The 238,828-nt window shown below is 40.2% G+C and overlaps 19 protein-coding genes, 2 long non-coding RNA genes and 1 pseudogene across 33 annotated transcripts; 14 read left to right on the forward strand and 8 right to left on the reverse strand.

Annotated features, from left to right (window-relative positions):
• Nucleotides 1–489: 489 nt before the first annotated feature.
• On the forward strand, nt 490–14,538 carry uap1 (UDP-N-acetylglucosamine pyrophosphorylase 1). 2 transcript variants are annotated; one of them, XM_067597401.1, is made up of 11 exons: nt 490–613; nt 1,862–2,176; nt 3,505–3,709; nt 4,360–4,535; nt 4,628–4,800; nt 9,651–9,844; nt 9,996–10,136; nt 12,176–12,364; nt 12,637–12,678; nt 13,715–13,781; nt 13,885–14,538. In XM_067597401.1, the coding sequence occupies exons 2-11, from the start codon at nt 1,894–1,896 to the stop codon at nt 13,975–13,977; spliced, it is 1,563 nt and encodes a 520-aa protein (XP_067453502.1). In that variant the 5' UTR covers nt 490–613; nt 1,862–1,893; the 3' UTR covers nt 13,978–14,538. The 2 variants fall into 2 exon arrangements, with proteins under 2 accessions (XP_067453502.1, XP_067453503.1); XM_067597402.1 differs by lacking the exon at nt 12,637–12,678.
• Nucleotides 14,539–15,925: 1,387 nt separating this feature from the next.
• On the forward strand, nt 15,926–48,921 carry ddr2a (discoidin domain receptor tyrosine kinase 2a). Of its 2 annotated transcripts, none has more exons than XM_067597403.1 (17): nt 15,926–16,178; nt 30,526–30,637; nt 37,474–37,576; nt 38,152–38,383; nt 38,688–38,835; nt 40,218–40,320; nt 40,859–41,042; nt 41,150–41,390; nt 41,636–41,701; nt 43,462–43,598; nt 43,734–43,950; nt 44,034–44,266; nt 44,368–44,495; nt 44,610–44,807; nt 44,901–45,135; nt 46,677–46,826; nt 46,910–48,921. In XM_067597403.1, exons 2-17 carry the CDS (start codon nt 30,556–30,558, stop codon nt 47,039–47,041), a joined length of 2,589 nt encoding a protein of 862 aa, XP_067453504.1. In that variant the 5' UTR covers nt 15,926–16,178; nt 30,526–30,555; the 3' UTR covers nt 47,042–48,921. The 2 variants fall into 2 exon arrangements, with proteins under 2 accessions (XP_067453504.1, XP_067453505.1); XM_067597404.1 differs by having other exon boundaries at nt 43,785–43,950.
• A 139-nt stretch (nt 48,922–49,060) lies between these two features.
• On the forward strand, nt 49,061–52,947 carry hsd17b7 (hydroxysteroid (17-beta) dehydrogenase 7). Of its 3 annotated transcripts, XM_067597405.1 has the most exons (9): nt 49,066–49,219; nt 49,499–49,705; nt 49,810–49,902; nt 50,699–50,813; nt 51,625–51,819; nt 51,916–52,029; nt 52,177–52,233; nt 52,319–52,417; nt 52,503–52,947. In XM_067597405.1, exons 1-9 carry the CDS (start codon nt 49,185–49,187, stop codon nt 52,602–52,604), a joined length of 1,017 nt encoding a protein of 338 aa, XP_067453506.1. In that variant the 5' UTR covers nt 49,066–49,184; the 3' UTR covers nt 52,605–52,947. The 3 variants fall into 3 exon arrangements, with proteins under 3 accessions (XP_067453507.1, XP_067453508.1, XP_067453506.1); XM_067597406.1 differs by lacking the exons at nt 51,916–52,029; nt 52,177–52,233; nt 52,319–52,417; nt 52,503–52,947 and having other exon boundaries at nt 49,061–49,219; nt 51,630–51,814; XM_067597407.1 differs by lacking the exons at nt 51,916–52,029; nt 52,177–52,233; nt 52,319–52,417; nt 52,503–52,947 and having other exon boundaries at nt 49,061–49,219; nt 51,623–51,809.
• A 3,835-nt stretch (nt 52,948–56,782) lies between these two features.
• serbp1a (SERPINE1 mRNA binding protein 1a) lies at nt 56,783–63,976 on the forward strand. Of its 2 annotated transcripts, none has more exons than XM_067597411.1 (9): nt 56,783–57,151; nt 58,659–58,842; nt 59,363–59,503; nt 59,636–59,704; nt 61,055–61,129; nt 61,287–61,455; nt 61,957–62,001; nt 62,110–62,325; nt 62,596–63,976. In XM_067597411.1, exons 1-9 carry the CDS (start codon nt 56,893–56,895, stop codon nt 62,650–62,652), a joined length of 1,215 nt encoding a protein of 404 aa, XP_067453512.1. In that variant the 5' UTR covers nt 56,783–56,892; the 3' UTR covers nt 62,653–63,976. The 2 variants fall into 2 exon arrangements, with proteins under 2 accessions (XP_067453512.1, XP_067453511.1); XM_067597410.1 differs by having other exon boundaries at nt 56,784–57,151; nt 59,633–59,704.
• A 375-nt stretch (nt 63,977–64,351) lies between these two features.
• Nucleotides 64,352–75,576, reverse strand: il12rb2 (interleukin 12 receptor, beta 2a). Its single transcript, XM_067597409.1, has 16 exons — nt 75,291–75,576; nt 74,884–75,015; nt 74,181–74,447; nt 73,201–73,324; nt 72,865–73,055; nt 72,437–72,579; nt 71,955–72,099; nt 69,730–69,803; nt 68,883–69,081; nt 68,600–68,782; nt 68,267–68,368; nt 67,998–68,144; nt 67,081–67,212; nt 66,428–66,524; nt 66,147–66,234; nt 64,352–66,058 (listed from the first exon to the last, which is right to left on the reverse strand). Exons 2-16 carry the CDS (start codon nt 74,951–74,953, stop codon nt 65,600–65,602), a joined length of 2,421 nt encoding a protein of 806 aa, XP_067453510.1. The 5' UTR covers nt 74,954–75,015; nt 75,291–75,576; the 3' UTR covers nt 64,352–65,599.
• Nucleotides 75,577–77,359: 1,783 nt separating this feature from the next.
• il23r (interleukin 23 receptor) lies at nt 77,360–86,531 on the reverse strand. The gene is made up of 17 exons (XM_067597412.1): nt 86,438–86,531; nt 86,246–86,350; nt 85,600–85,729; nt 85,247–85,410; nt 84,252–84,375; nt 84,002–84,168; nt 83,444–83,577; nt 83,111–83,312; nt 82,912–82,991; nt 82,520–82,715; nt 82,234–82,431; nt 81,828–81,926; nt 81,536–81,691; nt 79,566–79,706; nt 79,357–79,444; nt 78,772–78,862; nt 77,360–78,372 (listed from the first exon to the last, which is right to left on the reverse strand). The coding sequence occupies exons 2-17, from the start codon at nt 86,307–86,309 to the stop codon at nt 77,710–77,712; spliced, it is 2,697 nt and encodes an 898-aa protein (XP_067453513.1). The 5' UTR covers nt 86,310–86,350; nt 86,438–86,531; the 3' UTR covers nt 77,360–77,709.
• Nucleotides 85,664–88,492, forward strand: LOC137188044 (uncharacterized). Its single transcript, XR_010929319.1, has 3 exons — nt 85,664–85,741; nt 86,402–86,484; nt 88,366–88,492. It is a non-coding gene; the product is annotated as an uncharacterized lncRNA (long non-coding RNA).
• Nucleotides 88,493–89,125: 633 nt separating this feature from the next.
• On the reverse strand, nt 89,126–92,520 carry LOC137188532 (cytochrome P450 2B4-like; annotated as a pseudogene).
• A 436-nt stretch (nt 92,521–92,956) lies between these two features.
• On the forward strand, nt 92,957–98,267 carry LOC137188045 (cytochrome P450 2J2-like). 2 transcript variants are annotated; one of them, XM_067597414.1, is made up of 9 exons: nt 92,957–93,239; nt 93,898–94,060; nt 94,493–94,646; nt 94,737–94,893; nt 94,996–95,172; nt 95,660–95,798; nt 95,914–96,101; nt 96,207–96,348; nt 96,468–98,267. In XM_067597414.1, the coding sequence occupies exons 1-9, from the start codon at nt 93,057–93,059 to the stop codon at nt 96,641–96,643; spliced, it is 1,479 nt and encodes a 492-aa protein (XP_067453515.1). In that variant the 5' UTR covers nt 92,957–93,056; the 3' UTR covers nt 96,644–98,267. The 2 variants fall into 2 exon arrangements, with proteins under 2 accessions (XP_067453515.1, XP_067453514.1); XM_067597413.1 differs by having other exon boundaries at nt 92,959–93,239; nt 95,657–95,798.
• A 2,324-nt stretch (nt 98,268–100,591) lies between these two features.
• On the forward strand, nt 100,592–105,829 carry LOC137188047 (cytochrome P450 2J2-like). The gene is made up of 9 exons (XM_067597417.1): nt 100,592–100,875; nt 101,522–101,684; nt 102,117–102,270; nt 102,361–102,517; nt 102,620–102,796; nt 103,286–103,427; nt 103,543–103,730; nt 103,836–103,977; nt 104,097–105,829. The coding sequence occupies exons 1-9, from the start codon at nt 100,693–100,695 to the stop codon at nt 104,270–104,272; spliced, it is 1,482 nt and encodes a 493-aa protein (XP_067453518.1). The 5' UTR covers nt 100,592–100,692; the 3' UTR covers nt 104,273–105,829.
• A 462-nt stretch (nt 105,830–106,291) lies between these two features.
• On the reverse strand, nt 106,292–108,871 carry LOC137188048 (uncharacterized). The gene is made up of 3 exons (XR_010929320.1): nt 108,346–108,871; nt 107,494–107,577; nt 106,292–107,254 (listed from the first exon to the last, which is right to left on the reverse strand). It is a non-coding gene; the product is annotated as an uncharacterized lncRNA (long non-coding RNA).
• A 2,757-nt stretch (nt 108,872–111,628) lies between these two features.
• Nucleotides 111,629–116,785, forward strand: LOC137188046 (cytochrome P450 2J4-like). Its single transcript, XM_067597415.1, has 9 exons — nt 111,629–111,940; nt 114,422–114,587; nt 114,685–114,837; nt 114,921–115,081; nt 115,241–115,417; nt 115,508–115,646; nt 115,719–115,906; nt 116,018–116,159; nt 116,255–116,785. Exons 1-9 carry the CDS (start codon nt 111,752–111,754, stop codon nt 116,428–116,430), a joined length of 1,491 nt encoding a protein of 496 aa, XP_067453516.1. The 5' UTR covers nt 111,629–111,751; the 3' UTR covers nt 116,431–116,785.
• A 2,472-nt stretch (nt 116,786–119,257) lies between these two features.
• On the forward strand, nt 119,258–123,197 carry LOC137188049 (cytochrome P450 2J2-like). The gene is made up of 8 exons (XM_067597418.1): nt 119,258–119,416; nt 119,515–119,667; nt 119,771–119,931; nt 120,307–120,480; nt 122,222–122,325; nt 122,391–122,607; nt 122,713–122,854; nt 122,974–123,197. The coding sequence occupies exons 1-8, from the start codon at nt 119,281–119,283 to the stop codon at nt 123,180–123,182; spliced, it is 1,296 nt and encodes a 431-aa protein (XP_067453519.1). The 5' UTR covers nt 119,258–119,280; the 3' UTR covers nt 123,183–123,197.
• Nucleotides 123,198–124,275: 1,078 nt separating this feature from the next.
• On the forward strand, nt 124,276–127,322 carry LOC137188050 (cytochrome P450 2J4-like). Its single transcript, XM_067597419.1, has 9 exons — nt 124,276–124,643; nt 125,098–125,263; nt 125,361–125,513; nt 125,597–125,757; nt 125,917–126,093; nt 126,184–126,322; nt 126,395–126,582; nt 126,694–126,835; nt 126,937–127,322. Exons 1-9 carry the CDS (start codon nt 124,455–124,457, stop codon nt 127,110–127,112), a joined length of 1,491 nt encoding a protein of 496 aa, XP_067453520.1. The 5' UTR covers nt 124,276–124,454; the 3' UTR covers nt 127,113–127,322.
• A 1,699-nt stretch (nt 127,323–129,021) lies between these two features.
• LOC137188052 (cytochrome P450 2J2-like) lies at nt 129,022–133,515 on the forward strand. Its single transcript, XM_067597421.1, has 9 exons — nt 129,022–129,213; nt 129,517–129,682; nt 130,247–130,399; nt 130,503–130,663; nt 131,058–131,231; nt 131,320–131,461; nt 131,906–132,093; nt 132,805–132,946; nt 133,091–133,515. Exons 1-9 carry the CDS (start codon nt 129,022–129,024, stop codon nt 133,264–133,266), a joined length of 1,494 nt encoding a protein of 497 aa, XP_067453522.1. The 3' UTR covers nt 133,267–133,515.
• Nucleotides 133,516–133,952: 437 nt separating this feature from the next.
• Nucleotides 133,953–147,323, reverse strand: hook1 (hook microtubule-tethering protein 1). Its single transcript, XM_067597420.1, has 22 exons — nt 147,069–147,323; nt 145,017–145,102; nt 143,888–143,960; nt 143,305–143,355; nt 142,333–142,465; nt 141,938–142,005; nt 141,631–141,693; nt 140,782–140,865; nt 139,239–139,402; nt 139,001–139,141; nt 138,133–138,334; nt 137,840–137,950; nt 137,657–137,744; nt 137,498–137,564; nt 137,279–137,419; nt 137,022–137,109; nt 136,715–136,746; nt 136,521–136,603; nt 136,279–136,379; nt 136,068–136,169; nt 135,887–135,955; nt 133,953–135,812 (listed from the first exon to the last, which is right to left on the reverse strand). The coding sequence occupies exons 1-22, from the start codon at nt 147,111–147,113 to the stop codon at nt 135,657–135,659; spliced, it is 2,148 nt and encodes a 715-aa protein (XP_067453521.1). The 5' UTR covers nt 147,114–147,323; the 3' UTR covers nt 133,953–135,656.
• A 1,668-nt stretch (nt 147,324–148,991) lies between these two features.
• Nucleotides 148,992–154,718, forward strand: si:dkey-183n20.15 (RING-HC_RNF170 domain-containing protein). 2 transcript variants are annotated; one of them, XM_067597424.1, is made up of 6 exons: nt 148,992–150,051; nt 150,842–150,953; nt 151,567–151,663; nt 152,986–153,059; nt 153,164–153,274; nt 153,909–154,718. In XM_067597424.1, the coding sequence occupies exons 1-6, from the start codon at nt 150,023–150,025 to the stop codon at nt 154,209–154,211; spliced, it is 726 nt and encodes a 241-aa protein (XP_067453525.1). In that variant the 5' UTR covers nt 148,992–150,022; the 3' UTR covers nt 154,212–154,718. The 2 variants fall into 2 exon arrangements, with proteins under 2 accessions (XP_067453525.1, XP_067453523.1); XM_067597422.1 differs by having other exon boundaries at nt 149,001–150,051; nt 153,870–154,718.
• An 83-nt stretch (nt 154,719–154,801) lies between these two features.
• pfas (phosphoribosylformylglycinamidine synthase) lies at nt 154,802–166,478 on the reverse strand. The gene is made up of 28 exons (XM_067597425.1): nt 166,334–166,478; nt 164,853–164,975; nt 164,561–164,696; nt 163,547–163,652; nt 163,258–163,456; nt 162,078–162,183; nt 161,824–161,964; nt 161,612–161,736; nt 161,379–161,507; nt 161,160–161,297; nt 160,602–160,730; nt 160,413–160,486; nt 160,170–160,326; nt 160,015–160,076; nt 159,698–159,859; nt 159,313–159,549; nt 158,969–159,199; nt 158,569–158,749; nt 158,400–158,483; nt 157,979–158,134; nt 157,467–157,586; nt 157,199–157,344; nt 156,899–157,106; nt 156,590–156,681; nt 156,387–156,501; nt 156,145–156,294; nt 155,813–155,953; nt 154,802–155,507 (listed from the first exon to the last, which is right to left on the reverse strand). Exons 1-28 carry the CDS (start codon nt 166,461–166,463, stop codon nt 155,197–155,199), a joined length of 4,089 nt encoding a protein of 1,362 aa, XP_067453526.1. The 5' UTR covers nt 166,464–166,478; the 3' UTR covers nt 154,802–155,196.
• A 1,036-nt stretch (nt 166,479–167,514) lies between these two features.
• LOC137188055 (importin-13-like) lies at nt 167,515–192,430 on the reverse strand. Its single transcript, XM_067597426.1, has 23 exons — nt 192,333–192,430; nt 191,829–191,915; nt 185,915–186,040; nt 185,465–185,821; nt 184,997–185,250; nt 181,469–181,609; nt 180,965–181,106; nt 180,248–180,414; nt 179,465–179,585; nt 178,950–179,097; nt 178,631–178,812; nt 178,357–178,383; nt 177,995–178,129; nt 176,106–176,258; nt 175,631–175,711; nt 175,380–175,517; nt 174,381–174,477; nt 172,335–172,387; nt 170,669–170,735; nt 170,442–170,500; nt 170,244–170,333; nt 169,944–170,125; nt 167,515–169,762 (listed from the first exon to the last, which is right to left on the reverse strand). The coding sequence occupies exons 2-23, from the start codon at nt 191,895–191,897 to the stop codon at nt 169,666–169,668; spliced, it is 2,886 nt and encodes a 961-aa protein (XP_067453527.1). The 5' UTR covers nt 191,898–191,915; nt 192,333–192,430; the 3' UTR covers nt 167,515–169,665.
• Nucleotides 192,431–194,737: 2,307 nt separating this feature from the next.
• Nucleotides 194,738–205,366, forward strand: LOC137188056 (uncharacterized). The gene is made up of 5 exons (XM_067597427.1): nt 194,738–195,042; nt 198,971–199,201; nt 200,804–201,328; nt 202,475–202,632; nt 203,374–205,366. Exons 1-5 carry the CDS (start codon nt 194,973–194,975, stop codon nt 203,416–203,418), a joined length of 1,029 nt encoding a protein of 342 aa, XP_067453528.1. The 5' UTR covers nt 194,738–194,972; the 3' UTR covers nt 203,419–205,366.
• Nucleotides 205,367–205,510: 144 nt separating this feature from the next.
• LOC137188057 (vimentin) lies at nt 205,511–213,765 on the reverse strand. Of its 5 annotated transcripts, none has more exons than XM_067597429.1 (11): nt 213,676–213,765; nt 212,818–212,895; nt 212,283–212,325; nt 211,922–212,082; nt 211,727–211,808; nt 210,424–210,607; nt 210,130–210,203; nt 209,897–209,973; nt 209,700–209,800; nt 209,284–209,616; nt 205,511–207,926 (listed from the first exon to the last, which is right to left on the reverse strand). In XM_067597429.1, the coding sequence occupies exons 2-10, from the start codon at nt 212,881–212,883 to the stop codon at nt 209,478–209,480; spliced, it is 927 nt and encodes a 308-aa protein (XP_067453530.1). In that variant the 5' UTR covers nt 212,884–212,895; nt 213,676–213,765; the 3' UTR covers nt 205,511–207,926; nt 209,284–209,477. The 5 variants fall into 5 exon arrangements, with proteins under 5 accessions (XP_067453530.1, XP_067453534.1, XP_067453532.1 ...); XM_067597433.1 differs by lacking the exon at nt 213,676–213,765 and adding an exon at nt 213,644–213,668; XM_067597431.1 differs by lacking the exon at nt 213,676–213,765 and adding an exon at nt 213,588–213,637.
• A 129-nt stretch (nt 213,766–213,894) lies between these two features.
• mmachc (metabolism of cobalamin associated C) lies at nt 213,895–218,509 on the forward strand. 2 transcript variants are annotated; one of them, XM_067597434.1, is made up of 5 exons: nt 213,895–214,069; nt 214,309–214,506; nt 215,596–215,748; nt 215,881–216,057; nt 216,663–218,509. In XM_067597434.1, exons 1-5 carry the CDS (start codon nt 213,980–213,982, stop codon nt 216,843–216,845), a joined length of 801 nt encoding a protein of 266 aa, XP_067453535.1. In that variant the 5' UTR covers nt 213,895–213,979; the 3' UTR covers nt 216,846–218,509. The 2 variants fall into 2 exon arrangements, with proteins under 2 accessions (XP_067453535.1, XP_067453536.1); XM_067597435.1 differs by having other exon boundaries at nt 215,884–216,057.
• Nucleotides 218,510–238,828: the final 20,319 nt, after the last annotated feature.

A 238,828-nucleotide genomic window follows, 5' to 3' on the forward strand; every position in this document is an offset into this window, starting at 1 on the left:
AAAGAGGAATACCTCAATGTTGATTGTTTAACTTTGAGCAAAATGTTCCTGAAGTGGTGGATATGAGTGGACCACAAAACCTTCAGATGGCATCAATCACCAGGACAAAAGCATCAGCTTGTGGCCTTTTTGTGTTACTACAATTCCAACCAGAAACCCATCCATCAGTGAATTATAAGAACTATAAGGTGAGCGCCCACACAAATACAGGCATTTTTATTTAACATGTTATTTTATTTGTGGTGTTACATCCCTGGGGAGGGTTTGGTGGAGCTGTAGGTCTATATAACATATAACATATTTAAAACAACACTGTATTCACAATTTTTTCATTGACACTGACTTTCTCTGACAAACAGTTTTCCAGATATTGGCTGAACAGTACGTGAACTGCTACAATTCTTTCTGCCATCAGTGCTTAAATTTACGAGGAGCAATTGAACGCAGCACTCGTACTTGTCCCGCACACATGCACACGAGCGCCGTTAATGCCACGTTAAGCGTGACGTAACAGGAGGTGTAGTCCGGGTGGGATGCTTCGTAGCCAGTACGAGAAACCTCTCTCAGTTACTGGCATTTACAGCCTTACAGCCGTCGGGAGTGTTTGTATGCGGTGAGAGTTTAATATTTCATTCATAAATGTTTTATGTTTTCACTGAGATAACCGTTTCTTCCACAGTTAGCCGGTTAGCTGTCAGTACTGCTGCTGCTGTAGGTGGCGGCTAACCCCAGTGATTGATAAATGTCAGGTTAGCTTAACGTACATAGTAGTAGACACGCTTATTGTGAATATTTGAGTTTATTTTCAGCTGTCTGTCTTATTATGCTTTGCTAATATCGTGCACATTTGACGAGGCGAGGCATCTCTGCTGTGTGTTGGTAAGGGTAGTTAGCTTTAACTTCAAAATCATATAGAAAACTCGAAACAGCCTCCTAGAAACCTCAAGTTTTAAAGTTTTAAGGAGACTTTAACCTGTTCTGCGACACTGTCCCACACTTAAGCCTATTTTCACCATCACTTGGTTGTAAAAGTTAAAAATTTACCCCTTAAATGAGGGTTATGGCTGTAATCAATAGTGTAGATAAACAACAACTTTCATATATTGGGTACATTATTTTCCTGTTTGTGCACAAAAATGGGGCGCCTGGTAAGAGGTCAAGTCTGAATAATATGACGACTATTATGTCATTATGTTATTATGACATTTTTTAGTTTCAATTAAATGAATTAAATGGCCAGTATGTTGCTGTCACCCTCTGCATGTCATACAAATGCAAACAGATCCACTCCTGTAGAAGCAGTGTTATAATTTACTGGTCCAGCAAGCTGCTTTTTATGGGTGTTGGTTTAAACCAAAAGAATAATGAAACATTCCTGTAGTTCCTTCAATTAAGAGTTTACTTCCTGTACCAGTTATAGATGTAAATATTCTGTTGGTAGTTGCATGAAGTTGTCACCGGTTGTGCTTGTCTTACTAGGGTTTTACAAATACTTAGTCTAATCTCCAGAATAACCCCATCACCTAAGAAATTTTTGATAAGCCGTCAACTCTGTAAATTTTATCTCCTCACACTACAGCCTGGTCGCAGGAAATCTGGTGAAGAATACCGTCCTTGCATTATGATTTAATTGTTGTTTTGTGTCTAAACATATATAGACTGTTAATATTTTAATCATCGGAAATATAATCCAGCATATGTAATGTGTGTGTGTAGTTGTAGAATGTAAACTCTGCTTGATGTAATTTCCAGAAATATTGCTGAGAATATGACTCAGTGTTTGTGTGTGTAACTATAGCACTGCTCACTTGTAACCACCCCTCCAAATTCTCATCTCTCTTTTTGTGAATTTGTGTTTCAGTGTGGCAGAGTTCATCTACAGCATCGTCGATCATGGACCCAAGAGCCAGCGTACTCACCCAGAGGTTGGCTGATGCCGGCCAGTCTCACCTCCTTCAGTTCTGGAACGAGCTGAGCCCGGAGGAGCAGGCCGACTTGACCATTGACCTGCAGGGGATGGACTTTCAGGAGATCAGTGGATTCTTCAAGAACGCCATGGAGACGTCCAGCAGCAGCAAACAGGAGAAGATGGATGCCCGCATGGGGCCAGTGCCCCGAGAGGTGCTGGGGAGTGTGACGAGGGACAGGGATAGTCTCAAAGACTGGGAGCTAGCAGGTAAGCTCCATTTAAAACAATGTCTCTGCCCTCAAAAAGTATATTCATACAGTTACTGCCTGAGCCCTAACATTTACACCTTTATTTGTATGACATACTATAAGGAAATAAGAGGAATCTCTTTGAGCAGTATTTGGTTTTATTCGATTTATTACTGTGTCATACAGTAGGAGAGAACATGTTGGCAATTACCAGTTGTAAAACAAGACTTGCCTAGACCAAAACCTAGCAGTTAGTTCTTGTTGTTCACCAACTTTCAAATATGTAGTCATGGCCTACAGGTAAGGTAGAGGAAAGATTTCCAGGTATCAGATTGGGTAGCCCATGGTAACCCAGATGCAGTGATATTGACATGAGACAGTTGGGGTCCACATAATGTGTGTTATTGATATTTTCAGATGGTTTACTTCCAGATGTAGCTTCACACAAAAGAAGCCGTTATGATAAAATCTTATGTAATAGTGAATCAAGAAGTCCTAGTTGAGCAGCATCAGGAACTCCTTGTTTCCTCGCTGTGTGGTTGTACAAACTCACAAACTACTCCCAGTCCCAGCCTCCTGTGTAGATTTTACATATGAGTAAGTCAGCTTGTGTTCATTATGCTTTGCGCAATCCCCTTTTGCAGTGGAGGTCTGACCACTTGGTGAGTCTGTTGAGTCTTTTCCTGGGGGAAGATGCCGCGGGAGGTGGGCAGCAGAGAACATCTGGTTTTGATTTGAGCCTGACGTAAATAGAGTTGCTTTTTGACCCTCATGAGGTCACTCTGATCTGTCAGGACCAAATCTGTGTGCAGTGTGTGTGTGTGTATGTATGTGTCTGTGTGGGTGGGTTTGGGTGGGTAGTCAAAGTCTAACAGGCCCGCCCTGTCTACTTGTATAAACCATGTCTTTTGGCACTTGCAAGGAGAAAGAGTATTGCATATCAAGTCACGTAGCTGCAGTATATGTAAGATAAACCAATGAACCACAATAAAGGCAATCAAAGACTTTCAGTTTAATGCTAATTTATGATGTCACAAATATTTATGGTACCAAAGGCCTGCAGAACAAGTCGTAAAATGTAGGATGATTGCTTATTAAATGTTATTCATAAATGTTATCATCAACATTGTTTTAAGTCTGTCTTTATTTATCTAAGGTGTCGTCACAAATGCACTATGACCGTCCATAGAGATTAGATATTGTGCTGGTATATTGAAATCATATACCATCATATCAATGTACAGGCCTAGATGTGTGTCACTATCTTAAAGTTTATAGTACAAGTCGATCTAATCTTAACACTACTATCAATGGTAATTCATTCTGTTCTGCTCTGTGCCCCCTCAGGTCTGGACTGTATCTCTCAGAGTAAAGTGGCAGCCCTGCTGCTGGCCGGAGGCCAGGGCACCAGACTTGGGGTCTCTTACCCCAAAGGCATGTACGACGTTGGGCTGCCGTCTCACAAAACCCTCTTTCAGATTCAGGCCGAACGCATCTTGAAGCTGCAACAGCTGGCTGAGCAAAAGCACAAAATCAAGTGCTGTATTCCCTGGTAAGACATGTTGTGCTTTGGGGCGTCTCATTTATGAGAGAGATAACTAAGGCATTTTAGTGCCTGTCGGGTGAAGCGCTTATTTTATGTGAAAAATAAACAGATCTAAGCATCCAAATACCTTCTCTCTATTTTTAATGAGAACTACTGTATAACCATTTGTCCCAGTTGTGGTCACGTGATGATTAAATGGGTCAAATCACCGTCAGCATCAAAGGAAACTCAATCAAGGAAGTTGTGTTCCTGGAAAAGGATTAGAGTTCCCCGTGGAGCAGATCTAAGGACACTTTAAAAATTTGAAAGATGAGGAAGGAAGGCAGTGGAGTGCACAAAGTCTTAATAACCATAACACGGTAGTCAGGGTAGTTAACAGTTACTGAAGATTATGTCAGAAATGGTTTAATGGCATAATCTTCAACAGGTCTGATTCTGTAAGGAAGCTGTTACACTTTTATTGTCTGTCATTTTCTTTTAACTTTATACCTCTCAGGTTTGGTGATTTCAGCTTTGTAAGACTTCTCTTAAGCATGCATACTCTGTTCTCTCACCTGTTTTACACATTTATATATTTTATATTACTGATTTTAAAAAAGGAGAGGAAAACAAGCCATATATGAATCAGCACTGAGTTCCTTCTGTGTTGCCTTCAGGTACATCATGACCAGCGGCAGGACAATGGAATCCACCAAGGACTTCTTCTCACGGCATAACCATTTTGGCTTGGACAAGAACAACATCATCTTCTTTCAGCAGGGGATGCTGCCAGCCATGGACTACAACGGCAAGATCATCCTGGAGAACAAAGGCAAACTCTCCATGGCTCCTGGTAATTTGTGTGTTTTGGCTCCCCTTGCAGTGTTATTTAGTATGTTCCTTACTTGTCAAGTGGAGTTTAAAATGAGCGTGTCTGTGTTTCAGATGGGAATGGGGGTCTTTACAGAGCCTTGGGGAACCAGCACATCATGGATGACATGGAGCGGAGAGGGATTGAGTTCATCCATGTATACTGTGTAGATAACATCCTGGTCAAAGTTGCCGACCCCGCCTTTGTTGGTTTCTGTGTGCAGAAGGGAGCGGACTGTGGAGCTAAGGTTTGTCACACCACCTACTCTCTCTGTCTATTCTTGTCTTTTTTTACCTGCTTTAGGGTCTTTGCAGAACCTTTTTAAGGAAATAGAATATGTCTAAAGATAAATCATCTGAAACTGCATTATCATAGATTTAGGCCTTAATGGTTGGGTTTAGATTTTATGAAGTCTATCTTAATACAATGGTCACACCCATATGCAAGTTGAAAGAGTAACTGGTTGCTGGGATCCTTCTTCCTCCTCATACTGGCCCTGAAGTGATTCTTTCATAGCATGACTACAATGGAAAAGATCAGGAACAAAATCAAGAGTCCTTGTTCTGTACAAAAATGCATTCTGAAGTTCATTCAAAGCTAAAAAAAACCCCAAAACATAATATCGGAAGATACCCACCTCATTTTACTTAGATTACTTTATGTTGGACTGTAGATTTTGTCCTCTATCTCCTTCATGGTAGTCACACTAGGAAGGGATCACTTCAGTGCCAGTACTGACAGGAGGAATCATTAAAGTGACAAATAACTACATACTGTATAGGCATGTAAGTATTTTATTAAGATAGACTGAAGAAATCAGAACTGATTCTTTAAATTTGCTACAAATCAGTTACAAATCATCTTAAAGCCTGACATTTGGTTGTTTTACCTGCAATTAAAAAGTCTCCTCGTCATATCAGATGCCAAATTTGAAGTACAAATAACAAAAGTTGAGACAAAATGTATTCATCCATAAGAACATAGAAATTATAGTGCTCCCGTCCTAACCAACCACTGCTGTTTACCATAATGCAGGAAATAAATACCTGCAAAGTAAACCATAGATAAAAACACCATAAAACTATATCTCATAATAAAAATGGTTAAAAAAACATCCAAACATCAATATAAAAGTAAAATAAATTAAAATCCCAGTTAACTTTCTTGCAAAGTTCTGGTTGTAGTGTTGTATCTCCTGTGGAAAAAAAATGTTTAGTGTATGAGGCAGGTGGTCTGAACCTGTCAGTGTGTTCAATAAGACACTCCACACTGTCTGCATGTAATAGATATCCTTCATTCTCATAATCCTACAGAGCATCTTAGACAAGTGGAGTCCACTGTCGTCTCTGTTTTAGTTCCAGCCAGCTCAACTAGATACTTGATTGACATTCCCACCTTATCCCACAATATAGTCATTCCACACACTGCATATAACAGAAACAAAAAATATCATTGAGGTACCAGCAGTAACATTAAATGACTCAAGATTATCTATCACATGACATGTTACAGAAGACGACTCCCAGGCGCCAGCAGGTTAAACAGCAGGTTTAATATACACCTGTAACAAAGCTGTTTTACACAATGATCTCTGAATTTTGTACTCCTGTAACACTGATAAGTACACAGTTAGCTTTTATCAGACCAGGAAGTAATAATAAAATTGCAAGAATGAATCATATACTGTATGAAAATAATGGACGCAGCCTCCGTGAGGTCAACCATTGGTTTGTGGACTCCCGTTTTAAAGCCTCGACTTTGGCATTGTTACCATTGCCATCTCGGTTTTGTGGAGCCACAAGTGATGAGAAGTGACTATATTTGGACAAGAGCGTGGAGCTCCCCAGGGTCCAACTACAGCACCTCACGTACCGCCATGGTAGCGACGTGGGAAGCACGAGGTAGCCACACCCTGAAGTATACCCTGCTTTATCGTCTATTTTACTCTAAATTGGGCCATAATTTACAAAATGACCATCATGCTGTATTAAAGAAGACTTGAAACTAGCAATTGAGACCATAAACTCATTAGGAAAGTGTTTACTCGGGTAATAAATCAAGTGAGAAGTAGGGTCATTTTCTCATAGACGTCCGTACAAACAGACTTCTTTCTGCAGCCAGTGGAGTCGCCCCCTGCTGACCATTAGACAGAATGCAGGTTTAAGGCACTTTGGCATTGGCTACACTTTTCAGACCTGGAACTACCTGCATGGGATGAATGCACGCAAAAATATTCTCTTATCAAAAAGGGCAAAGGAATGTCTTCATTACTTATTAAAATATTGATGTGTGTATCAAGTGTGTAAGAACATGAGAAGTGAACAAACTGTGCCAGTAATGAGCCATGAGGACTGAATGCGATCGAGCCCGACCATCCTGACCTTTTTAAATTCCAGAAGGTCTTAAAGGGTGACGGATGCTGATTCATATCCTTTGGTTGTGTGCCATCGTGTATTAAAAGGTGTGGCCAGTTCGTTTTCACAGTATTGCAACTGTCATTCTTTAGGCTGCTGCACCTTCTGTAACCCACCAGTGGGTGGAGATACAGACCTCTTGGTTCCCCCTTGTAGACATTTTGAGCAATAAATTTATTACAGCTTTCTAGGAAATTCCAGGGTTTAGCCCAGAATGTCTCATGTCTTCATCATAGTCTCAGATAACATGAGTGTGATGCACAGATACCACTTTTTCATAAACAGCTTCTTTGGACAGACTGTACTTTGGCTTTGAAGGGAAAAAACCTTTTCATTGTACAATGGTTGAACTGGAAACCATTTTTTTTCCGTGGTCAAATACAATGCCTTCATGATACATTTGTAGATCTTTTAGTTTTTGTAATCCTCTCATAGTGTGCATCAATACAGTCAACATACATGGAATAGTTGAGATCCTCCTCACAGATCAGGTCCATCAGGTTGTGATCTTAAGGAATGAAGATCCACGTGCTGGTCTAGTCAGTTTTGTCCTTTGTTGTTGTAGTGAATTGTCTTCTCTCTTACATATTTACTGAATAAAGCAGGAGAACGCACAACAACACATGATGTCATCGTTGGCTCAACCCCAAAAGCCAAAATAGAAACAAAAAGGGAGAAAAAAAAGATGAAACAAAGACAAATATTTGCAAATGCATTGGAACAACTGTTCTGTCTTACGACACGTGTAACAGTTTAATAGTTAAAAAAGTTAAATAGATGTGCTGTGTGCTACTGTGTAGTGTTTGTAGCCTTGGTCTCATTGGATGCTTGAAGCTGCGCTGTGGAGTTGTCTTATAAAAAAACAAACAAAAGTTATGTTGACATTGAGTGGTACTCACTAAAACACACAGTGTGTATCTTAACGACCAGAAAAAGCATTTTCTTCTATATAAAGCATTTGCAAAGCCAGTGTTTTCAGAGTACTTTAAATCCTGTATTTACATCCATGTTTACTTGCTTAAAGTCTTCTTCTTCCCTGCCTTTGCTGACATGTTGCTGCATTTCCTGGCACATTGCACCACCTGTAGATCATTGAAATTGTGCATTCTCCCATGTGTGCACAAGACAAACAAAACAGGAACCCGCTCATTAATGAACTGTATTAGCCAGTGTCAGCAAGATGGTCAGAATGGTTTATTTTCTGATGGTATTTAAGTGATCAGGGAGCCTGTGCAGCATGTTTAGGATCTGAATGTTTGTGTGTTATAACCTCACATTGAAGCTCTTAACTGTTAGGTGAAAGAAGTGGCTGGGAGGTGATATGTAACTCTCTACGTCCTGCCCAGATTCAACACTGACAAGGACCTCAGTGTGAGGAGAAATAAGAGAAAGGGGGGAGGGGTGCAGAAAAATTGTGTCAATAATGCAAAAAATAAATGCATTGGTTGAAGTTAGAAGTGACTGGTGGTTAGCTGGTACAGCATATTGCTGCTGGTGTATGGCTGTTGATATCAGTTTGGTTAGCTGTTGAAAAGGTAACAACTAACGGTAAACTAGAGAGAGAAACATGTTTTTCTCAACTGACTAATCAAATGAGTGATGGTGGTTTGTGGACACCAGGAGTATATATAATTGACTTAGTAATAGATTTGTGACTTAACATAGCTGTGCGGGTCTTCTAATTAGGTTTTAAAAAATGTTGAATGGCATGGCAATTTAATAAAATAAAGAATCTCTTGTCATCTCTGTTCACATCACAGTTTTGCTTCCCCACTTTCTTGACAATCACACACATGGTCATGTATTTGTAAGATATCTAAAAAGGCAGGTTTTTATGAGATACTTGACTTCATGTGCTCACTGAGGCCCATGTTACCAACCCAGACTGACTGGGACCACAATTTCTTTGCAATATATGCACACTGAAATAAATATCCTCATACCGTGTATATTTTGCAGCTAACACAGACTAGGGTGAAATACTTAACTGTGTGGAACTGAAGATCATCCAGACCCCACTCCTGTTTGACATTACGAGTTGTGCGGTGGAGCAGAAATGGAAGGATCAGATCAGAGCAGAGTCCCACCCTCCCAATCGTAAATTACTAAGCTCCACTACAGTTCATGTGGCTTCACCAACCCACCACCCCTCACCCCACCCTGTTCACCAACCCCCTCATCAGGACTCCACTCTATCATTAGGAACCAACAGATGGGGAGAGGGATTTTTTTTTCATTCAGTGCAGACTTTCTGCCTGTATAAAGTGGAATATATTCAAAAATCTAATCCTCATAGCCCACTTTAATTCAAAATTAACTTTTGTACTAAATGTGTAGTAAGTTATTGCTTAGCTGCTCAAACAAATCTACTGATCTCTAATGCGCTGTCTGCCAAACTAGCTTCATTCATTTGGCACATTGCTGGTGGTTTTGCTTTCACTGGCTGCATTTTTTTATTTAATTATGTGTTTGATCATCTCTGCTGCTAATGTTGCTCTGCGAAAGACAGACACTATAATATAGGGACTATTAGCAAAACTTTATGTATCAGTTTACAGGTTTTTTTTTTACAGTTAGTTTTTTTATCTTCTTCCAAAGTGTACCACAGCTTATGAGTCAGTACTGATGCCGTTCAATGTCATATTTGTTGAAACTATAAAGAGTCTCATGTCATTGTTTCCAGGTGGTGGAGAAAACCAATCCGACAGAGGCGGTTGGTGTGGTCTGCAAGGTGGACGGCCATTATCAGGTGGTAGAGTACAGTGAGATCACCCTGGCGACCGCTGAGAAGCGCAGCGCTGATGGCCGACTGATGTTCAACGCAGGAAACGTAGCCAATCACTTCTTCAGCTTTTCCTTCCTCAAAGATGTAGTGCAGTAAGACAAAAGCTCACTCTTCTCTGTCAAAATGTATTCATTTGTTTTTCAGTGGTTGTGGTCGCCTCTAGCGAGAAGAGAGCTCAGCATCATTATACAGTAAATGTAAAATGTGTGTTTTTTTTTTTTTTTTTCTCTGTTCATCTTTCAGGAAGTATGAGCCAAAGCTGCAGCACCATGTGGCCCAGAAGAAGATCCCATTTGTGAATACACAGGGTCAACTAATCAAACCGGACAAACCAAATGGGATTAAAATGGAAAAATTCGTCTTTGACATCTTCCAGTTTGCCAAGTGAGTTTTTTCGGCATCAGTAGACGACATCTAACCTCCAACCAAAACGTGTATGCACGTGAATTTAAGTAATAAAAATACAATGAGTATTTCATGCTCTGTTTGAGAAGTGACTGGCTTGACTGGTCCTTGATCTGTCCCTTCATGCATAAACCAATCTCTTTTTCCAGCCCCGATCCCTCTCATGCCATTGCTCCAAGGTCTGGTCCAGCAGACCGGGCCTGCCAAGCTCTCTGCAGGAGGATGGAGGTTTATGAGCTATTCCTCCATTTCACCTCCTCCAGTGTTACATGACATCAGCTCTGAGTCATGCCACTGCTAATAGAACTTTACATCTAATGAAAGGATTCCTGTAATGATTGACCAATGGAAAAACACAGCAGACATGTCCAGCTTCCTTCGAGGTTTATTCACTGTATTTCTAAGTGAAAGGGATGAGAAATACTTTTTGCCGTTGCTGAGGAGATGGATTACAGTGGTGCCCGGACTGGCAGCTCTAGCAGAATCCAGATGGGCTGACTCACTTTGCAGTCAAAGGAACCTGGACTTTCAGAAAGTCCTACTTTTTTTCTGGCTTTCTCAGTTCTGTTTTCTGCCTGGTCTGATGCTTTCGTAGTCTGTTGTGTCGGGCACATGCGCTATATATCATGTGTCCCAAATAGGCATTGCACGTTTGAGTACTGTATTAATAATGAATATTTCACTTGCATCTACTATGCAATTAATCATGTTTGACTCTTTATTCTTTAACAAAGCTCTTGACCTGCCAAGTTTGGATGTACACATAAAATAATATGACAGCCTGTGAGTGCACATTTAGATAGCGTGTTGACTTCTTCTCAATAGCCTATTACTGTAATAACTGACCACATTTTTCTGGTAAGCTGTTAAATGTGCTTTTTTTGTGCCAGCTGGAAGCTCCAACTAGTTTTTTTTAACATTTATTTGAGCAGTGTAGCTTAACTGAGAACAATGCTCTTTTTTTTTTTTTTTTCAGAACACCCCAATTCACAGTTGCACAAATTCACACCTGGAAGCTGCCCAGTACAACCACAGTCTCATTTGTGGTAATCTCTATAAACAGATATCTGCACATGAATGCAGAATCTTCTACAGTCAAGTCAAGTCAAATTTATTTATAAAGCACATTTAAAAACAACAACAGCTGACCAAAGTGCTGTACAATCAAAATGGCAAAAGCCATAAAACAACACAATAAAAACACAAAGACCAGTTTACAGGAACATGCTTTGGTTGCGTGCAGGTAAACAGTCCGTGTCGGGAGCGAAAGAGGCGGAACGCATTGGCCGAAATGTCGTCTGGACCTAAAACACCCACAAAAAGTATTGATGTTTGTGTACTGTGTAGAGAAAGAAACAAATTGCTTTAAAAGTCGGATTACACAGTTGCCTTTGAAAAAATTACAGGAGTTGGCAATTTTCCCAGGGCTGTCTCAACTTGCTAATTGGACCGTAAATAATGACTGGCGCACAGAAGAGGAAGTCTTGGCCTGGATATCAGCCCCAAAACATTGGCTGTTTCCCCCAGAGGCTAAATCCTCGTCAGATGATAGCTGACGGGTTGCAAGATTCGATCTGTGGCCATTGAGCAGCTCTGTTGGAGGAATTGAATGCCTTTCTCGAGGGCACCTCAGATGAATCTTTTTCTGTATTAGTACTCCACAGATTTGGCTTTGCATTGCTGTAACAATGTTGGACTTATGATGGACAATTTTTTTAAAATGATCAAAATTGATGCAGCAGAACCAGAGATATCTCTTCTCATCCCATGCATTTCTCTTCCTTGTCAGAATCTGGCACCTACGTTACCCACAATTCCAGAGCCAAATGTGACATCTTCAAACAGCTGGTTTTGTCTGAGCAGTGTAAAAAACCAATCATTTATACTGACATAACAAAGAAAAAAAGCAAAAACTCCTCATGTTTGAGAAGCTAAAGGGGACAGGGTGCTTGATAAATGTCCTAAATCATTAATCAGTTATCATGCATGCTGATGTGATGCTGCTCTGTGTCCAACAGGACGTTTGTAGTGTACGAGGTTCTGAGGGAAGACGAGTTCTCCCCGCTGAAGAACGCGGACAGTCAAGACGCAAAGGACACGCCCACTACAGCCAGACATGCCCTCATGTCCCTCCACCACCGCTGGGTGCTCAACGCTGGGGGCCACTTCATCGACGAGAACGGCAGACGCGTGCCTGCCATACCCAGGTGACAACAGTCAGCCCACTTAAACACAGCATCATGCATGTCATGTCACCTCACAAGACACAAACCACATTTAGCATCAACACACAAACATCCTGGATCTCTCATCATCACTCCAACCTTCCCGACACACTTTGTGTACACACTGTATGCACTGGCTTTTTTTTTTTGTTTAATTTGTGTTGTAGACATCATATTCTTTTAGCCTCACACTCTTACTTTGCCATTTTCTCATGCTTGGTCTTGCTCCTGTGTGTCCCGTGCAATGTTTCCAGAGACGGAGCAGCAGGCAGTGTCACAGCTGATGGCAACAGAAAGTAATTATCCCCCTGCAGTTCTGAGTGCATGGTGATGGGGTTTTTGATTTTCTTTTTACTCTTGCTGAGAAGTGTTAACACTATTAAATTATGCCTGATCTTTTGCATCCGCTTTTCCTTCATTGACACTGAAAAGATTAATCTGTAAGGACGCATGCCAGTTGGCAGCCATTTCTCTGTCTCTTTAGTCAGTTGTGATGAAGGAAATGACGGCGAGGATCAGTTTAGACAACTGTAAATGCAGTCCTCTTAGTGTCCTGGTCAGATGATGCACAGTCATCAGTCGACCTGTTGACAGATCATTTTCTCTTCAGATGGTTGCTACTAATACATATATTGTATTGCATGCTGGGTAACGGGCACCAGTCAGACTTTCTGGCAAACAGCAACGGCTCTGCAATACATGATGAACCTGCTGATTTGTGTGTGAAATAGTTACAACAAAGCCAGCTGTTCTTCTGTAATGATCCAAAGCTTGCTAGTTTGCCTTTCAGTTTAAATTCATCTGCTTGTTTTTAAAAGTGAATCAGCATGTGCTTCATTCATGGCACCCATGAATGTTATTCAGGCTATGTTGTGCTTAAAGGAGTGTGCTTCTTATTCAATCATTCAGCTTTTTCCTTCATTCTCGATTGTTTACATGATACAGTAGCTACTCAGCGAAACACCTAATGTGTGATCAGTGATTGTTGTCTGTAATGATTATCTAGAAATAAACTAGCTGAGTGATGGCAATGTGGTGGAAGATTCCTCCAGTTTGTCAAAAGGACTGGATGGAGATACAAACACATTACCTGTCATTCACCTGTTTTCTTCTAGAGGAAGTCTTTTACGGGTCAGAAGACTAATCACTGGTCGTGTTTGGGAATGTTGTCGAAGCTCTAATTCTTTGAACTCTAATCACAAGCCGCAGTAGAAGAACAGCTGTGTCAAGGATTTACAGCCGCTTCTCTCATCTACCGTCCCTCAACCTTTACATGAGACAATCACTCATACTGTTTCATTTTTTTCTTCTTCCGATCCTCTCCGAATTTAGCCTGAAGGATGGGACAGACCTGCCGATCAAATGTGAGATCTCCCCACTTGTGTCCTATGGGGGAGAGGTAAGGAGACATACTAAATTGAAACTCCAGATGTTGTTCTCTACCTTCTCTCTATCTGTATACCTGCTAACAATGTCCTGATGGCGTCGTATTCTTCTCTAAGGGACTTGAAGAGTTGGTGAAGGGACGAGAGTTTCATCCAACGCTGATGATTGACGAGAGCGGAGTCCACGAGCTGGTGAAGAACGGAGTTTAGAGAATCGAGAGAGAAAGAGGGACAACCCAAAGAGCACAACCTTTGTCTCTCAACGTTTGCAGGGAGAAACTGTGATGTCATCGCTGTGCAATAAACAATGACGCGTGCATGTGTTTACGAGGCTGAATGAACGATCAATATGAAGTGTACAGTTTACTCTTCAAGTTTGCTTTGCTTTGTATGTTGATGTCATACTTCATATTTGTTTTGAAGAGCACTTGAACACAGCATGAAATGAAGGACGAAATCCCTGTTATATTGACTGGCAGGAGCATCTATTTATTTTGCTTATGAGACCTATTTTTTTATGTATTGATAGAAGCTCTATAGGTGGAAATTACCATCTACTCATTTTACCTACCTAGTGATTTTTATACAACATTGGACTGACATTAAATTATCAGAAAGATGTTTCATGTAATCAAGGTACATGGTTTGGGCTGTGGGGGGTATTTATAATATCTGCTTCTTTTCTGCTTGTAATCACTGAAGATTAGATATTCAGCTTTAAGAGATGCTATGATTTCTATCATCTTTATTAAAGAAGTTTCCTACTTGGAAGACCTGCTGAAGGTGTTTTCTTTGTGTGTGTGTGTGTGATCATGTGCGTCCACCAAAAAACAATGGAAGAAGTCAAAGACAAAAAAGAAGGGGAAGCAGCTGAATCCAGACAAATGAGAAAATTGAATATGCTGAATATGTACACAAGTAAAGGAACTTAATGGTATAAAGAACACAGACAAACTTTTGGACTGGCAGCTACTCTGGATTGCAAAATCGTTGGTCTTTAAGAATCAGTATTAGCATGTTGTCTGACAAATCAGCGTACAAAATGAGAATGTGTGATTTTCACTGGCCTGTGTCTGCAGGGTGTGCTTTTTGCATTATAGCTCCTGGTGTCTTGAATCAGAGTTTCCAGCACATGGTTTATGTTTAAGATGGGCCAGAGCATGCAACGCTGCTGCAGCCATTCAGGAAATATTCTTTGTGGCTCCTTTCTGACTCACTTTCTGTCTTACTCTCCAGCTCCATAACTGCATTACGACTGCAGTGTGGTAGCAGAAAAACACCTACTTTGACGGCGTCTTGGTCTGTATGCCGATCTTTGTACAGATTTCCCACACTTTGTAAAACTATATGAAATCTGAATATGAAGTTCTGCCACACAGATGTTCTTCACAGTATCTGGAGATGTGCAAAAGTACACAATAAAACCAGAAAAATCCTTAAATTGTAATAAATTCCCTCCCAACAACTGTAATCTGCTATGCTGCAGGACAGTATGGCTTCTTTCTTTTTTCTTCTACAGGCTGCTTTTTCACACCAAGAATTCAGAAAATTCTGAGGTTTGAATATCTTTTGAATGAAGCCCTCACATTTTAAAATAACTTTTGAATTTCTTTAGTCTGGTCAAACAGTTCAGGCTACATCAGCAGCAAAACACAGCGTATGACGTCAGTAGGAGACGACCTCTCTCTGGCACTTGACTCACACTTTTCATGGATCTGGTTTGACCATTAAGGCTGTGACAAATTGCAGAGTTAGTGCCACTGAGATTAATAAAAGAAAAAGTTACCTCTTAGGTATTTCTAACACTGTCAAAGATCAGTCTGGATCTATGATTTTATATTAAACGCATGCTTGATGTGTTACATTGTAACGGTAACAAACAGTATAAGTTTAAAGTTTGTCATGAAATGAGAGATGACAGCCTACAGATTTAGAAGACAGCAGCACAAACGTTACCTTCAATTATAGTTGCTTCAGCCTCTAGCTGTCAAAAGAAAGGCTCTTTTCAGGAGGAAGAAAGCTTTCTGATTGAGCGTTGGATTCGGCCTTAATTGAAACCTTATGTGTGGCATGTGGAATTCTGGGACTTTGGCACGCTCCCAAGAATCCACAGAATGTGAGGTTTTTTTTTTTCTTCCTCTCTCTCTCTCTCTCTCTCTCTCTCTCTCTCTCTCTCTCTCTCTCTCTCTCTCTTTCTCTCCTCTCCCTCTCTTTTTTCCTATGTGCATGGGTGTCTTACATCAGCCCAGTGAGTCCTTGTGAAGGCGACTGACGGGCAGAGAGTGAGCGAGCGAGCGAGCGAGCAAGAGAGAGAAGGGCTCGGATTGAAACATCCAGCCGTCTGACTCTCACTGGAATAATCTGAAACCATCTCTGAACAAATGGTCTGAAAGGAAAGAAACATCTTAGAAGTAAGTCATCCTTTTTTCCTTTTTATATTTTCCACTCTGACCTTTTTTGTTTTATATCATTGTTTGAGCTGTAAAAGTTAGAACTCAAAACTCTCATCAGCTTTCTTGAAGCCTGTGAGAGTACTTAAAGGTTTCCTTGAAGAATTTCATATTGCGGGGGCCTCAGTTGCACATTTGAACTCCATGTACCTTTTGTGTGAAGTAGCTGCTGTTTGCATGGCAGACTAGAAGACTGGACAGCAGAGTAGAGCGATGCTGTGCCAGATTCAAACTCTTTGCTCTGCTGTTAATCCAGCTGTTTAAGACAGAAGCTGTTACATACTGTTTTACTTTGTTGTGGTCGACTTAAAGTGTAATTAAGACTCATTCCTTCATCTAAGCACCTCATCATTTAAAGTAACATCAGGGTTGAAGAAAGGAATATAAATGATGGGAGCTTCTCCTTCTAAATATCATCAAAACTTGAGAGGGAGTTCCACTTTTAAATAATTAATTTTAACTCTAGACATACATGAAACTCTGCGTCCTCCTTTATAAACTCAAATTGTTGACGATAAAAAAAATTGAAGTGTAATTCTGGATAACTGGAGGTTGGAGTTTTTATTGCATCTCTGTTGCGCAGAATGGCACCAACTACTCTTTTTACGAGTGACAAAAGCAGTGTAACTAATGTAAAAATTGTGTGACTGTCTTGCATTAAGCTCATATTTTCACTTGCTTTCTTGTGGCTGGGTAGTTAGAAGAATGTTTTGGAAAAGTTAAACAACTGTGGAAAAGCAATTTCTGACTCATCCATGGCTGCGTGGACTCTCTCTTAAAGTTTAGTGTGGTCAGTTGAATTGGTAAATGTTTCAGCTTTTAAAAAGATTTCCGATCCCTCGAGAACATGTCCTTTCTTTTGTGTTGCGGAGGTGGTGTGTATGTTCTTCAGTGTTATGTAGGTGTTACGTAGGTGGTATGTCGGTATCCTCCTGTGGTATGTGGGTGATAGATGTCCACACAGAGGCCTCTTTTCAACCTTGTTGAAGTTATTTGGTAACTTAACACAGAAGAGTTATCTGAAGAGTTAAGAATACGTAGGAGCTCACAACTATGACATTTGAGCAGTCAACAGCAGACGCAAGAGAGGAGGCGCTGATCAATGGAGTGATTGTTACAGAGAGGTCAAGGTGATCATAAGGTCATTTTGGTAGGCTGTGTGTGCGACTACAGTAAGTGAGCAGGTTTAGTATCTGTTCATGTGGATGCTCTTTGATACTGCTGAATGATTTGCCAACTAATTGATTAGTCAATTTACAGAAAATAAATCAATGAAAGTAATTGTTTTTATTATTTGCATGTCATCAAGCATGCAAACATCCTAATTTTTTGTTGTTTCCAGCTACTGTATCATGTTTCCCCCAGTGTGATTATTTTCTTATTTTCTCAGTTTTATACCTCTGGGTTTTTTGACTGTTTATCCAAAATATATAAGCAGTCTGACGATATCACTTGATGCTCTGAAAACCTGTGAAGGGAAATTTGCAATGATTTAGTATATTTTTAAGACTAAACATTTAATTGATTGATGGAAAAGAAACTGTGATCTATTGATTTATTCATGATGGAAACATATCAGTAGTGTCAGGCCAGCAGGCGAGATGCACAGCAGGTACTTTTAGGTGTTTCGGTAAAGGTTACTGTTTATTTTTGTGCTGAGACTTAAGCTTCAAATGGCCAGACTGCATGGAACTGCAAACCAGTCTTACTGTTATTAAAGACAAAATTTACCTTAAAATGATTTTATACTTTTAAAACCCTTTAAACTTCTGGTATATTCTTATTAATCTTATTGTGAAGACAAGTCACAAAACATACTGTAGATGACATGATGTCACAGTAGTATTTCCTTCATCTACAATACTGTGTTAAAAAAAACCCATCAAAAACATCAAAAGTTAACATCAAATTCCAAAAGTAACATTCGATATTCAAGGAGAAATCAGTTGTATAAGTGGTATAAGACTTATTTCTGCACTGACAGCAGTGTACATTAAGCCTGAATGCAGCACAGGACCAGGACATGTTGTGTTTTGAGTGAGGAATGTAATTTAGTTTTTCTAACTTTAAGAAACTCATGTTCCTGCTTGTTCTGCTGTCAATTCTCCTTTAACCATCCAAGTTCATCCAGTGTCAGATTCTGGGGAACAGTAGACAAAGCAAGCTGAGGAAAAAAAAAGTGAAATTACAAAACTTGACCTCAAATTAAGTCCGGGAATGTGCTGATCACCACAGAAGGATGATTTATGACAGTATAAGAGTATTTATGACAGTGTGTGTGTTAGCGTGGATTTTTCCTTTTAGGGCCTTTTTATTGTGTGCTAGTTAGGCTGGATGCGTAAATAGGACACCATCTTTACCTGGGTAAATAAGTTATTTGTCAAAGCAGGATGGAGGAGTTCTTGCTTATGATGGGGAAACATATGAAATGCCTGTGGTGGATGTCAGAGGAGAGTGGATCACATACTCACATTTAGCATTTTTTTTTTATTTGTGCAGACAGTTGGAAAACAGAAAGGGAGACAACGTTCAAGGGGGATTTAATCTTAGGCCATCACTACAATATCTGGGTGTAATTTCATACTTGATTCATAATTATGTACACATACTGTATATAGGCTAAAACACACACACACACACACTCAGTGGCAGTAAGAAATACAGTTGTTTGTAGAGGTTTGTAGAGGCAGCTAGTGGAGCCCATAGAGGAACCAGACTAGGCGTGTGTTATCACTGCATCTGTCTGACATGTCATTTCAATTAGCAACCCTTCCCTCCAGAGTTCGGAGACTGACTGACATCCTCACATACAGACCCGAATCACACACCACAGCAAAGGCTGTAATTTCAACCCCACATTCAAAACACGGCACTGGAGGCACCCGGTGCTTACTTAGCTTAGCTGTAACTCTACACTGAGGTTGTTTGATTGGAAGTGTTTTCAAATCAATGCCTCTGGCAGGAGAAAACCAGCTGCGTGCTCTGCTCGCTGAGGTGCATGCTGTAATTTGGTATAAATAGCGGCATTTCAGGGAACATCATCCCTAAAATACTGCGCTGTTGACTTTGCATCCCACACGTGCTTGAACTTCGACCCTGCCCAAACCAGCACTAATCACTTATCGTTTGAGGGGGATTAGGTTACATGTAGCCTCCAAGCAGCTTGCATTTGTCCCTCTTATTTTCTAACTTTGAATTATGTGCCTCTTTCTGACTTGAGTCTCCAAAACCAGAGGTGATTTAGCTCTAGTGACAGGAAATATGACAGAACTTAAATTTCTCTTGTGGTATTTTCCATTGTGGGATAATTAATGAATTAATAGAAACGTTGCTTAGACTTCTCAAACAGGCAGATGGTCTTTCTCTGAGCACAGACAGATAACGGAAAACCAAATAATTATAGAAGATGGATGCATGTACACATTCACACACAGTAGTCAGAGCCCAAATCCTCCTCCGTGTTTGCACATGTGGCCTTGATGTCTCTCCACAGTCGTTCTTCATTCTCTCTGTGCTGTTTACAAGTGGCAGTCTCTTTTTGTTTATCTGTTTGTCTGATGTTCATAATCTCTGTCTCTCGGTTCACTGTTCCCCCAAATTACGGGCTGTCAGGGAAGATCTGAAGGTAATATTTCAGCATCAAAAGGACCTCACGACGTGCTGCAGGCTGCCACTGTGTACAAATGATAACCTGGGCAATGAATGAGTTGACATATTACCCTGTATGGACAACACTGGGCTTTTTTTATAGAACTATTACAATCTTAATGTGAGTTAAGAGAGTTGAATTATGTGTTATTGCTTGAGTATTGGTCTTCAGGGACAGCGTCACTTAGATTCAATCATCAGTTCCTAAAAACAATGTTATTTTTCTCTACAAAGATAAAGCTTTTTCCACTCTTTTGTTTGAAAAGTGGTCATCAACTTGTCATTTGGTGCTTTGTTTAAGAACTACTAAGAAGGTACTTTTTCTGTTGAAATTAAAGAAATTACTTCTCATCATAGCTGAGTGCACAAATGCTCTTGATTGAAGCCGCATGCTTGGGATGGACCTGAGGAAGTGGAAAAAAAGAGCTTCTTGGCCTGAGCTGCTGTTTTTTCCAATCTGACAGTGTAGCTGTAAAGTTCAGGGCCTGGATATTCAATTAAAATGGCTTTCCAGTCAAAGATTTTAGGCTACTCTCCTTACATAACAAACACAACCCTTGTCATTGCATGGTAATGCACAGTTAGTGAGTCTTTGTTGAAATATTTGGTGGATTTTGCAGGTAGATAAAATACAGTGCTGAATCTGTCTGTGAGTATTTACAGGTGAGGTTAGTGGGCCTACAGCCTTTCCTGCGGTTTCTCACTTCCTTTCTCCCTTGTGGCCACTAAACATCAGCTGGTAGCCTTTATGAGCACCTGCATCCTGGTTTGAACGGTTCATGTCCTCAGGCAACTAAAGGTCCGTGATGGCACCATCAGTGAGGTGCTCCAGCAGGTGTGCTCTTGCAGCAGCATGTCAAACCAAAGACCGTAGACCTCAAATCTTAACCTAAGCTCCATTACATGGTATATGAGTAGGAGAGAGTCATTGTTGAGAGTTTATCTTTTAGGACCCTCCTTCAAAAACTCATGTCCACAAGAGTCTGTAAGACAGAATCCAGACCAGCTCCTGCATTGCGGCTCTGTAGTTTGACCTCCTTGCAAAAGAGAAATTTGTATTCAGCGAGACATGACAGAAAGGAGAGCACAGAGAGAGTAATATGTGACAAAATTCACTAGATTTAAAGTGATGAAGCCATTCATATGCACTCCAGGCCATAAAGCAGCACAGGACCATAGCTTTTCAGCTTTCAGGTTTCATATTACTACAAAACTATTGCTTACGAAGCAGAGTCCTGTTTTTATCCACTCTATCATAGAGACACACTCAAGATCTGCCTTGTATATCATTACATGTGCACACGTGGAATAAGATATCCTATAATTAAGCCTGTAGACTAAAACACTTCTCCCCAGGTGTCACGTCTAACCCAGACAATAGAGGATTGTTTCCTGTGGAGAAAATGTAATTACATACTATATGTGTGTTTGCATGTGCAGAGAAAAGTAATGTAAGCCGGCGTGCGCGTGTGTGTCTCATTCTCAGATTTTACTGCTGGGTGTTTACATGACTCCACCTGGGTTTGATTGGGAAAAGTGATTCGGATTTCATGCATTCCCATAAAAATAAAATATCTGTGATGCTACAGCCTGAAGGGAGAAACAAGAGGATATAATAGAAAGCACATGTGGATGGTTATGGTGCATAACATATGGACACACTGTATAGCAATCAGGCTCGGCACCAACGGCGCACATAAACACAAACCTACTATACACTGTACGTATATGCCAGACATGATTTCTGGTTTGAGGTAGCAGATTTCATGTTATTTAACTTTCTGCTTGTTAAACCTGCATTGTTTTCAGCTGCTCATGTACTTGCATTGCCATTTTTTTTATTGTTTATTTAACAGGAACAATGCATTTTTTGAAGAAATGTTTCTTTATTGGACAGTTGATAGAGAGGCAGACAGGAAATAAGGGGGGGGATAGAGGGGTGAGACATGCAGCAACAGTTCTCGGCTAGAATTGAACAGGAGACGTGGTGGTTGTATGGTATGTGTCTTAACCACCAGGCCACTCCTCATGATACATGTATTGCACTAGATATAGCTGAAAGTTCATTTTCATCTGTGGTCCCTGCTAAGAAATGCAATCATGTGCCATACCATTATACCATTACAACAACCCACGCATTTGTTTCCCAAATGTTAGGAATTGTTAAAGGATACGTTCACAGACAGAAAAGTCTGTCTTAAAACAATAGTCAGGGGCCCAAATGAACATTGAAACTGTGTGGGTTTTTTTTTTTTTTTTCTGTAATTATTTCTCCTTGTTTTGTGCAAAAATGTATTTAAAAGTTTATCTAAAGCTAAAATGAGGCTTCCTTTTTGAGCTACAGTGGAAGGATAGTAACCAAAAAAAAGAGGGAATTTGATACTTAAAATTTATTTAACTAATCTGGGCAGCTGAAGCTTCATATTAGCTTCAGATAAACTTTTAAATACATTTTTGCACAGAAGGAGGGCTGTGGATTTAGTCCCCCACCACTTACATTAGCACATTATGAAATGATCTCTTAATGGTCAGTATGAACAGAATGAATGATTACTGCAACCAAAACCTGTTTCATTGTTCATATGGCTGCCTAACTGTTGTCTTGAAAAATTGTGAACCTACCCTTTAAGTGGTCAAAATAGTCAGATGGGAAACCTTTTTAATTTTAACTTGTGTGTAATATAATGTAATATAGTCCTGTGGATTTGAAGCCTGGAGATGTAACAGTATTCATCTGTGATTCAATTTAAAGTTTGATGAGGCTGTTTTTTGATTCAAACTGTAGTTATGACTGCTATGATAGACTGAAGAATCTCTAGTATTTTACTTGTTACACTGCAATGATTTTAATTCACACTCATCAAGAACATGAGTTGCGGGTTGATGAAAAAGCATGAATCCAACATCAAACAGTTTAGTGTAATATGCTGTACTTCTAATTTTGTGAAAGTATTGTAATTACATTTCACATTTTACATGAAGTCATATAGTTGAACAGTGATTATGACCTACAGTACGTTTAAGTTGTGTGATTATGAAACCAGAGATGTAATTATAGAAACTGTCCTCTCGTCTCTTTGGGGCCTGATGGCTACTTGGACACTTTTTAGTGGCTGGATGGTGAAGTGTTCAGTTGATCTCCCCTCTGAGCCTCCACTGGTTATTCACTCTTCTGCACAGGCCCATGTAAAGCCCCGAGTGTTGACGCTGCTGTGTGTGCTTGTGTGGGTATGTAAGTGAGACAGAGACCAGGACAGAGCCAGGGAACAGAGCCAGGTAAACCTGTGTGTTGACTTTACAGGCTTTCCCAGGGTGCAGGACCTGGTGGTACACCAATGTTTCTCTTTGTGCTGGGCTTGTCCCTACAAAGACAATCTGATTATTTACACAAATAAGAAGGCCTGGGAAAACAAAATAAAACCACCATCCTGTTTTCAGTGTGAGAGCTGTGGAGGAGGACATGAGCTCTTACTGAATGCATGACTGTGTTTCAAGTTTCTGGGTTTGTAAGACGAGCAACCATAGAGGTGAATGTCAGTGTCTGAAGCCTTGAAACTCATTAAAGTGGTGAAAACGGTTAGAATTACCTTTGCAATGACTTGTACAAATGATCGGAAACTCGTCAATCTATCTCCAATATAGATAATTCGTCCCTTGTTTCTTGGTTGAGCTCTGCGGGCTCGTAGGGTTTCTGAGGGGAGTATCTGTCCTTCACCACTTCCTGAACTAGCTAAGAGGGAGCTGATATTTATGGGGCAAAGACTCTTTTTCCCAGAAGCAGAAATTCAAGTCAATAGTCGTCCTATTCAGGAACGTTCTGCTCTAAGTTGATACAATAAACTCTGCCTGCTGGCTATCAACATTTTGGTGTTTATAAAAAACTGTTTGAATTCAGACAAAGCTCCAGTCAGATTGATTAAACCTGTTTTTTCTGTAATATTTAATGTCTCCTCCAGTCTGACTGGTGCTGTGATTTAGCACTTTAGCCTAACGAATCTATGACTGCATCTGCAGACAGATGTTAGCCTAAGTGAGTAACTGACATGTTAGATATGGTGTGTTTAACGTAAAGTGACATGCCATAACTCCCTCTGGTACAGTAGATACAGTAATTTGCCACCACATTCAGGAACCTTTACCACATATGGTTTTGTTTTTATATTTGATCTACTGGGAGAAAGTAAGTATGTGCAAAATGGCTGTCATGCTGTAATATACTGGTCGTTATGAACAGATGTAGGAAGAAAAGTAACTCTCACTATTCATTATTGTTGCAAATATGCTAAAATATTATAAATAAAGAGTATTATTTCACCTCTAAATGAATAACTTTCCACTCCTTTTTGTCATCCCAATGTATACATGTTAAAGAAATAGTTCAACACTTTGGCAAATCGCTTTTTAAAAAAAACATAACATTGTTCACTAACTTTAGCCCCGGCTATTATTGTAGCCATGATGACGAAGGTTGCCTGACTTTAAGGAAGTAGTAACTTTAACCCACTCCACATGTTTCTCTAACTTTAACAAAGTGATCATTTTAACCCAAACCATCTTTCCTTAAACCTAACCAGACCTTAACCATAGTGTTGTCAGATGATGAAACATTATAATTTTTTCACAGTGATTTGTAACAGACAAATGATGTTGTCCTGCGGATTACTGCTGACAGAACTGACAGATTAGTTGTTTTAATTTGGTACTTGTTGATATGAAGCTACAGCCAGCAGCTGGTTAACGTAGCTTAGCATAAAACCTGAAAACAGGGAGACACAGCTAGCCTGGCTCTGTCCAAAGGTAACAAAATCCTCCCAGCAGCTCACTAATTAACAAGTTATATGTAATTTGTTTTGTTGGCTTAAAAACTGAAGTCTAAAAAGGACAAGTTGAAGCGAATTAGTGTATTTCCGGAAATGTCAAACTAAACAAGGTAGATATCATCAGGGTCTTTGCCCACTGGATGCCCGGGAGAACAAGCTCATTTTACAATGTATGAATGATTCAGAAGGACACAGACTAAAGCTCTGACTTACTCAAATCCACCGTGTATGCAAGTAAATTCATCAGCTGAGTTTAGTTGTAGCTTGCACTCTTTTAAGACTCTAATATCTTATATATTTATGTCATGCTCCAGTTAAATGTTGACTGTGTATCTTCAACTATGTGGGTAATACTAGAAGCTCTTTACTGTGATGGAGCGATTATACAGTATGCTGTGACAAAGAAGGCCCTGTTTTGTATTATGGTTCTTGGATTATGTGTTTGTAATGTTAAATGATATAATGATATTTGGTTTATATGATTTAGGTTTGGATATGAATAAAATCAGAGTGGGGGGCCCACTGATGACACTGTGCTCAGGGGCTTTCTCACTGCCCTGGGGGTAAAAATGTCATATTTCACTGAAGGACAGAAAAGGAACATATGAGGTCAACCTTCCTTTAAGAGTTATTACCAAGACATTTACAACATATGGTGTGGAGTTACGGCACAGTGAAGGAGGGACCTGACGGGAACTTGACCAGTTCTGCTCTCACTGAACAACCAGTGACACTTTGATTTGTGTTCAATGCTCAGTTGGACCTTTGAAATGTGTCAAACATACAACTGTACTTTAAAAGGCCTTGTTTTGATTGCATTAGACACTTTCAGCTTGAGTTTATTTTTTCTTCCTATTCTGAAAGCTTTTAGAAGTGTCAGTGAACCTGACTTTGGTTTATTTTCATGAATGTGACCCTGGAGTGTGCTGTGTTGCGGTGCAGACTTTGCTGAACGTTAGCTGCCCTGTATGAAAGATAATAGATCAGAGTCAGTTTTTATTCTTTTACAACAGTTGGAATTTTAAAAAACAATATGTTATGTGCATATAGAGTAATGTTCAATACACATGATCTAAAATTCACTGTATATTTAATAAACACCCACGAAACACCTTTATATCGTTCATCATTGTTAATAACAGCATTTTATTGATCCTTTTTTGATACCAAGGATGCCTCATTTGACATATACCAGACCAAGTATGCCCATTTTTTGTGTTTTGCAAAATCTAATACACAAAAACAGTTTCAAGGGGAAAATCTACTATAGTCTGTGACTAGAACATTCACATATATTCTCTCATGGTGCAGAAAGACCAGTAACACAATGTTAATCTGACTACAAGTAATCTAAGATATCTGAAGGTCTGTAGACTTCACTTTGCATGCATAAAACCCATTCCTTACACTCCTACATTCCTGTGTGATCATACTGTAGTGCAGTTTGTGGACATATATCTGTATCCAAATTGCTGCCTTTGTCCTGATTTGAAAGCCCACTAGCTAAAGTCCAGAGGTGCATCTTTACTCCCCTTTCACCCTCCACTTTGTCTCACTTCCATCTCAGTCCTCTCACACCCACCCTGCACTTCTCCCTCATCTCATCCACTCCTTTTCTCTGTCCTCACCCGAGTGACTCTCCCTGTACCTGTTTACGTTGGACTGCCTGCATTGGTTTATGAGCTTGTAACAAGCTAATGAGCTCAACGCTCCTTAAACAGTAGGTGGACCTAGTTTACCTGGGCGCCATACAGAGGAGAGCAGACTTTACATCAGATCAGTGATAGCCAAACCAAACTCTGCCTTTTACTTTCTGCTGCTCGTTAGCATACATGGAGGGAAATATTTTTCCAGAAATTCTCCTCAATTAAAAAACACTTTAAAAAAATCTTTGACACGTTACAGTCCATATTCTCTGGCTCATTGTATGTGTTTGAATACCAAGGGCCCAGAGGTCAAACCTCCATCTCTCTGTGCTCCGCTCTGCCATACAGGTGGGGACGGATGCAGTATGTGACCTAGATCTCCTGTCTATTTCCTGTTCCATCTCTCAGGAGCTATGAGAATAAATTCACCACTGAAGGGTTTGTGCAGCTGGTCTTCGTTGCAGGACTCTGTCTCCAATCCCCCTATCTCTCTTTTACTCTTTCTGCATGTGTTTTCAGGGCGGAAAAATCAATGTTACTGTGAAATGTGACTGTTTAAATGAGCTGTGAGGAGCAATGTTTATTGTAACAAGAAAAGAAAAGTTGCATCTGCCGGACTTGTATGAAATGATTGCTGGTATTAAGTTCATTATGAAATGAGACAGCTAATGATCTTTGTATGGACTCATAATAAATAAACGGATTTGGACACAAATTTATATACTCTAAGTTGAAATTTAAACCTTCTGATGATTTGACAGTGCTTTCAAAAGCCCTTTTCTTTATTTTTCTACAGTTTTTCCCACAAAAGTTTGTGATACGTCTTTGAAAGTGAAAAGGGAAAAAATCTTGGAATAGATACTTTTTGAAACCGAGATAGGACATGAATAAGTTTTTCCTGCTATGTTCCTGAAAGACGAGAATGGAGAGGAAGTTTCCAGAGCTGTGAACCTGTGCCTGTAGCTGCAGGGCCGCTGACTGATCTCATGTCACTACAGCAGAGGCCGGTTAGGGAATAACAGCTGTTCACCTCATACAGGTATCGAGAACACAGCTGGAACCAGAGGAGGCAACGGCAATACAACCGATACACAGAAAATCAATTTTCCACATTTTAACAGCCACTAAAAGATGACCAAATAAGTTTCCGGTGTTGAACTTGGACCAAACTTAACTTGTGCGCTAAGTATATCAACAATGGCTTGAATCTCATATTTGCAGCTTGAATGTTGGAAAGAAACTGAAGAACAGAACAATGGTCTACTGTATTGATCCCATTTAATACCAGTCACACACACTTTACATTACAGACAACCATTTTCCAAAGTCTACCATAGCCTTTAACACGTCTTTCCTACCTTTTAGGCAATTGCCAGCCTCAGCACATATCAATTATTATTAAATCAACCTCAAGAGACCTGAAATTTTTTTGGCTTCATTTAATTGATTAGTGATTGTTTTGAGACTTGGCTGCATCTTTTTTGAGGCAACAATGACTAAAGTCACATTATTGCTATTCATTTAATGGTAATCACTCCCATACTTGTAGAGCTCTTTCACAATATATTTCAAGATCAACTGACTGAGTCCTATCCCTATTTATGGCATGCTTTGGGCAAACACTAATGTGAACTGTACGCTATTTGGAGTAAATGGGCTAAAACATGCAATCACACCAGTACGATCCTTTGAGAGTCTCCAAAAGTAGAACCAAAGGGCAATTCTCCTGCCCAATACAGCACAGGCAGCCTTCACATAAATGTTCTCCAGCACATGGTAAACACATTTTTGACTTCCAAATACACACAAGCCATCAGCTGTTTGTGTTTCATTAGCTTTCGAAAGGCCAAGAGGAGTTAAGCTTAGTGAAGGAGCCTCAGTGGGAAGTGGCTGTAACCTGAAGCTGCAGAAATGGAAGTAAGAAAAGCAACAAGATTATGTGTGAGGGCACAATGAAAGAAGCAAGTCAGGCTGTAATTAGTGTCACAAAATTCAGTGGGTGGACCATCAGCGCTGGTTGCACGAGATTAGTTTGAGGTTGTTTTGACTCAAGGACTGCTTTATGGGTCTTGTTTGAGCACTGGCTCGTATCAAGTTGCTTTGGATCAGTATCAGTATTTATGCACAACATCTTTGGAAGAAACGAACCGTAACTATCAGGGTTGTTATTTACAAAAAATATTTCATATTTCCAAGCACACATGTCTGATCATTGTAGCAAGGCAATGTGGAAATTGTTATTTGATCATTAAAAGTAGCCTGCTGGGCAAAAATGAAGTGAATTTGGGCATGAGCTCAAAATCAACAGGTCTGGATTTGTTTCCCAGAGCACATAAGTGAACCTGCACTTCATATATGTCAGAGGTTAATTTGGACAAAGGTTAACTGGTAAGGAGAGTTATTGCTGATGGAGACTGAATATACTGTAAGCAAAGAGAAAGAAGTATAGAGATGACATTTTAGGAACAGGGCCATTATAGTAGTGTAATACTGCACAGCAGATCACACAGTGTGTGAATGAAGGCCTGTACTGTAGTGTATCCAGTCTTCTCCCATTGAGCAAAATGCTGCTGATCCTTCTGTTATTTCATCGGTGAAACGTCAGGGAGATGTTGTTCTTGGCCGGTGATGAAGACCAGGAAATGTCTGACACACACACACACTGATGTCTCTCTGTGTAAATTCCCACAGTCCTCTTGGTAGTTTTGTTTTGTGTCATTTGTCATGTGGGTTTAGATAACCCCGCTTTAGTGATGTCTTTTAGTATTTACATTTGGAACTGGAGGACAAAGCTTATCACCTTTACAACAATAAATATAAAAACTCATTAGATAGTGGCTAAAATATTCAGAAACCACTGAAAATTAAGACTTGAGCAGTAAGACTGGGTAATATATCAATATTATATTGATATTGTGATATGAGACTAGATATCATCTTAGATTTTGGATATTGTAAGATTGTGATATGGCATAAGTGTTGTCTTTTCCTGGTTTTAAAGGCTGCATTACAGTAAAGTGATGTAATTTTCTGAACTAACCAGACTGTTGTAGCTGTTCTGTTATTTGCCTTTACCCACTTAGTCATTATATCCACATTACTGATGATTATTTATGAAAAATCTCATCGTGTAAATATTTTGTAAAAGCACCAATAGCCATTGCTACAATATTGTCACAATATCAATATTGAGGTATTTGGTCAAAAATATCATGATATTTGATTTTTTTTATCCATATCACCCTATCAAGCAGCTTTTCCCCACCAACTAACATAAAAGATTAAACATGTCTCATTGCTCATTTTCTATACAATTTTGTTACATAAAATGTGATTAACATGGTGCGAACAATAAAACTAACCTCGGTTACATAACAGATTTTCAGCTGCAGTAAAAGCGCCTCGGCTCCAAGCACTTAACTTAGTCATGATTAGATAACTACAACATTTCCCCTCTTCGGTCAGTGTGGCTGAAAAGTGTTCAAGCATATGACTCAACACATCCATGTTTAAACATATAATGAGCAAAGTTGAATGTGAGGTTACCAAGTAATCCGCTTTTTCCTTGTATGTCTGTCTTTTGAAATTCTACATTTGGGCAGTCAAATCATAAATGAACTGTGGACAGAAACTAGTTGAAACTAGTTGTTTTTCTCGGCTGTTGGACTAAGCGGTCAGTTGGAGGCGGCTTGTTGGCGCTGCGTCTGTCCAGCTGAAGTCATGTCTGTGACTCAGTGTCTCAACGTCTCTTTCTCCTCTCCCACCGTCGTTTGTCCCTGCATTCATTCATCATTTGTTCCTACAATTACAGTGTATAATGTCTAATTATAAAATAAAAAGCTGCATTTTTTTTAATTGCATATGAACTGAAATCCTTTTCTGTCTTGCAGGGGTGATATTCAAATATCCCCACCACAGTTAGAGTTTAATAGAGTGATAAAGCACTAAATAAATGGAAATTCCACTGTGAGGTGCCAATTATTGTGTCTTTTATTGAGTGAAATAAAAACATGCATCCAATTAAACTTCCATTTTCCCTTATATATCCAAACAAATGTTTGGTTCCCATGCATACAGACAAGTAAATAGTAATAAAATGTGTTCATCATGTAATACAAGCTTACATACCGAGCTACTTTTCACAGTTTTCTCACAGACGTTTGTGTAACCTGCTTTTTCCATCTTGTTTTTCAGGTTGGAAGCCTGTCTGTGCATGTGTTTGTGATGAAGCACCTGTGGGACGTTCACTTCCTCCTGCTCATCCTCCTCTACCTGTTAGGAGCTGTCACATCACAGGTCAACCCAGGTCTGTGCATCTCCCGTTCTACTGAGCAAGGGTGTTGGGTGTCTGTATTCAAGTTTCAGACTGCAGTGAGATCATATTCAAGAGTTTGTGAATACTATAAAATGACTTTTGTGAGTCCTGGGTAGTGTTTTTGGGTTTGGTGCTCCAGTCCAGTCCAGACTGCAACTGATTCAGATTTTGGATAAGTGCTGCTTTGTGGTCCCTTCTCTCTGGTTTGGCCTCTTTGATCCCAGCATGCATGTGTTTCTTCAGCTCTCCCTCCACGGCACGGGTGGTTTTTGTGATGTCAATGAAATAGGACCAATAATTTTTTACGAGGAAATAGAGTAGCAACATTTGGTGGGCAGAGACAGAGTCAAATAGGAACCGAAGAGAGGTTTTTGGTTATTGTTGAAATGGTAGAAATACAGCAGATATTTGCCAGTAAAAACCGTGATCTGGCTACTGTTTATGATTTCAGTTTCAAAGCTTCTATCATCAGGCTGAGTTTTCTTTGTTGTTGAAAGGATAATGAATGAATATACTCAAACTAAATAGTAATTAATGATAGTTGGTCAGAAAAGTTCAGCTCAAAGTTTACAGGCCACACTGACCTCACTCAGCAGTGTTTAAAAAGAAAAAAAAAAAACAGCAGTGAAAAAAACGCCCCATCACTTCCACATCCTCCTGCCTCACTCCGCCCCACTTATACTTTCTAACTAAAACTTTTGACATCATATTCTACTGTGCTATAAAACTGCAAATCCTATTTCCTTTTGAGAAAGTATGAAAATAGCAAACATGAGGTCATGTAGGGGGTTTCTGCTCTCAGACGGAGCTCAGTAAACAGTTTAACCCTTGCTTTCACTTGGTTTTTAACAACAGCTAGTTTCTGGAGTGTTCACTTGTACCTTGAATCCTTTTCACCATCTTTACAGAGTGAGCTGCACACGCACAGGCACACTACATGAAAACACACACTCTCAAACCTAGTTTACTCTGTTAGTCATTCTTTTGTTCTTTGTGCCAAACAAGAAATGAGCAGAGACTTTTGTAAGAAGCTCAAAGAAAGTGAGGAAAGAAACAGAAAGAGCCAGTGAGATAGAGATCATAGAGTGTTTATAGAGGGAGTTTTCAAGTAAAATAATGTGTGCATGCTGTGGTTACTTTAATGCATATGTCTCCTTACATATATATCTATTTTTGTCTATTTAACCAGATGTGAATGTAACATAGGATGCTTGATACATTTCAAGGTTTCTTCAGAAGCTTAGATTTTGCACCGTTCAGCGTTCAACACCAAAAATTTTGACCATGGATATTTTATGAGACATCTTTTCAACTACACTTAATTAGGAGTTTGAATGTTTGACCCCTGTGGGATTTCTCTTCTTTCTGTGTTTTTGTGAGTGTGTATATGTGTATGTGTGTGTGTGTGTGTGTGTGTGTGTGTGTGTGTGTTTGTGTTCCTGCTCACATGCATATACCCGCATGCACACGCATGCTGTGGATCCAGCTATCCCACTGGAGTCTGTGGCTAATGCATACCAGACATTCTGACAGCAGGAAAGTCCATTGAAATAGGCTCTGTCTTTCTCCCCGGCACTTGTGTGTATGTGTATGTGTGTCTGTGCGAGTGTGTGTTTCCCAGTATTTGACCACTCATAAGTCATGGAAAGGACTGTTTGTGCATCTGATCATGGTCAACAAGTTCACTGTTTAAGAAAAAGATTTGTATCTATAATCCGAGGGATTCCTTCACCCAAAAAACAATTAGGTCAAAAAAATCACCTCCAGTGTCATTAAAAGCTTAAAACTCAACCTGCTCTAATATATGGAAGCAGGATATATCCACCTATAATTCTGTCTAATGCTTTAGTTCTGCTGCATTGAGAAGAGGGTCATTTTTCCACAGTCTGGAAATATTCATGGCTGAATTTAGTAGAGCTGAGATGTTGAGTGATGCCAACTTTCCCCTGTTTAAAATTCCCAAGCAATGGAGTTATACCATCCCTGTCTTTCCCATTTTACCCCTGAGTGGGCGAACTTTATTTCACTGTGGAGAAGGAGGAGGTATGCACGTGAGCAAAGGCCCAGGGCAGAACAGCCAAATATCACGCAGTGTTATTATTGTGCAGGCTTCTTCTCCTTGTGAATGTTTAGGAGTAAATCTTAAATGAATGAATGAGTGGGTGAATGAATTAGAAGTTCCTCAGTGGATTATTTAAATAACATAAAGTGAGACTATATAACTTTTGAGAGAAGAAATAACACAGTATTTCACTTGAAAATGAAAAGTTTAATTCACAGGCAATAAAACGCTATCTTGCTGAGTTCAAGTACAGTCAGGAGTTTTGCCGCTACGGTCATACTTGCACTGGTATGACTAGTAGCTTATGGTGGCTAATGTTAGCAAATATTAGATAGATATTGCTGTGTAGCTGTCATTAGTGAGTCAATTTGCTGAGGCTAAAAACTTTTATATTACTGCTATGCTATGTTTTAGCATGTCACTGATTTCTTTAAGTTCATCACAAAAGACTAACACATCCTACCTCACCAGAAGTCACCAGTTGTTGCTTCCTGTTTGCGGTCCCTTTGTGCTCTTTAAAACAACTGACTGAGTGTAATTGAATGTATTTAAAGCTGCACTAAAAATATTTTTATGTTTCACTCATAATGACCCAGCTTTACAAAGTGTTTTAGCATCTTTCAGCCCATTGTTTTGGTTTTTCCTGTCCGCAGCTTAACCATTTTGATTCACTTTCATCACCAGCGTTTGCAGCCACAGCAGGCAGCTCTGATAAACCCGCTGTACACGACCTGCTCACCATCAAACAGCAAACGGACAAAGTTATCAGTTAGCTGCTGCACACCAAAGAGCATTCAGGAATTGGTGGAGAAAAAAACAGGTCTAAAAGAAGAGTGAATATTGGACAGACATTTATAAGGTGGCCAGAAACTAAAAACAAAATCAAGTTTTAAAGCAGCTAACTCAAATGATCATAATTCTGTAATTCCCACTTGTGACAAAAGTGGCCACTGTTTGGCAAAAGTCACATGCTTGAAGATATAATAACCTACCAAAACTGCACTGACATATTGCGAACACGCATTATGTTGCAAATGAGCAGCAACTTGCGTGACAACACACACTTTAGTGGTGTGTGTGTGTGAGTGAGTGAACCAGTGAGCCAGCGGTTGAACAGCAAATACAGAACAAGTCTGCCTTTCAGTAGTCAGGGTGCGGTAAAAATCAAGAGGTGAGCGAGAGGGTTTAGTCTGTTACTCCTCTCTCTTCTCTCTCTCTCTCTGTCTCTCTCTCTATTTCTCCACCACACAAGGCTGGTATTTTTCCACCTTTTTCTGGGGTGATATTTTTAGATGCTGTGGCTGAATGTGAAGCCTGATGGGTGGTGGTGGTGTGTGTGTGTGTTTTAGGGGGCTCGATCTGTGTATGTGTGTGTTTGTGTGTGTGTCCAAATGAACACACTCGACTGCCCCCACTGCTCACCCCTGGGGTCACCTCTGAGTGGGTTGGGTAGATAAATAAACACAGCAAAAACCAACATTTGGAAGAGCGGTCATACATCCGGCATGGCACACTGAAACCCGTCTCTCTCTGTCTCTAGGATGTGGTTAAAGACTCTGATAATGACTCCTATTTTCACCAATTATGTCCTCGCCAATCTCTGTGTTTTTCCCCGACTGGTGATGTTGCTCTGTCTGTGCTCTGTATCTCTGTATCTTTCTGGCAAGACTTCATAAAAAAAACTTATGTTACCAACTCATACCATGTGACATACACATAATGACCCCAGCATTTCCTGTAAGTTTACAGTTGGATTGTTTTTTTTTGACAATGCAGTATCCCAGTAGGGAGACAGCAGGAGAGGAGAGAGAGGAGATGCTGCACTGTGCTCATCTCTTTCTCCATCTCAACATCTGTTTACATTCTGCACCTCTGTGTGAATGAGGCTCATGTGTGCAGGAACGCCAACCACCTCAAACCCCATAACCTCTGGACCGGGCAGCAATAGCAACACTACACCGAACGCAAATACAACATTTTAGCTACTTGATACCAGTTATTATCATTCCAACTTTTCCACTTTATTTCCACTTTATTTTTCTCATCTTATCCTGTCCTGATTTGATCTGATATAATTTATTGGAGATCTCTTTTGTTGCTCTTGAAGTCGGTTCTGACAATTTGTATTCGTGCAGTTTGAACACCACACCTATCATTGAATTGTTTTGTAATTATGTAGCCACAGATACCACTAATACGTGGAGAATATGAGAAGAGTTAGATGGTTTCGGGTTGATGTGGTCTGTTCATAGCCAAGATGATCTGGGCTGAGGGGAGGGGTGTAAACAGTTGCAGGAAAAAACTGATGAGGAATGAAATGAAGAGGGCAGCATTGAAAGGTTAGAGAGGACAAGATGAAAGGACAACAGAGGAGGCGAATGCAGTCTGTGACATCTGGAAGAGTTTTTGTTTGTCACTGTGTCACTGCCAAGACGAAGCCTGCATATGTGTGTGTGTGTGTGTGTGTGTATATGTGTGGTTGCATCTACGCCTGCTTATGTGAGTCTGGAGTGTGTATGCATGTGTACACACACACATGTGAGTATAGCATATCAGGTCATCAGCCCCAAACCTTCAGGGGTTTCCACATTTTGACTTTTAAGCAAATATTTGTAGGAGATCAAGAAAGAGGAAGAGAGAATCACAGGGAGAGAAGAAGGAGGAAAAGAAAGAGCGAGAGAGGGACAGAGAGGGCCTTGAACCTCAAGCTCTGCTGTTGCTGGCGTCTTCTCAAAGGTTTTTCTGTGAGACAAGGGGCCAGGCGAACAGGGTTGGTCTCCCTGTAACTTCCGCCTCCAGCTCCACTAAAAGCCATCAGCCAATGCTATCACATCCACAGAGTATGATACACACAGGCTCTTTCATGTGCAAATGAGGCTACCTGGAGGTCATATCCTGTTAGGTGGAGTTATCAGTGTTAGACCAAAACACAACCACGACCCAACCCTGTCGATAAAGACTGATGGAAACACCCATAAATCAGTAAATTCATTCGGTGCCTTGTAAACCTTAATAGATACCATGTCTGTTGTGTCACGCTCAGTTAGCCACTAGCTCACTGAGTCATAATGAGATGAGGATTTTCTAAAATGCACTGCTGACTTTAATCACCTCTTGCCACTGAAGGGGACAGAGGAAAAGAGAAGGAGAAGGGGAGAGACCACACAGGAGGAGAGGACAGAGAGCAGACAGAAAAAAAAGGAGATGAGGGGGTGGAGGGGCATGCAGGAAACAGAGGGCATATTGCTTCTATTGACCGCACAGTGGGGGCGTGATGGGCTCAGACCAGCCAGTTTCACCACACACACACAAATGCACACACACACAGTAACTAACTCCTGTACATGAGCTTGATACAAGCACTGTTTGGACTGGCAGAGACAGTTCCAGCTTATTATTTCAATAAAACAAACCTCAATTTGAGTGCAAGGAGTTGCTTAGGATGTGTATTTGTGTGTGTGTGTGTGTGTGTGTGTGTGTGTGTGTGTGTGTGTGTGTGTGTGTGTGTGTGTGTGCATATAGTCCTCTCACACCACTACCCCACCCCTTCATCCAGCACTATCCATCACCTTCTTCAGGTTTCTTGACAGAAGCTGGGAATTAAGTAGTTCTGTCCTAGAAATGTCCGAGGGCGTCTGGCGAGTGTTTGAATATGGTTTTGAATTTTCAGCGCCAACCAGCGCTGCGGTTGGTCTGAGAGGAGTGAGGGGAGCCGCACGTTTCAGAGTGTGATAATCCAAGTAAATACCAGGGCTGGAAAGAGTACTAGAACATACTGTTTAAACAGAAGTACTGTGGTAGACTTAATCATTTTGTCAAGCAAAAACAACTTACAAGTTATTTTGTTCTATAAGATCACTGTCAAAGAGCCACTGTGGATCCTGACAGTAAACACCTCAGTGGAAATGTGCCCTACCAACCGGCAGTGGTAGAATAATTATTCATACTTTTAGCCTTCACTTAAGTCAAATTAGAAATCACAGTGTAAAAATACTCCATAGTAAAATTCCTGCATTCAAAATTTAACTTAATACTATCAGCAAAATGTACTTAAAATATAAAAGTTAAAGTACTCACTATGCAGGCAAAGGTCGGTGTTATATTAATATTATATAATAGTATTGGATTATTATAACTGATGCATTAATATATAAGCAGCATTTTAATGCTGTAGATGGCTGAGTGGTTTAATTTACTGCATCATATCTAATATTCTTATTGTAAGTTTTACAAATCTGAATCTGAAAAGTTTCAAGTCATTAAAGAATGATGTAGACTAAAAAGTACAATAATTCCTTCTGAAATGTTGTGAAGTAAAAGAAACATACAATTAAAATGCACATCTCAAATACACAAAACACACCAAACTTATGGTCGTCTTTTCTTTATGACACTTTTTTCACAGGTTTCCTCATGAATATAAAGAGGAAACAAAAAACTGAAGAGTCAAATTTTCCTGAATGTGTCATGTTAACATAATAGGATGCTGCTCTGTAATTCTGGCATTTCCAAAACTACACAATCTTACAGTGAATTAAAGCTAAATTTTGAATGCTTTCAGATTCTACTCAAAAAAGTACCAGTAAACATTAGAGGCTACTCGTTAACAACCATGTTTGTAATTAGTCATTTCCAGGATGAGTGTTTATGCCTGAGCAAACATCAGGCACTTTGTGGATGTTTATCTAACTTCATGACAGTTTTCATATTCATCTGTTTATTTCTTGCAGTCATATAATGGAACTTGTTGTCTGTCGTGTCTCAGGTGTGTGTCGGTATCCTCTGGGGATGTCAGGAGGGCAGATACAGGACGAGGACATCTCTGCCTCCAGCCAGTGGTCCGAATCCACCGCTGCGAGATATGGCAGGTAGGTCTCTCATACACACACACACACACAAATGTAGCCACACACACACACACACACACACACTCAGATGCACACTCTCCCACACGTGCCTCATAGTATGTTTACCCTGATAATGAGTATGTGTGTGGGTGGTTTATCCTATAAGGTGCCTGTGCCTGTTTATTTGCAGTAAACCACAAACTGGGGTATCAGTTCTACTCACAACCACATGATTAAGGAAGCATGTATGTATGTGTGTGTGCTGCAGAACTTGGGTGGCCTTCAGTAAGTATTGAGGATAATGATGTAATACACTTTCATCAACCAGCCTGGCTATGTTTTCAGTCTCGCCCAGCTCCCATTTGCCCCTGCCAGCCCTTTGCCCAAAATTAACACTTTAAGGTGAATTTACGACGCAGGCTTTCCCTGAGGTGTTTTTATAACAGGCTGCACTCACTTCTACTTTCCTCTCACCTTTCCCTTTCCATCCTGTCCTAGTTTTTCTTCTCCATTACCCTTTTCCCTTTCCTGCTGTAACATCTACCTGGCGTTATTTCATCTTTTTCCCTCTCTCTTTCCATTTGCCTCTTCTCCAGGTTGGACTTCGAGGAGGGCGATGGCGCGTGGTGTCCGGAGATAACAGTCGAGCCAGACAGCCTGAAGGAGTTCCTCCAGATTGACCTGCGCTCGCTCCACTTCATCACCCTCGTGGGCACCCAGGGTCGTCATGCGGGAGGCATGGGTAATGAGTTCGCCCAGATGTACAAGATTAAATACAGCCGTGATGGAAGCCGGTGGATCTCGTGGAGAAACAGGCAGGGCAAGCAGGTTAGTCAACCTATGAGGTGTAAGCCAAGTTTTTTCTGGCTTGGATGTCACTTTATGATCTATTTTGACCTTTATAACAAATCTCTGATAAAGATGCACTGTCTTAAGGTCATTTATGGCCTTTCATTGCTTTTATCTGGTATGATTTTGGTTGTGGTGATAATAGAGATAGTATGCTGAACTGATTTATATTTTTTTTAATAGGATGATATAAGGAGGGTATGGATTTGTTATCATGTAGATTACAGTCTCTGTCATTAGTAAGCTTCTTCAGGAGGTCAAGGTGTGTTTGCTGTATGCGCAGGTGATTGAGGGAAATAGGAACGCCTACGACATTGTACTCAAGGACCTGGAGCCACCCATCATCGCTCGCTTTGTCCGCTTCATGCCCGTCACAGACCACTCCATGAACGTCTGCATGAGAGTGGAGCTCTACGGCTGTGAATGGCTGGGTAAGAGGAAGCTGAGGTGGCAGGAGAAAAGACTGCAGACAGAAGAAGCTGATGAGTGAGGGATCAAAGATCACAGAGGCAACCAATACTAAGATAAGATAGAGAGGATCAGCCGATTCTCTGTCACCTTTTCATAACAAGCAGGGCAGTGTTTAAACAGGGCTGATGTACATAATAATCATATCATTAACTAAATGTTGAATTAACCCTTATGTTCCCGTTTATTCTCAGTGAAAGTGCCTGAGAATAAAGGCCTATACAAATCCAATACATTTTTTCTTCTTTTTCTTATATCATTTTGACCTTTGATTTCACCAGTTTCCCGAACTCCAAGTTTAAATTTGACACACTTGTCATGATTTATGGCATTTGGTGCCACCATTGTTTTTTTGTGCACAGAGGCTTATTGGACATACTCAGGCATATGTTGTCCTTCATAAAATTTACATACATTAAAAGCTAGTTAGTTTATAAAAGTTAGAAATGCTGTGTAGGTTGGGAAGGTTGTTTAAATATGAAGAATAACATTTTTTGGAAAATCCAGTATGGTAGAAAGGTTTGTCCAGTAGACTTTATGGGTTCCTTGATTAAAATTGTTTAGCATAAACTAAAGAATATGTAGATTTTTTTCAGGAGTCTGAAAAAACTTGAAGCTTGAAGAAATGAAGAAACATGAAGCTATAAAATTTCAAAATGTTTTGAATGTGAGAAGCTGGTAAAATTTGAGATCCAATCAAAGTAGAAGAAGAGAAAAAAGAAAACAAACAAGGCCATCTTGCCATCTTGAAGGCCATCTTAGCACCACATGTGCTTGGCTCTTTAAAAAGTAAAAGTGCGGTTTCATTGATTTTGTTCATCCCATGTGCTTTCACTCTGCTCTTATTGGGGATATTCTGGATAACGTGCTTGAGTTAAGTGCAAAAAAAGTAAATAACAAATAAAGCAGAAGTGAACTTTTAATTCTTTAAACTCACACAATACTGTCTCCACATCCTTTGACAACTAAATCTTTGTGGGCAGACAGATTGTCAATCTGAGACGATTGCCAAGGCCCTCAAATAAATCATGTATCCCATACTGTTAACACAACATACATTATTTTCTGTATATTGTGTAGCTGCTTATTCTAACAAATCATTTAAATAATCCAATATCACACTCGCTTTTTTTTGTTTAACACAAAATGGAAAATTCAACCCTAACATCATCACCATTTTCTAAATGTTTAACTGAATTTGACATATTTGTAACACTAAACTCTGAAAATCTCAACAGCACTTTCAAACAAGCTTCTATGGTTTTGAAAAATGCTCTTTTACAACAAGGGTTTTGAATGATAGACCATGGTTTCTACCTAATGGATAATTTTTTTCACTTTACAGACGGTCTTGTGTCGTACAACGCTCCAGCAGGAGAACAGATGAACTTGCCTGCTTACTCTGTTTATCTCAATGACTCCGTCTATGATGGAGCTGTCATCTACAGGTGTGTGTGTGTTTTGTTCTTTCTTTCATCGCCACCATACCGCTTCATCATTCTTCTCATCCTTTGTCAGTACTTTTTTTTCCCTCACCTTGTTGTTGCCTCGTCACCATGGTGAAAGCAAAGAGACAGACAGTGGTGAATGGGTCATGGTGGTTTACTGTTAGGCAATACCTCATGGGAACAACTGAGTCAACTGAGCTTGCAGAGTTTCAAAACCGGAATGAACAAATCATACTTTTGTTGACATTAGTGTTTGGATTATGGCATGGTGAATAATGTCCTCCATGACACATGCCTCATTCTCTCTGTCAAGGAAACAGTGCAGAGGGAAAAGAAAATGTCCTATTTTACAATATGACAGCCAAAAGCAGAAGTGAAGAATTGGTTTTATAATGCTGCCACCTAGTGTTGAATGTTGTGCCATGAACACCTTTTGACAGAGGTGCTGATACATTGAAAATAAAGGATGATACTAAAAATGAATGAAATGAATGCTTTCTACTTCCTCTATGTTTAACACTGTCTCTCTGTTTCTCAGTATGACAGAGGGCTTGGGCCAGCTGACTGATGGAGTGTGTGGTCGAGACGATTTTTCAGACAGTCATGTCTACAATGTGTGGCCAGGGTATGACTATGTGGGTTGGAACAATGAGAGCTTCCCCAGTGGATATGTTGAAATCATGTTTGAGTTTGACCGCACACGAAACTTTACCACCATGAAGGTGAGGCCTCTGATGCTTCAAGATAATGCTTTCCCCACCCCAAAGGTTCAATTTCTAAGCTTCCATCAGTACTAAAATCCTCCCCGTGTGCTTTTATCTCTGTCCAGGTTCACTGCAACAACATGTTCTTACGGCACGTCAAGGTCTTCCGCCAGGTATTTTGTTACTTCCGCTCTGAATCAGACTGGGAGGCCACACCGCTCTCCTTCAGCCCCGTGGTGGATGAGAAGAATCTCAGCGCCCGTTTTGTCACGGTCAACCTGGCCAACCACATGGCCAGTGCCATCAAGTGCCAGTTCTACTTTGCTGATGCCTGGATGTTGTTCAGCGAGATCACCTTCCAGTCAGGTAGTCTGAGGAACTGTGTGTACAGTCTGTAAATGGAATAACATGCTTTTCTATTCTCATATATTTAGATGTACACTTGAAGCTTAACTAAGAAAACCTATATCTGATTTTGAGTTTTGATGAGTTCAGTGAGGTGCTGCAATTTATGTTAAATCCCAGTACTCAAAGTCTTCATTTGATGATATTGATATTACTACAAGTAAGTTAACAATTTCTGAACACCTCTGTTCCATCTGGCCTTTCAGATACAGCCATGTACAACACAACACTGGCTCCACCAAAGACAGATCAACCACCTAGCAAGCCACCAGGTTAATGATCACAACACACACACATGCACAATTGTATGCTACTAATAACACAGACCTATACATAATTTAATTAAAAACTTGCAACATGCATGACAAAAATATAGTGTATTTTGTTGTCAACAACCTTGTCTGAGTTAGTACACAGACACAACAAGCAGATATTTACATGATGTCATCAAATACTGTCCATGTATCAGAATGGAAAAATCACTTTGGTTCAGTACAGTTCAGGAGCTGTATTCACAAAACATCCTGAAGCTAAAAGTAGCTCCTAACTGGCTGAGTTAGGAGAAACTCTTAAGAATAAGGGGCGTGTCGGTCCTAACTTTAGGACTTATATGGTTTTGGTCTAAGGGTAATTCACAAAGCAGCAAAGACTGAGATATGTTAGAGGTAATCCAGAGGACTCCTGGGTCACGAAGATCTACTCACAATGGGGAGTAGGTCATCTGGATTTTGGAAAAATCCAACAATAATGAACTCTATAAAACATGTATTGATGCTGGTTAAGTTGATAAGGATCCAAAGTGTACCAAAATAATAAAATACTATGATAACACTGGAGATAAAGGTTTATACAACTCTACACTACTTGAAGACTGGAAAAATGCAGTTTTAGGATATAACCATCGTTTTAGGATATAACCATCGTCCTCAAACCAACTATGCTATTCAGGCCCATTTTGTTTGACAGTTGAAGTCTACGTTCAATAGTCAACTGCAATAAATAAATTAATTAAGCTAATTTCAAGGCCATTGTTGGAGTACTGGTAAAATAGTTATCCCATCAAAGATGAAGATTTGTTCAGTCAAATGAAAAGAAATGTCTTGGTATCAGCATGTTGATGTCAGACGTCCACCAAGAGAAATTTCTTTTTGCAACAATGAAGCCTAGAAACAAACATATAAACATAAACTCAATAAAAACACAATAAGATAATTGAAGACATTAGTACTGCTGGTACTATAAACGCAGTACAGCATCCAAAAATGGCTTCATGTCATAAAAGCAAAGAAAAATTGTAACAATAACAGGAATAAGACAAATTGCTAAGCTGTGCAGGGAACTGAGAGGCAGTTCACATTGTATGAGAATAATGAGCGTTTCTTGCACATGGAATAAATGTCAAATTCCTTAAAGCTGTACACGCCCGTAGTCCACCCACCCAGGTGTTTTCACTCATGTTTTCTCATGGCTCTGTGGGTGTGTACAGACTGTGCTTGATTAACAGCTCCTATATTTGCAGCCGTTAAGGCAAGCCAACTTACACTGCTATCGCTGTTTATAGTTTTTAGAGTTTGGCTGATGTTGCACTGTATCCCTGCTGCTTTTTTCTCCACACCTACAAAAGAAAGCAAGAGATAGCAAAAAAAGGACTGAGCAAGAAATTATTTTCTGTTCAGAACAGTAATTCCATAGTAGTTACATTTAGGTGTGAGAGTAAACTACGTCACTGAATCAGCATGCATGATAGCAGGGCCCTTGTAGTGGCACACTTTAATGAAATGCAACCATGATTAGTGTCATTAGTTACACCTGTTGATGATCTGCCGTGAGAAAGATGTACTCTGCCTTTGCAATACAATTCACAAAAATTACTTTTTAAAAAATTGACTTTTTTTGTAAATAAAACCTTCAGTCTAGTTAATGAGGTGAAATTTGATTGAGTATCAGGACTATCCTGATTTAACTGAACATTTTGCATGCAAGTAGTACAGTCTCCATCTTCAAAAGGTGTCTCTCGCTGTTCCTTCCCTAGAAGATGACCCCACCCACAAAGTAGATGACAGCAACACCCGGATTCTGATTGGTTGTTTAGTGGCCATCATCTTCATCCTTGTGGCCATTATTGTCATTATCCTGTGGAGGCAGGTGTGGCAGAAGATGTTGGAGAAGGTGAGTTAAAATAGATTTGAGATTTTGAGTAAAATATATCATACTGACACTATCTCATGGATGTTATGTGATTTTGTGGTTTTCCTTCGGGAGGTGGTCAGATCTGTTCTTTCACCCCCGCGTGCTTTATTCTAGGCCTCTCGCCGGATGCTGGATGATGAACTAACTGCTAGTTTGTCAATACAGAGTGAGACGTTTGTGTACAACCACAACCACAACCAGTCGAGTACAACCAGTGAACAAGAGTCTAACTCTACCTACGAGCGCATCTTCCCCCTGGGTCCAGACTACCAGGAGCCCTCACGCCTTATATGCAAGCTGCCAGAGTTTGCACAGACCTCAGAGGAGGCTGGTAGGTGGACACTTCAATTTACAGACTTACAAACTACAATCATATTGAGAGTCTTAGTTACAGTGTCCCATATTGTGTTCCAGCTTCTACCAGCACAGCAGCGTCCAAATCAACCACAGCTACTGTAGTCCAAGATGGGGTCCCTCACTACGCAGAGGCAGACATTGTAAACCTGCAAGGCGTGACTGGAAGCAACACATATGCCATCCCTGCACTAACTATGGACCTGTTGTCAGGGAAGGATGTTGCAGTGGAGGAGTTCCCGCGAAAACTGCTCATATTCAAAGAGAAACTGGGAGAGGGACAGTTTGGAGAAGTGTGTGTTCTTCATCAATCTATTACAGCTTTACTTAGAGCTTTAGATAAGCTTTACTATTATTATTATTATATATCACCTCTCCTCTCCTCTCTTTTCAGGTGCACCTGTGTGAAGCAGAGGGAATGCAGGAGTTCATGAATAAAGAGTTTTTATTTGACATCCCTGAGGACCAGCCAGTTTTAGTGGCTGTGAAGATGCTCCGTTCAGATGCCAACAAAAATGCAAGGTATTGACTCTGCGTGCTACAGGGATCTTGTTGCCTGTAACTGAAACTGACAATAAATTGTAAGTTTTTTTACGGTGTGAAGTAAGTCACTTATTTGTCTTTTTGTGTTGGTAGGAATGACTTCCTGAAAGAGATAAAGATCATGTCCCGTCTGAAGGACCCCAACATCATTCGCCTGCTTGCTGTGTGCATCTACAGCGACCCTCTCTGTATGATCACAGAGTACATGGAGAACGGAGACCTCAACCAGTTTCTGTCCCGCCACGAACCGGAGGGACAACTCGCTCTGCTCAGCAATGCACCTACAGTCAGGTGAGTGGTCATGTATAAATAATTAAATGCCTGTGTGAAATTTTTTTCTTCCTTCTCAACTCATGAGTCCCTCTCTGCATTTCTCCCATCTAGCTTCAGTAATCTGTGCTACATGGCCACTCAGATCGCATCGGGGATGAAGTACCTCTCCTCTCTAAATTTTGTTCATCGAGACTTGGCCACGAGGAATTGCCTGGTGGGCACGAAATACACAATAAAGATAGCTGACTTTGGCATGAGCAGGAACCTGTACAGTGGTGACTACTACCGCATCCAGGGCAGAGCGGTACTACCGATACGCTGGATGTCATGGGAGAGCATCCTGCTGGTGAGGACCACTGCTTGTATAATGGATAAAATTGATTCAGTGTTTTCTTGAAAAGTTGATACTCAAGTTTGTGTTTATGTGTGCATTTCCTGGAATTTAACTAACATACAGTATATAACAAAAGTGAGTACACCCCTGCGCAATATCACTAAAAATTTAAATGATTCAAAATTGTATCATCTTACAATAATTGTAGTGTTTTTAGGGTGAAGTGTAGGGTATTTGATCTTATTTATAATTAAAAACAAACAGGTTAGATAGACTACATTAAAAATACAAGCCTCAAAGTACAACCTCAATGCAACAAAAATGATTACACCTGTGACTTCCAGTTAAGACTAGTTGCCTGAGCAAGGTTATAAAAGAACCTGTGAACACCACAACTTTCTTAATTTAGGCCTGGGTTGTGTCTAATGCAACACAGCTTCACATGGTGAGAAATTACCAGAACAAGTAAGAAAGCAGATTGTGAGACTTGAAGATGGGAGAGGGTACAAGATCGTCAGCAGGTTACTGAACAGAAGCCAAACACAGTTTGCAGCAGTGGTTAGGAGGTACAGGAGGACCCATGCTACCAATAACAGAAGGTGCAGTGGCCGTTCAATGTTGCATTGGAAAACAGACGGGCAAGTGCTTCTGTCTTGGCTCAAGGATTATTTGTGGAAATTGGTGTTTCAGTGACTGCTCAGACAGTTCATGAAGTCAACCTCTACGGACGACATCCAAAAAGAAAACCATTACTCACAAAACAGCACAAAACTGCAAGATTAAACTTTGCCAAAGAACATGAAAAGAAGCCTGACGAATAAACCAAAATAAGTTAGTTTGGATCTGATGGGGTCCAGCATGTTTGGCATGGACCTGGTCAGGACTACTGCAGTGACTGCATAGTGCTGACTGTGAAACATGGAGGTGGGAGTTTGCTGATATGGGGCAGCATGAGTAAAAAGGTGTAGGGGAGATGACATTTATAGATTACACTATGATTGCAAGTTTGTATACCCAAATACTGAATGAAATGATTCCCAGTCTCAAAAACGTTGGCAGGAGAGGAATTTTCCAACATGACAATGATTCCAAACACACTGCAAAAATCACAAGTTTTTAAAGACACACAGGCACAAAAGTATGACCTGCCTAAGTATATCCCCTGACTTGAATCCAATAAAACACCTTTAGAGTATTTTAAAGAGGAAGGTAGAGACACAAAATCCCTCCGGCAAAGAGCAGTTGAAAAGAATTATCTGTGAAGAATGACAGAACGTCTTTTCACAGATCTGGGCAAGACTGGTACCATTCATGCCCAGGTGGACTTTCATCATTATTTAATTGGTCAAACATTATTTTTCTTCTAATGAATTGGCTTTATTCTTTTTGGGTTCTCCTAAAAACGAATTAAAAGTGTATTAAGTGGACAGATCTATAATTACTTAACATTTTAGTGATACTGACCGGGGTGCACACAGTTTTGTTATATACTGTATTTGCAGACAGTGCAGGAAAACATACTGATCACTATTTTCACTATTTTTGTCGTGAAGGGAAAGTTCACCACAGCCAGCGATGTGTGGGCCTTTGGGGTGACTCTGTGGGAGATACTAAACTTTTGCAAGGAGCAGCCCTACTCTCAGCTCACTGATGAGCAGGTGATAGAGAACACAGGGGAGTTTTTCAGGGACCAGAAAAGACAGGTAAGTGTCATCACAAACACGTCACCTCATACTTACAAACACCAGTGAATCATTGGCTTTATTTCTCTCTCATTATCATGCAGATCTACCTGCCTCAGCCTGTGCTGTGTCCGGACTCGCTCTACAAGATCATGCTGAGCTGCTGGAGGAGGAACACAAAGGAACGGCCGTCCTTCCAGGAAATACACCGAGCCCTCCTGGAAATACAGCCTTAAAGTCAGGGCGATGTTTAAGACAGTGCTCATCTCTGAGAGAAATGGTGCATGACAAGAGTAGACCATGGTGCAGACACAATCCAGGTTTAAGCTATCTTGTTTCAACTGAGAAACAAGGTGGGAGCCACCTGTGGGCTCTAAGCTACGATTTGGGAAACACTGTTTCATGGACTTGCACACTTCAAAGATGGACTACCAGAGACATTTGGTGTGTGTCAGTTTGAGTTTAATTAGCATGTTTGCTAATTTGTTTTATAGACATATATTCTTAGAAAGTCTATTCTGATTTATCGTACATTTCCCAAAAACACACAAGAAAAGGACATGATGTTTGGTTGCGACGTGTGTTGCAGGAGCCAAAATTAAATGTAGCAAGTAACATTCGGCACTTTTGAATATGTATTTTAAGTTCCTTTTTTTTTTTTTTTTAAATATGAGTTTGAATTTCCCATTTTACAGTGTTTGAAGTATTGATGACAAACTTATGCAGCATTGTTGAGTAACTTTCTTGTGCTTTCTTTTGGAAGACTGCTTGAATGTAGAGGGGAAAAGTGCAGCAAACCATTACTGTCACATTTTGTTTCAAGTATTTCATCTCAGTTTCTCAGACAAACTCCACACATTTTTAATAACAAAGAAAATATTACATTAATAGAACATCTTTCTCACCTCCCTGCAGTTTTCCTATACGGTGATTTGAACATGAAGTGTATGACTGTGTATTTTCAATAGATAAGTCTCAAATATCAATATTTTGTATTAATATTTATATGTTCATATTTGTTCTGTTTCTGTTTTGTTGATATATTTGTGTATTAATATGTTCTTTGGAGTATTATATTTGATTGAATGCAGTACTTCTCCTCATATTCTGGATCTACACAACGACAACTACTACAGTAAATATTTTTTCCCCACTGCAAACTGTCAAGAATTGATCACAAACTAATATCAGCATCATGCTGCTTGATTATTGATCGTGTAAGAGGCTTATCAGGAGGCTGTCTAAGCTGTTTTGTCCATGTTGGGTCAACAGTATGTGTGCATGGAGAGATGTTGGGCGTGTTAAACATGTTAATGCATGTGTGCTTATAGTTTGTCTGTGTTGAAAGAGAAAGTAAATGGTATTTTGAATCAGGAATGTAGACGAAACAGGAATACTCAACATAAATCATGTGTTTAATTGGAACGATGGAATTTGTATGACTGCTACAGATCATCACTTTCACAGCAGATTATACTGTATTAGATCATAAAAACACAACTAATGACTCATCTACAAGCTGTAGTAATCAGCAGTTTGCTCTTTCTTTTATTCATGTATGCTGGAGTCTTCATTTTGTCTTCTTTTCTAGCATAATTCTGTGTGTAACTACCACTGTTTCAGTCAGTTCAGCTGTATTTACAGCCTTTTTATCAGAGACCTTTGTCCCATTTACAGTACCTTCCATAAAATACACTCATGCCTCCTGCCCTAATGCACGGCATTTTCATCTTTTATGTAGAGGTAATTTTTTTCTTTCCTTACTTTGTGATCTATGAAAAATATCTGCACAAGTAGATAAATAGTTGATAATTGTTTTGCAAATAAATTTGTGTATTTCAAATTCCTGATGGACATGAGGCATGTGGTGATTTTCACTGGATGAAAGAGCATTTTCATGGCATTTACAATCCTCTCAGTGATATAAATGAATTGGACGTAGATGTATAGCTGTAAAAATATTATTGCACCTGAACAAATTCATGATTTGTTTGGTTTTATTACACCTTTGTACTCAAATGTTTGTTTTTCAGTGAAAATGTTTTTTTTATATACGTGTAAACAAAAGTTGTACATTGATAGACAAAATACAAATAAAACCAAACAGGGAATTCTATCTTTGAGAGCTCTTTGCTTTATTCATATCTACTGAATATTTTACTCTGTGTGGGCTGTCTTCTAGCTGAGCTGACTGTGATCATGATCTGATTGGCTGAGTCCTGCTGCAGTATCCAATCACGATGTGGAGGAGGAGTGAACAATATGACTCCACAGGAAAGGAAAATACTCCATGGACCGGACAAAGAGCTTGTTGCTTCAAAAGTGCAGTAACTTTAATGTTTTCTGTGTGTAACTTGCTGCCGGTTTGGACTTGAAAAGATGAATAAGGTGGTTTTGGTGACGGGAGCAAATAGGTAATAACTGTATTTATTTGATAACTTGTTTTCATGATAAAGTCTGGCTTCTTTGGGTGCAAAGGTTGCATGACATAACAGAACTTCCAAGAACATTGATAAAATTAATTTAAACTCAATTGTAAGGAAAAAGCTGTTGCTGGATTATTTTAGTCCCTTTATTTGTTATATGGAGTGCTCATGTGTGGAATTAACTAGATTATTTTGGTGGATTTTGTAAATACTATTGTTTAGCAGTAGTGACAGTTATGACAATACCATGTGTGGCTGTTCCTGCAGTGGCATCGGCCTGGCGCTTTGTGAGCGTCTCCTCTCGCAGGACACAGAAGGTCTCCAATTGTGTCTGGCCTGCAGGAACATGCGCCGGGCTCAGGCTGCTCGCTCTGCCCTCCTCACCTCTCACCCCTCAGCTCAGGTGGCCCTGCTGCAGCTGGACACCAGCAGCATCTCCTCAGTCCTCAGTGCTGCACAGGAGGTCAAACTCAGGTGGGAGGACAGACTCACATCAGCATGGTGGTCACACACATTCAGACCCAGACAGTCATATGTGTTTTATATACATTAGCTATGACTTTATTTGTCAACTGTAGGTATAACCGGCTGGACTACCTCTACCTGAATGCAGGCATCATGCCCAACCCACAGTTCGATGTAAAAGCCTTTTTCAAAGGCCTCTTCTCCAGGTACGTGGTTTATTTTAGATGCTCACGTGGTGCAGCATCTCTTGTCTACACTTGATGTGCATGTTAGACAACTGAAGCTCCTTTAAATCACTGAGTAGTACCGCACCTGGTGGCTTTTATACTTAAACAGCAAATAGATAGTGTGTCCACATCCCATATACCATAATTTTAGGTCAGGTGCAGGATAACAAATGAAATGAAGGAATAAAGCAAAGTGTCAGCACACTGGATTGTAGCTCCTAAAATCTTTTTGTTACTGACTAAAAATGGCAAAATTTCGACCTAACTGGGTCTTCACCAGTCATCATGACAAAGAGTAAGGCATATATAGACACCAAATTAGTCATCACAAAGACAATTTCTGGCAACAATCGACACCTGATCGCAAACATCTTATTATCAAAGCTTGAAGAAAGTCACAACAATATATACAAATAGACGAAGGTTAAAAAGGACAAAACTGAAATACCAATTCCCAGAGGAGGAAGAAAGGGGAAGAGGAAAAAGGAAATAGGAAAATTGTGATTGTTTTTGATGACGTTAGGATGATGTAACTCATTTGGTGTCTATACTTACCTTGCTTTTTGTCATGTTGGCCGTTTGCCTGATGAAGACCCGGTAAGGCTGAAACGTTGCCTCTTTCAGTCAGTAATAACAAGACTTTGGGAGCTACAATCTAGTGTGTGAGCTTTTTATACTTTGACGTGTCTCGTTTATGTAACATTGTTTATTTCAAACATCTATTTCCCATGCTGCCTTTCTCAGAGCCCAAACCTCTATAATGCCTTTATTGCAGTAATATTATCACCATGTTTGCCACTGGCGAGGGGATTCTGACGCAGAAGGATGGCATCACTCATGATGGCTTGCAGGAAGTATTCGCGACCAACCTCTTCGGTCACTTTCTACTAGTGAGTCACTGGACTTATCTGGCATTTTGGTCCGATCCACACATACAGCATAAAGCCATGTTTCCTTCAGGTTTCTGCAGAGAGAGCAATTCTTGTTCATTGTTTAGCCTTGAGAAGTGATACTGGATCTGTGTGTCACTTAGCAACGATGTTCATTAAATATTAACAGTGCGTACTGTCCTAGCCATAAGGTCAGGGTATTCTGCTTACTGTGTGTTTGCAGACAAATTCTAAAACTTGCGTTTCCATCACAGAGGAATGTACTTATTCATCACACCATTTAGTTTACAGGGAAAGCACATTTTGTTTTTAGACAGGTGGAGTAAAATTACACTTTTCTGGTAAGGTCTTGGTTTGGTTTGCACATCCATATCAATTAGATTGTTCCTCTCATTGAATTTTCAGTGTCAAACTTTGCTGATTATTTTAAGGAATCTGAAAGAAATATTAGTATTATTTATTTGTGCTCTAAGATACATGGAAAGAGATGGCATAGCATTGTCATTGCAGGATAAAATCTACATCTTTTTCAGTCATTTTGTAGTAAAAATAGTTTTTAAGTGAAAAAAAATTCTGCAACTGAGTTACTGAGTAATTGATTATTTCCCCCTTTTTCTCATACAAATCAAACTGTGAGACATTTCTAGATGAACATTGAATTTTCTTCATACAAATCATCAGTCTGCCTCATTTTGTCTTGTTGACTGAACTGCAGAGGAAGCAAGATTTTATGAAAACGTACTATTTCAGGCTGAAACTGATCCTTAATAACTGATATATATTTTGTTGTGTTTCTCTGTGTTATGGAGAGATCAGGGAGCTGGAGCCTGTTCTGTGCCAGGCAGGCCGGACCTCACAGCTAATCTGGACCTCCTCCAGTAACGCTCACCGCTCAGCTTTTAACCTTGAAGACGTACAGCATCAGAGAGGCACGCAGCCCTACAGCTCCTCCAAATATGCCTCCGACCTACTCAGCCTGGCGCTCAACACACACTACAACAAACAGGTCAGCCGGCACACACTTCACATGTATCATCCACGTCTGTGAGGTAAACTGTTCTTCCTATACACTATTGATGACTGCTGTCATTGTGCTTTTCAGGGTTTGTACTCATCTGTGATCTGTCCTGGTTTTGTGATGACCAACCTGACCTACGGCATCCTGCCCTCCTTCCCAGCATTCCTCTGGACCCTGCTTATGCCTGTCTTTTGGCTTGTAAGTAATACTCTCAGTATATATATATATCACACCTGTTTTTTCCAGTTTGGTTGTCTTTATGCTATCGCGGGTGTAAGAAGAATTAAAAAACAGCACTGGAGTTATTTTGTTGGATCTGAATGCATCTTTCTTTCATGAATACAGATAAGAATATTCACCAATACTTTCACCTTGACACCTTATAATGGAGCTGAAGCCCTGGTAGGTGAAGCAACATTTCAAATTTCCAATGTTCAGTTTCTCAGTTCAGTACAAACTGATTCATGAATACTGCTCTCGCTTGTAGTTCTGGCTGTTTAAGCAAAAGCCTGAATCACTGGACCCACAAGCCAAGTACCAAAGCTTAACATCCTGGCTAGGCAACAACTACACACAACCACGCAAGGTACCGTATTAAATACTATCCATCAAAATTTAGTTTAAATAGTCTTGTATAACAGTTAATGTGAGTTTTGTATCTTGTGTTCCAGATGGATATTGATTTGGAAACATCAGACACTTTGTATGACAAATTGCTGCAACTAGAAAGTGAAGTAAGGAAGAAACTGAAGGAAAAACAACAACAGTCCTAACATCTTCACAGTGGCCCCACAGGAGCTGGATCATCTTGATGCACATCACACAATTCTGTCATGGAGAGCGTTTTATTTTTGGCTTGAAGGTCTCCTGGGAGTAACATGCACACTGGCTGTCAGACCTCTCAGTATTAACACAGCAACATGCAAGTCTGAATTTACAGCAAGGATGAGCAAGACACAGTGACTCTATGAGTATTTTAAGCTTGATTTGCTGTTTTCATTTGTATTTTCTGTTTCAGGCATGAAATAAAAATGTCAGTTAAAGGACAAACAACCAGGATTATGCGTGTTGTGATGGTTTGAGAGCGAGTTCAGAATAAAACCTTGTGTTCATCCACTTCAGTCCTCTTCTTCTCAGTCCACTCATGATCCATTTCATTATATATCGGCAATCTGGTTGTTAATCCCATGATCCTCACGACAAAATGCAGTGCAGTCCGACAACAGACTATCAGTATCATGCCAAAAGTTTACATAAGTGGTCTGCGTGAGCCCCTCTGCGGTGTATGGTGGTGCCTGCAGATGCGCACAGGCGCACCTGAAATTCCGCTCAGGTGGAGGATTTGGGGCGCAAACCCAGCAGTGGTCCCCGTGCACGGCAGCTTGTTTCTCAGTCCCGCACTCCTCCTCCTCTGCTCCGCTCAGCTTCGGGTTACAAAAAGCCCACACCATCCCGCAGAAATAGACGAAAAACGTGCCCATGACCATAACCATGAGCGCGTAGGACTCTATCATGGCTTTGGTGACTGGAGATGTCATCTTTGAATGCGCCGGAATAATATGAGGTTGAGTTCTCAAAGTGCGTTCAGGAGAGACTGTCAGTGTGTCTGGCATCATCCTGTGGGTTGGACCACTCGGTTCAGAGACAGTGACAATCAGAAAATAAAGTATTGCTTGTGTCGCCACCTCACTCTCATTATAAAACAGACATCTGACATCTGTGTGAGAAATATCACAAAAGTCAGTCTGTTGGCACAATGAACCCACTTTGATATTATCCTGCCAATTTGGGAACATTGGACAAAAACTCCAGACACTGGTGTGACTATATATTATACATAAAGTCAATGTCTAGTTCTGGTTATGCATTTTGGTCTATGACCAAAAATGTAATGTTTTGATTAAATATCACATAATTTTCAGTAACTACCCACTTAATCATGATAATATAAACCAGGAGAGCAGCAGAAAGGTTCAGTGATAAAGCTGAGCTGACCTTTAAAACCAAACAGGGAAAAACGTCAGCCTCATTAACCTAATTGAAAGATTGTGGACTTTAAATTGAGGCCATTCTGGACAGAATTAAAAACAAACAAACAAACAAATTCAGCTGAATGTAATTCTGTAATTAGCTGTAATTCTGCACAGCCACTAATAACAATATTAAATATCCATTCACATTTTTTGAAACGTATTTTTTTAAAGGTTAACATTTTTCTTCCTGTTTGTGTTTGATTGTCTCTACTGAGAATACCAAGTAGGAGTGTGAATAAGAACATTTTAGAATCATTATCTTTGTATTTATGATACAAAGCAAAAATACATAGACTGTATGTGACTGAATGTAACAGTATACAGACTGCAAGTATCCATTTGTCTCCCTGACAATCACATGTGTTCCCTAACAGGCCCATCAGCTGGCAGGGTTTGACTTTCCTTATAAGGTCAAACACCCACAACTCCCAAAATATCATCAATGATCAATGAGACATTGGAACTTGAGTTTATTGCCTCTTTCTAGAGCTTTACATCACAATATGTTAACCTTGCTGGGTTTAGGCATACTTAATTTTACATCAAAACATCTCAGGGAAACATTGGTAAGAACATTGGACACACATAGATCACAACGGTACTCTGATGTTGTCAAGTATTAAGATTAAAGCCATTTATCTGAGCAGCAAATGTTTTTATATTAAATATCTTTATTATCCAATTTAAAAAATAACAAAAACTGTATTGTGTTGCTTCCGATGTAAAAACAAACAGTACTTTGTTAGATGGGCAAGAGGCATAAACAAACCACCAGAGGCCATTTATTTATTTAGGTACATATATGTGTATGTATTTAAATTTTGATGAAATACCTTTCTTACATTTTAGTCTGTAACTAATGAATCTTTTCAGTTATCATCACATCAGAGGTTGTAGTTTTGAGTGAAATATCTCTCTCCTCAGCTGTACTTTGTGTTTATTGCTAATTTACAAATGTTAGCATGCTAACATGATAATCTAAGACGGTGAACTGGAAGCCTGAATATTATACCTGCTTAACATCAGCATTGTCTGTACGAGCATCATGTTACAGCTCAAGTACAGCTTCAGGCTGCAGACTCTTAGTTTTTAAAGATTGCCTCTTCTGCTACAATAATGTCCTGAATCTTAACCGTTTATGAAAGGAAGCAGTGAAGACTTATCAGGATGTCTGTCTGACTATATGATGCCTTTCCTGTTCATGATCAAAACTGTTGCGCAGATACACCCACTCAGACACTCTCCAGAGCACAAACCTCCATCAACCTTGAATTATTTTCCTTGCAAAGTTGTGACCTTTAAGAATTTATTATGTTTTTCCTGTTCGGTTGGTTTTATTGTGTGATAAAATACGAAATGCAAATGCTATAATGGAAATGCAGCTGATTTGCAATGGAGTGCAACATGATCGTTACATAAATAATCGCTTAATGTGAAGATTCCAGACTCAGTTCAACCCCTCAAAAGATCATGTCCACTGCACCAAATCTCAGCCAACTTCATTTGAAGATTTGAAAGAGGGTTTTTTTTTCTGGCATTTTTGCCTTTTTTGGCAGAGACTATAAAGAGATGACAGGAAATGAAGGGGGAGAGAGGAGGGATAACATGCAGCAAAAGTCCTCAGCAGACTCAAACTGGACGTTGTGATTACATGTTCAGCATCAAACAGTCCTAAACAACTAGGATGTCCACATTAGATTTCTTAGATATATATATTACTAATAAACAAATAGATCAATGTTTGCATAAACATACACATGGGGGTGAAAACACAACCTTCTTCCAAACTGGTTAAGGTCAGACCTGAAACAAAACATACACAATCTTGAGGAAATGTATGTACCCACAAAACGAATTGCTCAGAAATGGGGAGATGCTTTCTAACCCCTATAACTGCTGACCCTTTGACCTCACACTCTAAAGTCACCACGTTTCACTGCATTTGTGCACAAAACCACATTTTTGTGCTCTGGATCAGGTTTTATAACCTCAGGATTAAAATAGTGCAAATCCCTGTATCTAAACTCAAGTGTGAACTGTTGTTTACTTCAGCAGGTTTCAAGTGAAACTCAGTGTCATGACACTAAAAACTTGTCCTGATCCTTCTCAACCTGTTTAGACTGATATGGCAATCTGTCTGTCAAGAATGGCATTTTTTGAGGGCGCTTCACTTAAAATGTGTCATCATTGATAAGGATTTTGTCCATAATCTTGCATGGCATATTAATCTGAATGTGTTTACGTGTCTGTAGTGTGTGGCAAGTGTATTTGTTTATGTTGTTTGTATTTATTGTTGTAACATGCTGCCCTCTTGGCCAGGTCACTCTTGAAAGAGGAGATTTTAATCTCAGTGAGACTCTTTGTACCTGGTTAAATAAAAGACAAATTAGAAAGGAAATATAAATTAGTAAATTATCTTTTTTCTTTCTTGCTTGCTTTGAAGATCCTTATTGAAAATTTACAAATACAATATTTGAAGCAATAAAGTGCAACAACTTTTCCTCCTTCGCCAAATTTTTTTAAACAAAGTTCCACATCGTGCCTTTTAACTCCATTGTACCCCACAAGCTTCACTAACTGGTGCACCTGCTGTCTTCTTTAGATGTTTGCAAGTGTTTTATGGCGGTATTAATATAACCAAAGCTACAGAGCAGATGTTGATCTGTAGTTTGCAAACGGATCCAGTGTGGCGGACAGGAGTTTGAAGGTCTGAGGAGGTTTCTCTGAGGAGTCAAAACAAGAGTGTGTATGCGAGCGCCCATGCTTTGCGTTAGAGAGGCTAGCAACATTAGCGAGATTGGCATTGTGGGTGTTGTAGTTCTTTATTGGTCTGCCCTGTATCTAAACCCATTGCTCCTCGTGCTCAACGAACTACACGCCCCACCCGCGCCAACTTCGAGGTCCCGGATGTCTATCGCGCCGGAAGAGAAGAAGGTCCTTTTCCCAGCCATCTTGTGGCTTCATCTAGCGAAGTGTTCGCACCAAGCCTCGTAGAATCGGAGGAAAATCCTGCTGAAGGGGCGCCATCATGCCCGGACAAATGCAAGAAGGTTTTGGCTGCGCCATAACCAATCGATTCGACCAGTTATTTGACGATGAGTCGGATCCATTTGAGCAGCTAAAGCAAGCCGAAGAGAAGAAGAAGAAGGAGGCTCTCGCTCCTGGTGCCGCCAAGACTGCAGCCCAGGCTGCCAAACAGCCCAGAAAGGAGTCCCAGAAAGACAGAAAGACCCCGCTGGCCGACAAGAGGGAGGAGACCCAGGCCCCCGTCCCACTCAAGAAAGATGGTAAATATATTTTCTGCGTTTTGTGAGTTAAAACTGCAGCCAGGAGATTAAAGCTAACAGGCTAAGTGGCTTGCTTTAGTAGCTCACCAGCTTCATAAGCCGCCTGACATGAGGTCCGCATGGCTGCTTTGTGTCCCTCCGGGCTGTCAGCCGCCGAAACAATGACATTTAAACAAACATGTATTGCTGTGAGAGGCGAGCAGCTCCAGCTATTCACTGATAAACAGTTTGCAGGTCAACTTGTTTTGGCTTGTCTCCCCCTCCTCTCGGCCTGGTTGAACAGGCTGAACTCGCCTACAGAGAGAAAGCTGCCATCAGATGTTTAATGTTAGTTCAGTCCAGTCGTGACATCCAGTAAAGGTCACTTTCTTTTTTTCTTTTTACAGGAGTTTGACAGAATTAGCGCTAAGCAAGCTATCACTCTAGACTTTTAAAAACGTGTTATATAATATAAAATAACATCAAAGTGGTCTTGTGAAATCTGGCATATTATAAGCAGATATAATGTTGCCTAAATGTGTGTGAACTGAATCGTGGTGTGCATGCTGGTGGGGGGGTTTTTGTCATCAGACGTGAGGAGCTTTGCTCTCATGGTGATGAACCTCGTGGTTGTAGTGTGGGGCGTGTAAAAGCACAGCCTCCAACTGCCACTTCCTATTGGTGCACACTACAGGCTCAGTGCATGCAGTCAACCTGCCTCAGAGCTTTTACGCTCCCATATCTGTTTTTACCAGATATTATCTAGTCCGTTTAAAAAAAAAAAAAGTTATTAAAAAATGGCTCAAAACGTGTATTTTGTTCTCACAATGTGTTTTGATGACTTTAAATTTACTACATGCAGAAGTGAAGCAGTGTCAGGAGTTAACTCTTAAAGAGGGATTCCCACTCACAGGCCGTTAGCTGGCCATTATCAGCATGTCCGCCTGCCAAAGTGGGCTCATATCTATTTGCTTGAGAGAAGATGAGACAGGTGCGTCACTGTGGTGCCGCCCAGCTGCTGTAGTGTGGTGGTGGAGGGTATCTATTTTGGTAGCTGGTGATTTAAGCAATGGGTGGGACTTGTGTCACACAGGGCCACTGGCTGTCAAACCATGTGCTATGGAGGGTTAAAGACTGTTAATTCCAACCCCAGAGTGACCGAGTGGTTTAACTGATCCTCACCTCTCAGTCTGAGCAGGAAATAAAAAAGTGATCGTACTCCAAACTCGTCTGGGTGGATTATTTCCCACCTCTTTACTAAGTTACATTCACCAATTTATAAATGCTATTTCCTGTGCATTTAATAGTTTTAATTAATTTTATATTTTAACCGCTATATTATATTGCAGACAGATGTATCTGATAAACTAACCAGCTGCCATAGTTTTTTAAATTCTGCATGTTAATTAGGGTATTTGCTCCATTTAAAAAGAACAATCACCTTCTTTCTCTTGTCTGGGGCTCAGCAGTGGGTCCTGATCTATCAATGCTATTGGTCCTCTAATCCTCCTGTTGTGGTCAACCCTAGGTGCCGGCATGAGGAGAATGGGCCGCAAGCCGGAGGGCGATGGCTTCAGACCCCAGGGCGGCCAGGGAGAGGGGCGCCCCCCCACAGACAGACGGCCTGTGGACAGGCGGCCCCCTCGCCGCTTCGAGAGGCCTGCTGGTGAAGGTGGTGAGAAGCCCGAAGGAGGCGAATTCTCAGTGGAGAAGTGAGTTCAGTTTCCAATTAGCAGACATTTTAATTGAGCAGCACCTACATGAAGGAAAAGAGGAGCATGAATCACCACTGTTAGTTTTTTTTTCAGCTTTACATCTAGGCTACAGGGGCGGGGTTCGGAACAGTAACGGTTAAAGGCTTTGCTGGTGATGATAAGGCTTCGTATATTGCCCAGACAACTGTAGGCATCTCCTTGTCCCACCAGTTTACTTGTGAAAATTTCATACAACAAAATAAGATTGTAAAATATCAAAGTGCAATTGAGACCAATAAACATTAGTCAACCTTAGCTAATTTCTTCTCACTGCAGAGTTATAATTAAAGAATCTGTTTAATATGGATCATTAGCGCTTCACATGAATGAACTTGATCTTTAACTATTTGTCATTCTTTGCTAGTTCTGCTCTTTGTCACTTAATTAAAACTCAATTTAAGTGATCAATTAAATACAGCCTGTAGGTGGCGCTTCCTCAGACTTGTGAATTGACGGCGTTCTTTGTCCCCCTCCTCAGGCCTGTTGGTGATAGGCCGATGAGAGGACGCGGCGGTGGCAGGGGCGGCCGTGGAGGCAGAGGACGCGGCATGGGTCGCAGCGATGGCTTTGATTCCAGAGGAAAACGTGAATTTGACAGACACAGTGGCAGCGACCGATCGTAAGTACTTTTCAGTTTTCATGTAGCCTTTTTTTAAAAATATATCATAAACATCAGGTCTGATTAAGACCTGTGTGTGTTCATTTTCTGAATGTGTTGAGATCCTGGCTAAAGCAAATGTTGTTTCAGTAGTCTGAAAGGCGAGGAGAAGCGTGGTGGAAGCGGATCTCACAATTGGGGCACCGTCAAGGATGAACTCAAGTAAGTTGATTTGTGTGCAGCATGACAAACTTTGCTTGGAGGGAGAGTTACAGAACACCTTTTATTATTGAGAACTAAAAATACACTTGTGAAATATGAAAGGTGTTTCCTTGTATCAAAGTATTTTGTATTTTTAGAGAACACTTGGTTGTGTTTTATACGTTGCAAAGGCCACATAACTGCAATGTCCTGCCATGGTTCAAATCCATTTGTGGACTGAAGTTGCATGTTAACACTCCTCTTCTACAAGGGCAAAAAAAGAGATTTTCTGATTTTGCTCATCAATTCCAAATCATCATATCCTGGTGATAAATTATTTGAGTAAGAAAAGTCAAAATATGTTCCTGTTTATTAGGAACAACTAGCTGAAGCTCAGAGTGCAGCTAAGTAATAAATTCTACCTTCATAAAGGTTACAATGCTCAGTTAGCTTTGAAGTTGCATTAGAGATGTGTTGATTTAACTTTATGGTGATTTTTAAGGCAGTAATTTGTGGAAGTGTTGAATTGTTTTGCATTACACAGAGTTTCTAATATTGGCATTTTTATAAATGAGGTCGACAAAATATTAGAAACACCTGTGTAATTCAAAACATTGCAATGGCACACAAGCGCAAACTACAGCCTAGAAATGACAATGAAGTTGAAACAACACGTCTCTAAAAGAGTTTCTACACAAACTGAGTATTGTAACCTTCATGAAGCCAGAATGTATTACAGGACTGCTGTTGTGGCTAGGTGTATGTAATAAACTTGCAATTAATAGTATAAAAAATTAGTCATTTTCAGAATGTGCCTTTAACAGTTTCTCATAAATCAGTAAGTTTTGCCTGTTATGAGTCAACCTCTTCCAGGCACCACTATTCTTGAGCACAAGTGTGAAAATAACATACCCAAAATAACAAGGTTACCTTTCAAAACCCTGGTCTCATTTGAAAGGTAACTCTAGATTTTACAACTAAAGTCGTTCAAAAGCGTCATTCAACAGGTTAAAAAGTAAAATAATGAGAGATAAAGTCGGTATCTTGCCTTGCACAAGATGGCTTTTTTTTGTACTTGTCGCAGATTCTCCGTCATCGTGACTATGAACATATATTTGCGCAGTGATGTCACTGCTTTCTTCTATAATTGAAGTGCAAGCTCTGGTCCGTCATATTGTGAACATTACACACATGTGTAAACACCAGCAGTGCAGACCACAGCATCGCCCAAAATTAACATCCAGGAATCGATGAGCACAATTTGTATTTATACGATTTTCCAGTTCTCAATGCCTCAGCTTTATGTCTTGCTGAATGTTGACATTGTTGGCAATAATTGTCTTTTACTAATTGTTATTTTCCTCTTCATAGCGAGCTTGACCAATCAAACGTCACTGAGGAGAACCCTGAGGGAGAGGAGCATCCACCTGCTGACTCTGAGAACAAGTAAGCTCTTGTATTGTCTTCATAAGTCTTGACTAATCAGAATAAACTGAAGAGATTTAAGACCAAGAACTTTGCAAATCCACCTAGATTTATATTTAAAATGTAAATAAACTGAAGGATGTTACTAAGACTCGTCGTGTGTCTGTTTTTACTGAAGGGAGAATGAGGTAGAGGAAGTGAAGGATGAAGGCCCCAAGGAGATGACTCTGGATGAATGGAAGGCCATGCAGGACAAGGAACGGGCCAAGGTGGAGTTCAACATCCGTAAAGCCAACGAGGGAGCTGATTGGAACAAAGGATTTGTGCTGCACAAGTCTAAGGCAGATGTAAGTCAGAACCACAGCTCTGCCTTTTCTGAACAAGTTCCTATGGACCATTTAGTTTTAGTGGTGATAAAATTTAAGAAAATTGGAATGGGTAGAAAGTTATTACTTGATCCCCTGAAGGCAGTTTGAGCATCATCAGTCACTTTGTACTGATGTAGTATTGTATCATGTTTTCAGGCTCTCTTGTCCATGTAGATCAACAACCTTTTACAAGGGTTGCATCAGTTTCCTGTGAATAACATCAGGTTACCACATACATCACTGTCTGAAAATAGCTGCAAATGAAAGCAAAAGGTCCTTGATGGCTGCACGTCCAACTCTGCAGTTCAACCACAGGACAACAGACGAAAGTAGTGGCTACATAGCATCAGGCTGACTGATATGATATACTTGGTAAACTTCCGTGTAGTAATACTTTTGTCTCGCCATGTATTGACACAAGTTTGAAATGCAGGGATAGGATGTTTTCTTAATGTTTGTCTTGTTTTTCTCCAATCCCAGGATAAAAAGGGCGATCTGATTGAGCCTGAGGGTGATGAGTCCAAGGTAAAATCTCAACTGTTGTTGCACATACCCCAAAAAATATCTGAACTCAAATCATACATGTTAGTGAAATATGCCAAAACAATAATTCCTCCTCTTTTCCTAATTCAGCTGGAGGATGAGCACCACTTCCGGAAGCCAGCCAATGACATTACGTCCCAGCTGGAGATCAACTTTGGAGACCTTGGTCGTCCAGGCCGCGGACGCGGTGGACCACGTGGTGGCCGGGGCGGTCGTGGCCGCGGTGGCGCCGGCGGTGGCGGCGAAGGCCGTGGTGATGGCCGTAGCGATGCCCCTAGGCCGGTCCGTGGAGGAAGGACTGACAAGGTAACTAATCTTGTAGGAAGTTAAATTCTATTCTATTCTTTAATGATGTTATCTGGACACACCTTCCCGTTCACTTTAGTGAGAAAGTGTGTCCAAACTTGGACTGGTTCCGTATGTTGTTTCTTTTTGTCAATTTAACGCTGCCCATACATAAATGCGTAATGCTGGATTCTCAGTATTAATTTCTTAAAGTCCTTTTTGAGGCTATGAGCCATGACACATCTTAAAAATGTTAAAATTTTCTAACTTAATGTTTACTTTTCTTCCCAGTCATCCGCGTCTGTGCCCAACGTGGACGACCCAGAGGCCTTCCCAGCCCTGGCTTAAGCCCCGGCTGCTGTCCCTCAGGCCTACAGGAGCCTCCTGAGCACCTCCACTACGAGGCTTGCATGTTCCTGGATCCTTCAGCAAAGTGAAATGATGGAGAAGACTGTCATTAACTATGGCACTCAATGTGAGGACTGAGTTTTACCGAATAAAAACAAAATGAAGACGGAAAAAAACAGAAATTAACAAAAAAAAAACAAAAAAAGAAAAGGACTTCTTGCTACTCTGGAGCAACTTATTGGTAGAGGTTTTGTACTTGGAAACAAAGTAGCAGGGATGTTTTCATACAGTATTTTTTTCAGAGGTTATGCATTGTCCATTGATAAATTTTTGTAATTGCTGCTTGAAAATATGCATTTCGAAATGTAAGCATAAGGAGTATCTTTAGCTTGGTGTGTGCTATTGCTTGCTCGCTTAAAAATAGGCACTGTGGAGCTCCAACCCAAGCTCATAAGCTCTGCCACACCAGGTATTTCTGATGAAGTTACAGCTTCACTCATTGAGATTTATGGATTTTTTTCTTTAGCACTGGGGTATTGTTTTATATTTTATACAGGAGGTCTATTCTTCTATGATCTTCGGCCTGTAAATCTGAACTATTTTCATAAATTCTTTCAGAGACTGTATTTCACATGGTGCAAATAGGGCACAGCTTGATCTTTGATTGAGTGATGCTGCCTACATTTGAATGCATTGATGAAATGGCGCCTAAATTTGTATTAAGGTTCTTTTGTACTGAAATGTTCTAAAGGAGGAACATTAGGTCATTTTTGGAGGAACACAAGGTGATAACGCTCCTAAATTAGCATTGATCCTGAGACTTTTGTCAAGCAGATTAATTTGAAGCTGGAAGTTATTCCATGTGTACTGATTTTCTTGTATTTAGGGTGCTATTCACAGTATTCTCTTCCTCCCTGCCCATTTCATCTTTGATTATTAGCCATGTGCAAGTCAATTAATGCCTTTGTTTTTACTTTAAAGAGTGATACGGAGAGGAAGTGTCTTTACTCGGTTGAGATTGCGGCAGTATTCCCCTGGAACGCCCTCAGACCTTCTCCGACTGTTTACACACTCCACTCCAGCATCCTTACACAGATGTTAACTTAGCCCAGCTTCAGTTTGTTTCTGCAGTCTGTTCTGTGCTGATATTTTCCTCCACTGTTGACTTGCCCTGTAGCTTCCACAGTGGCACCACTGCATAATCGCTCTGAAAGAAATACAGTCGTTCATTGTGTGGAACAACTGACGTGCTCTACAAATGTGTGAATTCTAGCCCTGCTATTAGAGACCTCTGTCGGTAAATAAAGATGGTCGATAAATCTTTTGCATTGTCACTCTTTTTATCCTGCCTGCACACAGGCAAAATGAATTTACAAATATACAGTACTTGGGTTTTTGCTTATAACCATACAATCTCATGTTATGGTTGTTTAAGTTGAGCGTTCGTACAGAAGTCTTTACTGGAAAAACTTGTCAAGCAAGTTTATCAAGTGATCATCTCTGGCCTAAAGTTGTTAAACTAGGTTTACAAAATATTCTACAGCTCAGCTGTCAGGTCAGACTTCCCTGAGCCTCACTTCATGCCAACACCGATAAACCCGATCAATCAGTTTACTCTGTTTCAGACCAGTAGTCATTTGAAAGGAAAGACAAGACATAAACACATCTGAACGGATGCAGATGTTGGTGCTTCCATGTGTAAAGATTAAAATCACTTGTTTATTTGCACATCAAAGCTGACAAATCATAGACTCTCCCATTAAGGTTGCATAATTAAATAAAGAAATCAGAAGTTTTTGTATGAGCTAAATTAATTCCCAAAGAAGGATACTGATAATCTGCCATTCTGTGGAGAGGCTGCTGCTCAAAATAGTCAAACACGATAAATGATACTCAAGTTTTCAGCCTGCTGATGAAAATGCAAAAAAAACAAATAAATTTTAAAGATGATCTTTTTTTTTTACATCAAAATTGTTTCCAAAAATTTACTGATTGTCAAAAAGTGAGTGATTATAATCTTCAGAAAAAATATTGTCAGATAATCTGTCACCGTGCAGCACTTTTATGCACTCCACCAACAAATCTAAGACAAAATTAAAACTTTTTTTTGGTAGATGAGCTGAGATTGAGGTAGTAGATATATTTAAAGGATATATACATGATGGAAAACAATGCAATGCTACAACAGAGTTTCCATTTGAGACAGGCCTTTTTCCCTGAAGACATTTTGACACCTTGCAGTAGGTAAAGCACAGGTGTAAATGATCAAATCAATGACGGCTGAATTCCATTTAGCTGCTTCATTTTCAGCGTCCCGGTGTTGTACGCACTGGATCAATGTCACACTGTCATGTCTTACTGGGACACTTGAATGTAACAGAGCCATTGTTAATGTTATTAGTAGCAGCTGTGCTTTTCCCTGAGATGTCTGCTGTGAAAAAGGCTTATCAGTGCTGTCAGCATCAGGATGAGGCCACATCCAAATACCTCAGTTCAGGCAATGATCAGAAATGATAATATCTGATACACTCTGTCTTGCAGCTTGTACTGTGTTCTGGTTGTGGTATTAGTGTGTCCAGTGTTGTTCCTGAAAGAAAACAATGGTAATGCATGGAATAAAAATTTAAAAACTACATTTTCAGTCATAACACTTTGCAAGACCACAGCAAGAGAGCTGTTTTTGTCACAGTCCTGACCTCAATGTGCAAGGAAGTAGTTGATGCACATCCCAGCGAGGTGCTTGATCTAAAAACTTAAAGCCCAGCAGAAAAAAAGAGGAGAAAATATCTCAGTGCATAAGCTAGTTACTCAGGAATGTTTGCACATCCAGTTCCCACCTCCAGTCATGCAGTTGTCCACTGTTCTTTCGTTCTGAAGTGTTCTTCCTCTAAAAAAAAGTTTTTCCTCAAACCTCATCTCACCAAAGAGTTCTGGTTTCAGGTCAACACTAACTGTTCTGAAAGAAGGTGCCGCAGTCGATTTTGACCGCATCAAGAGTCAACTTCCCTCCTAACACCAGCGGCTCCATGAAAACATTGTGACTGGGGAAGAAACCAAGCACTTCAGCAAACTCTTCCTCTGCCGCTTCCTCCACTTCCTCCTGATTGTCCTCTTCCATATTTCCATGTGACGAGATGTAGCCGACCGTTGTGTTTGTGTCCAGAGAGGTCTGTGTGTGGTTGGAGCTGTCCGAGTCATGGGAGAAGCTCTTGATGTAGGTGGTCAGAGGGTACAGCAGTGTGGCCGGCTCGGTCTCGGAGGTCTGAGGAAGGAGCTGCGAGGAGACATTTGTAGGTGCGGAGATGTCACTGCTCTGCTGCGGCAGCTCCTCGACATCCACGAGGATGGGCTCGTCCTCCTCGGTGACACTCGAGTTCCTTAACTGGGGCGGGAGGTTCATCTTGCCCTGTTTGGGAAGGTTAAACACGCTCAAAACGAGGAACAATGAGCTGCAATATACAGTCCTTAGTATTTATCTACTTTTTTTTAAATACCTTCTCTTGGGTACACTCTTTTGCCCATTTGCTGTTTGCAGGATCTGGCACAACATCAAGCATGAGGCACTGGAAAAACACCCAGAACCTGAGGGGAAATGGGGAGAACTGCTAAATAACATGGCATGCAAACCTTTTGGAAAATTTCTTTTTATTGCTGCATCATTTCACTGACTATGTTGTGTGTTTTCTGCAGAACTGAAGGTGAACAAAATAATGAAACGTGTGAGCTTGTTAGTTGCCTTCACTCACGAATCCACATTTTTGTTCACATACTGTACCTCTGCTTTACTGCCGAACTCTGGCACAGACACAGCAGAACCACCACGATGAGGAAGAGGACTGCACACACCAGTATGAGGAGCAGTTGGGTGTGTTCTGCAGCAGCAACAATAAAACAGGGAGAAGATGTGAGATATATGCAGTAATAATATCATCATCAGACAGTAGCAGCAGCTGTTGTGGTGAAATCTTTTGTTATATGTTTGACGAAAAAAAGTTGGCATTTGTGATGAGCAAACTCAATCTGCTGAGGAAAAGCATGTGGTTGAAACTCTAGAAAAAGCTAGTAAGTGGACCTTGAGTTAATCTTATCTTTTTTTTAGTCAACCTACTATATCCAGGTGAAGAATGAACTTTCACATGCATGTTTTTGTTGAAGAAAAGGAGGTAGCAAGTTTTAAAGACAAATGTTCAGGCCAATTAAAATATGCATCCTTTCCAATAAAATTGGAACCGTTCTTATTAAAAGTGTTTTGTATTTTAGGTGATAAATAAGACATTACAACTATGCAGTCTATTCTCCTGAAGTAAATGTATGTCCTTGCTATTATTCACTCAGTCAATTCTATCATAGCTGAGAGTTCATGTGAAACAAAAGTAACCAGCAGAGCTAGTTTCATCCAAATAAACATTAACAAATAAAGCTGCTTACGCTGGATGACGAACTTGATTTTTTGACCCTTAGGGCTCTCTCCTTGAGCAGTCGAAGCAGTCATACACAGGCTGTAGACAGCTGGAGACAGGCCTTTGAAGGTATGTGTCCTTTCTGACGCTTGTACAGAGTCTGGAATAGAAATTTATATAAACACAGCAGAGGAGTCACATTCAGCTACAGTTACTCATGTACACAAGCCTAGTGGGTATGAATGATAGCAGACTGCAAGAAAATCCTCATGTGGGGCATACAGCAGACACTTGGAGTTCATGCACGCTTTATTTTAAAAAGTAGGGTACGAGGAAGCATTTTGAAGGAAAAAGTTAATATTGGTTCGATTAAAGATTTTGTTTTTCATCTGTTTAAAAAAAAGGGCTAACGAGATTTGGAATAAGCCAAAACTTGGAACATATGATATAATAAAAAAAAGTTTAGTACTGATAAGTATGTGAAATTTAAACTGCCTAAAAGGAAAAGATCCCTGTGTGCCCAACTGAGATGTGGTATCTTACATCTGGAAAGAGGACATTATGCTTGTGTTGCAGAACAGTTCAGTTATGTTGGTTAAATGAAGCAGAAAATGTAATTCATTTAGTTTTGTATTGCGCTTTGTATTATTATTCAGATTACGATTACTTTCTTATGGAAGAGGATGAAATTATGAAAACTTAAAGAAATTGAGCTGTTTGAATATTTGGACAAAATGTTTCGTATAGGTAGCTTTTACATACTGTTTTTTCTTCTGTGTTTTTCACAAACTAAATACAGTATGTGGTTTGCAGCAGTGATTATGTTTTCTTTGCAACATGAACGTCAGTCGCTGAAAATTTATATGTTGTATGATTGTGTGTCATGTGGGATGGACCATTCCCATAAAAAATCATTCATTCATACATAATCACAACTGTTCTTACAAGACTGCTGGTGTCCGCTGCTGTTTTCTAAATAGATGGTATACTTGGTGATACAACCCCGGCGCTGACCCCTGGGAAGCTCCGTCCAGTTCACTTTTACTGCGTCTCCCTCAACCTTCTCCTCTACTGATGGACCAGCTGTTGGGACTGCAAACCACAAGCAAAACAGCGAAAAAGTAAACAATTAAATACTCCTGTTACTAACCCTGTTGCTTTAATATGTTTTGTAAATCAATGATAAAATTATAAATCAAATGATTAGATCTTACTTGACTCCATAGTGTAGACACCTGTAAAACTGGTCCTAGTCATGGAGTTGTCATGATACAAAACATACACAGCTCCCTCGTAGCACTTAAATGGTTGAACACCTGCATAATGACACACAGTGGTATACAACAATTATTCATTTTGAGAGGTCGAAGATTATGGAAAGGGGAAGAGAGAGATGTGGTTGTCAACAAATAACTTAAAAAAAGGGATATCAGAAAGTCACCAACATGACTAATCCAAAGTGAACAGCTGTTCATCACTGGATTTTCTTTTTTCTTTTTTTTTTGGTCTTATTTCACATGTATTTACTGTAACTCCACATGTCCTACCTGTAATGACAGCATGGTTGTCGTTCCCGCCCAGTCTGACCCATCTGAGCTCTTCCAGCTTGTGGCCGTCTGGGTACCACTCCACCACGTACGCAGCAGGCAGCGGTGTAGTTTCAGGCTTGCTCCAGGAGATGGTGACATTAGGGTTGTGTTTCGTTACTCGCACATCCTGAGGGGGCTTGGCTAAAAAAAAGAGGAGTATGTACAGTATGAACTGCTTATCTTTTACAAGACAGAATCATATACAAATTCAAAGATACGTTTTTTTTTTGTTTTTTTTTACCTTTTGTGAAGCAGGTTGTAATTCTTGCAGGAGGCGACAGTCCTTTAGAGTTGCGCGCGTTCACTGTCACTTCACAATTGTCATAGAATGGGACTGAATAATTTCTGGCTTGTGCACTAATGTTGTAGTTCAATCCTGAATTGGTAACTCTGACTATGTAGTCTATGATCTTCCCTCTAGCGATGGAAATGTCGATGTCCTGCAATCAGAGAAATGTTTAAAAGTAAATCATTGAGTTCACACTGTATAACTTCTTTAGTTTGTCACTGAAGGATGCAGAGAAAAGGGAAAAGAAATAACAGATTTGAGTGGCGTGGAGTTTTTACATGAACCTTGGATTTTTCTGTCCTTAATGGATACTCAAAATCAACACACTGCCAGAACAGCGTGTGTAAGACACATCATTTCTGTTCAGCTCCCCTTTTCTTGTAAACTGAAACTGTGGTGTCTGCCGTCAGGTTTCACTTATCTCTTACTGTTGAAATGTGATGTTAAATGACTGAAGGTGTGTGTGTTTATGTGGTCCAGGTTGTGGATGTGTGATTGTGTATGTGATTGTGTGTCTGTCTGTGTGTGTAAAAGCGTGTTACACCTCAGAGGTGGTCAAGTTTTGACCTTTAGTTTGTGCAGCACAGAAGAATAGAAGCAGGAAGATTAGAAAGTGTTACTATGGCTACGACACCGCACGCCCACACAGACACAGAGCGAGAAAGGGGAGAGGGAACCCATGGAGAACACGAAGCTAAAGCTGATGAAACAGTGCAGCAACATTATGTGAGTTACTCTTGACCATCATTCAGAATTTATACTGAGAAAAAAAGACTTTTTGAGAACATTTAAAACTTACCTTCCAATAAACTGTCAGGGATTTAGAGTCAGAGTCAGATTTAGCGAACCACACATCCAACTCTTTGGCAGGAGCTGGAAAACAACAGAAATCTATCACTGGACTGGAGAACAGTGAAACAGTGTGCGAAATGGTTGATGTTTACAGTTTTTTACTTTACAGATTATAATTTTTTTTATGAAGGAGTAAATGAAAGTGTTTATACTGACATTTCTTCTTCTATTCATAATGACTTGTACTAGACTTTGATGTAATGTCATTTGACAAACATCCACTCTGTAACGCTCCAGTCTGACAGCAATGAGTAGCAATTCCAAGAAACCTCAAACTCTCTGAAATGATGTATAAATCCACATCTGATTCAAAATATATATAATCTTTCCTTTAAATGAGCAAAATCCAGTAAAGACACGTACCCTGCTGCCACTAGTATACTGTAAATTCAATAAAATACAGCACTATACCGTGTTTTAGTACATAGTATTATAACAGTTGTAAACTGTGATATAAGTTTACAGTAAGCAAACAGTAGAAAAAATGGTAATGTACTGGCAACTCTGCTGGTAACCTACATGACAATTGTTTACAGTGCACAATAATGTTATTCATTGAAATAAATGATAGACAGTTTCCCCCCAGCTTCTGTGCATGATGAGTATCCGTTGCATAAAGAGGCAAGGAGGGTAACTCTGATGCAGCGTGGGCGCCGGTAGTGTATGTAAGACGTGATAACACCGGAGGGACAGAAAGGTTGCCCCACCCAAGCAGTTCTGAGATGTGTGCAATGCTGCATTGATCGGCCTGTACAATGATGAGCTGAGTGATGAAATGTAAAGGAGGTAAACATAAATGAGGTTAAAAAAAACACACTGGGGGTTTTGTGATTGCATAGTTGGGATATTTACATTAATGCAAACCATTTACCAAAGCACACTGCAATCTTTTAGATTGATCTCTTACCTTTTAGTCATGAGTTTAATCTCAATAAAGTATGGACATGAAATTAGACATACTTGAAGGCTGCTTGAGATAACATCCATAACAATTAACATCAAGTTGCCTTTTTATTGTCAAAGTTACTTTAAAGTCTCATAGTAATACATGCAGAGACTGTCAGGAAAACACTCACCCTATTGGTGAGTTCAAGTGCTGTTGGGAAACTGAGACTTCAGGGTCAGCTGCTTAACTGCAAGCTTTTTAACGCAAGAAACAAATACAATATCCACACGATTATTTTCCTGTTGCTTATGTATTATTATTGTTTGTCTTTTGGATTTTATGTTATGTTTTACAACCAACCCAGAAATACTATTATATTCCCAAAAGGGCAAACAATTGTTTACTGAACATGTGATACTATTGAAAGCTGCAGAACAGCTACAACTGTAAGAGGACCTACTGTGCGAGTTGGTGAGATTTTGTCAACTGGTGTGTCCATGATCAAGAGTGAACTTACAACATAGAACATAGAAGTCCTTAAAGCATTCAGAAGAATTGGAAGATCTATAATAACACTGAGAACTGGTTAAACTCCATCTGCTGAGGAAGATATGATATGATGACGTGTGATATGATTGTAAAGCTAATTATTTATAGTGATAGATTTCCTTCCCCAAGCATGTTTCAAACCACTGTAAGTTGATTTTCAGATTGTCCTAGCAAAGTATGTCATGGTAAACTCATGATCTGTCATTGCTGCACATTCATAACTTACATATTTGTAGAGAGATGTGCATATCTTCACACCATCAGTATAACAAGGGTACAATGATGTTGTACAAAGCTTTCCTATGAAGCATTAGGTACCTCACTCTGGCTCAATGTTGCATTGATATGCAATATATTGCACCTCAGTCTTATGATAATTCATTCAGTGCAGATACAGTGCAAGCCACTATCCATACTATATCTTATCAGATTGGTTTTGAACTAAACACACAACCCTATAAGGCCTTTTTCCGTGGCTTGTAGTATGCAGCAATCAGTCAGTGGTGAGCTGATAACTGACCCAAGAAACGCAAAGGAAAGGAAACATTACTGATTTATCTGATAGGTTGCGCAGATAGTGTGCCACAGAGATACTGTAAACACTCAGATAGATTATTCAGATCTATCTGTCTGCAGACAGAGTCAGTAGTGCTTTCATTCAGGAAGTACAAAAATACATCAAGGTAGAGCTCTGAACACTCTTCAGGAGCAGCAGATTGAAATGCATGTTTGCTCACCTTCCTCTTGAGTCCAGCTTGAAATGTTTGTGCTCCACTGACTCCAAAGGCCGGTGCTGAATTTGGATCTGGCTCTGAAATGATACAACCTGTAGGGCTCTAGAGAGGAGACGGGCTGGACCTGCACCAAACTCATTTTGACTCCCTGTAAGTCAAAAAAAACATCTGTTTTTCATCATATTTTATTAATCTAAACACTCACTCAACAAATAAGTTTGCCTGCAGTAATTTGGCATTTGTGGTCACATTGTAAGAATGCCTGGTAAAAGACCAAAGGTCAAATTTCAGCTTGTGTTTGAGACTCGTGCTACATCCTGCTACTCATATCTGCATTTGGCTTTGAATCAGCAGAGGATCAGTTGGGTCTGATCATGCAGTACTTTATGTGTTCAAAGGTTTTAAGTAACTAAGTCTGCAAGACCACATTGAAAGTCCCCAAACTTTAAATATCAGGACCAATCTGAACAGTTAAGATGTCTTACTGAGTCTGGATTTGTTGTCCACATCTGTTGCTCTGTTCTGTATTGGATCTCCAGGTGTTGCGTCCCCACAGGCTGCTCCACTTTGATGACGCACTCCCTGGAAGTGCACTCAGGTAGCCAGAGAACAGGAGTAAGTGGCATCGCTGCACAGATAAACACAGTCAACAGCTTGATTAGATAAATTAAAAAACAAAGGTCATGTGTGTTGTAAGATGCAAGACAGTCAATTGAAAGGATAGGATCCCACTGTATCATTGCTAGCCATCAAATGACGTCATCACAGATTAGTGGGAAGGAGGATGGAGGGAGATCAAGCATCATGAACTTCATGATTTGAGCCTTACAAAGAACTTAAAACTGTCTTTACACATGAAACATGCAACTCACAAACTGAGGTCCTTGGAGCTGGACAATTCATACAGTCTTACCGATGTCACTGAGTGTGTAGTTGATGGTGTCAGACACAACAGTATCCAGTAGATTGCTGGTTTGGACCCACACAGAGATGGACTGGACTGAGCTGGACACAGTGAAATTAGCTGACGCTGAATCAGTTTCCTTACTGGAGACATTGTAGGACTGCGGTGTACCTATGTGGCTTCCAGATACAGTTCTCACCCTGAAATACACAAAGTAAGGTTTCATTTGACAAGCAATGTAACATTAAACTAAACAGATGACATCCTTGTTGCTTGCTGAGGAGAATATTATGTAAATGGTGAGTTTTGGTGGCGTCTGAAGTTTTGTTTGTCTTTCAAACTCACCACAGCACTGCAGTATTCCTAAGATAAGTTTTCCGTCCTCTGTTCCAAGTGCAAACCACAACTCCACTTTCATTATTTAGGACTTTGTAGATGCATGAAAGGTTTTTAGCACGATCTGGTGGATCTGAAGGACAAAGAAGAATGGAATTAAACCTGTATATTGATAAGAAAACATAAAACTAAATACTAAATAAATCAACCTAAAGGAGGAGTTTTCACTAATGCTATAATTGCACTAATTCATAACTTGCACAGGAAGTCTCATTCCAACACATTAAGAATATCAGTTAGGGTGTAATATTTATTCATGTGGATGTTTGTATCCTAAAAAACTCCCAAATATTCTGTAAGTAAAGGTGAGTAATCGCGATCCATAAAATGCACAATGTGTTATTCTTTGCATGAATAGATTTTCTGCAAATGCTGAATGTGTCATTTTATATTGTTTGTAAAGATAATATTGTGTGCATGTTTCACGTTATGGGGCTGGCACATGGTATGTGGTACTCCTAAATTAGCCACAGCTCTATGGTCACAACAAGTAACTTATCACAGTTAGCTTTGACACCCTCTGCACTCTGACTGCGTCTACATGTGAACAGTCTGCGCGCCAAGCGTAGAAGAGAAAGCAGAACTAGCTGTGTCTCTTTTTATGGCTCTTGCAGTCTGAAGAATTACAGTCAAATCTTAAGATATGAAATCCTCATCCTGAAACATCACACACTGTAAAACATCCTGCAGAACTTTTCAAGCAACTAAACATTTTAGATTAGTTGCTTTCTCTTGCTCTTCACATGAGATTAAACAAAATTGAATTTGGTTATGGCTCATGTTGTCATGAATGATCACTCTTGCATTGAAGGTCTGGACTGTCTTTTATTGAGAGAAAAAAAGTTTGAAATCTACCTCAGTGGTGCATAAACAACCTTGTTACTGAAGGTTTCAGAAAGGGACAGACTGCTCCTTTATGTCGTACTCACATCCAGCTGAGATGTCCAGTCCACAGGGGTCCAGTATAGGAGGATGAGAACATTTACATTCACAGCTGAAGGTTCTGTTTTTTGTTATGTTCACCACATTAAAATGTATAGTCGTAGAATTAAATTGTATGTGCTTCTGTGGTGTGGGTGGGTGGTCACTGTACATGGATCTCTTGCATTCGCAGTTGAAGGTGCAGTACACATTGAAACTGGAACCTCGTTGCACCACAGGTCCATTGCTCGACCAGATGACGCATGATTTCTCACCTAAAAGCAGAAATGATGACTTATATATTCTGCAACACAACACTATACTGTCTTTTTCTCTAATCAGTTAGTTATGTATGTGAATGTAAGAAAGATACTAATCATGAATCTGTTTGATTTTGAGCAGATGAGGAAATGTGAACCTGCACGCCTGCCTTATACAATAAAACGTTATCCATATGAAGATGCAATCACTACATTTTTGGAAGAATTTCATGCAAACTGTTAATACAACATAACATATAACTAACATATAACATACATTCTATAACAATATCAGGTTAGATTGACAGATTATAAGAAATACAGTGGTCACAAATAAGAAGACATCTCCAGAGAGGCATCCTCCATCTAACTTTGAATTCCCAGATAATATAAAGAAAAATAATGCACAGTCCTACAGGAATATGTAGAGGTATGAAAAGTATAAACTTACCTATGCACAGCTGCACAGCCAGCACAGTAACGACAGTGAGGATAGACCATGTTTGGGACATTGTCGCCATGAGTCATCAGTAACTGTCTTCTTATATGTCTCTCATATCGCCACAGGAACTAGTATTTGAATCTTAACAGAAGCACAAGTACACAAAAACCGTTGGATCAGTTATGTTTTTGGAATAAAGCGACTTTGAAGATAGTTTTAAACGAATAATGATCGTCATGATGATCAAAAGTTTATCTCTGGGAACCGGTTCAGTGCGGCATCTTTAATTTAATGTTAACTCTATCAATAATCGATTCATATTAAATCATATATTCATTTCATTTCAGTGAGAGCAGTGCGCTATCAATAATGGCGATCATGAAAACAGATAAAACAGTATACTGTAGACTACTCACCAAGACATCCCAGCCATAAATCATATTAATTTTTCTTGCCATCTGCATTTTTTTGAAGCTCTAGCCGTCATCGTAACTGGTCCTAAACATTTTTGGTGAGCGACAGTATGTCCACACAGTGTTAAGTGAAGGAGGAGGCTCCGTGTTGGGTGACTGACTGCCGCCCCTGGTGTGATGTGACAGATAAGCAGGCACAAATGAAGTCACAGTTCACCAGTGAAGCCAGAGGTTTCACAGAGGGTGTGCAGATCCTCATTAGGTATTTGCTTATATAGCCTGACTAACACTGCATAAAACACAGAATATTTTCCCCCACATTATTCAAAATTATCTAGAAAAAAAGATGCATAATCATATTTATCCTAAAAGTAGCCCGTGATTTTCTAATGTTCTTAGAGGTGGTTCAGTTTTTGCATATCTCTTGTATTTGAGATGTACAAGAGATTGTAGATGCAGGTTTGATCCCATCTTTGATTGACACTATATTCTAATGACGAGGAAAGACAGCTGTGAACAGGAGGAGTTGCGACAGCACGGCAACCCCGCAGATACATTTATATCATCACAGTTTCCAGACAACCTGAAGCCTCTTACTCCCTCCAACATATCCCCATGTGGTGCAGTGAGGGACTTCCCCTTTAGCTGTACCACATTTCACTTTGAGATGTACAAACACAATATACTGGGCTCAGGGTTAATAAAATAACTGCGTGGAGCGTCAGTATATTTTTAAAGACAGTGAGGCGCTTGGGGATGTTTTACAACTGCAGCCTCTGAATGGAAACCATCCTGAAATTTAGATGTCAAGGAGGAAGTGAGACAACTCTCAGGAAGTCCTACAACTGCAGGTGGTGCATGTATGACGTGAAGGTAGATTCAGGAGCAGATTACTCTACTGCTATCTGTAACAAGGAAACCCCCAACTCACTTTGGTTTGGTTGTGTATTGGAATAATTTCACTCACAGCTTCATTTCACATGCTCACATAACAGGATGGCTGACTTTAGAAACATACAGAGGTCACACCCTAGTATTTAAAAAGCAGAGGCACATCTCAGTTGTTAATACAGAACCTATATTTTGACCCAATACTGGCATGTAAATTATGAGATGTACTTTTTCACTTTGAATGTACATTCACTTCAGATGGTTCAACATACAGTAAAGGTACCATTTTCTATTCATAAGACATACTTAATAAGTATAAGGTGTATAAGTTGTAGCTGGCTTTATCAATGGTTAATAAATAATGAATTAATGACCTATCAGTAATAAGCCAGTTATGAGTTTTGGTTGGTAAAGAGCTGCAACGATTAGTTGATTAATCGATAAGTCAGTGAACAGAAAATTTATTCCCAACAATGTAGAGAATCAATTTATTATTTTAAGTCATTTTTTTAAAGAAAAACTGTCCAAATTATCTGATTCCAGCTTCTATTCTATGATAATAAACTGAATATCTTTGGTTTGAGGGCTGTTGATCGGGACCAAAGACGACGTCTGAGGACATCATCTTGGGCTTTGGGAAACAAAGCATAGTTTTTCACAATTTTCTGACAACAAATCGATAAAATAATCAACAGATCAATCAATAATAAAAACAGTTGGAAGTTGCAGGCCTAGTTGGCACATCTTGACACTAGCTTAGTCTGTTTTTTTAGCTCTTGGATTAATCAGGAAGACCCCCCCCAATAGATGGTTTGACCACTTACCCTATATAAAAATCCATGTATCAACAATCAAAATTAACAGTTATATCTGCAGACTTGATGAATTATTGTGGTGGAAAAACATAAGTAATGAATTATTAACATTTGTAACCACAAACCTGATGGCTTATTACAAAGTAAGAAACTGGTACTTTATTAAAGGATAGCTTCACGTTATTTCAAGTCTGTCTTAGAACAATAGTCAGGTGCTTATATGAACATTGAAACAGGTCTTTTCCAGAAGTGTATCCATTGTGGCGGTCTTCTTGGTGTATTAAAGAGCTCAATAGAAAAACAAAGAAAGTTCAGCTGCAGGAGGATACAGTATAGACCAGCCAAAGGGATTTTTCACAACACAGCAACCCAAATGCCGTCCTCATGAATGACTTATTACTGATCTTTAAAGCATCAATAAATGATTAATTAAACACTGACAAAACCATAAGTTAATTAAGTCTTAATAGAGAGTGGTGTCACAACAAAGTTATTATAGTAAGGAATTTCTACATGCTTAAATCAAACTCATTACATTTTTTAATTCATTTAATAACTTGTTTTTTAACAGTGCTGATTGCAGTTACAGATCACCTGAAGTAGGATTTTCTCTGATCACACACACAAAGACGTCATCACTTGAGGTGAAGTGATGTTGAGATAATGCTTTCTTAAAAGTCAAGTTAGTAGTGCAGATTGTCCTGTTTGTGTCCCCACTACCTCTGTGTGTCGCAGGTTGTATTGATTCTGACAGCAGAAACCTGAGGGAAGTAATCACCAGTCAGTGCTGTCTCAATTGTATACTGAGACAAACAAGTGTCCACCTGGTCAGGAGTCATTCTTTCAGCCTGTTGTAAATCCACAGAGGGGGAATCCACTTCCACATTACTCTCAGCCCCCCTCCTCCCAAGTAAGAAGCCTTTATTCAGAACATTTGCTGTTTCAGGAGGTTTAGGCCACAAAAGATGATTAACAGAGCCGAGAGTCAGCCCACGAGGTGAATCGGAAAAATCCACCTCCACACTGGACAGCAAGCCTCCGAATAGTTCTCCGAATACATTTAAACACCTGTCTTCCTCCCTGCATGCTGGCATGTCCCTCTGCTCCTCTTCGGCCTCCTTCACCTCCTCTTCTTGTGGAGCAGATGCAGCAGTCTGCGGTTTGTAGCAGACATGTTCCAGCTGGCTGTCAGCAGACTTGGGATTGGTCTCCAGTAAAGGCGTCTCCACTGTAGGTCGTTGGGTTGCTGATCCAACCTGGGATGCTTCGACTTGGACAATGGGGTACACATCCTCCCTGTCCTCCTGGGAGACCAGACTGATGGGGGACAGCGGAGGGTCAATTTGGGTGGATGAGAATGATGGTTCACTTCCGCCCTGCTGGAGACCAAACAAAAATATTTTTAATATTCACTAACAGGAGCTCACAGTTGCTCACAGTTGTTGACATCAAAACAAAGTAGCTGCATGCTGCAAAGTGAAAGCAGGAAGTAACAACTGACCCCACTTCCTACTGTAGTCCAGACCAGTAAAACCTCTAGAGACTATGTACAATTTTTATCATATTTCAAAATTTTATTGTAGTAGTATTGAGAGCAGTGAAGGAAACTGGTTTCTCTCTTTTTTATGACTTTGCTAGCACGTGATTCTTGTCTTATTGCTGGTGTTCATGGAGTTGTTGCAGTTGCTGTTTTGGAGCTTGTGATAATAGTAGCTCATAGAAAAAAGAAGGAAGTATGACTGTCAACACAGCCAGCTTCATTAGCTTGCTTTAATTACCTCCAGCAGTCTGATGGCATTACTGTGTCCCGGCTTTGGCAAGTTTTCAACAAGCCAGGAAGGTCCCCAAGATATGCATCTCTGTTTAATCCTGAGATCAAACGACAATTAGGTGTTGAAAGTGTTTTCCAGTATTGATAATAATAGTTTATTATCAGATTTAGTCATTTAGTAAATTTCTGCTTTATTCTGCCACTGACTCATTTGATGTGTGTATTACTAATGCTGACAATGTAAAAATGCATGATGCACAAAATCAGCATCTCCACAGCCAAAACCACTGATCACATTGATGTGCTTTGTCCAAAACTAATACAGCTTTGGCTACAGGGTTTAGGTTTCTGTTCACGTTAATCGTGCGGTTTTAGGTTCATACGCTTATATTGTGGTTTGACATTTCATGAAATCAGCCACAGAGGTATCCATCCTCATTACTAGTAAAACAAAACCTAATGCATACTCAAAATCAGTCACGAGAGACTGAAGAAATGAAAATTATGGTTATCGTCAGAATATAATATATAATAGATGATGTCTGTTTTGATGAAACAATCACATTTAAGCACAAATATTGTTCAATAATACCTTTCTCTCACACAGCTCCAGCACATCAGGTTGGCTATGATCGCTATGAAGAAGGCAATGATGAAAACAATCACAATCACTGTGCCAACTAAAGGAGACGAGGAAGGAGAGACACAACAGTTGAGTAGCTGTCAGAAAATTTTGAAAATAGTTTTACGGGTTTAACAGGTTTAATAAGTGGGCCAATAGCATGGCAGCAGGTGACTGACCTGCAGGGGCTGCAGGCTGAGAGAAGATCAAATTCCCCCGCGGTCCTTCTCCTGCTGAGGTGGATGCAGTCAGCTGGAGACCCAGAGCTCCTTCAGAACAGTTGAGCCATAACTGTCTGGGGCCGAGGGCAGAAACTGTCTCTGGAGAGAAAGGAGTAAATGACCATCAGGGTTGTCTTTATGAAAGTAGCACAATATGCAAATATTGGCAAGAATAACTACTGAAATTGAGCAGCTGCAGTGATCATGATACTATGTAGAATTTTAGTGACATGAATCAGTTTTGACCGTGGAAACAACACAAACAATCTCAATCTCTAAATGGACCTTGTGATATGAGTGTTTTGTGAACAATCATTACCAAGGTCCAGAATGAACTTTCAATCTCAACTTTTAAGCCAACATGGGCATGAAGTCCCTAAAGTGCTCAGAGAAATGGAAATCTGAACATCTGCAATTCCATGACAACTGAGCAAACTCGTGGTACGTTTGAAAGCTCCAGAACAACTTCTAAATGGACCTTGATGTGAGATTGTTTTGTCAGATATGGAAAATGTTTAGTTCTATGCCCTATCATCTAATTTTCCACCCTGAGTTTGTCTTTAGAAATTGAACTTGCTGGAGAGCCTAAGAACATGAATATTCATGTCTTTCATGATTTTATTAGTGTGCTGCAGCTATAACTGCTATCACCAGACAGACTAGACTATCACCACATGCTGACAATGAATTATGTTTTCAGATATACTGCAAGTAACTGCAAAAGTATCATGAGAATAAGATATCAAGTAATTCTGAGTAAAAGGTCAGACGAAATTACTTAAAGGAAGAGCAGTGGCGATCAGTACGTACATACATGTCACACCAGAAAGAGGAAAAGGTAAATTCTCAGGTATCTTCACTATGGAGTTCCAGAAATAATGTATGACTGTGGCTGGTTAGCAACTGCCTTACGACTGCATGTGTGTATGTAGCCACATGGCATCCTGTTTGTGGTTAAAGCTAGTTCTAGAAAACTCTATGATTCACCGAAGACACGGTGAAAATGATGACAACCAGTGTTTGAAACATCAACGTGCTCACTACTGAACATCTACATTCTTCAGTCATTGTCTAAAACTTTGTCAGGCTTTTTAAGACTACAAAAATGAGTATTACTTCCCAAAACTTTTTTTAAATCAATGCTGTAATATATGTAATGCTCCAATGGCTGGATTGTCTTTGTTGTTGTAGTCTGTCCCCTTATATTGTCACTGTTGTGCCTATTGTATTTGGCTGTTGTGTGGAAATTACAATCAATAATTGATCACAAAAAAAAATAAAACAAGCATCAGCAGTATAACCCTTGATTTTCACCACGTTACTGGAAGTGAGAGCTAAAAAACCCTGCTGATGCACTGAAGCTTTGTGGGAGGGGAGCATCAATGGAATGCTGGTTGCACACTTTCCATTATGTAACAGTTAGGTGTGCTCAGACACAACATATGCATAATGCGACATATACAGTATAATTTCCCACACATGTGGATACACATGGGCGTGCTAGACAGCCTTGGTCTGACCAAGGTAAAGTACACACGCAAACATATGGTTCAATGAACCCCAAAGCAGTCTTCTTGATGTTCAAGAACAGGAAACGACTCACAGCAAAGTTGTATTTCCTCCAAACATGAAGTAAATTTATTTTACCAGAGCATGTTAAGCACCAAAGATTATAAATGTAATGTATTTGGATCCAAATAACAAGAATACATATTTTTTCACTTATCTCTATTAGTATGTAGCCAGGTATGGGGCTGACTGCAGGATAATTCAGGTTATAAAATTACTGTCTGAGATTTTGCTGCCACCCCATGGAGGACAGAGGGATTTTGTTTATGGTGCTCATAGAATAAGAAATCTGACTTGATGCAGAAATAATTAATTTTATGGATATAAAACAGCCTACATACAAGGACAGATCTGCTCACCTCTGAGTTCTGTGTTGCTGAAGTGTAGCGTCTTGATATAGATGGTGTAGTTTGTGATGAAGCCTCTCCGCTGATCTACAGCCAGCTCGTCCCACTGGATCAGGATCCGCCCGTTCTCATGGACCAGCACTGACATGTGGGGACCAGACACTGGCTCTGCAACACATACAGTGAAGGAGATGGAGAGAGGGTAGTGAGAGAGTTTATCACATGTTAAACTCAGATGTTGACTATACATTTAAAATTCTTGGGATAAACTGTTCTGGGGGCATCTTGAATATATGAATCTTACTCTGTTCTTTGGAGTAGACGAGGCTGGATGATGGAGCACTAACACCTCTGCTGGTCACAGCATATAGAGAGATATTGTACCGCACACCCGCAGTCAGACCTGAAACAATACAAGAAAACTAAACCCTTTCAGCATGACCTCGATTATATTTCACAAATATTCAACTTTGCTTATGAATTTTGGCTTCAGCTGTGTTAAGAATATCAAGTTCATGGTGTAATACACCATCTGCCCACAAGAGGCCAATGCTGGGTCTTAGTTGAAGCCCTTCTGTCTTTTATACTCATAAATCTAGTTATGGGAAGAATATTCAGGGGCTTTTCTGATACAACACGTACTGTTTTATTTAACTTTATGTATATGTGTTTTTGTGTGAACATGTGCCTGAATCTTAAATGTTCTGTACCTGTGATAGAGGTGCTTTTTTGATCTTTGTCCAGTTTTTGCCACTGCAGCTCTGCCACAGGTACACTCGTCCATTCTATCACATAGTACAACAGCTCTCCTCCAGATGTTGACCAGTGTTCAGTCCCCGTCCAGGAGACAAGCACAGCACTGCCGTTAGCTGCAGGAGCCAGCTCTCTTAGAGCAGGTCCAAGCACACCTAAACAGTGAGACACCAACATGGATTTCACTTTATTGAGCAACCTTGTTTAACTAAGTTTTGTCTTCTAGGTGTAATATATCTGTACCTGAGTGTCTGAATGGCACATCAGCTGGTGGAGAGGCTCCATACAAGGTGACAACACTGACACTCAGTGCTTGAACCTCTGATGGCACCCTAACTGAGTACCGGCTCAGAGAAGCAGAGCAGGGCTCTTCCTGTTTCTGACCCAGGAAGATCTTGTACTGTTGCACCTTGCCGCTGTAATCCTCCGGAGGTGGAGGCTGGGGGAAGAAGTCCATCCATCACTAAAGGTTTATTTCTCTACAACATCCAACGAGTACGTTTCATTGGTGAGTAATCAGAGTTTCTGTGTATAACTAAATCACTTATAAAGATGGTATTTGTTGTACCTTTGTGTTACAAAATCAGCAGTAGCAATATAAAAGCCAGAGCCAGTGCATAGTTATGACACATTACCTTCCACAAAACAGTCAACATTTGTGCATTTGTCGTCTGATTGCCTAATATCCTCCACACATGCAGCTGCTGAGATGGGCCTAAAGATAAATTTGACCACAAGTTGTGTATGAGTGACGAAAAACTCAAAAATTATCACATTCACATCACTTCTGTTACATGATAAGCACGAATTTTGAGGTTAATGTTGTGAGCTTGCCTCTTCCGGGACTTCTCATGCTCTCAGATGGGCTCCATTTGCTGCAGAGTGACCTTCTGCTGGAGGTCCACCTGGATGTGCTGGTATGTGTCAGTCCTGATGTTGACTTACATGTTCTCATCTGGAACTCATATTCTGTCAGAGGCTCCAGGCCATCCACTTGTATCAAACCCTCACTGAGCTCTGTTCCCTCCCTCACTTCCTGCAAAACATCAAAACATCACCTGCACACTGCCTGATAAAGGCTGATGCAAAAAAACAAACAAACAAAAAACATCACGGTTGCTTAGTAGAGACTGTTGTTTGAAAAAACATGTCATAACATCACTTTACCCAGGAGCCGTTATCTTTGCGGAGCCTGACGCAGGACTTGAGATGCTGGAAGGACTCAGTTTTCCACTGCAACATAGCTGCTATGGAATTATTCCCAAACTGTATCTGCATAATATGAGGGGTCTCTGGTATAACTACAAAAGAGAAGAATATATATATAGTGTAAGAATACTGTACAGAAGTTACAGTGACTGTGTGTAGTGCACTGCAGCCAAATCATTCAAAATCAATGAATAAATCTGTGATGAGTCAACAGGTGAGGGCTGTTGTGACAGACGTCAAAACTTCACTGAAATAGCCACAAAGGTGAGCTGAGGCAGGAGTGAAACGATTCACTTCAAAGAAATATATGAAAAATAGAGAGATAGTTTCCTGATTGCCAGGTAAAATTAGTCAAAATGATGTTGGAACAATTGAGTGTTCACAGGATGATTAATTCCTCAAGAGAATACCAGATAATTCAGATAAAGAAAATCTAATAGAAAGCATGCTTATGTACATAGATATTCACTCATTCATAAAGATATGTGTTTATGGGTTACAGAAGTGAGAACTTACCTATATCCTTTATGCAGAGAGTAAATGGATCAGACTGTGATGCTCCCAAGAGGTTGTAAGCAGTGATGATCAACTGGTATTTAGTGTTATCAGCTAACATTGCTCGTGGTATGGAGATTTCTTTAGCATCCTGGATACGATCTAAATGAATGTGGGTCCCATTTTCTCTGATAATAAGACATGCATTAAAAATTAGGTTTGCTGAGGTCAAAAGCATATATATGAATATATATATATGTACCTGTTGTACCTGTTGAGTGAAACGTTGTAGGTAGTAGAGAGATGTGTTTCCTGTCCTCTCTCCCACATGCAGTTTACTAAGTCAGACTTCTTTGCTGTTTCACATATAATATTTTCGGGTTTATCTGGAGGGACTTTCAAAGGCAGTGTGTGGGGGAAAAAATAGAAAAATAATCAAAAGAAATTTGTCATGGCTATTTTCATGTGACTGCTGAGAAATGCAAAGTAATACTATCTTTCACCTGTGGTTTTTTTACACACTACTGTTCCCACATACACACACAGTAGCCTATAAATGGAAACATGTGGCTCATTGACAAATAGTGCGCTATGACTTTCTCCTAGTGAGAATAATATGAGCTAATTGGGAAACATGTAAATCCTTTAAGGGTTCTATAGCGTCTTCAAAATCTAAGATGTAAATGTCATTCAAACTTTAAATTTACCACCAAACTTTTGAGAAATCAAGTTTTATGCTTTTTCTGGCTTTTTGATACTTTTGAACACATATTAATGTTATTGCTGTGCTATGTCAGGTGTCCATCCATATATAGGCGGTACCAGTACGAGTTTGAACTTGAATTGTTTGAACATTACTGCTTCTGTTCTCTCTTTCAGAACAAACGGGTTTGAACAGCTGTGACTGGTGTTGGCCAGGTGTGAGTCACCAGTTAGTCTCATACACAGGCATGGATCTCCTCAGACTGATGTGTGACTACAGAAAACTAGCAGAAATGAAGTACACCCTGATCACCAAGCAGAATCACCGTAGCAACCACCCCAAATGCCCTGACAACCACCTAAACACAACCTAAAAAAACAGATTAGCAACCACCCAGAACACCCTAGCAACATTTAAATCACCATGATGACTATTAAGTACTTTACAAAGACTAATTATGTGTAAATTTGTATTGTCTGATTGTATGTAATTTTGTATTTGCATGTAAACTCTCCTCAAATATTCTCTTTTCTTTTTAAATAGAGAGAACCAACTCTACATACGCCCACTACGTAGGTCCAGTCCATTGACGATCTGATGATTCTGCTTGCACAGCACAGCAGATAGCGGCATCTTGACACTGGACAGGTTGAATATCATTGTAGTGCAATTTACTCTCTTCCCAGGATCCACAGTCTCACCATTTACCTCCAGGGATATTCTGGTCCTGGAAGACAGTAACACAACTGCATGAACAAAACTTTTTAGTTATTCTCATGAGGAATGTGGGAGTACATAAAACATATGTTTAACATAACATGTCTTTTAATCTGTGAATGATCTTTTAAAATAAGCATAGAGACAGAACACATTATGGTATTATATCATTATATTGTTATATTACTAACATTCCTACCCCTCTTTACATTCACTGATGTGGCAGTACACTGTCAGGTTTGAACCCATGAGGATGGGTGGGGCTGGCTTGACTGTCAGGTAGCCATGGGCGATGAAGTGATGGCAGCCAGCCAGGAGCAGAGGGCACCCTGTCCAGAAAAGTAAGATACACAGGTTTTCATAGCACTTGAGCCCAAGATTGAGAAAGAGACATCAAAATATATTTGGTTTTATAAGTAGATTAAATTATTAAAATTGACATATGAATAACTGCTGCATTGTGAAATACAGTTTTGTGCAATAATCCTGTCAGGAATGCAATTCTTTGACTCAGGACCTGCATCAAAAACTGTCCCATCTCCTCCCATTTTTCTTCCTGCCAATCTCTACTGCTAGCTTTGAAGTAGAGCATTTACAAAGAGAGGGTCAAGGAAAAATGTGTTTCTTTCCTTGAGTACTTGATTTTTCAAGAAACTGAAACACTTTTTTTTTTTAACTTACCACTGTGGTCAGACCTGCAAAAACAGGGTTTATAACTCAAAACCACCACAGCTACCAAACTGTAATACAGTTTTCACATTGCATCAGGGACTGAACTGCACCAGAGAGAAACAGTCTAATAGTAAAATGAATGTGGACAGATAGACAGATACTGTAATACTCACACTTGATGGAAAAAAGTAGGAGAAGTGTAGTAATGCATTTCCAAATGGTTGAGGAGAGATTCATCTCAGCTCATCTTTGTTAATCTCAGAGAACCCACTCAGCCGCTATAAACAAAAGTTATTCCTATTATAAATCAGCACATTTCTTTTTGACAGAATTACTTAATGGGAATTTCCTAACTCGGAACTCACCTCAGCCATCGGTGTACAGGAGATGTTCTGGCTAACACGAGGAGGAGGTACAGTGCTCTGTTGAACTTCTCATCTTTTCAAATGCAAGTTTTTGTCTGATAACATTTACATAAGTACAAGTAGCTCCAGTCAGAGTAGCTCTGTGACACATGCACCATGGCTGATAAGAGAGATGACATTTATGTCACTGCATTAACCTGCTGACACAACTGACATTAACATGCAGTGTGTCAAATCTGTACATTTGGTTTATTACACAGCATGATAAGAGATTTAGAATCCATTGCACGTCTGTCTCCTCTATCAATGCAGTTGTGTTACTGTCCTCTATCAAAGATACAACAAACATTACAAACGAAGTTACGTTGGTAGATATGTTAAGATAAAGCTCACCAGAATTTCATGCGGTCTGTGTTCCTTTATTTAGCCTTCAGGCAGAGATACCATCGAAGTTACATCTTCCTCAGATGACTTACCGTATGCAATGCATTCGACTAAAGTGATCTTTGCTGTGTGAAGTGAAACATCTTAAAGAGGCCAATGACCTAGTTTGGTTGTATTTTGGTAAATGCAGACACTTTGAACATTAGTTTGTGTACTTTGGTGTCCTACTTCAGTAACCTGTTTCTCCTCACCACAAGGATTCAGTTGACCTTAAACATCAGTATGTTGAACACCTGCTCTTATTAAACATGCTGCTGTTAGCAGATAACCAAGTGATCAACCCATTACATAGCATACAGTGTGACATCAATTTCTACTTTGAAAAAGATGCTGACCGTGACTTCACAGCAGCCTGATTGATTATTTTATTAAAGTAATTCTAAATGTGTTGATGGAGCGGAGAAACAGTGGATTGCAGTAAAAGACTATCAACACATACACATTTTCACACCACATCACAAATGTACAACATATATAGAATTCACTGTTGCGGAACTGACAAGAAATATATATGGTCTACCTTTTAAAGTGTCATCTTGAGGTCCCTTCACATTAAAAAAAAAAAAAAAATCCACCAATATAACAAATATAACATTTCTCATTGAGCTGGTTGCTTATGTTCATAGTCCCTCAGAGTGCCAGAGTGTTGACTGTGTTTGATGAAATATTAGCAGAGGTTGAGACTCTCTCAAACTACAAGATTTTTTGTGCTTTACTTTCACTGGTTATTTTCCATCTCCAACTTTAAAAGCTTCAACAGGGAAACCCCAGAAGTCAGAGGGGGTGCACATTCATGTAAAAATGAAAGAAACCTCAAGGCTGAGGTTTGCTAATTTTCAGTATTGCTGTCCTCATTTTTATTTATTTATTTAAATTAGGAAAACAGCTAAAAGTGCTACTTTTCTATATGTGACGTGGCAGTGAGTTCGGTGCTTGATGCATGAAGTATATAGCTTAAATTACTGAAATACTGAAATAATTAGTTTAGAGCTAACTCAATTCGTAATGACAGCAGGTATTATACACAGTCAATAAACATCACATTAGCTACTTTGAATGTTTTTCTCACAAAACCTCAGACTGAAACCAGTGTGAACACGTAGCGGTTATAATTTAAAAAAAAAAAAAAATCATGAACCAAATCTCAGTCGTAGTAGTTTATCGATACAAACATCAAGTTTTATCAAGTTTGACAAATCCAAGTAGCAGTGGAAAGGAGAGGAGAGAGCAATTTAGTTCCCAGTGATCATTTGTAAAAACTGAACTGTTTTAGGGTTACATTACATATTTGGTTATAGTTGGTTACTTTAATAATATAAAAGCATTAATTGGAGAAGCCTATTGATTAAGAACAAAATATTTCCAAATTATTATTACCTACAATATAGTGTAGGAAGAAAATACTACAGCAGATGTTCTTGGTGTATAAATGTCAAGACACGTATGGTCAATTTTTTATGTTCTGCTCCCTGGTTCACTCACAGACTCCTCAAGACTGGACTACTGCAATGCATCTTCACAGGCATCCCTGGCAGGAGCATCCAGGAACTCCAGTACATTCAGAACGGCGCTGCCAGGATCCTAATGAGAGAGCAAAAACACCAACACATAACACCAATTCTGTTTTCATTGCACTGGCTCCCCGTCTCCTTAAGGGTTGACAACAAATTCCTGCTACTCACATCCAAACGCATCAACAGACATGCGCCTCCCTACCTACAGGAACTGATCACACCACAAACCTCCACTCCCACACCTTCAGATCTGCTAGCAGCTTCCTCCTCCGGGCTCCTAGTACTAAGCTCCGCAACATTGGGGGAGGGAGGGAGTCGAGCCTTCTGCTCTGCTGCACTACACTTGTAGAACAGCCTTCCTAACCATCTGAGTGCAGCACAGACCCTAAAAACAGGCCTAAAAACCTTTCTATTCAGGAAGGCTTTATCATCTTAATGTATTTTCTTTATGTTGTGTATGTATGTTTTTAATGCTGTAGCACTTTGAGATTCACTGCGAATGAAAAGTGCAGTACAAATTAAATGTATTATTTATTAGTCTTTATTTATTAATTATATAACACAATAAATGCAGTGGAACACAGTGATTAATTGTGTTGTGAAACCCACATGGTTCAGTTTGGGATAGTTGGTGGTTTTATCACAGTGTAGCACAAAGGCGGTAAGGTTTGGGACAGGGAGTGGCCCAATGCTAACACATGGTAATTACTTTTTGTTTCATTTTATCTCTTTAACACTCTTGATCAACAGCGCATGACTGAGTTTTAAAGGTTTGTAACCCCTGACTAACCTCTTTGAAAGGGATGAAGGAGTGTGGAGTTTCCCACATTGACTCAACAGATAGAACTGAGTGCAGTGTGGGTAGCATCATCGTGCTCTGCGGAAAAACAATTCATGAAAGAGTAAATCAGACAGATCTCTTTTTGTTCTTTGATGTCTGTTTTAGTTAGTTTGCCATAAAAAAAAGAAACAGGTGAAATTTACAAGGTGAAAAGATGCCTAGTGTTATGAGAACGACCGACAGTCAGATGTCTTGCGTGTCTAGGGAAAGTTCATTCTCTAACATAAAGTGTGGTGTCATAGACACATTTTATGTTACAGTAGACAGTTCTTGTTCAAGTTTTTTTGTAGTTGATCCCAAAACGACAAAACAAAGCTGGAGGTAGATGGCTTGCAGGTTTCACGGCTAAAAACAAAAGTTAAGACGGTGTTGAGTCTCTCACTCTCACGGTAAAAATCACTTCCTGATGCTGTTTCCCAGAAGCCTTATCACACCTTGGCCACCGAGTTAATTGATAAGCCCCGCCCACTACCAGCCAGCCAAAAAGAAAGAGGGAACTACTAATGATTAAAGAGCATACTGCTCAACCTAACACTAGTAACTGAGAACCAGCAGCACCAAAGTGCAACTTAAAGGACCATACCTCTGCAATTAACTAAAAATGCTAAAAACAAAAAACAAATGCTGACTATTTGCCAGTATATAGGTTATTTTTTAAAACAGGTTTTTAACATTTGTGTCAATACAGTATAAAAATCTTTTTCGTTGTTGTTGTTATCTTCATGCAGTAATGCAATTCAAAAGAACTGGTTTGTAAACCATTGTAAGTTCAATCAAGTGTTTTTGGGAATAGCATGACATATGAGTCGCTGGCCAAAAAGCTATGCTGCTAGAATATGAAACCTGGTAAACAATATACAAATTCACACATAAAGCAGGTCTTTCTCATGTTTCTTTGGGATTGTGTACTTTTCCAGCATGGTGTCCTTGTTTGCCATGTGGACCAAACCGAGCGGGATGTTGTCCTTTCTCTGGATCTCATGGATGACTGCATCAGTACAGGGCTGTTTTGTCTGTCTGTCTGAGAGGGCTGTATGGATGAACTGACTACAGTATCAGTTTCAGCCTGTACCATCTCTGCACACAGTGAAAACAGGAAATAATATGAATTTTGTGTACCGCGTCAACGGCTGAGGGGAAAATTTTGTGTCACACATACCACAAGCTTTCACTCTTAGTACAGGGCTGACCTGTGAGAGATATTATCATATCAAGAAACTCTTAAAAGATGCAGGAGTGGGGTGTGACCGACATTACTCATATGCAAACAGTGTGCATGTGAGGGTAGTAGATCATATATAACAGTGCCTAGTGTAAAGTAGTGATGGTCTCAGTTCCAGCACCAAACAGGTCCAGGGTGCAAATACACAAATTGTCGAGACCAGAACAAGAACCAAAACCAGAATCTCTGTCCCCCTTTCTATTGATGACACAAAAGACAGTTTATGTCTTACATTTATTTCATCAGAAAATGATGAAAACAAAAACATAAACATTCACCTTTTCCATTTCTATGAGGAAGCAGTCGATTCAGTCTCTCGGTGACAAGGGGTTGAGGTTTGGCCATTAATCTTGTTTTCCATGGAGTCAGTTATCTTCTGTGTCAGAGTGGATGTCTTCTGATTATGAATGATTAACAGGTTGGTATAACAAATGCAGAATGCCAGCCGCTGCCAAAATGAAGCAAAAGTTGTGGTCCCTTAGATAACAAAGTAGAGCAATAGAGAGTCAAATGCACATGGTCTATGGTACATGGTCCAATGCATGCTTCTGTGTTGCGTACTGCCCTGTAACTAGTTAAGAAACATTGGTTGATTAGAAGTGTTTAAAAAGAAGATTTCAGTGCCTTGGTGAAAGTCAAAGGCCTTAGTGAGATAGTTGCACTCCTGCTGGATTGTTGGTTCCATCTCTTCTGCTGCTTCCTCTGATAGCCGCTTGAAGAGGCCACAAGCAACAAGCATTGGACTGGAAGTAACTGGAACTGACTGTACTAATCACCAACTAAATGCTACTATGCCGAATGTACTACCCTGACTGAACACTAATTAACAACAATCAAAATGCAACACACGTTACCCTTATTCCCAATCAGTTCAGAAAACAGCGGTATGGTGGGGCGATCTACAAAGTCCTCTCTGCCTTGGACCAGAGCTTCTTTCACAAACTTGTAGCCATTAATTACCACAATCCTCCCACCAAAGAGGGGGAGGATGAAAACATTTACATATTTCTCTGCAAATTGAGCAAAGACGGCAGAAGTGTGTTGGGCTTAATCACTGAATTGACTACTTTCTAGCTTTAGAGGGATACAGCACAAATATGCAGCTGTTTATGTCTCTGGATTTGGCAGCTTCCTTTGACATTTCTGACTTCTGTGGCCTCTTTAAAATTGGCATTATTGACACATCTGTAAATTTTATTTCTTCTTCCATCCTATACTCCCTTATGGTGACAACACTGCCTCTAAAACAGTAAATGTCCCATGAAAATCCTCTGATACCTCTGGTCAAATTCAGAGTTGACTCAGCAGCCTTTTGGACAATATTAATGCTGTGGCTGTAAACCAAGCTGCAACCACATGACTGAATGTTAAAGGCAATGCTGGAGGAGTGATGTGCACTTCCTATTAAAGCTACAAGAGGCTAGTTCCAGAAAACTCTTGACTATTGCAACCCCCCAAAAAACAATGTATTTTCCTCCAGAATAAGTCATGCTCTCAATAAACTGGTTCACTTCCTCTGATGTAAGTCTGGTGGAATTTCTTTGTTCATTTAGGAAGATATTAAGGATAATAAATGGCCATTTTTGAGGAGAGATCTGCAGCTGCCACAACATTGAGCTGTGAGGAATAATTCTGACACATTTGCTAAAGCCTATAATAAGTGGCATGACTATCCTGCCAAATGCTTTTATTGAAGAGGAGGCACTGCTATGGATAAAACCTTGGTCATTTGGGTTGTGGGCAAGAGGTCTGTCATAAAATTGGTTGTATCCTCTAAAGAATTTTCTGTAACACACAAAGATGTTGCTGATGCAGATATGTAAACAGGATTGTTGGCAAATTCCAACATTTATATTTGCAAGAAGACCTGCATCAGACCACATTTTATTATGCTGAATAGCACCATTACAACTAAAAATTGTAAACAAGTGATTTCTTTAATAGCCTCAGTTACATTTCATGTATGATACTGTTTGAATACTGTATGGACTTGACAAATCTCTGTTAACTGCAGGTGAAGTCTGGTGGGTTTGATGTGATGAAGGTCACAAATGGGAGGAAGAGAAGTTCACGTTAATCACTGATTTATGATAATGATTAACGAATTACATTACTTTATTGCTGCACCCGCACAAAGTCAAATGTAGCTATCAGCTAAATTCATGTATTTTGAGATAGTGACACAACTATCTACTAAACATGGTTGTTATACAGTATACACCCGCATAAAAACACATCTATTGTAAAATGTATTTGAACATGCCTTTACATATCCTACTTTGTTTGACAACTGAATTGTTGATCTAGGCTGTACTGACAAATAATTCTCCTTAAAATTATTATTTCATGTATTCTAATTTTCCAGGAAGGCCTCCCTGTGTCCCCACATGCACCACATGTGCATACAGTCAACAACCAGCTGAAACAGTTCAAGCTGCAATCTTGTTTTTCACTCACAGGACATGAGAGGCCAGTATTACATAACATCCCCTTGTTGGGACCTTTTTCCAGTTTCTCACCCAGATAAAGTTAGACTCACCACGATTCTGTCTGCAGTATCTAACTGCTTTCACAGAGGTCTTTTGGCAAATCTTCACCATGATTTTTCAAGCACTTTTTGGGTGTATGGACTTTACTGGTTGGCTGCTGTTCAGTTTTGTAGTGTTATTATTAACTGATGTGGTCAGAAACTGGAGGCCTCACAGCTTTCCACCGGGACCCTGGGCTGTGCCTTTTCTAGGAAATGTCTTCACAGGAGTTGATTTCAAGACAATGGAGAAGGTCGTGACAAAATTTTCATGGATTTTACTGAAACCAATATTATATGTCATGCTGCTTTATATAGGGGGTAGGGCCTCACAAAACGGACTTTGAATTGATTTGATTGATTGAATGTCAGTTAGAAATATTTTTCAGCTGTAAATAAAGACTTGAAACGAGCATGGTGAGTTCATGTTATTTTCATTTCATTTAGTAAATGTAGCCATGCAAGCAAGATAATACAACAAAACACAACCAAGAAATACTGATCATAACCATTTTTTGATGCACGCAGAGCAATAGTAAGCAATAAAACATTAGTAAAACATGATAATTACAATGTTAATCTTGATATAATGTTAAAAAGATGCAGTTACAAGTTAGTAAAGAGGTAATATCATGCACCTAAGACACAATAATAGCAGCATGTTAGCCAGTAATAACAGAAATAATAATAATGTAATTAACAATGCACTTTCTAGATTAAGAGTGTTCACTGACTTTTTAGACCCCAGGTCTTAAGACTTTGTGTGAAGGATTTTCTACACTTTGTAAGCATTTCAACTGACAAAAAACAGTTTTCTGCTCCATTTACAGTATGATTAATATATTGAAAGACTACAAAAGTCGGTCAAATGCATACAAAGTATGTATATTTTTTATTTTATTTGATATGCAGCTTGCTAAGGAATACGGCCCAGTGTTCAGCTTGAGGAGAGGCAGTGAGAGGATGGTGTTTATTTCAGGATATAAGATGGTCAAAGAGGCTCTCGTCAGCCAGCTGGACAGCTTTGTTGATCGACCTATTGTCCCCCTCTTCCATGTTGTTTTCAAGGGCATTGGTGAGTAAGTGAATGAATGGTACCACAAGTGTCTTTTATTAAATCTCTTTTCTCCCAATAGAAGGATGAATCTAAATATTCAGTCAGTGAACTCGCATAGAACAAAGTATGATGTGAAAGCAGAATATATATACAGTGAATTTGATATTTTAGCATCTATGATCTAATGCCAAACTCAGCACAGCAGAGGTTAGGGACTGACAATAACTGAAGCTGATTGCCAGTTTAAAAAAGGCAATCTCATCATAGCTTGTATAAATCATTGTCTTCATTTCTTAATTATTGTTAATTAATTGTTGTATTACTGTTCAACCTGTAAAGGCAGAGAATTAATAAACAAGCACAGTACATATATTTATGAAAGTACATGCAGCAATCTGTGTGCAGTGCTTAATTGCTTTGTTAATAATTTGATATAACATCAAATCACAGGCATAGTTATGAGCAATGGTTACCTGTGGAAGAAGCAGAGGAAGTTTACCAACACTCACCTGCGTTACTTTGGAGAGGGCCAGAAATCACTGGAAAAATATACTGAAGAGGAATGCCATTTCCTTTGTGAAGCTTTCAAAGAGGAACAAGGCAAGTAGACTCACTTTGAACAAATACTTTTTGTCTGTTATGAATATGTAATATTCATCATAACTTGAATTGAATTCAATATATTCCCAGGAAGACCATTCAACCCCCAGTACACTATATCTAATGCAGTGAGTAACATCATCTGCTCTGTGGTCTTTGGACATCGCTTTGAATACAGTGATCAAAGCTTTTGCAAGATTCTGGAGTTGGACAGTGAGGCTGTTTTGCTCGCTGGCTCAGCTCAGACTCAGGTAATTACTGATCTGTCACCTGAGTTCAACTATTGAGCTGTACTCACAGAACAAACTGCAGTGCTGGTCTTTTACTGACCTGAAAGTTTGTTCCATCAACAGCTGTATGATGCCTTTCCTGGTTTGATGAAGTACCTGCCGGGACCTCACCAGACTGTCCACGCTAACTACAAGGAGATTGAAGTGTTCCTGCAAAAGGAAATAGAGAGGCACCAGGAGGAGTGGAACCCTGATGACCCTCGTGATTATATTGATGTATACCTGGCAGAGATGGAGAAGGTAAGCTGTTAACATATTTTCAGTAAAGCTTCCTTGAACTCGTTTAAAATGTATACCGTCAAATGTAATGGAAACTGTATTGTCCCATAATGGAAATGGCTTGATAGAGTGCAATAACAAACAAACAAAAAAGGCCTATTCATCTGTGCAAAATACAAACCTCTTGTGCACAGAGAAAAGATTAAATGCTTCTTCACATAATAGCAAACTATTGTAACTGAAGGGTGGTAAATATATTTTTTCACTATTGAATTTAGACATGATATAGTATAGCACCCCCTCAAACTCTCTGTTGCTTTATAGGGGTGATTAGGCAAATTGAAAATATCCTTAATATGGCTCCACACATGCCTCTCAAGAGTTTTGCTTGGCTCAGAAAACTTACTGATTATTTGTTTCATGGTTCATATAAAGTAGAATATGAGAGCAGAGCACTGTGTTTAATGTCGTACAATAACAGTGTTTTCTGTTGTCGCATTGCCAGAAGAAGAAGGATCCCCAGGCTGGCTTCAACATCGAGACCCTGCTCGTTTGCACCATCGACCTGCTTGAGGCTGGGACAGAATCAGCTGCTACCACTTTACGCTGGGCTCTCCTATACATGATGCACTACCCAGAGATACAGAGTAAGTCAGTTCATCCTCCTCATTAGCCATATGAAGCACCTGAATATTCCCATGGAGTTTATGAATGTTTTTTATGCTATTTGAACCATAGTTCTGACTCTGCTTCCTCACCCAGAGAAAGTCCAGGCAGAGATAGACAGAGTGGTTGGACAGTCTCGTCAGCCTACACTGGCCGACAGACCCAACATGCCCTACGCTGATGCCGTCATCCATGAGATTCAAAGGATGGGGAATATTGTTCCTCTGGGATTCCCCAAAATGGCCAGTAAAGACACTACACTGGGAGGATACTTCATACCCAAGGTGAAGAACTATTTACCAGACTTACTTGGTGGTGAATGTCCAGCTATAAAATTTATAAATGATTATTTACTGATATTAGATAATATCTCATGACTGTTTTTCCAGGGAACAGCTATTACTACAATCCTTTCATCAGTGCTTTTTGATAAGGATGAGTGGGCGACTCCAGATATCTTCAATCCTGAACATTTCTTGGATTCAGAGGGCAACTTCCGCAGAAGAGACGCATTCCTACCATTTTCAGCAGGTTTTTTTCCTCCGTTTTCTATAACACTATTTGGCTTACGAGAATTGCAGCTAACATAGTTTCTAAGGGAAAACTAGGAATCTACTAACCTTAAACTGCTGTCAACTGTTTCTTCACAGGTAAACGTGTGTGTTTGGGGGAGCACCTGGCCAGAATGGAGTTGTTTCTTTTCTTTACATGCCTACTGCAACGCTTCACCTTCTCTGCTGTTCCTGGAGAAATGCCCAGCTTGGAGGGAGTGCATGGCTTCACCTATTCCCCCGAGAGCTTCAGGATATTAGCCATGCCTCGCTAATGCTCTCCATTGTTTCAGCTGTTCTCATCCCAGTCAAACACAAAGCCTCAATAACAAGGATCTCCATGTTCTCCATATCACAAGTTGGATCTGACTTGCAGCTGAAAACTAGTTGGCGTAATATATGAATATTATCCTCCACAAAATGAATAAAAATGAAATAAAACGATCAGTCATGTAGATCAGAAGATATTGACAAGTATTAAAAGGGTACTCCACCAAAAAAGGGTCAAAATCAATGCAGCATAACCAAAATCATCTTTTAATTCCACACATTGTTCCTCCTTGTCAGAACCTGGTTCCTACATTACCCACAATGCAACGTGACTGCTGACATTTTAATCAGAGATTCAGGTGTGTTATGCTAGTAGCAGCTAACGTAGCCTGGAGCTGCTTGCTTACTTGAAGCAAGCAGGAGTGTGCAAAAAGAAATCTGGTAATTGCACTCCTTTCTAACCTCCACACCCAGATATTATTTTTATTTCAAACTTGTAGTCTTCAGACCCAACCGACACTGACTCAAGTGACATCACTTTAGGCAATTCAGCAGACTTGGCGCAGGCCACACCTGGAGCCAAAATGGGCTTTATAAAACTTTTTTTCACATATTTTTTAGTACTCCTCAAGACCTGTAAACATACTTTGATGTGTAAAATTGGTGGAGTTCCCCTTTAAGTCAAAGGCAACCAGTCTTGTTTATTGTTTCAACACCAAACTGCAAGCCTAGTTGAGATTTGGTGCATAAATGATTAAGGCACATGCATAGTCATGGTCCACCGAAAGAGGTGTTTTTAGTTATTTTGTCAAAGCATACCTCCTCTTAAAAATGTGTGTATGAGTACAATCAAAATTGACTAACATTTCCCCAACTTTCCTGTTAGTTTTGTTGCACCTACAGTAAGTGGGAAACCTGCCTCAGACATTTAACATTAACAAAGACCAGAATGAGTGTACAGGGATTTTAAGATCATCAATAATAGCTCACTATACTAATACTAAGATTTAATTTACAATCTTCAAGGATTAGTCCAGAATGAAGGCGTTTAAAGAGGTACTCCAGCTCACAAGAGATATTTGAAGAAAGGGTGGACAAAATCTAAGCAACAGACGCTGAGAGATACTGATTTTTTGTCCCTAGTAAGGGCGAAGCTCTGAAAACGCTGGATCCTCACATTTCCCATAATGCAACACCAAACATCTTTTCATTAGACCCTTGCTGCCTAAATGCCCACATCTTTTATACTCCTCACCCTCAGTCTGTAATGCAGAGTTTCTGTTGAAAATGAGCAGTCTCTAAGCCTGAACTCAGAAAATAAACTTATCTAGTAAACTGATCTTTAGTGTGAAGTCAGTGGAGTGTGTTGAGGTGATGAGATGATCAGATGATTGGTTTATCATTTTAATGTACAGAATTGTGGGAGTAAGATCATTGTTCCTTTGCTTTGTACATGTGCATGCAGATGTATATCTTGTGGCTGTGTGCCATTGACCACTCACAGATCATTTCTCTGTTCCTTCAGACACTATAATAGATTAGGTTTGCTCTTTGGTTGTTGAGACAAGTTGATGCAAATCTTTGTGTGTTCTGTATCCTTATTGTATAATTATAATTTTTAAACTTCAACCCAGCAGTGTTTTGTGTATTATTTCATGTGTGTGTGTTTAGTCTTTTCAGTCTTTCCATGACAAGTACACCTTTGAACAATCAATATGTGAAACCTAGATTCAAAACATCTACTATCCTATAATGTACTTACAGTAATATCTATCTATCTTTCTGACACTAGAAGACCAAATCCTTTAGAACAAGTTTATCTGTTGCTGTTGTAGAGGCTGATCCATTCACTGCTCTGACAAGCTTTTGGGTCTAAGATTGGAAAACACTACTGTATCTGAACTGGTTAACTGGGAACTGACTGGCTCGCTGCAGGGTGTCCAGTAAGAACTCAGCCAGAGATGTTGATTTAATGATTTGTTCATTAATGTGTGACATTCATAAACTGTTGATCCATTGAGTGTTACATAATTTCATGAGCTAATATTGACTCGATAATTTTTTTATTATATATTATGCATGAATACATCCATTAGATCACAATGTCTAGTGATTTGTGTTACTTAAAAGTTTTACATTTTTTTTCTTTTAGGACGATATGGTATTTTGCACTCTGACACACAGACAGTCTTGTGAACTTTGCATCTATAAATGACACCATATGATGGATATCCAGGCTGCTAAGCTTTAGCTGACTAATACAATAACAACGGTGTGTGTGTTCTTTAGCTCTCAACTAATGTTTGTCAAATTACTCCACCTGCATTTTGTATTGTTGATTTTACTCTGTTTTACGCTATGAACATCCAATCTCTGTCTAAGTTTACTGAAAGACAGTGGAGGTTTTGAATGTATGTTATCATAATGCTGCGTGCTGTGGCTCATGAGTGATACCCATTACCTTAAGTGCCATCTTGCTATGGCAGGACAGAGGTCTTGTTTGTCAGAGGAAAGTAAGTGTGGTCTGTGACTGGTTATGTAAGTACATTGCTTAAGCACCTTTGTACAGCCTAATACATGCATCATGGCCTTACAGTTCTTCTGTTATAAGCTTTTCCATTTGGGTGTGCCAAATAGGCGAAAATTCTATAAAAAGGGTGGATGTTAAGGCAGGGCCGACTCTAGCCATTTTGGTGCCCTAGGCGAGATAGGCGAGATAAGGATTTGTTGCCCCTACCCCACCAACATACCTGCAAATATAGTTATTAATCCTTTAGTAAGAACACACAATGATTCATAAATTACAACATATCAGGCAATAAACACATCTGAAGCATAAATTATAGAAAACGATTGACCGGTACTGTTCAATTACATGAGTGAAAAAGGTTCATAACTGATTGTGAATATTTGATAGAATTAGAGTAAAATGTGTCTGGATTTGTCCATATTGACATTAGTTACATAACTGCAGCTGTAACATACAATGAACAGAACTCACCTGCTGCAGGTTGTGTTTCACTGAGGGTAGCTGGAGTGTTTGATATGATGTTAGATGTTGCTTCACTTGCAGCTGTATTCAAACATACAAAACATCCAGACTGTTACACCATTGCATTAAGTCCTTTGTGTCATTCTACTGCATATAAAGTAGCACTCTACAAATACACTTTATTTAATTTGACTAAGACCTACATTTAATTATTAACAATGTGTAATTGTAACATTCAACAACAACAATAGTAATAATAATGACAACAAAGCAGTGTATTATCAATTACACAGAGACAACGAATATCTGGCTGAACTGACCTGCTTCAGAGAGTGGTGTAGATGGGAGATCAGATGTAACTTCTCCAGCAGCTGGAGGCTTCTGCAGATATTTCCACAGTGCATCTGGACACTTATAAAGTAGATATTAACCTTTTACAAGCAAACACATGACTTGACAAATCTCTGTTAACTGCAGGTGAAGTCTGGTGGGTTTGATGTGATGAAGGTCATAAATGGGATGAAGAGAAGTTCACGTTAATCACTGATTTATGATAATGATTAACGACTTACATTATTTTATTGCTGCACCCGCACAAAGTCAAATGTAGCTATTAGCTAAATTCATGTATTTTGAGATAGTGACACAACTATCTACTAAACATGGTTGTTATACAGTATACACCCACATAAAAACACATCTATTGTAAAATGTATTTGAACATGCCTTTACATATCCTACTTTGTTTGACAACTGAATTGTTGATCTAGGCTGTACTGACAAATAATTCTCCTTAAAATTATTATTTTATGTATTCTAATTTTCCAGGAAGGCCTCCCTGTGTCCTCAACATGCACCACATGTGCATACAGTCAACAACCAGCTGAAACAGTTCAAGCTGCAATCTTGTTTTTCACTCACAGGACATGAGAGGCCAGTATTACATAACATCCCCTTGTTGGGACCTTTTTCCAGTTTCTCACCCAGATAAAGTTAGACTCACCACGATTCTGTCTGCAGTATCTAACTGCTTTCACAGAGGTCCTTTGGCAAATCTTCACCATGATTTTTCAAGCACTTTTTGGGTTTATGGACTTTACTGGTTGGCTGCTGTTCAGTTTTGTAGTGTTATTATTAACTGATGTGGTCAGAAACTGGAGGCCTCACAGCTTTCCACCGGGACCCTGGGCTGTGCCTTTTCTAGGAAATGTCTTCACAGGAGTTGATTTCAAGACAATGGAGAAGGTCAGGACAAAATTTTCATGGATTTTACTGAAACCAATATTATATGTCATGCTGCTTTATATAGGGGGTAGGGCCTTACAAAACAGACTTTGAATTGATTTGATTGATTGAATGTCGGTTAGTTACTAAATAAAAACTTGAATAGAGCATGGTGAGTTCATGTTTTTTTCATTTCATTCAGTAAATGTAGCCATGCAAGCAAGATAATACAACAAAACACAACCAAGAAATACTGATCATAATCATTTTTTGATGCACGCAGAGCAATAGTAAGCAATAAAACATTAGTAAAACATGATAATTACAATGTTAATCTTGATATAATGTTAAAAAGATGCAGTTACAAGTTAGTAAAGAGGTAATATCATGCACCTAAGACACAATAATAGCAGCATGTTAGCCAGTAATAACAGAAATAATAATAATGTAATTAACAATGCACTTTCTAGATTAAGAGTGTTCACTGACTTTTTAGACCCCAGGTCTTAAGACTTTGTGTGAAGGATTTTCTACACTTTGTAAGCATTTCAACTGACAAAAAACAGTTTTCTGCTCCATTTACAGTATGATTAATATATTGAAAGACTACAAAAGTCGGTCAAATGCATACAAAGTATGTATATTTTTTATTTTATTTGATATGCAGCTTGCTAAGGAATACGGCCCAGTGTTCAGCTTGAGGAGAGGCAGTGAGAGGATGGTGTTTATTTCAGGATATAAGATGGTCAAAGAGGCTCTCGTCAGCCAGCTGGACAGCTTTGTTGATCGACCTATTGTCCCCCTCTTCCATGCTGTTTTCAAGGGCATTGGTGAGTAAGTGAATGAATGGTACCACAAGTGTCTTTTATTAAATCTCTTTTCTCCCCATAGAAGGATGAATCTAAATATTCAGTCAGTGAACTCGCATAGAACAAAGTATGATGTGAAAGCAGAATATATATACAGTGAATTTGATATTTTAGCATCTATGATCTAATGCCAAACTCAGCACAGCAGAGGTTAGGGACTGACAATAACTGAAGCTGATTGCCAGTTTAAAAAAGGCAATCTCATCATAGCTTGTATAAATCATTGTCTTCATTTCTTAATTATTGTTAATTAATTGTTGTATTACTGTTCAACCTGTAAAGGCAGAGAATTAATAAACAAGCACAGTACATATATTTATGAAAGTACATGCAGCAATCTGTGTGCAGTGCTTAATTGCTTTGTTAATAATTTGATATAACATCAAATCACAGGCATAGCTATGAGCAATGGTTACCTGTGGAAGAAGCAGAGGAAGTTTACCAACACTCACCTGCGTTACTTTGGAGAGGGCCAGAAATCACTGGAAAAATATACTGAAGAGGAATGCCATTTCCTTTGTGAAGCTTTCAAAGAGGAACAAGGCAGGTAGACTCACTTTGAACAAATACTTTTTGTCTGTTATGAATACGTAATATTCATCATAACTTGAATTGTATTCAATATATTCCCAGGAAGACCATTCAACCCCCAGAACACTATATCTAATGCAGTGAGTAACATCATCTGCTCTGTGGTCTTTGGACATCGCTTTGAATACAGTGATCAAAGCTTTTGCAAGATTCTGGAGTTGGACAGTGAGGCTGTTTTGCTCGCTGGCTCAGCTCAGACTCAGGTAATTACTGATCTGTCACCTGAGTTCAACTATTGAGCTGTACTCACAGAACAAACTGCAGTGCTGGTCTTTTACTGACCTGAAAGTTTGTTCCATCAACAGCTGTATGATGCCTTTCCTGGTTTGATGAAGTACCTGCCGGGACCTCACCAGACTGTCCACGCTAACTACAAGGAGATTAAAGTGTTCCTGCAAAAGGAAATAGAGAGGCACCAGGAGGAGTGGAACCCTGATGACCCTCGTGATTATATTGATGTATACCTGGCAGAGATGGAGAAGGTAAGCTGTTACCATATTTTCAGTAAAGCTTCCTTGAACTCGTTTAAAATGTATACAGTCAAATGTAATGGAAACTGTATTGTCCCATAATGGAAATGGCTTGAAAGAGTGCAATAACAAACAAACAAAAAAGGCCTATTCATCTGTGCAAAATACAAACCTAACCTCTTGTGCACAGAGAAAAGATTAAATGCTTCTTCACATAATAGCAAACTATTGTAACTGAAGGGTGGTAAATATATTTTTTCACTATTGAATTTAGACATGATATAGTATAGCACCCCCTCAAACTCTCTGTTGCTTTATAGGGATGATTAGGCAAATGGAAAATATCCTTAATATGGCTCCACACATGCCTCTCAAGAGTTTTGCTTGGCTCAGAAAACTTACTGATTATTTGTTTCATGGTTCATATAAAGTAGAATATGAGAGCAGAGCACTGTGTTTAATGTCGTACAATAACAGTGTTTTCTGTTGTCGCATTGCCAGAAGAAGAAGGATCCCCAGGCTGGCTTCAACATCGAGACCCTGCTCGTTTGCACCATCGACCTGCTTGAGGCTGGGACAGAATCAGCTGCTACCACTTTACGCTGGGCTCTCCTATACATGATGCACTACCCAGAGATACAGAGTAAGTCAGTTCATCCTCCTCATTAGCCATATGAAGCACCTGAATATTCCCATGGAGTTTATGGATGTTTTTTATGCTATTTGAACCATAGTTCTGACTCTGCTTCCTCATCCAGAGAAAGTCCAGGCAGAGATAGACAGAGTGGTTGGACAGTCTCGTCAGCCTACACTGGCCGACAGACCCAACATGCCCTACGCTGATGCCGTCATCCATGAGATTCAAAGGATGGGGAATATTGTTCCTCTGGGATTCCCCAAAATGGCCAGTAAAGACACTACACTGGGAGGATACTTCATACCCAAGGTGAAGAACTATTTACCAGACTTACTTGGTGGTGAATGTCCAGCTATAAAATTTATAAATGAATATTTACTGATATTAGATAATATCTCATGACTGTTTTTCCAGGGAACAGCTATTACTACAATCCTTTCATCAGTGCTTTTTGATAAGGATGAGTGGGCGACTCCAGATATCTTCAATCCTGAACATTTCTTGGATTCAGAGGGCAACTTCCGCAGAAGAGACGCATTCCTACCATTTTCAGCAGGTTTTTTTCCTCCGCTTTCTATAACACTATTTGGCTTACGAGAATTGCAGTTAACATAGTTTCTAAGGGAAAACTAGGAATCTACTAACCTTAAACTGCTGTCAACTGTTTCTTCACAGGTAAACGTGTGTGTTTGGGGGAGCACCTGGCCAGAATGGAGTTGTTTCTTTTCTTTACATGCCTACTGCAACGCTTCACCTTCTCTGCTGTTCCTGGAGAAATGCCCAGCTTGGAGGGAGTGCATGGCTTCACCTATTCCCCCCAGAGCTTCAGGATATTAGCCATGCCTCGCTAATGCTCTCCATTGTTTCAGCTGTTCTCATCCCAGTCAAACACAAAGCCTCAATAACAAGGATCTCCATGTTCTCCATATCACAAGTTGGATCTGACTTGCAGCTGAAAACTAGTTGGCGTAATATATGAATATTATCCTCCACAAAATGAATAAAAATGAAATAAAACGATCAGTCATGTAGATCAGAAGATATTGACAAGTATTAAAAGGGTACTCCACCAAAAAAGGGTCAAAATCAATGCAGCATAACCAAAATCATCTTTTAATTCCACACATTGTTCCTCCTTGTCAGAACCTGGTTCCTACATTACCCACAATGCAACGTGACTGCTGACATTTTAATCAGAGATTCAGGTGTGTTATGCTAGTAGCAGCTAACGTAGCCTGGAGCTGCTTGCTTACTTGAAGCAAGCAGGAGTGTGCAAAAAGAAATCTGGTAATTGCACTCCTTTCTAACCTCCACACCCAGATATTATTTTTATTTCAAACTTGTAGTCTTCAGACCCAACCGACACTGACTCAAGTGACATCACTTTAGGCAATTCAGCAGACTTGGCGCAGGCCACACCTGGAGCCAAAATGGGCTTTATGAAACTTTTTTTCACATATTTTTTAGTACTCCTCAAGGCCTGTAAACATACTTTGATGTGTAAAATTGAGTTGAGATTTGGTGCATAAATGATTAAGGCACATGCATAGTCATGGTCCACCGAAAGAGGTGTTTTTAGTTATTTTGTCAAAGCATACCTCCTCTTAAAAATGTGTGTATGAGTACAATCAAAATTGACTAACATTTACCCAACTTTCCTGTTAGTTTTGTTGCACCTACAGTAAGTGGGAAACCTGCCTCAGACTTTTAACATTAACAAAGACCAGAATGAGTGTGCAGGGATTTTAAGATCATCAATAACAGCTCACTATACTAATACTAACATTTAATTTACAATCTTCAAGGATTAGTCCAGAATGAAGGCGTTTAAAGAGGTACTCCAGCTCACAAGAGATATTTGAAGAAAGGGTGGACAAAATCTAAGCAACAGACGCTGAGAGATACTGATTTTTTATCCCTAGTAAGGGCGAAGCTCTGAAAACGCTGGATCCTCACATTTCCCATAATGCAACACCAAACATCTTTTCATTAGACCCTTGCTGCCTAAATGCCCACATCTTTTATACTCCTCACCCTCAGTCTGTAATGCAGAGTTTCTGTTGAAAATGAGCAGTCTCTAAGCCTGAACTCAGAAAATAAACTTATCTAGTAAACTGATCTTTAGTGTGAAGTCAGTGGAGTGTGTTGAGGTGATGAGATGATCAGATGATTGGTTTATCATTTTAATGTACAGAATTGTGGGAGTAAGATCATTGTTCCTTTGCTTTGTACATGTGCATGCAGATGTATATCTTGTGGCTGTGTGCCATTGACCACTCACAGATCATTTCTCTGTTCCTTCAGACACTATAATAGATTAGGTTTGCTCTTTGGTTGTTGAGACAAGTTGATGCAAATCTTTGTGTGTTCTGTATCCTTATTGTATAATTATAATTTTTAAACTTCAACCCAGCAGTGTTTTGTGTATTATTTCATGTGTGTGTGTTTAGTCTTTTCAGTCTTTCCATGACAAGTACACCTTTGAACAATCAATATGTGAAACCTAGATTCAAAACATCTACTATCCTATAATGTACTTACAGTAATATCTATCTATCTTTCTGACACTAGAAGACCAAATCCTTTAGAACAAGTTTATCTGTTGCTGTTGTAGAGGCTGATCCATTCACTGCTCTGACAAGCTTTTGGGTCTAAGATTGGAAAACACTACTGTATCTGAACTGGTTAACTGGGAACTGACTGGCTCGCTGCAGGGTGTCCAGTAAGAACTCAGCCAGAGATGTTGATTTAATGATTTGTTCATTAATGTGTGACATTCATAAACTGTTGATCCATTGAGTGTTACATAATTTCATGAGCTAATATTGACTCGATAATTTATTATTATATATTATGCATGAATACATCCATTAGATCACAATGTCTAGTGATTTGTGTTACTTAAAAGTTTTACATTTTTTTTCTTTTAGGACGATATGGTATTTTGCACTCTGACACACAGACAGTCTTGTGAACTTTGCATCTATAAATGACACCATATGATGGATATCCAGGCTGCTAAGCTTTAGCTGACTAATACAATAACAACGGTGTGTGTGTTCTTTAGCTCTCAACTAATGTTTGTCAAATTACTCCACCTGCATTTTGTATTGTTGATTTTACTCTGTTTTACGCTATGAACATCCAATCTCTGTCTAAGTTTACTGAAAGACAGTGGAGGTTTTGCATGTATGTTATCATATTGCTGCGTGCTGTGGCTCATGAGTGATACCCATTACCTTAAGTGCCATCTTGCTATGGCAGGACAGAGGTCTTGTTTGTCAGAGGAAAGTAAGTGTGGTCTGTGACTGGTTATGTAAGTACATTGCTTAAGCACCTTTGTACAGCCTAATACATGCATCATGGCCTTACAGTTCTTCTGTTATAAAGTTCTTCTGTTATAAGCTTTTCCATTTGGGTGTGCCAAATGGCCATTTTGGTGCCCTAGGCGAGATAGGCGAGATAAGGATTTGTTGCCCCTACCCCCACCACATTACCCCACCAACATTCCTGCAAATATAGTTATTAATCCTTTAGTAAGAACACACAATGATTCATAAATTACAACATATCAGGCAATAAACACATCTGAAGCATAAATTATAGAAAACAGTTGACCAGTACTGTTCAATTACATGAGTGAAAAAGGTTCATAACTGATTGTGAATATTTGATAGAATTAGAGTAAAATGTGTCTGGATTTGTCCATATTGACATTAGTTACATAACTGCAGCTGTAACATACAATGAACAGAACTCACCTGCTGCAGGTTGTGTTTCACTGAGGGTAGCTGGAGTGTTTGATATGATGTTAGATGTTGCTTCACTTGCAGCTGTATTCAAACATACAAAACATCCAGACTGTTACACCATTGCATTAAGTCCTTTGTGTCATTCTACTGCATATAAAGTAGCACTCTACAAATACACTTTATTTAATTTGACTAAGACCTACATTTAATTATTAACAATGTGTAATTGTAACATTCAACAACAACAATAGTAATAATAATGACAACAAAGCAGTGTATTATCAATTACACAGAGACAACGAATATCTGGCTGAACTGACCTGCTTCAGAGAGTGGTGTAGATGGGAGATCAGATGTAACTTCTCCAGCAGCTGGAGGCTTCTGCAGATATTTCCACAGTGCATCTGGACACTTATAAAGTAAATATTAGCCTTTTACATGCAAACACATGTAGCTGCAGAGTAGAACAAATAGGCTAACTGCTGCAGCCTGTTGCACCAGCTGTGTGTAAATTCAAACTCAGTTATAACGTAAATTATTACTAAGTTGTGACTTATGCATTAATAAATGTAAATCATAACATGTCACATAACTCACTGGTGGTAAAGCAGCAGTTTTTCTGTCACATATCATCATTTTCTCATTAATTGCTCCCATTTCACAACACAGTAATCCAGTAGAGACCTAATTTATTGATATGATATTTAAATATCAATCTAGCTTACTAACAATGTGCTACGATGCCAAGTGGCTCTTGTCAACTTACACATTGCTGGTGCAACTCAATGCAGAAATCTGATATGATATTTAAATATCAATCTAGCTTACTAACAATGTGCTACGATGCCAAGTGGCTCTTGTCAACTTACACATTGCTGGTGCAACTCAATGCAGAAATCTGTTTATGGACATAGCGTTAGCCATTATCACTGATATTGGTCAGTGAAATTTCAGCACAATGCCTTACGTTGTAGGAAGGAGCAGTTACCTAGATAGCTAGATACTGATTGCCATTCAGATTCATATCCTTCAATCTGTAACATTATCTGAGTCTAGCAGCTATTGTAACATCATTATCTAGCATTAGCTTTATTGCTACTTAGCTAGCTAGCTGCTACAGATGAAACGTTACACACCAAACAGCTTTTTAATTTTAACATGAGACAACATACCTTTACATTGGGCTTTCTTTTCCCCCTCCTCTTTTGTCTGTTTTCTTCCTTGTGCACCTGAAGGTTTGGACCTTTTCATAATGAAATAAAATCAGAATATCTGCCTCTTGACATCTCGTCACAGACTTTGTTTGTGATGCATCATCCCTCTGTTTCAGTGCGCATAGTACAGGTGCAGAGCAGATGGAAAATTGTGAGGAACAGTGGTGCAATGTGTATTTCTATCTTTCTTTGTGATATTTGTGATTTCATATTTTATCCCAAGGCAGAAAATAGGGAGGGGCGCCCAGTGGCGAATTTTTATTTGTCTATTTTTAATTTATTTAATTTATTTTTTCCTTTGAGGGCGACCAGCGCCCATCAGACAAGGTGGCACCCTAGGCGACTGCCTATATGGCCTATGCCTTGAGTCAGCCCTGTGTTAAGGGGTTAAAAAAGAGTGGACAAAATCTTTTAACTCCACACTGTCAGTCTGTATCAAGTGGGTAGCTCCTGGTCCGAGAAGTGAAGCTAATGTGAAAGTGCCTTAAACCTGCATTCTTTCTAATGGCCATCAGGGGGCAACTCCATTGGCTGCAAAAAGAGGTCTGATTCTATGGAAGTCTATGAGAAAACGACCATACTTCTCACTTGATTCATTACCTCAGTAAACATTTTCCTAATGAAGTTATAGTCTCAATCACCAGTTTCAAGTATACATCAAGTATACATCATGATCAATACATCATGATTGTGATTGACAAGTTGCTACCACGGTGACAACATTGATTACGTAACGTAACCATGGTGTATAGGCGTAGCTGCTGCTATTTCACAGTGTGTTTTCAGTTCATGAAAGTTAATTGTAACATTTTGGTTGCCTAAAAAAGTCTTGTTCAGTGTTTGGTTGTGATAAAAGACCCTCTAATGCGTTAAATGTTCAGTTTTTCCGGTGAGTACATTTTGTTTGAATGTTTTTAGGCCTGTTTTTGCTAGCCAAAATTAGCATTAGCATTAGTATTATCAATGATAACCATAGACTGTAAATACACCGTGCTAACCAAGCTAGCAGCTGGCGCTATGGTCAGCTCCACCCTCTCATTCAAATATGGTCACTTCTGGCTCCAAAAATCAAACATGGCGACAGTCAAATCCAAGATGGCGATGGTCAAATCACGACACTCAAGGCTTTAAAATGGCAGCTCACAAACCAATGGGTGACGTCACAGTGACTACGTCCATATTTATTTTTACAGTCTATGGTCTGTAATGCAGACTTTCTGTTGCAAATTAGCAGTTTCTGAGCCTGAGCTGAGAAAGAAGAACTCAGCCAGAGATGTTGAGTCAATGATTTGTTCATTAATGTGTGACATTCATAAACTGTTGATCCATTGAGTGTTACATAATGTCATGAACTAATATTGACTTGATCATTTATTAATATGGAGTCACAGGAGTTCATGAGATATGTTGGGCCTTGGCTACAAGTTTGGCAATCAGCAATAATTAATGATTATCATGATAATCATTAATTATTAAAATCAATAAAATTATTAATAAGAATTAATAATAACAGGGCACCACCCTGGAGTCAGGGAAAAGATAGCTAATTCAGTCTCAAAGTGTACTAATCTATCAATTTGGAACTTTTCTTAACAATTAACTTAATAACTATAAACAAAATTACCATATCAATAACTGGTTAAGGTTGAAGGATTTTGGAGTTCCTTGCAGAGCAATTCAATTCAATTCACATTCTTGTGCAACATTAAAACAGACTACAGGTATATCCAAAAGCATTTATTTAACAAAAGGTAAAAGAGCAAAACACACAATTTTAATCTAGCTAAGTGTACCTAAATACAATTGTATGTATGAGTGTGTATGTGTGTGTGTGGGAAAGACAATGGCAAGATGGCTGCAGTCACCTGGTGACTGAGCACATGGCATGCAGACAATAGGGCTGACAAAGAGAACCAGAGAAACAAAGGCCAGACCATGTGGTGTCTTGAACCAAAGTTTGCAAAGCTTTGCCCAGTTGTTGCCAGTCCATGAAGAGAGAGATGCTTTGTGGTGCGCTGCTTCTTAGCTGGTGAATCCGTGGAAGAGACAGGCTGAGAAGGGTTTGGCTCCACTGACCTGCACTCCGGCCGTGCAGGTCAGAGGGCCCAGGTTACTCTTTTGTGTAGCGTTAGCGGCAAGTTAACTCTGTTTCGTGGCTCCTGTACTTGTTAAACCAGCCAGCAGACTTGTGTGGTAGCTGCTGGCATTAGGAAACTTAGTTTCTGAGCCTTAGGCAGGCTCTCGTGTCTTCTGCCGTAAAGAAAAAGAGTTCTGTGTGTGTCTGCTGTGAGCAAGCCACACAAGACAGCAGAGAGCTGCTCCAGCATCGAGCTGTGAGGAGAAAGGGGAGCTGAGAGCTGCTCCTTGAGCTGCTGGAGGTGAAAAAGAGGCAGATAAGAGGGGAATCTCTAGTTTTGATAACCTGGATCCATGAGTGGAGTTTCTTGATGGTCTTGCAACATGCGGTTCGCTAGTGAGACCCAACAGATATTATGCATTAATACATCCATTAGATCACAATGTCTAGTGATTTGTGTTAATTAAAAGTTTTACATTTTTTTCTTTTAGGACGCTATAGTATTTTGCACTCTGACACACAGACAGTCTTGTGAACTTTGCATCTATTAACGACACCTTATGATGGATATCCAGGCTGCTAAACTGTAGTTTAAATGTTTGTCAAATTACTCCACCTGTCTCAACATCAATAATAAATTCCCTAAAAATTCTGTTGTCTAAGATTTCTTGGTTATATTAAAGACACCTGATAAGATAAGATCTGCACTCAATGCATTTCTAAGAGACTACATACTTTTTCTCTGATTTGCTACTTTCTTATAGAGACCAGTTTTAATTGTGTACAGGACCCATTTCCCTTTATTTACATGCAACTGTATACAATGGACCAGTTAGATGCCTTTTATTCCCACTGCACTTTGTATTGTTGATTTTACTCTGTTTACACTCTGAACATCCAATCTCTGTCTAAGGTTACTGAAAGACAGAGGAAGTTTTGCATGTATGTTATCATATTGCTGCATGTTGTTGCTCATGAGTGATTCCCATTACCTTAAGGGCCATCTTGCTATGGCAGGACAGAGGTCTTGTTTGTCGGGGAAAAGTAGGTGTGGTCTGTGACTGGTTATGTACCTTCGTACAGACTTGGCATCACAGATTTTTTTCTTCCTTTTTTCTTTCTGTTGTGTAATGTTAGCGGTACAACCCACAAAAGGATTAAATCCAGTATGAAGAGGCATTATAAAAGCACCGGTGTGCAGATGAAGAAAATCCTGAGGCACAAACCTTTCCACTCTGACTTTCCTCTTCCTGTTGCTGCTGCTGCTGGTGGTTTGACTCGTTCACCATGTGGCTTTACAACTTTTTACTGGGATTTGACCTCAAAGGGATATTGCTCGTTTTTTTTCTCTTCCTACTGATAGCACACTACCTCAGAAACAGGAATCCTCCAAATTATCCCCCAGGACCATGGGGTCTCCCATTGGTGGGGAATTTCTTCAATTTGGACAAAGATCTACACATTTATTTTACCAAGGTAAATGTTTAATAAAAGGAAGTCTTCTCCTTACATTCAATTCAAATCAAATCAAATTTAAGTTTGATTTTAAATGTATCAGAATGTCTCAACAAAGGTCACAAAAGATAGGATAAACGTCCCTATTAAGCCCACCAAATCCCCTCTTCAGATTTTTTCAATTTTAATATATAATGCTCCAATTTAAGTGAGAACATTTTCATTAAAATGAAAGTCTAATCTCTCAATTGAACTGTCATTAATTCATTTATACCAATTTCTAATGATTTTTTTGTTTAATTTGTCAAAATATGTCAAGAGTCTGGCATGAGCTTAATGGGTACCTAACGTATCCTTTAAGCCCATGGGTGTTTCAAATAAGCCCACTTCATGATTTGTTGATAAATAAATATATATATTAAAAAATCTTAAGAATACAAACTTGTTCTGTTCAAATCTGTAATCCCTTAGCTCTCAATAGCTACTTTCATTTTGTCTCCACTTCAATCCTATGGCCTGTAAATGGCATTTGAAATAGGCGTGACCAGCCATTTTGCTGCGTTGTCAACGCAGAAAAAGCTAAACTTATAATATGTCTTCTTTGGAATGTATCCAAAAAAATATTTAGGAACAAAATCAAAACTATAGTGGAAATCATTCTCAAATACTTCATCTTTCAATATATGTTGTCATTTCGTCTGTATCTCTATCCCATGGTGTGCTGTTGGCATTTGAAATTGGCCAAAATTTCTGGTCCAGCCAGCTGGTTGAAAGTACGAAGATGTTTTTATGAAGATTTCTGAACACCAACTGACTGAAAGAAAATAATTCAATACTAATGTTCTAGGGATGGTAAATGAGTCAATTTCAGTATTTACAACTAAACAATAAATTTAACTGATTTTCAAATGTTAATCACATTTAGGCTAGTAGTTTGAAAACATTGTAAGAACGCTTTTTAAAACCATTCAGTTCATTGTAGATATACATTAAAACATACAGTTCATTGTGAGGAGACATAAGTCATAACATCTTGAAGCTCATTATCTCATCTTAAACTAAAGCTTATCTGAAAAGTTAAGAAATATTGCTTCTGTTAGGATAGAATATAGGGCTGTCCAGAATGAATTGACCTATTTAATATCAGTGATATTTAAATATGGGTATTAATTATCTGATTTATTGAGCTGATTCATGACCTGAGGTTAAAATTAGGGAGGAAAATGGTTCAAAAGTCAAAAGGGACAAAATCCCCATTAAAACACAGTCAAGCAGGCTTAATGGGAGCAGATGGGCTTAAAGGGAACATCAGTGAATTTATGGTTAAAAGACAGAATATTTTATTCTATGCACATGACATTAAAAAAACAACTATATGAAATAAATCCATACATGGTGGGCTAACATAACATAAAGAATATTAATTGATCATGCAGAAAAATAATTAGTTATACTCATTTATATCCACCCCAAACAGTGGGATTTTTTTGGTAGCGTCCCCTTTAAGCCCACCAGATAAAAATGTTAATTAAAAAATAAATAACGATAAAAATACACATTCATTATCTATTTAACAGTATAATAATGTAAACTGCACACAAAAATGTAAACTATAAGTACTTATCATGCTTTATGTCATTGCAATGAACCATATTATGCAGCTACTGTATTGATGCAGCATGTGGTCTGTTTGCTTGCTTGCTAAAACTCATATTTTCTTTTCAAAAGAAACAATATTTCTGATTCAAGTAATATTCTAACATATGTCTTATTCACAACACTAATCTCTTACATTTTGATAACAATTGAGTATTTACCGAAAGTAGGAGTAGAAATATGCAAAAAATGTTATCTTCTGAGGATACCAAAATCACCAAAGTTTTTTTGCAACTTCTTTTGGGATCAGAAGGCACATGTCATACATATGATTCGATAACTCAATATTGACAAATCTGATTGACTTACAATAAAAAAGTGTCATTCATGTAACAAGCAGCTTTATTAGAAGAAACATCAAACAGCAACGAATTATGATGTGTTTTTTTAAAAATTTGACTCAGAAGTTGCAAGTGAACTTTTATGGTATGTGGGCTTAATAGGGACGTTTACCCTAATTCACAAACACTATTGCACAATTGCTATCAGGATAATGGAATTACATGGACAATAACAAAATGTATAACTTTTCCAAAGAACTAAAAAGTTGAAGCCATTTCAGCTATTTTTATTTATTCACCTGGAGAATGCAATTTTAAATTGTTCACACACTAGGAAATGTGCATTTGTGCTTGAAATTTTCATTTTAACATAGAAACTAATGGCAGATACTGACACCTGGTGGTCAAATAATAAAACATCAGAATAATTAAACTTCAAAGCACACTTCCACTTAAATGTTCCACAGAGACATTGGTAGGTTTTGTTTTGTTTTTGAACAACTCATAAAGTGTGATGCAGAAGTGCTCTGTGGTTCACCTTTGATTTTATTATTATTGTCCTCAGCTGGCTGATGTCTATGGGAACGTGTTCGGCATCAACCTTGGCAATGACAAGTTGGTGGTTGTGTCTGGGTGCAAGATGGTAAAGGAAGCCGTGGTGACACAGGCCGAGAACTTTGTGGATCGACCATACAGTGCAGTTGCTGACAGGTTTTACTTAGGAACCTCAGGTGTGAAAATCTCCCTTTCTCTGCCTTGTGCTGTGAATGCAGTAATGAGTTCCCCATAAGCCATTAACTCTTATTTCCTCTGCATGCTTGTGCGTAGGTGGTCTGTTCATGAGCAATGGTGACTCATGGAAGAGACAGCGGCGATTCGCCTTGTCTACCTTACGAAACTTTGGCCTGGGCAAAAGTATCATGGAGCAGAGCATCTGCGAGGAGATCCGGTACCTGCAAGAGGAGATAGAGAAGGAGAAAGGTGGTGTACAATCACCAAAGCATAAGCTCATAATCAGCAGCAATAAAACAGTATCCCCTGAACAGTGCATTCTTCTTCTCCAGGTGAACCTTTCAACCCAGCAGGTCTCTTCAACAACGCTGTATCCAACATCATTTGCCAGATGGTGATGGGGAAACGGTTTGACTACAGCGACCACAACTTCCAGATCATGCTGAAGTATTTGTCTGAAGTTATCATGCTGGAGGGCTCAATATGGGGTCTAGTAAGTCAATAACATCCACTTAGTTCAGTCATTGACAGAGAGATGGCACTCTGGTGGGATTGTGGAAGTAACAACTGGGAGGCCTGTGTGTGTGTGTGGTTGACTTTGTCACAAAAGGTGAATGAAATTGTCTCTTATCTACTGTTTTCTTTCGAGTAGCTCTATGAGGCCTTGCCTGGTGTGATGAAGCACTTGCCTGGCCCTCACAACAAAATGTTCAGCCACTTCAATGACATCCTTGACTTCATCAGTCAGGAGGTACAGAGGCATAAGCAGGACCTGGACCACAGCAATCCCCGGGACTACATTGACAGTTTCCTCATCGAAATGGAGAATGTATGTGAACAACATGCGTTGCACATAGAGTGCTGCACCGCACAGCTGTACAGTCATTCATTACTGTGTCTTCTCTGCATTCTTGAACAGCACAAAGAGTCTGATCTGGGCTTCAATGAGATCAATCTGACTATGTGTTCTGTGGATCTGTTCCTGGCTGGAACAGAGACAACCTCCACCACTTTGCAATGGGCTTTGGTTTACCTCATCAAAAACCCTGACATCCAGGGTAGGTGACTATACTCACTTTTTGTCACCAAATTGTTCCAAGCATAAATACTTAAATTTCTTGTATTTCTAGAGAAAGTCCAGGCAGAAATAGATAGAGTGATTGGAGAAACCCGCCTGCCCACTATGGCGGACAGACCCAACCTGCCCTACACTGACGCTGTCATCCATGAGATCCAGAGGATGGGAAACATTGTTCCTCTCAACGGATTCAGAATGGCCGCCAAAGACACGACACTTGGCGGTTACTTCATACCCAAGGTGCATCCACACAGTTGTTCAAAAAGTCTTAACAGGCTTATTTCTTGGAAAAATATGGGAATTAAAAATGTGAGCATTGCTTGGTGTTACCCTGTGGATCTTTGTTCATAGGGTACCTCATTGTTGCCCATGCTGACCTCTGTGCTGTTCGACAAGACAGAATGGGAGACTCCAGACACTTTCAACCCAGGACACTTTCTAGACGCTAATGGAAAGTTTGTAAAGAGAGAAGCATTCCTGCCTTTCTCTGCAGGTAAACCACACTCAACTCAATGTTACACATGATTTGACCCAGAACATCAATTGTTATCTTTTAAACCAACGTGTGTGTGTTTGTGAACTCCTCAGGGAAACGCGTGTGTCTCGGAGAAGGGCTGGCCAAGATGGAGCTGTTCCTGTTCTTGGTGGGCTTACTTCAGAAGTTCTCTTTCTCTGTTCCTGATGGAGTAGTGTTAAGTACAGAAGGAGTTACTGGAACCACACGTGTACCGCACCCCTTCAAGGTTTATGCTAAGGCTCGCTGAATTATGCAACATCTCATTTTTATCTAACCAGCATTATGTGACATGGACAGCAATCATACTAACCAAAACATTTTAGGAGAGTAAGCTTTGTCTCAACCTTTGTCTGTTGTATGATTTTCTCATGTCATGAGGACCTGGTCATTTTCTGCTCTGTACATTAAATTCTGTGTGATACAGTTATTATACATAAAAAGATTATTGTGGTGATTCCACACTTTGTCCGTGTAGTTGTTAATGGCAAGATGTATACATTTTCTTATACTATTCTTTATAGTAATGATGCCTTTTAGGGTCATTTATAAGCCATTAGTTAATATTAAACTAATCATTGACAAATCATTTGAATATATTTGTAAATGAATAATAAATAATTTGATGATATGTGTCACAACCCTGGTTTAAGTCATTGGTAAAAACACAATGCAATATATATTCATGGCTACAACATGGGAGTTGAGGGACAGGTTCACAATTTTTCCAGTCTGTCCTAAAACAACAGTGTAGGAATTTGTGCACTCAAATAGTTTTATGATTTTATGGGGGAATTATAAGTTATTTTTGTGCACAACTCTAACATGAAATTATTCATCCAGGACATAACTCGTATTAGAGAAGGTAAAATAATAGGGAAATAGTTCTCCTTGTTGGCCACACAAGAGAGGTCAATTAGAATGATGATTGTTATTAATCTTAATTATGATTTTGCAAGTGTATAAGGTCTTTTAAGGTTAAATGACCGAGATGCAAGCATAAGAAAACACAAACAAGTACACTTTAGTTACATACACATTTATTACTAATACTACAGCTACAAGTACTAAACACTTTTTACAAACAAGACACAAGAGGGAAAGGGGAAACTGGTACGCAAGGCTATGGCCAGTGAATGATTCAAATGCATGATGCAGAGTTATCTATTGTGTAGTTCAAATCAATCAAGTCAAATCAACAGTACAACAGCTTCGTTCTGAATTGCTGATTAAAGTTACAAATTATGAAAGCACCAGGGTTTAAACAAGTTGATGAAGGTTTTATACGACTACTTGCTTGCTCCCTGGGGTGGCTTCTTGTGGAGAATGGAGTCCAACTTGCTGGGGTGAGAAGTTGGAGTCTGAATCTTGTAATGATTGATGAGTGAGTCAGCCGGTCTGGAATCGGAAAGTTCCCATTAGAAGAGAGCTCCTGGTTCAGGGTCTCATGCTCTCCTAGGCTTGATCCTCAACTCATGACTCTAGATTCTGAGGTTTCACCTCTGATTGTTTTGAGTCACATCTTCAGACTAGCAAAATGCAAGCTTTCCACTGGCATGGCAGAAAGCAAGTAGACAAAGAAGCAACCAGCAGCCAGCAGCCAGCCTGGAAAACCAGCCTGGAAAATCAGCAAAAAGCAGCCTAGAGTCTCAGTTAAGACACTGTTTTAAAGTGTTGGTCCGCCCACCCAGAAGGTGCATCCTAGCCAATCCCAGGGGTTGCAGAGTTCTGGGGGAGGAGAGTCTGTCCTCTCCTGTTCATGGACAGTCGGGTTCAACTCCTGAATATGTTAACTCCATTAATCAAAGTATTTACAATCTAGCAATTGCATGATTCTTGATTTTGAATTTTTGATAATAGCTTTAGTGTTCTGAAAGTGAAACAAGCAGAATGGTATTACACATGACAGTGTTATCATGGATGATGGGATTATGTCAGTGGTACATTTCTGGGCGTAAAGGCAGTGGAATAAAAGTCTAACTAAAGTACATACCAACACATATTGTGATATATACAGACATACTAACATACAGTATTAATTGTCCTTACAGAAAAATCTAAAACTACATTTGTAAATCCATGGGTTTTACACTCCTCTCTTCTGCTCAATCTGCAAACGGCAGGGGTCCATACCATTTGAGGGTGTGTGTGTGTGTGTGTGCATGTCTGTGTTCTGGTAAATGTCACTGGATTATGGCATATTGTGCAGCATGTCTTGTGCCTTATGCTGATTTGCCCAGTGATCAGTCCTTGGGTTGGTCATTCAAGTCCTGACGATTAGATTTCGCAGTGGGATTAAAGTTGGTGCCAGCTCAACTCTGTGTGTGACTGGCTCTTAGAGGTGAGTTATGATAGCTAATGGTAGGGGTTGTTTATCCAAATTATACTATCAGTTCACACTGGGATGTGAATTGGTCTTCCCATATTGCTGGCTCTTGTAGCTTGAAGGATCAAATGGTTGAATTGGTCTTCCCATCTCGCTGGCTCTTCTAGCTTGAAGGATCAAATGGTTTGGGTCAGTGGTTACCTTTACCCTACATGTGCATGGTAGTGATTGGTTGGAAGTTAACTACACTATTAGTTGATAATTTAGCCTTACAATACAAAGCACTTTCTGATATTCATAGCTGAAAGCTTTGTGTTTACTGCTCATTTTTATGTTCGGGTATATTTTCAGTCAATTCTTAGTCTATATTTCTCATTTGTTTAGTGAAGAGATATCCCAACTTCCTGTCACAAACACATAGATCATTATGTCGACTTAAGCGGTGAATCAGCAGAGCACCAGCCCATCGCTAACTAGGAATAGATGATGAGGGAAATGAGGGGCCAAACACTGATCCTCATCAGTCTTCTCCTCTGCTTCACAATGTGGAGGCTTGACATCAGGGGAGTGCTGCTTTTTATTTTTGCCATTCTCCTCATGGCGTATTTTCTGAACAAAAAGGATCCACCCAACTTGGTAGACTATGGTAATGCTAAAAACCTGTTGATAGTGTAACAGAAAATTTACTTATCAGGGTCACATGCCAGACAACAGGCCGCTTATTCTCTGCTCCTGCATCCACAGGTCGCCGATGTTTATGGGAATGTGTTCTGTATGTGTCTGGGAAGAGACAAAACAGTGTTTGTAACTGGGTGGAAGATGGTGAAGGAAGCTATAGTGACACAAGCTGACAACTTTGTGGACTGGCCTTACATCCCAATGGTGACCAGAATTTATTCAGGAAACTCAGGTGATTCACACAAATCTATAGCACACATATGCAGCATGAGAGAATTTAAGTATCAGCCTGCTGTCTGAGCAAAATTATTTGGTTTCTTTGTTGCTCAGCGGGTCTTTTCTTCAGTAATGGGAAAATGTGGAGGACACAGCGGCGTTTTGCCATGGCCACATTACGTACCTTTGGTTTGGCCAAGAGCACCATTGAGCAGAGCATCTGTGAAGAGAGTCGCCATCTGCAGGAGGCCATGGAGAAGGAGAAAGGTTGGCAAACACAATGCAACAGAAAAGAGAGCAAAATATAACTCAATAAATCAAAACACAGTATATGTAGTGCAGCGTTACATGAGACTTTTCTTTTGTTCAGGTGAGCCATTTGACCCCGTGCCCCTCTTAAACAATGCAGTGGCCAACATCATCTGCCAGATAATGTTTGGGAGACGGTTTGACTACAGTGACAAGAACTTCCAGAGCATGCTGAAGAATCTGACAGAGATGGCCTATCTGGAAGGCTCCATATGGGCTCTAGTAAGATGCAAAAGCAGCTCAGACACACTGAACAACCTCACATGGCGACATCCATTCATAACATGGATCAAAACCAACATGTTAACAAGCCAGTTCTTAATACATGTCAATAGGAAAGTGTAATTGAGAAGAAATATATCATGTTAAACATGTAGTCTACAGTATGTTACACTGTGGCTGCTCTTTTTAAATTTACTGTGTATTTTATGCAGCTCAAAGAATGCAGATTTGTGCATATCTGCAGTTACTGATTTCACTCATACAGCATGAATTTAAAACAGCAGAAAAAGTTGAAAGCCACTTTGATATCATTTTACTTGTCAAAGGATTTAAAATAGCACCACTGAATAAGTCCCTTATTTTCTCTCCAAACAGCTCTACAATGCTTTCCCAGCACTGATGAAACATCTGCCTGGGCCTCACAATGACATCTTCAGCAACTCCAAATCTTTGGAGGCATCCATCAGGTCTGAGATAGAGAAGCACAAGTTGGATCTGGACCCCAGCAACCCACGAGATTACATTGACACCTTTCTCCTAGAAGAGAAAGTAGGTGCTCACAACTGTTGAAATGAGAAACACAAACTATCTCTTTTCAAACTTGACCATACGTTTGTCTCTCCACTCTGCCTGACAGTGCAACAGAAACAGTAAACCGGGCTTTGATGAAAGAAACCTGGTTCTGTGTTGTCTGGATCTGTTCCTTGCTGGCAGTGAAACCACTTCAAAGACCCTGCAGTGGGGCCTCATCTACCTCATCAAGAACCCTCATATCCAGGGTGGTTGTTCAGATAAAACTTCAACAGCAGCAGCAGCAGTAGCTTAGAGAGACAGCATGAAGAACATGATGAAAATGTTATACTTCCAGCTCCTGCTGATATAGAGCTAGTCCTTTGTAGTACAGATGAAAACTACTATTTATAATGTATGAGGATGGCACACAGAGAAATGTGTCTATTTTTCAATTGAAGACAATGCAATGAAACACAACCCAAAAATACTGATTATAACCATTTCTGGATGCATGCAGACATGTAGAGCAACAGTAAGCAATAAAACATGAATAAAATATGATAATCATAATGTTAATCTTGATATAATGTTAAAAAGATGCAGTTACAAGTTAGTAAAGAGGTAATATCATGCACCTAACACATAAGCCCTGCAGAGTTGTAAGACACGATCATACCACCTTGTTAATAAAATAGATACACCATATAAGCCATGCAACTCTGACCATCTGGGAACAGGAAGAGGAAATGGGACAAGTTAGCAGCATGTTAGCCAGTAATAACAGAAATAATAATAATGGAATTAACAATGCACTTTCTAGTGTTCACATGCCTGACTTTTTAGACGCCAGGTCTTAAGACTTTGTTTGAAGGATTTTCTACACTTTGTAAGCATTTGAACAGTTTTCTGCTCCATATACAGTGCGATTAATATATTGAATTTCTCTGTGCTCCAGCTACTCACCTGCCACTCCGTCTGCTCCACCAACCAGCCTGTCCGCCACTCAGCCTGCCACACCAACCTCATTCTGCCATTGCCCTCATCTTCTCCCCACCAGCCACTGGACATTCCTCCCTGCTATTCATTCTCATCCCCTTCCCCTTCCCCTTTTTGCAATACACTGTCATCTTTTCAACCACTATCATTGTTCGTGTTCTGTGTTTGGGTTCCTACCAGTGTTCAAAACAATGATATAGTATAACGCCCCTCAAACTCTCCTTTGCTTTATAGGGATGATTAGGCAAATTGAAAATATTCTCAATAGTGCTCCACACATGCCTCTCAGAGTTTTCCATGAGCTGGCTCATAAAACTTACTGATTATTTCAGACTCCATTTAGTGTCCTGATTCCAAACTTATTTTCCTGATCAAGATGCAATTAAAAAGTAAAATTCAATTTAAAAAATAATAAAAAATTACTTTTTTTTTTTAAAGGTTTCACAACTTTTTCTTGTTGGATTGTTTTACTGTCCAAAACAATCAATTTTTTCTCTCAAACTTGACAAAATGTCTCCATACATATTGGCCATTGCAGTCATGATGTGCCAATAGTTTAAATTAACAATGCTGAGAGAGTACCATTTATGTATACACTTGTTATATTTTCTTTGTGAAAAAAAACAAACATTTGATTTGTCTGACAAAGAGTCCACTATTTGATATATTATTACTGTAAAATGTCATTTTCGAACCATGGTTAATATAAAGTAGAATATGAGAGCAGAGCACTGTGTTTAATGTCGTACAGTAACAGTGTTTTCTGTTGTCGCATTGCCAGAAGAAGAAGGATCCCCACACTGGCTTCAACATCGAGACCCTGCTCGTTTGCACCATCGATCTGCTTGAGGCTGGGACAGAAACATCTGCTACCACTTTCTCCTCATTAGCCATATGAAGCACCTGAATATTCCCATGGAGTTTATGGATGTTTTTTATGCTATTTGAACCATAGTTCTGACTCTGCTTCCTCACCCAGAGAAAGTCCAGGGAGAGATAGACAGAGTGGTTGGACAGTCTCGTCAGCCTACACTGGCCGACAGACCCAACATGCCCTACGCTGATGCCGTCATCCATGAGATTCAAAGGATGGGGAATATTGTTCCTCTGGGATTCCCCAAAATGGCCAGTAAAGACACTACACTGGGAGGATACTTCATACCCAAGGTGAAGAACTATTTACCAGACTTACTTGGTGGTGAATGTCCAGCTATAAAATTTATAAATGATTATTTACTGATATTAGATAATATCTCATGACTGTTTTTCCAGGGAACAGCTATTACTACAATCCTTTCATCAGTGCTTTTTGATAAGGATGAGTGGGCGACTCCAGATATCTTCAATCCTGAACATTTCTTGGATTCAGAGGGCAACTTCCGCAGAAGAGACGCATTCCTACCATTTTCAGCAGGTTTTTTTCCTCCGCTTTCTATAACACTATTTGGCTTACAAGAATTGCAGCTAACATAGTTTCTAAGGGAAAACTAGGAATCTACTAACCTTAAACTGCTGTCAACTGTTTCTTCACAGGTAAACGTGTGTGTTTGGGGGAGCACCTGGCCAGAATGGAGTTGTTTCTTTTCTTTACATGCCTACTGCCCATGTCCAGGTATAAAATTTGCAAATGTAACACCAAACATCTTTTCATTAGACCCTTGCTGCCTAAATGCCCACATCTTTTATGCTCCTCACCCTCAGTCTGGAATGCAAAGTTTCTGTTGAAAATTAGCAGTCTCTAAGCCTGAGCTGAAAAAATAAACTGACAGTTAGTGTGAAGTTGGTGGAGTGCCCCTTTAGACAGTTAATATGTGATACCTAAATTTCAAAATATCTACTATCCTACAATGTACATACAGTAATATCTATCTATCCCTCTGACACTAGAAGACCAAATCCTTTAGAACAAGTTTATCTGTTGCTTTTGTAGAGGCTGATCCATTCACTGCTCTGACAAGTCCAGTCCAGTAAGAACTCAGACAAAGATGTTGATTTGATGATTTGTTCGTTAATTCATAAACTGTTGATCCATTGAGTGTTACATAATGTCATAAGCTAATATCGACTCGATAATTTATTATTATATATTATGCATTTATACATCCATTAGATCACAATGTCTTGTGATTTGTGTTACTTAAAAGTTTCACATTTTTTTCTTTTAGGACAATATGGTATTTTGCACTCTGACACACAGACAGTCTTGTGAACTTTGCATCTATAAATGACACCATATGATGGATATCCAGGCTGCTAAGCTTTAGCTGACTAATACAATAACAGTGTTGTGTGTGTTTTTTAGCTCTCAACTAATGTTTGTCAAATTACTCCACCTGTCTCAACATCAATAATAAATTCCCTAAAAATATTTGTTTTCTAAGATTTCTTGGATATATAAAAGACATCTGATAACATAAGATCTGCACTATCCATGCATTTCTCAGAGACTACATACTTTTTCTCTGATTTTCTACTTTGTTGTAGAGACCAGTTTTAATTGTGTACAGGACCCATTTCCCTTTATTTTCATGCAACTGTATACAATGGACCAGTTAGATACTTTTTATTCCCATTGCACTTTGTATTGTTGATTTTACTCTGTTTACACTCTGAACACCCAATCTCTGTCTAAGGTTACTGAAAGACAGAGGATGTTTTGCATGTATGTTATCATATTGCTGCATGTTGTTGCTCATGCGTGATTCCCATTACCTTAAGTGTCATGTTGCCATGACAGAGGTCTTGTTTGTCAGGGGAAAGTAGGTGTGGTCTGTGACTGGTTATGTAAGTACATTGTCATAAGCACCTTTGTACTGACTTTGCATCACAGATTTTTTTCTTCCTTTTTTCTTTCTGTTGAGTAATGTTAGCGGTACAACCCACAAAAGGATTAACTCCAATGTGAAGAGGCATTATAAAAGCACCGGTGTGCAGATGAAGAAAATCCTGAGGCACAAACCTTTCCACTCTGACTTTCCTCTTCCTGTTGCTGCTGCTGGTTTGACTCGTTCACCATGTGGCTTTACAACTTTTTACTGGGATTTGACCTCAAAGGAATATTGCTGTTTTTTTTTCTCTTCTTACTGATAGCACACTACCTCAGAAACAGGAATCCTCCAAATTATCCCCCAGGACCATGGGGTCTCCCATTGGTGGGGAATTTCTTCAATTTGGACAAAGATCTACACATTTATTTTACCAAGGTAAATGTTTAATAAAAGGAAGTCTTCTCCTTACATTCAATTCAAATCAAATCAAATTTAAGTTTGATTTTAAATGTATCAGAATGTCTCAACAAAGGTCACACAAGATAATTCACAAACACTATTGCACAATTGCTATCAGGATAATGGAATTACATGGACAATAACAAAATGTATAACTTTTTATTTATTCACCTGGAGAATGCAATTTTAAATTGTTCACACACTAGGAAATGTGCATTTGTGCTTAAAATATTCATTTTAATATATAAACTAATGGCAGATACTGACACCTGGTGGTCAAATAACGAATTAAACTTCAAAGCACACTTCCACTTAAATGTTCCACAGAGACATTGGTAGGTTTTGTTTTGTTTTGTTTTTGAACAACTCATAAAGTGTGATGCAGAAGTGCTCTGTGGTTCACCTCTGATTTTATTATTATTGTCCTCAGCTGGCTGATGTCTATGGGAATGTGTTCAGCATCAACTTCGGCAATGACAAGTTGGTGGTTGTGTCTGGGTGCAAGATGGTAAAGGAAGCCGTGGTGACACAGGCCGAGAACTTTGTGGATCGACCATACAGCCCAATCAATGACAGGTTTTACTTAGGAACCTCAGGTGTGAAAATCTCCCTTTCCCTGCCTCGTGCTGTGAATGCAGTAATGAGTTCCCCATAAGCCATTAACTCTTATTTCCTCTGCATGCTTGTGCATAGGTGGTCTGTTCATGAGCAATGGTGACTCATGGAAGAGACAGCGGCGATTCGCCTTGTCTACCTTACGAAACTTTGGCCTGGGCAAAAGTATCATGGAGCAGAGCATCTGCGAGGAGATCCGGTACCTGCAAGAGGAGATAGAGAAGGAGAAAGGTGGTGTACAATCACCAAAGCATAAGCTCATAATCAGTAGCAATAAAACAGTATCCCCTGAACAGTGCATTCTTCTTCTCCAGGTGAACCTTTCAACCCAGCAGGTCTCTTCAACAACGCTGTATCCAACATCATTTGCCAGATGGTGATGGGGAAACGGTTTGACTACAGCGACCACAACTTCCAGATCATGCTGAAGTATTTGTCTGAAGTTATCATGCTGGAGGGCTCAATATGGGGTCTAGTAAGTCAATAACATCCACTTAGTTCAGTCATTGACAGAGAGATGGCACTCTGGTGGGATTGTGGAAGTAACAACTGGGAGGCCTGTGTGTGTGTGTGGTTGACTTTGTCACAAAAGGTGAATGAAATTGTCTCTTATCTACTGTTTTCTTTCGAGTAGCTCTATGAGGCCTTGCCTGGTGTGATGAAGCACTTGCCTGGCCCTCACAACAAAATGTTCAGCCACTTCAATGACATCCTTGACTTCATCAGTCAGGAGGTACAGAGGCATAAGCAGGACCTGGACCACAGCAATCCCCGGGACTACATTGACAGTTTCCTCATCGAAATGGAGAATGTATGTGAACAACATGCGTTGCACATAGAGTGCTGCACCGCACAGCTGTACAGTCATTCATTACTGTGTCTTCTCTGCATTCTTGAACAGCACAAAGAGTCTGATCTGGGCTTCAATGAGATCAATCTGACTATGTGTTCTGTGGATCTGTTCCTGGCTGGAACAGAGACAACCTCCACCACTTTGCAATGGGCTTTGGTTTACCTCATCAAAAACCCTGACATCCAGGGTAGGTGACTATACTCACTTTTTCTCACCAAATTGTTCCAAGCATAAATACTTAAATTTCTTGTATTTCTAGAGAAAGTCCAGGCAGAAATAGATAGAGTGATTGGAGAAACCCGCCTGCCCACTATGGCGGACAGACCCAACCTGCCCTACACTGACGCTGTCATCCATGAGATCCAGAGGATGGGAAACATTGTTCCTCTCAACGGATTCAGAATGGCCGCCAAAGACACGACACTTGGCGGTTACTTCATACCCAAGGTGCATCCATACAGTTGTTCAAAAAGTTTTAACAGGCTTATTTCTTGGAAACATATGGGAATGAAAAATGTGAGCATTGCTTGGTGTTACCCTGTGGATCTTTGTTCATAGGGTACCTCATTGTTGCCCATGCTGACCTCTGTGCTGTTCGACAAGACAGAATGGGAGACTCCAGACACTTTCAACCCAGGACACTTTCTAGACGCTAATGGAAAGTTTATAAAGAGAGAAGCATTCCTGCCTTTCTCTGCAGGTAAACCACACTCAACTCAATGTTACACATGATCTGACCCAGAACATCAGTTTTTATCTTGAGCTTTTAAACCCACGTGTGTGTGTTTGTGAACTCCTCAGGGAAACGTGTGTGTCTCGGAGAAGGGCTGGCCAAGATGGAGCTGTTCCTGTTTTTGGTGGGTTTATTTCAGAAGTTCTCTTTCTCTGTTCCTGATGGAGTCGTGTTAAGTACAGAAGGAGTTACTGGAACCACACGTGTACCGCGCCCCTTCAAGGTTTATGCTAAGGCTCGCTGAATTATGCAACATCTCATTTTTATCTAACCAGCATTATGTGACATGGACTGCAATCATACTAACCAAAACATTTTAGGAGAGTAAGCTTTGTCTCAACCTTTGTCTGTTGTATGATTTTCTCATGTCATGAGGACCTGGTCATTTTTTGCTCTGTACATTAAATTCTGTGTGATACAGTTATTATACATAAAAAGATTATTGTGGTGATTCCACACTTTGTCCGTGTAGTTGTTAATGGCAAGATGTATACATTTTCTTATACTATTCTTTATAGTAATGATGCCTTTTAGGGTCATTTATAAGCCATTAGTTAATATGAAACCAATCATTGACAAATCATTTGAATATATTTGTAAATGAATAATAAATGATTTGATGATATGTGTCACAACCCTGGTTTAAGTCATTGGTAAAAACACAACGCAATATATATTCATGGCTACAACATGGGAGTTGAGGGACAGGTTCACAATTTTTCCAGTCTGTCCTAAAACAACAGTGTAGGAATTTGTGCACTCAAATAGTTTTATGATTTTATGGGGGAATTATAAGTTATTTTTGTGCACAACTCTAACATGAAATTATTCATCCAGGACATAACTCGTATTAGAGAAGGTAAAATAATAGGGAAATAGTTCTCCTTGTTGGCCACACAAGAGAGGGTTGAGGGACAGGTTCACAATGTTTCCAGTCTGTCCTAAAACAACAATCCGGTGCCCAAATGAGCACTGATATATTTTTCTTGCTGTAATCAATTCCTCAATCATAATCATAATTCATTTTCAATGTAAGTGATGGAGGACAAAAAGTCTAGTCTTTTTAGTGCCAGATTCCCTCTTTTTGTTATGATTCTTCCACCGCAGCTGAACAGGAAAACACTGTCTGTTGAGACACAACGAGGAAAACTGTGGAAGATATCCACTTTATTTGACAAATTCTAGATGGCTGAAACTTCATATTATCTTCAGATAAACTTTTAAATAGATTTTGGTTCAAAACAAGGACTGTCAATTTTGTCCTCCATCACTGACATTGTAAGCAGTTTTGTGGGAGAGGATTTAAAATGTCTTACTTTGGCACCATCTGGTGGTAGTATCATGAATAATCAAGTAATACTACACTGACTCTAATCTGACCCCAGCACACAGACTACAACAATTTTCATCAAAATTGTCACATTTTCCACAAGCAAACTCATGCCATCAGGAAAATCTGGAGAAAATTGTAATCACTTTAAAATTATATAAATACCAGCCTTAAGAATACATAAAAAAGGCTCAAATATACTATGATCCGTAAAGTTTGTTAGTAGTCATAGTAAAATATTGAATGTTAAGGCATAAGTCTACTGAGTAGCATTGTGCTGCTTATGGCTTGTAAAGTTCCATCTCCTTTTATAACTTAACAACGCGTGAAACACCTGCCTCCTGAACACAAGTACCAGAAAACAAAAACATTATATCCATATCATAAATGACAGAAATGTCCACAGTTTCAGGATTATCACCTTTTTTTTTGTAATACTTTGCATAACTTTTTGTGATCTACTCCATGCATAAAAGTGAGGAATAATAGAGGTGGACAGAAATGTGCATGGCAGTGATTGGTTGGAAGTTAACTACATCATTCATTGATAATTTAGCCTTACAATACAAAGCACTTTCTGTTGTTTGTTTACTGCTCTCTGTTTCATTTCTGTGTTCAGGTACATTTTCAGTCAATTCTTAGCCTACATTTCTCATTTGTTTAGTGAAGAGATATCCCAACTTCCTGTCACAAACACATAGATCATTATGTCGACTTAAGCGGTGAGTCAGCAGAGCACCAGCCCATCGCTAACTAGGAATAGATGATGAGGGAAATGAGGGGCCAAACACTGATCCTCATCAGTCTTCTCCTCTGCTTCACAATGTGGATATGTGGTTTGTTGCTGCGGCTTGACATCAGGGGAGTGCTGCTTTTTATTTTTGCCATTCTCCTCATAGCGTATTTTCTGAACAAAAAGGATCCACCCAACTTTCCTCCGGGGCCACCGACTCTCCCTCTCTTAGGAAATGTCTTCAGCATTGATCCTAAACAGCCTCACATTTATCTAACCAAGGTAAGATGGCAGCATCAAGACATTTGCATGTTAGGCATTAGTGTTTTTTTCTATCTGATACTGAACAATTTCAGTATGTTCAAAAGGATAAAATTGCTAATTAGTAATAACTTTTCTACTTCAGTATACAGTTACTGCCTTCATATGGGTTTAAAAGGTCTATGAGACTATGGTAAGAAACAATGCTAAAAACCTGTTGACAGAAAGTCACAGTGTCACAGAAAATATTGTCCTGAAAAATGCATCTTATCAGGGTCACATGCCAGACAACAGGCCGCTTATTCTCTGCTCCTGCATCCACAGCTAGCTGATGTTTATGGGAATGTGTTCTGCATGCGTCTGGGAAGAGACAAAACAGTGTTCATAACTGGGTGGAAGATGGTGAAGGAAGCTATAGTGACACAAGCTGACAACTTTGTGGACCGGCCTTACATCCCAATGGTGACCAGAATTTATTCAGGAAACTCAGGTGATTCACACAAATCTATAGCACACACACAGACGGCTGACAAATCAAAGGAAAAACTGGTACAGGCCTGAATGCTTGACCCCTATAGTGAGGGGATCAGGTGGCTCTGTTAGGCTTTGGGGGGCATTTTGCTGGCATGGTTTGGGTCCACTTGTCCCCTTAGAGGGAAGGGTCACTGCAAATCAATACAAAGTTATTCTGAGTGATCACCTTCATCCTATGATGAAACATTTCTATCTCGATGGGAGTGGTCTCTTCCAGGATGACAATGGCCCTATCCAGAGGGCACAAGGGGTCACTGAATGGTTTGATGAATATGAAAATTATGTGCCGCACTGACCCTTCCCTCTAACGTGACAAGTGAACCCAAACCAAGCCAGCAAAATGCCCCCCACAGCATAACATTGCCACCGGATCCCCTCACTGTAGGGGTCAAGCATTCAGACCTGTACCAGTTTTTCTTTTAGTTGGTCACCTGTCTTTATGCAGTATTACAGAATTTATGCATCAGCCTGGTACTTGGCCACCGTCTGACCAAAATTATTTGGTTTCTTTGTTGCTCAGCGGGTCTTTTCTTCAGTAATGGGAAAATGTGGAGGACACAGCGGCGTTTTGCCATGGCCACATTACGTACCTTTGGTTTGGCCAAGAGCACCATTGAGCAGAGCATCTGTGAAGAGAGTCGCCATCTGCAGGAGGCCATGGAGAAGGAGAAAGGTTGGCAAACACAATGCAACAGAAAAGAGAGCAAAATATAACTCAATAAATCAAAACACAGTATATGTAGTGCAGCGTGACATGAGACTTTTCTTTTGTTCAGGTGAGCCATTTGACCCCGTGCCCCTCTTAAACAATGCAGTGGCCAACATCATCTGCCAGATAATGTTTGGGAGACGGTTTGACTACAGTGACAAGAACTTCCAGAGCATGCTGAAGAATCTGACAGAGATGGCCTATCTGGAAGGCTCCATATGGGCTCTAGTAAGATGCAAAAGCAGCTCAGACACACTGAACAACCTCACATGGCGACATCCATTCATAACATGGATCAAAACCAACATGTTAACAAGCAAGTTCTTAATACATGTCAATAGGAAAGTGTAATTGAGAAGAAATATATCATGTTAAACATGTAGTCTACAGTATATTACACTGTGGCTGCTCTTTTTAAATTTACTGTGGACAAAATTATTTATTTCATGCAGCTCAAAGAATGCAGATTTGTGCATATCTGCAGTTACTGATTTCACTCGTACAGCATGAATTTAAAACTTATTTCAACAGAAAAAGTTGAAAGCCACTTTGATATCTTTTTACTTGTCAAAGGATTTAAAATAGCACCACTGAATAAGTCCCTTATTTTCTCTCCAAACAGCTCTACAATGCTTTCCCAGCACTGATGAAACATCTGCCTGGGCCTCACAATGACATCTTCAGCAACTCCAAATCTTTGGAGGCATCCATCAGGTCTGAGATAGAGAGGCACAAGTTGGATCTGGACCCCAGCAACCCACGAGATTACATCGACACCTTCCTCATAGAAGAGAAAGTAGGTGCTCACAACTGTTGAAATGAGAAACACAAACTATGTCTTTTCCAAGCTGACCGTATGTTTGTCCCTCCATTCTGCCTGACAGCGCAACAGAAACAGTGAACTGGGCTTTGATGAAAGAAACCTGGTTCTGTGTTGTCTGGATCTGTTCCTTGCTGGCAGTGAAACCACTTCAAAGACCCTGCAGTGGGGCCTCATCTACCTCATCAAGAACCCTCATATCCAGGGTGGTTGCTCAGATAAAACTTCAACAACAGCAGCAGCAGCAAAAAGAGCAGATAAATAAACAGCATGAAGAACACAATGACGATCAAAGATGTTATACTTCCAGCTCCTGCTGATATAGAGCTACTCTTTTGTATTACAGATGAAAACTGCTATTTATTATATATGAGGGTGGCACAGGGAACTGTGTCTGTTCTTTAATTAGACTTGAAGTCTCTTAAGTAACACAGAAAAAAAGTTTGCTACTGTAATTCAGAGGAGCTAGTGGCTGTTTTTTCCACAAGGATGCCAGTTATTTGAGAGATAGCCAGAGATATCACTCCAACATTAATCTATTTTATAGATTATTATTATGAGAACATCCACATCAGCCAAAAAGACTCATGTATAATGTGAGAGAAGTCACTATACCTGATCAATTAAAAATCTTTTATTTCACCTCCTAGACAAAGTCCTGGCAGAGATAGACAGAGTGATCGGACAGACCCGGCAGCCAACTATGGCAGATAAACCCAACCTGCCCTACACCGACGCTGTCATCCATGAGATCCAGAGGATGGGAAACATCGTTCCTCTCAACGGACTCAGAATGGCCGCCAGGGATATGACACTGGGCGGTTACTTTATTCCCAAGGTGCATCATCTTCTCATTGAAGAACTACACAAAACTGGCCCATTATGTGTTTATCAGAAAACCAACATGTCATTTTGTGTGCAGTTTGTGATGTTTGAAATATGATAATGTGGGGAAAGTCAGTTAATGTTGCTGCAATTAACATGATCTCTCTTAATTTCACCTGGATCTTTATACTTGAAAAGCTAAAAAGGCACATAATGCTAAAAATACTTTTAGTGTACTTTTTATTACTAATAATCACTGAATTAAAGAATACTGAAATCATATACATGTAGCTCCTCACAGCCTTATGGAATTTCTGTCTTTTACGCTGGGACTTCATGTTTGTGAAGAAGATTATACTAATATTTAAAATTCTGCTGAAATAGATGACACAGGAACATTTGACAAGACAATTGAGTGATAATTGATTGAATGCTACTGTACACACCCGCATAAGCTAAAACACCTTTCAGTAGACACCCCTGATTGAGCTGTGTTTTTTGTTAACACCTTGCTGATATGACCCCTGACCTCTAGAAAACTGTCAACAAGGTGCGCCTGTACTGAAAACAATTTTCCTATCTTATCTGTTTGTATATAAAGTATGAAATTTTCTTTTAAGCTTATGAAAAGTGTAAACTTTCCATGTTCGATTATATTTATGCTTACAAACCTTGTGCTGTAGATATAAACCAGTTGATTTTTTTTTACTCATCTTGTATGCAGGGAACATCTGTGATGACAAACTTGACCTCAGTGCTGTTTGACAAAAATGAATGGGAGACTCCAGACACCTTTAACCCCGGACACTTCCTAGATGCTGAGGGCAAGTTTGTGAGGAGGGATGCATTTTTACCTTTCTCTGCAGGTAACTTTCATAATTAACTAATACTTAACTGATTAGGTAATGAAACATTTTTAGAAAATTGAACCACGAGGAGTCAAGTGATATAGGCTGGAGAAAATGTGTACATGTAAGTAGATAGTGAGACTCATGCTTTGTTTTTCACAGGAAAGCGTGCATGTCTGGGCGAAGGCCTGGCTCGAACAGAGCTGTTCTTGTTTCTCGTCAGTTTGTTGCAGAAGTTTTATTTTTCCACTCTGGATGGAGTTGAGCTGAGTACAGAAGGGATCATTGGAGCCACACGCACACCACAACCTTTTAAGATCTATGCCAAGGCCCGTTGAACATCGCAGTCTGTTTCCTGTAGACTATATGATACAGTGAGGCCACAAAATGTTATAGACAACATCTGCTGCAACTGTGGCCAGTACCATTCATGGTCTTTACTACTCCTGTAGAGAGAGCATTCAACAATGTGTCCTGTCTACAGCTCCTGACTGGATGACTGGAGCTGACAATGGGGACATAGGATGTTTCCTATGATAGCTAATGAAGGGGAACTAAAGCATGCCGTCTGTTACACATGCAGTGATCACATAATACAGCATGTGACTTTTTCTAAAGCTTACATTATTTTGTCCAGAAAGCAGCAGCAAAACTCTTCATCTTTTCCAAGTTCAACTGTACAAATATACTTGAAAAAAAAAACACTTTTGTAAAATAATTTTTCCTCCTTTTCTCTCTTGTGGGGGAACATTTATATGGTTTCATCTGTTCTGATGTGGTTGATTTGTACGGTAAATTGCTTCTTAATTATTCCATGAGGATGCTCTCATGACATGGACTCATCTGTACATGAACACCTGTGTATCATCTGATTTCTGAATGGTGCTGAGAGCAGTAGGTGCTTAAACATCCACCTGTCGATGATGAAATAAACAAATTTTAGCTCTGATTTTTCAAGAATGCAGCCCTCCTGCGTTTTTCATTTTTGGACCGAGGTGGATGCTACTGAATGTAAAACACACTCTTAGAAAATAAGAATTTATTTATTTATTCACAAGAAAACCAAAGGCTTTAAAATTTAACTCCTTAAATTCCTGAAAATCCATGATGCCTTCCTCACTGTTCTTCATTTATACACAAACATTTACTACACTTGTAGTTTCTGTGCTGTGCTACTTGATCATACTTCTTTTTTATATATAAATGACAGCTTTTAAATCAGCAATCTACAAGAATCATTCACTGCAAAGGAAAATAAAAGCGCTTTGACATACAGTACATCTACAGATCACAAATGGCAAAACCATCATAACAGAATGCCTCTCTAGTGTTATTGCAGACATACAGAGTGACAAGGCAATCAACAGCCATTTCATGTTCTGAAGCTAGTGCAGTTTAACTTAAGACTCCATTAAGTTGGAGAGCCAATAACCCACAATATAAAAAACAAAACAAAACAAAACACCTGCTTCTTTACATGGCTCTTCACTTTGAACTTCCACCGCCACTAAAAAGCCTGAAAACATGACTAAATACCATATCCACCACAGTAGTTAAAACTCTGAAGTTACAATTTGCAGGTACAATATGAATGCTTAACCTGGATCTGACATTTGGATCAAAAGCTGGTGTTAAAATCATGTTTTACATTACAGAATAACAAGTTGGTAGATAATAGTCTTGATTACTAACCACTAAATAGGATTCAATATACTCAATGAATATAAAGGCCTGACAGTTTTCATTTAGAGCATGCTGCCAGTACAGAAGTCAAATCACACTCAGGAGTATAGAAAATACATAAAATACACTAGTCCTGGATTCCTTGTGTAGGATTTGTTTTTGCAGTATTTCAAAGGCTGATCACTTCATAGGATTTTCACAGCTTAACATGATGGGCTTGTTCCATTTTAGTGAAATTTTTGTGACTTAAGTTGATGCTTAACATCAGTTGGTGGCCAGCACCAAATATAGCAATCATTTTCTCAAAGATGACTTTGGAAAGAAAGACAACCAGAGCACATTTGTCTCTGCAGCAGTCTGCTGGATGACCACATTACTGCCCCCTCGACTGCATAGTATTATGGTACAGTTCTACATACATCAACAATCATCTTCAGTTACATTTAGTAGGCATTAGCATTCAAGTTAGCCTTTATAAAAAAAATAAAAAAAAAATCACATTATATATATATATATATATATATATATATATATATATATATATATTATGGGCTCTAATTCTGAATAAAATTGTGAAGCATTCATTTACATTTCTCTCATTCCTGACCAAGTAGACAGCATGACAGGATATAAGAGCAAATGCTAATTGATTACAGCAATAATTCAGTTGAGTCTGCAGTTGGCAAAGCAAACATAAAGGGCAGAGGGGAAATATGCTCTATGTCAGTGGTAGGGAGAGTGCGCGCTACTTTAGCTAGTGAGGTGAAAACAGGTTGTGGGTTAATGTTCTATGCAAGGTCAACTAATAGCCAGTGAACTTCAGGATTGTATTCTATAACCTCAACTGGGTGACCTTTAGGGTTGGGTTGTGCTCGATAAGTAAATGCTCATTGATCCCAATCAGCTCATCCTTGACCCCTCCCCCAAGCACTGAGAGCAGATGTGTTTAAGGTCACTTGAGTGCTCACTTGTGGGAGGGAGTGAAGGTGGAGTTTTCCCATAACTGAATAAGGTCAGACGTTTGGCTCTGTGTGTGTGACAAGGTCTACTTGGAGGTAGTGGCAGGCACACTGATGGAGAGCGCCCGACGCGGGGCGTTTGAGACTTGCCGCTGCTGGGACAAGAAGGACTGGCCAGGGGACAGCATGGAGGAGGTGCGGCCGAGGCGTGACTCAATGGCCAACTTCTGAAAGTTCAGACTCTGAGGAGAAAGACAATGTTTAGTGTTTAGTCATGAAGGACAGGGTATAAATCAGAAATCATCTTGGATCTTACCTTGTTATACCACGCTGTGACAATCAGCTTCTCCTCATACTCTCTCAGCCTGGCCTGTTCACACTGACGCTGAGAGGCAAAATGAAATCAGTTAGGTTTAAAAAAAAAAAAAAAACACTCCTGAGGAAATACTTTCATATTAAAAACATTTAACTGCGAACAACACAAAATGCTGATTTACTTCCAGGTTGAGAATCTGCTTGTCCCGGTCTGCCAGCTGGTTCCTCAGAGCCTGGATCTCAGCAGTGGCTGGATTCAGTTTCGGGTCCAGTGCTCGGATCACCTACAAGCAGGAAAGAATGGACACTTCTGAACACGGGTCGGATAAAACGACAACAACCACCAGAATAAAATACAAACATTAAAAGAGAAATGATACTCTTATCACTCACATTGCGAGCTTTTTCCAGGTACATTTTGTACCTTTCTTCCATGGCCCTCATGTCATCATCCTTCTTCTTCAGAGCAGCCATCAGCTCATCCAGTTTCAGGGCTTAGAAATGAAAAGTTATGAGTCGTGATTTCACTCACACTGTACAGTGTTACAGACAAGTTTGCATTTTCCACTCCAGATGTTGCAGAGGTGGTGTAATGATGGCAAACTTAGACTAGTGATTGAAGATATGATACTTACAGTTTTGAGTGTTGTCAGGCTGAAGGTCCTCCAGCAGCTCTTTCTTCTTCATGATTTCGTCCTGGGCCTCGTTCAGCTGGACCCTGAGGAGACAAATGCTGTTTCTTTACCTCCATCTAGTGGAGAAAACTGAAATTCAATATATATATATCTCTCAACTTATGTATATCACTGACCAATAAATGTCTACTTACATGTGTGCATCGAGTTTCCGCTTCAGGTTTGACTGAAAAAAAAGAAAAAAGAAAATTAAGCAGATTTTAATACAAATACAAAGGTTATGTTTGGTCAAAGTAATTAATTCTTTATTGCAAAATAAACAAATAAAATGCAATTTGTGGACTTTTACCTCTAAAATCAGTTTAAAATTTTGACTAAAAATATAAGCTAATGTGATTTATTTCCACAATGCCATGTCAGCACAAAGTCTAACAGCCTAATAAGATTAACTCTGTGGGACATTTTCTCTGTATTCGTGCCAGTGCGTGACGGCACACTCACATCATCAGGTTTGGCCGCCTGACTCTGCAGAGCCTTCTGGAGGTCCTCGACCTGCTGCTGCAGCTCACTGACCTGCTCTCGACACAATCTGCAGATTGATCACCATGCAGAGGAGGAAACGGAAACATGCAGGAAGAATTAATTTATAAATTAACAGAATACATCAGGACACACAACATAACAAAGTTAAAAATGATGAACAGCAAAGCAGCCATCTATATCTGGCTGACTTACAAAGACACAGAAACTCTGTTAACCTGTTCTCAGTGTCCAGTTCACTGCGTGTCTTATGTGCTTCCTGAAGCTGGGCCTGTAGAGCAGCGATCTTCTCCCTCTCACATTCCTCCTGCTGCACTCTCAGCATTTTGTTCTCATGCTGCAGCCTGATGAACTTTTCTCTAAAACAACCAGACACATAAAGTCAGCAATCACAGACAGAGAATAGAGAAAATTTGTTGTCAGAAACTGTCTATTACCTGTACTCAATGGGTATTAATTCAGCTGCCAGGTTATCATGGCTTGGGCTGCTGGAAGGAAGCATTCCTACATGGAAAGAGAGTTTGTGCATTTTAGCACATCAAAGAGGCAAGTGGTAAAGTAGCATCATTGTCAGATGTGACTATCCCATGAGATACCTGCTTGGGAGAGCTGGTGCTGTTGAGCCTGAGTGCAGCGCAGCTCCTCGTTGATCTCCTTCAGAGAATCTCTCTCGATGATGATCCTCTGGTGGTGAGTAAGACAAAAGTACAAATGTTAGTAAAAAGTGTGACCAACACATCCTCCTGCCGATTCTTCCAACGTTTCAAAAGCTGTCACACCTCTTTCTCTTTCAGCACAGTTTCATGCTTCTCCTCCAACTTCTTCATCTCAAAGGCCAGGTTGTCTGCTCGCCTCGATTCCTCAGACAACTTCCTGTGTAGCTCCTGGACCTGACAGAAAGCATGTGAAACCACATATTAACAGACAAAACAGAGTATGACACTAAACTCAGCTGTTCAGCTTAAAGAAACTTTCAAATTCACATATTAAACCAAATAAATTTATACTGTGACATGAATTTTATTTTAGGTTGGATTTCCCTTTAATTTTTCAATTGTTGGAAATAATTTACCTGTCTCTTATATGTCTCCAGCTGTGCGCGTGCAGCGTTGGCCTTGCGCAGCTCTTCCTCCAAACTAACAGTGTTGTGCATGTAGGTCATGTTATTCTCCTCCAACAGCTTCATCTGCCTCTTCAGATCACCAAGATTCTCCAGTTTACGCTTGTACGTTTCCACTGAGGCCTCCAGCATCACCACACGATCTGAGCAGTTCCTATAGTAGATGAATACAAAATAAATACACAGATATCAATCAACAAGCTTCTAAGTCATCAAGTGTACATGTACGATGTGAAGGAAAAAGAGCAGAAAGGAAGCCTAATTGCAGCACTCAGGTTGATTACTGCTGTTGCACAGAGCTAGCATTATTTAAATGAGGGAGAGTGCATATGCCAATGTCAAACAGGACATTTATATACTGTATTTATTGAGAGTTTTTGTTGGAATATTACATTATGTATTGATGCTATTTCCCTACTTTTTCTTGTTTGTGCTCATACAAGAAGTCAGCCTTCTCTGTCAAGGCCAGTGGAGAGCCATGTGTATGCAGATTTTTGTTCCAGCCAAACACAAAATCAGCTAATTTCACTGATTAGCTCATCTTGTCTGATTAAGGGGTGTGCTAATCAGTGAAATTGTAAGCTCTTCCTCTCAAACTAACTGGCCCAGGTGTCTGCTAATCTCTAATTAGCAGACAACATAAGATGTATTTTTGTGCGCTGCTCCTTAAGAACCAAGGAATCAAACTAGCGGACACATTCATTTACTCTGTGTCCAGTCTTGTATTTAATATCATTTTTACATTTTTGTGTGCTTCACTGATGAAAGAGAGAAGACCTGATCAAACAATAGCAGTGCGCTTCCCCACACAGACACAAACCTCAGAACGTCCAGCTCATCTTTGAGCGCTCGAGACTCTTCTGCCAGGCTGGTGAGCTCATCATTACGGTGCTGAACCTCAATCAGCTGCTTCTCCAGCTCTTCACAGTGGATCCGGTAGTCATCCTTTGCAGCCTCCAGCCTAAAAGATGTAAGAATGAATACTTGCTCAGTTTCCAACAAGCATAATGTGATCACTATAGTATAGTACAGTACATTTATCCACAAATGAGACAAACCTGAAGTTCTCTTCCTGTAGTGCCTCTAGCTGCTGCTGTAACTGGCTGTGTTTTCTCCCTGAGGGTGTGCTTGGGTCGTCAAATGTGTCCAGCTGATTGGCTCGGTCAGTTAGGACGTCATTCTCGGCCAATAAGCTGTTCCGTTCCTCTTGAAGAACGGCCACCTGTCCGGGTAAATTAAGGGGTTAGACCCGTTCTCACAAAGAGGTGAATTAAATATACAGTTAAAAATGTTCATCGAGTCAGCAGGAAGATATTGTGAGGTTAAATCTCTCCTTGGTCAATTATTTCATGCAAAGCAGCAAAGTATCTGAGCATCAAAAGACAGACCCCTTCCACTACAGATAACTCTCTTCCTCTCCCAGCTGTTTAAGCAAACATTTCAGTTAATCCATGCTGGAAGCAGAGCACAGACAGAGTGCACTTTTAAGCAAACATGTTAATACACGGTTAGTTAGTTTTACTTCTCACCCATCATTTCCCTGATGTGTACTTTTTAAACACCAGACACTGGATTATTCATCTGAGATTAACTTGTCGTTATTTTACGTCCTGCATACAAATGTCCTACAGAGTAGACAAAAACAACTTCTATGAACACTGTATTTTCAAAAAACATTAGAAATTAAACCTTTAACTTCCATTCTTTCCGTTCTCCTATTCTATGAAATATATACCCAAGTCTCTAGTTTCTTAGGTACACCTAGCTAAAGTCAATGCAGTCTAATACAACATCCCTGCAATCGACTGTCCTTCATGAAGGTTGTAATGTTCCATTTTTGAGGGAAAAAAAAAAAAAAGAAGATGTTGATTCAACTTTATAGTCAGTGTAACACAACTCAACAGCACCTCCAAAATGACCATAAAATTAAATTAACACCTCTACAACAGTTTAAACAACAACTGAACATTATAACCTTCATGTACGTAGAGACGTATTAGTTTTAGCGAGGTGTACTTAATCAACTGGCAAATAAGTGTAAGTGTTACATAGACAAAGATGCATTTTGATAATAGGTTATTGTCACACAGACAGATTAATTCCCTGAATGAATTACTGGAATTATACAAATGACCACTAAATATTTAAATACACACTGCACACTGTGCCGCAAACAGAATCCCCATTGAACCATCTGTTAGCTGAGTTAGAGTAAACAGTTGAGCAGCTGGTTTAGATGGGTTTAGTTTTGCTGAACGGTCAGCCATATTGGACTTACCTTTCAGCGACGAGAGATGAGCAAGACTGGGGACAGAACAAATCAATCTGTCAAGAGTCCAGTTGGATGTGTAATCAGTACCTATGCTAGATTTTGTTTGTCTGTACAGTGCTGAAGCCTTGTAGTAGTGGCAGAGCATGGGGCTGGATGCCACAGTGGGAGCCAGTAAAAAGCCCAGACTGTAAGCCCACAGTCTTTCTGCCACAGCAGCTCCAGACAATAGAACCAAGCATTACAGCGAATTACACAACTCCTGTTTATACTGTACCAGAGGCACACATGTGTGTGTTTGCACAGAGCGTGTGTATGAGCTCTGGATTCACCTGTATATCCAGCTCTTGACAGCGTTGGGCTAATGCTTCCTTCTCTGCTAAAAGTTCACTGAGGTCCTCCAGGGCTTTTTTTAGCTGGACACATGAAGGAAAAGCAGAGAGATTTACATTACTCACACTCACACCAGCAAAAAGCACACACAGACTGTTTTTACTGCAATAATTAATGAGAGCAGACAAAGTCCCCATTTTTACTCTGTTTCCCAGAGCCCAAGGTGACATCCTCAAATGTCTTGTTTTGTCAAAACAAATATATTCAGTTTACTATCATAGAATACTAAAGAAACCAAAAATATTCACATTTGAGAAGCTGGAATAAGAGAATTTGCACATTTTTTTCTTAATCAATCGTTCGTTCTACAGCTGATGTCCAGAGCGCTGCACTGTGCTGTAAAGTCAATATTTGAGCTTTGAGATTCTCTGCACAGTAGTCAGGCTCTTCATCAAAGGTTAAGATGTAGGAATTTATTTTGTATGAATGAATTTATTAGGTACTGCCTCTCAAAGGAAAAAGGCTTACATGCTTTTCTCTATTTCATTTTAAACATTTTTAAGATTTATAGAGAAAATACTAAACAAAAAAGAGACATTAGTTGCTAATGAAAATAATACTTACATTAATGTTACAATGCTACAGTTTGCACATTTGAAGGATTTTTATTTTTTTCCCCTTGCAGTTAAAGTTGTAATCACAATTAATATATTGTTGATTTTTTTGTTTTACATATCCCACAAATTGGGCATTAAGAAAGAATCTCCAAATTCACATGGTTAAATGATTTCACAGAAGAAAGTACCAATTACACCAATAAAAAGTTTCTGTGTGGTTATAACACTGACCTGCTGTTCCAAGTCTCCTGACAGCTCTGCTCCAAATGGGGCCATGGTCTCTTTACTCATGAGCTGAGGAGGGAAAAAATGTCATTGGGTTCATTACATAGACTCATTAAACGAGCTGCAAATCCTCAACCTATTTTACCCAAATATGAGCGTACAATCTATTCTCTCAACAATTACTGCTGGTGGAGTCCCTGCTGACAGGGCCAGAATTCAAAAGCTATAATTTAACTGCTCAGTAAAGCTTTCCTGATATTTTTAATATCTCTAATCTGACTGAGGTAGAAACTTGGCATTACGATGGACTGACCTCCTGGATAGCCGTCATGACGACATGCTGCACAGACTCCTCCAAGGTCATGATGATCTGAATGTATTCTGACAAAGGAGAGAAAAAAAAATTAAACACATACACATTGAATACATCACTTTGTTATTTCTCAGTTTATGTGTCCCACTTTCAAATTTAACACTGCTGCTATTGATTTGCCAGCCAGGCTGTCCGATGGGCTCTGCTTTTGTCAGTGACTTGGCAGGGCAATAATCAAACATTGTTTAGCTGACCACCCTAACCTAACTAGATTTTCATTAAACAATTCCCCTTTTTATCTACACTGCACAGCACATGCTTAACTGTAGATATACGAATATCTGTTTGGGTCCGATTTGTGTACACAAATGTGTAAGATACAGGAAGCCACATACCTTGTTTGCGCTCACATTTGACAGCACAGCCCAGTATCAGCTGCAGAAGCCTCCCCAGCTCCACAGGGTCTGAATGCTCTGCCACCTGGACCAGATCTGGCATGGGGAAGTCAGTGATCTCCTGTGCTAAGACCTAATAGGTACAGAGACAGAGATAATGCACTTAACAAGTAAGCGTTCACACTTACACAATCACAGTGAGTGAAACGAAGTTACACCTGCCAACAACAAAAATACCATCAATTTGCTGGCTTCAGCTTCAAAAATGTGACTATTTAATGCTTTTCTTTGTCACATTAGACAGTAAACTGAATATCTTTGGGTTTTGGACTGTTGGTCAGACAAACAAGACATTTGAAGATGCAAACTTTGAATCTGGGAAATGGTAATTTTTCACTATTTTCTGACATTTTGTGGACAAAATGATTAAGCAATAAAATAATCCGCAGATGAATCAATAATGAAAATAATGGACACTGGTGCAAACTGGTGAATCCACAAATAAGAAACTGAACTATTCTTTAACTTTGAGTGTGTGATTCCAAACTGTGATATTTACTGTTGATTATTTATAGCTTTTTAGCTGAAAAAATGTTGTGCCATTACATAAAATGGAGGCAGAAATGCATCACCAAGTAGCTTTTCTGTGTTTTAACATGGATTCAGTGTTTCTATAGCTAAGAGGATTGCTGAACAAAATATTTCAACCATGAGTTGACTTAGCAAAACATGTATAAACATTTCTGGGCTGGAGTACTACCTGCTGTTGTAGATGTGATATTGTGTATAAGGCTTGAGCTGCTTGGTACTTGTTTTGATCTCAACTGCACACTGTATTTTCCTTATAGAGGGCTCTTGGGTGCTATGCTACCAAAACAGTTCATACGACAACTCCCAGAAGAACTGGATAAACACATCAGCTAACAACTGTGCAAAGACACGGGGGATATTGTGCACATGGCCACTACCTACCTCATTATAATAGTCAACAATCATCTGAAGAATCTTCTTTAGGTTGCTCATCTGAGGACAATATTATGAAGTTGTAAACTTGGTTTATAAAAAAGGGACAAAATCACAACAGAGATTCTCTTCCAATACAATATATGTTCACGCAATAAGAAAATGAAGACCTTCACACAAGTGTACACAAGTGAAAACATAATTGGGAGGAAGAAGCAGGGAGAACATTGTCACAGCCGCACAGTGTTTGAGGGGGAGAAAGAAAGAGGAAACACAGGGAATGGCATGCTTTTTTTTCTGTACATCACCCTATCACCTCATTAAACACTGTAAAGCAGAATTTCTCTCAGGTATTACATATAGTGGACAGATTTGGGCACACATACATGTACACATTTCACCAGAGGAGTCAGAGCGCAGGCTAAACCAGGAGGAGCGGCACCCCTGGAGCCAGTAGGAGGTCAGTGTCAAGGACAAGTTTGGCAGGAATGAAGCATACAGAGGATTTAGCACACGGGGTTCAGCAAAACACGAAGAAAAGGTCAGAGAGGACAGGTGGAGGATGGATGCAGGAGATGGCACTGCTCTCTACCTTCAGTCTCCAGTTGTCGTCAACATCTGTTTTGATACGACCGAGCCATCCATCGGAGAACCACGCTGGGTCTCTGCACCGCGCGCGCACACACACACACACACACACACACACACACACACACACACACACACAGGAACATTTATACTACACAACTTCTCATTTAATAGTGTGCAATAGAGTCCCATTCAAGGCCAAATTCCAAATTTTTACTTTAGCTAGTTAGTTCCTACATTTCTGAGAATCTACTTAAAAAAATGGGATACTAAAAGCAACTCAGGGGGATTTTTTCCACAGAGAGACATAATTCTCACCACTACTCAAAACACAACATGCCTTTCTAGCTTTGGTGCATTTCTAACTCTCAAGGCTGCTGTCTTTGGAGAAACTGGCAAATTCTTCCCCTACAATGGATTTCTCCCTCTGTTCTTCACATTGTGATGTTTACTGTTGATGATTTATAAGCTGAAAAAAATGTTTTGCCACTACAAAAATGTGTCATCCAGAAGCTTTTTGTGTGTAAGTGTTTTAACCCTCCTGTTGTCCTCCCGGGTCAAAATTGACCCGGGAGGACAACAGGTGTCATTATGTGTTGTCATCAAAAATTTTTTAAATGGTTTTAAAACAGTATCCTGACTAAACTTTTACATATACCAGTCTGCCATAATCCATCAACATATTTTCCTCTGATCTCAACTATAGTTAAAATAATTCATAATTTCTTAGTCAGGATACTGTTTTGAAACCATTTCAATTTTTTTGATGACAGTACATAATGACACCTGTTGACCTCCCTGGTCAAAATTGACCTGAAGACAACAGGAGGGTTAATGTGGAAATGAAGACTGTAAAATGTATTATGTATATAAACAATTATTTGCAGATGAGTGACAGTATGTGCAGAATTACTTTATGCACACTACAGTTTGTCTAACAAACAGTTTCCACTGTGCTTCTCTGACACAACTAAAGCAACAGACTGTTTAGTGTGATGTGAATTATTCAAGCCAAACAAGACTGACTGTAGATAAAGCATTTATCTGCAGACTAGCCAGATATCATGATTAACGAGGAGGATACAGACAGTCAGTATGTGCGCCTGTGTGTGTGTGTGTGTGTATTTTCTCACATTTGATGCAGTGCCTGTGATATTGCCGCTCCAGTGGTCAGCTCCTCCACTGTTCTGCAGGGTGCAGAAGTGTTGAAGGTCTGCAGCTGAGAGGCAGAAAAAATAACACCATCGTGAGGATGGGTAGCAATCCAAGAAGAGTACAGGGAATTATGCAGTAGCACACTGAAGGGTTTCTCCACAGCACTGCAGATGTGCTGCAACTAATCCTCTATGAGGGAAAGATAAATAAAGGAGAGAGGAGGGGATAGAGGACAGGGATACACTGATGGATAGATCAGTGGAAATTTACTAACCAAATTACCTATACAGCATATTGTTAGACTATGTATCATGCTTATTAAACACCCGTGTAACTGAATTAATTCATTTAATCACCAATTGTATGATCTATGACCTTTTTATACTGTAATCACATTGTTTTGTCTTGAGTAGATGTCTCACCAGATCATGTGCTTTGTCTAGTGTAAACAAAATTAGTGTCCCCTCAGTTATGAAAGGGAAAATGAAAAAAGCTCATTTTGAAGTACATGATACACATGATGACCCCGGATCTAAGAAGTGATTGTTATAGAAGGGGAAGAGACTGCCAAAGAGTGAAACTGGTGTCACACAGGAGTCACAGAAAGGTCACACAAATATAGTATATAGGTAACTGTCACACATTTATTCTTCGAAGCTTGCACTGATGGACTTCTTCCTATGTGCGTGTAATAAAGAAGTCTTGAACTCAGAAGCCTGGATTGAGACTTTTGTTTAACTGAGCCATAAAGGCCTCTCTGCTGAAATGAAGATGTAAATGATTCTAGGAGCAGCCATGTAAGGTGTAAGGTAAATTGTCCTGGGCTGATATCTTTTACCTCAAATAAAACATCTCTTAACTGTCTCCAGTAACATCCTGCTGTGCTCAGTGATTACTAAACATAAACCTGGACTCACATCAGTGAATAGGTTCAGTGCAAAATAAAGCTGCAACAATTAGACAATCATTCGATTAATCGATCAGCAGAAAATTAATCCCCAAATATTTAGATTATTGAACAATCATTTTTTCATTTTTTTTCAGCAAAAATGCCAATGTTTGTTGATCAGGCAAAACTACACATTTTAAGAAGTTAGTATAATGAGCAGTAAGAAATTTCAACAGGCATTTTTCACTATTTTCTGACATTTTATAGACAAAATAATTCATTGTGAAAATAATTGGCAGATTAATTGATAATGAAAATGATCATCATCTCTTTAATATTTGGGTAGCTAGCTATTAAAATGAAGTCCATTGTTTGTAGGCAACTTTTGAAGTTTAGCATCATCTTAGCTTTACTTCTGCTTATGTTTTGAAAATCATTTGTGAATTATAACACATTTTGACGAAGTTCATGGGAACTTTTTTCCCCAAAACGGACACAAATGTTTGTTTGTTTTTATAACTTTCACCTTTTATTTACCTTACTTACTTGTTGTTCAACAAACAGATAGTAATTGATGTGACTTAGATATAGCTGCATGGTAATTTACAAACCGCTCTGTCCATTACAGTAACACACAGGACAACCAATTAAAAACACTGATACACACCTACAGGAACAGGTGCAGTAAATAAATAACTGTGCTGTTAGCTACATTCAGTTAAATAATGTTAACAAAAGAGCCACAATCCGCAAATAACTCCCGGTTAACGGGATTAGTAGTCTAAATCCAGCGAGGATCAACTAAACTGGAGGATATTGTTGTCTTTGTGCCTCCTAGTAGGTGGTAACATTACATCTATCCGACCTGAGGCTCGTCACCTTTAACGTGAACGTTAGCTGACGGTTGGACTGACTGTTGCTACAGAGGCTCTGTCTGTGAAATGAACAACTGAAGCTAATCTCAGTAATAACGAAGAACAACGGTTGATATTTAACTAGCTAACAACCAACCATTAGCCCCACTTAATATTCTCCCCATTTTACTCTAAGCTGCTGAAGTGTTCTCGCTTACACCCCCCAGCGCCTACAAACAGGTGAATAAAAATCACATTCACATAAGCTAAGCGTTTAAAAAACTCACCCATATTATCAGGCTCTCGACCAACGCCGTTTTTTCCTCGTCCATTTGTTCCCTTTCAGCTAAAAGCTAAAATATTTTCTCCACCTGTCCGCAAAGCTCTTCCGCTCCTCCTTTCCTCTGCATTTGACCTCACCTGCTGCCAAGAGGTAAATCTCCAACGATAAATACGTAGCATGAAAGGCCTTTACGGTCGTTCCGCCAAGAAAATAACGTAAGATGTACGCGACTGGCGCAGCTTCTTCGGTTCGTTGACGTTTACTTGCGTGTGGGCTCCGGTAGAGGTAAAGTAGGGGATAGAAGCTGGATCCAATCAGCATTGAGATATGAAAAGATTGACGGCTGGTCAACCTCGCTGTAGCCAATCAGAGAACGTGGTTAACAATTTAATTACGCCCCTATTATCTGGACAAAATCAAAACATTTCCGATTGGTGTAATTTATTGGGGGCTTCCGTCATTATTATGGATACGTGTTGTGGTAATATTATACAAGCGGATGGCCAAATATAGTGAAAGAAAGACATCAGATGTGTTAAACAAGTTAATCTACTTATCATCTCGTTATAATCAAAGAAAACGACTTGCGAGAAGAAATCTCAAGCTCATAATTATGAGAAATGTATCTTTTATGAGATCAGCGTGCGTTTTCTGTTATTCTGAGATCCTTGTCTCATATTTATGGGATTTTATTTTAGTATTTATTACAACTTTCTCGTAATTTATGAGATGGCAAGTAATTTATGTGATACAGAAGTCATAATTATGAGATAGGGTATTTTTTTTTCCTTTTACTTGCTCAGTACAGTTCTGTATCACTGCAGTGTACAAAGTTATAATTAATAGGCCTAGTGTACAATATTAAGATCAAATACCTGCACAGCTGTGGATAGAACTGTGATAACCTCAGGGAAAGAAAGGTATGAATGGAGTCAATAATGAAGTTATTGCAAAGAAAGTTAAATGATTTCAATCAAATTTAATATTTTATTTAAAAAAAATGTTCCAACCAAAAATACAAATGAGTTCTGCAAAAACTATGTTGCAACTATGATAAATGCCACAAAAAAATACATTTATTGCAAACATCAAATTAATTATTTCAAGTGTATTTGTTGTTCTCATAGTACTTCACTCCTTTAGAAAGCAAATGTTTTTTCACTATAACACATCACAGTATTTTATTATTTATCATTTATTATTGTTACAATTTTGTCTGGCATAATCCTGTCTGCCAGCAGCAAAAGTGCAAGCAGTTGCTTAGACCAACAATAAATCTTAATTGCAGTGTGTTTCATGTTTGACTACGTGACTTACTGTCAGAGCCTGCCTCACCCTATAGTCAACAGAGATTATCTTGCATAGCCAGTTTTTTCAGGTATTGCTTGGAGTTGGAAACTTACAATGAATTGGAATGTTAATCCTTTTTAGCCCTATTTTTTAAGCTACAATAACAGATATTAATTTCTGTAATCAGCCCTGTTCTCAGACAGCCACTAAAAGCCTGGCAGCATGCCAACCATTCTCTGATAGTGAATCATTTCTCATGAACCTCCTCACGTTATCCATTTATATATCTCACGTGAGCGTGTGTGTAATTGGAATTCAGAGGCCACAGTGTGCTCCACATAGTGACTCTTGTTAGTCACTCTGAGATAAGCAGTGTCACATGTGTCACTCTGCTCTTTTGAGACACAATATGGAAAATTCCAAACAAATCTTATACAAGCTGAGAGCTCAAACAAATGTAAGGTAACATGCAGATAAGCATGTTAATTTGAATTTGCAAAGCATTCTTACATTACTCCAAATAACTAAGTGATCACTGACCCCAGTTGATATGTCACACACTAAAATCGGTGTGTGTATGACCTGAGACTGGACTTCACCCATCAGGCCTGCAGTTGCACCGTATTTAACTGTCAACTGTTTTATCTCGAGATCCCCGCCTCTTTGGAGACCCTGACCCTCACTGACTGATGGCTTCTATTTTTAGAAGACCTGAACTAAACGGACCCCCTCTCTTCAGCTTCCATCTCAGGTGAGGCAGAGGGCCTGTGTAAATATTTGCCAGGATATTTCTGCAATGGCTGCCACAGTGAGCTATGTGAGGATCATCACATCTCTGCCAACTGTCAGATAAGAGAGGGATTTTTAAATCACTGATATTTACATTTGCTAAAATAAAGCAAAGTTATTTGTATTTAGTACTCAGTTGATGCAGTTAGAGTCATTTGGCCAATACTTTTACTTTCTATTAACCATAAAACAACGGTAGAGAATGAAAATAATAGATGATAAATTGTCGATTTAAGAAATGGACCTTGATATCATTTTGATACTCTGATCTAGGAGAGGCCAGCTTTTTGTTGTCAGGTTGATTATCTACAGTTCAACAGCCCTCAGTGTAGTACAGTGTTAATGTCAGTGATGTCCATGCATTTCACAACCAATAGTTTATGGTAAGAGTAGAATTATGTGAAGCAGGGCTGTTGGCAGAGTAAACTTTGGGTAAATGATTGGCAGGGTTAGTTATAACCTATTTAAACACAGTGTGGGAGGGACCTTTCCTGGCTTTGATCTGGTGGACATGTCATGTGACCAAAATTGTTTGCCTCAATCCAGAATAGGGGTGGGTATGTCGGCTTTTCTGATGTAGTAATTTAAATACATTTACATACTAAGTTGATCATGTTTACTGAAATATTTTATTGTTTACTGAAAGTTTTACATGTTCTTTTGGAGTAGTACAGCTGTATACAAAACACTGCATTATTGATCTGACTGCACTACTGCTCTCTTAAAGCAGCAACACTCAGAGACCAGCTGATATTGGAGGGTGTAGTTGATCATTAACAGGCAGCACCAATTTATTTTGTACAGTGATGCTGTTTGGCAGCGCTTCACTTCCTTCTAGGAGACAGTATCTACCTGTCAGCTGCCACTTCTAGCTTAACTATGCACCCCTGCCACAGCTCTCAGTCCAGGTGAGTCTCATTTTTCAATGTATTGATGGCTTTTTGTCAGAAGCGGGGTTGTACACTATACTTATACTTAAGATAATTCAGGTTTGGGCTTTAGAGGGAATTTAAGACAGGAGATTTCTTGGGGATAAAGTAAAATTAGTGTGTTTTGATCTCATGACACTCAGGGTCACTCCACCTAAGAAAGCTGTGAGAAACTAAATGTTTGCCTAAGAGTGTTGTGTAATCCACTAGATGACAGAGTGTATACATGTCCAATTGTTTTTTGATCACAAAATATTAAGTTTAGCAACAGTTTTATACAAGAGAAAACCATAAAAATTAAAACGATTTTGATTATGTGAATATGTGTGACATTATTATTTTCTCAAGTATTAATGATTGAATAGTGAATAGTGTTTATCTGTTTCAATAACTGAAAGTATTATTTTCACACGCTGATGGAAAGCCAAATTGTGAATGAATGAAATAGAATTCCAGCCTGATTTTATTTGACTATATATATAATATTTCTTACATTCATAGTTTTAATGTTCCTTCTAAAAATTAAATCTTACAAATGAATGGAGGGTAAGCTTTAAAATGATTTAGGTAAACAGCAGTCCTGTATGGATGCAAACTGTCCAACAGCTGTAGTCAGAGCATCTGTTCATGTAATCCACAAACAGAAGAGAGCTGAGTACAATCAACCTTATCTCACAAATCGTTAGTTTTGTGTCAGTATCTCCTCACTGACAGATACGCAGTGTTGAAGGTGTGTTTATTATTGTCACTAATTCGTGTCACGTTGCAGACTGGACCATCTCCCTCCTGAAGGTCTAGCGGGGCAGGGTCACCCGGGGTCATCCAGATCTTTGGTTTGTCCACCGGAGCAGTCAGCCTCAACATACATGAGCTGCCACAAGGTGAGAGCTTCACTCACACATACAGATTCTACTTGTTTTGCAGATTCTACAGTCTTGAATTGTTATTATTACTTGATATGAGTGCGCTCACACTTCTGTTTGTCAGTGTGAAAACCACCTTACTCCCATTTGGATGATGATTTCTTTGGATTGCATAGATTTGGAAAATTCTGCAACACCTTGGGATTATAAAACCCGTTTAAAAAATCCTGTTATTCCTAACTAACAGCTGAGAATCTCAACAAACAGTGATGACAGGGCAAACAACCATGTTGTAAACAATATTGTTACTGGAATAATATTAATCATCACACAGGAACTCATGTGGTTTTATTAGTGCTTTTATGGGGGTCACAGTCTGGTGGAGAGATTTGCTTTCAAATAAATGATAATAATCTCACTGTTTACATCAATGATTTTAGTTTATTCAAAAGTCTATCAACGTATTGTCTGATAGGAGGGATCATCAAGAAAGTTTCTGTAATATATACAGTAATTTGGTCATACACTTTTTTACATGTCAGCTCTTTCTCTGCTTCATATTTTTTTCTTCCTTCTTCCTCCTACTTTTTTCTGTTTCCTCCTTCCTGTTTTTCATCTCTTATCTGCACAGTTATGTCCATCCACAAGCCAACAGGACTGGCACTGTCCTGTGTGTCTGCAGACGGCCAGCTTCCCAGTCCAGACGAACTGTGGCCATTTGTTCTGTGGTACGAGATTGAACATACATACACACACACACACACACACACACACACAAACTAACCACATGCCTGGATCAGACAGGCTAGATTTGTTGTTTCATTCATACACCTGTTCATTCCATCACCTGTGAGCTTGGATTCATTCAATTTTATTCATTCTCACACTTGCTCACCTGTTACAGCATGCCTTTATATCTGTTGATTTCATTCATTGGCGGATCAGCGTATCATCAGTGTGATGGAGCTGCATGTCTCAGGCCTTCAGGCCTGTCTGTTCGGCTTTCAAAGAATTAATTGTTGCCATGGTTTCCCAACTCTGCCTCTCACCCCACAGCTTACAAAAATGATTCTTCTCAAAGGTGGGCGGTTAAATAAGATGCAGTGTAGCTAGTCTTTAAAACCCAATACAATCAATTAGCTGTTCACTTTACTTTCAAACTCACAGAAATACATCTGCTCCTGTTGTATAGTCATTAATAATAATTGTATTTCCAAAGTTTCAAAAGGGTAAAACTTTTTTGGATAGTCGATGTTGCTGTTAAACTATATAAAACTCACACAAACTAAGCTAAGATGAAATCATTTTTACCTGAATGAAATAGAAAAAAGACAAGTTTGTAAAAGCATACCTCGAAGATGTTAAAGTAACCAGCAACTCAACAACTTAAGTTAGCTTCACCAGATTTATAATTGACAATATACAGCAAGAAAGACCTGAGAAGCCTGGGTGGCTCATGGCTTTTAAATAGATCTAAAATATATTGTGGAATGATGGTATTCAGTGCTTATAGACAAGCAAGAAAACCTTAATGTCAGTTCTAGTGGGGAGTGGAAGCCAGTTCAGCAATCCGAGTCTGTCAAAATTTTGATTCTGAATGAACTGAAACCAGAGAGAGGGTCTTTTGAGAAAAAAACTTTTTTTTTTTTTGCAGTATTTGGACAGCCATGTCTCTAACATACAGGTTACATGTTAATGGCACAGATGCACATCTGTTTAACCTTGGTATTATCTGTCACAGATTACAAAACTATGTCTATTCCAGTATACACCTTCCTTCACCTTTAGGTTAACTTAAGTCACCTAACACAGTTCCCACTGCACCTGCTCTACTTACCTGTGTCTTACCCTTGCCTTTCCAACTCAGAGCCTCTTCAACCCTTGACCAGCCAATAACCTCTGTCTCTGTCATTAACAATGATGTAATACTGTATCTTTATTGCATGCTGAGTGTTATTGCAATTTTTCTATAATGTAAATATTTTATGGCAACACAAGTATTATATAATGCTTGTAGAAAAGGTGTTAATTCATGTGTTTGGTTCTGCAGCTCCCTGTTTGATCACCTACTGGAGACACGGGTCATGGTTGGACGCTATCAGCTGCCCTCTCTGTAGACAGAAGGTATGAATGATGATTTTTTTTTTTTTTTAATAAACTGAATGTAAACAGAGCGAGACAGACACAAACCTGTGTGTACATGGAATAAAATGCTTGGGTCTTTTCAGGTCAGTGTTCTGTGCCATCTGTTTAATGAGAGTCGAACAGACCGACAGTCAAAGGAGGTTCTTGGGGAAATCACAGACTACAACAAACGTTATTCTGGAGCCCCTCGACGGGTCAGTGCTCTTACTTTCAGACAAAACACCAGTGCACCAAAACAACAAACACATCCTTCAAACAAACATTTCTCAGTCTTAAATGAAAGTATTTTCTAACGAGAAACTTTTCTTCAGGGCTTTCAACAGTTAATTTTCCTTGTTCGCCACCTTTTACCTGTGTCTTGTTGTGTAAAGGTATCGGGGGATACAATTTCTTTTACAGCCCTGAATATAACACCAGATTAGATCATAGGAAAGATGAGAATTCCTCCACTATTCCTTCTCATAATAGCTTTAGTAACAAGAATACCTCTTATATAACCTCAAGGATTTATTGTTCCATACAACTGCCAACAGAGGTGTCTGGTTAACACACCCAGCTGGCACACATAGTTGCTCTACCTTAGATGCCTCAGATGAGCATTTCTTAGCCTTTGAAATACAAAAATGTGTCCTTGAATTACCTCAAATCCTTTAAATAGTTTTATAGTTGAGTTTTAGAGACTGACACAAATATAAAACACTATTTCCATATCTTTAAGTTGTGTATAAAAGAGTTTGGCATGTTTTCACTCTCTGACCTGTCCTCTCCTCTATATACTGACCCCTCCAGATAACAGACTACCTGTGTGATGCGCCCCTTCTCCTGCAGTTACTGGCACGTGGCCTGGGCACCATGGGAGGGCTTGTGTGGCTGTTTTTCTTCAGGGTGGCGCTGTGCTGCGTGGGGACTGTGGTGTCCATCTCTTCCCCTTCTCTGGACCCCGTCTCCTCATCATCAAGTCCCATAGAAACAGATCCCTCCCTCTGCGGACTGCTGGGGGTCTTGGATGACTTGGTGGTGGTCATTCTGCTCCTTATCTGTGTTATCAATATCAACCAGCAAATGGCGCCAGAGAGAGGACACTCTGCAAATGCTGCAACCTCACAAGGAGTAATGGGGGATTCACTGTAGATAGCTACTGCTGGAAAGTGTCAGTACGAGCTGTTTGACATCGACTTTTATTGGATTTCTTCCTTCTGGCTTTAGCTAGTTGGATTAGTGGATGCAAGAATATTGACAACAGCACAGCATGTAACAGTGGATATGTTAGTGTCTGAGCCTCTCAGACTGTGGACTCCAGGCCTGTGTGTCGAGTGTTTACAGAGCCCATGTAAGAGGGATATCTAAAATACGATGTTGTGCAGTCTACTGGTACAACTGTGGTTATAGATGCTCATTCCTTTGGTTGAGTTCTGAAGCGTTAAGCTGGTAGCTTTTTAATCCATATTAAATAGGCAATATCTTCAGTGCACATTGATATGGAGGAAACTATACCAATTTAAAAATCTTGTCATCCCTTCCATCACAATTTTTATGAAATTTCTTTAGTGTCACTTCTACTCTGGGCAGCAACTCTGCAACTGAGTCATGTCAGTACTGTAATATTACCATCTATGTAAATACTTGATATTGTATGAATTAATGTTTTTATGTGTAAAATAAATATTTATTAGCTTTAATATGTGGCTTTTCTTCATCCTGAAACACACTACACATGTCTCTTAAATCTTGTATTATTTCATTTATTAGCAAGTTCAGTTTCCAAAGTTTCAGCAGGACTCAAACAAATCATTCAACAAGTGATACATAGAGAACAAATCAGGATTTGCTATTTTTAAGGCAACACTGATGTCAGCACATCTGATTGGTGCACAATAGTTCTGTAAAATAAACGGTGATTGCCAGATTGAAACCAATGGAATGTATATAAAGTTAATTCACAAAGTCTCAAAGATATAAAGTATCGCAGGCATCAGTAACAATGCAAACTGACCAAGTACAAGTACCACAGTAAGTAAAAAGGTGTATTAGAGGATTATGTAACGTTCTGACTAACACACAACAACAAATACAGCGATACTTGTTTGACAGCACCAGAAACATGTAAACAGTATTATCAGTTTGTGTTGCTGCACCAGGCAGCTGCATTCTTGAACATGTGGAGCCAGGGTGAAGGAGTGAGAGAAGGTCTGAAGTCCCTCGGGGCCCAGGGCCACTGCCAGCCCAGGGTGCAGCGCTCTGGGTGGGGCATCATGGCCAGGTGTCTGCCATCCTTGGAGCAGAGCCCCGCTATGCCCTGCGGGGAACCATTAGGGTTGAGAGGGTACTCTTCAGTGGGATGACCCTGATCGTCAAGGTAACGGAGGGGGGTGAGCCCACCAGAAATAATCTGGTCCTGGGCCTGCGAGCTACGGAACTGCATCAGACCTGAAGGAAAGCGGTTAGGGGAAAAATCAATATGAAACACAGCTGTTGATTACAGAACATACTGATCTGTGACATAAGAATCAGCAGGATGAGTCGTGGTTGTGCAAGTTTCACATAGAGTAACTTTTTTGTGCTCAATTATTATTCAAAGCATTAATTTACAGCCACTCAAGTTATTGTTCAAATCTGATGGTTATCAGCAGTACTGGTGCCAAACAACTACAGACACCAGTTAGTCTAACATTTGTTACACTATAACATGATCGACTCTACAACCAACAGTTTTGCCTTGATTTTGACTGTACCTTCGCCATGTGCAACCCAGACTCCAAGAGCTGAGCCCTCCATGCCTTGGAGCCAGACGGATGGGGACGCTTGGATCCCAACGCTGACAAATCGTGACTCAAACCTGCCAGACTTATTGTGGGTCAGCACCACTTCAGATGCTGGGAGAAAAATAGGGAAAAAATAACAGCAAAATTATGACGGATTTTAAAATCACTAATCACTGCAAAAGGTCCTGTCTGTGATCATTTACATATTTATTTTCCCTTTTATTCTTATTATTAATAGTAGTAGTAGCAGTAGAAGTATTATAAGCACTTTTCTCTTTCGTCTTCTCTGCTTCTCCTCTTACCTCCTCCGTCCTGGCCCTCTCCCACCCAGCCCAGCAGGGCGAGCAGCTGGCAGCCATTGCACACACCCAGACTCAGTGTGTTGTCCCGCTGCCGGAAGCGATCAAATTCAGCCTTGGCCTTGGGGTTATAAGCAACAGTAGCAGCCCAACCTTTTATGAAAGACAAATGGTGTTACACAAGAAGAATATGTATCTCCAAGTGGACTTTGAGTTTGTATGTGTGTGTGTGTGTGTTTATATGCCTTTAGCTGATCCCAGCACGTCTGCGTAGCTGAATCCTCCGACAAACACAACTGCTTTGAAAGGCTCCAGGGTTAAAGAACCAGAGCACAGGTCCTGCATGGTGACATCCCACACCTACAAACAGATATAGACTGGAATCATGCACATCAACAACATAGCTTAGGTCAACATATATCCAGTTAATAAAGCTCTGATTATATACCTCAAAGCCCGCCATAAACAGAGACACAGACATCTCTCGGTCTCCGTTACTGCCCTCCTCTCTGACCACAGCTACACGAGGCTGCCCTGCAGCTGGAAGAAAAACACAAATCACAGATTTGCAACCAACTGAAAATAATTCAAGGGCAATTTTGATAACTGATAAACATTTAATACATTCATCAAATTAATGTTTCAAGTATTTGTATACTGAATTGTAAACTTAACATTTAAAGTAATTAATCAAAACATGACGGACTAACTTGCAGCTCTAGAATCCACTTAAGTCTTAGAGTACGTTTAGTCTTACTGAGCTGCCTGATGCTGGGCATGTCAGAGGGGTCAAAGGTCAGTTTGAAGTAGGGCTGTGTCCTCCTGGCTAACCCTTCCTCCTCCTGTTTAACACAGAGCTCATTGGCCTGCAGGCGCTCCAGCTGGAAACTGGTATCCTCCCATAATGCTCTGAGTTTAGGCAGCGGATCTCTTAGTACTTCCTGTCCGTCCACTTGAACACTGACCTTAAAGACAAGCGAGCGAAATGGAAAACAATGATATCACAGATGAAATTAAAACTCTTAAGATACAGTTCACGTTGAAATTGATGTCTCACTGTAGCCTCTGGTCCGAAGCCGCACGTTCTGCCGATACGATGGCACAGCACGCCTGCATCGCTGTATCTCTGACACACTGTTTCTACATCAGACTCGGATAACTCCAGAACCAAACCCAGCTCCTCGCTGAACAACAGCTCCATGACTGCGTAGATGACAGAGGCAGCAAAAACACTGCGTAAGTTTGTACTCCTAAGCTACACAGTTTATGGCTTTTACGTGTCAATTACAAGTAAATCAAACCAAGTGATGCGTCAGCTCACTAACCTCCAGCTCCTTGAGATGACAACTCCACATCAATCCCACGGTTTCCAGCAAACGCCATCTCTAGCAGGCAGGAAATGAGACCTCCATCGCTGATGTCATGTCCTGCACTCAGCAGATGATCTGAGAAAACAGAAAAAAATATCCTAATGCTACTCTCCTCTCTTTCCACACACATCAAGCACAATTTCTTTATAATCTACTTTAAATTCTAATATCCAATTTGAACTGATTCACCAACTTTAAGTATAACAATTCTTTAAAAAAAAAAAAGAAGGTACTATTTGAAGTTATTTTTGTTAGTCAGCAAACGCAAAAAATATATTCACAACAAAACCACTAGGTGGCTGTGTCATCACAGTAAGAAGCTGTGTTTACAATGAGAGGATTACAAACGAATGGATGATCGATATAAAGTTAAAAAGAAAAGTTTGCATGCAGACTGACAGTAAACAATCCTAAACTTTTTTTTCCTTCTGTGGCAGGAAGTACTTTGCCTTCAAGTGTAATCTGACCGTGTATGAGTGTCTGTGTGGCGTTGAAGCAGGCAGTCAATAGTTGAGGCTGGTCCAGGTCAGGAGAGCAATCTCCCAGCTGACTGTAGCACTGAGCCAGGGCTGAGCCTCCGAGACGATGATGGCCTGGACTCAGAGGAACCCACAACAACACGCCTGCAGACAGAGGACAAAGGGTCAGAAGCAGTCCGTCTGTTGCTGTATGTGTGTGTGTTAGAGAAAGAAAGTGTGTGTAGTCTGTGTGAGAGGTGGATTTAAAAAAACGCAGTGGACCATGACGATATTTCAAATTCTCTGGTGGTGTATTTCTGCCACTATTAATTATTCAAAACTATGAATCACAGACAATCAGACACATGTTCTTTATTGATTATGTGTGTGTGTGTGTGTGTGTGTGCGTGCGTGTGTGTGTGTGTAATACCTTTGCCATCTGGATCTTCGAGGTCAGGCGTCACGGTGGCAGTGATGTCAGGACAAACAACATATGCAGAGATAACCAGAGCCCCTAAAACAGAAGCAGAGTTAAAGCTAAAGTGCACACACGCACGCACGTACGCACGCACGCACACACACACACACAGTGAGAGTACCTGGAGCTTTGACCGTCTCTTTCCCCACTCTAGCGGCCATACTTAGAGAGTCCTTGCCCCCATCGATGGCCACTCCCAGCTGACCCATGACCTTACACATGGCTTTGCAGGCCTCCCACAGACATGCTCCCTCACCCGGCAGCTTGGCAGCCCACATCCAGTTACCACTACACTTCACATCCTGAAACACACAGCCAGGACTGTTAGCAATAGCCTGGACATTTATTTTAAAGGGTAAAACAAATCATCTGAAATGTTTACCATTTCTAAGATTATTTGGACAAACAAGTGCAGTATCAATAGAAAAGGACCATCATCATCCATTTTGATTTTGTGCCATCAATTATTTTGTGGGAGTTACTCCCCCCCCCCCCTTCATCCTCCTTCATCATCCGCTCACCTTCAGAGCTGTGACTCTGGCAAATACCAGATTGGTCAGAGCTTCTCCCACAGCCATGCGAGCCCCCGCTGCAGGACAGACCAGGCCTTTAATTGGCTGCTCTCCGATGGCCGTCGCTGCTCCCTCTAGGCTGAACGGTGACAGAGCAACAACAGCCACGTCTGCCAATGGGGTGTGAAGAGGGCCGACACACTGTTGCTGGGCTACCAACCCAGTCACAGACCGGTCCACCTGATGGGAGTGAGGGAGCGAAGGCACGGAGAGTCACAAAGTGTCTGCACAATTGCTTCTAAACACAGAGATGGTGTACAACAAAGATGTACATGCAAAGATAAAACACGGACCTTGTTGGTCAGGTAGCGTTTAGACGCCACAGCAGGCAAACGTAAAACTCTGTCCAGGGCCTCTTTGACTGTCAGCGCAGCAGGAAGAGCCAGTGGCTGATGGGTCGGGGTCAGCCGCTCCATCTTAAACTCCTTCTGCGGCATCTTCCCCAGAACCCACTCTAGCTGCAGGTGTACAGGACAGCGCCCCCTGCTGGCCTGATCACCGCTGTCTCCCTCATCATCCACCAGCACAATCTGTGGGAGAGATGAGATTAAAGTAAACCCAATGACACTAATCTGGAATCTATTTGTTGTACAGCCTTATGACCCATGACTTCATTACAGCAGATTGATTAGGACAGTGGATGTGCATTTATTGACTTGATCCCAGCTGAAAACGCACCTTGCCGTCTCCTGTGATGTTTCCCACAAAGTCAACGGGACACTTCTCCCTTTGACACACTCTCTCCAGGAAAGACCTGTCTGATGGGCGGAGCAGCAGGGCGTTACTCTCCTGGTACTCTGCCCCCCACAGCTCCAGCACGCTCAACGTGGGGTCACCTTTCTACAACAAAGACGCAGGAAAGAGTGAAATAAAATGAGAAATAGCAGAATCAAAGGGGTGTTATTCTTATACACATGAAACCGGATGAAATGGTTTTCAGGCAGAAAACGTTACTTGTGTCTTTGTAAGTGTAGCTGTACTCATGTGCTGATCACCTTGAATCTGCTGCAGTAGATTACGGCACCTGCTGGCTCACTGAGCTCCTTAAGAACATTACCTGCAGAAGAAAACATGATTCAATGCTTTAACTTTGTCTCATCATCTAAGCTTTACATGTAGTAATTCCTGAAATAAATCTTATGTTTCATACCGTTTCCTCCAGCTCCCTGATCATGTATACTGCAGATTGGGTTCCCGCCACTTCTTTCCAGGCACGCCCTCAGAGCGCGATTCATCTTCTGCTCCATCTCAGCATCTCCTCTCTGCACTGCACCCAGATCCCTGTCGCTGGAGTTGTCCCCCTGGACCTGCAAGCCAAAATGTTTTCAAACACTCTGACATTTCTGCACATATTGGGGTCACTGCTATTCTCAGTGTGATTTAACGGCCGTACTTGTACAGAGGAGGCTGCTCCTCCTCCCACGCCAATTCTGTACACCGGCCCTCCGATCTTCACCACTTCCATTCCTGATTGACAAGTGCAGCAGAGGAGCAGAGGGACGTTGTGAGTCATCGATCGATATGTGTAAATATATCTTCCGTGTTGATTAAACTCATTTCAAACAGTAAGTTAAAACATTACCGGTCTCTGGCTGGTCTTTCTTTATATGTGTATCTTCAATAGACCCGAGACCGCCGCTGAACATGATCGGCTTAATCCACTCTCGCCGCTCACCGTTAGCCAGCCGCATGCCGAAGGAACGAGCAAAACCTAGAGGAGGGAATTAGTACAAATATTAGGGCAGTGCTGAAACAATTATCAATCAATGAACCTATTGACTGATAGGAAATCTATTATAACAAATGATCGTTACTGATTGTTGTTTTAGTTATTAACAAGTAGAAAACCAAACATTTCCTGTTTAGTTTCACAAATGCTTTCTGTTTTATGTTCTCTGACTTTCTTTGTCTTTTGGCAACTAATCAGACTATGGAAACATCTTAACATCACACATCAGCTCTGGTTATTTCAGAAAAAAATGTGACATTATTCTTATCCTAAATTATCGTAAATTATGATCTATCCATTAATCAAATAATAAATCAATTGATTAATTAATAATGTAGACAATATTTTAGTTGCATCCCTTTCTTACAGTTTCTAGGTACACTTCACTATATCTACTGTAGGCTTCCCTACCTGACAGAACAGGTTCTCCAAACTTGTTGCCGTAGTCTGAGGCACCATCACTGGCCTCGATGGCCACCTGCAGTGGAGGAGCGAAGCTGGAAGGATACTCCCAGCCTTCTCCTTCAGACTCCCAGGGGAGATCGTAACCTGGAGAAAAGACATGTTGATGCCAAAAACTATTTCCATGAAGGGCGTTTGAAATTGAAGAAAACATACTGTTTTACAGACCTGGTATGTGCAGGTTGCCGAAGCAGTATCCTGCAGTGCCGGCAATGACGTGGCCTCCCTGTCCAGCACTCTGCACATCCCTGATGCGACCTCCTGTCCCTGTGGTGGCGCCACTGAACGGAGCTACGCCTGGAGGTCAGGTTGGATGTGATGGGAGATTATTTTTTGGAAAACAAAACATGAAGAAAAAGGACAGTTATGTTGCACATGAGAATTGTTTTGTGTGTTCTGACCAGTTGGAAAGTTGTGTGTCTCTGCGGTGAATATGACGTGTCGTAGTGAGTACCGCGTCTCATATGGACTGGCCTGGGATGCATTTTTTGGGTAAACACACTCCAGCTCCATTCCTTTGATACCACTGGACACACAAACACACATCACACTGAGTCAGTGTGAAACATTCAGACACACACAGCTTGTGTGGTTGCCGTTTCCACTCCACTACCTGCTGTTGTCGCAGAACTTGATGACGTTGTTCTGGTTGCTTTGCCGCTGGGTGTCCATTATGAGGCTGAAAAGTGTCTCCTCCTGCTCCTGCCCGTCGATCACCATTCGCCCCCGGAAGAACCAGTGACGACTGTGCTCACTGGGACACCGGAGTAAAAAGGAAAGCATTGGAGAATTAAAAGAAAAAAACAGCCAGGCATGACAACTACATAAAAACTGTTCTGCTAATCTGCTCACAGCAGACAAACCCACCTGTTGGACTGGGCCAGGTCAAAACACTCCACACTGGTGGGGTTCCTTTTAATCCTCTGGAACATTGATGTGTAGTAGTCCAGATCCCAGGAGTCAAAGGCCAGACCTGCGTCGATCACAACATACACATGAGCGCTTGAATACCAAAAAAACAACCACAACGTAGGAAGGAAACATACTGCATCACACATGTACATTTTTTGTATAATCTGTTCTTTTAAACAGCACCGTAGACAACGCACACAAAGATCATGCATGCTTCAACAGAACAGATATTCAAAAACTACTTTACACCTTATTGGTTTATCTACGGATAAATAATAAAGGATTAAAGTGCTGCTTTAATATGATGTCATGTCACCTATAATAATTTGTCTCCCTTCTATTAACCACCATGTTTCACTCAACCGAGGAAGCAAAAATAGTGAAAAATAAATCAATCTCTAGAGGAGGAAACTGAGCAGCTATGGCATCAGGAAACTTCAGATAGGCCCGTTTTAATTATATGCCCAATTCAGCAGTTGAGTATGGGAGCGCCTGCAAAGTATGTGCTGAAATTATTTTCATCTACTTGAGCAGCTTGTGAATATTAATAAGGCTAGGCAGAAGTGAACAAGCAGACCATGAACATAAACACGCACAGCACACCACATTCTGTTGCAGTGAACAGTTTAAAACCTGTTTGTATAAAGAGAGGGACAGTCCATGAATAACCACAGCTGCTGAATAGCCATCGCACATGCATACAAATGAAATGGACTGTAGTTTTGGTGCATTAGGGTGGTAGGAAGTGAAAAGTTTAACTGAGTAATTCTTAATTAAGCAGCAAATTCTGCTTTTTTCTAGTTGTCTGTGTTTTAAGGAAAAAAAAAGGCACAAGCACACACATGCACGTGCAAGATAATCAGCAGCATCATTGCCGTCCTGTGACTTTAACCAGCTAAGTAATAATGTCATGCGTCATGTGACATTATTACCTCCACCAGCAGACATAATGTACTCACAGATAACAGCAAGACTGAAAAGAGGTATAAAGAAAAGAGAGAAAGGTTACAGTACATGAAAGACTGAGTCTCTTATTGTACAAGTGACAAAAGTCAGAGTGAAGACTGAGAGAGGCAGGGGCTGAGATGTGCAAAGAGAATCTCTATTAATCTAAAAAGGGTAAAGGGAGTCTTACCCAGATCATCATTTGCAGTCTCCAAGGCCGCGCGACCCTTCCCCAAGATGTCCACCTCAAACACCGGCTGTGGTTTGGTCTCCACAGTGAAGGAGGAGATGGGATGTTGGTAGATGCACTCAGTCATACTGTCATAAAGACACTCAATCAGCTTCTTTGAATCTCCGTTGAGCTTGTTCCCGCTCCCTTCGTTCTTGGGCTGGAGGAGAGAGGGACAGATCGTATCAGAAGCGGGACATAAAGTGAAAAAGAGTCAGTGCGCTGCAAAATTATTTCTCTATGTGCAAACCTTGATTAGAAACCTGCGAGACAGCTCGACTCGGGTGACATTAGTGAGGCCGGCGCTCTGGCAGATGGACACAGCATTAGTGGACCAAGCAGTGGAGAAGTTCAACCTGAAGGGTAGAACAGAGACAACATAAATTAAACCTATTACTTGAAGTTATTAATTATATAAAATGATACCATAGTTATTTTTTGACTGATGGAATTCATAAGAATGCAGATTATTTCTGCCCACAGTCATCGTCATAAAATGTCGCCATATTATCTTCTAGAGTGAACAGTGAACATCATTGTGGGAGCTGCAATAAGCAGCCATAGATAACTGTAAATGCCCTGCACAGCATGCAGACATGCTAATAATGACAGCATGGGAAGTATTGATATATCTGGATAGATGGACCATTACTTGAATGCCAGTTTGACTATTCTTCAGACTGGATTTTGTATATCTGTAAATCCTCATTTTTGGCTCTATTTGCAGCTAATTAATATCTGATATGCAGAGGACAAACCCTCTTTGGTCACTTAATGAACTTTCTCCAAGCACCAACATCATGTCAAACTTTACATTTTTATTCCTACTAATGATAAGGCTCTCTGTGTGCAAAAGTCATTAAAATAATGCTGAAACTTGCTTCTTTTGGTCAGTAATGGACACTGTAGCTTCTAGGGGCTGCTAGTGAAGATTCAGACTCTTTTGTTGTTAATCTTGCAGCTATAAGGATCTGTGCATCTCCTCTATAAATATAACTACTGCACCTTTACCACCGTTACAATATTGCCGGTTCATTTCCCACATTTCAGAAATCAAGCACATTTTGTTCCAGTGTTTAGTTAATGACAAACAACCCATTTCAAATTTTCAACACATGCTGAATCTGATTATAACTGTCGCTCAGTTTGATCAATTTTAAAATATCTTCAGTATAATAAAGAGCATTAAGCCCTTTATGGGACAGAAGCAGATCCGCAGGATGTGTTGCAGGTCATTTATCAGACTGCAAGGGTGCAGTCGTACCTGGGTCCGATCTCCACCAGTTTCTCCCCGCTACCCTCTGTGAGGTTTGGCTTCTCGGACAGCTGCTCTGCCTGCAGTGGTGGACGAAACAACCAGAGGAGAACCTCCTTCTGTTCAGTACTCAGACTGTCACAGCCTGCAGCAGAGAGCAGGAAGAAAGAACAGAGGGAACGGAATGAATGAAATAAAGAAAACTCTGAAGGCTTCATAACGTATATGTCAGGCATTTGAACATTTACTTTGCTGTCCACAGCATTGGCATCTTCGTTCATTGACGCTGTTACACGCTCACCTGTCAGCTCCACATTGTAGCACAGCTCAGTTGTGATTGACAGCTCGGGGTAGAGCTTGGCTGCCCGCTGTAAGCCCCGCCCCTTCACGCCTTCATTACTGTAGAACCTCACCACAGCCATGACTGATGGAGAGACAGAAAAATTGATTCAGGTCAAAAACTGAGGGACCTCCATTAATAAAATCAATCACAGAATGTCACAGATGATGAATGGTGGGCATCAGTTATCAATGAAATTGATTTACTCTGTATTACTAATTGCATATTCTGATGTAACAGATCACTAAATCAGAGGCCAAAGGTCAATACTTATGATCAATGGTAAGTAAGGACTCACATACTCTCACATCTCACTGAGGCTGAACTTTGCCTTCAGGTCAGTCCAGGTCAATAATAGATAGCAGGCCTCTCATGACAGCAGACCTTTCTAAAGGTCTAAGGTGTTCAGACTATAACATTAAATCAATGAAATGTTTTGAAGCATGTGCATATGGTGCGGTTGTCTCATGGTAAATCAAACTGATTTCTGTTGATAGATTTTTTACTCAAAATACGTAAAATTTCTCATATCAAAACAGAAACCCACATATTATCACTGCTTCTGTCATGTAACATCATTCTCAAAGCAAACGGTTCATATGTTGATCAAACACCTTCACAGCAGACCGTCAGTAAACAACTTGTGCTGCAGAAGGTTCATATTCTAAACAGTGCTGATGTTACAGCTCATTTAAAGATAAATGTAAGTCTGAGATGAACTCATTCAAACACTAAACACACACACACATATCAGATCATGGTCACTTTTGGGGACATTACATAGACTTACATTAATTTCCTTGAGACTTACCTTAACCATAACAACTGACCCAAAAATGAGCTTTTCCCAATTGGGGACTTGGCTTTTGTCCCCAATTGGACAAGCCGTCCCAATTAACTGGTCCTAAGTCTGAAATTTGTCCCCAAAAGTAACCTTTGACACACACACACACACACACACACACACACACACACACACACACACACACAGCCTCCCGACAACTGGGACACTGATTGTGTGCATGTTGCAGGTCACACACTGCACGGTCAGGAGCTTTCTGTTAGTCCTTAACCACATGAAGCAGACTCCATCACACACACACGCACAGGCGCGTGCACACACATTTTAACTAGCATTGTTTATAACGTGACTATGTCAAGCTGCTTGTCTACAGTATAAAAACAACATGGAGGATACAGGTTGTTAATAGGTTGTTTAAAAAGTGACACCAGGTAACATAAGACGATAGCGAAACAATGCTCGGGGTTTTTATCTTTGTGTGCTCACAGTTGGGACAGTTTTCATGTTTTGTGTCATCTAATTGTTGCGTGGACGCTAAAGCGGCTAAAAGGTGCCAGAGTTAGCAGGTAGCTAGCTAGTAAAGTTTGCTTCAGCAGTTCAGACTCTTTGTATATGATGAAAAAGTTGAGATGCCGCTCACCTCTGACGTCCTGATAAACTTCTTCTCCTCTTGAATGGACTGAAGGTAGTTTAAGGTCTGCAGACTGACAGGCAGGATGGACGCATAGACCTCCGATACCCACGTGTGAGCCGCTCGATTGTTTGCGCATGCGCGGCTGGCTGCGATCGTCCCTTTGAATTTTGTGAGAATTGTAGTTTGCAGGAAATCATGACTTTTAAAAATAGGTTTACCAAAACCTTAAGATCATAAAGTGAAACTGTCTGACTGCAAATGAGAAATGCATATCTTTCTCATCGATATTTATTGTAACGTGATTTTTAGTGCTTCTAAGAGGAAAAAGATGTAATATCCTCATACAATAAAACTCAGACTAGCAAGTAAAAAGCTTAAAATTGACTACTTTTTAAGTAGTTATTTAGTTGTTTTATTGTATTAAAGGATTGGGTATTGGTCCACCAGATTTTTTTCAGGCAGTGAGGAAAGGGTTTTGGAATAAAAAGCATTTAGACCTTCATTATGAAAAATAAAATGGTGACACCTTAAATACAAGTGTATATAATTTACTTATTTGCAGGGACATTTCCTTGAGAGAACTGTGTAATCTTTAAAGAACGTGAAGAAAATATAATCTAACAGATTATATGGTTATATAAAATATAATATAACTATTAAGTAATATAACTATTATATAAAATATATATTATTGTTATATCTCTAGTCTATTCTGTTTTTATTTATTCTTTTCATTTTAATATATTGTTATATTTGAGTTAATTTAGTTATTGTATATATTTTAGCCTTTAAGTGTATTTGTTTCTTTTACCTACCTACTTTCTTTTTTTTGGTTCCTTAAGGTGGGGCAGGGTGACTTGGACTTATGACCTTAAGTCCTGGCTACCACCTGATAATACTGACAGAGAAATTTCACATTCTTTAAACATTGACTTTACTTTACCGACTTTAGAAATGTTCTCAATAAGCTGACTGAATATGGATAAAAACCTAAAAAAGAAATAGAAGCTATAAAAGGTAATGGAAAATATTAGTCTTACATGTTTTCACTGAGCTTTGACCTACACGGGTGTTTGTTGTGTTATTGTTTCAGAGATCTGAGAAAAATATCTGTTGGACGTGCAGACTGTGAGCCTCTGATGGAAGAAAAGAACAAAACCACTCCCACACAAAGAAGAGTCAGGATCTGCAGTCTTAGATATATTTAATAAATTAAAGCCAAGGTACAAAAAAACAATGTACATTTCATACCCCCCTCCCATCATCCGCCTACTACTCTTTCTTTAAACTGTGACAAACATTATTTTAGTTTTACCCCCTCAGAACGAGACCACAATACAGATCGAGGATCAGTGTTAAACGTCCAGTCATTCACAGTTCAAATCAGACTCAAGAGGCCGGACAGCTCACTCCAGAGACGATTCTCGGCCTAAATAATGTCTTTCTGCAGTATCTCACGCATTGAATATGTTTGTCCCCTGAAACCCCTGAAAACCCCCCACAAAACACATACATGCTACATGTCTGCAGGCACCTCGGATAAGACAGAAGGATTAGACTGAGATAAAGTTTTAGCAGAGACCACAGAATACATTTCGACGCTGAGTGTTATTAGATGTCAACTGGTCCTGCTGATTCACTAGACAGTGTATTTTACAGCCGTCACATCACTTCACCAATAATGTCTCTAGCATAATGGATGAGCACAGAACGTAAGTGCTTGTTCTTGTTCCAATAACTTTCTCAGAGATCTTACATTTTGTTACTGAGCTCTCTAATCCTTCTTGGTCCTCTCCAAGGCAGTGACCCAGATGGATGAAAAGGATTTGGGTGGCTTGTTCACAAGCGTTTTGTTAAGAGCAATAGGCTAGTCGGTGTGCATTGTGAGAGATCGATAACAGATAAGTAGATGAGTCTGGTCAATGATTATCACTGACCGGTCATTCCAGATGATGAGGAGGTTTAATAGATGAGTGTGATTGCCGGTGAGCAGCAGTACTGGACGTGCCTGGTCAGTCTTTAAGCAAAGAGTAGTCTGAATGAGTGTGGTATGAAGAAATGAAAGGGCTCTTTGTGTAAAAGATAGGAGGAAGTTATGCATGTGTACTGTAGGTCCAATATAAGTGCACTGAACAAGTGGAAAAAAGATACATCTGTGCACACACAACCTCTCATACATACAGGTATGAACACGCGCACGCACTCAAATACACAGAAGTGTTCAGCAATAACTGTTAATATGCACAACTTGATTAATATTTTTGCACGATTACAGTGACTAAGCAGTCCAACGTCGGGATTATTAATCCCTCCAAATACTCAGTTCCCTTCTCAGTTTCCATCCTGTGCCACTTTCTCACTGCCAGCTACTTTAATTCCCTTTCCCCTCCAGCCATCGCTCTGGGCAGTCCTGCTTCAACCTTAGGGACCACTGTATTCAACACTCTCTACAACCTGAGGAGACTGCAGTATGACTGGGTGGGACTGTATGTACATGAGGTACAGCCCTATACAAAGAGGGCTGGGCGAGAGAGCAGACTGTTTTTAGTCAGGTTATGTGGTGTTTGGCTTTCCTTCTCCACTCATACCCCCCCAAAAAGGCATATATAACAAAAAAAAAGAAAAAAAAAAAGAGGACAAATTCACAAAACATTTCATGATAATTTGGCAAATGCAGAGATCAAAGGGGGCATGAGGTGGAGTAAAGATTATTGAATTAATGTCATTTTCCTGCAGAATCCTCCCCCTGACATTGGTCCTTCTCTCTTCCCGTTAGCAGCAGCAGGACTGACAACCTCCATATTTCTATATGTGTATACATATACATATATATAATTTGATTTATTCTGAAAAATAATGTCAAGTAGCTACGTACGATACCACTACCATTTCATATGGATGCTAATCACCAGGAAACAACCTAGGAGCCACAGGAAGATCTAGAAAGGCAGAACAAGACAGAGATAGAAGGACGCATAACGCAGCATGCTGGGAGTGCTGCTCAAAGCTTTTCCTTTAAGACCTTTAAATAAGAGGAGAGAGAAGAGGAGGGAGAGAGAAACAATCAATCTTAGAACAGAAAAAAAAAAAAAAAAAAATGGAAGCAGAGAGGATAGCCTCTCTGAAGCCACTGGGGATTTAATGTTTGTCCATTAATCCGATGGCAGGTCTGTGCTGGAATGGTTCCATGTCTTGTCCTGCAGCGGGGCGGGTTATCATTACAATCATTTCATGATATCTTCTCTGATGGGGTTTGTGAGAACTGTGTTGTTGTGGCGTCCATCTGTTTTGCACTGAGGGCAGAGGTCACGGTTAGGTGAGAGTTCAAGGGTAGAGTTTCAGTATTCAGCGGCGTACTCTGTACCATGGAGCCCTCTGCACAGTAGTGTAAACTCCTTCACTATGTCCTTCACCCTCCTCTTGTTCACTCGTTCTCTACATGAGATAGGAAGCAGTGGAGATGAGAGGGACATGAAACAATGATCAAGCATATGAAACAAATCATGTGGTTGATTCATTTGCTATTAAACCTGCAAAAAAATATACGGAAATTGTGCGCTTCAATGCAGAAAAAATGAAACCACAGTAATATCCAAATGTTTTCCAGTGGTGTTACCTAAGTATCTGCTGGGAGAAGTTGTCTTTCTGTTCAGTTGTGACCCGTGTTGATGGGAACCCTGGAGGCTGCAGCGCCTCCTTCAACCACACAGCCAGCAGAGAAAAGCAGTGCTTGTTCAGACAGAAAAGCACCTCTGCAAACTGGTCCATCAGGCTCCGAGATGCCCCGCCCCCGATGCCCTGGAGAGAGATTTTACAAAAAGGCCTTAATTACAATAACGGAGGGTAAAAAAACTGCACCAATAGTGAAATGATGGTTTTTTTTCTGTGGAGTGACATGCAATATGGTGCTTCTCACCTCCAGTACGGCCTGGATCAACAGTTTGCCGTCCTCCTGCACCACCCTGGCTAATGGAGGCACATCCGAGCAGTGGGGTAACAATTCAGTCTAAGGCAGAAACACAGACAATCAGCAACACGGAAGCCAAGTAACCCATTTATAAACATGCATATTCTTGCAAAGTTTCAAGTCATGTGTGTGTATGTATGTGCTCACAAAGAACAAGCATGTTGACTTGACTGTCGGAGCCTCAGGAAATTTGAGTGACAGAACTCCTAGAAGTGGGAGAGAAAGACAGAAACATAAATAAACTACTGAAGGATGGTGTCAAACATTTACAGTTTGTACTTTGTACTGACAGGCACATATATTTCGTAGGCACTGTACTGCAGCAAAACTCCCAGTGCAGTGTGTAGGGGTGTGTGAACGATGTGCAAACTTACCACAGTGGAACACTGCTTTCACGTCAAGACTCTCAGACAAGAACAAATCGGGCTTCCGTTTGAGGGCCTAAGAGGCAGATAAAGGCATTACACTGAGTATGTTTCTGTCGGCCCGACCCAATCGGTACTGCTTCACCACATTCCACTGCATAAGCTCCTTCAAAATACTGCTATCAACAATACCCGCTCAGCCTGGTAGCCGGATCTGACAGCAATACAGGACTGAGAACAGATCTGCCTACCAGGCTATAGTGCTGTCTCCGTCTGTTTAAGAAAAACTATCCAAACTCATACAGAGATCCTCCAATGCAGAACTCAGCAGGTATAACAAACAAATTGCAAAAAATCAAACTTTGAAATCATTGGAAACTTAAGTCAAACTAAAGGCAATGATGGTTTTTGGCTTTGTCTCTTGAAATCAATTGTATTTGAAACATTACTTTTCCTTGTTTTTGGTTGACTGGATTGAATATGCAACAGAAGTGTGTAATTAACATGTGCAGATAAAGAGAAATACAACTCATCTCATAATAATGAACTCATTCAGGATGGAGGAGAGGAGAGAGGGAGAGAGGGAGAGAGATGAAGGTCAGATCTATCCAAAGATAGAAAACAAAGGAAGAAGAATGAAGACAGAAGACAAAAATATAAAACAGAAGAGCCATCAGCCAATTTGTCTGAGCTGATTAATATTAGTTGAATATTAATTCATTTGGGCTTTGATTGGCTCTGGGCTGGAATGACATCAGAGGAGGACTGGGCTCAGAGACTAACCAGTCACCTGGGAGCACATCACTGATACTGACGCCGTTACATCGTCTTCCAAGGAGCTCCGCATCAACTAAAATATTTAATCTACGACTCAACTGAGCGCATTGAATGTTTTGCCAGGGAGCAAATATGCCCTGATGTTGACTTTACGGAAAAAAAGGAACTGTAAGCGCAAAAAATAGTAGATTGTCATGCATTAATTTATTGAAGGATTACATGGCCTACTGTGAGTTATGAGAATTTCTTGTTATTTGGGGTTTAGCAAATGTTTCAAAAACATATTAAATGTAAAAATGCACTGTCATCTAGCTAAAAATAAGACTTTTTGCTTTGTTTTTGGTCTTTCTTGGCTACTGAGAAGATTTTGGAAAAACAAGGTTTTCACCAGACTGTGACAGCGCAGACTATTGATAAATATTGATAAAAATAATAATTGTGACACCGTATATACATCATACTAGCAGCATTTTAGAGGCTGTTCAGGATCTCTACCGGTCTATAGTCTAATCAGTTAATTGAATCAAAACAGTGTAAGTATTACAGGTAATAATGGTAAACATACAAGATAGGGACTGTTGTGTTATCAGCGTTTTGCATACTTTTAAGAGCATATCAGAAACGTTTTACGGTGGTGTCAGCGGGTAAAATGAGAACCTTACTGTTCGTGAGGTGACTGTTAGAATCAAGAGCGTTTGAGGAGAGACGGGGGTGTCTTTCTCAAACATTCCCCTCATGTTTCATTCCACTGCCTCGCCTATGTGATGCCGTAAGGTTCGGTAACAAAGAACAGAAAGAGGTAGGGAGGGAGAAGAGGACAGAGAGGGAGAAATCAGAAAAAGAGAGAAAGAGAGAGAGAGAAACCCAAAGTGAATGAAATAAGAAACCAAAAACACACCTGAGCTTGGAGTTGCATAAATGAATCAACAATATCAGGATGATCCCTGGGTCCTAAAATATAATAAAGATGAAACTTAAGAAATCATAAGAGAATAAGAATAATATACAAACAGCAACTGAATAGATTCAACAGTCATGTGGAAATAAAAGAGAACTCAAAAATATTTCATTGAAATAATTCACACGTGAGTAAGGAACGAAGGGGAGAAGGGGGGGCATATGAAGCTTTGGCAGAGTCTTGGAGGAACAGACCAACCAAAAACAAAAAACAGGCAGAAGACAAAGACATGGGTCTGTTTGGAGAGAAAAAAAAGAAAGAAGTAACGAGAGAAAAAGAACAAACCTAAAAAAACAAAAGTGGGTTTGGAGTGGGAACCCAGGAGGCACCTCTGTTACTGTTACAGTTTGGAGGAAAAGGGGCACCAAACCTGAATGAACCCCCTTTTACCTCCTTCCCTGAAACACCAGTGACATCATCATGATGATCAAATAACAAGCAAAACTCAGATTTTAACAAGTGCCTCAGGGGAGGAGGTTACTGTCAAGGGTCCGTTCAGAGCTGGTCAGTAAGATCCCCTTTGCTTCAAAGGTGAACCCATAGCCATCAGTATGAAATCACACTCAAAAAATCAAGATAGGTTTTGATATCACTACCTCCCTTATGCTGGACACAGACTACAAGACTTTTTTAAAAATATGACAGGTTGCAAATGATGCACAATTAAACACACAATTCCTGTAGAAGCTTCTGAGTTGAAGAATCTGCTTCAAGATTCCTGACTTTCAAACATGCTTTTCTCCGATGGGTCAAGATTGATGTTGGAAGGACTCCAACAGCAAACTTGTAATGAAACAGAAGAAAATGTCTGTAGTGAGCGCCCAGCTTTAGCTGTTCCCAGACTCCAAACAAGTTTCCTGCTCAATACCCCCCTCCAGCCCTCATCCACACACATACACAACCCGTCGAGAGAATACAGGGCTTATTCAGAGGGCTGTGATGGAGAGCCCAACTCTAATCCTAGCACAGCAGTGGCTGCAGCCGCATTGAGCTGGCCCGCCCTGCTATGTTATATGTCAGCCAACTGAATAAGCTAGTGGTCTCTGTGTTGTGACTGTATCCTGTACTGATACTGTCTACTGAAGGGCACCTGCTCAGAAAAAAAAAGAGTTTAGAGGCAGGAGGAGAGGCAGCCATTACGTAACCAGTCAAAGCGGGAAAGGAGGAGAAGGAAAAAAAGGACAACACAAAGGGAAGGGGTGAGGCAGACAGAGCTGGCACAAGTACCCAAAGCCAAGTGTAGGTAATGAAATTATTCCATCTCATTGATGACCGTTTTATGTGGAGAAAATCAGAAGTCTGGCTCAGGTGCCACACACATGAGAAAACATCTTTGAACAGTTTAGAATAGAAAAGGCATTTCCATGCTGCCCAAACACTAAAACAGTATATTCACCTACAACGTCATAAAAGTATAATAAATAATTAAAAAACAGAATAAGCAAAGACCTGGCAGATCAATATAGGAAACATTGCATTGTTGATCAGTTTAAAGCAAACCATAAAGCTCTGAAAATGATTTAATCAATGATCAGTGCAGTGCCAACAGGAGTCTGCACTGATAAAATGATCAACACGTCGAACAGAGAGGCCACTCTGTAGTTCCAATTACATTAATGTGTAATGCAAACGTTTAAAGGTTGACTGTGACAACAGAGTGCAACAACCTCTGACTTTTTGTCATTTTCCTATTTGTGGCCCCCGTGCTGAGCTTCATTGTCTAAGAATGCAGCATCATATCAGTATTTCCAAGCAATTCAAGTAAGAAATGGGTGTATATGTCACCATAACATGCATAAAATATGAAACCAATTTGCTTTCTTTTATTGTTACAAATTTGTTCACTTTCGCTCTTCCTCCCTCTCTCTCTACACCAAGAAACAGTATTGAACCCTGTGAAATCAAATATGATCAGACACATGTACCACTGACTTGAACAGACACATTTCACAGTATTCACAATCCCTCCCCTGCTATACCCCCTACCTTGTTGGAAGATGGACAATGTTACCGAGGTAACCAGCTCAAACAGAGCCTTGATGGGTGGGAAGTGGTCTGTCTCGCTGGCAAAGATATGCACCATCTGAAACAGTAAGACGTCACGTCAGACACTCGCTGTGTTTACTTGCACACAAGAAACCAGGTTATTGGGAGAGAAACCACAGATTGTCTTTAAATGCTCTGCAGTAACCCGATTACTGTAAAACCTGTATTTACATACAGCTGGTTAGTAATCGGGTTTCTCCCCTACCCAACATTATTTTGAACCAAGGCTGGAATGTTTTGAGTGTATCAGTGATATATGACTCTGAGTTGTTTTTCTCTTTTAGTCAGAATATGTGCACTGATGGAGCAGTGAGAAAACAAGCTCTGTAGTGACAGCACAGTTTTTATTACTGTGCAAATGTCAAATTTTACAAATAATGAATTAATCTAGATACAAAGACCCAACAATATGAGTAATGCTCTTTAATCCCTACACACTTCTGCCACAGCAATACTTTTCATGTAAATCTACACATCAGAAATCAGACGAGAAATCCAGTTTCTCCAGCAGAATTAAAAAAACAAAAACCAAGTTGTTGCAGAAGGATAAAAATAATCAGACTACTAGGGTTCATGTAAATGCACTTGATGTGATTATCACTAAATTATCAGTGAGTGCTTATAACCCCCATAAATTGCTATTTATTGTTTAGTTATTTTTGACTTTGAAAGTAAATTTAAATTGAAGTTGTAAAGACTGATTATCTTTTAAATGGGTTTTAGTCTTTATCATGCTCGAGAGTGTAGTCATGAATACAGACTAACTGTGGATGAAGTTTTACAAACTTACACTGTATCCTCATTAACCTTGGACTCACTGGTGCATGCCTTATTAGCTCATACACAGCCCTTTTATCTCTTAGCATGTAACCATAAAGTATTAAAGGAAGGATACTAATGTGTGTGTTTGTGTGTGCGTTCACATGTATGAGTGTGTACCTGTCGTGTGAGGTCAAGGGCCGAGGCCTGAGGAATTGTACTGTACATCTGCCCGAGCATCTCACTTAGCTGAGACACCATGGGAGCAAAGTCATGGAGCAGAGTCTTCACAGACTTCTCAAAGATGGCGCACACCGCCTGAGGAACAACATGAAATCAGTTTCACTGAAATGTCACATCTGATTAAGTGGACCAATATCTGAGAAACGCAGAGGTCTGACAGTATGTGGCCGCACATGCTGACGACTCACCTCTACAACCTGCGAGTCGTTGAGCCACTTGCTGAGTACTGTCTGTATAAGAGCAAACACTTGTTGCAAAACCACAACAACCTGAAACACACAAACAAAGAGCATTAAAGTATAGAATGAATAGAAAGTCATAAACAAGCAGTAGCATTAGAAGTTAGCATTTACACATGAGTGCATGCCTATCAGCAGAATTACTATGGTTGAGTGACGGGGCAAAATTTTCCTGTTGGCCACCCTCACCCCTTCAACCAGCTATATGTATTCAGTGGTGGGAGTGGAACTCATATGGCTGCAAGCGCTATGTGCCTTTTACATCTACTAATCTGCAATGTACTGGATTAAAAAGCCTACTGCATGTTTGTATTGGCCAATATGTACAGTGTCATCCATAGATTCAGACTTTCACTGATCATTCTGTATTAGTCCAGTCACCCAACCATATTAACGTCAGTGATGATGATGTGTGCTGACTGACTGGGTTTGGTCCAGGTGGAGGTGGTGCTGTTTTGACAGGTGGTGCTGAGCCGTCCGCTGACTCATCATCCTGCTTGCTGATGTCCAGCGTAGTGAACAGGTTGGACAGCAGCCCCAAGATGTGGATGATTGCTAACTTGTTGGAGGGATTAGGCTAGAGGAATAAAAAAAAGAAAGAGAAAAAAAGAAGATAAGAAAAGCTGCTTAAATATTATTATATATAAATATTATTATATTAAAATTTTGCTAATATACAACCCCCTGCCCATCAGGTTCATTTAGCAACGTAAAGCTAGACATGCTACCAATATTTTACCCCTGAACAGTAAAAGCAGGAGTTCAAAAATCCAGAAGTTCCAAAAAACTTGTTAAATACTTTGGTTTACCACTAAATACTTGCAAAATTAATGAAAATCCCCTCGGCTTTGTGTTTTGTCCTAATTAGCAAAAGTTAGCATGCTAAAACATAGTTAACATTATACCTGCTTCATATCAGCATGTTAGCATCATCATGTTTGCATGTTAGCATGCAGACATTAGCACCGCTGTCCTGACACATTCACAGAGCTGCTAGCTTAGCTGTAGACTGTTGCTGTCTGCTGGTTAGAATACATAAGCAATTTCAGACATACTTTGAGGCATTTGTCATCATTTGTCATCATTCTATGAGTAAATATATTACTTAATAACTTAACTGTCAATCAAAAATAATTGGTAGATACAGATCATTTTAATTATTTTAATTTCAGTCCTAGTTAAGAAAAAACACAAGTCAATCACAGGAGGAGCAGGTGTGTCAGTGATGCGACAGATGGAAAGTAAAGGCTCTCTCTCAGTGAGACACACACACACACACCTTCCCCAGATAAATCACTAATTAGGGTTTCACTAGCACTGTCTCCATGGTGATGTGACAGAGCCAAAAGACTACGAAGAGGACGAGGATGCCTGCCACACCCTTTAACAGCCACATCTCTCATCTCTCTGTCAACATCAACCTCCCTCACAATGTTGATGCTTTTACTGCACAACACTTCATCCTACAACAATATGTGTGCACATCCCGCTCCACACAATCAAGAGTGGCTCCATCAGTTTTTGCAGTCAGCCCCATGAGACATCACGGTCATTCACCCCTGATGTAATGTAGACCTGAAAGTCTGCCCACTAGGTGCCACTATTTGGCTCCAGACACAGCACCTGATTTCCTAGTCTGATGTAATGCCGATACATCAGAAGGTAGACAGAAAACAATAAGAGAGGGAGGAAGTCAGAGGGAAAGGATGAGATAGTGCGTGACTCTGTGTGTGTGTGTGTTGTGTGGAAGGTGAGACGGGGACAGACACACAGAGAAATGAAACGCTTCATCTGAGCTGACGTCCCTGCTCACCCCACCCGAGGTCTTTTCTGATGGTGGAACAAGGAATCGGGAGAAATTCTAAAAAGCAAAGTGTGTAGTTTTAGATTAACGTCAGCTCCATATTTGTACCATTTGTACTATCGGGTCTGAAAATACATTCTCTGTTAGACCTGACATTTAAACTAGGTACAGAATTGTCTTCTGCATGACTGTGCGCACACACGTGTGAAAGCATGACCAGTGAGTAAGTGTTTGTGTCGGCACTTTTTAATTTGCTGAACTCAGTTTTTTTTCTTCTTCTCTTGCTGTGATTAGTGTTTGCATGAGAAAGTGGTGTCTTAGCTACTTCCATATGAGTCACTAGCCCACGGTGCAGGGTCAAATCCAATCTGGTCCTGTGGAGAAATGTTCCACTGCAGTGACACCACACAGACACGAGGTCTGTTCCTAATGGCCAGAGTCCAACTGTGCCTGCCCTGTGTACGTGCGTGTGTGTGTGTGTACTGTTACATGTTGGTCTGTGTACGCACCGTCTCATCAGCTAGTTTCTCGAGTTGCTGAATGTAGGGGGTGATAAGAGAGTGAAGGTTTCTCAAGATGTCTTCCACAGGGAGAGCTGAGAGCAGGAAGCCCAGAGCCTGCATCAGCCACATACACTGACTCGTCTGCGAGAAGAGACGATGCAGGTTTAGTTGCAGTTCAAGTACGCAGTAAGTAGTTCTATTACAGATATAACAGATTTTTTAAACACATACAGTAACACGTCATCCTTAGACTACAGGCTGCGAAACATGTTACGTAATTCTTTCCACAGTATTCCTTATTTAAATGTCACTTCTGAACTGAGTCAAGACACAGAAAGAGAGAAAAATGGGAGAGGACACAAACTGACCTTGTGGATCTGCTTTATAAGCACCTCCTTGAGAGAGAGAGAAAAAAAGAGAAGAGTCAGAGTGATTCTTCTATTTTGACAGCACAACAAAACCTACCCAATTTAGCAATGAAGAGTAACACCAAAATAATACAACTGAAGTGATTTCAAAGAGTAAATGTTATTTCTGGAATGTATAACATTCAGCTGTTAAAAGTAACAAAAAAAGACTGTTATGATTGGCTCTTAACTGGGAGGAAAAAAAAAGAAGTTGTGCAGTTATGTGTGCACATACCTGAGAGACAGCTACTATGTTGGTTGCGTAGGGTGGCAGGTCGTATTTGCACTCCCTACAGATCTTCTTGAGTGTAGAGACAGAGGAAACAGAAAGGTCTGGGTTCCCTAAAGCCTGCAGCACCAAGGGCAGGACACTGCTGAGCATCACTGGGTGGTCTGCCAACCATTCAGCCAGAGCGCCTGGTAGGAGAATAACAGTTCAGACACTGAATGAGAAACATTTTTTGTGGGTTTCTGGACCGAGACATCTTCTTTTTTTCCGCATCATGTTATCCTTAACTTCTACTGCACTGCACTGATAACTGCATTTGTCTCACCTATAGTGAACATCACTGTGTCTGCCAGCTGGACGTTGTTGATGCTGATGCGTGGGATGAGTCCTATTAGGCCAGGGATGACGTCAGAGTAATTCACATCTATCGTCTCTGCTATGGACTGGAAGCCGTACAGCAAAGCTTCTGTGTGCTGGAGGAGGAGGAGGACGCAGTCAGTGTACTTGTAAGCATGAGTTGACAATAAAAAGGTGTTGCAGCAATTACAAAGTTTTTAAAATTATTTTAAAATTACTATAGGATGTTAAAATAAGGAAAATCAATATAAAAATGCTTCAAATTTTTTATAAGGTTTAAAAGGATTATGATTAGGTTTATTTTGATTTGAAATTTGAAGTATAATGATAATAATGAAAAACAGAAAACAAAATACTGGTTTATGAAATCTGGTATGACACATTTTCAGTTCTGGTCTTTGTGCAACACTCAAAAAAAACAACCAAAAAACAGAAAACAGTTCCCATTTTTTCTTTGCTCATCTGTGTGCATGTCTCACCCACCTGCCATGACGTGGGCTGCTCCGCATTAGTCAACAGTCTTCCTAGTTTATCATACAGGTTACTCAGCAGCTCTGCTCCCAGCATCTCATACACATACATGAGTGTGTCAGATATATCCACCCTGAAGGACAGACATGCACAGACAGACATTTTAGGGGCACGCAATCCTGGAACCTCATCTGTTAATCTATGTGCCAGACAGGTTTTGCCTTTTTCGGCTGGCAGTCCAGTGAGAGTCTATTTGAGAAAAACACACTCATTTGCTGGCCAATCATCCTGTCAGCGAGTCATTTCTGAAAACACTTAGACGGTCACTGAAACATTGTGCGTAGCAGAAATTAGGGTTGGGCAGATGGACAATGCCATTGTCCATCGCCCATGGCCGACAGTCATTGACCACTGAGCTGTCTATCATCATAACATCGTGATTTAAAAGCCGCCGCGCCTGTCATCTGTCCATCTTTTACACGGATTTATTAGCTTTTTAATCGCAAAGCTTTTATTGCACTTACAGTGACATAACGAGTGTAGTTGTCGTCAACTCGAGTAAAACATTATCTTCACTTAATCTGATTCACTGTCTCCACGTCGCCTGTCCATTCCCACGAAGTGAAGATGGACAGACGACAATCCCTCCCCCAACCGCAGACATTGTCATATGCCAATTTAGCAGACATCGCCCAACCCTTGCAGAAATAGGCATGTACAATAAACAGAAACAGGTTTAAGGCATACAAACATACACACACACACACACACACACACACACACACACACACTTACCTGTAGATTCGAAACTGTTCTTTCTCATCTGAAGACCAGGATGCGTACTCCTGGTCGGAAGGGAACTGGGCTTTGTGCAGCAGAACATCCACCAGCTGGAAATACACGGGCCTGTAGACCTGCAGGTAGACTGTCTGCTTGTCAGACTCAAACGACATGATTTCATCCTGATGATCAAGCAAGAAGGAGAAAAAACAGTGTTAGGTCTGAAACATAAATTTTTTATGCACCTTATAGACTAAAGGCAACCGTTCTGGCTTGCACGGTATTTACACACAAAGGGCATAAACAGTCAATTTCATTTATCACACTGAGAAAACACTACAAGTATTATAATAAGTAACTCACAAACCAAGAAATTGATTATGGGCAATAATGTAGAAGACAGAAAGCAAATGACAAGCTGTAATGTTTTATTATTTGAGAACTGTGATAAAAACCAGTGAGAATGCAAACAATCAGCACATTTCATGTTGATGTTTCATACAGAGTCTTTGAAATATGCAAGTTTCCAGCAAGTGACTATCCAGCCTTTCCAGACCACAATGAGCAAAGCTAATTATTTGGGTTTGTTTAACAAGCCTAGAAAAGATGAGGCTAGAGGAAAATGTAAAAAATCATCTCAATTGGAAAATATTCACTGACTGTTTATCTGTGAAACTCTCACTTTCACATCACATTACAGTACATAGACTCATAGAATCTAACATCTCTTACTTGTAATGTATACCAGAAGGTGAGTGTAAGGGAGCTGGTGGTCTCGTTGACTGGGTAGTGGCCGGGGATGCCTGTACAAAACATTATCATGTTGACTAAAGCCAGGAAGCTCTGCCAGTGATCCACTTGCTCCAACAGAGTCCTGGAGAGAGAGAGAGATAGAGAGAGAGAGAGAGAGAGAGAGAGAGGGTGGGGTGGGTGGGTGTGGGGCAGAGAAACATGTGATTTGTCAGCTGTCCAGTGAAGTTGATACACAGGTAAACTTGTACTTTTCTCTCTCTGCGTCACTCAAAGATTAGTTTAAAAACTGTCCCAGATTTGTATTTTGTTATTGCAACTTAAATAAAAAGTGATTTCAAAACCTCTGAATTACAGAATGTTTCAATTCCAATCCAAGGCTAAATATTTATTGAATCACCTATGGCCATAATTATAGTCAAGATATATGTACTGTAAGATTTTTATGTTGATAGAGGTCTACAGGTAACAAACACACACACACACCTGGAGTGGTTCTCTCCCAGTGTGACGGCGATGCGGCAGATACCGTGGCAGGTCTCCATGTCTCCATTCTGAACAGCCTCTCTGAGCTGCTCCTGGAGGGCCAGCACTTGAGGAACCAGTTTCAGCAAAGTGTTCACATATCTATACCCCATGGACACACAAACAGACAAAGAAACACCAGAACAGACAGTTAGGAGTCCAGTTCATTTGAAGAAGATGAGTTAAAACCAGACACAGCGCCGTATGAGGGAGAAGAACCTTCTGTAGCATGTACAGCGAGGTACAGTAGCCTGTAAAACTGACTCACATCGCTCACAGCTAGGTTGATGTATTTATCGCTCCCTCTCAAGACAAGTGTTTATTTCAAAACAAATCTCAGTCTAAGTCAGTCCAACCTCTGATCCAACACACCCACCCCCTAAAAAACCCACACATCTACCAGCAACCAGAAAATCTATTCAAGGCTCCTGCTCCGAGCTGCGCCGCTGTCAGTTATTATTCTGTCTTCTCCCTGCTGTCTCAGCCATCTATAATTCCCTCGCTCCAGCTAAAACACACACATGTGCTGCTGACACACACACACAAACACACACACAAACTTACATAGACACATTGGTGCACATGCTTACACGCACACTCCTTTACTCAGGCTCAGATCTGCTCATGTGACAACATCAGACAACATCCTCCTGTCATACTTAATGACGGCAAGAGAAGAGGTGACATTTGGAGATGAAGGGCGTGCGTGCGTGTGTGTATCTGAATGTCACTGAGGAGATTATGTGCATGTGTGAATGCTATAAATGTAAACCATAATACGTGTGTGTCAGTCCCTGGGGGGGTTTTGTGGTATGCAGGCGGTGCTTCATCTTTCAGGAGAATGTCAGTAAGGACATGGCTTCAGGTCGATGAATATTCATCAATGACACGGCAAGGTTGTGTGACTTTACCGACATTTAGGAAAAAAACAAAAAACAAAACAAAAAAACCCATAAAAACCTAAAAAACTAGGGCAGCTACTAACAAATATTTTAATTATTGATTTATCTGTCAATTATTTTTGCAAACAAACTAAAAAATTTTGATCTATAAAATGTCAAAAAATTATGAAAAATATGAAAAAAGGTCCATCTCAGGTTCCCAGAAACCACATGTTGGTCAACCAACAGTCCAAACCCCAAAGCTATTCAATTCACAATGAATGAGAGAAGCAGCCTCACATCTGAGAAGCTGGAACCACAGAATATTTGGCATTTTTTTTGCTTTCTAAATTATTCAAACGATCATTATTATCAAAACTGTAGTCAATTAATTTTCTGTCTGTTGAAATAATAATCAACTTATTGTTTCAGCACTTATGTAATCCCTTATAGAGCGACATTATCAAAACAAAAAATGATGCTGATGTGCATTCTCTGCTCTGCAGGTTAAATCCTAGGAAGCATTTATTATTCTAATTTCCCTCAGGCCCTCTGGTCCTACATTATGAAGCCAAGTCCCCCACTCAGCAGCCCACGCTGATTCAGCCTTCTCTGGAGAGAGCTCCACCCTTCTGTGATGTGTTGTGTATGAATCTGGCCTCCATCTAATAAGGCGCTACCTGTGTGTGTGTGTGTGTGTGTGTGTGTGTGTGTGTGTGTGTGTATTGGCCTACATCCTCTGTGTTCGGATTTCTGAGTAGCTCTGTAAGAGCAGCGCATGGACAGACTGCACTTAACTCTGAGTGAGTGACTGTGTGTGTGTGTGTGTGTGTGTGTGTGTGTGTTTGTGTGTGTGTGTGTGTGTGTGTACATATGAGTGGCAGTGTGCACTCATACACTCAGAGGATCATTCATTTTTAACAAGGCGCTTTGCAGATGCAGGTCATGGACTCTTGGAAAAAGAGAAAAGAAGACTTGGTGTTTATGTGATGAAATTAAATGGACAGAACGGTTTCATGTGTGTCTCTCATTTCCCCTCATAAGATGATGAGATGACATTCAGGAGATTCCTCTGAGACTGTCTGCTGCAGTCTCCACTCCTCTTCTCTAAATCATAGTTGTCCTTCCACTGCTCTCTCGCTGCCTGCCCCGCCGTTACACACTTTCTGCCTCCTTCCTGACTCCTCCTTTATGCTCTCCCTCCAACTCCCCCTCCCCACCCCCCACCCCCCAATCCCTCTCCCCACCTCTGATCCCCTCTGCAATTACTGAAACACTCTGAGACAGGGGAAATGGGTTGCCTGGCAACAGGATGCAGCTGGACCAATAGCATCCCCCCAAATGAGTTGACTGTAATGTGTTTAAACAGAGGGAGAGAACAAGAGACGGAGGAGGGCTTAGTAGTGATGGTGAGAGAAGAGAACGGGGAAAAGGAAAAGCACAAAGAAACATAGGCAGAGTGGGAGAAAGGATAAAATAGATAGAATAAACAAGAAAAAAAATAAAAAAGAATTAAAGAGAGTAGAATCTACAGATGGGAAAAAGGTGGGCTAGGACTCTAGAGAGGGTGGGTAAAAAAAACCATAAACCAGGTCTTCCAACAGATTCTTCTCTTTTCCTTCTCCCACATAAACACAGACACAACAAACACAATACAGCTGCTAAATGTAACCCCATAAATCACACAGTGTGCTGACAAAAACTGAGGCTACATGTGTCTCAAGAGACACAACTAATGAGACTGTCAAGACTTTTGGGCGGACCTGACAAACACACACACACAACATGGGGCTGTGATCAGTACAGAATAACACAAAAAAAGAGACAATCTTAGTGAAAATTATCCCAAAAAACAAAATCCCATCCTAATTCTCACAAACGTACTCTGTCCTTTGGGAGCCCGGCAACACTTGCTGAGACCGAGGATGTTCTACCTGTAACTCTACTGCCATTAATCGTCTTCCCACCATCTGCTCGGCACAACATCGGTGCGTTTAAACCGACTTGTCAGCAGCAACTTCACAGATCCTACCCCCCTCCCCTGTCTGTGAAGCGGTGCAGAGGTATGGAGGATGAAGTCTTTTATTCTAGAACACTTTCACACCTTCCCCTATCCTCCTCTTTCTCTTAGCACCCTTTCTTCTCTTTGCATCGTCCCATCACCCCCGCCCTCTATCTCTCTCTCTCTCTCTCGCTTGCTCTCTCTCTCTCTCTCTAGGGGAGGGGTAATGGGTGCCTGCCATGTCTGAATCAACCAGGGCATGATGACATCTCTCCCCAGCTCTGTAACCATAGCAACACCAGCCAACCGAGAAATGCTGCTCTCCTCCCCCTGGCTGTCAACTTGCCCTGTATCAGTCCCTCCCTGATGCCCTTCCAGTGCCCACCCTGTCTGTTCCCTTCCCTTGGCTAATGCATCGCTTTCTTTTTTTTCTTCCCTCTCTTCTCCCTCTACCTTCCATTTTTGCTCCAGTGTAATTTCTCCACTCATTACCATGGCAAGCTTTCATGCCATAGTATCATTATTTCTTTCCTCAGCATCCTTTTGGTTCGGTGTGCCGGTGTGTACAAGCTGGCAAAACATATGCACACACACACAAACACACACCTTTGGGAATCAGGCTGTGAGATGGCGTTGACGATTGCCTCCACCGCTGTGTCGAAGAGCTCTGGGTCAGGCAGGGCGCTGAAGCAGTCGTGCACCAGGCCTTCGCTCTCGCTGAGGGGCACATCCAGCAGCACCCAGGATGACAGGCAGCGCAGCACGCGAGCTTTCACCGCCCCGGGGCTGTCCGTCCTTCGCAGCAGTTGCTGCAGTAAGGGACACACTGAGCCCCACTCCCGGCCCAGGGCTCCCCGAACCTAGAGAGAGGAGAAGAACTAGGGTTAGATTTCTGGTGTATCACTCATCTGCAGCATGTCCCTCTGCTTAATGAGTATCAAGAATATCTGTTTTTTTGGCACAGGTACCAATATGATGCTTTTTTTATACCATGATTTATATGATGCTCAGTTTAAAGCGTATAAACACTTCATCACCTGCAGAAGTGGGACAAAGTGATACCTGCAGACATACCTGTCCCTTTCGGTATTGCGGCAGGCGGCTGGTCTGGAACTCCTCAGGCAGGACGGTAAGTAGTTCCAGCAATGCCAGGCAGCGTGCCCTCCCATCTACCCCTCCCCCCTCTTCCTGGAACACCCGCACCATCTCTGCCACGGCGCCAGGCCAGGCCTCAGGCATGGTGTTGAGAGCCAGTGAGGCCAGGGCCACACACAGCCGGGTAAGCACCATCTTGGAGCCGGAGGAGAAGCAGGCAATCTGGGAGAACAGCTGGCTCTTCAGAGACTCGTACTGGTCTGTGGGGATGTCTGACCAGTAGCGAGAGATCTTGGTATGAAGTGCACTTGCGCCGAAATACTGGATCTCTGGCACCTATGAAAGATGATAAGATGAATGTAAATGATGTTAAATGTTTTTTTGGTGTGTGTGTGTGTGTCCATGTGAGTGCTTGTGTGCACACTGTACCTTGTCTGGGCTCAGCAGGGCCCAGCAAAACTGCCAGGCCTGAGGGGAGACCTGGGCCTGCATTAGCCATTTCTGGGCCAGATTCTTGTTTTCTATATTGGGATCGTAGTACAACTGGTGGAGGGCCTGGAAATAAAGAAGAAAAAAAGTGAAAATAATCCATACAATCTTTGGATGTTTGAACCATGAGGGGGTTGAACAGTTTTGTACTTAACAAAGTCCATGTGAGAAACGTTTGCAACTACACGCCACACATTCACAATAGTGGGTGTCAGATATAACAGACCAGCTGAGAGAAGACAAATGCAGTCCTTTAAGCCCTTGTTTGGTGGAAAGAGCTGGTTACCTTGAGAAAAGACCAACTTTTCTTGCTCACAAACAGGCAACACACACACACACACACACACACGGAACAGTTTACCTCGAAAACCCGAACAATAGAGAAAGCAATGACCTGAAAACAGCACTTTCTGAAGTACAGCTCTGAGTAATTTGAGTACTTGAGTGCAAGGAGAACACGAGGGAGCAAGCCAGAGAGAGAAGAGATAAAGGATAAGTGTGGGAGAGGGAAATAAAAGGAAGGGAAAACGGGAGCATTAATTAAACAGACACCTCTAATCCTGGTAGTGCCAGAAGAGACGTCCAGGCACAACTCTGCAAAAAAAAAAAAAAACCCTATTTTTTTCTCTCTCTGTCTCAAACACATGCTCACTGAACTAAAACCACTGGCAGTCAGGCACTAAGTGTCTGACAAGCAACACAGGAAAAAAAAAAAACATATATTCAGTGAGCTTCTGATCCTTGTCTTTACCCCTGAAGCCTGCTCACATCAATTCCTCCACCACCAGCCATTCTCTTTACTTTCTTCCCTCTCATTTCTGTCTCTCTATTCGCCTCCCTCCAGCCTAAACTGTCCGTCCAGTTTCATTCCATCCCTCAGCTCTCAGGCTTTGTGTCAGTCTTCTCTTAAAATCCACATTTCTCCCCATTCCCTCATTAGAGGAAGTTTAAACTGTCTGACAAGGGAGGATGAATAATACTGTAAAGACACCAGCAGCTGTAGAGAAAAAAAAAACATCAATATAGAGTCAATGCCTACTGGAAGCAGAGAGTCTCAGGTGGTGTTCTCTCCCTGTCTGCCATAGTGCAACGCAATTATCTGTCTCCACTTACTGTGCGAGACTCTGAACACGGCTGGCTGGGTGTTAATGAGCTGTTTGTTCGCAGAGTCAGACGGCATTTGTACATATATGTGTGTGAGAGAGAGAGAGCTATGAGTGCAGGTACAGTATGCGCAGCAGGTCCTTCTTTAACTTTTTTCTTAACTGTTAGGTCATCTTCTTTGCCTCTTCTTTTCTTTATAAATGAACAGATTAATACAGTATGTACACTACAGAGCTGCATGACAAAACTGATGAAATATCAGTGTTTTACTGTGTCACGATTTGGCATGATCTTTCTATAGATCGTTATCCAGCCTTCATTCTAAAAAGCAAACACATTAAGAAGGGTTTTTGTTAGTCGGCTGACACTGCACTCCACCCTTTCTGTAAATGAGGCTGTGATATCGGAGTTCAAAGCAACAGCGGATCATTACTGCAGTCTGCTGTGTGATCGCAGACCTCTCCTCATCCAATCCCAAACAGCGCCTCGTCTGCGTCCGAACATGTCTGTCCTTCTTGGGTCTATTATCAAAGCGCGAGACACAAAACAGTCTGTGCATTTTGCTGCTTTAATCTTTTCACAAAGAACCACTGGATGTCTCCTCCTAGAAATCACGCCACATGTGCAGCTGTGATTGTCCGGTGTTTATTTGCAGCTGAAGCAAATAATTGTTTCTATCTACAGATGGTGGCAACCTGCCTGAACCACCTGGCTTCACCTGAGGATGGCGTTCTCTTGGCAGACACTGTCAAAGGTCATTAGCCTCCACCGCACTCTTTTTCCAATGGGAGGAGGGAGGGAAGAGGGGTGCGAGTGAAAAAATATGGATCAGTTAGACAGATTCACCATCTGCTCCCACACATAACCACGGATTTACTGTAGCTGGTATTTACTTGTACTGTACTGTACTGAGCCCAGGAGAATAACTATAATGCAGGTCCTGAGCTGTGTAACAAAGAATATAACAGTACAATAGCTATACAAAAGACAATTATGGAACACTTATTAAAATTAACAGCAAGTACGAGGCAGGAGATTTAAATAAAGTATTTGGGGTTGAGAAAGGGCAGCCTCTTAATGCTACAAGGATGTCCCTAATATTCTGTAAACATCACAGAAATTTCCCCACATGCTTAATAAGTGCGCACACACACACACACACACACACACACTTTGGACACGTCTTTGCACACTGTGTTCACACACAGCAGGTGATGGCATCTCTCTGCCAAAGGTTCTCTGTGTTTTCGAGCCATCTGTCCACTAGAGTGTCACCCTCAAAGTCATCACAGTGACAGGAGAGGGCCGGGTTGTTGCCGTGCTGCAGAAGGCATCATCATCACGCCACTGACCCATCGTGTCACTGCGATCTAACTATGAGAATCAAAGACACGCAGAGGAATGATGATTAATGAGGGAAGAGAGAAGAATAGTTTGTGCGAGAGTGTGCGCGGGTGGTTGTTGACAGCACACGGCCAAGACAGAAATTAAGAATACCATGTTGCCAATAGTGATAACATCCAGGCACACATGAACAGAAAATCAAGCCCTTGCATCAACTGTTTTAACTTGCAAACCGTGGTTATTTATACACTTTCAGTTACCACTGCATATTTCAAAAGGAGTGAATACCTGCAGACAGTGAATCGATAGGATACCGTCGCCAAGCCCGCTAAAACAAAAACTGAAAAAACAAACAAAAAATTCCCCCAACTTACACTAGAACATGTGTGTATCATGTAACCAACATGACATGTGCTCCACTTTGAGCTCATATGTATTTCTGTCAGTAAGTGGATGGTAATACTCATCGTGATCCCTCTTGCGCTTCTGAAACAGCCTTTCTGGCCACTACAAACTACTCAATACACCAGGCACCATTTCTCAGTGTCAAATTCTACTGCCCTGCTATGTTCTATAATACGTTAGCTGGCAGGCATAATCGTGTCCTCCGCTTCTAAATTCCGCAAACACAGTTTCCAAAAGACAGAAGTGCATCACAAGCCAAGAGCCTCGGAGCTAAGCAATACTGAATGGACGTCGACAGCCTCCTTTGGACAGTACCCTGTGTGGGTAGTGGGGTGAGCAGGTGATTACAGATAGTTATGGTAACAGGAAGCCACTGCTGTCAAAATGCTATGAGCAAGATGCTGACCCAGACTAACCCTGTAGTGTGCTGTACTTTTCTGGTGGTACAGTATTTGTTTGTCTAGGGGGGGATGCAAAGTGACAAAATCCTAACTGCAAAATTAACAGCATGTGCAGAGCTCTGAATTTCCTCTAAAATCCACTTGCTTGGTGGATATTGATTGTAGATGAGGCTAATTACAGTCAAGCGGATATGTAAGGCAGTATACATACCCATTCATTAAACACACAAAGATACTCACAATGTGGTACTTTGTTTCACAGCCCTACGAATGAACAAAGGGCTTTCTATTGCAAAAACACAAGTTCTGGGCCAGGAACCATCATCTCCACCACCATGTATACAACAAGCACGCACTATACAACAGTGACAATTCTGCACTGCTGATCTTTTCTGTTTCACTCTTTTAGCAACAGCAGCTGCTTTTATCAACTCATGGGAAGAGCAATTTGACCTCCTATTGATGTGCTCAGATGAACACTAAGACGTGTGTGCTGGTGGTGTGTATATTAAAAGCTACCTGCTGCTGTGACTGTTTGGCAGAGAGGATAATAAAATTACTGATAAAAGCAACATCTTAGTTTTTTCTTTTTTCTAAAGGTATTAAGCTGATGGTCAGTCGGCCGCAGATACTAATATGATGCTTTCATGTGCACATGCAGAGATTCTAAAGAAACCCATAATCTCCCCATCATTCCAGTGGATGAACAGCATCTCGCTGATTCCACAACCAATTAAATACAAATACGCTACCCTAGCCAAATTATCTAGAAAGAATAAAAATATGGAAAGAAGAAAAATCATCTCATCCAAAGAGTCTAAATATGCTTTCTAAATTTAGCTGAGTCTTAGTAGAACAATATCTCATCAGTTTTGAAATGCATGTGTGGTGTAATTACAAAAGTGCTCAAAGCCTTCATGGGAAATGATACTTCAGAGGCTGTTTGTCACGTTTTATCTTCTAATGAAATTACTAATAGTGCTGTAAGACTAAGAGCAGACTGAATGCTGACGCAAGCATTCACAGGATCTGACAAAGCACCTTTAACTGTAGAAACCCACCAAAAAAAAAAATTAAAAAAGAAATTATGATAAAATATCACAACATTTTCTTTAGTGGCTGCTTTGAACTATTTTTCAGTGTCTTAAAAATAGGACTGAAAGTCAGCGGTATAAAAATACATCTATTGTTCATTGAATAATCACTACATTGACCTTTAACCACAGCATGCATTTCCTGTATCCATGAAACAAATCAAATCAAATCACTGAATACCAAATGTATATCTGACATGTGGTTCAGATTATTTCCTTGTCAAAAATCAGGCACCACTTTAGCTCGCTTGAGGTATTTTGGCACACGCAGTTCCACTTAAATTGTAGCTAAGAAAAATACTGGAGAACCCAACAAAATTACTTACTAATTTCCATGCAAATCTATGAAGATGGATACCACTTACTTTCACTAAAAATTACTTTAATACATTACAACAAATTATTTATGACCTCACAGTTACATTAATTATACATTAGGTACACATAAAGATGTCCGAGTGTTTCCTTCAACTTTAGTTAATGTGAACAATATAAGAGCAAATGTTCTGTTTTTTCCTATTTCCCCACCACCAAATTCTAATAGAATACATTCTCTCTCACACACACACACCACTTTCTTCACCTGTAGAGATGAAACATGAACACATGTAAAAAAGAGACTATCCACAGGGAGACAAGACCTTGCTCACTGTTTATCATTCTTCTTCCAACTTTATTACACCAGAAACCACAGTATTAGGGCAAACCATTTCCCCCACAGGAATGTGCTTTTCTCTCCTTCAAACCTGCCTCTAATCATATCTGTCGCATCGCCAACCTCCCCATCTCACCCCCCCCCCTTCTTTACTGGCACTGTCACAGACATCGACCCTGTCCCACCCCTCCCTCCCTCTCCTCATCCCCCAATCCATCTCATCACATCAACTCTGCTCTTCCACAGGAGCACCTCTCTCTCTCTCTCTGTCGTGCCATCCTCCCCATTGTCTCCCCACCCATCCCCTCATATCGGAGTCAGTGGCCACCCAGCAGGGAGATTCATCACAGCGACCAGGCAGCCACAGTCAACATTGCCAAGCGCGCGCGCGCGCGCGCACACGCACACACACACACACACACACACACACACACACACACACACACACAATCCAACAGAGAAAACAAGACCCAGACAAGCATTTTACAATGACGGCGATATCAGATAATTGGTGGACTATAACCTGCACAACAGAAGTGAGCAGATCTGTTATTTTGCTCTGATTTGATCATTGTTTCCTTGAACATCAACTAAAGACTAATTTGAAGACAGATCCTATAGGGACCGATGAGCTGACTCCCTGTAAGCAAGTGCAGACACATTATTTCTCCAGACCAAGTCTATAGAGCAGAAATTGTTATATTATGAGGCTACAAGACAAATAAAACTATCCTTCTTTCCTTCTCAAGCCGTCTGTCTCATCTGAAGCATGATCACATCTTTAGTCCACAAACCCCAGTACTGTATAACATGACAGGCTGCTGACCGAGGACTGACTGGTCCAAACTCACCTTCTCTACGTTTTCCACCGTGAAGTCCAGGGCGTCCGGTGTGGCTGCTATCCTCCCCGGCGTCTCCATAACTCCGCTGACACGGAGCTGTCAAATGATCAAAGAGGAGCAACAGTCAGCCAATGTTAAACGTCGCTTTCTAAAAAAGTGCCGTTTCCATATTATTTCCACAATCGGAATCGAAGTGTATAAGTTAGCTAGACGGCATCACAAATTTGGGTTTAATGATAACACGAGAAGCTAACCGGCAAGCTAACGTTAGCTCGCCTCACTTGACAGCAGGCTAGCTGATGCTAACCTACACTATAGAAAAATACTATAGCAACGGCTATGCTAATGTCAACTAGCTAACGTAGCGATGCGCGTAAATTGACGCTATCTAAGTGTCAAATTTAACCAAGCGAGATAGCTATAGTAGCATTTTCAGAGTGTGACAGCATGATCAAAACAAAGCCGTCTACGTGTATATATTCTAGACTGTCGGGAGGACCGATATTTTCACACCTTTCTGTCCTGCGACGGTATGAGACGATGCTGGCAGCGCGCTGCCGCTGTTCTGCCTCTTCTTGCTACGTTCAGGCGCTGTGGGAAATATCGTAATCACAGCGTAACTGGTCAGGGACCACCCAATAATACGAACAGCGATTTATCAAAATATTAAAGGTGGAGAACACACGAAAACGGAATAATTAGTAAGAAAATCTTGTTCTTTACTGTTATATATTATCAATTAGTTATGTATTCCTCTTAGTTGTCGGTTCAGTTTATATCTTGTTGGTCGTTATCTTGTTCAGATGAAACAATTGCTGTTACGTTTCAGTCTGTTTTGTAACTGAAATTTGAAAGCAACAACCCGTTTTTCCTTCATGTCGTATGTGAACATTTAAATGCGGCATTTCTCCCCTCTGCCCAATGAAAAGTCATCATCCTCACTATGATGATGCAACAATTCTAGGGGTAATAAAACTTAAGACTATAATAATGATAATAATAATAACCATCATCATCATCATCATAATTTGTACTGTACTTTTCATTCGTACAAATTAAATGTCTTATTATTATTGTTGTTGTTGTTGTTGTTGTTGTTGTTGTTATATAGTCTTAAGTTTCATTACCTTTACCAAGAATTGTTGTATCATCATAACATAAGGATGGGTTAGGGTTACACAAATATATATATGTAGGCTACAATATATATATATGTATGTATTAAAAACTACCGAATATGAACCTTTTAAAAAACTGTAGTAAAGTATTGCACATTATCCCCACAAATGTGTCTCATATACCCAAAAGTATTGGATTATTCAAAGCGTGCAAAAATGGTAAAAAAGAAAAAAAAAAAGCTATTATTATGTGTAACCCACACTATACATCCTCCTTACGGAAAGGACATACAGTATCTTAGCATATCTTGAAAAATATAATGCATTATGAAAAAATACACGTGAGTAGTATAGGATGGGATCATATAGTATTGTCCTATATGTTAATGCCACATTTTTATTCTAATTCTCAGCGATTGCAGCTGACTACATACTGACCTTTGTATTTCAAATAAATCATTTTATTTTTTTTAGACATGGTGAATATATGGAGAGTGCATGTTTGTGTTTTGTGCATATCATAGCATGCGTATGTTATGATTTTGAGGACAAGATGATGACAATGTTAACAAGTACTAAACAGATTATATGCTATAGACACAATGATCAAAGGCAACTAAATATTACCCCATTAATATCACTGAATTGAAAACAACAGTACTAAAGATAAATGAAGATATCTTGTGATCCTGGAGGCATATTGGGTGAAATGGTGTGACAAGACAGAACATTTTCACTCAGCTGTTGTGCAATGATTCAGCCATATTCAATTCAATTCAATTCAGTAAGCTTTATTGGCATGAATGTCAGATGAACAATATTGCCAAAGCGTCAAGGATAATACGATTCATTAAATTAACTTAAATTAAATCAATGAATAAATAATATTCTTTATGTGGGATGTACCTCTTATGTTCAATGTAACTACAGGCTTCTAGAGAAGTATTGCATATAGTGTTCATCGTCTTGAGCTGCATTTTCACGAGTCAAGAATCAGCTACAGAGCAACAGCGCCTCCCTGTGGGTCACTGAAGACATCACACTACAGTGAAACACCCCAATAAAAGTTAAAAAAAAAAAAAAAAAAGAAAAAAGAAAAAAGAAAAAAAAGTGATGTTATACAGTACAGTAGTGAGGTGTGTAAGTATGGAGATCAAGTGTGAGCCAAATACCTGAAAGGAAATGTTAATTTTTAAAATGTCCCATAAAACCCTCAGCATGGCAGACTCCATGTTGTCCCGGATTTAGACTTAGTTTTATCAACTGATTAATCAGCTACTTTATATACACTCTGGCACAAACACATAACATGATGATTCGCAAAATTTATTAAAAGAACTGTAATCCTTAATTTCAGAGGTCATCGTGCCTGCTCATATAATACACTTGTAATAATCTATAAATACACTATAAACATATTATAAATCCCCACCCTTCCTCAGTTATTGTCATATCACGGGATTAATTAATGAGCGAATGAATAAATACATCAAAATCTCAATGTCACTATAGAGTCACTAACAAGTACAGGAAGTGGGCAGAATAATAAGAAACAAGAGTTGGGGTTTCTTCTGAAGTTGTGTTATTTTGATGTAGTTTATGTGCTGTCTGTGTGTGTTTTAGGGGGTGTGACAGTCTCTCTCTACTGAATACGCGTCATGTCATGGCACAGATTCAGACCCGCTGACTATTTTGAACAGGGAACACGTGGCACTGTTTCTGGAGAGAGAGAGAGAGAGAGAGAGAGAGAGAGAGAGAGAGAGAGAGAGAGAGAGAGAGAGAGAGAGAGAGAGAGAGAGAGAGAGAGAGAGAGGCGCACTCAGGACGCAAACAGTCCTCCTTTAGTCCCTCCAGCCACGCATACACTGGCAGAGCCGCCGCTGTCTGCTGTGGGTAGTACAGTACATGTAGCTGCCCAGGATTCTCAAACTACTCCATTAAAGTCTGGGATCTGAGAACAAGAGGGACCCGCGAAGAGGAGAACAGACGGCACATTTGTTTGGTGATTTTCTGACTGTGTTGGCAGAGGACAGAGATGATGGGGAACAAACTCTGGATTGCTCTTTGTGCGCTGCTGCTCATTAATGTGGGATCCGCTGATCATGGTAGGTAGCATTTTGTTTTTGTTTATTCCATGTTTTTGGATTGTTTGGATTAGAGTACATCTCTAATTTGTGGTAAAATTGTTATATGGTTTGCTGTAACACCCCTCACACCAGCCCTGTTTCCATCACTTCAAAGGACATTACATTGACTCACATTAATTTCCTGTTAACTTAACCTTAAACTAAGTCTTCACCCTGAAATTTAATGATTTACATTATGGGGACTTGCTTTTTGTTCCCATTAGGGAGGTAAGACCCCACAATGTGACTGTGTGAACAGATTTATGTCCCCACTACATGTGTAATAAAAGTACAGATGCTCTAGACACCTGTGGTGACAGAGCTAAAGTGAATTTACACTACAACAAAAAGTCTACATTGTTTCTCCTTGTTACACCATAAAGAAAACAGCTGAGCGTGAACAGTCGGGTTCCTCTTGTGTGTTTTCTTTCAACCTCCCTTAAGATCAGAGTTGGATGTGCTCTCGCCCACCTCCAGCCAAACCATGCCTCAGTTTCATACTCTGCTCATTTTTTTTTCAAATCACAGTTTTATTTAGACATTCCTTTCTAAACTGAAGCCTCTGCTGTTTGCTTAAACCGCCTCTCACTTTATCTTTCACATCATTTCCCTCCCTCCCCCTCCTCTTCCTCTTTCTGCATGCATAACAGTAAAACATCCTGTATTTCACACTGATGTTACTCACCTTCCGCTTTCTCTGCTACCTGTTTCAATCTCCTTCCTCCTCTTCCTCCTCTTCCTCCTCCTCCTACCTTTCTCTCTCTTTTTTATTCCATCAGTATCTCTCACATAAAAGTGAAATGAGACTATTGACATTTGAAAAGATTTTATTGGGTAGAACTGTCCCATCAGCTCCTCAAGATGAAATTCAAATGAATAGAAAACAGCACGTCTCCACTGGAGGACATTTACTGGCTGTAAATGAGCCGGGAAGTACATTGTGATAAATGACACCTCTAACTATGTGCAGCAGCACACTGTCATTTCACTGGCTTCATACTAATTGGCTTGCCTCTTTAGTACAGTATGTAGACTTTATGGTCAGATTTTAAAGCAGTGCCATGGTAACAGATGCAGTTTTTATTGTGACCAGACTTTAAACAGTATGTTGACTCTACTTACCATTTAACATACAGTCCAGAGGCAAAATTAGGATGCTAGTCAGGTTGAATTTTTTGACTTATATTCAAATATGAAGTAACTGTCTCATTTCTGTTGTGAAGGCTCGTGGCTGCAAGGAAAGGCAGAGATGGCAGTTAATTAACTTTCCCCACATCTATTCAAGTCTTCTGTTTTTGTCCAGAAAAATAAATCACACTGAGCCTCTCTCAGCAATGAAAACTTAAAAATATCCAATCTATCTCCGTTGTTACTTGTTACACTGTCAAAAGCCTTTTTTGTTTCACATTTACTCTACTCTTGGCAAATGCTTTTGTCCAAAGTGACGTACAAATGAGGAGTAGCTCAGCTGGCCTTCTTTCTGACTAAACAATCACATTTTTTTTGCTCCTCTGGAAACACGACTTATTTAACTGCACATGTAACCCACACAAAACTAATTAAACAAAGTTATCAAACACAAAATATGAAATATAGACCAACTAATAAGCATCAAAATAACCTAATTCAATTAACAGACCTATGCAATAACATAGATATGATAACAAACTTAACTAAATTATTAATCTTAGATTATCTTCTTAAACTTAGAGTCAAAGGTGATGTCTTTAAATGTCTTATTTGACTGATAAATCCCATAGCTGATCTGTACTATAATAAATGACAAAGAAAAGCATTAAATCATAACATTTGAAAAGGTGAAATCAGCAAATCTTTTAGCATATTTGCTTTAAAAAAATGACTAAATAGTTGCAGATGAATTTTCTGTCCATCAACTAATCGATTAATTGAGTAAGTGTTGCAGCTCTAAGGCAGTATAATAATATATACGGGGACGGAAAAGAAGATGACAGGCTAGAGACGTGACGTGCAGTTTGAAGTTATGAACCAGTTAGCAGTAAACACCTGAAATAAGTGCAGATGAAAAGGCCACAGACAACATGCTGCTTCACTTTTCAGTTTCTGGACTGTTTCACTTGCACATGATGGGAAAATCCGCTCAAATATATCTGTACTCACTCTTACTCAAAAATCACCACAATCATTACATCTGCATGTGTGTGTGTGGATGTTATGTATGTATGCACTTTCTTTTCTATTATTTCCTTACTTTATTTATCCCTTTATTTGGTTTCCACGTTTCTGTAATCTTATATTCCATAAAATCAAGGCATATCTTTTGCATGGTTTGTTGAATTACAATAAAAATTAGATCGCGGAAAAAAAAAATCACCACAATTACACACTGAGAAAACTGTGGTTAGGGGTGTTTAACAGCCGCAGTTAGATGGGTTTCACACATAAGGTATTACTGACAGACACTTCTAGCACTCAGTGTGGAAGCAGACATCTGCTCACACAGAAACGGTTGGCTGTTCCTCTCAACGGCAGGGTCAAGAAGTGAGCAAGAGCTATTTCCCCAGGTACATGCTGCGCTGGCCTGAAAAATTGTGAGTAAGACCCTGTAATATCTGGAGACAGGAGTGTGTGCAATACTGGAAACAGTAGCTCTCTGTATAAATCCACTCTGCACACACACACACACACACAGACACACACACATATATACAAAAACAGACTCCAGCATTTGACCTAAGCAGCTCTAATAGAGCTCAAGCGAGGGAACAAGGCCAGTATTATACAGCCGAGCACCTCTGTCTATTTATGTGTCTGTTTTCGTATCATTTAGAGTTCAAACAGGTCTCTCTCTCTCTCTATCTGTGTCTCTCTTTCTCTCACTGTGTGCACTGATGAACTGTGTGAGTGATTATGGAGGTAATGAAAGGCATCATGGCAGTGTGTTACTGAACGGTAATGACATTACATTACATTAGTGCTCTGGTCTTCATCAAAGGGAAGTAGGTAGAAACAGAAATGAAGACTTGTACAATAGTGCTAAAGAGATCCAGAGCAGGGGAAAGAGAGAGAGAACGAGAGAGATTGAAGGTCTTCATTAAAATGATACTACTTCAAAGACCCGAAATTACTGACGTCTCATGTGGGCTGTAGGAGTCCTTTTCCATTTTATGTTGTACTCTGAAATTATGTTTTACAGTAAGGTGTTGTGTTTCATTGTAATTCTCAGTATCCATTAAATTGTTCCCAACCTGGTGAGTTCATGCAAGATAAAATTGAGGAGTTCTGTGGTATTATTAAGATGGGAAATAAGGAGAAAAGTACATTTTTTTCTACATAAATTTATGTTTTCTAATGACCTTTCTCCTCCAACTTTTGCTTTTTTTCCTTTTTTTTTTTTTTTTTTTTTGCAATACTAGATAGTTTTAACTCCTATAGGCCTCCAGGGATTGTGGGTAAATTTTGCTTCACTTTTAACGGTACATTTAGCTCCCAGTATGGTAAAAACATCTGGATTAGGAAAGTTAATATGACATGTGATCTTCTTTCCTAACAACAATTATAAAGCTACACTTAAGCAAGACACTAAACCCTAATGTTTGATACGACATGACTGCGGTTGTACTGAGCATGAATTTATTAAAGAGCTGCACTGATGTGCTGGAAAAAAATACACACAGTCAGATACATTTCCCTGGATAAATAATATATGTGTATACATTTGCCAGTTTTAATAATTGTTGTTTGGATGAACACCGACCTGTGTTGACTGATATGCATCTAATTAATTCTGATGGTTTTGGGGTGTGTACACCGACTGTTGCCTTGAGTTTACTTGGAAAAATGAGAAAATAAGTTGTTAATGACTCTGAAGACATCACCAGGAATTGACCATAATTATCCAAATTTGGCTCTGTCCTCCCCTTATCAGATGACGGCCACACTGGTGCCCCCCCCACCTCAAGGAGTCCTACGGTTGCTGAGGTCATGCCCACTGCCCCAGCTGCAGACTCTCTACCTGCTTCCAGCCTCAACCAGACCAGTCACGCTACTGCTGCATCATCTGCACTAAATAGCTCCGACACAAATACAAGATCTAATGGCAACGCAACTACAAATGGAGAAACCCCCTCTGTGAGACCCCAGCCAAAGAATTATAATGGTACTTATTCCTACTCCTGTGTTAATTGCAATTAAGAGAACATAAACATTGGGCTTATTGTTTTTGTGTGTCTGAGGTTTTCAAGTGGGGAAGTTTTGTCACACTTCAGAGGAATTCAGTAGGAAACCCAGCAGCAGGCGGCTCAGAGTTTAGGATCTATATTTAGCAAAGTCTTTATCTCTGTTCCCCGTGTCCAGAAGTGGAGCACAGAGTAAGTAGACTCACTGTGACTGGGTTAAAGTGTTGACAGTCATGTCACAAACACAGGCAGAGACAGAAACCTCAGACTAATCTAAAAAAAAAGAAAAAGGAAACAGAAACGGAATAATAACACGTCAGAGATGGTGCAAGACAACAGTTGAGGAGGCAAGGTAATCTGGTGGGAGAGCAACGGTGAAACTTACATGAGAAAAGTTAGCTCAGAGAAGATTCAGATGGTGTTGACAAGAAGAGAGAAGTGATTAAATGCAGTGTGACTTTTCACAAGGGGTTGAGAAAGGTAGAAGTGAAATTCTCCCCCCCCCCAGACACAAACTCTCTCTCACGCATACTGATGATCACACATCACACTTATAAACATTTTCACAGGCTAGCACACATTTTTAGGCACTTGAAGTTTATATTAGACTACCGTTTGCATATATACAACTGAAAGTGTCAATATCTCAGTGGTATCTAGTCATGCAGACACAGTTTTGGTTTTATATACGATATATTTGTCTCTTAGTTTTCTTCCTTCTCTTAAACACACTGAAGGTTTATGGATTTTTCTGTGGAGCTCACAGCACTGAAAGAATTATACTTAACCAGACTAAGAGTTGACAAACATGCTTGCACCTCAGTTAGGCTGCACTTAGTCACAGCTGATGATGGCATTGAAAAAAAGTGAAGGGATCACCAAGAGAACAAAGTAGGAATTTAAAAGAAAATTTAAGACCAGCAACCAACTAGTAAAAACTAATAAGATGTTAATTAAAACCATTAAAAAAGTGAGAATAAAATAAAACAAAATAATAATTAAGATTAGCAATTGACCAGTAAAAAAAACCAATAAGACACATGAGTTAAAAAGCATTTTTTTTTTTAAAAAGTAGGAATAAAATAAAATAACAATTAAGACCAGAAAAACCAGACTACTGAATGCCAATCCATCTGAAAGTTGTTGAGATATTTCCGTCTGGACCAAAAACTGACCGACAGCGAGACCGACATTGCCAACCCTAGAGCCATGCCATTAGGGTGGCTAAAAATAAACAGCAACATCTGTTTCCAGAGAAAATGTCCATGTTACTGATAACCCACAGAACACAGACTCAACAGTTTTCGTTGGGACTATTTCTTCGGTGGAAAGAGGATCCAGTGAATTGAAAAAGTAAAAGTCTTTGTCTATTGGGGTTCAAGGAATTAATAAAACCAAAACTATCTGCATGGTTAGATAGAATTCAAGAGGAATAAGTAAATATGTTCCATTTGTAATTTTAGTGAAGTGACCCTTTAATGCTTCACATTCTCCTGCCAGGCACTTCAACACATGCTGATTATGCACAGAGCCCAGTAGAATTACAGTATTTTGACAATAACACTCTCTTTTTCTGTCTGTAGACACGGAGACTCCTGTCCCGGAGAAAAATAAGAACCTGACAGATCACACAACATCACAGCCTCCAAGTCCCCATTCTGAGAGCCACATTCCCACCTCTCACGTTCCCCCTACCTCCACTGCTGCCATCCCCGCACACACAACTCACACTGTCCCTGCAAACACATCAACCACCACACCGCCCTCAAACACGACACACCACCCTGCAGGCCTACTTCCTGACTCCATTACATCAAGCCAGCCTGCTCACCCCAAAACACACTCACCCACCTCCTCCCCAACACCTAAATCTGCCATTACGACTACCAACAACCACTCCACTTCAACACCGAGCACCAGCTCCTCCCAAAAGCCCCCCAATTCTCAGCCACCGACGCTCACACCACAACCAAACACTTCGCAGTCTGACAGGCCTCTTTCGGTCAGTGAAATCCACCCCAAGACTACCATCACCACGCCAACCAGCATCTCTGCCCAGACCAAAGGCCATGCGGATAACCCATCCCAGCTCAACGTTGGGGGTGACAGTAAGTGCATAATATCTTTCTGTGTTGGTGTATAAATTTGTTGTGGACTATTCACTGCCTGGATATTAACAGAGCTGAAGTGAATCAGCTTAACAACAAAGGCGATGCTGTTCTTTGTTTTTCAAGCACAAGACAGCCCTTGCTTCTGCACACACAGACACAAACACACACCACGCGTCCCCCGTCTACATCTTCTACAAGTACTGTCACCACCAACCACTCCACAATCATGGCTCTGTTTTGGAGAGGGACAGAGGCAGTCATGGGACTCTGGCCTCGAGCGTCGTTTCTCTGTTTTTCTTCGTTCCTCTGACTCGCTCCCTCTATGTCTGACTTCTAAATTACAGTTTACGTTTCTGTATCTATTCTGTGCATGAACAAAATGTAGATATATTTTGTATTTTCCAAATTGAGAGATCTTTTTCCAGGATGTCTTCTCAGTTGACCAGCCTGCTTTGACTACGGTTCAAATACAAAATCCTCTCACTCTGTGTGGTTTTATTAGGCCACGCTTGGCACTTCGCCTCTTTCCATTAGCTTAAGGAACAGGGAGCATTCACTGCTCTGTGGTTGTTGTTACTTTTTGATGAGAGGATATAAAATACAGCTAAGTTTACAAAACAGTCTTCCATAGCAACATCCATATACAGAAATACACTCCAGAAAAAAAAAAAAAAAACGCAGACACAAACTCCCCCTGCACAGAAATATACAAACACAGAGAGACATCAACATAGAAAGGTCAAGAGTTATGACGTCTCTAGTTATTAAACAGCACTCTCAAAGAAAACGGAAACATACTGTACGGTATGCACATACAATATAAACTGCTTACTTATGATAACAAGAAAAAAAAATCTTTTTGGTGCTATATAAATAAAGTTACTTGTTCAACTGTGAGCTCAAGTACAGGCAAGGTTAACATCATCATCCTGTGTTTGACATTTCTGTCCTGAGCTACATGATGAATGCTGTAGTGTCTATATTTAGTTCCAGTCACAGCTTTAAACAACCATTTAAGAAACTGGGATTCTGCTGTTTGCACCATGTTAGGTCAGATTTAAATCCACAGTTAACTACGCGTTGCCAGCTTGTTTAGTTGGGGTACAGCTTGTTTCAGGAGAAATGTGTGTGTTTTTTTTCCAGCGACGATGGCCCATGAGTCTCCCACATTAGACCCCCTCCTGGCTGGCCTGGTGTCAGCCTTCATCATCACTGCTGTCATCATCACTCTGCTCCTCTTCCTAAAGCTGCGACGGAGAGACAACAGACCAGAGTTCCGCAGGCTGCAGGACCTACCAATGGTGAGCATCTCTATCAACACCTTCAGTGCAGTCGCAGTGCAAGTAGACACCAGACATCTTTAAGCACAGAAGTGAGGTAGACTGTTATAACTTCATCAGAGCTCATCTGGCATGACTGCAGAGTTCCTGCTACAAACCAAACCACTGACACTTAATAACACAGCATTTATAAAGGGTTTATAATTTTTAACCACTGACTGTAAATCCATATAAATAATTTACTAATACTTTATAGATCAGTTTATAAGCCATTAATAAGAACAGTTTTTGGGTCCAGCAGGATCCTTGCTTTGTGTGTCTCTTTAATTCATCAGGAAGACTGCTTTTATGTGCTGTTTGACCCTTAACCTTCTGGAAAACAGCTACAGAGCATCCACAACAACTGCAGACTCAATGGATTATTATGCAAATGTTTATAATTACAAATGAGTATTTTTTTTCTGTTGACAGTGAGAAACCTGCAATCCTTTATTAATGACTTATTAAAACTTGTAAACTTGATCGCTAATTAGAAATTTAGACACTAGATTTTATTAATGACTTGACTATTGATAAGATTTGAATGCTTGATTTAATCAACCATTCATAGAGCCATTACTTACAATTTATAACGGTTTATAAAGGGTGACTTATTAGAGAGCGGTACCATAAAGTCAATAGTATTGTTTGAAGATAGAGCAAGTGTGCTTGTGTAGATTTTGTAAACATAAGCTCTTATACTACTCAATTTTTCCTGTGTAGGACGATATGATGGAGGACACACCATTGTCCATGTACAGCTACTGATGGAGGCATGACTGAACTTCTGGCGCTCAAATACTCTCTACTAATCCAGGCTCTCGCCACAATGGTCAGACCTGGTCTCTCTTCCTTAATCTGCACCAAACAGAGAGAATCCTGGGTAGGTGTAAGCAAATTTCTGGGTTGCTTTAATTTATCCAGATGATGGAGATGTAGGAAAAGACATGACAGAAGCTGCAATGGACAATGAAGACATCGCCCACATCAGGGTCCCTTTGGCAAATGTCTATTTTGGTGTTTGTAATTACAAATTGAGCCAGTGCCTCTGTTCATTACTGTGCCCTTAATATTTTTCAGCCCATCTTTAGGGGTTTGGGGTTGTATAATATATTTTGATTTCCCAAGAGTTGAGAAGGGTGAAGCAGGACGCAACATCATTAGTCGTACCCATCACTTGGATGGTTCACACCTGGACACAGATTCAGCCTGTCCTGCCAGACTCTTACCTGAGCGCACTGGTCTAATTTCCCTTTATCAGTTAATGTTGTAAAGTCTGGCAGAAAAGACGTCTTGTAGTATGACGGCGAGGCCAGAAAAGTGAAATGAACATAGCAAACGGCCTGATTATAGTGTTAATGAGGTTGCACTTTAGTTTTTCAAAAATGGAAAAAAAATGGACGAATATTTTTTTGTGTATGAGAAAATTTGAGTTTTGTGTTTGTACATAAGTGCAGGCGTAGCTGTGTGTGCGTTTGTAAGTGTATGTGCAGGTGTGTGAGTCTGTTAAAGGTGCATGTATGGTTTTTTGGAGGCATGGCAGGGGTTATTTAAGAGTTAGTTGTTTTTTTTTCTGTGTTGAAGGTTCTGCTGTTCTTAGACCTGAGCTTGACATGTGCAGTGTGATTTTTTTTGTTTGTTTGTTTCTTTCCTGGGGTCTTCAGTCCAGGAGAGAGTGCCTTACACATTTTTATTCCTACCAACTAGGTCAACCAGTCGTTCCCAGTACTGTGTGTGACTCAAATTTAAGTGCACACTGAGTGCCAGGTAGCTGCTCTGACTTGCCTGTGTTTGAAGACTAGCCTTGAGCGTGTTCACCATGAGGCACTCATTCAAACCATGACAGTTGCAGAAATTGGCCAGTGGCTTTTCCACACAATGTTAGCATTGTCCTGTGCATTGTAAATACTACTGATGATTGCACCATACAAAGACAACGTTACTAAACTCTTCATCTTATCTGCTGCTTCAGCATTCACCAGACACAAACATATTGAAAATGTTACATGGACTGACCTGACAGCACCTTGTTCTCAGTAGGCAAGTTCACAAATATTCCATTGATTATACTGCTTATCAGCCTCGCTGTATATTTGCTTTGCAAATGTGCAGGAAATGTGAGTGCAAGTGAGACACATACAGGACAACAGAACAATCCACATCAATACAAAACATATATTGCTCTTTATTTGGAAATGAGCCTATGTAGCAACACATCAAGATGGCTACTGATTTAATAAGCCACCTGGATAAATAAAGCTCATGAATTGGAGCTAATACTTGAGTTTGATATTGAACAACTACAGATGAGTGACGAATTAAAGGAAAAATCAACAAAGTGTCTTAGTAAGGTGTTGAGCTATCATGAACCTGACATGTCTCAGTAACGCTACTAGAGATGAACATCATTCTTCCAAAAGATTTTTGTTGTTTTGATGATGGTGGTCAAACTGATGTGTTCAGTTGGATTGAGATCTAATCACTGTGAAGGTTTTCAGTGAACGCTTGTTTTTCCTTGTCACCCATCTGTACATCCAGTTCTAATCTAAATTATACATCAGAGATTACTGATATTAGTGTTAACAATGATCTGTGATGTCCTGGATTTGTCCCTTGCTTTAAGTGTCAAAAGTGTCCTGATGCATACTGAGGCTTTGTTGCCAGATGTGGATTATGAACTGTTGGTGTTTTATGATTAAAGGTATTTTGAAATCAATCTCATTTGCATTTCCTGATTCCTATCTAAAACATGCTCTACAGAGAGTTTGCTGTAATCTTGACCTCAGCACCAACAGACTAAAGTGCAATGAGAGTACATCGCTGATCTATAAAAGGAACCACAGAAAGTCAAGCTCCTCTGTTAACTTTTACACAAACTTTTATTGCTGAGACAACACACAAAATATTTGCTTTACAGACCTTCAAGTGAAACAGTGCATTGCTTTACTGCAGCACCACTGCTAATACTTGGCAAATGCAATAAAACTGCAATAGAAAGGTCTGATTCATCCGCCATTATCTGGCCGCAGTAACAAACAGATGAGCCTTTTTTATTAAATGTCTCTTTAACCACAATATTAACTACATAAAGAGAGCATGTCAGAGGAGGTTTGTGAAAATACTGTTGTGCACTACTGTGCCATTTAATGTTTTCTAGAGGGTCTTTTATTGACTAGTGAGACAATCCATCTTGTTAGACATGCTGCATAATGTCTGTGCTCACTGCACACCTAACCTGCCCATCAGCTCCCCCGTGGCTCTGCACTGCGGTCTGGGATCCTCGATGAGGGTAGGGGGTGTCTGGATGCTGAAATATTTAACAGCTTGACACTAAGCCTGGCACAGTGTGACTCATGTCAGACATGACAGCATAAAAGGACTCTTGACTGTCTTCACTGAGCTGTATGTATGGAGATCACAGAGGAGCTGGAGTGTGTGTAGGTGCCTTGACAGTGTTTATGGCTTTTGATTCCTCTTTGCCCTCACTTCAGCTGCAATGGCAGGAATCAAAATCCATCAGTCATCAGATCCTTACTGGATTGAAGAGTGCATCAGGAAGAAAACCCCATTAAATATCCATTACTCTGCTACACAGAAGAGTGTAACATTTCATATATTGATCACCATGATCACCAAAACCTTAGAGGTAAAACGTACTGTGAACCTTTATACCAGTGATCAAAGCGTATTAAAGTGCAATTTCAAGTTAAAATTCAATTTGTTTGTTGTATAATAAATAAATTCATTTTAAAATACCAACTTAAAGCATATAATCACACTATGGGCTCTGTTTCTGCAAATCAAGTGTTGCACTCTGCAGAGCACCGTGATCAGTGGCGTCTTCTTATGGATCCCACTGTGGTTATGGGTAGAGCTGAACGTCCTGCCAGATTCTTTCCCAACCCTTAACCACAGCAAACCTTTACCTAACTGTAACAATTTCTCATCATAACAAAGCTAAACATAACTATTTTAATCTTGTGCCTAAATCTAAACCTTGTGGTTTAGCGGGCCAATCACAGTGCCTCTGCCCGTAACTTTGGTTGGACCCATAATTTATTGTCAGTGGTGCGCATCACAGAGGGTGTGGCAACAATTAAAGCATTATACCCTTGGCAACGACTGACTTTCAGAATTTTGTAGTTAAAGGTTTAGGCCCAGTCAAGTAATGCTACTTTGCTGGTACAAAGCCCAACCATCATGAAAAGAGTTGTTTTCTCAATGAGAAGCTCTCACAAAGCATCTGAGTTCTTTAAAGAGCTGCCTGTCTCCTCAGTTTGTTCCCAGGATCCTATCAGTCTGTACATGCGGAGACAGTTACAGCAGATTATTTAGAGAGAATTTGCCGCTATCACAGTTTTCCACGGTTTGTATCGTCTTTACAGTCGTCATCCTCTAGCAGATAACACTAATGTGACTGAAGGGGAAAACAATGCTTTGATGAATAGTGTTTCAGACAAAGAGACCAGTTTGTATTTGCTGAATCCTTTGGTGGTTTGTTTCAGCACAGTGTGGTAGGAGGGGGTTGGATGCGTCACACAGGACTAGAGGGTTTAAACCACGACTAGACAAGTGATTAAAAGTCAATTAAAAAGTTATTAACCTGATAGTCTAACAATGCAATCTGTCCCTAACACTTCTGTTATTCTCACAAATAATTGTTTAAGAACAGCATTTGAGAATTTCCCATGCTGAGAGATTTCATATTCAAGCAGGTCTGGCAAGCAACAGTAATAACATCAACTAGGAAGACTTAATTACTTGTTATTATTTTATGTGCCAAAGTCTGCTGCTAATACCATTCTTTGTTTCCTTTCTCTTTCCCTTGGGAACACATAGGAAATAAGTCATGTGGCTGTTGGTGTTCTCCTGACTATTTCTTTTTTTTTTTAATTTTAGTTTTCACAACAGGTCTGTAACTCTTAAATGCATGGATCAAATCAAACTAAAATAATACATTACAGTATTAATAATAATAATGATACTGTAATAAATAGATTACAGTAATAATACATCTCAGGTGGTGTATTATAGGAGCCGAAAGAAATGTTGATTGACTCCTTCCCAAGTTAAATGACAGAACTTCACCTTATAAAAAGATCAGAGGTCATTAAAACTCAGGTCAGATCCTAAATCTGGGTTCAAATCTTCATCAAGGAGATCATCACCAACATCATCATCATCGTCCTCATCCTCCTCCTGATCAGTTCCGGGACCAGCAAACTCGCTCCGTCTTGACTGAACACTCAGACGTACTCGAGGCTTCTGATGAAGAGCTAGCAGAGGTGAAGAACAGAGAAGAGGCAGTTTAAGTGTGTGTGTGTGTGTGTGTGTGTGTGTGTGTGTGTGTGTGTGTGTGTGTGTGTGTGTGTGTGTGTGTGTGAGTGATTGAGTGCCTTTTTGCTGTATTACCATGTGGGATTACTGTAGGCTAGATGACACTTGAATGTTTTCCCATAACAACTGTGAACTGGTATGAGTCTGTGTGTGTCTGTGTGTGTGTGTGTGTGTGTGTGTGTGTGTGTGTGTGTGTGTGTGGAAACAATCGTCAAATTAGCCTTGCTTTGTGGGCCCAAAACACTCTGGGAAACATTTAGAGCTCAGATTGTAATCTCTTCCGGGAACATCAACTTTCTGTTACAGCTAGTCTCAGGGGTGAGCAGTGCATGCATGCACTCACACACACACAGGGTACTAAATTTCCCAAGAAACGATCAGCTTTGCAGAGACTGTTTGAGAGGAAATGAGAGCTTTACTGCTTAATCTGTAGGCGGAGGAACACAGTAGGACTACAAATATGCTCACAATGGCGCTGTACATCTCTAGATTACATTCTTTATTTTCCTTTTCTTGACTTTCTTTCATTATGTCTCTTTTTACACTTCTTTCCTGTCTTCATCATAGAACTTCCTTGTGTCATATATTTAAAGGAACAGTTTGGCATTTTGGGAAGTATGTTTATTCTCTTTCTTGCCCCGAGTTAGATGTGAATTTCAATCTCACTCTCATGTCAGCTAGCTTGTTAGAAGGTACAAAATTTGCTTAGCAGCACCTCTAAAGCTCAATAATTAACACATTAAATCTTGTTTGTTTAATTCATAGAAAAACTGATCTGAAAAGTGGAGTCTTATCATCACCATGATGTTGCCAGGCAACCATTTGAGACTCCAGGACAGATATGAGAGTAGCAGTGAAAGTCTCATCTACCTCCCGGCGAGAATGCGAATGAGAGTATTTCCCCAAAATGTCAAACTATTCCATTAAACTATGTCCTGATTTGGCAAACACAGAGGAGTGCTCCCTGCATCGAGTCAGATCTACTGGGATGAATCAGAGCGAAGGCTGAGCCAGATGTGTGGGGGAGGGAAGAAGAGGGGAAATACATGTCCCATCTTGCAATAACCGTCATCAGTGTTTGCCCATCTGGTGCCCTGCGTAACGTTCTCATGTGATCCAATTGTCAGAACGTGTCGCTGGTGGAGTACATGGAGATGGACAGAAGGCTTGTGAAAAAGATCAAATGAAAACACGTGGCATTGATGACTCAGCATTCTGTACTACACGCTGTACCTGTAGGTACACCAGACAACCATGTTTGGTCTCATTTTTCACAAAGAAAACATTGGTCCTCACTTGTGTCTTTGTCTTCCAGCCATGACAGATCATCTGAGCTGACCTCAGCCAGGCTTGGGGTTGGGCTAAAGTCTTCAGAGTCGGAGTCCTGCTCTGCCTCTTCTACTCTGACCCCTCTTCTATGGTTGCGAGGGAGTGGGAGAGGTGATGCAACTGGACCAAATGGGAAAACAAAAAGTGGTTAAATAGTTCAATCACACTGCATGGGTGTATGTGTGAGAGCAACAAAAGGACAGTGACTTGCCTGATGTATGTGCTGACAGCAAAGGTGTTGGAGCACCTTCTCGTAGAATTAGCCTCCTGACCTCGTCCTTCAGTTCCGACACAGTTGCTCTGTTATAAGAGATTAATTGCAACATACAGTTTAAGTACAAAACCCCAGACGCGCACATACATGCACACGCTCACACATGTACCTGATCTGGCGAACCTCTTGCTGTGTTTGAGAATACTGAGAGACGGTCTTGGCCAGATCAGTGCTGTGAGTTCTGTAGCTGCCTGTCAGCTCCTCTAGTGTCTGAGCAAAGCACACAAAAGGAAGGTATAAGGATCTGAAAGAAAACAAACCACACATTCACTAGCAAACACAACCTGCGTGATACAATGTGTTTACCTTGCAGCTGCGTTCGTACTGTCTTCTGGTCTCTCTGGCCTCTGCCTGCTGGAGGAACACGTCTTCCTCCTGTCTCCCTGTTATGGGGCAAAGAGAGAGCAGATGTTGTGAGCAAGACTGTGCTTGCCTTTGCTTCACAGGCCAGCAATGAGCTTAGGACATGTGCAGTCCCGCAGAATCAATGTGAGGGTATGGGGTGTGTGAGTGAGTGTGTGTGTGTGTATGTGACTTACTTAGCCGTGCTTTCAGTTGGTCCACCTCTCTCCGCAGGTGTTCCAGCTCTTCTCGGCGGAGCTTTGAGCTGAAACTATGAAAAGAAAGAAAAGTGGAGACAAAACTCTTGTGGTTTCTTTTCTTTCACACCTGTCCTCTGCAAAATAAAAAAAATGACACCCACACACCACAAACTCTTTTTGAATTCTTCCTCAGGTGTAAACATTTCCATGTCAATCATGAGCTGGACCTATCATCAGTTTAGTCTGCAGTCTCCCCCCCCCCCCCCCTCTACAGCTCCACCCCTAATGCACCTCTCCTCCAGGTTGCCTAGCGACGTGGCTCTGGTGATGTGTCCCCGCAGACTGCTCAGCTCACGTCCAACCTCTCTCCTCCACTGCTCCATCCTCATCTCTGCTCCTGGACTTTGTCCCCTCCTTGACTCGTCCCTCTCTCTTTCCCTCTCCCTCAGCTCTTCACGCAACCTGTGAACCTCCTCTGGAAGAGAAGAGAGGTTATCATGAGGACAGGATATTCTCTCCTTTACAAGCCTTGTGGATAAATCCGAATAATTTATTAATGTCTTTAATTATAAATGAGTATATTTTGCTTTTTCAGGCAGAGGGGTGGGTAGTGAGAGGAGAAAGCTCAGGAGAGAAAGCTTATGTGTGATGTCAACTTAGGACAGTGGTGAGGCAGCATTTTTATACATCAATATATTATTGTACAACGCATTTATAATTATTCATTTGGCAGACACGTACAAATAAAGCACAATCCAAGCCACAGTAGCTCAAGGATGGAATTAAGTATGACATCTTGGCATAATTAATGTAAATAAATGAGACCATGGCCGAGAAACTTGGTAGCACCTACAGTATTTCTTGCTAGTGGTGCTGTTAGTGCTGATGGTTCACAAAATTGAGACCACATTTCCTGTAAATCCTCTTGCTTCCTGTTGCAGTGAGGATTCCGCTGCTGGCTCCATTCTCCAACCTCTCCCCTGAGAGAAGCTAATGTGAAGCTCAAACCATAAAGTTATCATAGTGGAACTGCACCAGAGTTTATTTAATGAAGACTAAAAATGGAGGCATATTTCCTGTTTTGAGCCATAAAGCAATGCCCGTGTGTGCCATTTAAACAGAAATGTATGATCGCGCCCGACATACATATAATGCCGAGTGGAGGCTGGAATAGTCTGCCAGACCTCTCAATGAGGGATTTGTTTGTTTACTGTGATTAAACTCATCAATCAAATTATTTATATACAGTAGAGTTTACAGAAAGCAGCCAAGTGAAGCATCAAGTGGGGTAATATGGGGTCTCTTTTGTGATTTTGTTAGTAGCCTTGCTAAAGAGTTTTGTATGAGGTGAAGGCAAGAAAAGTTGTAATGATTTATTTATGCTAAAATCTAACTTGAATGTCTCTGGCTGTTGTTTGTTTTTCATATGTGACCTGTTGACTTACTCTGGGTTGACTACATTAAACAGTGCTGACTCTGATAAGAATTCTTTTCTTCTAAGGAACAATAACAGGAATCAGGTGTTGCTGTATTTGTGTGAGGATAACATGACCCAGTATAAACTGAGTTAAGTAGTTATTATACAGCTGGTTACCTTGCAGAGTCTGGATGTGACATTGTTGAGACTGTCTTTCCCTTTCTGTGTCATGGAGTTTCCGGGTGAGAGACTCAATTGCCTTGAACAAAAATTAGAGGAAGAAATTCTTTCACTTTTGAAGTAACAACAATGTAATGAATTAGATAAACGCACCTACTGTTTTATCTCACTGTTAAACAAACAATCACACACCTGGTTCTGTATCTGGAGTTGCGACTGGATTGTAGCTAGGTCTGCCCACTGCACACCAGGACTAGGAGATGGGGAAGGCTGCCGGAGAAGGGGGGCTCGAGGAGGAAGAGCAGGAGGGTCTAAATCTGAATCATGAACTCTCTCCCTTATTGGAAACAGATCTGGAGAGGAAGGGGCATGAGAGGGAGGAGGGGAAGTGTGCACAAAAGTCTAAAATCAAATTAATTCAAACCACTGTCACTCCTGGCGTGATCTGCACTTTGCTGTGAAGTCTGGCAGGGTGGAAGTTACACACACGCTTTCATTAATAGGTAATTTCCCCTTTTTACTCATACACAGAAATATAAAGTGATTCGCTGACCTTCTCCTCCTTTGGAGAATTTCCCTGGTGAGGTCAGTCTCTCCTGTGGACACATAAAAGACTTTGAAATTCATTGGGTATTCCCAGACTCTCACAATCAGTATGCCTCTGTAAGCTGAACTGAATCACCCTATTCAAAGTTTTGTGGAGCATTACTGCCATCTACTGATGGCTCCAATAATGACAATTTACAACTGACCACAACACCACAGTGAGCTCACTTATGCTGTATACTCCTTACACTGATGTAAACCTGAGGCAAATGCCTTAAAGGGAAATTCCAGTATTTGTCAACTTGGACCTTATTTTCCCATCATTTTGGGTTTAAGTTACTAATGAGGACAAAAATTGCTAAATACTGGACAAATTACAGAACTTTTTGTCCCCATTACACCCAAAACGATGGGAAAATAGGGTCCAGGTTGAAATATACCGGAATTTCCCTTTAATATAGGGACCCACACTTTATCAAATAGGGTGTATATTTCATCTACAAGACTTATAAAGGAGAAGAAGGTTATTTGAATCTACTCACCCTCATTTTAGCCACGCTGCCATCTGCTACTGAGAGGATAGAGCTCAGCTGATTGTCCCAGTTCATGTCTGAGTTGAACTAGAGAGGAAAGCATCAAGTGATCACCATCGTCTCATCAGCATTAGTGATAATTCTTGATCCTGGGTGCACATAGTTCATTCAAGTGTTTTGTGACCTGACAGTGATGGTGCATCAAAAAATCCACTGCAGGATAGTGATACAGTAACTTTAGACGTGTTTTGTGGCAGGTCGGTGAGGGAACAACCCAGTTAAGATCTCTGACACTTAGTGAGAGATTAAATTACAGCAACCCTGGATCTTTATTTGCATGTTTGTGGTGACGCTTTATCAGCTGCTACTTAGGAAAATGTAGCTGAGGAGCCAGAATATGGAAACAGTTTGATCATTGATCATTAATTGACTCCCACACTCGTGGGGAATTTACAGCATCTGTCTCCAGCTCCCAGCAGTGACTACAGAGCTGAAGTGGAGGCGACACAGGACGTTGCTCAAGGACAGCAGAGTAGACGCTTACTGACAAAGGCATAGCAAAATGCACGCTTAACACGTCAAGATAACTTCAACGAGGCATAGTAGACGTTAAATAGCATATGTTGGCGCAATGCTAACCCAAGCTAATTTCAGTTAGCAGCAGTTTTATGACGACTTTTGTCTCTCAGCGTTCATAACGTTACTGTCTTGGCTGACAGAAAATAAAGATTCACCGCCTCAAAGATACTTAATGGTGTATGCTTTTGCTAATAGCTTACAACTTCTCCCTTGAAAAAAGGAATTTATAATGTAAAAAGAGAATAGAGGTATATACGTTTGTGCTAGCTGGCTAATCAAGCTACTCACAGAAAACCTTGCGATCCACTTTTAAATCCAGGAGCCCATAACAGCAACGTGATTACGTAAGACGTAGCCGCACGGTTAGTCTGGTAGTTGTAGTTTTTTAGTTACTCTTACGTTTCACTCACAAAATTCCAGTAATAGTTCAGTTGAATACATCCTCAATATACTGTATGGTATATTCTATTATAGCCAGTCGTTTAGACAGAATAAATTATTGCAGAAACCAAAAGAGTCTGGCTTAGTCTGTTAATTTGTAGCCAAAGAACACCATATCCCACAATTCAAAGCTCAGCGTTGACATGCAAGAATGGCGGCGTCCTCTGACAATGTGGGAAGTGTAACAGGACTGCTGGAGAACTGTGTATCAAAACATGGATTTGAAGTTTATCCTCTAAAGGTATTGTGGCTCGTTTTTCTTTTTAATGAGTAATAACAGAAAGGACTACAAAACGTGAACAATGAACTGCCGCTCAATGCATCCACATCCACATGTTTGCCTGCCAGCTAGAACTGAGAAGTTAGGAATGCATGTTTTGTATTGTTTTATACATATTAATGAATCACTTTTCCTTTCTTGCTGCACTGTTTGCTACTGCCTCGGAGCCTCTCTGACACTCTGTCCCAACATGTTCACAGATTGGTTGGTACAACTCTGTGTTGCCTGCCTCTCTGCGTCTGGTTTATCCAGATGACTGCCTGGCTGTGGTGGTGCTCAGCACTCCTGACATGTTTGAACAAGCCTTCCTGCCCTTCATGCAGGAGAGAGGCTACCAGAAAATGTGTGACCCCATAGACCAGTGTGTCAAACACTATGTCTCCTCTGCTGTCTCACAGGTGAGTGGTGTGTGTGTGTGTGTGTTGTATATTAATATATTGAATAATAATTTATTTGCCTCCTTACACTGGTTACATGTGGTGCACAGCTGTGTGCTATGTATAATATATATAAATAAAGGTTGTTGTTATTGTTATTGTTATTATTATTATTATTATTATTATGGTACAGTACTTTTCTGTAAAAATTAAAGTGAAATGTAATTTCAAATGACTTGATGGGAATGTCCACAGTGGTACATTAATAGAGGTATTAAAGGAATAGCAAAGTGATCAATCCTCATACCATCATTGGCCAAAGCCTCAGGAGCAATGAGTGTTATTTGTTTTGTTGTAGTTTTAGTAGTTACAAATTTGTTCTCTGAATTTTGGATTGTATGCCAGTAAAGCATAATATCATCTGAAATACAAATACAAAATCTAGTTATTTTTTTCGTGATCGGTCTTACATGGTGCATATTCTTTTTTGTAATGATATTTTTATTGATGAAATGCAGGCAAAACATACTTAAACAGTGCATATATAAATAAAAAAGTGCATCTTATTCTGTATTCAACATTTTTCAACAATAAGAATAAAAACAAAATAAGAAAAGAAGGAATAACAACAACACAAAAAACAGTAATGCTCAATAAAATCAAACTATGAATATTTCTTTTGAAGTAACAATGTCCATGGTGCATATTCATAAATATACTTTTAAATTATGAATTATTTTTGTAATTACCAAAAACTACTGGACAAACAACCTACAGCAGCTAGTACTTTTACTGGGTTTACTGGGTCTTGGAAGATAATGTCATTTGTGTAGTCTGTAGTGTTTACTTAATGGGCTTTTAGAGGTGATATATTATATTATATACTCACAGCAGGAACAGGCTCAATAGTATATTTTTGTCCCAGGACTCCACAATTGGTCAACCCAGCCATGATACCACGGTATAAAATATACAGCAAACACATTTTAAGTATCTCATGGTTTATATTATCATATCACCCAATTGTAGCTGGAGATGGGAATGCAACTATTATTTTCATGATTAGTTTGTGACACCTAAACATTTCCCTCTCCTCTCTCTTCCCCGCAGTGTTTTCCAGGACAGAAGGTGGATGTGAGGTATGACTACGAGCTGCTGCCCAGCAGGAAGCCGAAGTTCTTGGCGCAGACTGCTGCTCATGTGTCTGGAGCAGCTTTCTACTACCAGCAATCTGATGTCACAGACCATCCCTGGGGTCAAAAGGTAATGCTTTTCATTCCTGAGGAATTCAACTGGTTGCTGTTTTATTTAACTTCAGCAGTTGTGGTAGTTAATTGCAGTGCAACTTTTCCCTTCTTGTCTCCTCACCTGACTTTTGTCTCTGTTGGCCTGCAGAAGATGTTGGGAGTGTGTGTGCATCCAAGGTTTGGAGGCTGGTTTGCCATCAGAGCCCTGCTGGTGTTTGAAGGTGTGACGGTGGGCTCCGAGCTGGTGCAGCCTGTTCCTCCTGACTGTGTGCCTTCTAGAGAGGGCAGGATAAAACTGCTGGAGGCTTTCAACCTTCACTGGCAGGTACAGGACCTCAGCACTGTTAGTCATAATACCTGTGGCACACTCACAATAAATGGAGACCTGGGGAAACCAAACTGTTTCATGTCAAAGACCTCCAGACACATGGCCTTTAGATAAGAGACCCCCATCGGCTGGAGGTTTTGTTGGGCTCCCCTCTGAGAAGATTTCAGTTGTGTGTACTGTAGGTGGTGAGATGAGAATAAAGAGTGAGAACTGTGTCGTCATACAGTCGCTTAAACGAGGACATAACATGATGCTGTACAGGATGTACATTCATTCCCTTTATTTAAACAAAAACTGATTTAAAAATAATTGTTGTCATTATTTAATTAAATATGATCAATCACAGTTAATCAAAGAAATGTTGTGTTTGTTGGCAAATTGACAGTGATAATCTGACAGCCATAAAATATATAAACTATATATTTATTAGAATTTAGATAGTTGTAGACAACATGTATTGGTTCATTTTTACCAAAGTTTAATTTCTGTTTGTTAGTAACAGTTTTATAGTTTTTATATTATTTTAGTTACTGTAGTAATGGTTCTGACCATATTATGTCAAATCAGTGTCATTAAAGCTGCTTTCTGATTTGCATCATCAGGACCGGAGCTACAGAGACATCATCCATCCAGTCCAGACCTACTCTCAGAAACAGATAGACTACTTTTCCACTCCACCCGCCCAGCGGTTGGCTTTGCTCAGGACTTGGGGTTTCCTGCCGAGGGACGACGATCAACCTGATCACAGCTCTGACACACAGACGCAGATGAACGGACATGGCTGAAAGACAGAGGACAGCTGCAACGTGGAAGTATTGCTCATCCTCTCTGAGCACCGACCTCCGCTGCTTTGTCAGACTTTAAATTTAAATTTGATTGGACCTTGATTGACTCGCTGAACTGAGGCCCAAGATGGGATGTTAATTTAAGCTCATACGGTTATGGTGAAAGCTTTTTATGGCATGTGGGATACTTTTCAAGGACTCTCATGTGAACAGTTGCTGCTGTATGGCTGCAATGTGACAATGTTTCTGAATAAGTTAACACAACTTTAAAATACTATATTTTATTTGCCTGAATAATAGGCAGCTCCTTTCACTGTTACACCTTCCTGAATATACTCATATGTACTGTATGAATTTATTAGTACAGTACAGCTATTGCAGCTGAATGCAACTCTTGTTTGAGTGAAATGTTTTTAAAAAATGACCCAAATTTCAGTTGTATTTGAGAGTACCAGTACTCCTCCTGTTGTTGGAGAGTGGAGGATTGATGGTATTGAGCTAGACATTTTAGGATGTATGCACTTTATATACTCTTATTTGCTCTTATCCTACCATAAAACACAGACTGTAGATGTTTAAATTGTAACAGGAATTCATATTCATACTTATACTCAATATCAACATAAGGTGCTTCAAAAAGGCCAGTCTCACCAGCCTGCAGCCTGCTCAATTTGTTATCTGTATCTTTAAGTACCGGTATGTGATCACAGAGAGAACTATTTGATTTAATAGTGAAGTTGTAAAAATAATAAAGAACTGTATCACTCGGTTTAATTTAATTTAACAGATGACAAACTCTGCCAAACAATATTCCCAGCCTAAATACAAAAATGTAGCATATAAACAAAATGAGGGAATCAATGACCACTAAGCCAAAGAAGAAACCTTTAAAGGATTGGTTCAGCAAAACACAAAAAAGTTATGTCCTCATTTTATCCATGCAGATAGTTTTGGTTTTTAGATCTTCATCTGCCTCTGCACTCTGATACCCCGATACAAAGAAGGTGAATGGAATTTCATTTGTGGTGCTCACAGCATTGAAGGCAAGACGAGTTTATTTGTGTAGCACATTTATTTCAACAAGGCAATTCAAAGTGCTTTACATAAAACATTAAAAACATTAAGACAAAGTGCAAAAGAAATATGTTATAGAAGGACATTCAAATACAATTAAAAACAGTTATTAAAGAGTTAAGAGAATAGAAAATGAAAATAAGCTAAATTAGAATAAGACACATATAAGATATATAAAATATGAGAATAAAAGTTACATTGTAGTGCAAGAAATGAATCAAAAGCCTCAAATTGGATTTAATAAAAGGCAGCAGCAAACAGAAAAGTCTTCAGCCTTGATTCAAAAGAACAGAGTTGCAGCAGACCTGCAGTTTTCATGGAGTTTGTTCAGATATGTGGAAACTACATTTTAAAAAATTAAACAGCAATCTCTCCAGAATCAGCAGAGCATGCTGTCAACAGCTTTCAGCAGAACAGCTCCCAATGAAAACTGCACAAAGCTTGTTCTGGCGATTATCCAGATGCTGTTAAATTCAATGTTCCTGGTTTTAATGCGTTCTACAAATTAAACTCCATTCACCTTTATTATAAAAAAATATTTTAACAAATTAATATTGGTCATATCAATCTGAATAAAAGTATTTGTGTTATCCGGCCATCCATCTCCAGTATTTATTGGTCCCATTGTTTTGTTCTTGTCTCCAGTTTACCTGACACTCAGCTTGATGCATTATAGATGTGAGCTGCCTCTGCCCCCCAGCCTGGTGACAGACTGACTACTTTCAACTGTGACTCACCCCTCCTCACCCCACATAACACCATGACCTCAGGACACACTAACTTTGCTTAGTTTATGTCTTCATTATCTTTTTATAAAGGTAAATTCTCAAACACATACATATATTAATGCCTGAGTGCGACACAGTGTAGCCAATGGACAGCTGCACTCAGCGACTCCACTGTGAAGGTTTTAGTGTGTTCTTCTAATGCTTGAACAGGAACAAAGTGTATCAGCAGTTCTGCAGCAGAAATTCAGTGAAGCTCACGTCGTGCATTGTTGCACCTCTAGATGTCACTGTTCTCCTCTTCATGCAGAATGAGGCACTGCTGTCTGTGAAGCATCTGCAGATGTTCAGCTTGGCACTTGATAAAAGTCAACTTCTGATTCTGCAGATTCTGCATTTAACAGCTTTATTTCACTCCTGCGTTCATCATTTTACTCTTTTCTTTCTTCATGTGTGACTTTTTGTCTGAACGAGCCATCCGTTGCTACATTTCACGTTTTCTGTACATTGCAACACCCCATCTCTCTCTTACTGCATCCCTCTCCTCACCCCCTTCTCACCCTCCCGTGCTATTCTGTCTATCTGTGTACTGAATCAGCATTTCAGAGGAGTGTGCCGCAGGCCCGCAGAGAGGCAGACCATGGAGTTAATTATACTCCCACAGATACTCGATCTCTCCTCTATCCCCCTCCTCTGTTGCTCTATCCCACTTCTCTCTCTCTCTCTCTCTCGCACTTTGTCTCTTTAGATGTCTCTAAGTCAGTTAACTCTGCAGTTAACTCTCAGTCCCACCATAAGCGTCTAAGGATGCCTGATATGTAAAAGCTGTTACTTATTATGCATTTTTTAGCTCAGAGAAGCAGAATAATAAAACTAAAAGATGAGTGTATTGTAATGAGGCACATTATCCTGGAGCCGTTTATCACAGGAAATTAATTTGGCACTTAAAACTAAACAAGAACCAAGCAGGCACAGAAAACTTTAGCAGAATAATGCTCCTCTTGCAGTTTCTTTCATCTTTGCTGTCTCTCTTTGCATCCTTCCCTCACTCTGCTGATTCCTTCTTCCTCGGTTAGTTTTGAGACCAAGCATTTATGCCTCTGGGAAGTTGGAGGGATCATTTTCTTTGGAGAAATCTGGCAGAGTGAGAGGGCAACCCTCTCATATTTCTCAGGGTTTGCAGGTCTCTGAGTATCTGCTGTTGTGTTCAGGAAGGCTGCACCTGCAGCTGGGAATACATCCATCAGCTGAACACTCTGGTTGCACATCAGGCAAGAAGCAATAATAAGTATGAAGTATGAAGAAAATAATATAAGACATGGAGAGTCAGCTAAGAAGGGTGAGTGGGATGGGAGGGAAATGCTCCTGATAATCTATAGCTCCCTCTCTCTCTCCCTCTCTTTCCTGCAGGACTCAGTTGTCTCCACAGTGCAGCTCGAGTTCTGGCAGCCAGAGCTGCATCGCTGAGTGGGTCCTGTGATTTTGCAGGACTGCAGAGGCAATTTCGGACTTTGACTGATGTGGGACATGGGAGGTTACCAGCATTACACTGCAAGGCAATAAACTATAAGAAATATATTGTTTCCTCTGCATGATCGACGATGAGACACCCTGTAAAGTCAGACAGAAGAGATTACAGATACACTCAAACTATCAGTGTATCAGACTATATTATTTAGTTTTAGTAAATGCTGCATTGAACAGTGTAGAAACTAGTCCCACAGCAAAGCCTGTAAATCCAATAAAAGCTGGCGTAGGGTTGCTGATCATAAAAGAAAATGAGTTTAGAATCGGTCTGTTAGGAGGAGCGGTGTTAAAAATCTGCTGGGTGCTGCCCTCTAAAAACCCATAATCCAAAAAAGCGAAAACAGTAATGACATGTTTGTGCACAGCTAGAATTATCCACTGCTGCTGAGACAGTTTTGGGCAGAGATGAAAAAGAAGAGAAAAAGAAAGGGAGAAAAAAAAAATCTGAGTGGTGTTTCATGAGTTGTGGATCAGTGAAGCAGTGTTATCCGCCCACAGACATGAGTTAACAAGAAGAGAGGGGAAAGGCCAGCAGCGTACCAGCAACAGAGGAGGAACTGAGCACTGGTTAGAGGGTGGGAGGGGGGCGGGGAGGGGGGGGGGGGGCCCAGCATCCAGAGAGTTTAGTAAAGATCATAGTTTGATATTTACAATACAGTTTAGAATTTGAAATACAGTTCCCAGATATTACACATATACAGTAGATGGAGATTTGAGAAACAGGCAAGAGGCTTAATTATGACTCTGTTCTCTTTCTCTATTTCATGCGCTTCCTCTCACTGATTCCTCTGTCAAACTAGTTTCATATTTTCTCACAGAGTCTCTCTCTCTCTAAAGCACACCGCCTCACTGTGTGTGTGTGTGTGTGTGTGTTTCAAGAGGTTTTAAATGTTTAAAACCGTCTCCTTATCGGTATCTTGGATTAGCATAATTAACCAGTCCTCTGCCTCAGAATTCCCTGCTGCAGCCAATCAGTTGTTGGCTCAGGTTGCGGAGGCCAGTGGAAGAGAGAGAGAGTAGTCATCCAAGGACAGAGGGCTCTGAAGAGAGTGAGGAAGGGCTGAGCGAGTAGAGGACTGTCCGGTTATCTCATTATCAGACTCAGGCATGCGATTAAACTGGAAATCCCTCCTTTCTTCACACACACAAACACCTAACACGTGTTTTAAAGAAATAGATGAAAATCAAAATCAGATGAATCCCATGTGAATAATGCCCGTCATCATAATCCTCATTGTTTTCTCCTCCTGCTGTCTCTCTCTCACAGGCAACGAGCACGCGTTGAACATGCCAACATCAACAGTTCATTTAGTTTGTCACAAAGAAGGCACATTAACTGTCACTGAGTCTGCATGCAAACACAAGACTCTTATTCCCGCGATTAGCAGGCAACTAATGAGGAGCGGTCGACAGCGGACAGGGCAAGTGGTCATGGTTATTCATGAAGTGGAAAATGCTGGGAGCAACCTGCCAGCTACTGGGATGTCCACATGTGTGTATAATCTTACTCACTGATTTACTCAAATTGTCACAATGATTCTTTCGTGCAACTTAAAATATAATTTAAATGTAAACAAAATAAGCAAGAGTGTTTGTAGGAGTTTGTATGTGGCCACAAATGTGTCAGCACAGTATGTCAATTTCGATGAGGAAACAACAGCATTATTTTTGCTTCTCTCAGGGGAACAACAGACTTCACTTGACACCCCATCGTCTCTAGTATAAACCTACCATCAAAGAACAGGGTGGCAGTCAGACAGGAGAGGAGGATTAGCCCAAGCTAAGGCTCCCCTTACATAATCCACCGTTTTAGATGAGCTTCATTCCCCTGAGAACGTGACACATTTAACCCTTTGAAACAGAGAGGAGAGGTAGCAGCTTCAGCCTATAAGACCATGTAGATCTACAGCGGGGAGACCATTAAAACTCTTTGCGCAGCTTCAGCTGTCACAAACTATATACCTTTTTCTGTTACTCCTTCTTTAGAATCAGGCAAAAATGGCTCTGTGTCCACATTAAAGGTTTGTTGACTGGTGTTTTTAGCATAGCTCAAACTCTTAACTGTTAACACTTATTAGACAAGGCTTCACCATTTCTTATAACAAATGTTTTCACTAGTAGATCTTATTTTACCCAATGGGCACAATTATATTCTCTTAGCTGTGTGAGTGCATGTAATTATTTAATTAGACCATTAAATCAATCTTTTAAAAAGTTTATTACTGAATTTATATACTTCTGAACTGCACACAGCAGAGAAGTAAGAAAGGTGACTCTGGGAAATAAAGCTGCACCAAAACCACACATGCATGCAAGAAATAAGGTTTATTGAAACGCCATGTGCAAGTGCACTCACAATAGAGCTGATTTATTGTTTGTTTACAGTGAGGAAAATACTAAAGTGCACTTAAAGCGGCTATAGAGAGAGGAGGGGCTGTCTCGCTCCATTCTGCTCTTTAGTGAATGACTGCATTTAGCTCCATCCCTCTCATGCCTGGTACAGTATGCTGCTGGGCCCACGTGGTGCCATGAGCTAATTTATAGCTGTGCATTAAGTATTACATCACAGCTGCCGATGAACTCTAAATCTTCCACTTATAGCAGATTAGCCCCTTACTCACTTTGGCTGTCATTTACATCCTTCCTCTTTGTTTTGTCCCTAATGTATTTCTGTAAATAACAGTGAAAGATGTGGAAAATGTTTGGTCACTTACTGGCGTTTTTTCTGCCAGTCCTCCTGTGGCCTCCTCCTCTTCCTCACCTCCCTCCCTTGCTGTTTGTCTTCTGTCTTCATCCCTCTCACTTCTCCTCTTCACGTCTCTCTCCAGCCCCCCCAGAGAGACTGGTTTGTTGTGTCGTGTTGCTGGGCTATGGAAGAAAATTATGCTCACTCTCAGTCATCATTACCTGTGATTGCTCTCTGTGGGGTGTGTGAGTGTATGTGGGCTCCAAGACATAGTTGGAAAGGCTTGTTTGACAATGTAGTTAGTTAGCAGACTTTTTACACTTACATTACATGACTTTAAAAGATATGGCTTATGATTTTCTATATTATTCTTATTGTCAACTAATCTCATGTGCAGAGCAAAACCAACAATGAACTGATCTACTTACAAGTATTGTGTGTGTATCCAAAGCCTGTTACATCTTATTCCTCTGTGCGGTAGATCTCCATTGTTGTCCAACAACTATTAAAAACACATCAGTGGGCCACACTGCTGCACTTTAGCTTGGGCACATTAGCTTGTTTCAAAACAGCTCCAAAGATTAATATCACATTTTCAGTCTCCGGAGATTGGTTCCTTGTACAGCAGACACCACTGCTTGTTGTGCTACGCATCACAACCTCTTGACTACATTGTACATTGTAAATAACTTATGTATAAAGTCAAGAGATTGTGATAAGTAGCAAAACAAGCTAACAAAGCTCTGTAAACAGAATTGTGTTGCCAAGCATGCACAGTGGCGTCTGCCATACACAGAACTACTCTCCTGAGACTGAAAACATCTCAGACTTTGGATACACACATAATCCTTGTAAGTAGGATGAGTTAATTGTTGGTTTGACTTTGCACATGAGATTTGTTGACAATAAGAAAAATATAGAAAACCTTATTCTTTAAATTGCCCTGTGCTGATTTGACCACTCATATCAACAATAGCCTTGATATAAACTAAAGAATCAGGATGGAGAATTACTTATAGGCCTAGAGCTTTATGTGGTATTGTGTGTATGTTACAACATAGCACTACTCCAGTACACTGCAGGCTTAGAAAATGCCACATACACTAAATAAGGTACTTTGTATATGTCTCTCAGTGCATGTTGATGTATTTTTATGTAAATTATCTCCATCCTGGAAGCAATACTTCCTCTGCATTGTATGGCTGTCATCCAGTTTTAATAAGTCAATAATTTATGTGCAGCCCAAAGTTATAAATCCACTCAAATGAAGTAAGTGCTGCCTTCTTTCAGTGTTTAACCTAAAAGTCAGAAACGGGCTGTTGTGTGGGGGTGGGGGGGGATTATTATGAGGCTGCCTTGGTCTTACTGGTAGTTTAGTGTCACCGAGCAAGAGAGCACCACTGAGTAAAATATCCCTTGTAATGGAGATGGTTAAAGGTCAAAGCCTCATTCAAGCCAAATACTAAAATATTCACGGGCTGATGTGCGAATCCCTCTCCACACACTGAGGATTTAAGAAGAGCCTGCAGGTTTTACTTTCAAACCCTCGAGTACTCAGCACACCTGTCGTCCACCATTCAGCATCGGTAAGTGTAATGGGAGAACAGATGAATTCATTAGGCTCAGATTGACCTGCTATGATGAGCAATTTAGTTTCAAACACAGTGAGGCACCTGCGGGAGAGAGGAAATTAGCATTTTAAATAGGGACGATTATAGGCCAGGCCACTCTGTGTGTGTGTCTGTGTGTAGCTACACACACAGACATCTCCTTTCTCCTCACTTGAGTAACACACTACTGTGGTTTATGCCATCTGTAATATTGACACAACATTATGCTCTCCTCCCACGCCTCAATGCACTTTTTTATAAATAGAGTGCTGGTGCTGAACGCAGCTGGAGAGCACTTCTGAGAGCACTTGAATCTGACACAACACAAAGAAACCACTCTGCCCTACTCCTACATTTAGCTGGCAGGCCTTACAAAATAGTTACCAGTGTGAGCATTTAAATTACAGATGGCTTTGATATGATAGTTACAGCATATCAGCTTTAAAAAGACACAGATTTGTGCTAGTAAAATACAGGTTTAGTCAGTGTTGTTTTATTCCTGCAATTTATATTCTGCCCATCCATTGAGAAAGATTTCCTGTTAGAATTTTTTAGAGCTTCACTGATCAATATTTTTCTATTAACGATGGATCAAAGATAGTTTTAGCATCCTTCTGCTTATTGTTCTGGTTTTACAGTCCACAGTTTTGGTTCAGTCTCACTGCTTTCATTAAACTTGCTAAAAAGAGAGTGAGTATTGGAGTTAAATCTTGGGTGACAAATGAATGCTAATGTTGCTCCGTGTTTGCTGGATGTGTAAATAGGAGCGTGCTTACTAACCCTAACCCTAACATGTTCGCCACAACAACTTTATAAGGTGATCATGATAATGTTGTGTTTATAGCTTAATACTGCTAGCTAAGTGACCAGATAGTGTTATTACTGCTTTAAATTCAGATAATAAAGACTGGATATGATCCATTATTCTAAAAATGGAACAAAAAACAGTGTGACAAGATTAAAAACAAATCAAAACAACATGATGAAACAACAAGACACGATAAAATATCTTTTACTGATACATTTCAGGTGCAGATCTGTTTTAATCTGATTTGTTTTGGTGCCAATTTGGTGCATATAACTGATCAGACTGAGAATGTGTGTGCATACATGTATGTGTGTATGTGTGTGTGTGTGTGTGTGTGGAGGATATATGATGAGTTTTTTCTCACAAATCTTGCTCCAGCATGCAAATGCTCTCTCCTGTGATGGCACTCACTGTGCTAAATCCATTAGCACTTTAGCCTACAGTCGTGAGTTATCTCTCTCTTATCGTTCAGAGTGAAGGAAAAGAACTCATCTCCTTTTTATAAAAGGCCAACAAGCCACGTTTAAAGAGTGACTTAAGATGAATCACTGAGTTTTTTTAAATATATTCTAATAGCTTAATAACCCACCTTGCAAGGGACCTCTGAGTGAGAATCTTTTGATGGAGACACTTTTTATAAGCATCAGCTGAAGAAGACAGATGAAAGATAAGAGCAAAAGCATATTCTTCCATCAACAACCAGTAATGTGTGCTTCTAATTTTTTCCTTGGACCCAGCCAAAGAGACATAAGAGTACATTGTTACTGAGAAATGTCAGCGTAGAGTAAAAACAGCTTTTTAGAGAGAAACAAGCTTGCTTGTGGTTAAGCTTGAACATCTCAGTCTGAAGCTGTCAGATTTTGTTGTTGGAGTTTACAAAAAGTTCTTCACTGCAAACGCTGCAAACAAGGCTGAGAGGGGTTTTTTACATTTATACACACACAAACATACACACTTGGTTCGGGCTAAGTCAGGCTTGTCGAGAGCTACAAGCTTCTGCTCTCACACACACACACACACACACATACACACACATGCTCCAACATGCACGCACATGCACAGACTATGTCATGTCAGATCGATAGCAAAGCATCTTAGTGAAGAGAGGGAGGCCCGTGTGGAGGAGAGGAAACACAGAATTGCATCTCTCTTTCTTCTCTCCCTCTATTCTCATCTTTTATCTTCATCTCTCTTGTATTGATCCAAAAATTACTGTTTTTAGCTGCAGCCTCCAGTATAATATCTGACCCTGCTTCTTACAAACTCTTTTTTTCTTTGCCCTCTTTTCCTCTCCTATAGTCAATTAAACAAGAAAAAAATCAAAACCAGCTCAGCTCTCAAATGGATGTCAATTTCTGATTTTTATAGTTTTTGCCCCATAACATAATGGGGAAATTGTGTAATAATAGCCTCTTAGTTGGTTTTTAAGTCACAGATCCAGGTTTACATCATGCTACTGGGGTGGAAATGTGTTTATTTCTTCAGGGAGATTGTTAGAGATTGGTAAGTACAAGGCGGATAACAGTGAGGGACAGAGTAATCTGCTCTTTGTGTTCTTTTGGGAAGCAATAAAGATCACAACAGACCTGGACAGAGGGGGAAATTGGCTAGAGTTAGAGCAGCTATTCTCCCGAGACAGGACATGTGCTGGTGAGAGAGGAAACTTTACATAAGGAGTGTTGCACCAGTTACTCAATTGTCAAATTTCTAGAGCTGACAGAAGCGCAGAACAATGTACACACACACCACTGTGTTGTCCGTCTCAAAGCCATCAGCTGCGCCTGCTCAGCTGTGTGTGGAGCTTCAGTGTGTATTTCATCTGAGTGGGTTTCTACTCGGCTGCATTCAGTGTCTCCTGAGATGAGTCAGACTACACATCTACCTGGAATAGGATCAAGAGGCCATCCATCACACACAAACACAGCTACTATAACCAGCCGTGCAAAGTGCTGAGCCAGCAGTTTTGTGAAAAAGGGCATATGAGAATATATCCTTTATTTGTGTTTTGGTGAAAATGTGAGGTAAGCGTAAATGCTTTACATTTTCTTCAGGTTGAACAACTGACCCTTGCTGGCTGTAAAGCTTTTCATGAAGAGAGACGTATAATCATGAGACCCTCTGCTTCACAATCAGGCTTCCTCTTCCACGTCCAGGCTCTGTCCTTCATGATGAGACCGTCTACTTCAAATCCAGGACTTCTCTTCCACACATATGCACAGAAAACTCACACTCTCCCTCTTTCTTCTTACTTTCTCACATCACGACACACACATGCTGGAGCAAAGTAGAGAATAATACAGTGCTTTGTATTCATGGAGTGATGACTTCACAGAGTTTGTTTGCGTTTGTCTTTGACGAGTCTGTGTCTGACAAGAGAGCGGTTTATTATGTTGATCTAGATTCCAAACGGAGTTCAATTACTTGCCTCAGCTAATGTTTTAATTTGACACCTCAGTAGAGCACCAGAATGAAAATTATGACACTTGACGAAGAGAAAAGGAGAAAGCAGAGAGGAGGAGGAGAGGGAGTAAAAGACATGATGAGACCTCATTAAGGCTACAACGAAGCAAAGTGTGTGTGTGTGTGCGTGCGTGTGTGCTCATGTGCTGTGCGGGCATGATCAAGTCATTTTTGTGTGTTTTCGTCTGTGAGAGTGTGTGTGTGTGCGTGTCAGTCAGAGCAGATCTGGGAAGCCCTTGGGAGGGTTAAGTAGGGAAACAGAAGAGATTGAGGTGGGGAATTCTCATCAAAAAAAGTCCAAATCAGGAAAGGTGTCGACGAGAGCCACACTGCGAGGGGACAGAGGGGAACAGAGGGCGTTGGAGGGGAGTGTGTGTGTGTGCATGTGTGTGTGTGTGTGTGTGGTGGTTGCAGGGGGCTCAGAGAAAGGAAAGATGGGTCACATGTTTGACATAAGGGCAAAATGAATGACACAGGAGAGGAAGGTAAAGTACAAAAGTAGAAGGAGACGAGGAGTTACGAACATTACGTACAAACATTAACAGCTTATAGGGGTGGGCGGTGGGATGGATTTACGTAGATATGCGTCATGATGTGGGGGCTCCATCTCAGGGGTGAGGTCATGTTGAGAGGGGTGAGGTGCTGGTGATGGTGGGAGAGGGGAGGGGGGGGTCCTTGGGGGCAGTCCTGTGGTAATGAGCTGTTACTCTCAGAGGAAGACGAGCTCTATTACAGGAACACTGAGCTGCTATTCTGAGGTTTAATCTGAGGCTGGTTCACCTTCTCATGCCTCTCAGCACAGATTCACGCTATTCCTCTGACAACCTGCTGAATGTAAAAGGAAGCGAGCGGGAAGTGTTCCGAAGATTTTTGGGGCTCAGGTTTTTGTCGCTTTTATAGCTGTATCACAATCAAACCTGGAAAATGATGCTCTTGTCAAGTGTCGGATCTGAGCTGAGCCTATACTTGAATGGAAGATGGCACTCACCGTGACACAGTTTTGGCTGAGTGAGATGTGGTTTCTCTGTTTTCTTTCACATCAATTTGTTTCCTCTCATCCTCCTCTCCCTGTCTCACTCTCATTTTATCCCTCTGTCTGTCCAAAGCAGGGGTGGAAATGCTGATATATAGGTCTTCTAAATAACCTCACAGTCACTGCGTGACTCCGGCCTCACCGCGGTTTGTGTTCAGGTTCAAAGGTTCAGTCCTGCAGGGAGATCTGCCATCAGATGGCTGGTCAGCAGGTCAGCAGGGCGAGGTCAGAAAGCCAAACGTCTGCTGGGGACATTTGTCCAGAATTTTTTAAGTCAAACTTGGTACAAAAACAGTAGCTACTGTATTGTTTTTCATCATGTTGTTTCACAAGTCAGTACACTTTGCTGATGTATCTGCCATTGCTCTGAGAGGAGGTGAAATGATTCGCATAAATCTCTTGTTTGATACATCATACACACTGGGGATTTTTGTCTATTGCATTTCTTTTTATGTATTCTTGAAAAACCATGCCCAGTGCCCATGCCCACTATGAGTCAACCTCATAGTTGCAGGTTTCAAATATTCCACATAAGGATTCATCACACAATTTTGGATTTTGGAAAAAACAACAATGTTTGCCTATATAGTACAGTAGAAATTAAGAATTAGCCCCTAAATTTAACTTGATGTTTCATTTGTAGCCATACTGGCAACATAGCTCTATGGATGTCTGAAACATCTCAACACCTATTGGATGTATTGCCATGAGATTTTGTACAGACATTCATGGTCCCCAGAGGATGAATCAAGACTTTTGTGATCCCCTGACTTTCCCTTTAGCACCACCAGCAGGTTAAAGTTGTCATTTATCCTGTGAAACATCTCATTGTACTTGATTGACCGCCACCACATTTTGTACCAACATTCATGGTTCCTAAATGATGTATCTTGATAACTTCAGTGATTTCCTCCATATCTCCTCTGGTGCTATTTGTGTTTTCAGTCAAACGTTTCGACAACTGCATAGATTGCCATGAACTTTGGTACAGACATTCATATCTCCCTCAGGATGACTTGTAATCACTTTGCTGATCTCCTGATCCCCTTAATGACATCATCAGGTAATAATTAGTGAAATTCCCATCAGCCTCAGCTGGACTTTGTGTTTTGTGCAAAGTACAACAGATGTCAACCATGGTAAACATTACACCTGCTCAACATCAGCATGTTAGTAAGTACAGCCTCACAGAGCTGCTAGCATGGCTGTAGACTATATAGTCTTGTTATTTAACATTAAGATGAACTTTATCTTGAATTTTGATTTTAACTTTAAGTTGAGGTTGAAATATATTTATGTGCAGTGATAAATCATAGAAGGAGTGCATGGATGACTAAAAACTGTGTGTTGATGAAATGCAAACAAATTAATTAAGTGAACTGTGCACTTTACCAAAAGAGTTGAGTTTGGATTAAGATAAAAGGACACTTCATTTCAGTTTCCTCTACTCTCTAAACTCATCAGTTATGATGGACAACTAAATTTCTCATATTATAATAACTTGTTTGTAATTTTGTCATACTGATGGTGTGTTTGCCAGATTTTGGTCCATTTTAAACAAACACAACAGTTAGAGGAGGGTAAATATTTCTGGAAAAATGTTTCACAATTGTCATCTATTTAGCCAATAAAATAATGGAGTCATTTTTTTATAGCTGTTGATGCTAGTAAAGTCTGAATTGAATGCAGGAGCTGCATGAAAGGAATTCCTAAACAAGCCGAGGCAGACAGTTACACTCTGTCAATTGTCTGTCTGAAGAAGAAGGCTTAAGCTTGGTAGCTGTAGTAAAAAAACAAAACAAAATAAATTCATGCTATGGGACTACTATGAGTGTACACAGGATTTGTTCAAACTGGAGACACTCCGTGCATCAAATTACAGTCTTACTATATTTACTAATTCCTTACAAATGGTTAAAGGAGAAGAGCAAATTTTGTCCTATTGAGACATTTCCTTATCCTTGTTTTTCTGCCTCAGTGTGTCAGCGTGACCTGGTGACACACTGAGCTGTCAGGATCGATTGAGGCTCCCCGGCGCTGGCAGCAGAGACCAGGCCTGGCATTCTGGCATCGGCATGCCATATCTGGTCTACCATCCCTCCTCAGAAAGCCCTCAGCCACAGTGACGCACCACTATTACCAAGTGGAGCTGCAGCAAACACTGCACACACACCTACTTTACATGCATAAACACACAGCTTTTACAACATTGGCCAGGCTGCCATGCTGAACCTTCTCACCTAAAGTATGTGTGGTACATGGATACACTCCCCTCTTGCCTCTCTACCTCCCTCAGCTGTGTTTTCTCTCTCTCCCTCTCTCTCTTGACGTTAAGTGCCAAGTGAAGAAGGCTCCACTGCAGTATCTGACCCATCCTGGCAGAGGTGAGCTTGGATAATAAAACTGCTGTTCCTGCCAAAAAGACGAGAGGAGATAAGGGAGGGAGGTAAAGTAAGGGAGAGCAGAAGACAAGACAAATACGGAGAGAGAGGCAGAATGAAAAAAACAGAAGAGCAAACAAGAGAGGGGAGAAAAACTGGCGCCACGGAGGAGGCAGAGAGAACTGACAAAGGGAATTAGAGAGGTTGAAAGACAGAAAAAGACACAAAAAGGAAAGAGTTGAATTGTAGTTTAGGGTTGACAAGGTTTGAGTGAGGTTGCAGGTGCAGCAGCGTTACATACCTCTCTTCTCTTTCCCTCCCACCTCTCCTTCCCTCCATCCCATCTCCAGTGCCAGGGCATTGGTGCAGAGGCTAAATCAATCACCTCTCTGCCCTCCGTCCCTCCCTCCATCCGCACATTGTGCTGACATAGTTGGTGTATTTTTTCACATCACTGTAATACATTGGAACACAGAAAAGACCCACAGGAGGCACATTTCAGAAAGAATGAAACCACAGCCGTTCGTTAAACATCAGTCTATCGTTTTAATTATAGTAAAAGATAAAACGTTACTTAATATAAGTTACTGCAGTTTTAAATAGCCAGAACCGCTAGTCGTACACAAGCAAGTTCTGTATAGATTCATACAATAATAGTCTCAGTGTGTTTAATGTGTGTGTGTGTTTGTGTGTGTGTTTGTGTGTGTGTGTGTGTGTGTGTGTTTGTGTGTGTTTGTGTGTGTGTGAGTGCTTAAAGCCAAAGATGAGAGACTAGAAAGAGGAGAGCTACTGTAAGTCAGACAACCAACATCATTAGGCCAGTGATTGTTAACAGAATGAATGTGCGTGTACGTGTGCGTGCGTGTGTGTGTGTGTGTGTCTGTAGGAAGTATATAGGTCAGAGACCCTCAGGTGCGTTGCTGCTCACTGTGGTGTTTGTCCTTGTTTGTCTGTGTGAGTGCACATTGTATGTGTTTTTAATGTATAGAAAGTGTGTCATGTTCATGTAATTACAAAACATCTGTTTCTAACCCTCTTGTGACCTCTGACCTCTGCGTCTCTCTCTCCGTCTCTATCTGCGAGTCACATTCTGGGCATGTTGGAAAAGGCGCTTGATCGTCACTTTTCACATACGTTACTGTTTTACTGAAATCTCCCATGTCCAAAACTTCAGTCAGAACTTTTTAAACCACAGTCAGAACTTCAGCGTAAAGCATGAACAAGAACTATGACTAGTTCTGGCTCGTTTGCAGAGTTTTTTTTAGCAAATAAATATAGGAATATAAATACTGTCTTCACTTCAAGTTTTAATCATACTATGTTGACTTTTCTAGGACGGACATCTAGTCTGACAATGACTATTTTCTCCTTTTTAATACAGCTACCTACACTGTCTGGCCTGTTCCACCTATACAGTCCACTATAAGTCTTTCACCCCTGAAAGATAAGAAATTATCTTTCCAAAACTTCTCCTTAAGTCTGAGCACTATTTCTTTTGTAAGATGGCCCATGTTAAAGGAAATTTCCAGTATTTTTAACCTGACTCTCATAATTGTGGCCATTCTGACTAATGGATCACTCGCCAAGCTACCATTTGCTTGGATAGCTGGCTGTTTGGGCGCTAGTAAATACAGTTAGCTACAATAGCTAAGGGGCTACTTTCTGTGTTTACTTTCGTTTTAACTCAGAGACAAGCATTTGACATGATTTATGTAAAATTCAAGTTTTGTTGGACCCTTGTTTTGTCAGACTCACATCTACCGAATCTCTACAATGGAGGTTGCTAAGTTAGCATGACCCATTGCTGAGAATGTCCACAATTATGAGAATAAGACCCTAGTTGAAAAAGACAGGAATTTCCCTTAAAAGCTACAATATGCAAGTTCTGGAAATCAAACTAGTGCTGGCTAACAGTCCAGTGGTCACACTCGTCCGAATCCCACTGACCTGTTTGTCTTTATTGACCCCACACAGCCAATGTACCAACTGTACGTTAGCTGGACGTTAGCTAGCAACAGACGCACCGACCGTGTCTGTGGAAGTGTTTCTGTGTGTTTGTGTTCAATTCAACTTCTGACTGAACTCACCAGAAACTCTGGTTCTTTCTGTTATTTCCCTCCAGTCTCTTTACTTTCCACCTTGTCTCTGTACGGTTATGAAGCAAATTATTAAAGCCCCAGGATATGCGCAAATTTTTTGCTCAAGTTGAAACAATTTCAATTCTCGCTGACACGTGAGAAGGGAATATCTTTGTACTGCTGCCCAGCTGTTCAATGAGTCTGTGTCACTGAAGTCTTAACACCTCTCCACATTACAATATACTTTGGAGCATATTTCAACTAAAAAAAATATAAGTAAAAACTTACATACTGTAGCTTTAAGTTTGACAATGGCTCTTCTATAATGACCATCTACTGATTGTGTTGTCCTTTATGGTACAACCATCTAGTGAGTCTCTGCTCATCTCTTCTTTCTGTAGGCTCCTCTTAACGCCATTCAAGGGCAAGCAAGCAGAGGGAATCCTGCTGACAGCCACACTCTCCTCTGCTCCTACACAATGTCATCTACAGAAAGGCTTTTATGCTATAAAGTGTGTGTGTGTGTGTGTGTGTGTGTGTGTGTGTGTGTGTGTGTGTGTGTGTGTGTGTATGTGTGTGCATGTGTGTGTGTGTGTGTGTGCATAAGCTCTCAAAGTGGGGTCACGCTGAAAGTGATGCATAAACAGTTGTTGAGTTTTGACTTTTCACCTCTCCTAATTCTATTTGAATATTCCAGACATGTGATTTTAAGCTCCTTGGATAAATAAGACATGATGGATGATGCATGATGAGAGCATGATCTCAACTACAAGTTTGTCCACTGCAGCCTTGCTGTCATGAGAGAGTACAGAGGATGTACAGACTTGAACTGGTTCCAAAAGAAAATGCTCATCTTTACCCCTGGAAGGCTGTTTTATGCTGTGTGAGTGTGAGTGTGTGTGTGTGTGTGAGTGTGTGTCTGTGTGTGTGCAATGATGGGATGTATTATTGACTTATTGCATTAGATGGTCTCTGTGCTTCATGCTCACGCTCTAACATCACCCTTAGAGAAATAACGGGATCAGACTGCACATGCACACACCCACACAAACACGCACACGCACACAAACACACAGTAATAATAGTGTGAACACAAATGTTTTGTCTCTCGCACTGCAGTTGTTCTTCTGGGCTTGTGTGTTCATAGTAGTGTATACATTTGCCATTTCTGTCTGTCTGTCTGTCTGTCTGTCTGCAATTCTTCTTGTCTCTCCAAAGCTGTGAGGTCCAGCAGCAGCACAAAGAACAGGCAGAGTTTCGAGGGGCCGTGTGAGGGATTAGAGCCAGCTCTTTGCCGGTGGAGTGAGAGGAGCGGCGAAGCAGTTGGCAGCACAGCTGAAATGAAGGGAGGGGGGAACGGAAAGAAAGAGAAAGTGGAAGGGTGGAGCGCTGTGAGCCGAGCAGGTGGGAGCGGAGTGTGAGGACAGATAAAGCGGGGAAAGAAAAGTTGTCAGGCGAGAGAGGGGGAGAGAAAACATTCATGTGTGCATTTATTAAAGTCATCTGTGAGCCTCTGCTTCCTGCTCTAAGCTCCCAAACCAATCCTAGCACCCACCTTGTGTGTATGAGTGTGTTTTTGTGGTGTGTGTGTGGATGTGCGGAGTCAAATCTTTAAGTAACGTGGAGCCACACATGACAGACAGGCCGTGTCTAGTATATAGGAAATCGATTTATAGAACTGGACGATGCCAAGCTCAAAGATTACTGGAGTTTATGAGAGTGTTCAGTTTCTCTTGAGCACTCTGAGTGTAGAGAATTTCTCTGAGATTGCTCACACGGTGCCAGCAGGCTACTGCAGCAAAATGCACAGACGCACACTTAGCCCTGCTGGCTATTATATCAACCGACACTACTTGACTTGTAGTTGTTATCCTTAAGATTTCAGTCCTGGTTGATTTGTTACTGTGGTAACAGCAAGTGAGGTTTAATACAACACTTTGTAACAGCTACTTTGTCAGAAATACAGCAAGGAGCTGCTGGTGTATCAGCAACGCAACAAAATATGCTTGAGTTAATTTAATCAGAAAGTCAGTCAAAATTTATCAATGAGATAAAATTGTGCTGGATTATGTGTGTGCATCATTTCATTTGAATCCTTCGTGCTTAGGTGGGCGATTTGAATGGCGGACTCCACCACTAATGAAGACAACTATAGAGATAAGTAATCACTGAATGTAAATACATTGAAAGGCTATTACTGAAAAAATGGTATCTAAGGTTTGATTTCATAAAAATCTTAAGTATTGTAACTTTAAGTTGATGAATTGATAGGCCTACAGATACTGTTAACACCTGAAATTAATACATTTGACTCAGGACTCATTCACTATTAGCACTTATTTATGTGTTAAAGAAAAGTGTTTTGAGACAATTAAAAGATTTCTAGTATTTGTGGTAGGCTATAAAAATTCTTACAATACTTAACTGAGTAGTTTTTTATTCACATAAGAATTCCTGTTCTATTACAGCACAAGAATTCAAGCCACTTTTTCAGTATTTACAAGTAAAGTCTTAGAAAACTACTTTTTATCCATTCTTCATCCTTAAGTTCTTTATTGCTTATGATGCATGATGTACAAAACTAAAGGAAACTCTAAGAGAGATGACAAAGAAAATAACATATATCAGGAGGTTTATCTGAATCTATATCAATATCAGAAATCCCATATTGGACAAACACACACACACACACACACATGCACTCACACACAAACACATACAGTGGGGACTGTTCGGTCTCTGTGGTTCTGTCTCCTTTGAGGACATCTGCAATCTGCAGCTCTAACAGCGAACCAAGACACCATCTCTGAACGCTAATCAGCAGGCTATTGATGTTTTCTAGTAATCTGTGTATGTACCACACACACACACACACACACACACACACACACACACACACTCACGCACATGTGTCAAGAGATGATGAGAGGAGGGGAGAAGTTACAAAGCGGCCTCTCCCTCTTATTCATCACTTGCTTATGACAGTCACATCCAGAACACTGCCCATGGCAATGATTTTCTGAGCAACAAAATGTCGATTTATTTGAACTCCTCAGCCACAAAATGTTCTTCCAGCAGGCACGTACGATAGCTGCAGTGACTTCTCTAATCCAATCGGCTGACTATTGATGTAAATCAGCCGAAATTCACACACACGTGTCCGTATTAACTGGCAAACGTGTATATGCACGCTGCATCCAGGAGCTGCAAATATCTCTCTGTCAAACTTCTACCCCCTTCACAACTGACTTCACCCTCTCACACCTCCTACATGTATGTGCACGAACACACACATGCACACAAGCCCTCCTCCTCTTAGATCAGTGATATTTTTACTCTGTCCTGTGTTCTGTCCTGTGAAGACTTAATACCGGGATAATGGCCGTCACACACACACACACACAATCAAGACTTCTCATCCTTTTTCGCACACTCACTGACTCCCCCTGTCCTCTGACCCACTGCTGGTAAAGGACTGACATTTTCTCTCTGCTAAACAGCTCTATATTTGTCGATGGTGTAAAGCTGCCATTCCGTCAGGCAAAATCAGCCCAAGAATAACTGCTCGTACCAAATAGGAAGTATTGTGTTTAAGGATACGTTCAGGTATGTAGCTGTGAGGTTGTGCTCTTGTAGGTCAGATGTTATTTCTGAACGTGATGTAACGTAAGAAGGATTGACACCAGGAATCTGCAGGTCCTTTAAAGCCTGTACACCTCTGAGGTTCCCTTTGAACAAATGATCTGATAATGACAGCCTAAAGATTTAACAGATAAATTATAGGTCCAAGTGTGTATGTCTGAGTGTGTGCCCGCATTGTGTGAAAGCTAATGACAGTGTCGGATTGTGGATGGAGGGGAGGACGAGAGGATGTAGTGATGCATAGTAAGAGAGACCAAAACAGGAGTGTTAATGTTCTTGGGCCTGCGGCTCTGACTTTAGCTGTGCCCTTGAGATTTATTGTGCATGTAGCCGAGCCTATGTGTGTGTGTAAGATAGAGTGATAGTGAGCGGATTCCTGTGATTGAGTGAGGGAGGATGTTTGTGTCAGTGAAGATGCTCTTCAGTAGGTTTCAGTGTGACAGATTTTGATTACAAATTACCCTCCTTTTGGAAAAAAAAAAACGTGTTGTCACTCCTCTGCGTCCATATAACGATATACTGTCACGATCATAAACCAAGCCAGATATAACCGTAAACATGCACGCGTGTATGCACAAACACACACACACACACTGACACACACACTTTGTCAAGCCCTCTGGAGAGTTATCATTTAACCAGGCCTATTTATCGGAGGCATTTAGAGCCACTCAGCTCAGAAAACGAACAAAAGCCTGACTATCAATCAGTCTTTCAATAAAGCTGCTAAGTACATCAGTCAGGATGAATTCCCGCTTCTGATGGCAACCCTGCTCTTTCTCCACCCCACCTCTATCCAGAGTTTGTCGTTTATCATCTCTAACCGCGCATCCGTCCCATGACGGATGGGGCGGAAGCATAGCAGGATGGAGGAGGAAGGGTTTGGATCAGTCTGGGCTCATGAATCACTCGTCCGTGCTGCTCACAGAGATGCTCCGTGATCACTCTGCCCCACTTAAACACGCTCACAGTCACGCATACATGAACACACACACTACCACCACTCCAGAGGCCCACTTCCACACTGACAGCTGGGCTATAGACTGCGGCCTGTACGTGCACAACTGTAACATGAGGTCATCCAAGCGAGACTTCCAGTCACATAGTGTAGAGTCATCGTTTGCTATACGACTGACTCAATCACCCTGATGCTGTCTTCATGTGCAGCCACCATGAGCCTGCCCCACTTCTACCACTACAGCAGGTTGGAGACTGAAGTGAGAAACTGCTGCCAAGTGGGTGCAGTACGGGAAAGCATATACACACAGAAACATGAAGATAAACACACATACAGTACACGCAAGATATGATACAGTCACATAGTGTCACTATTGGTAGATGTTTTCTGCCTGTCTTTACAGGGGAATGACTTTAAAGGTACCATGTGGAGTTTTCTCATATATAAACACAGTTATGTTTACATTCAGAGTTTCTTGCCAAATACAATGTGTATATCTTTGAGGCATAAAAATGTGCTGGATTTCCCTCCTAATTTTTAAAAAATGTTTAAAGCTGACTTTTTTGGATATTTTGAAAGCTACACAGTTTACATCCATGTTTGCGAGCTAGCTGTCTTCTTCTTCACGTCTTTTACGGGCACATTGCTATGTTAATTAATAAGTTACCTTCACCAACTGAAGAATATACTGTATATTGTGTCACCAGCATCCTCATGCATGTACTAGTAGAGCACAAGATGCAAACAAAACAGGGACCCGCTTATCAAAACATTGCTCCATGGCGTCACTGCTACTCAAAAACTCTACATGGTGCCTTTAAATTTTTAAAAGTTACACAAGCTGCAGGAGAAGCAAGTCTCCAGTCTGTGAAGTTATATCAGTTCAGTTACACTGAATTGTAGACTTTGATCATTCTCAGTTTTTACATTCAGATTACTTGATCATATCCCAAACTGTACTTTTGCTCATCCTGGACAGATTCTGTCAATAGGAGACAACA

The sequence above is a fragment of the Thunnus thynnus genome, chromosome 8 (assembly GCF_963924715.1).
Source record: "Thunnus thynnus chromosome 8, fThuThy2.1, whole genome shotgun sequence".
NCBI lineage: Eukaryota > Metazoa > Chordata > Actinopteri > Scombriformes > Scombridae > Thunnus > Thunnus thynnus.

Bases quoted from the DNA above. Each gene is read 5' to 3' on its own strand.
- uap1 (XM_067597401.1), top strand. From the start codon at position 1,894: ATGGACCCAAGAGCCAGCGTACTCACCCAGAGGTTGGCTGATGCCGGC. The intron at 4,536-4,627 runs GTAATTTGTGTG...TCTGTGTTTCAG, and splicing joins CAAACTCTCCATGGCTCCTG to ATGGGAATGGGGGTCTTTAC. The intron at 10,137-12,175 runs GTGAGTTTTTTC...TGTGTCCAACAG, and splicing joins GACATCTTCCAGTTTGCCAA to GACGTTTGTAGTGTACGAGG.
- ddr2a (XM_067597403.1), top strand. From the start codon at position 30,556: ATGAAGCACCTGTGGGACGTTCACTTCCTCCTGCTCATCCTCCTCTAC. The intron at 41,391-41,635 runs GTAGTCTGAGGA...CTGGCCTTTCAG, and splicing joins CGAGATCACCTTCCAGTCAG to ATACAGCCATGTACAACACA. The intron at 44,267-44,367 runs GTGTGTGTTCTT...CTCTCTTTTCAG, and splicing joins GAGAGGGACAGTTTGGAGAA to GTGCACCTGTGTGAAGCAGA.
- hsd17b7 (XM_067597405.1), top strand. From the start codon at position 49,185: ATGAATAAGGTGGTTTTGGTGACGGGAGCAAATAG. The intron at 49,903-50,698 runs GTACGTGGTTTA...CCTTTATTGCAG, and splicing joins TTCAAAGGCCTCTTCTCCAG to TAATATTATCACCATGTTTG. The intron at 52,030-52,176 runs GTAAGTAATACT...TCATGAATACAG, and splicing joins TTATGCCTGTCTTTTGGCTT to ATAAGAATATTCACCAATAC.
- serbp1a (XM_067597410.1), top strand. From the start codon at position 56,893: ATGCCCGGACAAATGCAAGAAGGTTTTGGCTGCGCCATAACCAATCGA. The intron at 58,843-59,362 runs GTGAGTTCAGTT...CCCCCTCCTCAG, and splicing joins GGCGAATTCTCAGTGGAGAA to GCCTGTTGGTGATAGGCCGA. The intron at 61,130-61,286 runs GTAAGCTCTTGT...TTTTTACTGAAG, and splicing joins CCTGCTGACTCTGAGAACAA to GGAGAATGAGGTAGAGGAAG.
- il12rb2 (XM_067597409.1), bottom strand. From the start codon at position 74,953: ATGGCGACAATGTCCCAAACATGGTCTATCCTCACTGTCGTTACTGTG. The intron at 73,325-74,180 runs GTGAGTACGACA...TTTGTCCTTCAG, and splicing joins ACTGGACATCTCAGCTGGAT to ATCCACCAGATCGTGCTAAA. The intron at 66,059-66,146 runs GTATTTAAAAAA...CTTCCCAAACAG, and splicing joins AAGAGTGTACCCAAGAGAAG to GGCAAGATGAACCTCCCGCC.
- il23r (XM_067597412.1), bottom strand. From the start codon at position 86,309: ATGAATCTCTCCTCAACCATTTGGAAATGCATTACTACACTTCTCCTA. The intron at 84,169-84,251 runs GTACAACAGGTA...TCTTATTATCAG, and splicing joins TACAACGTTTCACTCAACAG to AGAAAATGGGACCCACATTC. The intron at 82,432-82,519 runs GTACAGATATAT...CTCACTGTTTAG, and splicing joins TGTGCCATTCAGACACTCAG to GTGTGCTTGGACCTGCTCTA.
- LOC137188045 (XM_067597413.1), top strand. From the start codon at position 93,057: ATGATTTTTCAAGCACTTTTTGGGTGTATGGACTTTACTGGTTGGCTG. The intron at 94,061-94,492 runs GTGAGTAAGTGA...ATCAAATCACAG, and splicing joins TGTTGTTTTCAAGGGCATTG to GCATAGTTATGAGCAATGGT. The intron at 96,102-96,206 runs GTGAAGAACTAT...CTGTTTTTCCAG, and splicing joins GAGGATACTTCATACCCAAG to GGAACAGCTATTACTACAAT.
- LOC137188047 (XM_067597417.1), top strand. From the start codon at position 100,693: ATGATTTTTCAAGCACTTTTTGGGTTTATGGACTTTACTGGTTGGCTG. The intron at 102,518-102,619 runs GTAATTACTGAT...TTCCATCAACAG, and splicing joins CTGGCTCAGCTCAGACTCAG to CTGTATGATGCCTTTCCTGG. The intron at 103,428-103,542 runs GTAAGTCAGTTC...TTCCTCATCCAG, and splicing joins GCACTACCCAGAGATACAGA to AGAAAGTCCAGGCAGAGATA.
- LOC137188046 (XM_067597415.1), top strand. From the start codon at position 111,752: ATGTGGCTTTACAACTTTTTACTGGGATTTGACCTCAAAGGGATATTG. The intron at 111,941-114,421 runs GTAAATGTTTAA...TATTGTCCTCAG, and splicing joins TACACATTTATTTTACCAAG to CTGGCTGATGTCTATGGGAA. The intron at 115,418-115,507 runs GTATGTGAACAA...ATTCTTGAACAG, and splicing joins TCCTCATCGAAATGGAGAAT to CACAAAGAGTCTGATCTGGG.
- LOC137188049 (XM_067597418.1), top strand. From the start codon at position 119,281: ATGTGTCTGGGAAGAGACAAAACAGTGTTTGTAACTGGGTGGAAGATG. The intron at 122,326-122,390 runs ATTAGCCATATG...TGCTATTTGAAC, and splicing joins TCTGCTACCACTTTCTCCTC to CATAGTTCTGACTCTGCTTC. The intron at 122,608-122,712 runs GTGAAGAACTAT...CTGTTTTTCCAG, and splicing joins GAGGATACTTCATACCCAAG to GGAACAGCTATTACTACAAT.
- LOC137188050 (XM_067597419.1), top strand. From the start codon at position 124,455: ATGTGGCTTTACAACTTTTTACTGGGATTTGACCTCAAAGGAATATTG. The intron at 124,644-125,097 runs GTAAATGTTTAA...TATTGTCCTCAG, and splicing joins TACACATTTATTTTACCAAG to CTGGCTGATGTCTATGGGAA. The intron at 126,836-126,936 runs GTAAACCACACT...TGAACTCCTCAG, and splicing joins ATTCCTGCCTTTCTCTGCAG to GGAAACGTGTGTGTCTCGGA.
- LOC137188052 (XM_067597421.1), top strand. From the start codon at position 129,022: ATGTGGATATGTGGTTTGTTGCTGCGGCTTGACATCAGGGGAGTGCTG. The intron at 130,664-131,057 runs GTAAGATGCAAA...CTCTCCAAACAG, and splicing joins AAGGCTCCATATGGGCTCTA to CTCTACAATGCTTTCCCAGC. The intron at 131,232-131,319 runs GTAGGTGCTCAC...TCTGCCTGACAG, and splicing joins CCTTCCTCATAGAAGAGAAA to CGCAACAGAAACAGTGAACT.
- hook1 (XM_067597420.1), bottom strand. From the start codon at position 147,113: ATGGACGAGGAAAAAACGGCGTTGGTCGAGAGCCTGATAATATGG. The intron at 139,142-139,238 runs GTTTGTCTCATT...TACATCTTTTAG, and splicing joins CTACAGGAAGAGAACTTCAG to GCTGGAGGCTGCAAAGGATG. The intron at 137,745-137,839 runs GTGTGACAGCTT...ACTCACCACCAG, and splicing joins CTGTGCTGAAAGAGAAAGAG to AGGATCATCATCGAGAGAGA.
- si:dkey-183n20.15 (XM_067597422.1), top strand. From the start codon at position 150,023: ATGCACCCCTGCCACAGCTCTCAGTCCAG. The intron at 151,664-152,985 runs GTACGAGATTGA...TTGGTTCTGCAG, and splicing joins CTGTGGCCATTTGTTCTGTG to CTCCCTGTTTGATCACCTAC. The intron at 153,275-153,869 runs GTCAGTGCTCTT...TGACCCCTCCAG, and splicing joins ATTCTGGAGCCCCTCGACGG to ATAACAGACTACCTGTGTGA.
- pfas (XM_067597425.1), bottom strand. From the start codon at position 166,463: ATGCGCAAACAATCGAGCGGCTCACACGTGGGTATCGGAGGTCTATGC. The intron at 159,860-160,014 runs GTGATCAGCACA...TCTTTGTTGTAG, and splicing joins TCTACTGCAGCAGATTCAAG to AAAGGTGACCCCACGTTGAG. The intron at 157,107-157,198 runs GTGAGACATCAA...CTTGTCTTTAAG, and splicing joins GCTTCGGACCAGAGGCTACA to GTCAGTGTTCAAGTGGACGG.
- LOC137188055 (XM_067597426.1), bottom strand. From the start codon at position 191,897: ATGGAGACGCCGGGGAGGATAGCAGCCACACCGGACGCCCTGGACTTC. The intron at 185,251-185,464 runs GTATGTCTGCAG...TCCTCTCTCTAG, and splicing joins CGCAATACCGAAAGGGACAG to GTTCGGGGAGCCCTGGGCCG. The intron at 178,384-178,630 runs GTATGTGCACAC...CTCTCTCTCAAG, and splicing joins ACATAGTAGCTGTCTCTCAG to GAGGTGCTTATAAAGCAGAT.
- LOC137188056 (XM_067597427.1), top strand. From the start codon at position 194,973: ATGATGGGGAACAAACTCTGGATTGCTCTTTGTGCGCTGCTGCTCATT. The intron at 201,329-202,474 runs GTAAGTGCATAA...TTTTTTTTCCAG, and splicing joins GCTCAACGTTGGGGGTGACA to CGACGATGGCCCATGAGTCT. The intron at 202,633-203,373 runs GTGAGCATCTCT...TTTCCTGTGTAG, and splicing joins GGCTGCAGGACCTACCAATG to GACGATATGATGGAGGACAC.
- LOC137188057 (XM_067597428.1), bottom strand. The intron at 211,809-211,921 runs GTGTGTGATTGT...TTTTTGTTCAAG, and splicing joins AACTCCAGATACAGAACCAG to GCAATTGAGTCTCTCACCCG. The intron at 209,617-209,699 runs GTACATGTGTGA...CTCTTATAACAG, and splicing joins CAAGAGGTTCGCCAGATCAG to AGCAACTGTGTCGGAACTGA.
- mmachc (XM_067597434.1), top strand. From the start codon at position 213,980: ATGGCGGCGTCCTCTGACAATGTGGGAAGTGTAACAGGACTGCTGGAG. The intron at 214,070-214,308 runs GTATTGTGGCTC...ACATGTTCACAG, and splicing joins TTGAAGTTTATCCTCTAAAG to ATTGGTTGGTACAACTCTGT. The intron at 215,749-215,880 runs GTAATGCTTTTC...GTTGGCCTGCAG, and splicing joins ACCATCCCTGGGGTCAAAAG to AAGATGTTGGGAGTGTGTGT.